Below are 222,995 nucleotides of genomic sequence, written 5' to 3' on the forward strand. Positions count from 1 at the left end.
CTGGAATGTCACTTGAAGAAATAGCAGTGACTGCAGCTTTAAACCAGCATATGTTAAGTATGCAGAGTTGTGTGAATGAAAGCCATGCAATTTTCAGTCCTTTTTGTGTGAATAGCTCATGATATCTTGTTACTCCAGACACTGCTGTTCTTTGATTCCAGGTCTCCTCAGCCCATGACTCTGGTTTTGGGCTCCTACTTTCATTCTTGCAAGTTTTTTTGCCTCCTTGACTGATCTTGTGTCCTCAGCTTGAGGCTCCATGCTCTTAGGAACTTGGTGTTGAATGGCCCTTTAGTTTTTCTGTTGCCTGAGGTATGCCCCTGCTCTGATTCCTCTGAACCCAAACCCTGACAATGTGGGCTGGCACCAGGAACACTTTCATCCCGTGTGGCTGGAATTGGAGCCCCCAGAAGTATAGTCAGTCAGTGCAGTCAAACCATTTGAAGCACTCTGCATGTTTGGTTGGAAATTTTTAAAAATAATTACGATGTCAGTATTCATTTATTTCAATTCTTCCCTGATTCTGTGTTGATTACTTCCTGTATAAAGTATTTTCAGCTCCAAAAGACAATACTCTCCCTTGATCCTATTTTGTGATTGAGGGGGAATATTGTGTCCTATTAAACCAATGACTAAGGGAATTCCTCCTTTAACCAACTCACTCCATCTGGGCTAGGGGCAGAGTTTACTAGTGTTGCAGATATGTCAAGAAAGGATTTGGTTATGGTGATTAAAGAAAATTCTATCCATATACCCCTGTCCATCGCTTGAGAAATTACTAACTTACTAAACTGATGTCGTATTCTTTGCATTTCTCATCAGTTACTTACTATCAGCATAATACTTGGTAACAAACAACTACTGAAGCTAGAGACATATACAGCAATAAACATCCATTGCTCACACCTCTGAACTGTTTGGGTTAGGAGACTGCTGATTTTGGCTGAGCTTTTTCACAGGTGGCATCATTGGCTATTGACCAATCTAGGCTGACTGTGGCTGGACAGCTGGATCTCTCAGCTGAGCTGGCTCCCACTCATCCACATGTCTCATCTTCTCCTAGGAACAAAAGCTTATCCTTGGCTTACTTAAAAAATAATTACAGCAATGGCAGATGGCAAGAGAAAATTTCCCAAAAGTTCAAGCTCACTTCATGCCTCTGCTTGTATTGTATCAGCTAAAAGTCATGTTGGCCAAATCAAACAATATGACATTCAAGAGCTGAGAGGGAGGGCACTACAAAGTTACATGGCAAAGTCCCTGGGTAGAGGGAGGGTGAAGGTCATTGATGCACCCAGTTATCATACTCTTTATGCACACAGGAGGAAGACATTTAAGGAAATAGAAACTACAAGTCCAAATTGACTAAAAATTTTCAGAAAATATTATTATTATAATATTATCCCTTGGAAGTCTTCTCCCAAGCATGAAGTCAAAGCTGCCAAGAGAAGTTTGTGTAGCAGCACACCTAAGGGGAAACCACCACTTTCACTAATAATTGCTTTCTATTAGGAGATGAAAATAGTCTTAGTTTTTGTGTTAGTATTGTGTTCAGGAAAAAGTATGTGTAGTTTGTTTTATTCTTTGAAAATAATTATAATCTTAAACTGCTAATGGGTGCAGGGGATGATGAAAATGTTCTGAAATTAGACAGTAGGAATGGCCACACAACTCTGTGAATACATTAAAAACCACTGATTTGTAAACATTAAAAGGATGAATTTTAAGGCAGGTGAACTAATCTTAATAAAGTTATTATTTAAACTATTTAAAATTTGAAGCATCTTTAATGTTGCATGTATAAATAAGAATATTTTATACCTAATATATATAATTCTCAACTTTACTCCTTAAATTTAAGAACAGTAAAGGAAAATGTTTTAGTAGTTACTTTTTCTATGCAGAATTTTGGAATGCTTTCTTAAAACTGATTTTGGTATAGTTCTGAATTAAGTGCGAGTAAAACCTTAAAATAAAACTAAATCAAATAATGTAAATCAAAGTCCTAGGAAAACATAAGCATTATCAAAAAGGATCTCATTGCTATAGTAAGTAAACAGGTATAAGTTTACGATTTGTAAAATGTCAAATATACTGTTAAAATATTTGTCTATTATCTAGGCTTTTTCCCACTCTAAGTTCCATTTATCATGAATCACTGAGCATAATCACATTTTTATACAAAACATAATACAAGAACTCCATGAAGTGCATATTAAACACAAAGTACACATGCTAGGAGAAGGCTAGGAACATGCTGATGACTAGCACAAAGTCTCTGCCTTCAAAATCAAAGAAAATTTTAATACCTGGATTTTAATTGGAATATTTTTTTCCTGAATTAATTTTTGTTATTTTCTTGGGTTCTTTTCACAATGAGCCATTGAATTAGAAATGATGCTATTTATGGATTTTCTGACAATATAGCATAAAGTAAATATCTGTATTCTTAAATTTAGATGCTAATATTATACCCTAAAGTTCAAAAAACATTGTTGATTTGACATTCTCATACGGACCTTGTCATCTACACAGATGAAAATGCTTGAGCAAGCATTTGTTACTTAAAGTTATGATTCTATGTTATGAATATTTTAGTCACAAAAAAGTGTATAAACTAAATATGCCAAATTAAGTAAAGCTTTATATATACAAGAATTATTTTTTAAAGTGTTGTCAGTACAATTTAAACTGATAATCTAATCTATTCTCTTTCATCTTCTCAGATATTTTTTAGCAAAAACAAAGGCCCAAGTGTGCTAAGTTGAACCTGATGGAATTGCCATTTTGTAGGTACTGAGTGGTCAGATACTGACAGTTTTGTGTAGTTCAAGCAAACAGAAGTACTACTGCACTGACAGACTGTATATTGAGATACACAAAGGCATGCTCCAGGCCATTTCCTCACAAAACTGTTCTGCCCTCCAGAATAAGAAGATATTAAGTAAAATCCCAAATTGGTTGGCATTAAAGTTCATCATGGTTTAATCCCTCAGAATGACCTGTTCCTGAATATAGACTCAACCTTTCTAGTCTTCTATATATTTGTGATTTTGTTGCTAACAATAACGTAGATTTTTAAAGAAAATTTATTTACTGCAATCAAAGCTAGTGCCCTTCTAAATGTTTTTCACTGGATTATGTCCACCTTCAGATTCACTGGATTACTTCCACCTTCAGCTTCCCTCTCAAAATTAATCTAAACCTGAAAGGGGATGGGGAAGCAAACAGAGGGCATACTGTTGTGTATAAGGAATGTTTCAGTGAGAATCATTAAAAAGTGCTGAGCTTATTATTGAATTTTATCAAGCTTTAGAGTAGATCATTACCAGATAAGCTGGCTTGAGACATGGGAGGTCCACCTGTTAGTACAAGTATCTTAATTTCCATCTGCATTCATTTTTTAAATCTATATAATATCATTTACAATATTATTTCCTAAGCTTCACTGCAGCGCTGTTGTTCAGATTAAATATGTAATATCCATAAGCACTATTTTCAAAATAAACAATACATTTTAATAACTATTATTTTTGTATTAACTTCAAATTACAACAATGCAATCACATAAACATTTGACAAAAGTAATCCATGTCTCAGTGGTATTCTAAAGGGTATTTGTGACATAGCAAATGCCACAGAAAATGGCTCTATTTTTAAAACATTAGTATAATGTAGTACATCTATAATAATCCTGCCAGCAAGAAATCCTCCCTCCCAGATTTTACATACAGGATTGCACTTTCAAATCCTCCTGAAAGAAAGCTCATTCAGTTGTCCATTTTCAAATTTACATATAATCTGAAATACTACCATAGCCTGAAATCTCTCTTCCTTTCAATTAGCTAAACTAATTTTACGGTACCACAAAGTGTGAGCAGATTTTTTTACATTTACTTTGAAAGTAAGTATGCTGATACAGTACATCATCCTATAAGAACTATAACCTGTGTATTAAATATAAAGCAATTTATTGTATCAGTTGAGATGTTTGTAACTGAATACATGACTCAACCTGACTGAATAAGAATATTTATTATCTAATATAACAACGGTATAGAGTTAGTCTAGGACTGTTAGACACATTGGTCCAATGCTGCTCTCAAAGACAGGAGGTTCTTTTTACCTTTCTTTTCCACCATGTTCAGTTTGACTTTATGTTCATGGATGCAAGACTGTAGTTGATTCAGATGAAATATTAAGATATAAAAATATGCAGGTGAAGAAAAGGACTATCTCTTTCCATGTTCTCTAAGGAGAACTGAAAGTCATTGTAAAACTTTTGCTCACAAATCATTTGCCAGGATAGGCTTGTATGTAAATCACTGCCGAGGGGCATAGGATTGCCATATTGACCAAGGTAAGTCATGTAGAGTGGAAAGGATGTTGGAAAGTCAACCACAAAAATCACCTTAATCATACACTCTTCCATTATTCACATATAAAGAGTCATCATATGTATGCATAAATCTTAACATGAAAATACAGGCTTCTGAGATGGTTTCTTAAAAAATATTCAGAAGCCAGAAAAAATCCTGCACTCCAGATTAACACCTAAGTAGCTTTCAACTGATAAGTAAAAAAAAACAAAAAAAAATAAGAATTTTATTTATTTCATCTGACCTCATGTAGTTGTTAATTACACATGCTTCTGTTTTCTCCATAAGGGTTCTCTCTTCATGCCAGAAAAAAAACACTGAGTTACCTACTTTCCACAGTTTCAGAAGGCAAGATGTTCACCAGGTGGTCAAAATATGTTCATTTCACTTAATTTCAGAATTTACAAGTAAGAGTAGTTGAAAATCTCAGCTTACATACTCAGAATTTTAGCATTTCACGATCACATATAAACAAATGAAAAAAAAATTATCAGATGTTTGAAGAAAGCCTCTAACATAAAAAAGTCTTAACAAAGAAAGGGGAAAATGGGAATTTGGAGGAAATAGAGAACAATTTGTAAACAGAAATCTCAGAGAGAAAATTTAAAATGATTATATGTATGAAAAAAATAGAATCCTATAATAAAAAATATTTAAAGAACAGAGTTAACTCCGTGTGTATAAAGTGTGTATGTATAACTATATATATAAAGATACAGTTGATAAAAATATCCAGTTTTAAAATCAAAAGACATGGGAATATATAAGAAAAATATATCAGTTAGGGAACCAGTCCAGAAGTATCAATAGCTAAAAATAAGAGTTCCAAGAAACATAACAGAGAATATGGAAGTGAACATTTATATTTAACAGCAAATGTCCCATAACTGAATAATAGTTTCCAGAAGAATCAGAAAAGCCCCCATAGCAATGACCAGAAAAACACCTATACCAAAACCAGTCACCCTAAAATTTCACAACAGTGGATATGAAGTGAAGAGTCTAAACTCTTACAGAGGGAGAGAAAAGAAAACAGGACCCTCCACAGGATCATGATACAGAACATCCTTAGCCTTCTCATTGGAAACTAGGAGAAGGTGGAATGATGTTTTCAAATTTCTGAGACAAGATGGTGTGGATCCAGCCAGACCACCAACCATGTATGAAGGTTGTCTAAAGGATTTTCAGATAGTCAAAGTCTTGATGCACATATTCATCCTCAAGAAGCTGACTGGAGTTTGTGCTCTGCACAGAGAAAGTGGAAGAACGGATACACTGGAAAGAGCTTTCCTGCAGAAGAGGAGTGACAGCTGATTGGCAAGAGAAAGAAATCCCAAGATGACCACCCAGCAGGAAGTCTAGACAGCAAATGATTCAGACTGGAGCTGGAGGATGAAGGACTTCAGGAGGAAGACCTCCAAGAAAGAGCAAAACTGAATAGGAACGTATTTAGGTCCTTTGAGGAGACATTTAAAGATTGTTTGAGGATGAACTTGTGATGGTCACACTGAGAGGTGACCAAATGAAAAAAGTAACCCTAGGGCAACAATGAATTGGGCAGAATATGAAATATAATGTTAATATACTACATGGCATATTCTATGTGGCTTTGCTATGAATACTATTTACATAGTCACATAATGCAAATATTGACTATTGAGTTAACTGCTAAATACTAAGAATCTGATTTATGTAATTTTTTGGGAAGAAACGTTGTGTGTGTGTATGTGTTCACAGGTATATGCTTATACATGTGGCTGTAAATACGAGCTCTTGCAGAGAGAGGGCAGCATAAGAAAGCTCAATTTTTCTCCTGTGTTTTCCATTTTGGCAGGTCCATAGATACTGCTTATGACTGAATAATTAAGAAAGAATAGGATACCCATGTGATTCAGAAAATGGAGTAACTAACAGAAGGAACAGCTGAAATGTTAAATGGAGTATGGTATCTGGGGTTTACAATCTGAAGTATGGGAGAGCAGAACAAAATACCTGTTTTGGTGCAAGATTCATAGAGCTATCAAACTCTTTCAACAATAAGTGGTCTAATTTTGCTAAAAATAAGAATCAAAGAAACAATGGGTAGAATACTCCTGAAAATGAAGTAGCTCCTAGTGAAGAAAGGAAATGAATGAATGGCCATGGAACAGTTGTTTTTTTAATTTGTCAATTATTTTATACCTGTAAAATAAGTATGCCATGTGTATATATAATCTATTCAAAAATTAATCATATGATATGTAAAGGGAAAAAAAAACACAGAGACTATGATGTTATATAATCATGCCCCTCCAGAATATATACACAGTTTTAATGAAATGTTGCCTGAAATGCAGGCACAAAATAGACCATAAGTATGTGTGGGATACCTTGAAGGAAATGTCATATAATGAACTTATCACCTTCCATCTTACGGTATTCCATTATGAAATATATAGCTTAAAATTTGAGACTATATCTTGAAATTAGTATCTCTTGAAAAAACTTTTGCTGGACACTTACCTACTTTTTAAATTTTCTATTCAATAGAAACAAATGATGCTTCATCTTAGTGATTTCATAATTGATTATCCTGAAAATTAACATTTTCAAGTTTTGATATTTTATGCAGTAAAGGCATTCCATTTTTTACATTATTTGTATTCCACCATGGGAGTTTATAAATATAAGATGGATCTATCCCAGAATAGCAACTACCTAGTAAATAGGTCCATATGTTTAGGAGAACAACTTTCCACCTGCATGTCTGTAGGACTCCTTTGCCTTCTCCCTCTCCACCTCCCACCAAGTCCCCTTCTGTCATATCTTACTTGATGTAGCAGATGTGGATTAACTAGAGATATACAACAGCTTTTAAAAAATTGAATAATTACAGATTTTATCAGCATGGTAATAAAAAGTTTTATCTTTCAAACTCAGAAAACCATTGGGTGCTAGAAAACATTTAAATAAGTTTACATTTCTCACATTAAGATTCCCTGATTTTTCAAAGAATAATTCATACTGACAGCTACAAAGAGCTTTACGGAGGGGAGTGTTTTTTTTCTTGTAATATACATAGTCCAATCTAAATGTAATGGCTGCATTTGAACCCACTTAGAGTTAGAGACACGGGGAAGCTTAGTTTCTTGAGTCCTATGTAATATAACAGTATGTCTTTAGAGAAATCTGTCCTGTTGGGAGAAAGGGAACTCTAGTAATATCTTGAATGTACCCCAGGGTGGATCTATTCTTATGCAAATACAATAACCTCGGTTCTGTATTTCTATGCATGATGCTGCTCCTGAGCCAAGCTACTGGGGGAGAGAAAAATGACTGTACGGTATGTCAAATTGATTCTGCCTCTCTTGTGGAGCATGTCAAATACATTGCATTTTTCCTGAGCCCATTTAGATGGAGTATCATCCTGCTGTGTTCCTTTGGATCCTGTACAGACTTCTGATTGCTGAATTGTAACACTAATCATAATAATTATCTATGTAACAAGTTCACAATATGAATTGCTACAGATGGTCACATTTTCTTTCACAGAGCACTCAAGCTTATTTGTACAATCTACTTGCTCCCAGATAAAACAAAAGGCAACATGTAGGTTTTTGTATTTCATCACATAATATAAGTGGCAATTTAGGCCTAGTACATCAGAGGAAATGAGAGATGATAAGAGAGAGTGCTAAAGAACTTTTCAATAAAGCATATTTGGATTTTGCTATTAGTTTTACAGATATTATCATTACATCTCCAATTAAATACTAAGGATTTGTTTTTTCACAGCAAGCAATTTTGTTTTTTCTATCTAGAATCTGATATTCATTTTGACCAAAGAGGACATGCAAATGAATTATAATTCAAATATAATACTGTAAGTATAAGTTATTGAAATAGAACATAGAGCAAATTTATGACCTTCAAAAAATGGTCTTCTAGGATTGACTGCAGCTGGAAACAGTTTACCCTCCCTGTCACTTCAACAATTGCCATGTGGGCCTTTAGTTCCAATCTGGTCACCACTTAACAGGTGGCAGCAGGACTGGAGAGAGATTTTGCTGATATTGACACTGATGCTCTGCTGAAGAGATATTTTACTTTTGTCTTGTTTCTGATTCTGAAACATGGCCCATTTTGCTGACCAATGTTTTCTACAATTTGTATGCCAACAAATTCACTACAGCAAAGGGGAAATTCCTTCTCCTCTGACTTTTATTTAATATTTTATCAAAATCAAAGGAGCCTCTGGCATTATGAGGATAAATGCACAGAACATGAAAAGACTAGGAACCTTAGTTGAGTGTCTTACGGTGTCTAACTTGTATCTACTTATGACCAAATAGAAGCAAATGTTCAATATACATCTATAAAGGTGACCACATCCCATTTCTCTGCTCTGAGTTCATTTTTGGTTTCACTAGTGGTTTAATTTTTAGCCACTAGGATTTTATATGGTCCATCCTGAAATAAGAACCAGACGTGATTTTTGCATAGTAACTTCATACCCTAGTCACTGGTCTATACTGTGCCTTCTGCACTGTGTCCTCAGTATTGAAGTAGTTGCTGAAGTATCAGGAGTGAAATTATGTAACAGCTTTTTAATTAATCATGTGACTCATACATTTTAAACTGAACATCATAAATCCATTTGAATAGACACCCAACAGTTGTAATGCCTGAGAAGTGAAGGGCTCAGATATTCTTTAGAAAATAAAAACATATAGAGTACATTTTTCTTGAGGTCCATCTGATAGTTTATCCTCTTCACATTAAAGTGTACATGATAAAGTGAATGCTATCTTGTAACTCTTTTTTTCACTACCACTGCCATTTTTATTTCCTGAAAACTTGATTCCTCTTTATTGTAAAGAATAAAATTTAAACTTCCTGTCTTTCTAACTTGAAAAACCAAGGAATGAAAACTCTGTTCTGGGACAGCTAGAAGATGTCAATTAATTCATTTAAACTACAACAGGAAATAACAGAGTAACAGACATCAGATTCCTTTGGATGGATGGCAGATAATTAACCAAATGATTTCAAAATGGGGGGTGAGGGTATAGCTCAGTTGGTAGAGAGCATGCTGAGCATGCATGAGGTACTTGGTTTAATTCACAGTACCTCCATTTGAAAAAGAAAAAAAAAAGAGAAACGAAATGATTTCAAAACGTTCAAATATAGATAAATAATTCAAAGTCAATTTTATTTTTACTAGATATTAAAGGATGCATGATGCAATACAAGCCATATTAATATGCCACAGAGATTTCCATACCTATGCTATTTCTCTCTGACTCCCAAGGATGTGCCTTCTTATAAGACCATGATGATATATAAATGATTTTTAAGCTAATATATATATTTCTTTTGATATTTTTCAAGAGTGAAAGTTACAATAGCTAACATTTATTTTTATAAGATAAGAAAGACATCTTTCTCATTGCAGAGTCGCAAAATACTTTTCAAGGAAAGTATTTAGGGGTATAGAGGGTATAGAAATTAAAAACTTATCTATAAATAAATTTTCTTACAAAATATTGCTTCCAGTTTCTAGATATGGAATCATAATTTTCTCAAGTTAAAATATTTGCTACATCCAAATACCAAGTGCATGCTTTTCAAAGATTTATTAGCTCATTAATGATTGAAATAGTTAAAGGGTAAAGCTGTTCCAAAGAGCATTTTGAGGAACCAGGCAAGCATAGGCATTTAAAATTCAGGACTCAGTGTGCATGAAGACCCCGAACAGGTGAAACTATCTGACTGTGACAGAAGCCCGGAGCATCTTATGGTTCAGAGAGAGACAAGAGAAAACTTATGAAATGCTGAAGGTGCTCAATGTCTTGAACCATGTCTTGGTTGCAGGGGTTTAACCCTATGTCAACATCCACCCAGCCGTAGACGGGATTGGTGTGCCATCTCTACACGTTACCTGGGTATGGATTTTATAGCCTGAGTGAAAAAAAAGAAAGAAAAGTCCATTCTACTGACCTCGTGATACTGGTTAGCACAGTGCTTCAGCACAGGCTCTGAAGGCAGGTCAAATCAGTCCACCCCTAATAAGATATCTGACCTTTGATGATAGACTTAACCTCTCTAAGCCTTGGATTTCTTCTCTCTGGAAGGGAGATGCATGGTAACACCGACCTTGTAGAGTCCAGGGAAGAATTCAGTAAAACGGTGTTCACGAGGCACATGGCACTCACCCTGGGCCCCCCCACCTGGCCGCGGCCCCCACGTACCAGCAGAGCCTCTGGGAGGTTGTGCCCCTCCGTGAAGGTGATGATGGCAGAGGTGATGCCCAGGACGCTGAGCTCCAGAGTGGCGGTGCTGATGGTGTCGGCATCCTGGGCCCAGCCCGCCTGGAAGAACACGGCCACCTTCCTGAGCAGAAGGCCCGAGCGCACGCGCTTGAACAGGTGTCTTGCCACAAACCTCGTGGCGCCCCCGAGGCTCCTGCTGCCGGAGGGCACTGCCAGGGCTGCCTCCCCGAGCGCCCGCAGGAGCGCGGGCCTGCCCCGGTAGTCGGAGAAGCGAACCAGGTGGTCTGTTCTGCTGTCGTCTGAGACCGCGGCCACCCGGGCCCCCGTGGGGCAGGTACCCCCACTTATGTCCATCTTCATCAACAGAGAGACAATGTCTATCCTCCTCTCAAACTCCAGCTGGGAGACGTCATTTGATGTGTCCAAGGTGAAGACCAGGTCAGTTGGGAACACTGGGCATCTGGAGACACCTAGACACACGGACACGCAGATTTGGGATTGTCTGCAAGGCCTCTCAACAGGGGAAGGCGGGTGTGAATAAGAAGAAATGCTATTTACCTATTGAACAAGCTGGAAGGGGGACGATTTGGGAGAGAAGAGAAGACACCGTTAGTTACCACAGGCAACAGCGTGTTTGACACGCGAGGTCTTCGGCTGAGAACCATCTCCTCTGAGACACTCGAGCCTCCCTGCCTCCTGCCTGAGTGTGGCAGAGACCTTGACTTGCTCCCCAATGCCCACTCTCCCTTTTTTCCAGAACAGAACCCCAGTCTCTGGCCAGGGGTCTGGCTGCCTGGAACAAAGACGATATTTCCCGGGGTGGGTAGCCAACTTACTTAGTTCTGGATAATAGAATCAGAAACCTGGCGGGCACAATGTTCTTCTCCTTTTCTTTCCTTTCCCTGCTGGCTGAAGCTTGATAGACATCTTGGACCACGAGGTGACTGGGAAATAGCATCCTCGCCCCAATGGCAGAGCAAGAGAATACAAAGAGCCTGCCTCTCTGAGCACCGTGGAGTTCCAGTAGCACTGACTGGCCCCGTCCAGGCTCCAACTTGGGAACTACATTTGTGTCTGTGCTTCTGGGCACTGAGCTCACACTGTGCTCACCTTCAACCTGATACCCTGAGCTACTCTGCAACTGTATCCACACATACCCACGCACATACACACACACACCTTAAAGTACATACATATAATACAAAATACATTAATTAAATTATGTGAGTGTGTGTACACAAGTTATTTTCATGGTAAATAGCAGAAAGCAAAAAAATTAAAATCACCCTTAATTTATCATATGTATGTGTACATATGCACAGATATACTTTGTTGTTTTATTTTATAAAACTTGGAGCTCAGGGTATGTTCTATTCTGAATCTTTTTTTTCCCCCTTATTGTGTGATAAACATCTATTCTTTCCAACAATAAATTGAGAGCAAAGTCATCTGGCGTAACATGGACATCTCATAACTTCTTCCGCCAGCATCCCTTACTGGAACGTGCATCTGTGCATATCTGTCCAATTACAGCCCCATATTCTGATAATGTTGATGTGCATTGCCCAATGGCTCTTCAGAAAATGTGTGCCAATGGACGTTTTGGATTTCTCAGCTTTGGATAGGGATTTTTTTCCCCTCATTTTAAAAATCTTTCCAATTTGAGCCACAAAAGAGTATCTCATTTTAATTTGTATTTTTTGACTTCTCGTGAGGTCAAACAATGGCAGGTTTATTGTATTTTTTCTTTTCTGAATCCTCATTTATGTCTTTGGCCTGTTTTCAGTCTAAAAGACCTTTTTGCATTTAGGTTTAGCAAATATGAAATCTCCATGTTTGTAGATGAAAATGGTTGAGTAGCAGCAAGTTTACATATTTCAACATGATAGGGTAAAGAAGTTAGGACCTTTGCCTAGGTTCATGGCTTGTAGTGCATATTTTTTCCCCCTTTTTCTGTTTGGTTTTGACTACACAGTGCTCTTGAATGCAAAAGGGGTTTAACTTTTTATACAGCCAACTCTGAGACTCTTTCCCTTGGTGGTCAAGATGATGGTATTATTCTTTATGATTTCAAGGAAAAAAGATTCCAGATATCCTTGAACTGCAACTGGATGGGAATGGACAGAACGTGGAAGAGTTAGCATCTTACAGGGCAGGATGATAGTGGAGAAAATCCAGCTAAGCAATTTGCCAGATCAGCATTCTCTTCCTGTTGCCAGTGAGCAGAGAAATGTGCATATTATAGGATGCAAATATCCCAGAGAACATTAAGGACAGTAAAGGAATTCCAATCTGGGAACGTGACAAGGCATTACTTAGAATTCAATGATTCATCTTTCCATTTTTAAAACAAATGTTAACTCAAAAGGTCACATTCTGCAGAATAGATAAACAAGATTATACTGTGTAGCACAGGGAAAAATATATAAGATCTTGTGGTAGCTCATAGTGAAAAAATGTGACAATGAATATATAAATGTTCATGTATGACTGAAAAATTGTGCTCTACACTAGAATTTGACACAACATTGTAAAATAAGTATTACTCAATAAAAAATGTAAAAAAAAAGATATGCAAAAGGTCACGTTCATTACTAAAGGCTCTCCATTAATCCCTCTTCTTTAAATGGAGGAAATAAAAGAACAGAGCTCCTCTCTCCCTGTCTTGTGATAAAGAAGTGCCAAGCTTCAGACACGCAGGTGCGTAATTGTCAGTGTGTTGCATGAGGCGCCATATCGTGGTGGAATTTTTCTTCCTGCCTTTCACCCACTTCATTTCTGAGACCACACTTGGGATGATGACTTACCCAAGGTGGGGACTGAGCTGAATGTTAATTTATAATAGCCTTTTATGATGGACCACCTCAGTCAAATCCCCAGATGACTTCTGTCCCCAGCCCACGATCCATCCCCACTTCACACCACTGGCTCCTTTGGAGCCTTTCCCACACAACTTACGGCAGTTTTCTTGAGCAAGATGGATGATTTCGCAAGGCTGTGAGAAAGATGGAGAAAGAGAGGAAACGGTATTTAATTTGAAGCATATCTCTCCTCACCCTCATGACTTAGAAATGCCATATGGATGTTATCAGTGCCTATCTTAAGCTTCTGAATCCACAAAAGGAAACCCAAAAGTTCTTGCAGCAGATGGAACTCCCCAGAAGACATCATTCTAGATCCAGTGGATATTTTAAAATATTTGTAGCATTTTATATACAATAGAGTGCCCATATGATTAGAGACAGGCAGATGAGGGGACCTCTTTTTTTTTCCCCTGAAGGAATCAAATCTGCTTTTGAAGAAGCTGAGTTCCACGAATCTCAGCCCAGAAGGCAGAGGAATGCCTTCAAGTCTTGGAGCTTGTGTATTAGTGATTTCTGTGACACTTCTTTAGAATGGCGGCCAATATCCTCCAACCCCAACACCTCCCCTAGAATTCTGTTTCATCCTCTCAATCCTGTTCTTCCCTCGACCTCACCACTTCTGGCTTCTCAAGTGCCCCGAGATCTGCCTCCACCTCTCCCATAGGTACCTTGCTCCTGGGAGATGAAAAATCATCGTAACTTTTGAGAGTGGTTCCAGGTGGACCATAAGACAGAGTGGTCTGTACTACACTACATGTTGACTTATAAATACTTTATAAGCAATTTTTGAACTTACAAAAAGGCTTTCTTTTTTTTTTTTTTTTGCACAGGGCTAGTAGCCTCAAAGTCTTTCATTTTACGTCAACTAGTGTTACTTTAAAATATCGAGATTTAGACTCTTATTCTACACTTTAAATTATTTAAGATATTATTTAAGCATTTAAAATATTATTCTGCTCCTTTGATTTGGTCATAACCTACCAGAGCAAAGTCTATAAACTAAGAACTTGTGAAAGAAGAAACTAAGGAACCTTTACAGAGTTCCATTTTGTGAAAGTGGAAAACTCTGTGTTCTGAAAATAATCAAGTCTAGAATTAAAATCTTCACATACCGTCATATCTGCCAAACCTTGGGGGCCCTTGATGCCGTGGAAGGAACAGAAATGGGTTCAAAATGCAAGATTCTGGCATTCCAATACATTATGGTGAAGATGGGATCCAATTAAATTTAAAAGCTTTTGCACAGCTAAGGAGCCCATCAACAAAACTAAATGACAACCTACAGAATGGGAGAGAATATTTGCAAATGATGTGACCGACAAGGGACTAATTTCCAAAATACACAAACAGCTCATACACCTTAATATCAAAGAAACAAGCAACCCAATCCAAAAATGGGCAGAAGACCTAAATAGACATCTCTCCAAAGAAAACATCCAGATGGTCAACAAGCACATGAAAAGATGCTCAACATCACTAATTGTTAGAGAAACGTAAATCAAAACTACAATGAGGTGTCACCTCACACCTGTCAGAATGGCCATCATTAAGAAGTCTACAAATGATAAATACTGGAGAGGCTGTGGAGAAAAAGGAACCCTCCTACACTGTTGGTGGGAATGTAAACTATTGCAGCCACTATGGAAAACAGTATGGAGATTTCTTAAAAAACTAAAAATAGACCTACCATATGATCCAGCAGTCCCACTCCTGGGTACATATCTGGAGAAAAATATAACTCTCAAAAAGACACCTGCACCCCAATGTTCATAGCAGCACTATTTACAATACCCAAGACATGGAAACAACCCAAATGTCCATCGACAGATGACTGGATAAAGAAGCTGTGGTATGTGGTATACAATGAAATACTACTCAGCCATAAAAAAGAATAAAATAATGCCATTTGTAGCAACATGGATGGACCTGGAGATCATCATACCAAGTAAAGTAAGCCAGAAAGAAAAAGAAAAATGCCATGTCATAAAGCTAGTATGTGGAATCTAAAAGACACAAATGAACTTATCTACAAAACAAGAACAGATTTATGGACATAGAAAACAAACTTATGGTTACCAGCAGGTAAAGAGGGTGGGAAGAGACAAATTGGGAATTCAAAAATTGCACCTCTTGGAAAGTGATGGAAATGTTAGCTACCTTGATTGTGGTTGTGTTTTCTTGGGTGTATACATCTACCAAAATTCATCAAACTGTACATCTGAAATGTGTGCAGTTTGCTGTACAGGAACCATACCACAATAAAGGTGTTAAAAAAAAAAGTTGGCAAGAGAGTTTGAGAAGGTTCACCGTGTTACACAGAACACCTTCTGCATCACTTGTGGGCCTGGAGTTCTGTCTGACTCCTGAAGGAAGGAGTCAGAGTGTGTAGGGGATGAGTCCCAAACCCTGGAGTGCAGGATGCCCAGGGAGATGGTACATAAAGACTCCTAGAAGATCATTCATTTAGAGACCAAGTCACAGTCTGGGACAAATTCAGGAAGGGACCATTCAAGACCCCAGGACCATTTATAGGCAGCTCTCAGGTAGACCCTATTCCTCCCATCCTTTCTCCTCCGGCCACCCCCCACCACTCTATCTACTCCCTAGTGTCGCACGAGCCTTCAGAACAGAGCCGCCTGACCCCAGCCACTCTGGGAGTCTTAAGATCTTTGTTCTTATTTGGACTCTGCAAGGTAGTCATCTGTGACTTCCAGCCACTCATTAAAATCTTCTCAGCTTTTGTTTCCTCATCTGTGAAATGGGTATGAGTGGTCCTTCTGCTTTTAAGATGTTTTTATTCTACTTTTGATTTCAGCTGCACCCCTCCGGTAAACCCCAAACTGCAGTGAAATCACCTGGTCCAGCCCCCGGCTGCCTCACCATCCCATCCTCCACGAACGATGGCCTAGCCTCTTAGGACGAGATATGGGGTGAAACAACAACAGCCTTGAGACTTTCCTTTCAGACCAAGTACCTTCCAGGGAATTTTAGAAAGCTCTGTGGGCTTGCAACATCATCTGTTCAGGTAAGATTATATAAATGTCAGATTTTGTTAGGAGTTCTTTCTGGTTTTTGCATAATTATTCTTATGCATCTGGATTACATGGATAAACTCACTCTCCGGTGAGTTTTACAAATTGTTTTTTGTGTATTTAGACAGATTCATAAATCTCCACCCAACAGTGTAAATCAACTGTAATTCAATAAATTTAAAAATAAATAAATCTCCAGCCACTCTAAAATCTTCCCCACATTAAGTCAAAATATCTATACTTAATAAGTACCATACTGTGTAAGGACTTGAGGCTAATGTCCTCTAAAGCAAATCTGACCCACCCCCTATGTTGCTCCAACTGTGCATTTGAAATGTTCATTTCTTCTTAGAGATGCCTCTTGTCAAATCCTTATTTGTTTTTACAGAAAGGTTGAAAATAAATGAAAGGAGAAGTCCACGTTACCACTGGTCCTGGAGGGCCTGGGTCTCCTGGAGGTCCAACAAACCCAGGAAGTCCAGCATTCCCCTAAAAAGGAGCAAAACCAGAGGAATAAGCCGCTGCCCCCACCGTGAACACAACGTGATTAAAACCAACAGACCCGCTCTGGGATTCCAAGGTGTCATATATCTAAGGTCCAGCGAGGCTGCTATGGACCAGCCAATTTATGAACCATGATCAGTAGAGTGAGACTCAGAGGCTAGAAAGAGAAGGGGGTCTCTTTGAGGGAACCTTCTCAATCCCCCTACATACCTGAACCCTGGCAACAGGTGTACACACACGCACGCACGCACACACATCCGAACAGTTTAAATCACTTCTCAATCCTCCGCTGAGGCTCCAGGTCATGTAATTAAAAGAATGCAGGAAATGTGTATTGAGGGCCAGGCATCAGGAGAAAAGAAACTCCCCAATTGCCTTCAGGTCTTCAGTGTCTAAGAAAAAGTATATGCTAACCACCGACTCACTGCCCGTCTTACAGGTATTTGAATGGATACAGTGTGATCTGCATGTAATTGGTGCTTTATCTTTTTTTTAATTTTAAACAAGAGAGAGAAGTCCTTCTGAGCAGGGAGCAGGCTAATCCTAGCCAGCAGCAAGCCAAGTTAGGCATAGATCAGATTTTTCTTTATGTCCTTGCCAGGGTATAAAAACATCAATTACTGAGTGCCCAGAGGGTACACATCCTCTTTCCATTCCCCTTTTCTGCCCTGAACACTAGTCCATGGCCTTTTCCCAGAAGGCCTTCCTCTCTAATGTTTATCAGCTAAACAACCAAAGTTCTAGATATCCACAGGGTTACCCTTCCCAAAAAGGGCTGCTAATGATTGCGGCTCTTTAAGACTGACTCTTCTGAACCTAACAGAATGGGCTTTTCCTGGTAGATTCTCTAAAAAGCACAGTGAAAACATGACTCAGAGTCCACCAAGATGGCAGCCACATTCTTGACAGTCTAACCTGGAAGAGTCTAATCCTTGGACGAATCTTACAGAAATGGTAATGCTTGCCTTGCTGTTAAAGCAATACCCTTCCAAATGATGTTCAGATTTACCAAAGACAACGGTGCCCCCAACTTTGGTTTTTTAAGGTTGATATTGCATAACTGAACCTCCAACTTCAATTTCCTGTCGTTATGGTTTGGTGAGCTGCATTTGCATTCAGAAGATGAAGGACAGCAGGACTAAGTAGGGAGTGACCAAGGAAGGTGCAGGATATCCTGAGGAGGACACAGGCTTCCTGCTAAGAAGTCCATTAACCCAGTGGAAGTACATTCCTGTGAGGAAAGTGTCATGATGTGACCTTCTGTGGATTTGGGGACATTCCCTTGGTTCTTACCTTCTTCCCTCTGATTCCTTTTGCCCCCTTTTCTCCTTGGGGGCCTGGATCACCATCTTCTCCCTTAAAAGAATCAAAAGTAGGACCTTGAGTGTAAAGAAAAATAACAAGTGCAAACAAATGACACATTCTGCATACTGGAGTGCCAGGTACTTAAAGATATCTTCTTACTTGTGCACCAGGGTAGCCAGGAAACCCAGGTTCACCCTAGTATCAGAAATGAGATAAGGTCTTATTTAGTGTCATGTGATTAAGATCTTTCTTTGACATTCCTTGGTGGGGGGGAGGGAGAAGAAGCTATCATTGGAAATAGACTCAAAATAGGCACCAGAAAAAAAAAAATTATCACGCAAATGTTTTCTTGAGTTACTCCCAAATGGACATATTGTATTTCAATTATCCAATGTAATTGAGTTTTACAAATTCTTCCTCCCTCCTTGATAATGAAACTTTCCTCTTAAGCATTTTTTAATCTACAGGTTTAAATAACCAGATGGATGATCCAATGGAAACCAAAGGGAAGGGAAGGGCCACCACACCGATTGCTGGGAGGCAGGTGCTCACTGTCAGACCAAAGACGGACTACAAAGCAAGTATTCACTCAACAAATATTCACTTAGCACCTACTCTGTGCCAGACACTCCTCTCGGCACTAGGAAGTCAGTGGTGAACAGACCAAAGACCCTGCTATCAGGGAACCGACCTGCTAGTGAGGAAGAAATGCACAGTCTGTCAGGGGGAACTCAATGCTATTCAAGAAAAAGGACTAAGGAATAAAGAATGACACGGGTAGGGGCAAGGGGGGTAACTATTTTATATAAGGAGGTCAGGTAAAAGCTTTTTGTAAAGGTGGCATTTGGGTAAAGACCAGCATGAACTGAAGAAGCAAGCCAAGCAGATATCTGGGAAGAAGAGCATCCCGGGGGAGGAGAGAGGATGTGAAGACTGTGAACAAGGGTGTGAGCGTGTGCTGTGCTGGAGGAGCAGTGAAGCAGAATGAGGGGCAGGGGAGGGGCAGGAGGCAACGAAGTCAGAGAGCTCACGGAGGGGCCAGCTGACGTGGAGTCTTGTAGGCCATCTAACAGTGGGGCAACTCTGAGTGACATCAGAAGCCACAGCCAGGCTTCGAGTAAAAGAGAGACAGGATCTGACATGTTTAAAGGATGGCTCTGGTTCCTGCAAGGAGAGCTCACCATAGGAGGTGGGGGCAGAAGCAGGGGGAAAAGGTCGGTGGCTGTTGCCTTAATCCAGGTGGAAAATCACATTGGCTTGACTCAGAGGGTGGCAATGGCGGTGGTGAGATGTGGTGCAATGGTGGACAGACTGTGAAGACAGACTCACCATTTGTTGATGGATTAAGTGCAGCGGGTAAGAGAAAGAGACTTATTTAAGACGACAGAAGCATCTGTCTTGAGTAACTGGCAGGATGGAGTCTCCACTCCCTGAGATGAAGGAGCGAGGTGCTTTATTTAGGAACACTGCATTGTGCATTTAGGAGCACCATGCATTCTGTCTGGGGAAACTCAGTGGGGCATCCACATGGAGAAGACGGTGGTCTCAGAAAAGGAGTCCAAATTGTCCAGAAGAGGGAAATGGGGAGGGACATCTCAAAGAGAAGCAAGAGTATTTGCAAAGGTAAGACACGGACAAAAGGTCTGGCACACCCGGAGCTGGGGTGGGACCATCCGGCACAGATGGAAGATGAGGTAAGGAGTTTGGCTTTTAAATAAGGGAGAAATAAAATCAGCTTTTATTTTTTAAGGAGGGAACTATGGCAGCTATGAAATGTCATAAACAACCTATAGAAATGATTTCCGGCATATGCTTGGGTAATAACCCTTATTCTAGTAAAATAAAATAAAAACTCTGGTCCTTGGTTGAGAATTCTCTGAAAGGTAACCCTCACCTTTGTTCCTTTTCTTCCTGGACGTCCATATCCATCTGGGCCAGAAAGACCCTAAGAAAATAATACACAATGAATCGTAGAGTCATCCAGATCAATAATTGGTCAATAAAATCATCTGAACACAGATAAATCAGCAGCACAAAGAGGCAGGGGAGGCAGAATGGGCTTGGCGGAGGTTTATCCCACCTTTGTAGGATAAACTTTAGACTGCCTTCCTAGGGTTAGGAGGTGATAAGGGTTTAAAACTTTGAAAGACCATGAGATAAGTAAGCTTGTGTGGGTGTGTGCTTTAATTTTTAACCCCATCTTCAGCAAGATTCTGACCTCAGCAAGAGGCTACCTTGGTTGCAGGAAGCCAAATCATTGCACAAAAGTTCCCCTCGAGCTAAACCTGCTTTCTTTGTAGGATAAAGTAACAAAGGAAGAAGCTCGCAAGCTGATAGATCTCTAGGTATGAAGACAAATTTGGAGGGGAAAGGATAGAGGTAATGTCATTTAGTGAATAAGTGCTTATGATATAAACCCAGACAGACCTGAATTTTTATTCCACTTCCAACACTGATTACAGAAGTGACCTTGGGCAAGTTACTCAACCACTGTAAGTTTCAGTGTCCTCATCTGTTAATTGGGGATAATAATATCATCTAAGTATCAGGGTTTGGGGAAAGATTAAGTGAGATTGTGCATGGAAAGCATGATGCCAGGCACACAGACAGTACTTGTTAAGTGGCCCTGATTCTGCTGCTCACAGTGGCCGTAGTAACAGTGATGCTGGTGGGGGGTTAATGGTGGTGGTGATGGTGGTGGTGGAGGTGCAGATGGTTCACGGTGGTAGTGGTGATGGTGATGATGGTGTTGTTGACAGTGGAGGCAGTGGGGAGGGAAGTCAATGTGGTGATGTTCATAATTATGAAAACGTTGATCATACTGCTGGGATCCTTAGCATCCGAACATACAGACAGTGAGCATTTCATAATAAAGGGTGAATTCAGAAATCTTTGAGATATTTTTTGCCAAATGGACAAAGATGGCACCTACATCAAGTAGGTCAACTGAGAAGAAAGATTTTAAAATTTTAAGCCATAAAAATCAGTGCTATAACTAAAGGAGGAAAATGTGAACTATTAGAAAAGAAAGAAAACAAGATAAAGAAAATGGCCCAAAATAAATTATTTGCAGGGGGGAAAGGATGCAAATGAGATTCAGTTGCTGTTATTCCAGCTTCTCTCTCACATGCCGTGTCCCCAGCACTGGCAGCCCCAGGTGCCCAAACCGAGCATTTTGGAGATGTCCCCTCTGATGTGACACCTTCAAGAAAGGCATTGCTGCTCAGTTTGTCTGGCCCAGGGAGAGGTCAGGACACAGAAGTTTGCATTGTTTTAAATCAGGATTCTTTATAAAGTTTAACAGTATTAAGGTCATCATCTGAGTTGAGTATAGATGCTAAACGTTATTTGCCACACTTGATAGTAATCCCATTCTTTCATTCTTTTCTTTCCCTTTCTGCATTAAAGTTTAAGTTTCTTAGGCCTGTTTTTTGTTTCCTCTCGTTGCTAACAACAGATGCAATTTCAGTGCTGAGTGCAGAACAACAGCAGGTCCTCCCTAATGAAAGAAATCTCAGAAATGTGAGCTGCAGGAAAGACAACATTATGCCCTATCATAAAGCTAATTCCCGTGAGGCAGCAAATTGGAAAGAGTCATGAAATAACTAACTTACTCTCGTGTTTGGAGAGATGACTGAGGTAAAAATGCATAGCCTGCAGACCATCCTTGGTCTCCAAAGACTCTTAAAATTTAAGTCTGCAACTCTGATTGGCTGTCTTATTTATTTCTCTGGGGGAAAAATATTGTTTCCTTGAACATTTCCGTATTCCTAAAGGCTCAAATGCTCCTAAGACATCTTGGTCTTCCAAAGAGAAGAGGGTCCTTGGAACTTCCCTCTTCGACAACATGCGAGAAGGCAGGATAAATTCCAAAGCATCTTTGGATTCTTTATTAATCTGAGGAGTTTGGGAGTCTCTGGACTGAGTGGATTCACAACAGCTCTAGTGATGGTCACATATTTGTAACCCCAAATATTCATCAAGAATATTAGAATTTTGTGTGAAGCAAGAACAAACAACAAAAAATTCGATCAGGAATCCAAAACAAAGACTGAAGGCTTACAGGTTGCCCTCTTGGTCCTTGTTGACCCAGTGGTCCTCTTTCTCCTGGAATACCACGTTCTTCCTTGTATGATGAAAAGTAAACACAAAATTAATTTTCTGCTGTGAGTTCATGCAATGATATGTCATTTTCCTCAGATATGTTGCAGTCACTCTTTTGAAGTCCTATTGGCATCATCCTACAGTCTAAGGTCAGTATCTTCCTCTAGACTTTGTTAAATACAGGTTAACTAGCAAATCTAGGAAAGATTTTGGTGCTGAAAATTAGCAAGCCCAGGTACGCAGTGCCAGTTACAAAATTTCACATTACCCTGGCTTTCTCTAGGGGTGCGTGTATGACTCTATATTTGAGTCCTTATGTTTATCTATCTATTGATGTGTCCTTGTCTACTAATCTATGTAACCCTCTATCTGTCCATCTTTCTGTATGTCTTGTCTATACATCTTCCCTTGTCTATATCCACCTATCCAGCTGTGAGGTAATGGACAGTCAGTATCGTTACCAATGACATCAGACACTCAAGCCAGAAATGATCTCATAATTCATAGAAGAGACCCCAAGCTGCAGTCAAGGAAAGGTGTGTTTTGTGACACTTACCTTCATTCCTCTTGGTCCGTCTTTTCCTTTGGAACCATTTGGCCCTGGAAGCCCAGCATTCCCCTGTAATGACACCACAACCCAAATTATCCGTAATGTTTTAGACAATTAATTTCATCTTCCAAAGTGCAACATATACACATGTAGCCTCTGAGCTGGGGGCTTGGGGCGGAGGAGCAGAGTGTTCTGAGCAAGAAGTCACCTCCCCCACATATCAAGAATGGGAGGGAGGATCTGGCTACCAGAGGGGAAGAACACCATCTGGCTAAGAGATTAGGAAGACAAATGCCTGGACTTTTAGTCACTCTGAATTAAAAATACGATCAAATGAGAATGAAAACAATACCATCGGTTATGAGGCTAGACATTTCCCGAACAAGAGAGAGGTGGCTCAGGCCTTCTTGGAGCTGCTGTTTGAGTCTCCAGGTACTCTAACCCCTGACTTACATCATGCTGCTCAGGTGTTTCAAGCTCTCTCAAATACTCCTTTGCCGCGCCTGATTGCCTGCCTCCATCTGATCTGACCCTTCCACGAGCCCCTGGAAACAGAGTGGGCGAGGCTCTCATCAGGCTCCAGAAAGAAAGACCCGAATTGGAGGCCAAGTTCAGCCACTTAAACGATCCAGATGAAGAGTCATTTCATCTCTTTGAGCCTCAGTTTCCTCATCTCTATAAAAGTAGGGTGATTTTAAGTAATGCTTCCTTATATGATTTTGAGGAAGACGTTAGTCATTTACACCCCTTTACACTACTGTTTTTCTCTTGAACTCTACATAAGGATAAGCCTGTGTCACACACCTTTGAGCCTCAAGCCCAATCTCATTAGTCAGTATATCCCCCAAACACCTAGAGTGGAAGGGGGACGGAGCTGGTGATCAAGGGCTACTTCCTTGAAACAGCTCTTTTTAGAAATTCCTGATGCCCACAGATCCCAGAACAAATGGGGTAGCCTTATGTTGTTTGCCCAGGAACATGCAGGTGCATGAACCGGCCCTTGGTAATGAGCAGCTATGTTGTAGCTGTCAGTGTCTCAAACCTACCTGAGCACCCAGTGAGCCTTTTTCTCCCAAAGTTCCTGGCGGTCCTTGCCTTCCTCTTGGTCCCTGGTCCACAGATGAAATTTAAATTCAACCAATTTTTATTGAGCTATTTCTTTTCCATGTACCACAAGACCATCTTGGATGCTGATGGAGGCACAAATGAAGGTGCTCTGACCCACCATGATCTCATTCATCACACTTGAATCAAGCAGCCTCATCACCCTGAAGCACCCACTCCCTCCAAACTCCCTCCATCAGGACACGAGTCCTCAGTATCTATATTTTTAACCTCCTCTCCAGCTGAATCTGACAAACACTAACAATTGCTTCCGTGTTTTAATTCACCCAACTAATTTTAAATCCTAAAAGGGGAATGAGAAAAGCTGTCAGGAAATTGATCTCCTTTGAGAAATCAACCTTTTCTTTCTCCACATAAAGGCTAAGGACAAGCGTTCACATTCTGATGTTATCAAGAGCCCAAACACATGGAAAAGTGGGCTAATCTCACTGTGCACCTTGCTAGGGGGTGTTCATTTTCTCCCCGATCTATTTTACTTTACTTACTTTACTGACTTTTTCTGCCACTTTAGATTTTCTCCCACTTTTCTGAGAGATGCTTTCCTCTGTGAAGGACTGACCGGGCTTCTCCATCCCTGGGTGAGGTTTTTTAATCACCATCCCATACCATCCGTAGTGGGAAGGTGAGAATCCAGGGGAGCTTTTACCGATTATCTCCCTCATGGTTCACGACATGACTTGCTCTCCTGTGTTCAGCCATACAATAAAGTGAACCCAAAGGAGAAACCCAGGACACAACAGTGGTGGGGGGGTCCACAGTTGAATTTGAATTGAGCCAGTGTTCAAGAGGAAAGCCGTAAGTATCTCTCAGCTCTTTCCCCCTAGGTTGTGGACACTATTTTCTACCATAAAATAAATACAATCGCATCTCTAATTACACTCTGATTTGATCCAGCTCTTTCTTCAGTACCTTTGTCAAGTGCCAAAACAGCAGAAACTTTCTTAAATGACCATCTGACACTCATAGGATTTTTAACGTTACGGAGAACGATTCAATGCATTAGTAAAATTTGTTGTTACAAAGTTTTTCCTTTTAAGGGTACTTGGAAATAATGTGGTTTAAAAAAAATGTAGAAAGTGTCCCAGAATGGTTTACAGAATGACAGATTTGGGTTATGCTTAGGAGATTTCAAAGGAACTGGTTATCACTCCATAGTTTACAAGGCCCCACCGGACTGAATCCTTCAGGGTGAGACCCTGGCCTTCATGGTCTAAACGACCCAGCCTGTTTGCAAAGTGCCCTGTGTATACTGGCTACTCAGTAAACACTCTGCTGATTTTTCCTGCCAAATTGATCCCAATTTTAAAGAATTAAATCCTATTTGAGTAATTTGCACTCACAGCTTCAGAGGCAGTAATTCAGAGCACAGGCTTCATAACTAGACTGCCTGCGCCTGAACCTGGCCTCCATCACTTCCTAGCTGTGCGAGCTTGGCCAGTTTACCTCACTTTTCCAGCCCACCCCCCTCCCCCGCCATTTCTCCCCTCTAAAACGAGGAAGATAAAACCTCCCCACTGAAGGCTTAAATGAGTTAAGATAAGTGTCTAGGGCCGTATCTAGGACACAACAAAAGCTCAATAAATACTAGCCATCGGCATTTAACCTCCCCAGAAAAGACGCTACATATTTTGCTTAGGGAGGCCCTGGCAGGGAGCATCGTAGAACATTCCAATACATGTTAAATTCCTATCAGAGAAGGTAAAATTTCAAACGAATATTGCTGAGCACTAAAAGCAAGTTCACTGATACAACCTGTGAGCCTGGATGGCCAAGCTCTCCTGGGTAACCTTGTTCGCTGGATTCTCCACCCCATACCCTGTCGAAAGGAAGAAAACTCAGTGAGTTCTCCAGGCATCTTCAGTGTTCCTGTTGAAGGCAGCCTTCCCTGCAAGAGGTCACTTGAAAGCCACAAGAGAAAGGCAAAATAATCTGAAGGTCTGCGTTCAGTCCTCTTAGGACACAGAATCAGGGAGGAGGTGTGTGAGGGGGGTCCCACTTATTTGCTTAGGACATTCTTATTGTCTTTTCCAGTCTCCTTCCAAACAGCTAGTTGTTTAAATATAAAAGCACTTTGTTTAAATAACCCAAACCCCCAATTTACACAATAACAGTTCCTAAAAGCCCATCCATCCCTTTTAAGGGCTAGATGGTCCCTGGTGTTAAGGACCTTTATCCCCTGTGAGGAAACTCAGAATGTCAAGCACAGCAGCAAGTGTGGCATTTGGGGACAAAGGCACACACAGCACACAAAGAAATAGCAGAAAACTGGCTTTAAAATCCTACAGATCCCTACAGCACTGAGCTAGCTCTCTAGGCACAGGGTGAGCTATTAAAATAATTCATCTGGTAACTGATTTAATTCCTCCCTCAAATTAATATTTCCATTTCTACAGAGAAGATACATATTCCAAGATTGAGGACAATACCTGTTTTGTGACCAGTGCTGCCTTCTTTTTCACACTGCTCACTGTTGACCAGGCTACTGATTAGTTGTAGATTTGCAAAGACAAGAAACCCTAAGCTCAGAACAAAGCAATACGTGGATCAAAGACTTGTGCTTCTTAAGTTTTTTAAACCATTCAGATAAATGGGAAGCTCTCCTACTAATCATTCCTGTTAAATTGTTCTATTCTTCAAGAGTTGATTTCTAGATTCGTAAGTGTGAGTCACATTTTAAAAGGCATGTAGCTAGACATTTTGAAATCGTTTGGAAGATGTGGGCCAATTTGCTCATCACATTAGTGACATTTGTAGTACAACAGATTGGAAAATGATGCGGCTCTGTACAGCAAAGTTCAGACTCTTTCACATTTATACTAGGGAAATCATTACAGCAAAGAAAAGCAAGAACAGAACAAAAGCCCTGTAATACAGCTTTTTCTTTTCATCACTGTCATATTTAAACAAATAGAAATTATCTAAATGTTCAACATTAGAATGGTTTAGTAAATCACTGTTCTTCAACAGAGTAGAATATAATGCATTAAAGTGATACTAGTAAGATTTGGAAACATAGAAAAGCAGAATATAAACTAGTATATACATTAAAAACAGCTCTTTATTATGTATGCAAATAAAGGAAACATACAAACAGGAAAATAATTGCAGGAGGGCGGTGGGTTTGTGCACATTTAAAAAATTAATGATATTCTTAATTTTATCTTAAGTAACAAAAAGTTTTCCCTTATTGCCAAATAATCTGTGCATTGATTTGTTTGCCATAGTACAATCTTTTCCATAAATAAGATCTTATTTAAAATTTCATTTTATTATGCACCTTGCAAAAACCAGCACATCTAATTTATACCCAATAACTTCCCAAGGTCAAGGGATACTGTAATCTGGAGTTCAGCACCTCTTTAAGCCACATTTTCCCAATAATACTGACTGATCTTTAGCAAGTTACAGCCTCAAAACTTAAATGAGTCCTATGACCACGGCTCCAACACTGGGTTAACTAGCAAACCACTGACTTGTTGGATAAACCTAGTTCACTCTAGAACCTGCAAGTAATTATAAATTTTCCTCTTATTAAAAACTCAAACTTGAATAGAAACAACAACAAACAACTACAGTGATTCTTGAAAAGAGCAAAAAGTACAGGGATTCATCAAGATTATGATGCATTAAAGGGAGAGGTTTTCTATTAAAGATGGCCATGGTCACACATTTTCCCCAGCTCCCAAAATGAAAGATTGTTGTTCAAAGTCTGTCCCCAGAAGACAACAGTGCAGAGGCCCAGAGAGCAATCAGCCCGGATTAGAGCAGGAGGACAGAGGGCTCAGGAAGGAGGAAACTAAGAAAAATAAACCTCACATGTTAGAATATATTGGGAGGTTAGCAGTTTTGTGGAAAAGCTTTATGATTAACTAGTAATAGGCACCTGGGGAGAGAGGGTGACTCAAGGAATACAAAAGTGACGGATAAATATCACTTACAGCCATTTGTGATGTTTATCAGTCATCATCTGAATGATGAATTGATTTGACCAAAAGTAGAGAAAATAAGTGTATTATAAGGATGAGTTGAGGGGAAGTGTATGGAAGAGATGGACAGGTTAAGAAAAATCTTTGTTCTCCATCAGAAGAATTCAATAGAAAAACATTCAAAATGGAAAACAAAGAAATAGCAAAGTAAGCAATCTGACTTTAAATTTATGCACAGGCTGAGCTCTGGTTCAAATTAAATAAAAAGGAAAGACATAGGAGACGGAGTTCAGTTTAACAAACCAAAAATAACCAAGACCCAACTGGGCAGAGGACCCACTGCCGATGGCTAGTTAGATAAACCACACACAGGATTGCAAAAATATTAAATAATTCAAGAGTAAGAAATTCTTTCCACTGAGCCATTTAATTTCTCCAGAACTTAGCCTAGTCAAGTTGTAGTCTATTTCTTTCTGCCTTTTGGGGGCTAAAAACAATAGGCTACAATGATAGTTCAAGACATTATTTCACAAATGTTCAAACTGAATTAAAAGCATAAGAATCTATTTCAAGCCTCAACATTTTATGAGAAGTCATATTTTACTTAGTGTCAACAAAGATTGTTTGCATTTTTGAGACTTGAAATTTCTCAGTAGCCATGCTTTTCCAACATGTTTAGTTTGAAGACACAGGAGTCTCACCTTCTTTTGTTCTGAGGAGGTCACTGCCCACCCATCACACACACACACACACATACACTCAGCCATTCCCAGGCTCAGAAATGACATAAGTCAGTCTCTGACCTCTCCTCCACCCCTAAATCCTGAGAATGCTAGGGGGAAAAAAATACCAGCAGAGCAGGACCAAACCACATTAGAGAGGAGTCCACGTAACTCTCGTTTTGAACAAAAATTTCCAAGAGCATCTTGATCTTTGGATTTGAATCCTGTCTCCACCACTTACTTATTAGCTATGTGGTCTCTGACAACTAACTTCACTTTGCTAAACCTTTATTTCCTCTCTTATCCATAAAAAGTAACCAATGATGCTCATAACTCCTGGGGTTGTAGAAAGGTTACATGAGGTCATATAAATAAAGTGCTAGACAAATGCTTTGTAAAATATGATTCCCCTACAGAGATGCCCCACCCCACCCTCAGATAACACCCACCAACCCTTCTTCGGAAATTGTAACCGCTTGGTCTTTTCTCTTTATTTAGTGACTATGAGACCCCCTTATGCACCTGTAGTAAGTCCCACTTCTTTAAATGAAAAAGTCACTATTTCAGAGGTAAAAGCAATTCTTTAAGATGTTAGCTTATTTTCAATCTAGGTGAACTGTTACAGCAGGTTGGGGAGGGAGCAGAGAGGAACCATATAAACTTTCCCTTCTCCATGGAAACCTCTCAGGGATCACGCAGCCTCCATCAGCCCAACCAACACCTGCCTTGACCCCAGACAGAACTATTTACAGAAGCCATATGTGTGGAATAAGAAGTAACTCTTTCCAGAAAACACTGACCTTCAATCCTGGCAGACCTTGTCTTCCTCTTGGACCCTAAGGATAGAAGGAAAGTGGAGACCTTAGAGAAGGAAACAAGCCAGTTTTCACCCCAGCCTCTCTCTCTCTCCCACAAAAGCAGATAAAATACATCCAACAAGTGGCTATACCTACCTGAGGGCCAACACTTCCTGTTCCCCCGTGAGGTCCATCAATATTAGAACTTCCCTGACAAGAAAGAGGTAAAGTGATTGGTTTAGATAGCCACACATTTCCGAGTTTACCCTCTAGATATGGGCTGTCCCACACAGAAACCACTAACTAGCCTGTGGCTCTTAAATTTAAATTAACCTAAAGTAAGTTAAATATAAAATTTAGTTCCTTAGTTATAGTAGGTACATTTCAAGTGTTCAATAACCACAGGTGGCTGGTGGCTACCATATTGGACAGTACAGATACAGAACAGTTCTGTGATCTAGAAAATTTTGTTGGTCAGCATTCCTCTAGAAGCAAGTGGATTTAATTTGGTGTTCTGAAATATCCACATTGTGGGCATTTTCTCCCCAGATTGTTTGTTTGCTGAACAATATCCAGCAAGGGTTCACCATGCTGGGACAGTAGTCATATGTACTTGCCAAGAAGCCAGGTTTAATACTTGAAAAATGTGCAAAAGGAAACAGAAGACTGGTCTCTGCACATGTGGAGTGATGGGTAGACCAGACGGTGCAAGGGGAGGCTATTCAGTCATGATGGGGACCCTTCCTAGAGCTCTCACCTATTTAAGGTCTGAAGTGGGAAAATAAGTGGTGTCCAGAGAAAACCAAACTGAGTCCACATTTCAGGAGAATGGAAAAAAACATCTTGGGTCCCAAATAGGGATATTTTAGATAATTACTCAGTGAAGTTGCATGCTAACTCAGTAAGAATCCATAAATTGGCAAAGAATATGAAATACAGAAACATACAAAACAGAAACAGATTCACAGACATAGTAAACAATTTTATGATTAATGGGGGAAAGAGGGTGGGAAGGGATAAATTTGGGAGTTTGAGATTTGCAAAGGTTAACCACCATATATGAAAATAGAGTAAAAAACAAGTTTCTGCTGTACAGCACAGGGAACTGTATTCAATACCTTGTAATAACCTTTAATGAAAGACATATGAAAATGAATATATGTGTATATATATACATGACTGGGACATGATGATGTACACCAGAAATCAATACATTGTAACTGACTGTACTTCAATTAAAAAAAAAATTTTAATACAGAAACAAAAACAATTTGTGCAAAGCTATTCTTCTGTTATTTACAACAGATCAAATTCTGATACAATCTAAATATTCCATGAAGTGAGAGATGTGTTAATTACATTATGGTAGAAATGCTTTTGTAATCACATAAAAACAATCAAAAACTATATTTATCAGAAGTTTATAAAGTAGAAAAAAATTGTGCTATCATGTTGTTCTTTCCAAGTATGCTAAATTTTGTAAGTAAATAATTTATCCAGATAAGGAGAAAGACAAAATGGTGATTCCTCATTTTTTATATTGTTGTAGAACATTTCTTAATAAGCTCATGGGATCCTCATCTGAATGTCTCAGGGAGAGTAACTTTGCCATCAACAAGTTAGGAAGGTCTAGTAAGCTGATGGTTTTCTTAGTCACTGGAACTCCTGAATTTTTTTCTCTACATTTTACATTTCTGTACTCTCAAATATCTGTGGTGTTACTTTTATAATCAGAATTTTTACAGTGAAGTAGATTTTATGAGGGAGAAGGCTTTAGGTAAAACACTCACAATTTGTCCAGATGTAATAAAGATTCTTTCTTAAAATGGTTATCATTTTCTCATTTCAACAGTAAGTAATTTATTTGCAGCCAACATAGTAAAGAAATTATTTGGGCAGATGCTAGAATCATTGGGTAAAAGATGGTTGGTAAATAAGAACTATGCAGTCTCAGGGTGTCATCTTCCAAATTAATCACTGGACAGAGGGAAAAGTATGTTCACAGTGGATGAATCTGGTGGACACCATCTTAATCAGATGACAAAATTAATGCACCAATAATGAGGGAGACTGGCAGTGTCCCACCTGGTGACTGAGAACGGTCCAGCATTGATTAATCTCCTTTCACAAATGCTAACCTGAATCTAGCCATGAGGAAACAATCAGGTAAATTCTAATTGAGGGATGCTGGTGTACTGGTCTAGATCATCAATGTCATGTGAACAAACAAATAACTGGGCAATGGTTGTGACCAAGACAATGAAATGCACCACATAATCCTTGACTGGGTCCCGGGACAACAATAAAAATAGTTGTAAAGGGCATTATTGAGGCAAGTGTGGAAATCTGAATGTGGGCTGTATATTAGAAAAACATTTTGCATTGATACAAAAATTTTTCAAATGTGATGACTGTATTTTGCTTGTATAGGAGAATGCCTTTGTTCCAATTAGTCCTCAAATGACTCAGCAAGATATGTACATATATTACCCATGTATTTGTACAGAGAGACGAAAAGCGGGGTCAGTGGTAACAATTGGTGTCCATTACACTTGTCTTGAAACTACAAATTTTTTTGCAGGTTTCAAATTTTTCAAAATAAAAAGTTGAGGTAAAATGTAGAACAGGTTCATCACATACTATTTCAACAATTCAGAGAACAAGGTTAAAGAAAATAAATGCACTTCTGGCTGTTTATCCTTCTAGGAAAAATAGATACGGGTATCTTCTACCCATTTGGACCCCTTGTGGAGTACAGAGTTTTGTAATCTGGTTTTTTTCACTTAATATCATACCATGAATGTTTTCCTTGTTAGAAATAGTCTTCTAAATTATTTTTCATGGCTTAATAATATTTTATCGTGTTGGTACACCATCATTTATACGAACAATCCCTTTTCATTGAACACGTAGGCTTTGCAGTGATTAAAAATCATCACCTTGACCATCTTTGGAGTTAAAACCTTGTTTGATCCATGATATGTTTCTGGATAAATTTTTAGAGCTGGGAAGACTGGGTCAAAGGATGTGCACATGTTAAGTCATGGCAGGCACAGTTGGCGACCATGCAACAAACCCTCCCCTTTCTTCCTTGCTGACAAAAATCTCAGTTTTGTTTGGTGCAACAACATGCCCCACTCTAAGGGCTGAGTTACAACAGGTCGAAGCCAATCATGACAATCTCATCTCTTCTGTCAGAGACGTGCTTTCTCTGGTGCTCTTAAAATGGGGTGAGGGTGGGTGGGGAGCCCAGGACCCAGCCAATGAGCCAAATGAGCTATAAACAGAGTATTGCTGGGAGTGCCCTGATGAAGGCAAGCCCCTCTCCTGCTGCCATTTCATGTAACAGTGGAGATGAAATCCTTAATGCCCAGCCCAAGAACCACACTGCAGATGGCACCCTGGAAAGAAGGAGCTGAGCCCCTGATGACATCACTGGGTTTTGATGACATCACTGGGTTTTGATACACCGCTGAGCTCATGTACCAAACCTGCCCCCACCTGGATTATCAAACACATTTATCAGCTAAAGCCTGCCAGTCAGGCTTTCTGTCACTTGCATATTAAAAAACACAAACAAAAAACGGCTGTTCTAACTGACATATGTTGACTGATTGCCTTCCACAAAGGTTGTATTGCTTTTCATTCTCCCGGAAGTGTGAAGCCGTCACTGGTTTCCCATCCCTTCCCCAAATTCTAGGCATAGAATAAAGTTCCTCTGTGGTTTGAAAGACGGCTTCATCAGGGCCCCTTCTCCAACCAGGTTACAGTCAATCTGCTCTTTGGTAAAACCGAGGAAAGACTGACCCCTAGGGGGCTCTCGTCTCAAAGCACCTAACAGGCTAGGCCGTCAGCATGCACCGGCTGCAGGCTTGTGGAACTGGCAGGAGTGACTTCCATCATCCAAATCTACGCAAAGAACCCTTAGTTAGGAGCCTTCTTTGAGCTCAGCATGGGAGTAGCGAGCACAGGAAAGGAAAATGCATCATGACGTGGCGCTGTTTCAGGTACCTTTTTGCCTGTACGCACAATTCAGGCATCCGGTGTTCAAGGTTAACCCTTTAGCTAAAGTCAGCAATGGACACCTCAGACACCTCGGAAAGCTGTGAGCAGGAGGGTCCCCCCGGTGCCGAGACGGATGCAGCAGCGGACAGTTTGTCTAGAGACCTGAGTTCCTTTCCAGCAGTGAAACCATGAGCAAATCACAGCTGATACAGATCAAGACCTTTCTTGCCATGATAACCACTGACTCCTGGAAACTTTGAAATGGTTTCTCTACTAGTCCCACCCTGCGGATGAGGAAACTGGGGCCGGGATGGGTTCAGGGTGGCTGCCCTGCTGTTCCCTTAGCTCAATCCCATAGCTGATTGAGGCAATTCACATGGCTCTCTGATCTCAACTCACCAAAGAAAATCCTCACAGTTGGTCCAAAACAACTGTAATCGACAACAGGATGAGAAATTCTTGCAGCAAGTCATGACGATTTTCTCACATAGCTGTGTAATAATGATCTTGTTACAAACTGGACTTTATTCAGAACCTGGGCGTATATAAAATGGTTGCGAACTAGCCAAAATTCATGAAGGAGAATGGATGTCCTAAGGTTTTTGTCAAAGGATGCAAATAGGAGTTCTAAGCAAACGGAAGTTCCTCTACAGTTGTGAACATTTTGCTATGCACACCCCATTCCTGGAAACTGGGAAGGATGAACTCTGTGGATGGAGGTACCTGGGTTATTTCAGTCATTATTCAGAATCTTGCATTTTAATGTCTTGGGAGTAAAAATCTAAAAATACCTTTCAACAAATCGGTCTCTGTCAAGATAGCAAGTCTTTTTCCTTCTGTGATGACTCTTATCACAATGCTTCTAGTATTTAGAACTAGACAAAGATCTTCTCTTTAAAAATGGATGGTACCCCATACACATCAATTGACAGTTGCCATGACAGAAAGCAAGCCAGCGGGGTGATGACCCTGAGCATTTTTTAAATCGAGGCATCATTATAAAATTGGAGAATTTTAAAACTGAAAGGGCTTAGGCATCATTGAGTCCCATATTTTCAATTCGGAGATGAGGAAACCAAGGACAAAAGAGGTAAAGTAAATTACTAATGCTGTGGGAGGTAAGATCTGTACAAAAAAATAATAATAAACCAGGAGACAAAAATGCTAGGACAAGGATATAAGTAGAGATTAGCATTCAGAGCTCCTGTTCCCATGGACAGTGGAGACCATACATTTTCACTGTGGTTTTCTCTGCTGATCCAACCTGAATGCCCACGACTCCTGCCCCAGCCAGCATCTGCTCCCAGGGCACCAGTATCCCCAGAGGGAGGGAGACCTTCTTACCTAGTGTCCATGCCTCCCTTTTTCCCCCTTGGGGCCTTGGGTGAATCTATGAATTCCAGGATCTCCCTGGGAAAATAAAAGGTTGCTTAGCTCAAATGGGTAGGAAAATTATGATTATTAAAAAAGAAAAGGCACCAAAGTGGACCCTTTCAGTTGTCTGAGCCTGCTCAGTATTCCAAATACCCAGTGCAGTTAAAATTCTAAACACTTTAAGAGCCCAAACGTTGTATAAGATGGACTTCCTTTCAAATCTCCTATTGGTCACAATACTAAGACAGGCTGAACAGATGCCTCATTAATGAATTATTCATTGTCCTCTGCCTTTGTGCCCAAGCAAACAATTCACAGTCCCTGGATTAGAGCAGCAGAAATCCCTGAAGCCCCACTACTCACAAAATCTCCCCTCTCCTCTCCATGCTCACCAGGTCATCCAGGTGGCCCAGGCAAGCCCTTAAATCAAATTTTTAAAAAGTGTCACTTTTTAAAATCATCTATTGCCTAAAGGGAAATGGCAAATGAGATTCAAATTAAAAGAGCAATGTAGTACGTGAACTTTAAAGCATTAGCTGCCAAAGAGATGAGGTTGAGACACAGAAAAGAACATACTTTTATTGGAAATCTGGGATACACTTGGCCTTATATGTGCATTGCCTCACAATTCAAGAATTAACCTGCTACATATGAGGAAACTGAGGCTCAGAGAAGTCAGACCCTGTCCCCCTACCACCAATACCCTGGATCTTTTCACAACTTCCTGATGCTCCTACACAGAAATACACGTAAGGAAAAGAAGGCTTTCTCCATCAGTACTAGCAGCGCAAGATCTTATGAAAAAGAGAAGAAAAGAGAGAGAAATGCTTCTGGAGCTCCTGACTGCTACAGGCAGGGAACCAGAGAGGTGGAGGAACTTGCCATTAGACTATGACATGAAAAGCAAATGGTTGCTTCTCTTAAAACCTGCTGTTAGATACACATGACTGTATCTAAAATAGATAAACACAAGGTCCTACTGTATAGCACAGGAAACTACATTCAATACCCTGTAATAACATATAACGGAAAAGAATATAAAAAGAAAAAAATATATGTGTATGCATATGTACAAATGAATCACTTTGCTGTACTCTTAAAGCTAACATTGTAAGTCAACTACAATTCAATAAAAAAAAATGTTTGTTAAACCTTGCTGTTAGTGGTACCACCTCTGTGCCATAGTTCCTACAGAATCACAGAATTGGGGAGAGCCCCCCCATGCAGGAGCCTTCCTCGGATGATGTTATGTACCTGGTTCTGGAGGGTACACACCACGCCCTGAGAATAGTAAAGTGGGGCCCCCTCTGAAATCTGACTCTCAGACACACAGGAAATGGGATGTTCTCTGGTTTCCACACGAAGTCACCTCATAATGTCACTGGAGACCTTTCTTCACGTCTTCCCCGGTCTGATACAATGGTAAGAAGGAATTAGTTAATTCTAAATTTTAATCCTGCTGTTTAATTGACAACCAAGGCAAATTTCTTTGACTTCTTAGTTCAAAACAATTTTCTCATCGGTGAAATAGACATACTTATCTTATAGGGCTGTTACAGGGATTCAATGGAATAGTAAATTAAAATGCTGAGTACAGGGCCTGACATATGGTGCCTATTATGTTTTGTCCAACATATAGTCCTTCCTTTTTCTGACCCAGACACTGGCTTCCAGAGTAATCTTCCAAATCTGTAGCTTTGAACACATGTCTTACTTGCTTAGAAACTTTCAACAGCACCTGGTGACTCAGCAGAAAAGAACAAAACCCTTAAAACATGGCATTAAACCGGTTCCGACTTGCCCTTCCAGACTGTCCTCCCACTCTTTATACTTTTGATCTCACCCTCCACTTCTGTTGAAGTGGAATCTTTGTTTGTCCAAAACCACTCTGAGTTCTTTTAATCTAAGCCTTTTCTTTTTCTTAACCTGGAATACTGTGTGTGTGTGCGTGTGTGTGTGTGTGTCTCTCACAGAAGTCTCAGTGGAGAATGTCTTGATTTCCTGTGTTCCCTGGGAATGCCTGAGTCTTCTCCACCCTGAGCACATTCTCAAATGCCACAGGACCTCAGTAGGGAAGGCTGGTCTCACATCCCCTTCCTCCTCCCTCACCATCTTTTAAATTTCATTCCATCATTACTCCCTCACTGAAGCCTTCCTGACTGCGCAGGCTGGATCAGATCCCAGTGCCATTTCCCTGCCTTTCATGTACTTATCTCAGCAGTAATCTTACACCTATTTCCATGATTATTTCATTAATATCCGTTTCACCCCATAGAGGCAAATCCTGAGAAACAGAACTTATGCCTATTTTGGTCCCCATTCTACAGTCTTCCCTAAATTACAATACATGCTCAGTGAATTTTGTTGACTGATTGGATGGAGAAAGGCCACTCTACCTGAGATTCCTCTCCAAGTCACTGGGCTCCCATTGATTCTTTATTTGTACCATTCTTACAGCCTTTTTCTTATCCTATCTTGTATTAGAGTTATTCCTGTACAAATCTTATCTCCTGCACCAGCAAACCAGCTCTTTATTGGTCAACCTTGACTCATTTACTTCTGAACCCTTCTCTGTGTCCGCCAAAATGCCCTACAGCTAGGAAGCACTTGACAGGCGTTTACTGAGTTCAACTAATTTTGGTGGAAACTGAAGGCTCTCCAGTCTTGAAGGGAATGTAGCGTGCTCCACCTTCTCCAAAATCTGACCCACAAACTGCAGGTTGGAAATTAAACCTCAATAAAGAGTCATGTCTTGCGACTCTCTGTTTCATGTATCAGGAAATCAATCCACACCTAAGGGTAAAAACATTGCTCTAATTCCATAGGGGTAATAGAAACATACGTAAATAAATTTAACCCTCTTTATCTAATCCAGTGAATCAACAGAAGCTGATTACAGTGCTGTGTCAAGTTGGATCCTTCAGGCTGGAATCCATCATCAGTTAGTAATGTCTACATGGGCATGGGAAGGGAAATTGATAAGTAATGTCTGCCTGGGCACAGGAAGGGGGAGTTGCAGTACATACACCAGGAACCTGCCCTCCCTCACATGGAGAGAGTGACCAGCACAGTGCACAGTTGCAGTCAAGCAGATAGTCCAAACAATGGACACTGGGAGATGCAGAGAAGGGGGAGGTCACTACAGACTGACATGGTCAAGGAGGGCATCATTAGGATGAAAGAGAGGAGGTGGAAACTGAAGGAAAGGTGAGGTTCAAGTAAACACTGAAGATGGATGCAGGGGAAAGGCGTTCCTGGATGAAGTACTGAGTGAGGGTGAGACACAGAGCTTGGCATGCAGAAGGAATCTCCAGGGGACAGTGAGGAGCCCAGTTTGACTGGGAAGGACACTTTTGGACTGAGATTAGTGAAGAATGTGGTTGAAAGGCCTTGCGTGTCAGACTACATCACTGGTGACAGGAAGCCATGAAAAGCTTGAGCAAAAGGGAATGATGCCCATGATAAAGCACAAAAAGTTAAGTAAGCTGGTTCCCATGACCCATTTCACTATCAGCAGAGTCAGGCCTTAAGTAGAAGTTCCAAAGACTAATCTAATATTTATCACCCTTTCACTCCCAACCCAGTACTAGTGCTACCAGACGACGCTTTCCCAGAGCTTAGAAATAAGCTATCCAGGTCAGTTTCTGCAGCAGGAATCTGAGAGATGTGGGAGAAGAATCTTCTCACACTTTACCCGATTTCCCATTTCCTTTTCCTCCAGATGACCCTGGGACTCCACGATCACCCTAGAAAAAAACAAAGAAATACAAAAAGAATCTGTATTACATAAGTCACACACACCAGGAAATTTTTTCACATAGTTTCACATTCTAGCCAAGAGTAGAAAGTTCTAAATCTGACTATGTGGCAGACTATATGCCCTGAACAATCTTCCCTTCAAAAAACAATTTAAAATCCAAATAACAAATTAAATTACATCTTACATGCATCCATGAGCTGATAAAGAAAAAGAGAGATGCTTAGAGTTTAGACAAAGAGAAAGCAGGAATCTAGAAGAGTCACAGCTATTGGCTGCCGGAGGACTCCTGATCACTCTGGACATGTGTGGTGTGAAAACCCACAAGGTGATCACTCATTTTAAAGTGGTCCCAGGAGGCAGTGCCACCAAGTATGTGGCAGAAGCAAACAACCTCCACTCAGTGGCTTCTCACAGATAAAGTTCCATCAAAAATGAGTGTCAATCAAAAGTTACAACACATAGGAGGTAGACACCATGAGGGAGAAGCCAGCAGATCCAACAGACAACAAATTAGACTTATAATGACTATAGATTTTGCAATTATCACAATGTAAAATAAATATCTTTAATCATTTAAATAACTCAAAAAATGAGCTAAGGAAAAAAAAGCATCTATATTTTAAAAAAGGGTGGGGGGCAAGCAGATTTGAGAAAGAATCAAACAGAACTTCTTGAAGTGAAATTAGAATAAATGAAATCAAAACTCCAATCAGCAGGTTAATGGCACATTAAACATTTAACATAAGGATTGGTGAACTAGAAACTGAAGAAGTTATTCCGAATGCAGCACAGAAAGATAAAGAAATAGAAAATATGAAAGAAAGGCTAAGAGACATTGAGGATAAAGTGAGAAGGTCTCCAAATTTCTAATTAGACTTCCAGAAGGAGATACGAGAGAAAGTGGGAAAGATTAAAATTTCAAAATGATCATCTGCTAAGGATTTTCCAAAACCTGGAGACACAAATGCTCCGATTCCAAAGCTTACTAAGTCCCAAATAGGATAAGTGAGAAGAAATTCATGCCTAGAACACCATATTGAAACTGCAGAAAACGAGAAACAAAGGAAAGCTGTAAAGCAGCCTGAGATTTTTTTCAAAGATTGCTAACAAAGGGACAACAGTTCCTTGACGGATAACTTCTTAAAAGCAAAGATGAAAGTCAGCCAGGAGAGGATGAAATTAATTTCCAAAGTGCTGAGAGAAAATAATTGTATACCCAAGAGTGATCTTTCAAGAAAAATGGTGAAATCATGAAATTGTCAGAGTAAAAAAAAACAAGGAGCATTTACAACCTTCATCAAAGAAAAATATCTACAAGTTGTATTTTAGGCAAAAGAAGCATATGATCTTTTCACGTTCCTTTGAAGGCATCAGTGATTAATAAATGCGATGGTAAAGCTAGGTAAGTACTGATTAAATAAAGCAATCATTATAACAATGTCCAGTTACTAGAATTAACAAAAGTAAAAGGTGAAAATAAAACTCCGACAGCAACATGTGATATGAGAGCTAAGTTTATAGGTTCCTTGTCTTTTGAACACAAGAACAAACACACAAATTAACTTTAGACATTGGTGAGCACGCATGTTTATTTAAATTTCCAGACTAGTTGTGAGAAACATGGAGAGTATTAATTGCAAACTCATGAGGGTGGGGATAGCTGGGGAAATAGAATGAGAAACTGTCTGTACCTGTTCTCCATCCAAGCCGTCAAGACCCTCCTCACCAGGGCTGCCCTGTGGAGCAAAGGAAGATGAGGACATTAGGGACCAGAGGACCAGGTATCCCTGGTTACTGCTTGCATGTTAATTTCCTTGCTAATATTATTCTCAGAAGGTAGAAGAATCTAGGTCTTCCAAACAACACTTATATTCGGCATTCAAGTATTAAAAAAAATGTTAAAAAAAAATAAAAAAATAAATAAAAATAAAGCTTGCTGTAAAAAGCAGTGATTATTTTCTTCCTGAAATGGATATTAGCAATATATACTGTTTTTCTTGACAGTTTCAGATGCTAAAGAAAAATAGAAGAAAAAAAGAAATTCATATTTTGAATGGATAGAAAGGCTTCCTTTTAAAGTTTTACACTGGGACAAGCATGGTAACTCTCACCGGACCGAATGAAACATTTCTCACTGGTTGTCTACGATCGTCCTTGTGTCACTGACCTTTTTTTTTTTTTTAATGTAAAAAGACTGGCAAAGAGAGGAGGGTATAGCTCAGTGGTAGAGGGCATGCCCAAGCATGCACGAGGTCCTGGGTTCAATCCCAGTACCTTCATTAGAAAAATAAATGAATAAATAAACACCCCTATCTATCCTCCCCCAACAAAATAAATAAGTAAATAAAAAGACTGGTAAACATGCCTGAATTCATCTGCATAATGGAAACTCCAAAGATCACAGATTAAGCAGGAATTAAATGAGTGTGTTTGGACGTGTGTGCATTTGGAAAGACTTATGACTTAAAAAAAGAAAAAAAGACTTCTTTAGAGAAGAGCTGAAAAGCTGGGGCTGACTACGATAAGAGTAAGAACTGGCCGCGGCATTGTGCTACCCCATCAAGCTTTCCATCGCTTTCAAATCACAGGCTCGTTGTTTTACCAACCAACTCAAAAGGACAGAGAATCTATTTATTATAAAGCATCTTCTGAAGAAAAAACAAAAAGATTCAGAGTGTTGCAAGCAGAATAAAATGCATTTTACACACGTGGGGTGGTCGATGTACTCCTACTGGCCACATGAGGAAATCAAGTTTCAGGCATTTTTGTTTTAGCCAAAGGACAGCTGATTTTAGTGAATGAAAATACACATAGGAAACTCTAGGACTAAATCCCGTGCTACATTTGGCACAGGACATAGTGGTCCCAGGAGACCTGATAAATGAGATCCATCAGCCCTTGTCTGATCCATTCATCACTTGGTATTCATTCCCTAGGATAATGCGGGGAACATAGCGGGTACCTAATACATGTTTGTTGAATGAATGAATGAATGAATGAATGGGCAAATGGGTACTTGGCTTCTGAATCTGGATGTAAAGCCACTCCCTGCTGCACCAGCACCTTACCAGCCCTGTCCTGCATCCCTCTCCCACGTGATACCTCACGTGACCAAACCCTCCTGAACACACCTTGAATTCAGGACCAACTCTTTCAGATAAACATGATAATCTTGTGGCTCCATCATTGTAGTCAGCAAGGCTTGAAATTTATCTTATAGATCCAGATTCAAACCTGAAATACTTACCTTACAGACAGCCATTCATTAGCATGACAGTTTGGCTGTTAACACCACCTGACACATCTATCCCCAAGTATTAAGCCCCTTTGCTGATTACTCAAGCAAAGGAAAAAATCAGTGAACTTGATGTTGTGTTTCCCAAAGAAGCCACCCCCAGTTTGAGAATAAGGAAGACCACTCACCTTTTCTCCAGAAAATCCTCTTGCTCCCTAAAATTCAAAACAAATAAAAACAACTGAGCTTGAATGACACTTTTAAGCCACTGTTTCATTTAGGAAACCATATGTTCCCTAATTTCAAGAAACTGCAATTTTGATACACACATTACTATATATAAAATAGATAAACAACAAGAAACTACTGTCTAGCACAGGGAACTATAGTCAATTTCTTGTAATAACACACAGTGGAAAAGAATCTGAAATATATATATGTATGTATGACTGAATCACTTTGCTGTACAGCTGAAATTAACACTGTAAATCAACTACACTTCAATTGAGAATAAAATTTTAAAAAAAGATACTGCAAGTTTTGGATCAAAATGGAGATTTCTTCTCTAGTGACCATATGGACATCACTGATTACTATCACTCCCCTGCACCATGATGTGGAGAAAAGTGCACCTTGTAACTCCTCCCACAGTAGGGGGAGAGCCAGAAACAGCAGTAACCTGTAGTTTATGACAACAATCATACTCTTCCAAACAAAAATGGGAATACAGAGTCACAAGCATGCAAAGGCTTCCGGGAACAATAAGACAAAGTAATTGAAAGACAAACTTGGTAGAAGATACAGAATATGGTCACTGTGATCAGAAGAACTCCAGAGGACTCTGAAGCTGGCTGTAAAAATAATTCTCTGGCCTTATTAAAGGACATTCTCTAATCCTAGAAGGTTAAGAGACATTTAAATCAACCACTAAAAAAGGGTTTCCCACTCATGATCCCTAAATTTGGCTTTTAATTTATTTGTTTGTTTGTTTGCTTGTTTGTTTGTTTTAATGGAAGCACTGGGGATTGAACCCAGGACCTTGTGCTTGTTAAGCACAAAGTCTACCACTGAGCCTTTAAAATCTCATTGTTCTCAAGCCCAGCTTCCAACTGCCACCTCTGTGGGTCTCCTCCTGAGGGCTTTTCCTGGTATCGGAAGTCTGTCCACACACGAGACCGGCCAGAAGTGCTGGGGTACCAGTGTCCCCTGGGAGCAGCCCTCAACTAATGCCCAATGGGATCTGGTGCACACATACCCCCGCTCCCTCCCCCTGGGGGTGAGTTGTGCTCACTGCCCCCACTGCTTCTCAGCAGGATTAAGCTCTATCCACCCACAGTGTAATCAAATAATAATGCACTCTTTTTAGGCCACCTTCCCTTCTAACTTCTCTACTCCCCTACTTGGGTTTACTGTGACCCCCAGCCCCACCCCCCAAATAAACACTAGATTTTGCACTGGATGCCTTTCCTCGGGCTCCACTGCTCCACTCCCTCAGTCTGAGAAAGAGCTGAAACACCAGAACCATGCTGAAGAATTAAGATTTTCCTCAAACTCCAGAGACAGGGAAAGATCTCCACAGCTTGAGGCCACACTCACCTTGGGTCCTCTCCTGCCCCAGCATCCATCCTCACCTCGGAGTCCAGGAAGACTTTGGGGACCTCTTTCTCCCTGTGGAGTAAAGATACACATGGAGACAGTCAAGCAACAACCTCTGTCCCCATCCAACCAATTCCAGCCAGCAATGAGCAACTGTCAGAACGGGTAAAATAACAACATGGTCCTTGCAATCACTTTTACATCCTCAAAGACGTGGTTGGATGACCTGCAAGGCAATCAGAATGTTCACCCATCAACTGCCCACACTGATGACTCCAAATCACACGAATCTGAACTCTCTCTATGTTCAATCAATTCAGTCAAGGCACATGAGCAAAAACTTAAGCATTCAAATCAAACAGAAGTTGTCTCTGAACATTTCCTTCAGGCAGCTAAAACTGGATGAAGGTTTCCTCATGGCTCCACAAAGAATAAACCACTATTTAACTCTTTCTTTTCTAGATGAAATCCAGCCTCTGTCTAAGGTGTAGATCATAGGTCATACGTCCTCTCCTGAGAAGCTTTTACTGTTATATTGCTTGTTATTATGTTTTTGTGTTCTATTCCTGGTATATTGTGAGCTTCCTGGAGACAAGGACAATGTCTCATTTATTTATCTCTGGATTTCCAGCCCTAAGTACAGCGTCTGGCACACAGTAACATCCAATCAGGATTTGAAGAATGATTCCCTGAATTATGTTAATGAACGTAACCTTTTGATCTAGGTATTGAATAAGGAATGGAATGGGAGATGTCAGGCCTTTTACTAAGTTGATCAAATATAAATTAGAAAGCACTATACATCCCAAGACCTTTCATCAAAAAGAGGGTCTACAAAATGTAATATCTAACTTTCTCTTAACAAGGCTGGATGACTTCCCTGTGTGAGCTGCCCAGGACAGCAAAAGGGATCACGGTAAAGTGAGAGGTCCTCCGGATCTGGAATGAAAGGACCTGGGTTTGAGTCCCAGCTCTGCCTCCAGCAAGTTTTGTGAGCACATGACTCTGTGAATTACAATTTCCTCCACTGGCAAAAAAAAAAAAATATGGATCTGGATAACATGGATTCTAACCACTCATAGGATTGTTGTATTGAACGCATGAGCTATTGTATTGAAAGGATGTCACAAACCACATGGATTGGACAAATGAGGTGCTTTATGCCTAACAGACTGCAAGTGATAGCAGAGCACAACACAAGACATGGGTTTGGACACACCTGCAATGCTGTCTACCTGACCTTAGCAAGTCACTTACTCTCTCTGAGTTTCTATTTCTGAATATACATAATGAAAGTATTAACACATATCAGTAGAGTTGTGATGAAGGTTGTGTCAAAATATACACAAAGTGCCTAATGCAGAGCCTAACACACAGGAGGTGCCAAATAAATGTCTGTTCTCCTCTTTCTTCCTAGCCTATAAGAATTTTTACGTTCAATATATGGTGTTTAAGCTTCATCTGGAAAACGTAACCCTCACAGATCTGCTGGTTTACATTGCACTATCCAGTGTCATCAATCATGAATAAATGGTTGTCATCTTTATTAGAAAATAATTGTTATATATAAAACAAACATCCCTAATAAAGCAAGGACACTGAGGAAAAATTCTTAGTTTTATTTTTAACAAAATGTTAAAAATAAACCCATTCAGAATCTTTAAAAAAATGATACAAATGAACTTACTTACAAAACAGAAAGAGACTCAGAGACTCATAAACATAGAAAACAAACTTACGGTTATCAAAGGGGAAAGGGGGGAAGGATAAATTAGGAGTTTGGGATTAGCAGATATAAACTACTATCTATAAAATAAACAAACAATAATGTCCTACTGAATAACCCAGGGAACTTTATTCAATACTTTGTAATAACCTCTAATGAAAAAGAATACCAAAAAGAACATATATATATATAGGTGTATCACTATGCTGTGCACTAGAAACTAACACAACATTGTAAATCAACTCTACACCAATAAAATGAATAAATAAATAAAGTAAGTAAGTAAGTTAATCTTGGAAATAAAAAATAAAAAAATTTCTAAAAACTCACTCAGGATGGCTATTAGCAAGAAACAAACAAAAACAAATGTTGGCAAGGATGTGAAGAAGTTGGAACCCCAATGCATTTGGGGTGGAAATAGAAAAGAATATAGCTGCTATGGAAAACAGTATTGTAGTTTCTCAAAAAAAAAGTAAAAACAGAATTACCACTTAAGCCAACAATTCCACTTTTGGAATATACACCCCTAAAGAATTGAAAGCTGAGTCTCAAAGAGATCTCTGCATACCCACAAACACAGTAATCATTCACAACAGCCAAAAGGTGGAAGCAACCCAAGTGTCCATTGATGGATGGATGGAGACACAAAAGGGGACATACAGATACCAAGGAATATTATTCAGCCTTGAAAAGGAAGGAGATTCTGGCATGCTACAACATGGATGAAACTTGAGGACATTATGCTGTGTGAAATAAGCCAAAAAGACAAATACGGTGTGATTCTACTTAAAGAGACATGTGGAGTAGTCAAATTCATAGAGACAGAAAGTAGAACAGTGGTGGCTAGGGGCTGGGGGAGAGGGGAACGGGAAGGTAGTGTTAATGGGTACGGAGTTCCAGTTTGCAAGATGGAAGAGTTCTGGAGATGGGTGGGGGGAGGGGCCACACAACGTGAATGTACCTGACGTCACTGAGCGTCACACTTAGAAGCAGTTAGGACCATCAAGTTTACGTTACCTGTGTTTTACTACACTTAAAAATTAAAAAGAAACATGATGAAAAAGGAAAAGACCCACTCCTATGACTTCTATTTATAATTTCTAAAGTTCCAGTTGTTGTATCTACATGATTAGGTATCTGTTTTTTTCAAAATCAGTCCTCAGGGAAAAAAAGAGTATCCTTAATTTGAGTCTTCACAAAGTCTCCCGTATTTCAGAGCCCTCTCTCCATTACTTGGCTTTGAACAGCGTAGGATTGACACCCAGTCAGAGGTAATTTGAGATATTTATGGGATGTTTATGGAAGTCACCTACCAGATCAGTTAAAGAAGAAAGGAGATAAAGAAATCTGACAGAGATTATTTATTATATTTGAGGGTGAGACCTCACAATTTCAAATGTTAGACCATGAAACAGGACTTTTAAAAATCACTTTTACAAACAGCAGAATTTGTAATTACATTCCTGAGTGCCTAAAAATACTCTCACAAGAAAAATGAGGCAACAGGTTTTTGAAGCCAGAAGTAAAATTTGCAGTGAGATTTCATAAATAGACTTAAAAGTGGTTTATCTGAAAAACATTTAGAAGTGAACACAATATACTCTAGAAAACCTGGTGCGATGCTTCCAGAAAGTGGCTCCAGGAATGCCAAAGAAATATAGAAATTACATGGAATGAGCTACAAAGATATGTTGCACAAAACAGGGAATATGGTCAATATTTTATAGTAACTATAAATGGAGCATAACTTTTAAAAATTGTGAATCACTATATTGTACACCTGTAACATATAATACTGTACATCAACTATACTTCAATAAAAAAAGAATAAATATACTTCAATAAATTAAGAAAGAAATTACATGGGAAGAGTTTTGAAAAAAACGGCTTGATAAAATATGAGGAAAAAAAAGAATTTCCAGGGCTGGGCCTCATCCTTCCTCCAGCTGTGGATCCGGCCCCCAGGAGGTGTCTCAGGGGAAATCAGAAACCCAGCAGGGGCCACTGGAGTGCCCAGTGCACATAGGCTTCTTATGTGTCACTTCACCAACCTTCACAACATCCCTACATGGAGGGGCTTACACTGTGCCCATTTTCCAGATAGAGAGACTGAGACCTGGAGAGTCGACTCATCCCCCAAATTGATACAGGTAAGTGGCAGAACCCAGGACAGGCTGAATCAGGACCCTTTCCCAGGATGGACCCTGGGTACCATGGAACCGCAGCTGTAACTAAGTTAAATATTGTAAGTAAATAGTTGTTCAATTCACCTGCATCCCTAATAGATCCTGTTTTCTAATTGGGCAGAACAGCTCCAGGATGTTCTCATAAGAAATGGAAATTGCTTTATGATGGGCAATAGGCTAAATTGTTTTGAGAGGGCAATTTGGGCTCCCTGTGTTTCTCATTAGGAATTAAGTTCTACTGCATTTAAAAATCGATGATCGATTGCTCACAGGGGCTGCTTAAAGCTATTGATTAAAATCAGGATAGTGGAGAGAATTACATCAACAAAGCTTTTCGAATGCTGGGCTGGTGCAAGTTATTCTATGAGAAAAGGGAATAAGATGAAGAAAAGCAAATTATTTTGTGGATGAGATAAGAAGAGAAAACATACGCACGTGTAGCCATGCAACTAACACATACAAAGCTCCCAACAAACGTGAGCTGGTTGTGTTTGTGTGTGTGTGTGTGTGTTTTAAACGTTTTACTTTGAAATAATTTTAGATTTATAAGAGTTGCAGAGACAGGACGCAGGGCTCCCGGACATGAAGGGCGGTGCAGACTGTCACCTGGAGGCCTCTTGTGGGCAGTGACGTCGGAGAACAGGCTTGAAGGAGGTGAGGAAGGAGCCGTCCAGGCAGAGGGACAGCCAGCCCGGCCCACGAGGCGGGAGAAGCCTGTGTCGTCCCAGAACATCCCGGTGGGCTGAGGCCGTCGGAGCCCGAGGGTGGGTGCGGTCCCCCGGTGCGGCCCCGGAGGGGCCTCACCAGGTTTCCTTCTCCTCGAGGTGAAACCAGCATCCCTGAGCAGGGGAGGGGTGAGGGTCACCACCAGACAGATTCCATCTGGGCCCTTCTGACCGCTGTGTGTGGTGGGGGGGCTCCCGCAACCGTCCAGGCGAGAGGGCAGGGCGTGCGCGCGGGGAGCGGGAGGAGTGCCGCGTTCCAGGCGCGTTTCCCCCCCCCTCCCCCGGGCTGGGCTCAGTCCACCGCTCTCAGGGCGCTTCTGCCTGGAGGTGCTTCCCCGGGTTCTTGGTTCTCCTTCTGTCGGCTGCAGCCCGCGTTCTCTCCCCGCACTGACCACAGCTTCCATCCTCTATGGGTAGAGAGAGTCTAAACATTAAGGCCCTATAAGGAACTTCTATATAACATGTACACTTTGTGTAATCGTGACATTTCACTGCCAGCCAAAAAGCTGGCTTCCAGGCACCACAACTTCCGTATCCAGGTCTCCAGGAGGAAAGGTCTAGACTGCTCCCCACTGTTTGCTGGTAAGTAATCACACTAGTACACACATCTTCACACATGGATTTTCTTATTTCTTCCCTATCTGCTTTCCCAGCCCACCCTCACGCAGCAGATGCAGGTTTCTGACTTCCACCCGCTGTGAAAGGAGGGCTCAGTCAACACCCACCATCCCATACAGACACAAAGACAAAAGATAAGGGAACACGCTCTTTGCCTTGTGATGAGAACTCAACGTTGACTCTCTTGACAACTTTCCCGTGGATCACACAGCAGTGGTAACGGGAGTCACACGTGGCCCATTATTCCCCTAGCATGCACTTACCTCACACCTGGCAGTTTGTACCTTTTGGCCACCTTCCTCCAGGTCCCCTTCCCCCACCCCGCTGGTAACCAAGTCTCATCTCTTTTTCTATGAGTTTAGTTCGTTCTTTTTCTTTCCTTCTCTCTTTCTTTAGATTCCACATATAAGTGAGCTAAAGCAGTATTTGTCTTTCTCTGCATGACTTGTTCCACTTACCCCAATAGCCACTATACATGCTTTTTTTTTAACATTTTTTTGAGTTATAGTCATTTTACAATGTTGTGTCAAATTCCAGTGTAGAACACAATATTTCAGTTCTACATGAACATACATATATTCACTGTCACTTTTTTTTGTGTGTGAGCTACCACAAGAGCTTGTGTATATTTCCCTGTGCTATACAGTATAATCTTGTTTATCTATTCTGCATATGCCTGTCAGTACAGATTTTGAACTCCCAGTCTGTCCCTTCCCACCCCTCACCCTCTTGGCAACCACAAGTTTGTATTCTATGTCTATGAGTCTGTTTCTGTTTTGTATTTATGTTCTTTTGAGGGGGGTTCTATATATGAGCGATCTCATATGGTATTTTTCTTTCTCTTTCTGGCTTACTTCACTTAGAATGACATTCTCCAGGGACATCTATGTCGCTACAAATGGTGTTATGTTGTCAGTTTTTATGGCTGAGTAGTGTTCCATTGTATAAATATACCACTTCTTCTTTATCCAGTCATCTGTTGATGGACATTTAGGCTGTCTCCATGTCTTGGCTATTGTAAATAGTGCTGCTATGAACATTGAGGTGCAGGTGTCATCCTGAAGTAGGGTTCCTTCTGGATATATGCCCAGGAGTGGGATTCCTTGGTCATATGGTAAGTCTATTCCTAGTCTTTTGAGGAATCTCCATACTGTTTTCCACAGTGGCTGCACCAAACTGCATTCCCACCAGCAGTGTAGGAGGGTTCCCTTTCCTCCACAGCCCCTCCAGCATTTGTCATTCGTGAACTTTTGAATGATGGCCATTCTGACTGGTGTGAGGTGATACCTAATTGTAGTTTTGATTTGTATTTCTCTGATAATTAGTGATATTGAGCATTTTTTCATGTGCCTATTGATCATTTGTATGTCTTCCTTGGAGAATTGCTTCTTTAAGTCTTTTGCCCATTTTTGGATTGCGTTGTTTGCTTTTTTCTTATTATGTTGTATGAGCTGCTTATATATTCTAGAGATCAAGCCTTTGTTGGTTTCATCATTTGCAAAAATTTTCTCTCATTCATTTTGTTTTACTTATGGTTTCCTTTGCTATGCAGAAGCTTGTAAGTTTCATTAGGTCCCCTTTGTTGATTCTTGCTTTTATTTCTATTGCTTGAGTAAACTGTTCTAGGAGAACATTTTTGAGATGTATGTCAGATAATGTTTTGACTATATTTTCTTCTAGGAGGTTTACTGTATCTTGTCTTATGTTTAAGTCTTTGATCCATTTTGAGTTGATTTTTGTATATGGTATAAGGGAGTGTTCTAGCTTCATTGCTTTACATGCTGCTGTCCAGTGTTCCCAACACCATTTGCTGAAGAGACTGTCTTTATTCCATTGTATATTCTTGCCTCCTTTGTCAAAGATTAGTTGACCAAAAGTTTGTGGGTTCATTTCTGGGCTTTCTATTCTGTTCCATTGGTCCATATGTCTGTTTTTGTACCAATACCATGCTGTCTTGATGACTGTAGCTCTATAGTATTGTCTGAAGTCTTGGAGAGCTATACATGGCTTTTTAATAGTGGGTTTGCTGGTCAAAAAACAGGCATTGTTTAATTTTTGATAAATTCTTCCAAATTATCCTGCAAAAAAACAGGTGTCTTGCAATCAACAGTGATGAGAGTGGCCACTTCCCTGCCCCAGATATTATCAATCTTTTACATTTTTTCAATCAGGCTAGCATAAATAGAATATGTTCTTATTTTCATTTTCCTGTATTTTTACAAAGTCAAACCTCTTCTTGGGTACTTATTTTCCATTTGCATTTCTTTTTCTGCAAATTACTAGTTTATCCATTGTCCACTTTCTATTGAATTTCTACCTCTTACTAATTTATAGAACATTTCTGTGTGTTCCAGATATATTTGCACTGTTTAACTGGTACATTTCTCTCTCTATGTGATGCTCGTCCTTCTAACTTTATCCATGGTGTCTGTCCTTAAATGCAACTCTTAAATTTGGAGTCAAAACTATCAATTGTTGCCAAGACTTGGAAGCAACTTAAATGTCCATTGACAGAGGGCTGGATAAAGAAGCTATGGTATATTTATACAATGAAATACTACTTAACCATAAAAAAGAATAAAATAATGCCATTTGCTGCAACATGGATGGATCTAGAGATTGTCATTCTAAGTGAAGTAAGACAGAAAAAGAAATAAAAATACCATATGATATCACTTATATGTGGAATCTAAAAAAAAGAAAAAAGAGGACACTATAAACTCATCTACAAAACAGAAAGACTCACAGATACAGTAAATAATCTTATGGTTACCAGGAAAAGGGAGTGGGAAGGGATAAATTTGCGAATTTGAGATTTGTGATTATTAACTAATATATATAAATAGATTGAAAAACAAGTTTCTTCTGTATAGTGCAGGAAACTATTCAATATCTTTATAATAACCTTTAATGAAAGAGAATATGAAAACAAATCTATGTATGTATGCATGACTGGAACATTGTGCTCTACACCAGAAATTGGCACATTTGTCACTGACAGTACTTCAATAAAAACAGTAACAAACTATGTGTTGTTTCCATATGACTTCTGTTACTACTCGAACTTTCATAACTAAACGCTCACGATTGGCTCTTGCATCTGCAGCAACTCTGGTCTGTGTGGGGTGAAGCGCTCTCTCCTCTTACACCCCATGAAGGACCACTTGTCCCGCGCCAGGTATTAATCCTACGTCACACTAATCTTCATATGCACTGAAGTCCTTTCTTAGAGCCCTTGCTCTGTTTTTAAACACCACGCTAAGGGCTGTCCCCGTGATCTGTGAGGCAGGCTCCCCAACACACCAGCATCGCTCAGCCCAACAGCAGGACCAAGTCACGCCCACTGACTCCATACTGGCACCACACTGAACTACAGTTCCGCCTGACAGAGCCTGGACTCTCCCACGCTGAATCTCCCATCCACGAAAATGGTGGGTGACTCCATTTGGACCCATTACCCAGTCTCCTTTGTGTTTTCCATTAAACTTTCATCACGTTCGCGCCTGCTTTTAGTCATTTACTGCCACGTTGTCTGTGATGCTTCTTGCTGCCGTTAAAAGTCATAAATGCTGTTTACTGTTAGAGCTTTTAGTTGGTTTCCAGCGGCACTGCTGGTCCCAGGGATGCTCACCCCACTATCTGCGCCCCTTGTTGTGTGTCTTAATGATGTTCTCCCCTGGGTGTGGTGACCAATCCTCCCCCACCCGTGGCCAATGGGCTGCAGCAAGGTGTCCTGGTGCTGGCCCTGGAGGAAGCTTGCTTGGAGGAAAGGCCAGTTGGACGAGCCCCGCGCTCACTCAGAGGATGCGTCCTGGTCGCAGGGTTGGACGTTCAAGTCAGAGAGCAGCCGGAAAAGCACCACCAACAGTAACAGCATTTGCTCCCTGCTGGACGCTGTTCCAAGTGCGTTTCCCACCTTGGCTCATTTAGTCCGCACACCTAGGATGCAGGTAGGGCTATCCTTCCACACAGATGAGGAAACAACACAGTCTGTACACTTCAAGAGGCAGGAAGCTGAAGTTCCAAGAGGAAGAGGGCGACGCCTGTGGAAGGGTGGGCAGATGCCAAGAGCCAGGTGCCAGTTTCTTGCGAGAAGGCGTGCCTTGCCTCGCGGCATGCCGGTTTTCTTACGTAACTATTTTTTGTGACCGTAGATAACCTGACTTTTGTACTATCTAATGAAGCCTTCATGTGTGACCAGTTCATATTTAAACCACCATCTCACAGTAGGTAAATTTTGAAAATACATTGAATCCGTGATTCTGACCAATTGTGCTTTCCAAGGATGGCCACACCAAAAGCTCCAAGTTCTCCTGCCATGCACGTGACCTTGCACTCCCGTCTCAAGACGAGGGTTCTGATCGCCCACCTTCTTTTGAATCTGGTCAGGCCTTAGTGATGCCCTTGGACCCAGCAGACTGTGGTCGGCAAGTTACCGCCTGACTTCTGAGCATGCTCAGAGCCCGGTGGCTTCAGGCTGATCCCTTGGTTGCTCCCTCTCAAGTCTGCCACTCCCTGTGAGACCCAGCAGCCTTGCAGGACCACCTCTACCTGCCCTTTCGCATTCGAAGCTCACCAGGGCAGGGAAAGGAAGTCACCTCGGGTCTTCCAGCCCAGCTGAGACCCTAGACACCCAGCATAGGACTACCCACTGTTCCCCTCTCAGCTTCATCACCCACAGAGCCCTAGAGGGTGACTGCTGTTCTGCAACACTAAGGGTTGTGTCTGGGTTTGTTGTTGTTGCTATTTGGGAAGTGGGAACAGGGATGGAAAGATAATAGGAACAATGAGTTAATTATCTGTCTTCCTACACTTTGAACGTTCTTGAACCTATGAATTCTGGGCAGATTCTGAAACCTGTCAACCAGCAAGAGCTGTCTCTGCCATAGAGGAGACCAGCCTGATCTGCTTTGCGGAGAAGTGACATTAAAAGCCATTGTTATACTAGGTGAAGTAAGCCAGGAAGAGAAAGAGAAATACCACATGATATCACTTATATGTGGAATCTTTTAAAAATGACACAAATGAACTTATCTACAAAACAGAGACAGACTCACAGGCACAGAAAACAAACTTATGGTTACCCAGGGGAATGGGAGTGAGGACGGATAAATTGGGAGTTCAGGATTTGCAGATACCAACTACTATACATCAAATAGATAAACAACAAAGTCCTACTGTATAGTACATAGAGCTATATTCAATACCTTGTCATAGCCTATAGTGAAAAAGAATGTGAAAAATAATATATATGTATGTGTATAACCAAATCAATATGCTATACACCAGAAATTAACACAACATTGTAAACCTACTATACCTCAATTTTTAAAAAAGCTATTCATTGGGAGTTCAAAATTTGTAGATACTATATATAAAATAAGCAACAAGTTTCTACTGTACAGCACAGGGAACTGTAGTCACTATCTTGTGGTAACCTATAATGAAAAAGAGTATGAAAATGAATGTATGTATGTATATGTATGACTGAAACATGCTGTACACCAGAAATTGACACACTGTAACTGACTATACTTCAATTAAAAAAAAAAAGCCACTCAGAGGGTGATGTAGTTTGAAGTCACCTCTCTTGCGAGAAATGAAATAAAAAAAGAATGAGTCCTACAGAAGGCAGTGTCACAATCAGTAACCACAGGTGGCTGCTGAGACCTTAAAATGTGTCTAGTCCAATTGAGCTCTAAATGCAGATACACACTGGATTATGAAGTAGCATATTTTTAAAAATAAATTATCTCATCAATATTTATATTAATTACATGTTGAAATGATTACATCTTGGATATACTGGGTTAAATAAAATATGCTAATAAAGTTAACTTTGCCTGTTTTTTTAAATTTTTTGTTTGCTACTAAAAATTTTTCATTATATAAAATTACATACGTTGCTCACATTCTATTTCTAGCTCTGTACTAGACGGTCTTTATAAGATATGTTGGTTTTGAGATGTTGAGACAGCAGAGAAAGGGGACAAAATCATCCTCCACCCTAGACAGGCATTGCTGGCTTATCCAAGTTGTCTGAAATTGGCGTCAGTGGTCCTAATGGGCTAGTCAGACCTTAAGTTATTCTCTTAACTTTGATCAGGCATATTATGAAGCCAGAGGCCAAGCAGAAAAAATAACACTTAAAAGACATTTTAAAACATCTTAAAAACAGGAAGAAATAATTTCACTACTGCTCAGCAAAATCATGTAAGCTCACAATTCACATTTCTGAACATATTTCTAACATCTGAGACTACGCTTACTGAAGCAAAATAAAGAGGAAAGTGGAGTGATTCTCCCACAAACATCACCAAAGAAAAGGGTGGGCTTACACAAATCTCAGTGGCTACATTTTTCTCTAATTTCTGCTTCCTTTCCAAGCTCAGGCAACCTAAAGATTCTAATAATCAACAGACTACTCTAACTGGGGCAATTAAAACACTAATGCTTGTGTATACCAGGAGTGTGAAAAGTTTGGCCCAAAGACCCCTCAGGCCCCCAAGACCCTTTGGGAGGTGATGCTCACAAAGTTAAACCTTTTTTCCCAATTACACTAAAATGCTATCTTTTCCTTTTTCATTCATATTCTTTCCCAAATGTGCAGCAGAGTTTTAAAAAACTTTATTGTGGTATAATTTCTGTACAGTAAACTACACATATTTCAGATGTACAATTTGATGAATTTTGATAGATGTGTACACCCATGAAACCATGACCACAATCAAGACAGCTAACACTTCCATCGCTCCCCAAGAGATGCAATTTTTGAACTACAAATTTATCCCTCCCCACCCCTTCTACCCCTTGGTAACCATAAGTTTGTTCCCTATGTCTGTGTACAGTAGTTTTTAAGAGGTCACAAAGCAAGCGATATCACAACAGACTCTACAGAAGTGGATATACCAATCCAGCTGCCTTCTAATAAGCTAGACATTAAAGACATTTGAAAACACATAAAAGAATGCCACTCTTCTCACTAATGTATTTTGTTTGGGAAAATAGTTATTTTTTATAAAGGAATATGTGATTTATGTTATGGGTTTATTTTTATTATTTTGAAAGAAAATAAATGATTTTAAATTACTTTGATTTTAATTTCTAACATGGTAAATATCAGTAGCTAGATACCACACCAACAAAAGCTCTTCGAGCTCCATAATCTTTTAGAATGCAAAGCTATCTTGAGACCAAAAAGTGTAAGAAACAGTAGTATATAAAAGTCAGATTTAAAATTGACCCCTGTGGGTGAGTGGTTTCCCATCATCTAAAATTAACTGAAAATGATGGGCTTTTAAAATCCTTTCAGTATTTATATGATGTAATAAAGATGGTCCCAACCACATTCCAGTCCCCAAGCTAACAACTGTCTCTGTGACACACATTGTTCTCCACAGCCAATCACATGGTAACTTTTCTTTGCCCAGGGATGTGTCCAGGGTTACATACAAATTGTCAGCAGGTGATGACAACTCCATCACCTTTTCAGTCACTCAGGAAGGCATCTGAGTGATCTTGTTGTAAGAACAGCCTTAGTTCTTTAATTGATTCTGTTAAACCACTTACAAGCATGGCTGTCTCCTTAATGGTAACAAGCTACCTGTTATTCAGCTCATGATTAAGAACTGCTCTTCAATGTATGCCTGTCAGACACAGAGCACATTTTCAGTTGTCCAAGAATCACTGACTGAAAACCAAAATGACCATACTTCATCACCAAACACCTTCTGGAGATTATATCTTTACAAACTCAGTCCACCAAACATTTGTTGTAACAGATGATTATTTTTATATAGATATTTTAAATCCACCTTAAATGGCATGGATGTGAAGAACTTTGATGGCTTAATGCAATTAAGTATTCCTAATAGATGACCCATTTACCATACTCCCTCAAAGAGAAAAACAGATTCAGTACTTACAGGACCACCTTCTTCACCAGGGTGACCAGATAATCCATCAAAACCCCTCTCTCCCTGAGAAAAAATCAAAATAAATATTTTGGACTCCTAATCCTTCATTTCTCAAATCTATGTGAAATAAAAATGGTTACTAATAGATACCCTTGTTTCACTGAGTTGACGTTTTACTGAGATTCTACTAAATGTGGAGTGTAACACACAGAGACGTAGAGACACTGTTGGCCTGTCTTAGAGTGAAACTTGCATACCTGTTTGTCTTCATAGTCCGGGACCCCAGTCTATTTTTATTTTTCTAAAATATCTTTTAAGCCATGCTATTGTGAAAACCAAAGTCAAAACTAGTTTCTAATTAAACATTTCAGGAAGACTATTACTTTAAAGGGGGCTTTGAGCTGGTTTTACAAAACATCAGTAAACAAAGGTGTTACAGCCCGCATTACTTATGAGAAATGGTTGCTTATTTCTGTGTGACTAAACTGTTTAGTCTCTTTTTTTTTACTCTTCTTAGATAACTAAACCCACAAACCATTTCCTGTCAAGGAAGTTTGGCTTAACATTTTATAGCCAGAGGTTTTTATTTAGTCGAAAACCTGGTCAACAAGATGTGGGAATCATAGTCTCCTTGTAATTAACAAAGATATGAAAGTAACATGACCAAGCACTGAATTCTGAGCAGAGAAGTCAAGAATTCAGGACACTCCCGTCTTTGGCCTTTGAGGCATGGTCCTCAAGTTGCCAAAAAACATGTCAAGAGATTCCCAGGCTTGATTTTCTGAACCTCCAATCCCATATTTAAGAAAAACAAGAGGGAAGAAAATTCTAGTGCTGGGGCATAATTATAATTTATTTTTCAAAAAGTAATTACACAGTGTTCAAAATTAAGATTGATCTGCAAAGGCAGGAAGAGCTCGTTTCAACCACCTCATGGGAAACCTTACAACAAGAGAACATGAAAGCCCATGGGTGTGATTCAACCTTACATGTGAATTGGTGATTATACCCCCATCTTAAAGCTGTCGTCCCATGAGAATGGAAGCCTGTGTCCCTGGATAGCTGAGGACCATTTCTAACAAGAGTCTCCCTGAAAAGCATGAAGTGATCTTTTTCCTACCACTCAGTCCTACAGTTAGGGAAAGTGTCTGTAAAATAAATATAAGTAGACAGCACAATAGGGTGGACAGGAAGTACGCCTTGGAGTCAGGGAGACATAGGGGCTTAAATCCCAAAATATCTCTTGGCAACCATGCAACTTTGGGGAAAGTGGTGTTCCCTCTCTGAGTCTCGATTTCACACCTGTAAAATAGGTTGTAAAGAGCACAGAACTAAAAAAGGCATGTTAAAGGCATAACACAGGCTGGTGTGCAGTGGATACGAAATGTCATCTCTCTCCCACACACCCCCCCAACAAATCCTCACCTTCCTCCCAGGGCTCCAACCATCACCTCTGTGCCTGTCGTCTCCAAAACACTTTGCATATGTATTGCAGCACGTTCTTTCTACAATTGCGTCCTGAAAACAGAATCCACATCACGTAAAATTTTTTTTTTCATCTGTATGAACCTATGTCACATGACACACTAAAGAAACAAAATTCCCTCAAGGTTTTTAAAGTTATTAGAATGTACAGATCTGGTGAAGGATGGTGTCAAAACAAACAACCACCAGAAATTGACACAACATTGTAAACTGACTATACTTCAATAAAAAAGTAATTAATTAATTTAGAATCTAAAAACAACTTACAAGTTGCTTCTGTAAGATGCTCGGGAGGGATGGCAGTGTGATGCTGAGAGGCTGATGATACACAAATCCTCTGCCAAATTCTAGCTCCTGGACCTCCTCCAATTTATACACACCTTCCAGGCCAATAGTAAGGAGTCCAGAGAATCCTTCAAAACACCAACAGGTGGGGGATTTCCTTGCACATCTTTTGAATGGTCTGTCTTTGGGCCCCAATATCCATCACCGCTCCTACAGCCTCATCAATCTTGTCTCAAACTGCATTTCTTTTAAAATCAAAGCTAGCTCATGACATGCCTTCTTGAAGAATTGGTCTGACATCTTTCAATCCCTGCAGCTGAAAGTCAAACAGTTACATGGAACCACAAAGGACCCTCAGGGCTCTTATAGCCCCAGTTTTCTATTTGAAAGAGTTTTCCTCTGTTACAGTATGAAGTTACATCCTTTAACCCCATGCTTGAAGTAGACTTGTGGTTTACTCTGTGACCATCTTGCGGGCTGTTCACAAATATTCTGGTTCCTCTACTGAAGAGGACGAGGTAAGACTTCACTTTTTGGGGGAAATTATAAGCTTTCATTAAGCCCCAATTCTTTACCTGCAAAAATACTATCTCATGAAATTTACAACTGTCCGCACGGCTGGCTCTGACCAATGAAATATGAGCAGAGGTGACACTGGTCACTCCCTGGGAGAAATTTTAAGAGCAGTGCACACTTCAGCCCATTTTCTTTCCCCTCCCACAGAAACAGATCCCTCCTTCAGCCTGGGTCCTCGACTGATGAGAAAGAGGCATGGATGAAAGGGCACGAAGTACAAGATGGAGACAATCTTGCTAGTTTAAGCCACTGAGATTTGAAGGTGGTCATTGCAGAATAACAACAGTCTCCTACTGATGCAGACACTGAGAGATCATCTGGGTTTTTCCATGTAACAGAAAACATAGTGACAAGAACATTTCTCAAATCTGGCCAGAAGTCAAGTAGAATTTCCAAACAAATATTACCGTTAATACTTAAACAGTAAATTCACACACACATGCACACACATCAGCTCTTGGCTATGGTAAACAAACTGCTTTAAAATCCTGTGGTTAACAGTTGTATACAAATTCTTAATTACTCCTCAAAATAAATTCTTGGAAATGGAATTGCTGATCTAGCTCGTAGGCAAAGTTTGCAGTCCTTTGTCATGAACTCCCAGTTCCCTTCGAGAAAAGTTGCAATGTTTTAAACTTTCAGTGGAAATCTATGCAGTAAATTTAGTTGAAAGCAAATTGTCAGAAAATATTCCACTTAATGCAATCCTTAGTAAAGTACCCATGACAGTTTTCACAGAACTAGAACAAATGATCCTAAAATTTATATGGAACCATGAAAGACCCTGATTTGCTAAAGCAATCTTAAGAGAAAAATAACAAAGCTGGAGGTAACATGCTCCCTGACTTCAGACTATATTACAAAGCTACAGTAATCAAAACAGACACATACTGGCACAAAAGCAGACACAGAGATCAATGAAACAGAATACAGAGATCATAAATAAACCCACACACCTAAGGTCAACTAATCTATGACAAAGGAGGCAAAAACATACAATGGAGAAAAGACAGTCTCTTCAATAAGTGGTGCTGGGAAAACTGAACAGCTACATGTAAAACAATGAAATTAGAACATTTTCTCACATCATATAAACCTCAAAAATAAACTCAAAATGGATTAAAGACCTAAATGTAAGACCAAAAACCATAAAACACTTCAAAAAACAACAGGCAAAACACTCTTTGACATAAATTGTAGCAATAATTTTTTGGATCTGGCAAGAAAACAAAAGCAAAAACAGTATGATCTAATTAAATGTAAAAGCTTTGCACAGCAAAGGAAACCATCAATGAAACCATCAACGAAACCAAGGCAATCTACTGAATGGGAGAAATATTTGCAAATGATATGACCAATAAAGGGTCAATACTCAAAACATATAAGCATCTCATAAACTCAATATTGAAAAAACATACAACTCAATCAAAAAATGGGCAGAAGACCTGAATAGACCTTTTTACGAAGAAGACATACAGATGGCCAACAGGCACAGGGAAAGATGCTCAATATCCTTAATCATCAGAGAAATGCAAATGAAAATGACAGTAAAATAAAACCTCACACCTGTCAGAATGGCTATCATCAAAAAGTCTACAAACAACATACTGGCAAGGATGTAGAGAAAATGGAACTTTTGTACACTGTTGGTGGAAGTGTAAATTGATGCAGCCACAATGGAAAATAATATGGAGGTTTCTCAAAAACCTAGATACAGAACTAACAAATGATCCAGAAATTCCACTCCTCGGTATGTTTCCAACAAAAATGAAGGCACTAACTCAAAAAGATACATGCACCCAGTGTTCATAGAAGCAGTTTTTTAAATAGCCAAGATATGGAAGCAACCTAAATGTCCATCAATAGAGGAATGGATAAAGAAGATGTGGTATATACAGTTGACCTATGAACAACATGGCTTTGAACTGCGTGGGTCCACTAACATGCGGATTTTTTTCAATATATAACCACTATAGTCCTACATGATGTGTGGCTGATTGAATCTGTGGATTCAACTATGGATGAATTGTGGATACAGAGGTTATATTGAGGTGGGAAGCCCCATAAAAAAGACCGGCAGGACCCCCAGGCATGGCCACTACTCTCCTGCCAGCACCATCCAGTTTCCTGGCCCAGTGGCTCTATCTCACTTTTTGCCTCTGAAACAGCTTACTTCTAGGAAAGTGGAACTTACCCCTAAAATTCTATTTGTTCCCTGAGCTCACTCCTGATTGGTTATTTCCTTCATTCCTGATTGGTCCATTTCCCTAACTTCTGATTGGTCCATTTGTAGTACTTCATTTGCATGGAGCTTACACCTGATTGGTTCTTTCTCTCCCTCCTGATTGATCCTAATTAGACAACTATTGTTATATCTTATTTGCATATGATGTTGCAAAGTGTAAACTGACAGCCTATTAAAAGCCTGTGTAAACCTACAGATGGGGTCCAGAGCTTGGAGTGTTAACTCCTCTGGGCCCGCTGGCATAATAAACCTGAGTTCTCCTACTCTCCGAGTGCTGCTTGGTCTCTCACCCGGATCCAGGCTGCTGTCACAACTGAGCTGTAACACTGAACCATAACACTGAGCTGTACCACTGAGCTGTCACACATTTTTCTGCAATAATATAGTTATACATGAGTCTTCAACTGTACTCAGGGTTGGTGCCCCTAACCCCCGGTTGTTCAAGGGTCAACTGTATATTCAAAGGTATACTACTCAGTCATAGAAAGAATGAAATCTTGCCATTTGCAACAACATAGTCGGACCTGGAGGGTATCACTTTTAGTGAAATAAATCAGATAAAGATAAGACTATGTTATTTATCACTTATGTGGGGAACCTAAAAAATAAAACAAACAAATGAATATAACAAAACAGAAAGAGACTAACATAAAGAGAACACACTAGTGGTTACCAGTGTGGAGAGAAAGAGGGGAGTGGCAAATTGGGGGAGGGAATTAAGAAATACAAACTATTATGTATAAAATAAATAGGCTACATGGATATATTGTACAGCACAGGGAATATAACCAATATTTTATAATAAATTTAAATGGAGTATAATTTGCAAAAATATCAAATCACTATGTTGGACACCTGAAACTAATACAGTAATGCAAACTAACTATACTTTGATTATATACATATATATGTACATATACACGTATGTATGCAGCAGCCCTTGGAGATGGATAAAGAAGAATCAAGGAGGAAGGACAGTAGAAAAAGTAAGACGCAGCTTTAGGGTGATTTTAGAGTTTAGGAAAGAGAGACGGTTGGACCCCTGGGTAGCTCAAAAGAGCAGAGAGCACCCACTTCCCACGAAGCAGGGGTTGTACCCACAACCTTCTGAACCAGATGCTGGACTGGTAACTGGTCAGCCCTGTCTCAGTCAGAGAGACCCAGGGGTCTCTCAGCCCTCAATAGCCCCCTTTTTCATACGAAGCCAGAAACTGGGCAGCAGCCTCGTGGGCACTGAGCTCCAATTACCTGGCTTAGCCTTCGGGGGCTCAGAGATCACTGGGCCCTCCGGAATCTGAAAGACCATCTCTGCCCCCGTGGGAGGAACAAAATCATGCACTTACCTTTGCTGCGGAGAAGCTGGGACGTTTCCTTCAGTCTCTCTAAATCATCATCCAATACGTCTGTAAACACTAAAAGGACCTGTTGTTTATGAGAGGGGGTTATGGGAGATGCAGGAACAGAGGGACCAGGGAGAAGGAAGAAGAAGGGAGGACAGAGGGGAGGGGCAATGGAAAAGATGGATGCTGTAAATCGCACGTTTCTTAAAAAATGCAAGGGTAAGCTATAACCAGCCTTTCACCCTGTTCTATTCCATTTTACCCATTCATTTATTACTTTATTACACACTCACTTGCCCTCCATGTCCTCCCACACACACCCCCACCGCTGAAAAAGAATTTGAAGCAGCTTAATGTGTTCACTTAAAGATATCGTCCAAAAATTGTCTTACAATGTTCTTTACCTCTGTTACCTTTACTCATAGAAAAACTGAATTTAAAAAGTGAATTACATTTTTTTAAGAAATAAATCCATCGGATGCATGATGGAAGGAAAAAATCAATGTAACTTTCAAAGTTTGGGGAGGTCGTTTCCTAATAGATGTCATATGAGATCTTTTTACCCCTGTGACTTCTGTGGGTGCATGGTTCTGGGGCAGCAGAAAAGAGAGGAGGGGGGTTATGCTAACATGCCATTAACTGTCACTAAAGATGGTTCAGGGGGCTGATTACAAAAACAATGGGTCCTACAAACTTACGGTTACCAGAGTAGGGAAGGGGTTGGGAAGGGATAAATTGGGAGTTTGAGATCAGCAGATACTAACTACTATATACAAAAAAGACAAACAACATGGTTCTACTATATAGCATACGAAGCTGTATTAAATATCTTGCAGTAACTGATGTCAAAAAAAGAATATGAAAAGGAATAGATGTATGTATATGAAACATGATGTTGTACACCAGAAACTGACCCAACATTGGAAATTGACTATATGTCAATTAAAATAAATAAATAAACAAACAAACAAATAAATAAATAAAATCATGAAAGAGAGAGAGTGAAAGAAAGAGAGAAATAATGGGTTCTTACAATGAGTGACCATGAGGAGCTAACATCTTCCAAGCTGTCTTTGGAAGGAATTTATGTCATGGAAAACCTGGATCGCTAAGCTGTGGGCAACCCAAGGGCAGTGACTTTAACCTTTTACCTCTAATGACATTCAGCAAAGAGCCTCTAGCACTTAGTAAATACTTCTTGATTGAATGAAAACACATCTCTTGTCAATCTTGACTGAATAAGACTAGTATTCCTCTATGCAAGATCCTTTGTGAAGAACAGTTTATTTGTCCTTAGTCCCAAAATCCTTATCCCTCTCCATGCCTAATGTTTCGATAATGTGGGTTCTCAGCATTTGTTACCTTCACTTTAGCAGAAGAGAGACGGAGAGCACTATATCCCAGGGACTGCAAAAAATCCACATCCATGTGGTTACTATTGGTAGCCTGCAGAATCAAGAAATTCTGAATTCTCCCATCACTGTGCTTTTCAAAACCTGAGTCAAAGATGAGCTGGCCACTTGAGCCAGGAACCACGTAGGAGAACATGACGTTGGTCTGACCAGGAAGGCTACAGCTGATGTTGGAAAGCAAGGCTAGCACTCCAGGGAGCCTCCAGGACTGGGGTCTTCCTTCCTTCATGTGGGTAGTGTCTTTCCCCTCCAACCCCATAGCTGCTGTCATCTGCAGGGACTGGGATCCTCCAACTGACATCTCATCCTTGTCTGGCTCCCCCTCCCCCACATACAGCCCAGACCTAGCCTTAGCCCTAGTCCTAACACTAACCCCTAAACCTAACCCCTACCCCAAGTCCTAACCCTAACCCAGCCCCTAACCTTAACCCTAACCCTAGCTTTAACCAGAACCTCAAACCAGAACGAGACACAAACCCTAACCCTAAATCAAACCTTAACTTGACCCAACTGCTAACTCAAACCTTATCCAACTCCTGTTTCTTCTCCCCTCTAACCTTAACCCTTCTCCTCATTCTCCCATAACTCTAACCCCAACGCCTAACCCTAACACAAACACCTACCCTAACCCCAAACATATCCCTAAACTCCTGCAGCTCCTGATACTCCTGAAGGTCCCGCATCTCCTGCTGCTCCTGAAGGTCCTGCAGCTCCTGCTGCTTCCAAAGCTCCTGAAGATGCTGCACCTGCAGCTGGACCGCTGGGCCATGGACAGCCAGTTCACGCGTCAGCAGCCCCTGGGGCTGAGCCCCCTCTGCGCCCACCCGCACCTTCTTCTTCAAAATCCCACCGTGAATCCCCTCCTGCACCCGACCTTGACTCCCATTCCCCTGAAGTGATTTGTGTTTGGTTTTTCTTCACTTGCCTCTGTTTCTTTCATATCGGTTATGGCATCCTTTATCTTGCCTTTTTAAGTTTCTTTTAATAATATATAGACTTTGTCCCTCTGAAATTGTGCAATTCAGGAGCACTAGGTGCCTTCACGATGCCGTGCGACCATCACTGCCATGCAGGCTCACACCATTCCCTTCTTCAAGGTAAAAACTTGGATCCACAACACGCACTGCCCCCCACGCCCTCACCCCCCAGCCCCTGACAGCCCCGAGTCCTCTTCCCCTCTGGGTGTCTTTACCTCTCCTGGGTGTTCCCTGTCAATGAAGCCACAGGAAAGCTGGCTTTGCGTGCCTGCCCACGTGGCTTAAGCGGGGGCTGGTGATGTTTTCTTTTGTTTTCAACTGAAATCGCATTTTGATTATTTGAAAGGGAAATACAGGTGGGCTAAAGATGTCATGTGCAAAATGAAGCCCTTTCGGTAACTCTCTGCATAACCTCGGGGGAGGCACTGCTCTTCCCCCTGGGACGCCACAGCCACAAGACAGAAGGGAGATGCTTAGCTCTTCCTGGGGCAAAAAGAAAAGCACACAAACCAAGAAACCAGCAAAAGCCCAGAAATATACCCGGAAAGAGACTCCACGACCCGCGAGGTCCCAAGCTTGGAGAAAGGCTACACATCCCCGGGGTCCAAAAACCTCTCGAAACCCAGCGCTCTAAACAAACACAACACAAACGGGGAGTTCCAAGGAGAGGCACAGCAGGTGGCCAGTGTGCGTTAGACGAGCTCAATGTCTCGGGGGAGGACACAGGCAGACGGACACACTGTGGAGACAGCACTGGTCACCATGACGCTGGCAGGGCTTTACCCTGGTTTCAGTCAGCCGTGGTGACAACGTGAGGAGGCAGAGGCCCCAGCAGATCCCCCGGAGGAACGAGAGAACAGACACACCTCTCCAGGGAAACAGTGTGCAGGATGCATCACAGGGCCATAGGCTCAGCAGCCCTTCCCCGGCAGTGCCGATCCTTACAGCTGACCCCACCAATGTGCTCGCACAACTTGCAAAGAAGTTTTTACTTCAGCAACATGAAAAGAATCAGGATGTCATCAAGCCATTTTGAGAAGTGACCTACCATGGGCCCTAACAATACAAACACGTAAATACACAGATACGCACGTAAATATACATGCACATGTATCCCGGAAAAGACACAGAGAGACTGAAACACAGAGAGGCAGACGGAGAGAGCAACAGAGAGAGAGAGATAAGACAGGTGCTGAGAGACAGAGAGGGGTAGAAGGAACACCGGAGCTGGGAACGAGCAGAAGTCACACCCATTTTCAAAGCAAAGATACTGAGGATGAAAAGCTTATTTCACTTATTCCAGAAACAAAGCTACTCATAGTCTATTTTTGTTGAGAAAACTAATTCTCCCCATCGTTATTTACTACCATAATATATTGAATGGAATATATATATGTTCTATTCGACGTATACATAGGTATATGCTACACAATATATGTTATACACAAATATACATATTTACACACTCAATTTTATATTCCATAAAAGGATCCTGAAATAATTTGAAGGGCAGAGTAAACACTTGTACAAAAACCCACCTTTCAAAACACATTAGGCGATGTCTTTCCTATTTCTCTGTAACTCCTATGCTAGCCAAAGGAGCCACTAAGCAACCTAAAGATCTGTAATGAAGGGTGCCTCTCTTTGCTACTTTTATGCTTTTCACGCGCACAGCATAATCGGTGCTAGGAAGAAACTGATTTTTTCGGCCTTGGACCTAAATGTCACTATAAATTTGGTTGGCTTAGCCTTTCCAAACAATCAAATCATGCCTATGTCACATCAAAGTAACTGCTAGAAAACAAAATTGTCAAAGGAGAGTTATAATTTCCTAAAATGGAAAAAGAACCTACCTTGTGAGAATGGGAGTTTTTCCAAATCATACAGGAGTCAGATCAGTGGGGTGGGGCGGCGGGAGGCAAGGGCACCAGCCCCTTCTGGCCCCACAGGGTGCGAGCGACTTCAAGAGTCCAGGTGCGGGGCAGGCTCAGTGGCGGGCTAAGCCCCACTGAGGCTTCCGCGCCCATCCTCAGAGCGCCCAAGCAGCGGGGGCACAATTTTGGGGCCGCGGGAAGGGTGCGGAAAGACAAGGGCCCCGGGGTGCCCAGTGTGGGGAGCGACAAGGGCTCGGGAGTGCCCAAGGTAGGGAGAGGCAAGGCCTCCGGGGTTCCCAGGGTGGGGAGCGGCAAGGCCTCCTGGGTGCCCATGGTGGGGAGCGTCACGGGCTCCGGGGTGCCCACGGTGGGGAGCGACAAGGGCTCCGGGGTGCACAGGGTGGGGAGCGAAAATGGAATCCTGGTGCCCAGGTTGGAGAGCGATAAGGGCTCAGGTGTGCCCAGGGTGGGGAGCCACAAGGGCTCCGAGGTGCCCAGGTGGGAAGCGACAAGGGCTGAGGGGTACCCAGGTTGGGGAGTGACAAGGGCTCCTGGGTACCCAGGTGGGTAGCGACAATGGCTCCGGGGTGCCCAGGTGGGAAGCGACAAGGGCTCAGGTGTGCCCAGCGTGGGGAGTGACAAGGGCTCCTGGGTACCCAGGTGGGGAGCGAAAAGGGCTCCGGGGTGCTCAGGGTGGGGAGCGACAAGGGCTCCCGGGTGTCCAGGGTGAGGAGCGACAAGGGCTCCAGGGTGCTCAGGGTGGGGAGAAACCAGGGCTCCGAGGTGCTCAACTGCGCTCACAGCCATGGCCCCTGGCGCCCAGAGTGCCGGCGCCCGCACTCCCCGCCCCGCGGAGGCCCGCGGGGCCTCCCTCCCCCCGCGCGGACCCGGGGCGGCAGCCGCCGCATCCCCCTCCTTCCAGCGCCCCGCGCCCCGCGACCTGCCGCCGCCGCCGTACTCACCTCAGGGACGCAACCGGCACAGCCGGCCGTCGGCCTCGTTCCCGCCGAAGCGTCTCACTGCGGTACTCCCTGCGTGGGCGGGCTGTTCCCTGGCGGTCGCACGGGGTTCCGGGCTGGGGGTGCGGGGAGCAACGAAACGAAGCGCCGCCTGCTGGCATTTTCCACAGGCCAGCGCCACCGCAGCCGCCTTGGGTCCGCACAGCCCCCTGCCGGCCGCAGCTCTTGCTGTCTCGCCGAGCCGACAAGCCTCCGAGGACAGGGGACGGAGCCGCGGCGCGAGACGAAGGCCGGCCGGGGGTGTGCGCAGACTCTTTCCTGTGGGGACTGCGCGCATGCGCACCAGTGGGGCGGGGCGAACGGCCGCTGCGTGGGGGCGGGACCCGTGACCGCCGCGTGGGGGCCGGCCCCGCCCAGGGGCGCTGGTCCGGCTTAGCCAATCGCGATCGTCGGGTACCTCTTGGCGCGGGCGGTTTGAATGGTTCGTGGACCGCCGGAGGCAGCGGCAGGGTGGCCACGCTGCTGCCGTTTTGGGAGCTTTTCCGAGATCGGGATGGGAACTCGCCCCTCATCCTTTCGCAGGAGCCCCTGGGAAAGTAAAACAATAGTGACTTCAGGTAACGGTTACCTCGCGCCCTTGGGGGGGGGGGGAGTCTCAGTGGCCTCGCCCCCCAACACCCCACCCACCCCGCCACTTGACAGCACCGCGCCCGCCTCCCAGGAGAAGGCTGCCTGCGACACGTGCACCCCATGAACATGGGGAAGCAAGACCGGCGGGGTCCAGGCCGCGCGGGACTAGGGCACACATCCAGGGGCTCGCACCGGGCAGCCCCCATCCCCCCGCGGCCGCAGCCGCCGCGGCCCCGAGACCGCACCGCACCCGCCCCCTGGGAGCAGGCCACGGTCTGAGAGCCGGTCGCAGGTGCTCCGGGGCCGTCAGGAGCCCTCCCACCTTCCGGAGCTGCACCTGCTTCTGCAAACCCCGGCATAAGTGGCAGCGGAGACGCGCCGTTCAGGGGCTACTAATGTGGGGAGGCGGGGTACACTACGAACCAGGGCGGTGAGCCCGGACCCGCCACAGGGCCCTAACGGGAAGCGCGGCCGGGACCTCACCACGCACCCCTCACTGTGCGCCTCCCCAACGGCACAGCCCAGGCCTCACCCGCCGACTCCCCGACCTGCGCGCCCCCACCAGCGCCCCCTTACCTGCCTGGCGGCGGCAGCGGAGACGACTACCCGCGGCGGCCCAGACCCCAGGCCGCGTTCCTCCTCCGGGAGCTGGTTCGGGAGCACCTGGCTCTCGCCCAGCTTCTACACGCTTTGGGCGGTTTCCGGGGTCTGTGCGTCTGCGCGTGCGCGCCCCTCCTCCTCCCGCCCGCAAGGCGGACGCTGGGGCGGGGTCTCTTGCTGTATCGCCCTTGGACAGTGGGGCAGGGCGGGACCGGGCTGGAGGGGCGGGGCCGGGCAGGGGACCGCCCCCCCGGCCCGCCCTACCTGCCCTGCCCGCCCTGCCTGCCCTGCCCGCCCTGCCAGGTCTCCATCCCCAATGCCCCCACCCCACCACCCCACCACCCCACCAGCAATCGGGTCCGCACTCAACCAGGACTATCAATGGCCCGGCCGGGGACACATCGCTCGGCCCCACTTCCCTAGGCCCCATTCCCCTCGGCCCCACTTCTCCTGCTCTCCTCCCTCTCCCCGTTACTGCCTCCCAGACCCGGGCCAGGCCCAGTTTCCAACTGGACCTCCAAGATGGGGCTCCCTCTCTTCACACCAAGAAGCAAGCACAGGGTCTCCCTGCAGGGCTGGTGGAACTGGACCCAGTCCTGGACCTCCTGCAGGAGCAGGCTCTGGGTTAGTGTTGGGGTTGTGGTTGGGGTTGGTGTTCAAGGTTAATGTTAGTGTTGGGGTTGGGGTCGGGATCAGGTTAAGGGATTTGGGGTTAGGCTTAGGATTTCAGGTGAGGGCTGAGGGGTTAGGGGTTAGGGGTAGGGGTAGCTTTAGGGTTAGTGTTTAAGGGTTAGGCTTACTGCTAATGTTAGGATTTGGGAGAAGGAGGAGTTGTTAGGGTTAAGGCTAGGGGTAGGGATAGGGTTAGGTTTAGGGGTTAGGGTTAGGTTTAGAGGTTAGGGGTCAGGAACAGAGCCAGAGTTTAGGGATAGGTTTGGGGTTAGGGTTAGGGGTTGGGGTTAGCGTTAGGGGAGAAGGAGGAGAAGGGTTAGGGTTAGAGGGGAGGAGGAGCAGGAGTAGCATAAGGTTAGAGTTAGCAGTTGGGTCAAGTTAAGGTTTGTTTTAGGGTTAGGGTTTGTGTTCTCGTTCTGGCTTGAGGTTCTGCTTAAGGCTAGGGTTAGGGCTAGTGTCTGGGTTAGGGTTAGGACTTGGGGTAGGGGTTAGGGTTAGGGGTTAGTGTTAGGACTAGGGCTAGGGTTAGGGCTGGGCTGTACGTGGGGGAGGGGGAGCCAGACTAGGATGAGATGTCAGTTGGAAGATCCCAGTCCCTGCAGATGACAGCTGCTATGGGGTTGGAGGGGAAAGACACTACCCACATGAAGGAAGGAAGACCGCAGTCCTGGAGGCTCCCTGGTGTGCGGGGGTTCCTGCCATCAGTGGTCCCATCACCGGGAGGGAGAAAGAACCACTGGGAGTCATACATAGCTATCAAAGGAATAAAACCAAACACAAAATAAGAATCAGCAGAATGCGGTAATCCAATCATAAAGGACAGTCAAATGTGCTTATACATATTCAAGAAATAATTCATGTTAGTTATAAATAATAAGTAGTTCTTTTGTGTCATTATTATTATTATTATTATTATTATTATTATTATTATTATTTAGATTCCTCATATAAATGATGTTATATGGCATTTTCTTTCTCTTTCCGGTCCAATTCACTTTGAATGACATTCTTCAGGTCCATCCATATTGCTGCAAAGGCATTATTTTATTCTTTTTCATGGCTGAGTAGTATTCCATTGTATATATGTAACCAAGCTTCTTTATCCAGGCATCTGTTGATGGACATTTGGGTTGTTTGCATGTCTTGGCTATTGTAAATTGTGCTGCTATGAACATTGGGGTGCAGGTGTCTTTTGAGTTATATTTTTGTATATATTTATATAATGAAAGGTCATAATATATGATATGAACATTACTCATAAAGGAATATTTTCCTTGTATCAATGTAAACATATCACAAAAAGTTAATTTGCATAAATGTATAAAATGCTGTACAGTAATAGTATAAACTGATTGTCACTATATAAAATCAATATAGACAAATGTATTAAAAAAACTCAATAGACAGGTCAAGATAAATAACATTGTGTGAATTTCTAAACACTGTGATGTTAGTATGGCTTTGTTCTAGTGGCAAAGGCAATGTTTCATATGAGAGTATTTTGAGTGAAAAACAATGCACAGTTTTAGAAGTGAAATAAGTATATGGTATGAACAAACTTTATAAAATTCAATATAGATAAATAACCCAAACCTTTAAAACTATTACATGGTCAGCACTCAACAGTACCTAGTGTATAGATAATGCAAAAACAGTCTCTTAAACTGTAATACTTTATTAACTCTAAAATACCCTGTGATCCTAACATGTATATTAATTATGAATATCAAAATGTATTTTTGAGAATTTCTTTTTGGTGACATTTTTACAGCCTATATATTCTGGCAAGTAAAGATCAAGATCATTTTCTAATTTATCTAAGATGAAACATTGATATCTCAAAATTAGTGAAATCCTTATTTGAATAAAAGTTACATTTAAATGTGAATTGCTGGATCATGTTAATCAGTCAATCAACCAATCAGTCTAGAATTTATCGAGCAAATGACCCTCAGTAATGATGCTTAAGACTTATGGTCCATTAAGCAGGACCAGGTGAGGAAGGCAATGAAAATGTCTTATTTACTTATTTATGTATGTATTTATTTATTTTTATTTAACATTTTTTATTGCTATATTCATTTTACAAGGTGGTGTCAATTTCCCATGCAGAGCACAATTTTTCAGCTATACATGAACATACATATATTCATTGTCACATTTTTTTCACTGTGAGCTGCCACAAGAGCTTGTGTACATTTCCCCGTGCTGTACAATATAATCTTGCTTATTTATTCTGCATATGCCTGTCAGTATCTACAAATTTTGAACTCCCAGACTGTCCCTTCCCATCCCCCTCCCCCTTGGCAACCACAAGTTTGTATTCTCTGTCTATGAGTCTGTTTCTGTTTTGTATTTATGTTCTTTTTTTTTTTTAAATTCGACATAAGAGTGATGTCATATGGTATTTTTCTTTCTCTTTCTGGCTTACTTCACTTAGAATGACATTCTCCCAAAATGTCTTAATATTGCATCTAATTAGAAGAATGGTGGATGATCTGGGGTCCACCTTCAACCACATATTATGCTCCTGGGAAATAAATAAATCTTATGGGATTGTCAGCTAGAATCCAACTTAGATGTATGATTTGAAGCAGACCACTTAATTTATTGTTTTTATGTGTATAAAGTTAAGACTGTATCAATTGTAAACAATTATCCAAATCTAAAATCTATGCTCACTTCATTCCATGAAGTCGAGGATATCACAGACAGCAATGCCTCTTTCAAAGAAAAGCGGTAAATCTAAAATGCTGAAAATTGTATTATCACTTTTAATAATGTATTAAATCTTTCAGTGTAAAAATTGCCACACATAATACGAGAGAGAGCGTGTGTGTATCCTCCATGTATTTAAAAGCATGAGTCACTATGAATGGAATCATTCTATCAGTTTGCCACATCCTCCTCTAATTGCTCACTTTCGGTGGTGATCAAAGCAGACCTGGGACCAGGTGACGCAATGGACTGCAGCAGTAGCAAAGGAAGGGAGCTCCTTTAGTAACGACAGTCCTAGAAGGCAGTTCTGAGGTGATAGTTGTGTTGACATGTAAGTAACTGATGAGCAAGAAAAGTCATGGGAATGGTCATGTGAAAAGCCCTGTAGGTCAAAAGGACAGGAAGGCAAAAAGTCTTCATGTCTAAGGGAGAGAAGGGCAGACATAGAAACAGACCTGAAGTGGAAAGAGAAGCCAAGGAGAGAATACAGAGTCTTCTGGGCTGTGATAGGTCATCTAGAAGCCTCACTAAGGATGCTGAGATACCACTAGGTTAATAACATTATCTGATTTAAATACATACCGGACATACTCTGACTGCTATGTGGAGGATGGAGAGTAGGGGAAAGACTGAAGACATGGAGATCAACTATGAGACATTTTTCATTGTCTCAGTTGAGAGATGTTAGTAACCTCAGCAGTGGAAGAGACAGCTAAATTGGAGACTAAAGAATAGCATGAGAATAAATTTTAAAGTAAGCTGGGTTTGCTGGGGGTGTGTGTGTGGGAGCCGAGTGAGAGGACATTGGACTGTCCTTTATGATTGGATTACCGTATTCTGCTGATTCTTATTTTGTGTTTGGTTTTATTCCTTTGATAGCTATGTATGGCTCCCAGTGGTTCTTTCTCCCTCCCGGTGATGGGACCACTGATGGCAGGAACCCCCGCACACCAGGGAGCCTCCAGGACTGGGGTCTTCCTTCCTTCATGTGGGTAGTGTCCTTCCCCTCCAACCCCATGGCTGCTGTCATCTGCAGGGACTGGGATCTTCCAACTGACATCTCATCCTAGTCTGGCTCCCCCTCCCCCACGTACAGCCCAGCCCTAGCCCTAGCCTTAGTCCTAACACTAACCCCTAACCCTAACCCCTACCCCAAGTCCTAACCCTAACCCAGCCCCTAACCCTAACCCTAGCCTTAAGCAGAACCTCAAGCCAGAACGAGAACACAAACCCTAACCCTAAAACAAACCTTAACTTGACCCAACTGCTAACTCTAACCTTATGCTACTCCTGCTCCTCCTCCCCTCTAACCCTAACCCTTCTCCTCCTTCTCCCCTAACGCTAACCCCAACCCCTAACCCTAACCCCAAACCTATCCCTAAACTCTGGCTCTGGTCCTGACCCCTAACCTCTAAACCTAACCCTAACCCCTAAACCTAACCCTATCCCTACCCCTAGCCTTAACCCTAACGACTCCTCGTCCTCCCAAATCCTAACCTTAGCAATAAGCCTAACCCTAAAACCCTAACCCTAAAGCTACCCCTATCCCTAATCCCTAACCCCTCAGCCCTCACCTGAAATCCTAAGCCTAACCCCAAATCCCTTAACCTGATCCCGACCCCAACCCCAACACTAACATTAACCTTGAACACCAACCCCAACCACAACCCCAACACTAACCCAGAGCCTGCTCCTGCAGGAGGTCCAGGACTGGGTCCAGTTCCACCAGCCCTGCAGGGAGACCCTGTGCTTGCTTCTTGGTGTGAAGAGAGGGAGCCCCATCTTGGAGGTCCAGTTGGAAACTGGGCCTGGCCCGGGTCTGGGAGGCAGTAACGGGGAGAGGGAGGAGAGCAGGAGAAGAGGGGCCGAGGGGAATGGGGCCTAGGGAAGTGGGGCCGAGCGACGTGTACCCGGCCCGGCCCAGTGGTAGTCCTGGTTGAGTGCGGACCCGATTGCTGGTGGGGTGGTGGGGTGGTGGGGTGGGGGCATTGGGGATGGAGACCTGGCAGGGCGGGCAGGGCAGGCAGGGCGGGCAGGGCAGGCAGGGCGGGCAGGGCAGGTAGGGCGGGCCGGGGGGGCGGCTCCTTGCCCGGCCCCGCCCCTCCAGCCCGGTCCCGCCCTGCCCCACTGTCCAAGGGCGATACAGCAAGAGACCCCGCCCCAGCGTCCGCCTTGCGGGCGGGAGGAGGAGGGGCGCGCACGCGCAGACGCGCAGACCCCGGAAACGGCCCAGAGCTTGTAGAAGTTGGCGAGAGCCAGGTGCTCCCGAACCAGCTCCCGGAGGAGGAACGCGGCCTGGGGTCTGGGCCGCCGCGGGTCGTCGTCTTCGCTGCCGCCGCCAGGCAGGTAAGGGGGCGCTGGTGGGGGCGCGCAGGTCGGGGAGTCGGCGGGTGAGGCCTGGGCTGTGCCGTTGGGGAGGCGCACAGGGAGGGGTGCGTGGTGAGGACCCGGCCGCGCTTCGCGTTAGGGCCCTGAAGCGGTTCCGGGCTCACCGCCCTGGTTCGTAGTGTACCCCGCCTCCCCACATTAGTAGCCCCTGAACGGCGCGTCTCCGCTGCCACTTATGCCGGGGTTTGCAGAAGCAGGTGCAGCTCCGGAAGGTGGGAGGGCTCCTGACGGCCCCGGAGCACCTGCGACCGGCTCTCAGACCGTGGCCTGCTCCCAGGGGGCGGGTGCGGTGCGGTCTCGGGGCCGCGGCGGCTGCGGCCGCGGGGGGATGGGGGCTGCCCGGTGCGAGCCCCTGGATGTGTGCCCTAGTCCCGCGCGGCCTGGACCCCGCCGGTCTTGCTTCCCCATGTTCATGGGGTGCACGTGTCGCAGGCAGCCTTCTCCTGGGAGGCGGGCGCGGTGCTGTCAAGTGGCGGGGTGGGTGGGGTGTTGGGGGGCGAGGCCACTGAGACTCCCCCCCCCCCAAGGGCGCGAGGTAACCGTTACCTGAAGTCACTATTGTTTTACTTTCCCAGGGGCTCCTGCGAAAGGATGAGGGGCGAGTTCCCATCCCGATCTCGGAAAAGCTCCCAAAACGGCAGCAGCGTGGCCACCCTGCCGCTGCCTCCGGCGGTCCACGAACCATTCAAACCGCCCGCGCCAAGAGGTACCCGACGATCGCGATTGGCTAAGCCGGACCAGCGCCCCTGGGCGGGGCCGGCCCCCACGCGGCGGTCACGGGTCCCGCCCCCACGCAGCGGCCGTTCGCCCCGCCCCACTGGTGCGCATGCGCGCAGTCCCCACAGGAAAGAGTCTGCGCACACCCCCGGCCGGCCTTCGTCTCGCGCCGCGGCTCCGTCCCCTGTCCTCGGAGGCTTGTCGGCTCGGCGAGACAGCAAGAGCTGCGGCCGGCAGGGGGCTGTGCGGACCCAAGGCGGCTGCGGTGGCGCTGGCCTGTGGAAAATGCCAGCAGGCGGCGCTTCGTTTCGTTGCTCCCCGCACCCCCAGCCCGGAACCCCGTGCGACCGCCAGGGAACAGCCCGCCCACGCAGGGAGTACCGCAGTGAGACGCTTCGGCGGGAACGAGGCCGACGGCCGGCTGTGCCGGTTGCGTCCCTGAGGTGAGTACGGCGGCGGCGGCAGGTCGCGGGGCGCGGGGCGCTGGAAGGAGGGGGATGCGGCGGCTGCCGCCCCGGGTCCGCGCGGGGGGAGGGAGGCCCCGCGGGCCTCCGCGGGGCGGGGAGTGCGGGCGCCGGCACTCTGGGCGCCAGGGGCCATGGCTGTGAGCGCAGTTGAGCACCTCGGAGCCCTGGTTTCTCCCCACCCTGAGCACCCTGGAGCCCTTGTCGCTCCTCACCCTGGACACCCGGGAGCCCTTGTCGCTCCCCACCCTGAGCACCCCGGAGCCCTTTTCGCTCCCCACCTGGGTACCCAGGAGCCCTTGTCACTCCCCACGCTGGGCACACCTGAGCCCTTGTCGCTTCCCACCTGGGCACCCCGGAGCCATTGTCGCTACCCACCTGGGTACCCAGGAGCCCTTGTCACTCCCCAACCTGGGTACCCCTCAGCCCTTGTCGCTTCCCACCTGGGCACCTCGGAGCCCTTGTGGCTCCCCACCCTGGGCACACCTGAGCCCTTATCGCTCTCCAACCTGGGCACCAGGATTCCATTTTCGCTCCCCACCCTGTGCACCCCGGAGCCCTTGTCGCTCCCCACCGTGGGCACCCCGGAGCCCGTGACGCTCCCCACCATGGGCACCCAGGAGGCCTTGCCGCTCCCCACCCTGGGAACCCCGGAGGCCTTGCCTCTCCCTACCTTGGGCACTCCCGAGCCCTTGTCGCTCCCCACACTGGGCACCCCGGGGCCCTTGTCTTTCCGCACCCTTCCCGCGGCCCCAAAATTGTGCCCCCGCTGCTTGGGCGCTCTGAGGATGGGCGCGGAAGCCTCAGTGGGGCTTAGCCCGCCACTGAGCCTGCCCCGCACCTGGACTCTTGAAGTCGCTCGCACCCTGTGGGGCCAGAAGGGGCTGGTGCCCTTGCCTCCCGCCGCCCCACCCCACTGATCTGACTCCTGTATGATTTGGAAAAACTCCCATTCTCACAAGGTAGGTTCTTTTTCCATTTTAGGAAATTATAACTCTCCTTTGACAATTTTGTTTTCTAGCAGTTACTTTGATGTGACATAGGCATGATTTGATTGTTTGGAAAGGCTAAGCCAACCAAATTTATAGTGACATTTAGGTCCAAGGCCGAAAAAATCAGTTTCTTCCTAGCACCGATTATGCTGTGCGCGTGAAAAGCATAAAAGTAGCAAAGAGAGGCACCCTTCATTACAGATCTTTAGGTTGCTTAGTGGCTCCTTTGGCTAGCATAGGAGTTACAGAGAAATAGGAAAGACATCGCCTAATGTGTTTTGAAAGGTGGGTTTTTGTACAAGTGTTTACTCTGCCCTTCAAATTATTTCAGGATCCTTTTATGGAATATAAAATTGAGTGTGTAAATATGTATATTTGTGTATAACATATATTGTGTAGCATATACCTATGTATACGTCGAATAGAACATATATATATTCCATTCAATATATTATGGTAGTAAATAACGATGGGGAGAATTAGTTTTCTCAACAAAAATAGACTATGAGTAGCTTTGTTTCTGGAATAAGTGAAATAAGCTTTTCATCCTCAGTATCTTTGCTTTGAAAATGGGTGTGACTTCTGCTCGTTCCCAGCTCCGGTGTTCCTTCTACCCCTCTCTGTCTCTCAGCACCTGTCTTATCTCTCTCTCTCTGTTGCTCTCTCCGTCTGCCTCTCTGTGTTTCAGTCTCTCTGTGTCTTTTCCGGGATACATGTGCATGTATATTTACGTGCGTATCTGTGTATTTACGTGTTTGTATTGTTAGGGCCCATGGTAGGTCACTTCTCAAAATGGCTTGATGACATCCTGATTCTTTTCATGTTGCTGAAGTAAAAACTTCTTTGCAAGTTGTGCGAGCACATTGGTGGGGTCAGCTGTAAGGATCGGCACTGCCGGGGAAGGGCTGCTGAGCCTATGGCCCTGTGATGCATCCTGCACACTGTTTCCCTGGAGAGGTGTGTCTGTTCTCTCGTTCCTCCGGGGGATCTGCTGGGGCCTCTGCCTCCTCACGTTGTCACCACGGCTGACTGAAACCAGGGTAAAGACCTGCCAGCGTCATGGTGACCAGTGCTGTCTCCACAGTGTGTCCGTCTGCCTGTGTCCTCCCCCGAGACGTTGAGCTCCTCTAACGCACACTGGCCACCTGCTGTGCCTCTCCTTGGAACTCCCCGTTTGTGTTGTGTTTGTTTAGAGCACTGGGTTTCGAGAGGTTTTTGGACCCCGGGGATGTGTAGCCTTTCTCCAAGCTTGGGACCTCGCGGGTCGTGGAGTCTCTTTCCGGGTATATTTCTGGGCTTTTGCTGGTTTCTTGGTTTGTGTGCTTTTGTTTTTGCCCCAGGAAGAGCTAAGCATCTCCCTTCTATCTTGTGGCTGTGGCGTCCCAGGGGGAAGAGCAACGCCTCCCCCGAGATTATGCAGAGAGTTAACGAAAGGGCTTCATTTTGCACATGACATCTTTAGCCCACCTGGATTTCCCTTTCCAATAATCAAAATGCGATTTCAAGTGAAAACAAAAGAAAACATCACCAGCCCCCACATAAGCCACGTGGGCAGGCACGCAAAGCCAGCTTTCCTGTGGCTTCATTGACAGGGAACACCCAGGAGAGGTAAAGACACCCAGAGGGGAAGAGGACTCGGGGCTGTCAGGGGCTGGGGGGTGAGGGCGTGGGGGGCAGTGCGTACTGTGGATCCAAGTTTTTACTTTGAAGAAAGGAATGGTGTGAGCCTGCATGGCAGTGATGCTCGCACGGCATCGTGAAGGCACCTAGTGCTCCTGAACTGCAGAATTTCAGAGGGACAAAGTCTATATTTTATTAAAAGAAACTTAAAAAGGCAAAATAAAGGATGCCATAACCGATATGAAAGAAACAGAGGCAAGTGAAGGAAAACCAAACACAAATCACTTCAGGGGAATGGAAGTCAAGGTCGGGTGCGGGAGGGGATGCACGGTGGGATTTTGAAGAAGAAGGTGCGGGTGGGCACAGAGGGGGCTCAGCCCCAGGGGCTGCTGACGCCTGAACTGGCTGTCCGTGGCCCAGCTGTCCAGCTGCAGGTGCAGCATCTTCAGGACCTTTGGAAGCAGCGGGAGCTGCGGGACCTTGAGGAGCAGCAGGAGCTGCGGGACCTTGAGGAATAGCAGGAGCTGCAGGATCGTCAGGAGCAGTGGGAGCTGCTGGAGCGGAAGGAGCTGCAGGAGCTGCAGGATCTTCAGGAGCAGCGTTAGCTGTTGGAGCTGCAGGAGCAGCAGGAGGGAGCTCGGGGTCTCCTGCTGGATCCTGATGGTCCTGGTTTTGGTCTGTGGCATCTTCCCCTGCCCGCGCCTGCTCTGGATCTGTGACTGTTGGAAGTGGAGAGAGCTTTGAGTCTCGTGGATGCGCTCGCTCGTGCTTTGAGAGAGGAAAACTTGAGCCACGTGCCTCCCTTTCCGTGGGCCTCTTCAAGGGCGGACATCTTCCCAGAGCTTTGCGGACAGCTCCCACCCAGCAAGTGCCCACAGGATGTGTTTTGTGACTGAACTCTTGTAGGCAGGTGGTCTGAGAGCAATGTTTGCTCTGGTGCCAGCAGCAGCCTCTGGGGACTCCTCCCTGTGTGGCCCAGCCCTCGGCCCTCCCTCAGCTGCACACGTTCACCAGCCCCGCCCTTCTCACCTTGGGGCTGTGCCTCGGTGGGCTCCTGGTCCTCCACCTGACTCGCAGGGAGCTGCTCCAGGTCAGAGCCGGGTCTGCTGAGCTGCCTGTCAGCCGCGGGCAGGACCCAGGCGTGCCGCCTGGGCGGTTTCTGGGGAGGAGGCCGTCGTGGTGGCGGGGACCCCTCCGTGTGCAGACTCACCCTGAGCTGGTGCTGGCCCTGAGAAGCGTGCAGCGGCCCCTCGCTCGGGGAGGCGGCGTGGGTGTCCTGATCCAGCGGCTCCTGCAGTGTCCGGCTCTGCAATGACAGTGAGCGGCAGCGGGCCCGGCCCGGAGGTCTCAGAGCCCGGCCCGGAGGTCTCAGAGCCCTGCCCGGCCAGGACCACTCCCGCTTCTGCCCGCTCGACCCTCTGCTGCCCGATCAGACTGGGACCTTGGTCAGCTGAGACGGCCACCCGGGAGGGAAGAGACACAGCCAGAGGGCACGGGCTTGGACTCGTGCGGCAGGTCCCTGCCCGGCTGGCCACAGCCCAGCCCGTCAGCTGGCACCTGGGGTGTGGACGTGACAGGCCCCCCAGGTCTCTGACCTGCTCGTGCTTGAGGCAGGCCCCCCCCACCCCAGCCCAACGTGACTGCCCACCTCCACCAGCAAAGGGAAAGGGATGTGGGGCTATACCCGGGTGGGGTCTGAGTGGTGGCCTGGGCTGGTCGGGCCTGCCCCGGGCCTCCCTCGGTTACCTTTGGGTCCCTGTGGCCAAAAGGCCAGAGGCGCCTGGGGTGAGAGCTGAGCCAGCGCCGGCACCGCTGGCCCAGCCCCTGGCTGCGGGCCTTCCGGGCACCGCGGCCTCGGGGTGTTGGGACGCAGCAGAACATGGGTGACTGAGTTGAGCTGAGTTCACCAAGCGGGTGAGCCGAGTAGGGGCTTCTCGACAGAGTGGGTGCCCGGTGACCTCGGGTCTAAGTTCTGTTGGGTTCGGTTGCCAGGGAAGTGAGGTCACTTCCTGGGATCCCCTTCCCCAAGCTTCCTCCTTCCGTAGAGCTCCCCAGGGGCCTCTCTGGGCTGCTGACTGCTCACCTCCCAGCCCATGCCGTGTCCGCACACAGTGACGCCAACTCGGCCCCCCTGCCCAGGACCCTGCGGAGGCCTGGATGCAGCCAGGGCGCCAGCTCTGAGGACGCAGCTGGGTTCGGACCCGGCCCGCCGTCGTCCGCAGTGCTGTCACCCTGGACGAGCTGCCTGCCTCTCAGGGTCTCCCCAGTCCCCCGTCGGCACAGTGGGGATCATCCTGGCCCCTCCTTCCCGGGGAAGCCATCGTGTCTCCAGAGGCACAAACACCTGCCTCACCTGTCAGTCCCGCGGGCTGGCATCACAGGGAGCTCGCGCGCAGACTCAGCAAAGGGAGGGCCCCAGAGAGGGCTGGCGGAGCGCAGAGCACACCCCACACAGCCTGGGTGGGGTCTGCCCTGGGGTCCGGAGAAAGTCACTCCCCTTGCCACCTGCTTCCCAGCTCCCTGTCGGGGCGGGGGGTGGGGAGAAACTGAACATAACTGTGACTTCGTTCTCGCTGGCATACCACCTCCTGGGTCACTGTGTCATGTTTAGATTCAGGCCCAGTGTCTCATCTCGGCCCCTCGGGTGGGCTGCCCCACAATGCTCTCTGCTTTTATGCCTTCTGGTCACGTTTCCTCGTGTGAGCCCCCACCACACCCTCCCCTGCAGGGTGGATGGACATTGGGACCTGGTTGTGACATGCAGAGTGACGTGTGAAAATGGGCGTGACTTCCGCTCGTTCCCAGCTCCGCTGTTCCTTCTCCCCCTCTGTGTCTCTCAGCGCCTGTCTTGTCTCTCTCTCTCTCTGTTTCTCTCTCCCTCTGCCTGTCTGTGTGTCAGTCTCTCTGTCCCTTTTCCTGGATGCATGTGCGTGTACATTTACGTGCGTACCTGTGTATTTCTGGGTTTGTAATGTTAGGGCCCGGGGCAGGTCACTTCTGAAAATGCCTTGATGACATACTGATTGTTTCCATGTTGCTGAAGTAAAACCTTCTTTGCAAGTTGTGCGAGCACTTTGGTGGGGTCAGCTGTAAGGATCGGCACTGCCGGGGAAGGGCTGCTGCGCCTGTGGCCCTTTGATGCGTCCTGCACACTGTTTCCCTGGAGAGGTGTGTCTGTTCTCTCATCCATCCGGGGGATCTGCTGGGGCCTCTGCCTCCTCACGTTGTCACCAGGGCTGGCTGTCACCAGGCTAAAGCCCTGCCAGCGTCATGGTGACCAGTGCTGTCTCCACAGTGTATCCGTCTGCCTGTGTCCTCCCCCGAGAGGTCGAGCACGTCTAACGCACACTGGCCACCTGCTGTGCCTCTCCTTGGATCTGCGTGTGTGTTTTGTTTGTTTAGAGCGCTGGGTTTCGAGAGGTTTTTGGACCCCGGGGATGTGTAGCCTTTCTCCAAGCTTGGGACCTCGCGGGTCGTGGAGTCTCTTTCCGGGTATATTTCTGGGCTTTTGCTGGTTTCTTGGTTTGTGGGGCTTTTGTTTTTGCCCCAGGAAGAGCTAAGCATCTCCCTTCTGTCTTGTGGCTGTGGCGTCCCAGGGGGAAGAGCAGCGCCTCCCCCGAGGTTATGCAGAGAGTTACCGAAAGGGCTTCATTTTGCACATGACATCTTTAGCCCACCTGGATTTCCCTTTCCAATAATCAAAATGCGATTTCAAGTGAAAACAAAAGAAAACATCACCAGCCCCCGCTTAAGCCACGTGGGCAGGCACGCAAAGCCAGCTTTCCTGTGGCTTCATTGACAGGGAACACCCAGGAGAGGTAAAGACACCCAGAGGGGAAGAGGACTCGGGGCTGTCAGGGGCTGGGGGGTGAGGGCGTGGGGGGCAGTGCGTGCTGTGGATCCAAGTTTTTACTTTGAAGAAAGGAATGGTGTGAGCCTGCAATGCAGTGATGCTCGCACGGCATCGTGAAGGCACCTAGTGCTCCTGAACTCCAGAATTTCAGAGGGACAAAGTCTATATTTTATTAAAAGAAACTTAAAAAGGCAAGATAAAGGATGCCATAACCGATATGAAAGAAACAGAGGCAAGTGAAGAAAAACCAAACACAAATCACTTCAGGGGAATGGAAGTCAAGGTCGGGTGCCGGAGGGGATTCACGGTGGGATTTTGCAGAAGAAGGTGCGGGTGGGCGCAGAGGGGGCTCAGCCCCCGGGGCTGCTGACGCCTGAACTGGCTGTCCGTGGCCCAGCGGTCCAGCTGCAGGTGCAGCATCTTCAGGACCTTTGGAAGCAGCGGGAGCTGCGGGACCTTGAGGAGCAGCAGGAGCTGCGGGACCTTGAGGAATAGCAGGAGCTGCAGGATCTTCAGGAGCAGTGGGAGCTGCTGGAGCGGAAGGAGCTGCAGGAGCTGCAGGATCTTCAGGAGCAGCGTTAGCTGCTGGAGCTGCAGAAGCTGCAGGAGCAGCAGGAGGGAGCTCGGGGTCTCATGTTGGATCCTGATGGTCCTGGTTTTGGTCTGTGGCATCTTCCCCTGCCCGCGCCTGCTCTGGATCTGTGACTGTTGGAAGTGGAGAGAGCTTTGAGTCTCGTGGATGCGCTCGCTCGTGCTTTGAGAGAGGAAAACTTGAGCCACGTGCCTCCCTTTCCGTGGGCCTCTTCAAGGGCGGACATCTTCCCAGAGCTTTGCGGACAGCTCCCACCCAGCAAGTGCCCACAGGATGTGTTTTGTGACTGAACTCTTGTAGGCAGGTGGTCTGAGAGCAACGTTTGCTCTGGTGCCAGCAGCAGCCTCTGGGGACGCCTCCCTGTGTGGCCCAGCCCTCGGCCCTCCCTCAGCTGCACACGTTCACCAGCCCCGCCCTTCTCACCTTGGGGCTGTGCCTCGGTGGGCTTCTGGTCCTCCTCCTGACTTGCAGGGAGCTGCTCCAGGTCAGAGCCGGGTCTGCTGAGCTGCCTGTCAGCCGCGGGCAGGACCCTGGCGTGCCGCCTGGGCGGTTTCTGGGGAGGAGGCCGTCGTGGTGGCGGGGACCCCTCCGTGTGCAGACTCACCCGGAGCTGGTGCTGGCCCTGAGAAGCGTGCAGCGGCCCCTCGCTCGGGGAGGCGGCGTGGGTGTCCTGATCCAGCGGCTCCTGCAGTGTCCGGCTCTGCAATGACAGTGAGCGGCAGCGGGCCCGGCCCGGAGGTCTCAGAGCCCGGCCCGGAGGTCTCAGAGCCCTGCCCGGCCAGGACCACTCCCGCTTCTGCCCGCTCGACCCTCTGCTGCCCGATCAGACTGGGACCTTGGTCAGCTGAGACGGCCACCCGGGAGGGAAGAGTCACAGCCAGAGGGCACGGGCTTGGACTCGTGCGGCAGGTCCCTGCCCGGCTGGCCACAGCCCAGCATGCCAGCTGGGACCCAGGGTGCGGACGTGACAGGCCCCCCAGGCCTCTGACCTGCTCGTGCTTGAGGCAGGCCCCCCGCATCCCAGCCCAACGTGACTGCCCACCTCCACCAGCAAAGGGAAAGGGATGTGGGGCTATACCCGGGTGGGGTCTGAGTGGTGGCCTGGGCTGGTCGGGCCTGCCCCGGGCCTCCCTCGGTTACCTTTGGGTCCCTGTGGCCAAAAGGCCAGAGGCGCCTGGGGTGAGAGCTGAGCCAGCGCCGGCACCGCTGGCCCAGCCCCTGGCTGCGGGCCTTCCGGGCACCGCGGCCTCGGGGTGTTGGGACGCAGCAGAACATGGGTGACTGAGTTGAGCTGAGTTCACCAAGCGGGTGAGCCGAGTAGGGGCTTCTCGACAGAGTGGGTGCCCGGTGACCTCGGGTCTAAGTTCTGTTGGGTTCGGTTGCCAGGGAAGTGAGGTCACTTCCTGGGATCCCCTTCCCCAAGCTTCCTCCTTCCGTAGAGCTCCCCAGGGGCCTCTCTGGGCTGCTGACTGCTCACCTCCCAGCCCATGCCGTGTCCGTGTCCGCACACAGTGACGCCAACTCGGCCCCCCTGCCCAGGACCCTGCGGAGGCCTGGATGCAGCCAGGGCGCCAGCTCTGAGGACGCAGCTGGGTTCGGACCCGGCCCGCCGTCGTCCGCAGTGCTGTCACCCTGGACGAGCTGCCTGCCTCTCAGGGTCTCCCCAGTCCCCCGTCGGCACAGTGGGGATCATCCTGGCCCCTCCTTCCCGGGGAAGCCATCGTGTCTCCAGAGGCACAAACACCTGCCTCACCTGTCAGTCCCGCGGGCTGGCATCACAGGGAGCTCGCGCGCAGACTCAGCAAAGGGAGGGCCCCAGAGAGGGCTGGCGGAGCGCAGAGCACACCCCACACAGCCTGGGTGGGGTCTGCCCTGGGGTCCGGAGAAAGTCACTCCCCTTGCCACCTGCTTCCCAGCTCCCTGTCGGGGCGGGGGGTGGGGAGAAACTGAACATAACTGTGACTTCGTTCTCGCTGGCATACCACCTCCTGGGTCACTGTGTCATGTTTAGATTCAGGCCCAGTGTCTCATCTCGGCCCCTCGGGTGGGCTGCCCCACAATGCTCTCTGCTTTTATGCCTTCTGGTCACGTTTCCTCGTGTGAGCCCCCACCACACCCTCCCCTGCAGGGTGGATGGACATTGGGACCTGGTTGTGACATGCAGAGTGACGTGTGAAAATGGGCGTGACTTCCGCTCGTTCCCAGCTCCGCTGTTCCTTCTCCCCCTCTGTGTCTCTCAGCGCCTGTCTTGTCTCTCTCTCTCTCTGTTTCTCTCTCCCTCTGCCTGTCTGTGTGTCAGTCTCTCTGTCCCTTTTCCTGGATGCATGTGCGTGTACATTTACGTGCGTACCTGTGTATTTCTGGGTTTGTAATGTTAGGGCCCGGGGCAGGTCACTTCTGAAAATGCCTTGATGACATACTGATTGTTTTCATGTTGCTGAAGTAAAACCTTCTTTGCAAGTTGTGCGAGCACTTTGGTGGGGTCAGCTGTAAGGATCGGCACTGCCGGGGAAGGGCTGCTGCGCCTGTGGCCCTTTGATGCGTCCTGCACACTGTTTCCCTGGAGAGGTGTGTCTGTTCTCTCATCCATCCGGGGGATCTGCTGGGGCCTCTGCCTCCTCACGTTGTCACCAGGGCTGGCTGTCACCAGGCTAAAGCCCTGCCAGCGTCATGGTGACCAGTGCTGTCTCCACAGTGTATCCGTCTGCCTGTGTCCTCCCCCGAGAGGTCGAGCACGTCTAACGCACACTGGCCACCTGCTGTGCCTCTCCTTGGATCTGCGTGTGTGTTTTGTTTGTTTAGAGCGCTGGGTTTCGAGAGGTTTTTGGACCCCGGGGATGTGTAGCCTTTCTCCAAGCTTGGGACCTCGCGGGTCATGGAGTCTCTTTCCGGGTATATTTCTGGGCTTTTGCTGGTTTCTTGGTTTGTGGGGCTTTTGTTTTTGCCCCAGGAAGAGCTAAGCATCTCCCTTCTGTCTTGTGGCTGTGGCGTCCCAGGGGGAAGAGCAGCGCCTCCCCCGAGGTTATGCAGAGAGTTACCGAAAGGGCTTCATTTTGCACATGACATCTTTAGCCCACCTGGATTTCCCTTTCCAATAATCAAAATGCGATTTCAAGTGAAAACAAAAGAAAACATCACCAGCCCCCGCTTAAGCCACGTGGGCAGGCACGCAAAGCCAGCTTTCCTGTGGCTTCATTGACAGGGAACACCCAGGAGAGGTAAAGACACCCAGAGGGGAAGAGGACTCGGGGCTGTCAGGGGCTGGGGGTTGAGGGCGTGGGGGGCAGTGCGTGCTGTGGATCCAAGTTTTTACTTTGAAGAAAGGAATGGTGCGAGCCTGCAATGCAGTGATGCTCGCACGGCACCGTGAAGGCACCTACTGCTCCTGAATTGCACAATTTCAGAGGGACAAAGTCTATGTTTTATTAAAAGAAACTTAAAAAGGCAAGATAAAGGATGCCATAACCGATATGAAAGAAACAGAGGCAAGTGAAGAAAAACCAAACACAAATCACTTCAGGGGAATGGAAGTCAAGGTCGGGTGCGGGAGGGGATTCACGGTGGGATTTTGAAGAAGAAGGTGCGGGTGGGCGCAGAGGGGGCTCAGGCCCAGGGGCTGCTGATGCCTGAACTGGCTGTCCGTGGCCCAGCGGTCCAGCTGCAGGTGCAGCATCTTCAGGACCTTTGGAAGCAGCGGGAGCTGCGGGACCTTGAGGAGCAGCAGGAGCTGCGGGACCTTGAGGAATAGCAGGAGCTGCAGGATCGTCAGGAACAGTGGGAGCTGCTGGAGCGGAAGGAGCTGCAGGGGCTGCAGGATCTTCAGGAGCAGCGTTAGCTGCCGGAGCTGCAGAAGCTGCAGGAGCAGCAGGAGGGAGCTCGGGGTCTCCTGCTGGATCCTGATGGTCCTGGTTTTGGTCTGTGGCATCTTCCCCTGCCCGCGCCTGCTCTGGATCTGTGACTGTTGGAAGTGGAGAGAGCTTTGAGTCTCATGGATGCGCTCGCTCGTGCTTTGAGAGAGGAAAACTTGAGCCACGTGCCTCCCTTTCCGTGGGCCTCTTCAAGGGCGGACATCTTCCCAGAGCTTTGCGGACAGCTCCCACCCAGCAAGTGCCCACAGGATGTGTTTTGTGACTGAACTCTTGTAGGCAGGTGGTCTGAGAGCAACGTTTGCTCTGGTGCCAGCAGCAGCCTCTGGGGACGCCTCCCTGTGTGGCCCAGCCCTCGGCCCTCCCTCAGCTGCACACGTTCACCAGCCCCGCCCTTCTCACCTTGGGGCTGTGCCTCGGTGGGCTTCTGGTCCTCCTCCTGACTTGCAGGGAGCTGCTCCAGGTCAGAGCCGGGTCTGCTGAGCTGCCTGTCAGCCGCGGGCAGGACCCTGGCGTGCCGCCTGGGCGGTTTCTGGGGAGGAGGCCGTCGTGGTGGCGGGGACCCCTCCGTGTGCAGACTCACCCTGAGCTGGTGCTGGCCCTGAGAAGCGTGCAGCGGCCCCTCGCTCGGGGAGGCGGCGTGGGTGTCCTGATCCAGCGGCTCCTGCAGTGTCCGGCTCTGCAATGACAGTGAGCGGCAGCGGGCCCGGCCCGGAGGTCTCAGAGCCCGGCCCGGAGGTCTCAGAGCCCTGCCCGGCCAGGACCACTCCCGCTTCTGCCCGCTCGACCCTCTGCTGCCCGATCAGACTGGGACCTTGGTCAGCTGAGACGGCCACCCGGGAGGGAAGAGTCACAGCCAGAGGGCACGGGCTTGGACTCGTGCGGCAGGTCCCTGCCCGGCTGGCCACAGCCCAGCATGCCAGCTGGGACCCAGGGTGCGGACGTGACAGGCCCCCCAGGCCTCTGACCTGCTCGTGCTTGAGGCAGGCCCCCCGCATCCCAGCCCAACGTGACTGCCCACCTCCACCAGCAAAGGGAAAGGGATGTGGGGCTATACCCGGGTGGGGTCTGAGTGGTGGCCTGGGCTGGTCGGGCCTGCCCCGGGCCTCCCTCGGTTACCTTTGGGTCCCTGTGGCCAAAAGGCCAGAGGCGCCTGGGGTGAGAGCTGAGCCAGCGCCGGCACCGCTGGCCCAGCCCCTGGCTGCGGGCCTTCCGGGCACCGCGGCCTCGGGGTGTTGGGACGCAGCAGAACATGGGTGACTGAGTTGAGCTGAGTTCACCAAGCGGGTGAGCCGAGTAGGGGCTTCTCGACAGAGTGGGTGCCCGGTGACCTCGGGTCTAAGTTCTGTTGGGTTCGGTTGCCAGGGAAGTGAGGTCACTTCCTGGGATCCCCTTCCCCAAGCTTCCTCCTTCCGTAGAGCTCCCCAGGGGCCTCTCTGGGCTGCTGACTGCTCACCTCCCAGCCCATGCCGTGTCCGTGTCCGCACACAGTGACGCCAACTCGGCCCCCCTGCCCAGGACCCTGCGGAGGCCTGGATGCAGCCAGGGCGCCAGCTCTGAGGACGCAGCTGGGTTCGGACCCGGCCCGCCGTCGTCCGCAGTGCTGTCACCCTGGACGAGCTGCCTGCCTCTCAGGGTCTCCCCAGTCCCCCGTCGGCACAGTGGGGATCATCCTGGCCCCTCCTTCCCGGGGAAGCCATCGTGTCTCCAGAGGCACAAACACCTGCCTCACCTGTCAGTCCCGCGGGCTGGCATCACAGGGAGCTCGCGCGCAGACTCAGCAAAGGGAGGGCCCCAGAGAGGGCTGGCGGAGCGCAGAGCACACCCCACACAGCCTGGGTGGGGTCTGCCCTGGGGTCCGGAGAAAGTCACTCCCCTTGCCACCTGCTTCCCAGCTCCCTGTCGGGGCGGGGGGTGGGGAGAAACTGAACATAACTGTGACTTCGTTCTCGCTGGCATACCACCTCCTGGGTCACTGTGTCATGTTTAGATTCAGGCCCAGTGTCTCATCTCGGCCCCTCGGGTGGGCTGCCCCACAATGCTCTCTGCTTTTATGCCTTCTGGTCACGTTTCCTCGTGTGAGCCCCCACCACACCCTCCCCTGCAGGGTGGATGGACATTGGGACCTGGTTGTGACATGCAGAGTGACGTGTGAAAATGGGCGTGACTTCCGCTCGTTCCCAGCTCCGCTGTTCCTTCTCCCCCTCTGTGTCTCTCAGCGCCTGTCTTGTCTCTCTCTCTCTCTGTTTCTCTCTCCCTCTGCCTGTCTGTGTGTCAGTCTCTCTGTCCCTTTTCCTGGATGCATGTGCGTGTACATTTACGTGCGTACCTGTGTATTTCTGGGTTTGTAATGTTAGGGCCCGGGGCAGGTCACTTCTGAAAATGCCTTGATGACATACTGATTGTTTCCATGTTGCTGAAGTAAAACCTTCTTTGCAAGTTGTGCGAGCACTTTGGTGGGGTCAGCTGTAAGGATCGGCACTGCCGGGGAAGGGCTGCTGCGCCTGTGGCCCTTTGATGCGTCCTGCACACTGTTTCCCTGGAGAGGTGTGTCTGTTCTCTCATCCATCCGGGGGATCTGCTGGGGCCTCTGCCTCCTCACGTTGTCACCAGGGCTGGCTGTCACCAGGCTAAAGCCCTGCCAGCGTCATGGTGACCAGTGCTGTCTCCACAGTGTATCCGTCTGCCTGTGTCCTCCCCCGAGAGGTCGAGCACGTCTAACGCACACTGGCCACCTGCTGTGCCTCTCCTTGGATCTGCGTGTGTGTTTTGTTTGTTTAGAGCGCTGGGTTTCGAGAGGTTTTTGGACCCCGGGGATGTGTAGCCTTTCTCCAAGCTTGGGACCTCGCGGGTCGTGGAGTCTCTTTCCGGGTATATTTCTGGGCTTTTGCTGGTTTCTTGGTTTGTGGGGCTTTTGTTTTTGCCCCAGGAAGAGCTAAGCATCTCCCTTCTGTCTTGTGGCTGTGGCATCCCAGGGGGAAGAGCAGCGCCTCCCCCGAGGTTATGCAGAGAGTTACCGAAAGGGCTTCATTTTGCACATGACATCTTTAGCCCACCTGGATTTCCCTTTCCAATAATCACAATGCGATTTCAAGTGAAAACAAAAGAAAACATCACCAGCCCCCGCTTAAGCCACGTGGGCAGGCACGCAAAGCCAGCTTTCCTGTGGCTTCATTGACAGGGAACACCCAGGAGAGGTAAAGACACCCAGAGGGGAAGAGGACTCGGGGCTGTCAGGGGCTGGGGGGTGAGGGCGTGGGGGGCAGTGCGTGCTGTGGATCCAAGTTTTTACTTTGAAGAAAGGAATGGTGTGAGCCTGCAATGCAGTGATGCTCGCACGGCATCGTGAAGGCACCTAGTGCTCCTGAATTGCACAATTTCAGAGGGACAAAGTCTATGTTTTATTAAAAGAAACTTAAAAAGGCAAGATAAAGGATGCCATAACCGATATGAAGGAAACAGAGGCAAGTGAAGAAAAACCAAACACAAATCACTTCAGGGGAATGGAAGTCAAGGTCGGGTGCGGGAGGGGATTCACGGTGGGATTTTGAAGAAGAAGGTGCGGGTGGGCGCAGAGGGGGCTCAGGCCCAGGGGCTGCTGATGCCTGAACTGGCTGTCCGTGGCCCAGCGGTCCAGCTGCAGGTGCAGCATCTTCAGGACCTTTGGAAGCAGCGGGAGCTGCGGGACCTTGAGGAGCAGCAGGAGCTGCGGGACCTTGAGGAATAGCAGGAGCTGCAGGATCGTCAGGAACAGTGGGAGCTGCTGGAGCGGAAGGAGCTGCAGGGGCTGCAGGATCTTCAGGAGCAGCGTTAGCTGCCGGAGCTGCAGAAGCTGCAGGAGCAGCAGGAGGGAGCTCGGGGTCTCCTGCTGGATCCTGATGGTCCTGGTTTTGGTCTGTGGCATCTTCCCCTGCCCGCGCCTGCTCTGGATCTGTGACTGTTGGAAGTGGAGAGAGCTTTGAGTCTCGTGGATGCGCTCGCTCGTGCTTTGAGAGAGGAAAACTTGAGCCACGTGCCTCCCTTTCCGTGGGCCTCTTCAAGGGCGGACATCTTCCCAGAGCTTTGCGGACAGCTCCCACCCAGCAAGTGCCCACAGGATGTGTTTTGTGACTGAACTCTTGTAGGCAGGTGGTCTGAGAGCAACGTTTGCTCTGGTGCCAGCAGCAGCCTCTGGGGACGCCTCCCTGTGTGGCCCAGCCCTCGGCCCTCCCTCAGCTGCACACGTTCACCAGCCCCGCCCTTCTCACCTTGGGGCTGTGCCTCGGTGGGCTTCTGGTCCTCCTCCTGACTCGCAGGGAGCTGCTCCAGGTCAGAGCCGGGTCTGCTGAGCTGCCTGTCAGCCGCGGGCAGGACCCTGGCGTGCCGCCTGGGCGGTTTCTGGGGAGGAGGCCGTCGTGGTGGCGGGGACCCCTCCGTGTGCAGACTCACCCGGAGCTGGTGCTGGCCCTGAGAAGCGTGCAGCGGCCCCTCGCTCGGGGAGGCGGCGTGGGTGTCCTGATCCAGCGGCTCCTGCAGTGTCCGGCTCTGCAATGACAGTGAGCGGCAGCGGGCCCGGCCCGGAGGTCTCAGAGCCCGGCCCGGAGGTCTCAGAGCCCTGCCCGGCCAGGACCACTCCCGCTTCTGCCCGCTCGACCCTCTGCTGCCCGATCAGACTGGGACCTTGGTCAGCTGAGACGGCCACCCGGGAGGGAAGAGTCACAGCCAGAGGGCACAGGCTTGGACTCGTGCGGCAGGTCCCTGCCCGGCTGGCCACAGCCCAGCATGCCAGCTGGGACCCAGGGTGCGGATGTGACAGGCCCCCCAGGCCTCTGACCTGCTCGTGCTTGAGGCAGGCCCCCCGCATCCCAGCCCAACGTGACTGCCCACCTCCACCAGCAAAGGGAAAGGGATGTGGGGCTATACCCGGGTGGGGTCTGAGTGGTGGCCTGGGCTGGTCGGGCCTGCCCCGGGCCTCCCTCGGTTACCTTTGGGTCCCTGTGGCCAAAAGGCCAGAGGCGCCTGGGGTGAGAGCTGAGCCAGCGCCGGCACCGCTGGCCCAGCCCCTGGCTGCGGGCCTTCCGGGCACCGCGGCCTCGGGGTGTTGGGACGCAGCAGAACATGGGTGACTGAGTTGAGCTGAGTTCACCAAGCGGGTGAGCCGAGTAGGGGCTTCTCGACAGAGTGGGTGCCCGGTGACCTCGGGTCTAAGTTCTGTTGGGTTCGGTTGCCAGGGAAGTGAGGTCACTTCCTGGGATCCCCTTCCCCAAGCTTCCTCCTTCCGTAGAGCTCCCCAGGGGCCTCTCTGGGCTGCTGACTGCTCACCTCCCAGCCCATGCCGTGTCCGCACACAGTGACGCCAACTCGGCCCCCCTGCCCAGGACCCTGCGGAGGCCTGGATGCAGCCAGGGCGCCAGCTCTGAGGACGCAGCTGGGTTCGGACCCGGCCCGCCGTCGTCCGCAGTGCTGTCACCCTGGACGAGCTGCCTGCCTCTCAGGGTCTCCCCAGTCCCCCGTCGGCACAGTGGGGATCATCCTGGCCCCTCCTTCCCGGGGAAGCCATCGTGTCTCCAGAGGCACAAACACCTGCCTCACCTGTCAGTCCCGCGGGCTGGCATCACAGGGAGCTCGCGCGCAGACTCAGCAAAGGGAGGGCCCCAGAGAGGGCTGGCGGAGCGCAGAGCACACCCCACACAGCCTGGGTGGGGTCTGCCCTGGGGTCCGGAGAAAGTCACTCCCCTTGCCACCTGCTTCCCAGCTCCCTGTCGGGGCGGGGGGTGGGGAGAAACTGAACATAACTGTGACTTCGTTCTCGCTGGCATACCACCTCCTGGGTCACTGTGTCATGTTTAGATTCAGGCCCAGTGTCTCATCTCGGCCCCTCGGGTGGGCTGCCCCACAATGCTCTCTGCTTTTATGCCTTCTGGTCACGTTTCCTCGTGTGAGCCCCCACCACACCCTCCCCTGCAGGGTGGATGGACATTGGGACCTGGTTGTGACATGCAGAGTGACGTGTGAAAATGGGCGTGACTTCCGCTCGTTCCCAGCTCCGCTGTTCCTTCTCCCCCTCTGTGTCTCTCAGCGCCTGTCTTGTCTCTCTCTCTCTCTGTTTCTCTCTCCCTCTGCCTGTCTGTGTGTCAGTCTCTCTGTCCCTTTTCCTGGATGCATGTGCGTGTACATTTACGTGCGTTCCTGTGTATTTCTGGGTTTGTAATGTTAGGGCCCGGGGCAGGTCACTTCTGAAAATGCCTTGATGACATACTGATTGTTTTCATGTTGCTGAAGTAAAACCTTCTTTGCAAGTTGTGCGAGCACTTTGGTGGGGTCAGCTCTGAGGATCGGCACTGCCGGGGAAGGGCTGCTGCGCCTGTGTCCCTTTGATGCGTCCTGCACACTGTTTCCCTGGAGAGGTGTGTCTGTTCTCTCATCCATCCGGGGGATCTGCTGGGGCCTCTGCCTCCTCACGTTGTCACCAGGGCTGGCTGTCACCAGGCTAAAGCCCTGCCAGCGTCATGGTGACCAGTGCTGTCTCCACAGTGTATCCGTCTGCCTGTGTCCTCCCCCGAGAGGTCGAGCACGTCTAACGCACACTGGCCACCTGCTGTGCCTCTCCTTGGATCTGCGTGTGTGTTTTGTTTGTTTAGAGCGCTGGGTTTCGAGAGGTTTTTGGACCCCGGGGATGTGTAGCCTTTCTCCAAGCTTGGGACCTCGCGGGTCGTGGAGTCTCTTTCCGGGTATATTTCTGGGCTTTTGCTGGTTTCTTGGTTTGTGGGGCTTTTGTTTTTGCCCCAGGAAGAGCTAAGCATCTCCCTTCTGTCTTGTGGCTGTGGCGTCCCAGGGGGAAGAGCAGCGCCTCCCCCGAGGTTATGCAGAGAGTTACCGAAAGGGCTTCATTTTGCACATGACATCTTTAGCCCACCTGGATTTCCCTTTCCAATAATCAAAATGCGATTTCAAGTGAAAACAAAAGAAAACATCACCAGCCCCCGCTTAAGCCACGTGGGCAGGCACGCAAAGCCAGCTTTCCTGTGGCTTCATTGACAGGGAACACCCAGGAGAGGTAAAGACACCCAGAGGGGAAGAGGACTCGGGGCTGTCAGGGGCTGGGGGGTGAGGGCGTGGGGGGCAGTGCGTGCTGTGGATCCAAGTTTTTACTTTGAAGAAAGGAATGGTGTGAGCCTGCAATGCAGTGATGCTCGCACGGCATCGTGAAGGCACCTAGTGCTCCTGAATTGCACAATTTCAGAGGGACAAAGTCTATGTTTTATTAAAAGAAACTTAAAAAGGCAAGATAAAGGATGCCATAACCGATATGAAGGAAACAGAGGCAAGTGAAGAAAAACCAAACACAAATCACTTCAGGGGAATGGAAGTCAAGGTCGGGTGCGGGAGGGGATTCACGGTGGGATTTTGAAGAAGAAGGTGCGGGTGGGCGCAGAGGGGGCTCAGGCCCAGGGGCTGCTGATGCCTGAACTGGCTGTCCGTGGCCCAGTGGTCCAGCTGCAGGTGCAGCATCTTCAGGACCTTTGGAAGCAGCGGGAGCTGCGGGACCTTGAGGAGCAGCAGGAGCTGCGGGACCTTGAGGAATAGCAGGAGCTGCAGGATCGTCAGGAACAGTGGGAGCTGCTGGAGCGGAAGGAGCTGCAGGGGCTGCAGGATCTTCAGGAGCAGCGTTAGCTGCCGGAGCTGCAGAAGCTGCAGGAGCAGCAGGAGGGAGCTCGGGGTCTCCTGCTGGATCCTGATGGTCCTGGTTTTGGTCTGTGGCATCTTCCCCTGCCCGCGCCTGCTCTGGATCTGTGACTGTTGGAAGTGGAGAGAGCTTTGAGTCTCGTGGATGCACTCGCTCGTGCTTTGAGAGAGGAAAACTTGAGCCACGTGCCTCCCTTTCCGTGGGCCTCTTCAAGGGCGGACATCTTCCCAGAGCTTTGCGGACAGCTCCCACCCAGCAAGTGCCCACAGGATGTGTTTTGTGACTGAACTCTTGTAGGCAGGTGGTCTGAGAGCAACGTTTGCTCTGGTGCCAGCAGCAGCCTCTGGGGACGCCTCCCTGTGTGGCCCAGCCCTCGGCCCTCCCTCAGCTGCACACGTTCACCAGCCCCGCCCTTCTCACCTTGGGGCTGTGCCTCGGTGGGCTTCTGGTCCTCCTCCTGACTCGCAGGGAGCTGCTCCAGGTCAGAGCCGGGTCTGCTGAGCTGCCTGTCAGCCGCGGGCAGGACCCTGGCGTGCCGCCTGGGCGGTTTCTGGGGAGGAGGCCGTCGTGGTGGCGGGGACCCCTCCGTGTGCAGACTCACCCGGAGCTGGTGCTGGCCCTGAGAAGCGTGCAGCGGCCCCTCGCTCGGGGAGGCGGCGTGGGTGTCCTGATCCAGCGGCTCCTGCAGTGTCCGGCTCTGCAATGACAGTGAGCGGCAGCGGGCCCGGCCCGGAGGTCTCAGAGCCCGGCCCGGAGGTCTCAGAGCCCTGCCCGGCCAGGACCACTCCCGCTTCTGCCCGCTCGACCCTCTGCTGCCCGATCAGACTGGGACCTTGGTCAGCTGAGACGGCCACCCGGGAGGGAAGAGTCACAGCCAGAGGGCACGGGCTTGGACTCGTGCGGCAGGTCCCTGCCCGGCTGGCCACAGCCCAGCATGCCAGCTGGGACCCAGGGTGCGGACGTGACAGGCCCCCCAGGCCTCTGACCTGCTCGTGCTTGAGGCAGGCCCCCCGCATCCCAGCCCAACGTGACTGCCCACCTCCACCAGCAAAGGGAAAGGGATGTGGGGCTATACCCGGGTGGGGTCTGAGTGGTGGCCTGGGCTGGTCGGGCCTGCCCCGGGCCTCCCTCGGTTACCTTTGGGTCCCTGTGGCCAAAAGGCCAGAGGCGCCTGGGGTGAGAGCTGAGCCAGCGCCGGCACCGCTGGCCCAGCCCCTGGCTGCGGGCCTTCCGGGCACCGCGGCCTCGGGGTGTTGGGACGCAGCAGAACATGGGTGACTGAGTTGAGCTGAGTTCACCAAGCGGGTGAGCCGAGTAGGGGCTTCTCGACAGAGTGGGTGCCCGGTGACCTCGGGTCTAAGTTCTGTTGGGTTCGGTTGCCAGGGAAGTGAGGTCACTTCCTGGGATCCCCTTCCCCAAGCTTCCTCCTTCCGTAGAGCTCCCCAGGGGCCTCTCTGGGCTGCTGACTGCTCACCTCCCAGCCCATGCCGTGTCCGCACACAGTGACGCCAACTCGGCCCCCCTGCCCAGGACCCTGCGGAGGCCTGGATGCAGCCAGGGCACCAGCTCTGAGGACGCAGCTGGGTTCGGACCCGGCCCGCCGTCGTCCGCAGTGCTGTCACCCTGGACGAGCTGCCTGCCTCTCAGGGTCTCCCCAGTCCCCCGTCGGCACAGTGGGGATCATCCTGGCCCCTCCTTCCCGGGGAAGCCATCGTGTCTCCAGAGGCACAAACACCTGCCTCACCTGTCAGTCCCGCGGGCTGGCATCACAGGGAGCTCGCGCGCAGACTCAGCAAAGGGAGGGCCCCAGAGAGGGCTGGCGGAGCGCAGAGCACACCCCACACAGCCTGGGTGGGGTCTGCCCTGGGGTCCGGAGAAAGTCACTCCCCTTGCCACCTGCTTCCCAGCTCCCTGTCGGGGCGGGGGGTGGGGAGAAACTGAACATAACTGTGACTTCGTTCTCGCTGGCATACCACCTCCTGGGTCACTGTGTCATGTTTAGATTCAGGCCCAGTGTCTCATCTCGGCCCCTCGGGTGGGCTGCCCCACAATGCTCTCTGCTTTTATGCCTTCTGGTCACGTTTCCTCGTGTGAGCCCCCACCACACCCTCCCCTGCAGGGTGGATGGACATTGGGACCTGGTTGTGACATGCAGAGTGACGTGTGAAAATGGGCGTGACTTCCGCTCGTTCCCAGCTCCGCTGTTCCTTCTCCCCCTCTGTGTCTCTCAGCGCCTGTCTTGTCTCTCTCTCTCTCTGTTTCTCTCTCCCTCTGCCTGTCTGTGTGTCAGTCTCTCTGTCCCTTTTCCTGGATGCATGTGCGTGTACATTTACGTGCGTTCCTGTGTATTTCTGGGTTTGTAATGTTAGGGCCCGGGGCAGGTCACTTCTGAAAATGCCTTGATGACATACTGATTGTTTTCATGTTGCTGAAGTAAAACCTTCTTTGCAAGTTGTGCGAGCACTTTGGTGGGGTCAGCTCTGAGGATCGGCACTGCCGGGGAAGGGCTGCTGCGCCTGTGTCCCTTTGATGCGTCCTGCACACTGTTTCCCTGGAGAGGTGTGTCTGTTCTCTCATCCATCCGGGGGATCTGCTGGGGCCTCTGCCTCCTCACGTTGTCACCAGGGCTGGCTGTCACCAGGCTAAAGCCCTGCCAGCGTCATGGTGACCAGTGCTGTCTCCACAGTGTATCCGTCTGCCTGTGTCCTCCCCCGAGAGGTCGAGCACGTCTAACGCACACTGGCCACCTGCTGTGCCTCTCCTTGGATCTGCGTGTGTGTTTTGTTTGTTTAGAGCGCTGGGTTTCGAGAGGTTTTTGGACCCCGGGGATGTGTAGCCTTTCTCCAAGCTTGGGACCTCGCGGGTCGTGGAGTCTCTTTCCGGGTATATTTCTGGGCTTTTGCTGGTTTCTTGGTTTGTGGGGCTTTTGTTTTTGCCCCAGGAAGAGCTAAGCATCTCCCTTCTGTCTTGTGGCTGTGGCGTCCCAGGGGGAAGAGCAGCGCCTCCCCCGAGGTTATGCAGAGAGTTACCGAAAGGGCTTCATTTTGCACATGACATCTTTAGCCCACCTGGATTTCCCTTTCCAATAATCAAAATGCGATTTCAAGTGAAAACAAAAGAAAACATCACCAGCCCCCGCTTAAGCCACGTGGGCAGGCACGCAAAGCCAGCTTTCCTGTGGCTTCATTGACAGGGAACACCCAGGAGAGGTAAAGACACCCAGAGGGGAAGAGGACTCGGGGCTGTCAGGGGCTGGGGGGTGAGGGCGTGGGGGGCAGTGCGTGCTGTGGATCCAAGTTTTTACTTTGAAGAAAGGAATGGTGCGAGCCTGCAATGCAGTGATGCTCGCACGGCACCGTGAAGGCACCTAGTGCTCCTGAATTGCACAATTTCAGAGGGACAAAGTCTATGTTTTATTAAAAGAAACTTAAAAAGGCAAGATAAAGGATGCCATAACCGATATGAAGGAAACAGAGGCAAGTGAAGAAAAACCAAACACAAATCACTTCAGGGGAATGGAAGTCAAGGTCGGGTGCGGGAGGGGATTCACGGTGGGATTTTGAAGAAGAAGGTGCGGGTGGGCGCAGAGGGGGCTCAGGCCCAGGGGCTGCTGATGCCTGAACTGGCTGTCCGTGGCCCAGCGGTCCAGCTGCAGGTGCAGCATCTTCAGGACCTTTGGAAGCAGCGGGAGCTGCGGGACCTTGAGGAGCAGCAGGAGCTGCGGGACCTTGAGGAATAGCAGGAGCTGCAGGATCGTCAGGAACAGTGGGAGCTGCTGGAGCGGAAGGAGCTGCAGGGGCTGCAGGATCTTCAGGAGCAGCGTTAGCTGCCGGAGCTGCAGAAGCTGCAGGAGCAGCAGGAGGGAGCTCGGGGTCTCCTGCTGGATCCTGATGGTCCTGGTTTTGGTCTGTGGCATCTTCCCCTGCCCGCGCCTGCTCTGGATCTGTGACTGTTGGAAGTGGAGAGAGCTTTGAGTCTCGTGGATGCACTCGCTCGTGCTTTGAGAGAGGAAAACTTGAGCCACGTGCCTCCCTTTCCGTGGGCCTCTTCAAGGGCGGACATCTTCCCAGAGCTTTGCGGACAGCTCCCACCCAGCAAGTGCCCACAGGATGTGTTTTGTGACTGAACTCTTGTAGGCAGGTGGTCTGAGAGCAACGTTTGCTCTGGTGCCAGCAGCAGCCTCTGGGGACGCCTCCCTGTGTGGCCCAGCCCTCGGCCCTCCCTCAGCTGCACACGTTCACCAGCCCCGCCCTTCTCACCTTGGGGCTGTGCCTCGGTGGGCTTCTGGTCCTCCTCCTGACTCGCAGGGAGCTGCTCCAGGTCAGAGCCGGGTCTGCTGAGCTGCCTGTCAGCCGCGGGCAGGACCCTGGCGTGCCGCCTGGGCGGTTTCTGGGGAGGAGGCCGTCGTGGTGGCGGGGACCCCTCCGTGTGCAGACTCACCCGGAGCTGGTGCTGGCCCTGAGAAGCGTGCAGCGGCCCCTCGCTCGGGGAGGCGGCGTGGGTGTCCTGATCCAGCGGCTCCTGCAGTGTCCGGCTCTGCAATGACAGTGAGCGGCAGCGGGCCCGGCCCGGAGGTCTCAGAGCCCGGCCCGGAGGTCTCAGAGCCCTGCCCGGCCAGGACCACTCCCGCTTCTGCCCGCTCGACCCTCTGCTGCCCGATCAGACTGGGACCTTGGTCAGCTGAGACGGCCACCCGGGAGGGAAGAGTCACAGCCAGAGGGCACGGGCTTGGACTCGTGCGGCAGGTCCCTGCCCGGCTGGCCACAGCCCAGCATGCCAGCTGGGACCCAGGGTGCGGACGTGACAGGCCCCCCAGGCCTCTGACCTGCTCGTGCTTGAGGCAGGCCCCCCGCATCCCAGCCCAACGTGACTGCCCACCTCCACCAGCAAAGGGAAAGGGATGTGGGGCTATACCCGGGTGGGGTCTGAGTGGTGGCCTGGGCTGGTCGGGCCTGCCCCGGGCCTCCCTCGGTTACCTTTGGGTCCCTGTGGCCAAAAGGCCAGAGGCGCCTGGGGTGAGAGCTGAGCCAGCGCCGGCACCGCTGGCCCAGCCCCTGGCTGCGGGCCTTCCGGGCACCGCGGCCTCGGGGTGTTGGGACGCAGCAGAACATGGGTGACTGAGTTGAGCTGAGTTCACCAAGCGGGTGAGCCGAGTAGGGGCTTCTCGACAGAGTGGGTGCCCGGTGACCTCGGGTCTAAGTTCTGTTGGGTTCGGTTGCCAGGGAAGTGAGGTCACTTCCTGGGATCCCCTTCCCCAAGCTTCCTCCTTCCGTAGAGCTCCCCAGGGGCCTCTCTGGGCTGCTGACTGCTCACCTCCCAGCCCATGCCGTGTCCGCACACAGTGACGCCAACTCGGCCCCCCTGCCCAGGACCCTGCGGAGGCCTGGATGCAGCCAGGGCGCCAGCTCTGAGGACGCAGCTGGGTTCGGACCCGGCCCGCCGTCGTCCGCAGTGCTGTCACCCTGGACGAGCTGCCTGCCTCTCAGGGTCTCCCCAGTCCCCCGTCGGCACAGTGGGGATCATCCTGGCCCCTCCTTCCCGGGGAAGCCATCGTGTCTCCAGAGGCACAAACACCTGCCTCACCTGTCAGTCCCGCGGGCTGGCATCACAGGGAGCTCGCGCGCAGACTCAGCAAAGGGAGGGCCCCAGAGAGGGCTGGCGGAGCGCAGAGCACACCCCACACAGCCTGGGTGGGGTCTGCCCTGGGGTCCGGAGAAAGTCACTCCCCTTGCCACCTGCTTCCCAGCTCCCTGTCGGGGCGGGGGGTGGGGAGAAACTGAACATAACTGTGACTTCGTTCTCGCTGGCATACCACCTCCTGGGTCACTGTGTCATGTTTAGATTCAGGCCCAGTGTCTCATCTCGGCCCCTCGGGTGGGCTGCCCCACAATGCTCTCTGCTTTTATGCCTTCTGGTCACGTTTCCTCGTGTGAGCCCCCACCACACCCTCCCCTGCAGGGTGGATGGACATTGGGACCTGGTTGTGACATGCAGAGTGACGTGTGAAAATGGGCGTGACTTCCGCTCGTTCCCAGCTCCGCTGTTCCTTCTCCCCCTCTGTGTCTCTCAGCGCCTGTCTTGTCTCTCTCTCTCTCTGTTTCTCTCTCCCTCTGCCTGTCTGTGTGTCAGTCTCTCTGTCCCTTTTCCTGGATGCATGTGCGTGTACATTTACGTGCGTTCCTGTGTATTTCTGGGTTTGTAATGTTAGGGCCCGGGGCAGGTCACTTCTGAAAATGCCTTGATGACATACTGATTGTTTTCATGTTGCTGAAGTAAAACCTTCTTTGCAAGTTGTGCGAGCACTTTGGTGGGGTCAGCTCTGAGGATCGGCACTGCCGGGGAAGGGCTGCTGCGCCTGTGTCCCTTTGATGCGTCCTGCACACTGTTTCCCTGGAGAGGTGTGTCTGTTCTCTCATCCATCCGGGGGATCTGCTGGGGCCTCTGCCTCCTCACGTTGTCACCAGGGCTGGCTGTCACCAGGCTAAAGCCCTGCCAGCGTCATGGTGACCAGTGCTGTCTCCACAGTGTATCCGTCTGCCTGTGTCCTCCCCCGAGAGGTCGAGCACGTCTAACGCACACTGGCCACCTGCTGTGCCTCTCCTTGGATCTGCGTGTGTGTTTTGTTTGTTTAGAGCGCTGGGTTTCGAGAGGTTTTTGGACCCCGGGGATGTGTAGCCTTTCTCCAAGCTTGGGACCTCGCGGGTCGTGGAGTCTCTTTCCGGGTATATTTCTGGGCTTTTGCTGGTTTCTTGGTTTGTGGGGCTTTTGTTTTTGCCCCAGGAAGAGCTAAGCATCTCCCTTCTGTCTTGTGGCTGTGGCGTCCCAGGGGGAAGAGCAGCGCCTCCCCCGAGGTTATGCAGAGAGTTACCGAAAGGGCTTCATTTTGCACATGACATCTTTAGCCCACCTGGATTTCCCTTTCCAATAATCAAAATGCGATTTCAAGTGAAAACAAAAGAAAACATCACCAGCCCCCGCTTAAGCCACGTGGGCAGGCACGCAAAGCCAGCTTTCCTGTGGCTTCATTGACAGGGAACACCCAGGAGAGGTAAAGACACCCAGAGGGGAAGAGGACTCGGGGCTGTCAGGGGCTGGGGGGTGAGGGCGTGGGGGGCAGTGCGTGCTGTGGATCCAAGTTTTTACTTTGAAGAAAGGAATGGTGCGAGCCTGCAATGCAGTGATGCTCGCACGGCACCGTGAAGGCACCTAGTGCTCCTGAATTGCACAATTTCAGAGGGACAAAGTCTATGTTTTATTAAAAGAAACTTAAAAAGGCAAGATAAAGGATGCCATAACCGATATGAAGGAAACAGAGGCAAGTGAAGAAAAACCAAACACAAATCACTTCAGGGGAATGGAAGTCAAGGTCGGGTGCGGGAGGGGATTCACGGTGGGATTTTGAAGAAGAAGGTGCGGGTGGGCGCAGAGGGGGCTCAGGCCCAGGGGCTGCTGATGCCTGAACTGGCTGTCCGTGGCCCAGCGGTCCAGCTGCAGGTGCAGCATCTTCAGGACCTTTGGAAGCAGCGGGAGCTGCGGGACCTTGAGGAGCAGCAGGAGCTGCGGGACCTTGAGGAATAGCAGGAGCTGCAGGATCGTCAGGAACAGTGGGAGCTGCTGGAGCGGAAGGAGCTGCAGGGGCTGCAGGATCTTCAGGAGCAGCGTTAGCTGCCGGAGCTGCAGAAGCTGCAGGAGCAGCAGGAGGGAGCTCGGGGTCTCCTGCTGGATCCTGATGGTCCTGGTTTTGGTCTGTGGCATCTTCCCCTGCCCGCGCCTGCTCTGGATCTGTGACTGTTGGAAGTGGAGAGAGCTTTGAGTCTCGTGGATGCGCTCGCTCGTGCTTTGAGAGAGGAAAACTTGAGCCACGTGCCTCCCTTTCCGTGGGCCTCTTCAAGGGCGGACATCTTCCCAGAGCTTTGCGGACAGCTCCCACCCAGCAAGTGCCCACAGGATGTGTTTTGTGACTGAACTCTTGTAGGCAGGTGGTCTGAGAGCAACGTTTGCTCTGGTGCCAGCAGCAGCCTCTGGGGACGCCTCCCTGTGTGGCCCAGCCCTCGGCCCTCCCTCAGCTGCACACGTTCACCAGCCCCGCCCTTCTCACCTTGGGGCTGTGCCTCGGTGGGCTTCTGGTCCTCCTCCTGACTCGCAGGGAGCTGCTCCAGGTCAGAGCCGGGTCTGCTGAGCTGCCTGTCAGCCGCGGGCAGGACCCTGGCGTGCCGCCTGGGCGGTTTCTGGGGAGGAGGCCGTCGTGGTGGCGGGGACCCCTCCGTGTGCAGACTCACCCGGAGCTGGTGCTGGCCCTGAGAAGCGTGCAGCGGCCCCTCGCTCGGGGAGGCGGCGTGGGTGTCCTGATCCAGCGGCTCCTGCAGTGTCCGGCTCTGCAATGACAGTGAGCGGCAGCGGGCCCGGCCCGGAGGTCTCAGAGCCCGGCCCGGAGGTCTCAGAGCCCTGCCCGGCCAGGACCACTCCCGCTTCTGCCCGCTCGACCCTCTGCTGCCCGATCAGACTGGGACCTTGGTCAGCTGAGACGGCCACCCGGGAGGGAAGAGTCACAGCCAGAGGGCACGGGCTTGGACTCGTGCGGCAGGTCCCTGCCCGGCTGGCCACAGCCCAGCATGCCAGCTGGGACCCAGGGTGCGGACATGACAGGCCCCCCAGGCCTCTGACCTGCTCGTGCTTGAGGCAGGCCCCCCGCATCCCAGCCCAACGTGACTGCCCACCTCCACCAGCAAAGGGAAAGGGATGTGGGGCTATACCCGGGTGGGGTCTGAGTGGTGGCCTGGGCTGGTCGGGTCTGCCCCGGGCCTCCCTCGGTTACCTTTGGGTCCCTGTGGCCAAAAGGCCAGAGGCGCCTGGGGTGAGAGCTGAGCCAGCGCCGGCACCGCTGGCCCAGCCCCTGGCTGCGGGCCTTCCGGGCACCGCGGCCTCGGGGTGTTGGGACGCAGCAGAACATGGGTGACTGAGTTGAGCTGAGTTCACCAAGCGGGTGAGCCGAGTAGGGGCTTCTCGACAGAGTGGGTGCCCGGTGACCTCGGGTCTAAGTTCTGTTGGGTTCGGTTGCCAGGGAAGTGAGGTCACTTCCTGGGATCCCCTTCCCCAAGCTTCCTCCTTCCGTAGAGCTCCCCAGGGGCCTCTCTGGGCTGCTGACTGCTCACCTCCCAGCCCATGCCGTGTCCGCACACAGTGACGCCAACTCGGCCCCCCTGCCCAGGACCCTGCGGAGGCCTGGATGCAGCCAGGGCGCCAGCTCTGAGGACGCAGCTGGGTTCGGACCTGGCCCGCCGTCGTCCGCAGTGCTGTCACCCTGGACGAGCTGCCTGCCTCTCAGGGTCTCCCCAGTCCCCCGTCGGCACAGTGGGGATCATCCTGGCCCCTCCTTCCCGGGGAAGCCATCGTGTCTCCAGAGGCACAAACACCTGCCTCACCTGTCAGTCCCGCGGGCTGGCATCACAGGGAGCTCGCGCGCAGACTCAGCAAAGGGAGGGCCCCAGAGAGGGCTGGCGGAGCGCAGAGCACACCCCACACAGCCTGGGTGGGGTCTGCCCTGGGGTCCGGAGAAAGTCACTCCCCTTGCCACCTGCTTCCCAGCTCCCTGTCGGGGCGGGGGGTGGGGAGAAACTGAACATAACTGTGACTTCGTTCTCGCTGGCATACCACCTCCTGGGTCACTGTGTCATGTTTAGATTCAGGCCCAGTGTCTCATCTCGGCCCCTCGGGTGGGCTGCCCCACAATGCTCTCTGCTTTTATGCCTTCTGGTCACGTTTCCTCGTGTGAGCCCCCACCACACCCTCCCCTGCAGGGTGGATGGACATTGGGACCTGGTTGTGACATGCAGAGTGACGTGTGAAAATGGGCGTGACTTCCGCTCATTCCCAGCTCCGCTGTTCCTTCTCCCCCTCTGTGTCTCTCAGCGCCTGTCTTGTCTCTCTCTCTCTCTGTTTCTCTCTCCCTCTGCCTGTCTGTGTGTCAGTCTCTCTGTCCCTTTTCCTGGATGCATGTGCGTGTACATTTACGTGCGTACCTGTGTATTTCTGGGTTTGTAATGTTAGGGCCCGGGGCAGGTCACTTCTGAAAATGCCTTGATGACATACTGATTGTTTTCATGTTGCTGAAGTAAAACCTTCTTTGCAAGTTGTGCGAGCACTTTGGTGGGGTCAGCTGTAAGGATCGGCACTGCCGGGGAAGGGCTGCTGCGCCTGTGGCCCTTTGATGCGTCCTGCACACTGTTTCCCTGGAGAGGTGTGTCTGTTCTCTCATCCATCCGGGGGATCTGCTGGGGCCTCTGCCTCCTCACGTTGTCACCAGGGCTGGCTGTCACCAGGCTAAAGCCCTGCCAGCGTCATGGTGACCAGTGCTGTCTCCACAGTGTATCCGTCTGCCTGTGTCCTCCCCCGAGAGGTCGAGCACGTCTAACGCACACTGGCCACCTGCTGTGCCTCTCCTTGGATCTGCGTGTGTGTTTTGTTTGTTTAGAGCGCTGGGTTTCGAGAGGTTTTTGGACCCCGGGGATGTGTAGCCTTTCTCCAAGCTTGGGACCTCGCGGGTCGTGGAGTCTCTTTCCGGGTATATTTCTGGGCTTTTGCTGGTTTCTTGGTTTGTGGGGCTTTTGTTTTTGCCCCAGGAAGAGCTAAGCATCTCCCTTCTGTCTTGTGGCTGTGGCGTCCCAGGGGGAAGAGCAGCGCCTCCCCCGAGGTTATGCAGAGAGTTACCGAAAGGGCTTCATTTTGCACATGACATCTTTAGCCCACCTGGATTTCCCTTTCCAATAATCAAAATGCGATTTCAAGTGAAAACAAAAGAAAACATCACCAGCCCCCGCTTAAGCCACGTGGGCAGGCACGCAAAGCCAGCTTTCCTGTGGCTTCATTGACAGGGAACACCCAGGAGAGGTAAAGACACCCAGAGGGGAAGAGGACTCGGGGCTGTCAGGGGCTGGGGGGTGAGGGCGTGGGGGGCAGTGCGTGCTGTGGATCCAAGTTTTTACTTTGAAGAAAGGAATGGTGCGAGCCTGCAATGCAGTGATGCTCGCACGGCACCGTGAAGGCACCTAGTGCTCCTGAATTGCACAATTTCAGAGGGACAAAGTCTATGTTTTATTAAAAGAAACTTAAAAAGGCAAGATAAAGGATGCCATAACCGATATGAAGGAAACAGAGGCAAGTGAAGAAAAACCAAACACAAATCACTTCAGGGGAATGGAAGTCAAGGTCGGGTGCGGGAGGGGATTCACGGTGGGATTTTGAAGAAGAAGGTGCGGGTGGGCGCAGAGGGGGCTCAGGCCCAGGGGCTGCTGATGCCTGAACTGGCTGTCCGTGGCCCAGCGGTCCAGCTGCAGGTGCAGCATCTTCAGGACCTTTGGAAGCAGCGGGAGCTGCGGGACCTTGAGGAGCAGCAGGAGCTGCGGGACCTTGAGGAATAGCAGGAGCTGCAGGATCGTCAGGAACAGTGGGAGCTGCTGGAGCGGAAGGAGCTGCAGGGGCTGCAGGATCTTCAGGAGCAGCGTTAGCTGCCGGAGCTGCAGAAGCTGCAGGAGCAGCAGGAGGGAGCTCGGGGTCTCCTGCTGGATCCTGATGGTCCTGGTTTTGGTCTGTGGCATCTTCCCCTGCCCGCGCCTGCTCTGGATCTGTGACTGTTGGAAGTGGAGAGAGCTTTGAGTCTCGTGGATGCGCTCGCTCGTGCTTTGAGAGAGGAAAACTTGAGCCACGTGCCTCCCTTTCCGTGGGCCTCTTCAAGGGCGGACATCTTCCCAGAGCTTTGCGGACAGCTCCCACCCAGCAAGTGCCCACAGGATGTGTTTTGTGACTGAACTCTTGTAGGCAGGTGGTCTGAGAGCAACGTTTGCTCTGGTGCCAGCAGCAGCCTCTGGGGACGCCTCCCTGTGTGGCCCAGCCCTCGGCCCTCCCTCAGCTGCACACGTTCACCAGCCCCGCCCTTCTCACCTTGGGGCTGTGCCTCGGTGGGCTTCTGGTCCTCCTCCTGACTCGCAGGGAGCTGCTCCAGGTCAGAGCCGGGTCTGCTGAGCTGCCTGTCAGCCGCGGGCAGGACCCTGGCGTGCCGCCTGGGCGGTTTCTGGGGAGGAGGCCGTCGTGGTGGCGGGGACCCCTCCGTGTGCAGACTCACCCGGAGCTGGTGCTGGCCCTGAGAAGCGTGCAGCGGCCCCTCGCTCGGGGAGGCGGCGTGGGTGTCCTGATCCAGCGGCTCCTGCAGTGTCCGGCTCTGCAATGACAGTGAGCGGCAGCGGGCCCGGCCCGGAGGTCTCAGAGCCCGGCCCGGAATTCTCAGAGCCCTGCCCGGCCAGGACCACTCCCGCGTCTGCCCGCTCGACCCTCTGCTGCCCGATCAGACTGGGACCTTAGTCAGCTGAGACGGCCACCCGGGAGGGAAGAGACACAGCCAGAGGGCACGGGCTTGGACTCGTGCGGCAGGTCCCTGCCCGGCTGGCCACAGCCCAGCATGCCAGCTGGGACCCGGGGTGCGGACGTGACAGGCCCCCCAGGCCTCTGACCTGCTCGTGCTTGAGGCAGGCCCCACCCACCCCAGCCCAACGTGACTGCCCACCTCCACCAGCAAAGGGAAGGGGATGTGGGGGTATACCCAGGTGGGGTCTGAGTGGTGGCCTGGGCTGGTCGGGCCTGCCCCGGGCCTCCCTCGGTTACCTTTGGGTCCCTGTGGCCAAAAGGCCAGAGGCGCCTGGGGTGAGAGCTGAGCCAGCGCCGGCACCGCTGGCCCAGCCCCTGGCTGCGGGCCTTCCGGGCACCGCGGCCTCGGGGTGTTGGGACGCAGCAGAACATGGGTGACTGAGTTGAGCTGAGTTCACCAAGCGGGTGAGCCGAGTAGGGGCTTCTCGACAGAGTGGGTGCCCGGTGACCTCGGGTCTAAGTTCTGTTGGGTTCGGTTGCCAGGGAAGTGAGGTCACTTCCTGGGATCCCCTTCCCCAAGCTTCCTCCTTCCGTAGAGCTCCCCAGGGGCCTCTCTGGGCTGCTGACTGCTCACCTCCCAGCCCATGCCGTGTCCGCACACAGTGACGCCAACTCGGCCCCCCTGCCCAGGACCCTGCGGAGGCCTGGATGCAGCCAGGGCGCCAGCTCTGAGGACGCAGCTGGGTTCGGACCCGGCCCGCCGTCGTCCGCAGTGCTGTCACCCTGGACGAGCTGCCTGCCTCTCAGGGTCTCCCCAGTCCCCCGTCGGCACAGTGGGGATCATCCTGGCCCCTCCTTCCCGGGGAAGCCATCGTGTCTCCAGAGGCACAAACACCTGCCTCACCTGTCAGTCCCGCGGGCTGGCATCACAGGGAGCTCGCGCGCAGACTCAGTAAAGGGAGGGCCCCAGAGAGGGCTGGCGGAGCGCAGAGCACACCCCACACAGCCTGGGTGGGGTCTGCCCTGGGGTCCGGAGAAAGTCACTCCACTTGCCACCTGCTTCCCAGCTCCCTGTCGGGACGGGGGGTGGGGAGAAAGTGAACATATTTGTGACTTCATTCTCGCTGGCATACCACCTCCTGGGTCACTGTGTCATGTTTAGATTCAGGCCCAGTGTCTCATCTCGGCCCCTCGGGTGTCCTGCCCCGCAATGCTCTCTGCTTTTATGCCTTCTGGTCACGTGTTCTTGTGTGACCCCACCACCACACCCTCCCCTGCAGGGTGGATGGACATTGGGACATGGTTCTTAGATGCAGAGTGATGTGTGAAAAGGGGTGTGACTTCTGCTCGTTCCCAGCTCCGCTGTTCCTTCTCCCCCTCTGTGTCCTTGGAGTTGCTTCAGCTGGAATCCCAGTGGTATAATGGGGTTATGGATGTGGATTTGGTTCCTGGCTCTGCCGTTTGCCCAGTGGGTGATATTAAGCCCTCCAACCCAGCATTTCTCATTTCTTGAGGAAGGATGATGCCTCCCTCTAGAGCCATACTGTGGGTCACACCGTGTAACAGTTGTGAAGAGCCAGCCGTGGTGCTGGCACGTGGTGAGGATTCTAGTGATGTGCAAGCCATGGTCACGCCGTGGTCACGCCATGGTCATGGCTCATCAATGTGGAGTTATCCTCGTGCCTGCAGGACACTGTCCCGGCGTCCACGTGGCCCTGGCCTGGTGTACAACTTGATCTTTGTGACATTCCTCTCTGTCCTGTTTTCTTTCACTCCACTCACTCCCAGTAATTTGGAGGAAGCCTGAGAAGCCTGCCAAACTAACATCAGGCAGTTTAGCTATTTTAATTTGTCTCTGGCTGAATATGTGATGGGGAGGGAGATCGACTGAAAGATACTTTGGGAATTTGGCTTTCCATGTCTCCTGTTAGCACAGAAAATTGAGAACCAGTGAGTCTCAGGACATTCTCCAAAATGAAAATGCTGTTTCGTGAATTGCCACCTGTGGTTGTTGCTGCCATAAACTGGGAGTGAGAAATCACAGGTCTCTTGGAAAGAACAATCAAATCTGTGTGGTTTGCTCTGAAATAAAATAGGAAATACACGGGCTTTAAAGCCTAAGATTTGGCATAATGCAAATGAAGCAAGTCGTGAATCTGTAATCCTTTCACCCGCAGCTTTGAAGTCTTTATGGTTATTGCTGCTGAAGTTGCTGCTTTTTGGTTGATACAGGCAGGCTGCATCAACACCATTTAGAATAGCTGGAGGCTGACGTTTTAGAAGAAAAAGGGAAACCAGAGCAATTTCCCTGAGGGTCCATGAATCCGAATTCTGTTGAATGTGACAGTTCCTCGATAACCCTGGGTTCTTCACAGAAACACGTGTGGGAGGTGCTGGAGCCTCGCTGTCCAGAGTGAGTCTAAGAATGAACTAGTCTTCAGTGTTTCTGGACCGAGAAAATACATCTCTGGGGTTTTAAAAAATATGTGGGTGTTCACGTGGGAAGGTAGGGATAAACTGCCAGCTTTGTTCTGCTCCTTCATTATTTCTTTGGATTTAAGTACCTGCATAATCGTTTCCCACCCTTTTGTGTTGGCTTCTTCTCTCCCCACCCCTGCCCTGGCTGTTGCTCTTGGGTAAAAGTGCTCTTATTAATCAGTTGGACTGTGGGATGATATGTCAGGGTTTAGAGACAGTCTTTCCTCTGTCTATACCCATCTTACTCATTCCTTGAGCCTATTCACCTGAAAAGTATCAAAGAGGGAAGAAGACTCTAGGAAAGGAAGAACAGTGGTCGGCTAAGTCAGCATGGTTTGACTTAGGAAATGTTACCATCATGTTAGGGCAGATGCCTTTTTGCTTACAAGTGAAATGATGTAACATGTATGGTTGACATTTCCTGTTGAATTCTTGGTTCAGCATTTCAGTAGGAGGTACCAGATGAAACTCTGCATTCTCAGCCTTCATGGTTGGCATGTGTCTCCATTGACGTAAAAACGACAGAATCTATGGAGTGGCACACTTGGTGCAGGTCATGGCGTGGCCATCCCAGGGTCTCCGCTCTGACTTGGGGTACTTCACCCCACCTGCAACTTCCTACGCTCTTCTAAAATAGCCACAAAATCCTCCAAAACTCTGTGCTATTTTCAGACCTGCTTCCACTTAGAATAATTAGTTTCAATCATTACAAGATTAGTGCCTAATTTGGGATGAAGTATTTTATTTGGCCTTAAACTGTCTCTTTTTTCGAGCTTCAGAGAATATGTGTTCCAAGAATGACCAGGCTGTGTGCATCTCTCCCAGGTGCATGGTAACCGTGTGGAGAGGAGGCTGGAATAAACCCCACCCAGAGGCGGCCTCCCTGCTCCCGAGCTCATCCCGGGCTCCGTGAGCAGCAGCCCAGCTTCACAGCTGTCTCCCTGAATAGCGCCTGGTGCTTGTCGAATGAAAAGAGTGGTTCCTCTGCTTTACCTTAAACCATCTCACCCTTTGCCCAAGTCACTTTTAAAATTATTGATGTGAATTCTATACCATAAAACTGACTATTTCAGAGTCCATCTTAAAGTGAGTAATTCAGTGGCATTTAGTACCTTCACCGTGTTGTGCAGCCGTTGCCTCCTTCTAGTTTCTGGTACCTGTTACGCGGTCACGCCGCGTCCCTCCCTCCCCCTGGTGCCTGGTGACCACCATGCTGCTTTTTGTCCCTGTGGACCTGCCCATTCTGGATGTTTTATGTAGATAGAATCATCCAATCTGTGGCCTTTTGTGTCTGGCTTTTCTGCTCAGCCTGATGTTTCCGAGGCCTGTCAGTGATGTCGTGGGTATGAGTTCGGCTTTCCTTTGTGGTTCGATACTGTTCTAGCGTCCGGATATAGCGCATTCTATTTATCCACTCATTAATCGACAGACATTTGAATTGTTTCCATCTTTCAGCCCTTGGGAATAGTGCTGCTGTGAACGTTCATGTACTGGTATTTGAGTCTGTTTTCAATTCTTCTGAGCCACGGTGTGCTTATTTCCTGATTGTCTCTCACACCTGTCCACCGCTCTCCCTTTAGTCGAGCCTCCCTCATCTCTGGTGCCCTGGCTGGCTGGTCTGGCCCTTCCCTAGTCTGCACTCTATGCTGTAGCCCTGTAGCCTTTTCAAAATGCAGAGCTGGTGTTTATGCCCTTCATTGATTTTTGAGGTTGCTCACAGGATAAGGCACAAACTCCTTTCAGGCCCACAGGGCCCAGCATAGCCAGGTCTCTAACTGTTCCTTTAAGCTCATCTCACCATTCTGCCCCTCACTATCTCTGCCGGAGCCACACTGACCTTTCTGTCCTACAGACTCTCCATGCCGGGCTCCACCACGGGCCCTTTGCACATGCTCCCCTGTTGCCTGGAATGCTCCTCTCCTCTTTGCCTGATTAACACCTTCTCACCCCAGAGTTCTAAACTCACACCTCAGCTCTTCAGGGAAGCCTTCCCTAAGTCAGACTCACCCCACCCCACCCCTACCATCTTGGATGCCCACAGGCTCCTAACTGTTCCTTTGTAGCACAAATTCCAGTTGCAATTTTACATTTGGAAGATTATTTCATTAATAACTGTGACTACATAGACAGAAGGCAGCTGTATGCAGAGCATGGGTTCTGGAGCCAGACTATCAGGGTTCAAATGCTGGCTCTGTCCCTTACTGGCTGTGTGATCTTGGGCAAGTTAATTAACCTCTCTGTGCCTCTGTTTCCTCATGCATCAAGTGAAGATCATAATAACACTTACCTTAGATGAATGTTGTGGGAATGAAATAAATTCATATGTGTTAAGTACCTGGCACTAGAATGACCTCAATAAAAGTACTTTTGCTATAATTAAAAACAAAAAAGAACTATGCCTACACTGCCACCCCAACACCCTTCTTCCCCAGACTGTAAGCTCAGTGGGCAGGGAAGCTCAGGGGGCAAGTCTCTTTTGCTCATTGTTATAGCTCTAGAATTTAGTCCAGGATGACCATGTGGTCAGTGCTTATTAAGTTTTTATTGAATGATTGGATGAACCCATTCCCTTCTTCACAGAGACCATTACACTACGGTGTCCCGTCTGTCTGTCCGTCTCTGCACTTTTAGGGGGCTCTCCCTTCCAGCACGCAACTTGATGGCGTTTGGCCGCAACCCTGCTCCTGCCCACTTCCTCATCTGGCGTGTTTGAGGAATTGTTGAAGGCGGGGAGCCTTTGTCCCTGGCTCTGTCCTGAGGGTGTGGCCCAGTCAATGGGACAACTGCAGGAACACAGAAGGCTTGCTGGGCGCCGGGCCATGTGCTCCCTGCTTCAGACATACCAAACGAGAGAGGCGGGAGTGATTTCTGTCCCTGTGTTACAGACGAGGATTAAGAGTCTTAGCATCTGGAGACATTTGGAGAAGAGCCTCTGGAAGTGTCTCTGAAGGGCAGAAATAAGGGATGATGAGGACGGTGGCAGCACAGGAGTGTGGAACCCCCACGCGAGGGTCCTGGGCCCTGTGCCTCTCCCTCCCTGTTCTAACCTGGCTTCCAGCTCCACAAAACCTTCAACTCCTTACTCTCCATTTTATAATCGCCCTTGCAAAGAAATCTAATTGCCCTGACAAGGCCGCCCCCCCACCTCCGTCCTGGCCCTGCTTATGTTTAACTATCTCAGTCAGGAAACGTGTGCTGAGTAACTTCTGGGAGCACAGAGGAGAGGCCAGCAGAACCAGCAGCCGCTCTGTTGACAGGAGTGCATGTGGGTGTCACTTCCCTGGGCTCTGAGAAAGCTGCTAACGATCAGCTGGTTGTGGAGGCTGAGGAAATGCCTCCTTGTTTGCTTTGTATCTTCCTCAGCGTGGTAAGAATGTGTAAACAAGGACGAACAGTCCTCCAGAGTCCTTTCGGGTCCCTGTGAAAGATCATGTACATGGAGCTGACCTAGCGGGGCTCGCGGGCGGAGTGACAAAAGGGCCGTGAGTCCATTGCTTCTCCCGACAGACGGAGAGGGACGGCCATGAGCCATTAGAGCAGGGGCTGCCCTAGGAAGCTCTGAATGCTTGGCTGTGTGTCCTGCTGGTGCCTGACCCTACCAGAAGGAAGGCGGCAGCCTGATGTGCTGACCTCCCTGGGAGAGCAGTGTCCCCAGGCCATGCAGCCTGGCACATTGGGAAGCTGACATTAGCAGCATGGTGGCCGTGCAGCTTTTAGCTCCAGGGAACCCCAAATCTGGGATGCGTGGGTGTGCATTGTCACGTGGGGTGTGTTGGTTTAACATGCGTTTCCGGGGCCTTCTCTCCTACGTGCATTTGAGCATTAGGCTTGGCTACCCCAGGTTTCATCCTGCCCGGCCCACTGGCCGGCAGTGAGTGACCTTGCTGTGTTCCCTTTCTGAACTGTGCTTTCCCCACGTGTCAAATGAGAGAATTATTAACTGCCTCCCTTGGTTGGCATTAGGATTAAAGGTGATAATATGTGAAAAGTGCCAAATAGTTGGCACTTAGGAAACATTCGTCCCCTTTCCTCCCCTTCCTCCTGCTTCTGGGTCTCGGTTTTTCAGAGCATTCAGGAGCTAACCTGGTCATAGATTATTGGCCACCTATGTTTTCTTACTGTTGCTGGATTTACCCAAACTGAACCTACTGGAATGACTACCTGTTAGTAAGTAAGTTATATTTTGGCAGTTTAGCAAAGGATCTTCCCATGGGGCGTAGGGCACGTTAAGGAAAACAACTGATGCTATGTTTTGGCAGAGTGGACTGTCCTCTTCCTGTTTGGGAGAAAGCCTTTGGAACGTTAACCCAGTCATCGCAACCCACTTCTTCGTGGAGTTCACGTGGCGATTATCACAGAAAGAGGGAAGAAGGAGTTTTAATGCTTATGAGAATCCCGTGTTTTCTCTGCCATTTTTACACTTCTTTGCCCGCATGCTCCCACCTTTCCCTGTTCTCCACCCTCTCCTCCTCGTGTCCTAGCATCAGGCAGTTGCAGGACTCAGAAGAGCCTCTGGCGGGGTCCTCTCCTCGTATCCTTGCACTTTACACGTGGGGAGACTGAGACCCAGGATGTCAGATGACAGGCCCAGGGTCCCGAGCTCCTCCGTGCTCCTCTTCTTCCAGCCCCTGGAGGTGGCCCTCTGAGGAGACTACCAAGGCTCCAAAGAAACAAGCCCACCTCTTTCTTTCAATATGAGGAAATGATAGTTGCCCAGTGAGCCTCCAAGGGGCGGAGGAATCCCTGCCCCACCATCCCGCAGACCCCTGGGCCCTGGGAAAGGATCTTAGAGGCAGGGCTGCAGCAGGATCCTTTTGGCCATGGTGAGCCACTTTTACTTACGAGTAATATGTCTTCCTTCTGGTATGTGGGCGAAGCAGACAATTTGAGAACCAGCTGTTCTGAAAAGAAAAGAAAAAAAAGACCCGTGAGGCAGAATTCAGATGTGGAGGGCTCTCGCAGGAAGCTTTTGTTTTCCTTTAAAATTTTGGGGAGAAAGGATCTAAGGATTCGCTAAAGGTGGGCTGGCCCCACCCCCTGCAGCCTGCCCCTGCCCCACCTGCCCCACCTGCCTGACCTGCCCCACCTGTCCTGTCCGGGCCTGGAGGTGGAGCATCAGGAGACAGACCTCAGTTCAGACCCTACCTCTTAACTCTTTTATCAGCCATGTAATCTTGAATGTGAACTCATTTTGGGGCATAACCTTTCCAGGCTGTACTCGTGAAGAACTGGTAGAGTGAGCGCTGTGGGGGGCCAGGGGCGGTGTGTAAAACGGGAAGGCTCTGGAGCAGGCTTCTCAGAGCTGGCTGAGCTCATGAACCCTCCCCACCTCCGGGAGCTTGGGAAAATACAGATCCCAGTGCAGGAGGTCTGAGCTGGGCCTGAGAGCTTGCGCTTCTAACATACTGGTCCACAGCCCACACTCTGAGTAGCAAGGACCCAAAAGATGCTCCCATCCTTAGGTTTGCTGCGAACTGTAGGTGCAAACAGACAGCTATGTCAACAAGCTGGCAAGTCTTTTTTCAGCCCTAGAAATAGAAGAGAATACCTGCCCCTTACCTGACGCTGATCATGAAAGTTTAGGCATAGGGGGCTTTCGGCCATCAGCAGTCTTCTCCCTGGTCCCTTATATTGTTAATTGTCCCCAATAACATGAGAAATACTGAAGAAGAGGGCAGGGAAAGGGACGATCTACTCTGTGGGCCCAGAGAGGTCATCAAGGACCTTACAAAATACCTTACATACCTCAGGGTTCAGGAGTTATGGTTCCTTATCTCCCAGAGTTTCCCTGTGCAGAGCGTCTTTCAGGTATAAAGCAAAGAAAATGGAGAACGTCTTTCCTTCATCAGTAACACCAACTTGCATCTCGAGTCAGAGTCGCCTGGAGGGGCTGTTAAAGCACAGATTTCCAGGCTCCTCGCTGGGGATTCTAATTCAATAGCATGTTCAGATCCCAGGGGATACCGATGAGCACACTTGGACTAGCACCACGTGAGTCCCCAAAGCCTGTCTGTAGGAGTGGTGCACGTGGGAAACATGCCAGCCTGTGCCCCCTCTTCCCGGTTCTCACCCTGCCGATCACAGTGGCTTTGCCAGGAGTGGGCATGTTTACGCTGCACTGGGGTTTGCGGCGTGAACGAGAGGTTCATCTGTCTCCAGATGTCTGAAGGTCCTGCGAGGGTTAGGAGAGATGAGATTTCCGGCTGCCTGCAGATGGCTCTTCCTAGCACAGCGGGCCCCGAGAGGCTGAGGCTCTGTAATGTGGCTGGTTGGCTGATCACCTGGGGGGGATGTTTAAAAATAGAGCTTCCTGGGGTACATCCTAGGAGACTCGGGCAAGCAGCCAGGCTTGGGACCCCCTGCGTGGAGAGCAGCGAGGCACCAGATGGGCAGTGGAGAGCTGCTCTCACTTTTAACGATTCTTGGATTCAGCTCTAATGATTACTCTACTGAGCAAATGATTCCCCAGCAGGAAATTGGACCATTTGTAAGTACATTTCCTCACTGGATCCCTAAAGTCAGAGTTGATAAATTCCTCTTGCATTTTCCAAAGTGGTTCATTTCTCTCCCAGGGATAGTTACCAGCCAGGACCATCTGGCCATGGGGGTTCATCTGGGGTGAAGCGTCCCTCGGGAATAACACTGTCCACGGCCTCTGGGCAGTGTTGAAAGGGGAGTGGACAACAGTCACCGATGAGCAAATCCCAGAGAGAACACTTCCCAGGCAAACTCAAAGTCAGGTTAAAATTGAGGCAATGTTAGATAATTAGCTTCAAGGAGCAGTCCCTCCTCTCATTTATCACACGTGGATTTGAGGACGGTGGTCTTCCCTGGAGTCTCCTGGTTCACCAGGAGATGCTTTCAGAGCGTCACTGGGCGCCATGCGCTGTGCCAGGTGGGCTGCATGAAGGTGACTCGGGTACAGTCCCTTCCCTTATGGCAACCACTGTTGGCGAGAGGCAGGCACTTAACATCTAACTGTAAAGGCAGCTTAACTCCTAGAGCAGCGTGTATCTGGAGCAGCCTCCCAGCACGCTCCACCCTTGCCCGGTCTCATTTTCTCCATAGCAGTTGCCACAGAAATGACTGGCTGAGTACTTGCTTATGCCTCATCTTCCCTCTTACAGCATAAGCAACAGGAGAGCAAAGAGCAGACCGTTAGATCCTGCCATCTCTCGGCCACTGGATGTGAGCGCCTCAGGAGGGGCACAAGTGCTGCTCTCTGCAGCTGAGGCCTTCCAGGAAGGGGCTGCCCCAAATCTGGGGCAGATGCTTTGGGAGGAGGTAGCAGCTACAGTGGTTCTCAGACATTAGCAGGCATCAGGATTACCTGGAGGGCTTGTTAAAACACAGATCACTGGGCCTCACCCTAGAGTTTCTGATCCAGTAGGTCTAGGATGGGGCCAGAACTTTTCTAACAAGTTCCCAGGTGATGCTGATGCTCCTGGGCCCAGGACCACACTTCGAGGGGTGGGGCATCAGTGCAGCCATCACAACTGACCCAGCGGACAGGTGGAAGGTGACCAGGTAACAGAGGCAGGGAGACTTCTTAAAAGTGACCCAGGTGAGAGGAGATGGGGCTCTGAAACAGGCCACAGCAGTGGGACTGGAAGAAGAAAGAGGGTGCTCCAGACACATGTGATGATGGGCGGGGCTGGATGCAAGATGGGACACAGGAGGAGAGGCAAGAGTCAGAGCAGCCGGAAGGATGCAAATGCCAGGAACCAGGATGGGCATGGGGTGGGGCAGAGGAATGGCATGTTCCTTTGGGACCTGCTGCTGGGTTTTCACTTCTATAGAGACCTCCAGATGGGAATGTTAAAAAGGAAGTTGAAATGCAATTCACAACTCATGAGGGAAATCTGAGCTGCAGGTATAGATTTGAGGGCCTTTGGGGTAGAGGTGTAAGCTGAAGCCGTGGGGCTGAGTAAGATTAGGTAAGGCTGGCTCATTAAAGAAAGAGCAGTGATGCCCCAGAAGGAAGCCAAGAGACTCGCTTGGAGTGCCGGGCAGAGACAGAGAGGAGTGGGGTGCTCCGAGGTGCATGAAGCAAAGGGACAGGAGGGTGTCACTGGGAAGGGGCAGTACCAGATGTCAGGGCATCTCAAAAACTGAGCCCGTATCTGAAAAATTCGAGGACCCCTCAAAGTAGCCATCCCCAAGCGGCGGGGTTGCATGTGAGGCGTGAATTAGAGGAACTGGTCCACACACTTTCAAGCCCATAGTTTTTCAACTCCTCATTTTACTTTGCCTGTGCAGTTTTAGTTTTCCTTGACGATAAAGTCGCCTTCTGGTTCCATATTGGTGGCACACGCACAAGCGGAAAGAATCTCACCCTGTAGACACACGTGGGGCGTAGGAACCATCACGACAGGAGGCGTTTCTTCTCAGAGCAAAACCAAGGTGGACAGTATGATGGCTCATGGTGAAGCTAGGGGTCAGCTGGTTTTTCTTCAGTTGAGGCATAACTGACTTACAATATTGTATTTGTCGCAGATATACCACATAGTGGTTTGATATTTTTATACATTATGAAATGATCACATTGTCTAGTTACCATTTTTCATCATGCAAGTTATTTCACTATTATCAACTAAATTCTGGGGGCAGTTTTTGCACCTCTAAGCTCCACGGTGGGAAGACAAGACACCATGTATTCATCTTTTTTCCTCTGCATCTGATACTGATGTAGACCCTCGTGGAACCTTGAAACCCCTAGTGTTACAAGAATTAAATGGATTCTGACAACTTGTTTTGAACTATTTGCAGTAAAATGCTGCAAAGAGAGTCGATTGCTGTGAACTGAGTGTCCCCAGGTGATAATTGTGTCTTTCATAGGTGGACAGTTTGTTTAATTTGTGGTACCTGTTTTGTCGTCTGGGTCTTTGCAGACCCTGGTTTTTGAGAATACGGGGATGGAATCTGATGAGACTCTGATGAGTCAGGATCGAGGTTTACTGGCTCTGCCTGCTGTGAGAACACACACCAACCTGTGCTCTGTCTTCACAGTTCTGTACGGAGCTCAACCAGCCAATCCTGCCCAACATCCGCAAGTGGAAGGGGCCGCGAGGATGCTGGAAGTTCATTGTTTCAGAGACGCCCTCGACTCAGCTCCAGAAGGTATCCTCATCTGCAGAACTTGGATTTTCTTCCCATTTTCTTTTCCTCCCAACCCTAGACATTTAAATGTTTCCTTTGCCAACATCCTTGGTGTGATTTTGTATTTCTGCCCACTTTTTAGCTCTTTGCCATTCATTTCAAAATGCCCTGGTTCTCGTTTCCTGTTTGGATCGGGAAGGGACTGCCGCCCAGCGGAAATGGGAGTTTGGGTGTTGGGAGGAGAGGAGAAATCCTGTCTGGAACCAAGGCCACAAGTAGGGTATTTCTGTCCTTTGTGCTCATAATCCCTTCTCCACGGTTCCAGCCGCTGCCAAGTTTGTGGCGAGCCCATGTTCATTGACTAAAAACTTCAGACCCACTTAATTGCGTGTGCACTCTTGGCTTTCAGTGGGAGGAACTGTGCACGTGGAAATGGTCTGTGGGAATTTTCAGCCGATTTTAATTTTGCATGTTCTTTCAGTAGGATCACCCATCTGGGTTTGGGTAAATCTCTGTATATATAGATTTTCACTCTGGCATATCATATTCAAGATTGGTTTTTATTCACTTGAAATGTTCAGTATCAGTGGAGTTGTAGATTTAAAAAAAAAAACCCGGCTAATTATGAGTGGAAAAAATGTATCATCATATAATTTTTCTATAAATGCAGATGCTATATTTTTTTCTCTCTAGTATTCCTAGTATGCTGGTAAACACACATGAATGGTGCTTAGCTGAGTGATGTTGAGATTTGAGGCTTTTAACTGATAAATGTTTACTGGATTAAAAGTATCCAGTCATTTATTGACAGTAAGCTCTCTTTTTAGCTACACCTTAAAGTGTGACCTATGTTCTATTTCTCTGGCTTTTGGAGTGTGTAAATGGTTGCTGTAGGTGGGAGCCAGCGTGCATTCACAGGAGGCTGGAAATACTGTCAAACTGGAATGTATCTGGTCTTTACCACTCAAGCCCACAGCTGTCCCTTCTCAGTCCACATGAAAATAACAATAATGCCCCTTTCCTTTTTTTTAATAGCACTTCACACATAGGTAGGTTCACAAGGCTCTTAACAGCGCATTTAACGCTTTTTATTCATTCATATTCAACAAATCGTTAGAAAGGCGACTGCATGCCAGGCACTGTGTTACAAGCCAGATCTATATGGTGACAAAAACAGACCCAGCCACCCAGCCCAGCTTGTTTTCATTCATTGCATGTCCGGGGATCCGAACCTGAGCCTGACAGAGCCTGTGGTGGGGACAGGCCGGGTAACCGGACTCCAGGTAGGGTGTCAGGGCTGTTGGAGAACAGCAGGGAGGCCCAAGTTCAAGCCTCTTAAACCTCGCAGCTTCAAGTCCTTCATCTGTAAAACGGGAGCAACTAGCCCTCTCTTCACTCACAGGATGGCTGTAGGATTTAGAAAGATAACGTGCATTGAATGCTTGATTAACAGGCACGGGTGGCAGACAGGCCCGGTGGTGCTGGGCAGGGAGCGGGTGCCTGTCTCAGGTTGCCATGGAGAGTTGTGGGCCAGTGGACAAATCTCCTGGTTTCTCAAAAGGTGCCAATATCTGGATTTTAATGTGAAATTTCCTGAATTTTAAATGTGGGCAGATCATTTTAAAATTATTTTAAACACTGTCTGGATGTAACAAACAGTGTGCAAGTCACAAATGTGCCACCTGGACCGCGGAGCAGCAGGAGAGAGTGTGGCAGCAGCTGCCGTTTCTCCAGTGTCTGAAGGGACGTCCAGGTGCCTCCTCCTTGGTCTCCAGCCTCACCCCCTGGTGGAGGGGCGGTCCACACATGAGAACACTGAGGTCTAGTGAGACAAAATGATTTGCCCAGAAGTCATCCAGCTGATGCGAGGTGGGGTTCAGGCCCCGACCCAGCTAGCGCTCTCTGACTCTAATGCCCCCTCTCCTCCCACCACGCCATGTTGAGGGCAGCTCTTCTGGATAAGGGCCCACCTGAGCTGGGGGCTTGGGAAAAGCTCCCAGAAGGATGTGAGGAACCAGTAGTGGAAGAAGCAGCAATACAAGGCCAGGAAGGCCCAGTCATGCTGGGAACATAGGCGAGCAGGCGTGCAAGGCAGTGATGAACAGGGAGGTGCCCACCCGGAGGGCCCCTGGGTTTTACAGCAGAGGGTGACCTTAGTGGTACTTAAGGTTACTCTGGCACCACCGCTTGGGAAACAGTAAATTGGGGGGAAGGGTGTATCACCCTCTGATCCAAACAGGGCAAATCATATTTCCTTCACTCTACACCTGAGAAAACAGGTTTAGAAAAACACAGCAGCTCCCCAGAGATCCCACCGCTAAGTGGCTCAGGTGGTTCTGAGACCCAGGTCTTCTCATTGTTAAACTAGTGCCCCCACGAGTGGGTGGGCAGGTCGATCATTTTAAAATAGAAAGGCGCACAGCAGGCAGAACGCTGTTCCTCCCTTCCCTCCTCTGCCACACACGTGCGGCCGGGACTAAGCTGAAGCTGGCGACTCGGCCAGAGCCCACTCAGGATATGCAGTCACTTCTCCTTTCGCAACGAGCATCGCTGCCCCCACCGGGTGACACTGCTGATACCCGACCCCTGCACAGAGCCCCCAGCAGCCGGACTGGCGGTAGGGGGAGACTTTCCTCTTTCCACAAGGCACCCGGTGGCAGCAGCAGGAAGCAGGCAGATTCAGAGTGGTCCCTCTGATGGCCAGAGACCTTGACCCTGCTCACACCACCCTGTCTGTCTGCCCCACTCACTGGCCCTCGCAGCGCACTGCCCTGGGGCTTCAGACCCCCACGTGGGGCCCCATCCACCTGAAGAGGACCCTTGACCGGTTCCAAACCACTGAGACTGTTACTCCTGACCTCTGTTCATCTAGCACATGTTTATTGAATTTCTGCTAGGTGCCAGATCCCAGCTGTTGTAAGCAAAACCACCCTTTGGATTCTCGTATTTGATCCTCAGCATTGCCACTTACCAGCTATGGGGTTTTAAAGAAGTTACTTAACCTCTCTGAGCAGCTGTCTTCATCTGACAGATGGGAGTGTGAGCAGCTACTTCATGGGGTGTGATGATTAAAAAGATAACTCCATGCCTAATCTGGGTCCCCATTCCCGCCCCATCCCCTCAAAAAGAGAAGAGCCCAGGCACCCCTGGCAGTATGTGAAGCTCCCTGAAATTGCCGGTCTGGGAAATTGGGTGGGGGGACAAGGAGGCACACGCTGTGGCTTTGGGTGTGCTTTTGTCTCGGAAGCAGCCCCTGGGCATGTAATCTCAGGACCCAGAGCAGAGCTTGCTGCTCCCCATCGTCTCCTCCTGGGCTCACCTGCCTCTTCCTCCGCTCAGGGCTGAGCCCTGCCACCAGATAGACCCCCTACACACACTAACCCTCGTCTTCTCCTGCAGGGGCCCGGGTTTGCGGGATTCCTGTGGGTCACAGCAGCCGGGATGGAGCTGAGAGACGCCGCCTGGCAGGAGAGCTCGCCTGGCAACGGGCACGGGAAGCCCGTGGGTCCCAGCCCGTACCTTGCGAGGTTCAAGGTACCGCTCATGTCGCCGTGAAGAGCCACTCCGTCTGAAAAAAGGGAAAAAGGCCCTTTCTGAACTGTGAGCTGGAGAAGCTCATCTTTTGCCTTGGCTTTCTTCTCTCTGGGCTGGGGCAGCACACCCTCCTGGGGCTCCCTTGGCTGGGGACCACGTCCAGAGCAAGAATGAGAGGGATCTGGAGGATCTGTAGCTCTGGTCACGTTGACATGCGGGCGGGAAGGTCAGGGGGCTGCTGCCCAAACCTGACCCACCTCGGAATCACCCGGAGAGATTCTTAAGATCAGGGGTTCCTGGACCCTGCCCCAGACACACACAATGTCTGGGTTTCAAGCTTCAATGCTTCTTCAGTCTTCCCTGCACAGGGGTTAACGAGGCTGGGCATTTGGGACTCACTGGATTAGAGGGCAACTGGACTTCTCTGAGGACCCTCTCTCTTACCAGGGAGAGGGGGGACTCTGAAGGGGTCATTTGGGCTTGAAAGGGGCTCAGAAGGAGCTTCTGGGCAGTGGAGCCAGGGAAGCCCTATGACTGACACCTCCAGACAAGCCCTGTCTCACCAGAGTCCAGAGCAGCAAGCAGCCAGATCTGTGCTCTCTCTCTAATTTCCCCAGACATCCCTGGGAAATATTAATAAACAGCAAGCAGTCAGAAGCTGGGCAGCAGGAGCAAGAAGAAGCCAGCAGTCAAAACAGATCAGCAAGTCAGCAGTTGGCCTTATCCCTGTGAAGTCACAGGATCAGGCAGCGGTCCCTGGCCATAGCACTTAGCAAGCCACCTGCTGCCCACCCCGCCCACCCACCACACGCTCCAGAGAGGTTCCGTAGCCTGCGAATTGCTGCAGACCCCAGCACAGTTTCTGGCAGCGCCGGGCTGGGGCAGCCAGTGCTGGGGCTGTGATGGCTTTGGTTGGGGTCCAGCCCAGGACTGTCCCCCTCAGGCCCATAGCTGTAGAGGCACTGGTGTTCCGTGTGCGCGTGCACACACACACACACACGCACACCCCTGGGGTGTCTGTGGGTTGTGCTTATGGTGCTGATGTGGAATTCAGCCAGGTGTCACCGTTAATACCAGTCTTGCCTCCACACTGGATCCCTTTTCTCTGTAAAGTGGCTGTAATGGTTTTGGCCAAGCAAGGCAACAGGCAGAACCAGCCAGTGACGCTAAGAGGCAGGCTGTTTTTAATGGCCAATGAAAAATGCTGTCAGGTCACGAAATATTGGCCAAGGCGTCCAAGTGAAGCGATCGCCTCGACAGACGCGCAGCCTGCCGCACTTCATGGCATGTCGCGGGCCAGACAAGTGGTAGGAGCAGAGATGCGGCTCACCTCTCCACACTGGGTTTTCCTGCCCACAGCCTTGAGGTGGTTCCCCCACGGTCAGAGCCACAGCTGCAGAGAGAGCCCTCCACCCTCCAGGCTGGGCGGTGGTGCTGGCACATCTGTAAGGCAGAACTGGCAGCCTCCACTTCCTGCACCCTGCTGCTGCTTGGCAGCGCTTACTCTTTGTTGCCATGACAGACGGAAGGGCAGGTTGCTGAACTCTGAGCAGCTGAGCAACGCTGCGGTGCTCGAGGACCGCCCGCACTTCGCGCTTCTGCACCTGTGCACCACGGCCACCCCTGGGGACGCGGCAAAAGCATAGCCTGCGCTGCTAGGGTCCGGCCGGCTGTCGTTCTCGACATGTCTGAAATCGGGTGACAGTGCGCATCAGGGCACAGTGGTCTCTGGTGGGAGAAGAACATGTAGGGGTGGGCAGTGGGGAAGGAGGAGGGTCCCAGCAGTGGGTCCTGGCAGGGGATGGAGGTCTGGCCCTTTGCCTAAGAGCCCCAGGTCTTTGGTAACAACCAGTCGCTAGACCCCCACTTCCCCCGTGTTAGTTGCTTAGAAGAGAAAAAGCAAAAAGCAAAAATTTGCCATTTCCAGATGTGCCCAATTTTCCAGGCCCAGGAGGAGCAGGTGCGATGTCGGGGTGCACTGATAGAACAAGATAGGTCTCTGTCCTGCAGGGGGTCGGAAAACCCTTCCGGTGCCCATCTCCCAGGGTGCGCCAGCCTCTGTGCTCAGCGCTGGGCGTGAAGCTGTGTGTGAGTCAGATAAAGCGGGAAGTAAGAGCATCGCGCCTGTCCTTGATGTGTCCTTTCCTCTTGCCCAGGTGGGAAGTAATGACTTGATCCTTGTGAACCTTCACCTGGCAGCCCTGACGTTCCCAGGGAGCGAGAACCCGAGCAGGAATCACAGCGACAACCACCGCTAGGCCAGCTTCGTGCAGACCTTGCAGGAAACCCTGAAAGGTAGGAGGCTGTCTTTCTCAGCTCCCACATCTGCAGGGCAGGAGTTGTAGAAGGGGTTGCCTCAGTGTGCCCCTCCGTCCGATCCCTTCATCTGGCCATCTAGCCAGAAGGCAGCAAAGCCCAGGAAACCACCACACTCCCTGCATCTCAGGGAGCCCAGCTGCCCTGGACATGCTGACAGCTTTTCTTCGTGAGTCTAGCACACGGGTTCCATGGTGTCAGCTTTGCGGCTCTTCAGCCTCTGTTTGATGGAACGGATTCAGTGATGACACCCTCCCCGGTGACAGCTCACTGTGGGTCAACTGCCCTGGGTGCGCTGCCTGCACATCTGCACGTGCTCTTCTTGTGAAGGAGGAAAAGTTGATGACAAGGGTGGGAAAGTCTGGTCGAGCAGTGAGTTGCATTTTTCTCTCCGGTGGGATGCAGACCTTACCGAAGGAGCCTTGAAGCTGACGGGAAAGCTGAATTTTAATCTCAGCTCTTTCTGTAGGACAGAAAAAGTTACCACCCCTTCAAGCTCCGTCTAGCGGGGGACGGACAGTGGTGACCTGATAGGGTGCTCAGGGGGCTTGGTGACCTTCTGAGGAAGTGCCCAGCACATAGTAGGCACTCAGCTAACATGAATTGACTCAAAAAAAAAAGCCACTGGGTTTACGAAAACATAGAAAAGAGCTGAACTTTAGAAGAAAGGTGGGCTGTCTGTTTTCTGGGTTCTGCCGCCAATAACACAGAAGGTTTTCTGTGCACGGTTTACCAGAAAGAAAACTTGACATGGCCGTAAAGATAGGGACGTGTGTGACTGCGCTTGGTTTTTTCAAAGCTTCTCTAGATGAGGGTTCACAGCTGGAGGCTGGAATTCTCTTCCATAAACTAGAGTCTTAACCAGTGTTCTCTAGCTTGCTCAGCAATTTTTTCCTTGTTAAGTTGGCCCCTCACAATGGGCTTATGAAGATTTGGCTATAAAAATAATTCAGTCAGACTACAAAGTTACATTTTGAAAAGACTTCTTATTGTGGTAAAATACGTATAACATGAAACTTACCATCTTAACCATTTTTAAGCCTTCAGGTCAGTTATATTAAGCATATTTACATTGTTTTACAACCATCACCACCATCCATCTCTAGAATTTTTTCGTCTCCCCAAACTGAAACTGCACCCATTAAACATAAAGTCCCCATACCTCCTTCTCTGGGTCCCTGAGCATCTCCATTCAACTTGCTGTTTCTATGAATTTGGCCACTCTGGGTATCTCCTGTGAGCGGAATCTTACAAAATTTGTCCTTTTGTTTCTGGCTTATTTCACTTAATGTTACATCTTCATGGTTCATACTATGTGTCAGAATTTCCTTTCTTTTTAAGACCAAATACTATTCTGTTTATTGGTCAATGGACACTAGGGCTGTTTCCATCTTAGGGCTGCTGTAAACATTGATATGCAAGTTACATTTTGAACCAGGATGTGCTGTGACCAGCATTCTCCTTAAATTATGAGTCTTCAGGCTAAGATAGTATCAGAAAGATGTTTAAGCTGAGATATTTCATCCAAGGAGCAACTATGTGGGAATTGTTCACCTGCAGTCTCCAGCCTAAAAAGGCTGACTTGATAGCTTTTCAGATCCATGCATGTTTCTCTTATTTTCAGTCTCAAGGTTTTCCTTTTCGTGGAAGCAGAAAGGAAAGATGCCAGCCTCTAGCTTCTCTGATAACCTTAGTCTCTCTCTGTTTTGGTTTTTTTTTTCCCCTCCCTGATATCCAGGGACTGGTAAGGTTTTTGTTAGCAAACCTAGGCAGGTTATGTTCCAAACTGCCAGGGGACTATCGATCGACCCACAGCCTGGCTTGGCCTTGACACACCCATGTATGGACAGTGACTCATGTTTCTGTGTCCCCCTGTGTGTAACTAAGGTCCAGTTCATTGTTAACTGGTGACACGGCAGACCCAGGATTCAGGAAGTGCCGCAGCCTGCCCGGGGGGCAACACGGGTGCATCGATGAGCAGAGGCGTTTCAGCTAAAACAAAGACTAAGCCTATATTCCACGGGCTTCTTTCTATCAGAGCAAACAGAGCCGACTTGATTAGTAAACTCTGGGCTTTTCTGCCTTTGTCTGGAATGTGCACCCAGGTTGACATCAGCTGGGGTGTGCCCATCCTCTGATGGAATTCTCTGCTTTCACACCCGCCAGGGGGCCTTCTCTGTGAACTCAGCAAAAGGGACACAGGGTGCAGTCATCCTTGACATCTGGGGGGGACCTTCCTTCCCCCCGTGGGGACCGGCTTCTGCTGTTTTCACTGGCATTTTATAAATCCTGAGACTTGGAGCAAATCAGCCCCGAGCATTCTCCCCTCACTCCCAGCAACCAAGATGATTAAGGCACCCACCCCGGTGGACAGCCTTCTAGGAGAATTCCGGTCTCCGCACATCTGGGGACTCTCAGGCAAGGACTGTCGCCATGTTATCACCCAACTGATTTAACCGAAAGAAAAAGCCTAGATGTGCCTGTTCAAAAAGAGCTGTTATTTTCATCCCTAAAGTTACACAGAGCTCGGCTCATTGACCCTCGACACCTGCATCTCCCCTGGCTTCAGAAGTGTCTCTTACGGCTCACACTTCTTCAGATCTGCACCCCAGTGAAAACCTCCCTGCCACATGGGAACCTCCTGCCTCGGACTTTCTTAACTTCAGTTTTCCTTGATAGTCGATAAATGCAGCACCTTTTCCTTCTTTCCTTTCAAAATTACACTGCACCCTAATTTTGAGGTTTTCCCCTCACTTTTTTTCCCCCTCGCCTTGTTCACTGTTTCTTCCACACGTGTCTATCAAGCATCTGCCGGGCAGCAGGCACTGTTCCAGGCACACGGGGCTTTTCCATCCTTGCTCTTTGCTAAGAGCCCTGGATTTGAGTGCTGGCTCGGTGACCCTGGGCAAGCCTTTCCAACTCTCGGAGCCTCAGCCTCGTACCTGCACAGAGGGTCCAGTGCACAGTGAGGGCTCGGTGAATGGTCATTAACACTGGCCACGGATGAGATGTTATTAATGTTATTCTCAAGTTAGTTTTGCTATTTGGAAGGAGGCACCAATTTCTCAAGACCACGTGATTGGGCTCACCCTGCTCTTGTTAGGATCTAGCATGAGGGGTTAAATCTCTGTGGGCCACACAAGTGGCTGCAGGGAAGGCTTCCCTCCACTTTCCTTCTGTTCCGCCCGCCCCTCGGTGGAGGGCGTCACGTGCAGTGAGCAAGAGCCCTCTGCTGGTGGCGTGTGTCCTTCCACTTTAGATTTCTTTCCCTCCAGCCATTGTTACTGAAGCATGTTCATGTCCAGGAAAAAGATTTGCTGAGTCTCAGATGCATTTGGCCTTCGTTTATGAACTGCTTTCCTTAAAGCTTCCCTTGCAAGATGAGACAGAAATGCCACTCCCTGTGATAACGTGGCTCCCCTGAAGGGACCTTGGAGACAGGCCATGACAGTCAGGCCATCCATACGAATCCCAGGGAGGCTCGCTCGGGCCCACTGTCCTCTCTGCTCACTTTGGAAAGTACTTCATCACTATCCCACTCACTCTAGTAAATCAAACTATGAGAGAAATATTGAAGATACTTTAAAGGGAAAAGCTTTCCACTTTGGCCCTGTGTTAGTGTGCTCAGGCTGCAGTCACAAAATACCACGGTCCAGGTGGCTTAAACAAAAGGAGGTTACTTTCTCGCAGTTCTGGAGGCCGGAAAGTCCATGGTCAAGGTGTGGGCAGATTTGGTTTCTTCTGAGGCCTCTCTCCTTGCCTTGTGGATGGCTGTCTTCTCCCTGTGTTCCCAAGATCTTCCCTCTGTGCTCGATAAATGTTTGTTGAGCTTTTGTTAAATACCTGAGCAGGACCCTTAGGCCTTTTTGTGCTGTGAGATTTGGAGCCCATGGGTTGGAGCAGGGGTGATCTCTCCATCACACTGACCCCCATTTCCAGATGTGTCACTAATCTGTTCTTAAGTTTGGGAGGGGGTTGGCACAAGGAGTTTGGAAACACTGGGAGAATAAGAACCATGCTGTAGTCCTAACCTTAAGAGTCAAATCAGACAGCCACGATCCCACTTAAATGGGCTGTGGTCAGTGTTGGGTTCATTTCTCACCTCCTCTTAAACTCCTGATTTTCTTTCTTTCACTTCCAGGAGAAAAAGACGTGATCGTTTTAGGGGACTTCGGCCAGGGGCCAGACAGCACTGACTATGATATTCTGAGGAAAGAAGAATTCTGCCCCCTGATCCCCGCACGCAACTTCACCAACATCAGCACCAAGAATCCTCAAGGTTCAAAGACTCTGGACAACATCTGGATCAGTAAAACCTTGAAGAAGGTTTTCACAGGTAAACACAAGTCACTCATCCTTCCTCCTGCTCCGAAATGGAGTAGAATGCACCTGTCTGAGCTGACAGTTCCGGATCACTTGGTTTGAGCAAGAGCCAGGAGTTGCCTTCCCAGGCATTTACTGGGTTATCATTTAGGTGACTGTGTCATTATCATTCAAATAGAGTCACATTTAAGAGTGAAGGGGTGTGTAAAATAATTAAAAGGCATTCACTGATGTACCACAGGGGCAACGCCAGTGTATCCTGGGCAGCATCCCCAGATTCCAAGATGAGCTGATAATGTAGCCTAATTTTAAGGACACTTAGTCATTCAGCAAACACCTCTCCAGACCTATCATGTTCAGCCGCTGTGTTGTGGCCTGAGGTTTACTGACTCACCGTCCATGCCCTGAGGAGCAGTGGTTAGGGGTGAGCTGACAGGATGGGAGAAGTGCTTTAAACAGGACTCCTCCAGGACCAGGGTGTGGTGGGTGATCTCAGTGCTGAAAAGCAGTCCCCCCCCATAGCAGTCACTTGCTGAGCAGACTTTGGATCAGAAAACAGAAATATAGTCGCAATGGTAGGGTCTTTTGATGAAAGACAAGAACAGTTGTTCTCAGTCCTGCCTGGAAGCTTCACTAATGCCAATGGATGCAGAGTATACTTCAGCGAGACATTTAAGAATGTTTTAAGTACTAATGCTGGGGTCCCACTGTGAGACCCCGACATGCAGCTGAGACTTAGATCCTCAAGACTAGAATTTCCCATCCTGGGCACCGGTTTCCTGTTGGACTGTGTCATGGGAGGATCCAGAGGATGAAGAAAGTGGGTCTCAAGAGGAGTGACAGTCATCAAACTAGGTGAGATGCAGTTTGTAAGAATGGCCTGCTGGCAAGACAGAGACTGGGGCTGCAAGGAGGCGCTAGCGGAAGGCAGTGCTCTCACCACGGGAGCTGGGGAGCCTGAGAACACTGGGCTGTAGGGAAGTTAGAAATCATTTCGTCTGCCCCCTTGCTGTTAAGCTTTTTAGGGGTAGTTTCAGTGCTTACCGTGGTAAACCCTCACTTGCTGAGAAAATCAAATGGGCTGAGACAGCGCATTTGCACAGACAAGCCAGGCTGAGTCTCATCAGGGAGCCCAGGTGTGCAGCCACTTGCCAGCCTGCGACACCCCGCCCTCACATCCCCCATCCCCTATATCCTGACCTCTGGTTTCTTTTCCCTCTGCCTCAGGTCACTGGGCTGTCGTGAGAGAGGGCCTCACGAACCCTTGGATTCCAGATGACTGGTCCTGGGGTGGAGTGGCTTCCGAACACTGCCCCGTGCTGGCGGAGTTTTACACGGAGAAGGACTGGAACAGGAAGGAAGGCACCCGGAACAGCAGCGGGGTCACCCTGGAGCGAAGTGAAGCCAACATTAAGCACGAGCAGTGATGACAATGAACCGGGTTTCCACCCTTGGACCCCGGAGGCCAGGAGCTCCCCCTCCCCGGTGAAGATGCAGAGCGCCAGGAACTGTCTTTTCATCTTCATTCTGACCACGTCCGCGCCCGGGCCTGGACCCGCTTGCCGTCTTGGCGGATGTGTTTGGACCTCTGGCAGGGGCGGGAGCACGCTGGGCCCTTGAAGTGCTGGATGGTCAGATCAGAAGCCCAGCAGAGAACGGAAATGTGTGCCATCTGCGATTGCCGCCAATCTCAGCCCACCGGCTGGCCACGCCCGCTGCCTGGACCGCAGCCCGGAGAGGAGCAGCTGCGGCGGCCGAGCAGCAGGGAGTGGGAGATGCCGGGCCGCCGGGACCTGCCCGAGGGCTGCCGGGAGCTCTCCTCTCTGCCCACCAGTCTGCGATGTTCTGGCTGCAGATCACATAAAGCTTTTAACTTGAGCAGTCTTCTCAAACATTTTGAGTGGTGGCTTTTAGTTTTGTTTTGAAAAAATAAACAGAGATGAACCAGCCTGGCTGCAGTGAGAGCCCGGGGACAGTTCCCCTGCCGTGTGTGTTTTGTGCTCCCTTTGGATGCCCCTGGTGGGCTGTGGCCTGAGGGGTCCCGAACACAGTGCAACCCCCCAACCTCAGTCCCCAGGAGCCTGCTTCCTTTTCATCCCCGCCTGAGACCTTGCACAGGTGTCTGTCACAGCCACGTAGACCCCCTGAGACCTCTGTGTAATCTCAAATCATCTCCTGCCTCCCAGAGCGCGCATCTTCTGACTTTTGGTCAGACCGTCTGTTATGTGTGTTATTACATTTGTGCCTCCAGATCCAGTGCAGGTTCCCTTGTGCTGGGGGACAATTCCATCAGAACGATGTCCTTTACTCTTTCCCTCCCTCCGTCCCTCCCCACTCCACCCCCTTTCCGTGTCCCCGCCCTCCCAGCCTCTAGCCCAGAGCCTCCCTCTGCTGCTTCTGAGGAATAGCTGTTGATTCTGGACCCACAGGGAGCCTGGGAACACTGGGGGAGGGAGGGTCCTTCTTTGTCGGTGGGTGTTGGGGGCCGGGAGCACGTGTTAACTGCCACCAGGCACCCTTCCCTTCCTTGCGTTGGGTTCTCACTGAGGTCCCTGTGAGACCAAGATGATGATGCCCATTTCACAGCCGAGGAAACTGAGGCTGAGGGAGCTTCACATGAAGGTCACTCAACTAGTAAGTAAATAGACAAGATCCACGCTCAGTCCAAAGCGCATGCCTATGGGTCAACCCTGTGCTGCCAGAAGTAGTGTGTCAGAGAGAATCAACACAGAGAGTGAACATGTGAGCCGTGACCCGGCTCCTTGCAGTTTACCACGGACTCTGAGGGCTTAGCCCTCCTCCAGCACTGAACACGGCATGGACCACCAGCATCACGCTGTGGGAACCCAGGGACGTGATGGCCTGTTTTCCACCAAAGGCCACCTTTGGGGCCACCTGGCTCCAAGGAGCACCACTGGTCATTGGCATAAGAAGGAAGTCCTTTCTGGGGGCTCCAGGTGTACCTGGGTGTCAGCCACGCCCACTCTGAGGGAGTGTCTCTCCAGTGGGAAGGTGAGTGGCACCTGGAGGCACTGAACCTGTGAGGGCTGAGCCTTGACCCAAAGCAGCTGAGTTAGAGTGAAAAGTCATGGCAGGTTGGAAAGGGTGCTTCCCTGCTGAGCTGACTCATCTAAAGCTAAAACCTCCACCTGCATTCAGCAGCCAGCTGCCTCGAGTCCTTGCAGCCAGATTTCTGCCCCAAAACTGGGGGAAGAAAAGGCTCCTCAACTGTGAAGAGGTAAAAGAAATTCAGTTGAATGACCTCTGGCTCATTTGGTTTGAGCCAGAGGCTGGGGAGCTGCATTACAGTGGCCACACCTCACAGGCAGGGTGGGCTCGGCCTCTTTGCTTCTGACATCCAGGGCCGGCTCGGGGAGCCTGGCCACAAGGGGCCGCTGGTCTTGCTCTGGGCCCAGCCCTCTTGAGTTTTCTTTTTGGATCTTTTGTTTGTGTTTTGTTTTGTTTTGTTGTCATTGTCTTTAATTAATAGACTTTATTTTTAAGAGTAGTTTTAGGTTTATGGAAAACTTGAGCAGAAAGTAGCCCCCCAAGCCCTGTACAGTTTCCCCTATTACTAATGTCTTGCATTAATGTGATACATGTGTTAACCGTTGATGAATTAATATCGGTATATTATTAACGAAGCCTGTAGTTTACACGAGGGCTCGCTCTTTGTACTCCATGTGGGTTCTGACAGAAGCATGTTGACATCCGTCCACCTTACAGAGCATGCAGAATAGTTTCTCTGATCTAAAAATCCCCTGTGTTCCACCTGTTCATCTCTCCCCCTCCCCCGGCAACCAGTGATCTTTCTACGTCTCCCTAATTTTGCCTTTTCCAGAATGTCATGTAGTTGGAAGCATACATACGTAGCCTTTTCAGACGCTTTTTCACGTAACAACCTCCCTTTAAGTTGCTTTTGTGTCTTTCCAGGACCTGAGAGCTCACTTCTTGTTATTGCTGAATAATGTTCCATTGTATGGAATTTTTCTGCTTGGCCTTCAGTTTCTAAGCCCCTGCCCTTCTCCAGAGTTTTCTACCACTTCCTCTCCCCAAATACAGCATCTCTCTCCGATTCTCCCCTCCCCATTCTTTCCTTCCTTCTCCTGCTGTCAGGATTGTCCAGGAAGAGGCCCAACTGTGGAACCACTTTGTCAGAGAAGCCAAGGCGTGTCCCCTGATGCTGAGCTGGGTTTCTGGAAGGAGGTGGGGCATGGGGAATTAAGTGCTAGGGAAGCCTTGAGAGCCCCCAGCTGCCCCTTTCCCCCTGCCCCAATGGAACCTTTGTCTCCTGCGCGCTGCCCCGCAGGAGACCCTGTGATGGGAGAGCCCAGCCCTTTATGCAGGAGCCCATCAGAGGCCCGCAGCCATGTAGCTCAGTCCTGCTGCCCCAGCCCTGCCCTGTAACAGACTTAGCCCTCCTGAGCCTCAAATAACGGGGCCCATGCTGTGACTCCCTCACAGCTGCTCTGGGGATGTCAGGGGGAGCAAAACAAGTGGGGTCCTTGGTAGAGGGCTGCGTTCTGCCAAAGCCAGAGGGATGTCACTGTCTTCTTTGTGTTTCTCTGGGCCTGATGGTTGGAGTTCTCCTCCAGTGCAGATACCTCGTCCCACTCGAGAGCCCAGACACCTGGGCTGTCAGAGTCTGTGTCGTCACCCAGCCTGGCTGACGTCCCCGCCACCTGTGGATGGGAGGTAAGTGCACCTCACCTGAGGCCACCACGGAGTTTGCTTTCGGAGCAAAGGAATTAATGGCTGCAACACCACTCACTCATCTTACACTGGCTCCCATTCTCACATGATCCTTGTCCTCTCTTCATAGCTCCTTTAAGCACTTTACACTTTTTTTGCATTTGAACTATAGTTTATTTACAATGTTGTGTTAGTTTCAAGTGTATAGCAAAGTGATTCAGTTATGTGTATATATACATTTTTTTTCAGATTCTTTTCCAGTATAGGTTATTACAAGCTATAGTTCCCTGTAAGCACTTTATATTTTGAAGTGCTTTATTCCTCAGAAGAGTCCAGTAAAGTTGGTACTGTTATCGGTCATGGATTCCTTTTACAGATGAGGAAACTGAGGCACGGAGGAGGTAAGAGTCGAGGGCCATCAACCAGGAGTGGCAAAGCTGATGGGAGCCAGGCCATCCAGTGCCCACATCCCACGATTGCCACCACGCTCGGTTTTGGAGTCTGCTCACTGCTTCCGCTAAGCCTGAGCTGGACGCAGACAGTGCAGATGCAGAGTAGGGGCACAAATCACCCGAGGACCCCAGGAGTGAGGTCACTGCTCTGTGGCCACAAGCCCAGGGTTTGGAGCCAGCGGACCCGGCCACTGAGTCCCGGCTTTGCCATGTCCGAGCAGCTGGCCCTGCACATTCTGCTTGTCTGGCTGAGTCTCAGTTTTCTCCTCTGTTAAATAAAGATAGAAGCCCCCAGGGTTGTAAATAGTTAAAATCATCTATAAAGTTCTTAGCGCACTGTCTGAGCATAGGGCGCAACTCCAGGGAGAGCTCTGGTCACATGGTGTGAACTCAATCAGCAGCAGAATTTTAAAATTATGTTAAATGATTTATTGTGGTTTATATTTTATTCCTAGATTCTGTCTGTTCTGCTCAACTGGAATATGAGCTTTGTGGCTTCCCAACAGTCTGTGATCCTCAACTGAACACTGGTCTAGCTGGGCCCTTGGAAATCAGGACCACCACCCAGGAAAGACTGTCACAAGGACACATTTCACTGAAAAAGACCCGAAGTCTTGGTCAGGGTCCAAGACTGCCTGCCCCTCGCAGCTGCCCCTGGTGGAGAAACTAGGTAGCACACTCCGTGCATCATCTCCCAGGGATGACACCTGGGACTTGTTTTGTTTGAGTTGACAGGTGGTAGCAGACGGACTCCAGGCTCTCGGAAGGAATGGACATAGCATCTTACGTGGCATCACCGCTGGGCTAACGATGGGGACATTTAACCTTTGAAAGTCTCCCTTCCCAGCCGTGCGGAGTGATGGAGCCTTTCCCCAGCAAAGAGCCAGGCTAGGGAAGTAGCTGCCAGCTCCCGCCTCCGAGGCGCTTCCCCACCCGCCCGTGCGCCTTTAGCCCAGAGGCAGGATTTTCATCAAACTTACAGAATTAAAAGCTCAAGTTTTCTAGAAGCTTTAAGATGAATAATCGGATAGTCTACCTCTTCCCCTCCCCGCTGAGCAGTAAATATAAGAGGATTGAGTAGAGCTTAAAATCTAAAGGATACTTAAATTTACAAATTGTGGATAGTTGTTGAAGCTGGGTGGTGGGAACACAGGGGTCCATTTACTCTTCTTTCTACTTTTGTGTGTTTGAAACTTTTGTGTGTAATCACAATGAAATAAATGCATAAATAATCAAAAGCCCAAGCAAAATAAATAAATAAATAAAAGACATTACAACACTCAGCTGTCCGACTCCAAAGGCCTTCTTTTAAAAGTTCTTCAGGGGAGAGGTTCATAATTGAGAGCAAACACAGAAAAACTTGTATGGCAGAGATATAAAGCGCTGTGTCATTAGAGGAAGAGAGTATGTTTTCACCTGGAGGCAAATCTGAGGTCTTCCTGGGGGCGGTGTCCCTAAGCTTAATCTTGAATGGGCAGGACTGGGGGTGCAGGGGGTGAGCAGGAGATGGCATTCAGGGCAGGGGGTACTGAGGGCAAGGGTGCGGAGGAGGGAAGGGTTCCGTATAGGTCACTCTGGCAAGAGTTTATGATGTGTTGAGAGAAGAAGACCAAACAGAGCCAGAGGCCAGATTTTAAAAGTCAGTGGGCTAAGGAGCTGGGAGGCTGTTCCGCAGGATTTGTGCAAAGCAGAGGCTGCAGCAGCAGTGCACAGGGAGTCTGGCGAGGAAAGTGCAGGTCATCACACTGGTCCTGGAGGAAGCAATGAAGCCAGGAGCGGAGCAGTGGTGGGCATGGAGGGGCGGGGACCAGAGGTGGGCTCTAGGGGGCAATGTTAAGTGGTAGGAGGGCATGAGTTCCAGTCCTGTCTTTGCCCTGACCAGCTGAGGGCAACCACTGGAGTACATGGCTGGACCCTAATGAGCTCCGTGGAGCTAGAGCCACATCTGTCTGGGGTAATCCTTGAGCTGACTTCACCATTTCAGGGATATCGTGAGGCAGAACTGAGGTCGGGTTTTAAGGCACCACATGTGAAGCCTGGAGCACAGCAGTGCTGGCACAGAGCAGAGCCAGTGCCTGTGGGCAGATTCAGTTGAGCTCCGGTGGCTGTAAGACAAGGTCTAGGTCATTGGAACTGCGCAGGGAAAGCTGCCCTTCCAGAGGCTTCTATGCCTGGGCTCCTGTGCTCCCATCAAGGCCAGGACACCCCTCCACGAGGACACACATTGTCTCAGGATGCCTTGGTTTCAGGCCTGACTACAAGGCCAGACTGTTCTCATCTAGAGAAGCTGGAGAATTCTGGCCCACTCTTGAAGATAATGATCATGATCATCACAATGACTCGGATGGTTTGTCGAGGGCAGGGGTCCTGTTACCCAGTATAATGGATTGAATTATGTTCCCACCCAAAATGTGTTGAAGTCCTAACCCCTCTACCTCAGAATGTGACCCAATATGGAAATAGGGTCATTGCAGAGGTAATTGGTTAAGATGAGGTCACACTGGAGTAGAGTGGGCCCTTTGTCCAGTATGACTGGGGTCCTTATACGAAGAGAAGATAGAAACATGCAGGGAGGAACCCACATGATGGTGGAGGCAGAGAATGGAGTGATGCATCTATAAGCCAAGAATTCCAACAGCAGAAGCAGGACAAGGCAAGAAAGGATGCTCCTTACAGGTTTCAGAGGGCACACGGCCCTGATGACTCCGTGATTTGGGACTTCTAGCCTCCAGAACTATGAGATGATACATTTCTGTTGCCTTAGGCCACCCAGTTTGTGGTACTTTGTGACAGCGTCCTCAGGAAAAAACTATAGTCATCTCTGCCTCTCCAGAACCTGGCACCTCACAGCATTTGAGGAGTGAGCGAATAAATGAAGCTTAGGGAGGGATGGCGGGGGGTGGCATGAGCAGAAAGCAGCAGTGTGGGGTGAGACAAGAGAACGACTCAGCCCTGCGTGTCCAGTGGAACGGGTTGTGCTCACCTCTCGTAGGAAGGCTCTGTGGCCAAGAACGGCAGCAGATGGGCTGAGGGGAGGCACCAGGGCAGATCCTGAGGGGCAGGGAGAGGCCAGAGAGCCTAGAAGCCCCTGGAGGTGACCCATGAAGCTGGCTTCTCACCTCAAGCGTATCCCCTCTCCTCCCCTGCTCCAGCCCACACTCACTCCCACTCTCTGCAGTATCTGCATTCGAGCCAAGGTGCTCTTCCCCCAGCACTGGTCTGGCCCTGGGGAGCAGACCCCTGGAATGGTCCCAGGAGGAGCTGGAGCCCAGCAAGGCAGAGGGTGCTGGTGGGATGAGAGGGAGGGTGGTGCTGAGTGGCACCAAGAGCTCAGCTGGAATACGTGTTATAGGCCCAGGCTCCTGTTTAAATCCATCTAAAACTTACTATTAATGTGACTTGGGGCAAGTTACTTGACCTTCCCTGAGCCTGTTTCCATATCTAAAAAGTGGAGCTATGTCTACCTACTCTGTAATAGCATCCTAAAGGCGAAATGAAATATTAAATGTGTGTGGTGCATCCTCCTTCTCCGCACCATCATCATCGTCTTCTGTGGTGGCCAAGCCTCTCTGGGAGAGGGAAGGGTTGGGGAGTTCCCCGACCACATCTCTGCCCAGATCCGGTGACAGCCCCCAGCTAAGCATGAGGAGACCCCACGGGGTGAACCAACACTATAAAGACGGACATGAGGCCAGATGCTAGGGACTGACTGGGAGCTGGGTTTCAGGGAGACCTGACTGCCGCTGAGAAGCAGGCCATGTGCCTAAAACCAAAAGTGGGAGGACCCGTATTGTGGAGGAGTTTGTTGGGCATAAAAGAGGCCACCTGTGGGGGTGGGGGACAACCCTGATGTTCAGGGTCAAATGGCACGAGGAGGCTTCACCTGGCACCTGTGTTTCTGAGGCACTTAATGGTGTCTGCTTACCAAGCTCAGCTCCCAACAGTAGCCAGTGATAAAAGTGCCCTGCCACCTCCACCATGATGAATTAACCAATTAAATGATTCTCATTGTGGGTGGGGAGCATTAAGGACTCAGGTGTTGCTGTGATAAGGAGTGCTGTTGGCCTGAAACACATCAAGCAGATAAAAGAGGCCTGTGGAAAACAAGTGGCAGGTGGAGCTAAAGCAAAAGGGAAGTCCTGGGAGTATATCTGGTGGCCTCCTCCTCACTGGTAACTGCTTGGAGGCTGAGTAGCCCAGGCTGACCCGGGAGTTGCTCCTGCAGCACACAGACTGATGGAAAGCACGGAGCAGAGGGCTGGGGAGGGGGGCAGGCCCCCAGCCACTGCGGGCCAGGGTGCAGTGCAGCCCAGAGCAGCAAGGACGAGCTTCGAAGGCAGAGGTGAGGTGCCGTCTGGGTCCCCCTGGGGTCTCCGTTTCTCCCTTCACCCCTGGGTGGAGGCTGGAGGGGGACACTCTCTCCATCTCAGATGGGGGTGGCTGGGAGGCCAGGTTGGGCTTGGTAACATGGGAAATCCCGGTTGGTGAGAGCAGGGATGTTCACAGGCTGAAAGCAGCAGGGAAAGAGGGTGCAGCCTTGTCCTTGTGTGGAGGTGCTCCAGGTGGCCTGGGAGGGAGGGAGGGAGGGAAGAGCTGGGGGGAGAGGAAAGGTCCCAGAAGAGATAGATGCCCCACCTGCTGGCATTCTCCTGCTTCTTGGGGGTCAAACCACACAAGGCAAGCTTCACTTGGTGCTTTTGGTTCTGGGGTGCCTAACAGTGTCTGTACAGTCAGCGACGGAAGATGGGCTCCCCTAAGTGCCCCGCAGCCTCCATTATGATAAATCGTTTAATTAAATGAGTTTCCTCACGGGTGGGGAGCATTAGGGCTCAGACCCCAGGCTGAAGACCATTATTAGCTGCTAAGCGGGGAAATCTCTTTGGCCAAAGAATCTAGTGTCTTTACTCAATGTGTCCTTCTCTCTTTTTCTCTAAAAGGAAAACACTGGTTTTCCTGAGAACCATCTTGGGTAACTATGTTAGGAAGCTGTGGTAAGATAAACAACATCTGAATCTCAAATTGCTCACATCTCACATTGCTTGTTTCAGACACATTAAAATGTTAATGAAGATCTCTCTCAAGACTAAATAATACATACTTTAGCACAGAATAGACTCTCTATATTTATACAGAGTATGTATATTGCTTTTCAGCCCAACCCATCTTAAGGAATTTTATTTCAAAATTGCTCAGGAGAAATTTAAATTGGACAGAAGAGGAAACAGATTTTGGAACAGGCCTGCAGGACACTTCATAACTCCTCCTCTTTATCTCTTTAGAGTGATAGGCAACTCGTTCCTAGTAAAGCTATGCCTGCTTAAAATCAGAGCATATGTTTGGGTGTAGCTCCAAGGGTCGATCAGCACGATTAATCATCTCCAGGGCTTCCAGCCTGAAGTAAAATACTAGAAGGGAAAAGAGCTAGAAGGGAAGGGAAAAAGAAGAGCTGTGGTCCCTCTGGTGGACAGTTTTGGAGTGGCACCCAGAAATTCACTCAAGAATTCTTGCTGGTGCTCAAACAGCTCACAGGACTAGATCTTTCAACACGAAAGACGGCTGTTGTTTCCCTAAATCCAAGAAAGTCAGTCTACATGTAAAATCCAAGCTACTTAATACAGTAATTAACTAGGAAAGTACTGTAAATGTGATAGAGGTATTTCTAAAAGACAAGAAAACCAAATATCTGGTTTATCTGAATTTTAGATGTTTACTCCTTAGGTCATCACATATTTGCTGCTCTTAAGAACTCTGATATATAATGAAATTATTGCCATTGAACTTTCACTTAAAAAAAGGGAAAGAAATTTAGTTGATGTACAATATTTGTTTCAAGTGTGAGACGTAGCAGTTTGACATTTGCATACATTGTGAAATAATCACAGTAAGGCTAGTACGTCTGTCCCCATAGAAAGAGAGAAAAAGCAAAAATAAACAAATGGTACTACATCAAACTAAAAAGCTTTTACACAGCAAAGGAAACTATCAACAAAACAAATGATTTTTTTTCTCTTGGAGACAGATCCAAAAACATATTTCTAAGACCAATGTCAAAGAGCATACTGCCTATGTTTTCCTCTGGTAATTTTATGGCTTTGGGTCTTACATTTCATTTTTCTGATGCAGTTGTGTTATCTTCAGTTTCTTTCATCAATATCTTATAGTTTTCCAAGTACATCTTTTACATCCTTAGATTTATTCTTTTTCATGCAGTTATAAATGGGATTGTTTTCTTAATTTCTCTTTTTGATAGTTTATTGGTGTATAGTATATAGATTCCTGTGTTTTAATTTTATATTCTAAAACTTTGTGTTACTTTTAACAGTTTTTTGTGACATCTTTAAGATTTTCTGTATATAGTATCATGTCATTTGCAATCTACAGTGACAGTTTTCTTCGTCTTCAATTTGAATTTTCTTTATTATCTTGTCTGATTAATGTGGCTAGAGCTTCCAATACTATGTTGAACAAAAGTGGTGAAAGTGGGCATCTTTGTCTTGTTCTTAGAGGAAATGATTTCAGCTTTTCACATCGAGTATGATGTTGGCTGTGGGTTTCTCATATATGGCCTTAGTATGTTGAAGTATTTTTCTTCTATACCCTGTACTTGAGAGTTTTTATCATGAAGGGACGTTAGATTTTGTCAAAAGCTTTCTCTGCATCTATTGAGATGACCATATGATTTCCATTCTTCAATTTGTTAATGTGGTATTTCATATTGACTGATTAGTGGATATTAAATCATCCTTGCATTCCTGGGAGAAACCCCACTTATTCATGGTGTACGATTTTTGTAATGTGTTATTAAATTGGTTTGCTAATATTTTTTGAGAACTTTTGCATATATATTCATCACAGAAGTGGCCTGTAGTTTTCTCTGTAATGCTGGCCTCAGGATGAGTTTAGGAAAATTCCCTCTTCAATTTTATGGAAGAGTTTGAGGAGTGGCATTAATTTTTCTTCAACTGTTTGGTAGAAAGCTCCAGGGAAACCATCTGGCCCTAGGATTTTGTTAAGAGTTTCAATTACTGATTCAGTCTAACTCATTATTGGTCTGTTAGAGGCTCCATTTCTTCCTTATTAGTTTTGGTAGGTTGCATGTTTCTAGGAATTAATCCATTTCTTTAAGGTTATCCAATTTGTTGGTGTATATATAATTGTTCATGGTAGTCTCATGATCCTTTGTATTTCTGTGGTACCAGTTGTAACATCGTTTTCATGTCTGAGTTTGATTCTTCTCTTAGTTTAGCTTAAGGTTTATCAATTTTATCTTAAAAAAAAAACCCAGCTCTTTTGTTGACCTTTTGTATTGCTTTTTCTGGTCTCTATTTCTGCTCTGCTATTTGTTATTTCTTTCCTTCTATTAACTTTGGGCTGAGTCTATTTTTTTCTACTTCTTTAAAATTTAAAGCTAGCTTATTCATTTGAGACTTCTTTTTTATTAATGTTTATCACTATAAACTTACCTCATAACTTTTTTGCTGCACCCCATGAATGGTTTTGGTAATGTTGTGTTTCCATTTTTGTTTCAAGATTTTTTTAAAAAAAAATTTCCTTTTGATTTCTTTTCTGACTCATTGGTTGTTCAGGAGCGTGTTGTTTAATTTTCACGTATTTGTGTACTTTCCAGTTTTCCTCCTGTTACTACTCATCTCTAGTTGATGCCATTCTGGTCAGAAAAGATACTTAGTATGGTTTCAGTCTTATTAAAGTTTTTAATACTTGTTCTGTGATCTATCATGTGATCCATCCTGGAGGATGTTCTGTACGCACTTCAGAAGAATGTGTACTCTGCTGCAGTTGGATTGACTGCTTCATATATGTCTGTTAGGTTAATTTTGTCCAAAGTGTAGTTCAAATGTTTCCCTACTGATTTTCTGTCTGGATGGCCCATCCATTGTTGAAAGTGGGATAGTGGGAGTCCTCAGCTGTTACTGTAGTGTTGTCTGTTTCTCTCTCCAGATCTATTAGTATTTTCTTAATATATTTGGGTGCTCCGCTGTTACACAGTTGATTGTTACATTCTCTTGAATTGACCTCTTTATCGTTATATGTGACCCACTTTGTCTCTTGTACAATTTTAGCTTAAAGTCTTGAAGTCTATTTTGTCTGATTTAAGTATAGTTATCTCTGCTCTCTTTGGTTTCTACTTGCCTGGAATATTTTTTTCCGTATCTTCACCATGGGCTTATGTGTGTCTTTAAAGCTGGAAGAATCTCCATAGGTAGCATATAATTGGGTCTTTGGTTTATTTTCTTGCTTTTTTCCCCCCATCCAGCCACTCTATGTCTTTTGTTTGGAGAACTTAATCTATTTACATTTTGAGTCATTACTGATAGGTAAGAATTAATGCAATTTTATTGTCTTCTAGCTGTTGTGTTGTTCTTACTCCTTCCTCCCTCTCTTGCTGCCTTTCTTTGTGTGCTGCTGATTTCCCATAGTGATATGCTTTGATTCCCTTCTATCTTTTGTGGAGCTACTGTAGGTTTTTGCTCTGTGGTTATCATGAGTTCCACATAAAACATGTTGTAGATGTAACCGTCTATTTATGCTGATAACAACCTCAATGGCATATGAAAACTCTTACCACTTGTACATTTTTATGTCACAATTTACCTCTTTTAATATTGTGTATTCACTAAAAAATTTGTATAGCTATAGTTATTTTAATGCTCTTGTCCTTTTACCTTTACACCAGGGTTATGTGATTAGCACACCACCATATTAGAATATTAGAGAATTGTAAATTTGGCTATATGCTTATTTTTTATCACTGTTACTAACTAGCATCCTTTCATTTCAGCTTCCTGAAAGAAATTCCTTTAGAAATTCCTGAAGAATTCTTTTAGCATTTATTTATAGCATTTTCAGAGTTCTTTATATATTCTATATACAAGCCCCTTTCAGATACAAGATTTGCAAACATTTTCTTCCATTCTGTGGGTCATCTGTTTTTTATGGTATCCTTTGAAGAACAAGAGTACTTAATTTTGAAAAATGCCCAGTCTATTTTTCCTTTTGTGGCTTGTGATTTTGGTTCTAAGGTATGCAACTAAGTGGAAATAGCAATATATGGAGATTTATGTAACAATCTAGTTTTCTGAAAAAGGATGGATGAGAATATATATTTGTTTGCCTGTGTATGCACAAATTGGTAAGTTATATAGGAAACTGAAAAGAGCAGTTGTCTTTGGTTGGGGAGAACTGCAGGGATTGGAGTCATGGGTGGGAAGGAGACTTTATGCCATTTTATTTTTTCATGTGAAATTTAAAAATTTTCAAAATGCAATGATTAAGAGTAAACCTAGAATTCTAACACTCACACTGATTAAAATAAACATGGGCTCAAAAAGGCAAGAAAATTTTAAAGACAGTATATGTATATGGCAGAGAACATTCAAATAAAAAGAGCATGGAGTGAAAATGGGTCCCTTACTCCTGAGTCCTAGTCCTTCAGATGTCACCACTCTTCCCAGTGCCTGGTGTAGCCCACCAGAAATATTCAGTGAGTATACACATGTGTGTACAGGTACAAACATATAACATTCCTGTTAAAAAAAAAAAAAGAAGACTAAAAACACTGTCCTGAAACATGCTTTTTACTTAATAGATCTTTGAGATTGTTCTATAGTGATGTAGAATCTGCATCAATAATTACAGGTCTACTTTATTTTTAAACAGGCTAGTTTTATAAATGTCATCTAACTAGTCCTTGCTAATGAATTTTAAGGTTGTTTCTACTCTATTTTTACTACAATACTGCAGTGAATTTCCTTATACATATATATTTGCACAGGTGTACAATGTATATGTGATGAATGTGTGTAAATACTGTGCAATTGTGGGGTTAAGGATATATATGCTTTTAACATTTTCGTGTATTTTCTAATAGAACTCTATAATCAACTTACCAAAAATACCCTTTGAGGATTGTGCCTGGAAACATTTCTTGGAAGGCAAATCTAGTGCTGATGGACTCCCTCAGCTTTTGTTTGTGTGGGAAATTCTCTCTCCTTCATTTCTAACGGACAGCTTTGTCAGGCAGAATGTTCTTGGTTGGCCATTTTCTCTCGGCACTTTGAAACTACCATTCTGCTCTCTCCTGGCCTGTGAAGTTTCTGCTGAGGAGTCTGCTAGTTACAGTATAGGGGTTCCCCTGTAATTCACAAACTTCTTTTCTCTTGCTGCTTTTAAGATTCTTTGTCTTTGATTTCTGATAGTTTTATTACAGCGTATTTTGAAGAAGATCTCTTTGAATGATAGATGAACTTGGATATCCAAATTTGTCCTCAGATTTGGGAATTTCTCAGCCATTATTTCTTTAAATAAGCTTTCTGCCCCCTTCTCCCTCTGGAATGCTAATACTTTGCAAGTTGTTTCTTTTGATTGTATCCCATAGGTCTTATACGCTTTCATCATTCTTTTTTGTTTTCCTGACTGAATAATCTCAAAGTTCCCATCTTCTACCTCATAGATTCTTTATTCTGTGTGATCAGTTCTGATAGGAATGCTATTATATTCTTCACCTCATTTTATTTTTCTACTTCAGAATTTCTGGTCCTTAATATCTCTGTTAAACTGCTCATTTTGTTCATGTATTTTCCTGATTTCATCAAGTTGTCTTTGTGTATTCCTATAGCTCACGGAGTTTCCATTGATCGCCAGGTCATCCAAATCTGGGTGACAGTTGGGTTTCCTCAGGGGCACCCAATTCACAGTGGGTGATCAACACGTTAAAAACACTTATTTAAATTCTTTATCAGGTAAATCACAGCTCTCCATGACTTTGGGATCATTTACTAGAAGATTATCATAATCCTGTGGTCATATTTCCTTGATGTTTTGCTTTGTTGTCTTTGTATCTGAAGTAGCAGTCACCTCCTCTAGTGTTTACTAACTGCTTCAGGAGAGAAGTAATTTTAGTAAGCCCGGCTAGAGATTCTGAGGCTTTCTCAGATCGGTTATGGATAAGCCTGCTCCACACTTCTTGCTGTCTTGTGGTATGCCTTCTCTTGATTCGGCAATGCAGAAGGCTGGGTGCTGACACCCTCCCTTCCACCTCCCAAAAAGTGGGGCTAAAGCTTACGCTGTGGTCTCTCCCTGTCCTGTAGATTCAGGCTGGCTTTGTTTGCAATGCTCACTAGCCAGCTGCCAAAGCTTCCTCTCGATGCTGTCAGGAGCACATAGAGGAGCCAGCCACAGGGTGTGGGGGGGTGTTGTGTAGGTGAGGCATTGCTGGTTCCATGGGCCAGTCAGGAGATCTACCGGTAAAGTGTCCCCAGCGGTGTGGGGCTAGCTTCTTGATGGGACCATAACAGTAGGCTCTGTGACCCTTCAATGCCCTCCAAAGGTTCTGTCTGCTGCTGTTCTAGCAACTTCCACCCTCTGGTCATGCAGCTCATGATTCAGTAGTCTGGATGAGAAAGAGGGGTCTCTTTGGCAGCATCCAATATAGTTGAAAAAGCTTGGTACTCAGTCTTTCCTTCCCCTCCAGGAGAAATCACAGGTTGAGGTCTCTCTTGATACTGAACTGTGCCACCTTAGGGGAGGGGTGATGAGAGTAAAATCAAACTGCTCCTCTTCAAAGCATCTGAACTCATTAAATTTTATTGCTTCAATGGCACGCTGAAAATTCTCCACTGGAAACCCAGACTTTCACAAAAGCCTTCTTGTCCACGGTGACTATCTAAGATAAAACTTTCCAGGGGTTTCCAGAGTGTAGCTGAGTGGGACTGGAGCTGGTTCACAGACCACTGCAGGGTCCAAGCAGGGACCTAGGTCTGTATGTCTATTACCCAATGCCCAGGTGGATGAGATTCCTACCAGATTGCTTGGTACATGGTGTTGGCTCACAAAGCTCCCACAAAGGCATTTTTGTCTGTAAGTGGATGCCAAATTGTTGGGGGTGGGGGACACAAATGAGGGATGGCTTACTCAGCCATGTTGATGTTACTTCTGAAGTTGGTTGTCTTTGAGGATAAATGGATGGCTGGGGCGAAATGAGTATTCAGTAGTCTCTTCTTAGTGATCAGATTTCCTTGCTTTGCCCTCTTTCTTTAGGTACAATTCTTTTCAGTTCTGAAGGCTAGAAGTTCAAAATCAAGGTATTGGCAAGTTTGATTTTTTCTCCTGAGGGCCTAAAGGGAGAGGATCTGTTCTAGGCATCTCTCTGGCTTGCAGATGGTCGCCCTGTTGCTTCCTCTGCATATGCTTTTCACTCTGAGTACTTGAAATTCCACATATTCTTAAAGCTAGTGAACAAATGTTGGTATTCCACATCGTGGCATTAGTTTCAAGATATTAATTCTTTCAGCCATTGGAATCAGAGTGAACAAAAATGAATGAAATCATAGCCAGCTAACAAGGCTTTCACAAGTGCCATAAAGGTTTGAATTCAAAGACCAAGACAATTAAAGATAAAGTGTTGACTCTTTTGGGCACTTGCTGACAGCCTCAACGGCTTCCTCCAGGCCTCTGACAACCCCAGCCACTGTGTTCCCGGTCTATTCCTTCCCCTGGGCTAAAGCTGCTCAGGCTCCGAACCTGTGCCCTGCAAAATATAGTAAAGAAAGAACATTGTGAACATTCACTACTTTGCAAGTGATCTTTCTCTCTGTGCTTCAAACACATGAGCAGGTCCATTCACTGTGGTTTACAGTCTTTTGGTGACACTTCCCGGGTGTGGGACTGGCAGTGCTGTAACCCGGGTCTGTGCCACTCTTCCTCACAGTTGTCTTCCTCATCAAAGGACCTCTGACACTCAGCACAGATCCTGGCCCTCAAGAGGTTCTGCATGGCTCTTGACTCAATAAACAGGGTAGTAAATTAAGACAGAATTTTCCCTATGCCACTTGAGAATATAAGCTAAATTAATTAGGGGAAAGGTAGAGTGTGGCAAGTTGAATATTTCTCTCTCCTATAAATAAGAACGCTAGAAGACAAACATCGTCTTTTCAATAATAACCACAATAAAAAACCAGAAACACCACGATAAAAGTATTGTTCTGGCAAAACAGAAGTTTGCATGCGTATATATCCACATAGTTCATTTGAGAACCTCAGGGCTCTTTATTTCTGTTACAGCTAGACACAAAATGCTCAGATATATAAAACAAATGATAACAAACTGTAAACACTTACAAAGGTGAAAATATAAAGAAATGAAGATGATGGATTTATGTTTGCAAACAATTTTACTTTGAATCTGTCTGGTGTGAAAACCTACCAGTTTATCAAAATTTGTATGTGATACAACTGTACGTTAGAATTACAGTGGACAAAATGCATGAGATCCCAATCATCAATACCCTACAGCAATTAATGATTATAATTAAAACTAATATGACCTCCAACTATTTTCCTAAGCACTGCTGTTATGATTTTCTATTTAAAATTTTCATTTTGGGGAACAAAACTGACCTTTATTCTCTTTCTTGGAAAAGTATGAACATTAATTAAATCTTCAATCTCAAATTTTAAAACTTAGAGCTCTTTAAGTATTTCTGCTAGTCTTTGACTATTTTTGGTACATTGCAAACTTTAGGAATACCTTGATCAATGTGACTTAAGGTCATTTTTTTTTTTTTTGGTCTGGATAGTGCTCATGCTTTTTGTCTTTATACCAAAGCAGTAAGGCAAGAAAACTTTTCCTTTTTCGTATCACATAAACAGAGAATATCTATTCATTTGAAAATTCAGGGACTAGGAGCAGTGCAGATAATCCTACCCACAGGAAATTAAGGCTGCTGTGAGTTTCCTTTCTATTTAAACCATAACATAAGATGAGCAGTGTCACTGCCTATAAATGTTGTTTATAAGCATTTGGGCTTAAGTCACAGGAGATAAATATTGCCATTTCTGTTTGTATTTCAATACTAGTTAATAAGACACCGTTTTCACAATTACCTTTGATAAGTTTAAAGGTGAAGTCAGAAAACACTACACGAAGCTGAAGCTGGATGACTTTGCTACAAGGAAATAATGGTTGAGGGAACAAGAATGGTTTTCCAGTGTCTGGCACTGTGCCCCTAGCTCTGCAGAGACATGCAGGCCACACTCCAGCCAGCATGGCACAGGTGTGGGCACCTTCCCTGCTCCAAAGGGCCTGACCTGCTATTGCCAAAGGCCCAATGCACAGCTGTGCATGAACCACCAGGTGCCAGTTAGAGTATATCCTGTTTGCTGAAGTGTATCAGTCTTTTCTGAGGCAAGCCTTTCTAGATATGTGAAAGAGAAAAATCACAGCCTAGTCTTACTGTAAGAGTTCCCAAAATCATTTCCTAATATGAACATGAACTCGGCTTTGCAGTACGCATCCATCAGCGTTAGCACCATATTTAAGCCTGAATTGAGGTGAAGGTAAACTCTCAGACTTTGGGTAGAAATTACAGCAGCAATTTTGAATGGGGTGTTAACATCGGTATTCTTTCTGATCATTAAAATAAGTTGTTTGAAAACTACTTGATCCCAGGTATACAAGCCCAAGTATATATTGAAACTGATAAATTATAAAGCTGGGTGTATGAGCTTTTTAGCCAGAAATGTAGCAAAGCAGAATTCACATTTCTGGAGTTCAAAAAATGTTATTATTGGCTTGATGAAGATTTTGTAAAAACACTGTGAGCCAATATCACAAGGCTGGCTGATCAAATGGCAATGCCTGAGACTGTTTCTCAGAGCACAGTCAAGTTTCCTGTGAATGCCACCCAGTCAACACCAGTTCCTGCACGAATCATCCCCTGCTTGTTGCTCATTAATAAGAAGGTAAGTAGGTTTTCTTTTCCCCAGTTATTTGAATTTATGTAGAAAAACTTCCCTGAAACTTGTACTTAACATTTGTATAAAGGAACAGGGAGGAAAGACCCTAAAACTTAGTTAAAATTTTGAAGGGGTAAGAGTGAAAGGATAACTGGACTAAACAAGGGAATTCTCTACTTAGTTCCTGTAAACTGATAAGGTGAAACAACGTATAAAATAAAAAACTAGGAAAAACTTTACAAATTGCTTTTCCCTCCCTTTAACAGTACTTAACATATAAGAGAAATAATAAATCTTAAATATAGCTTTTGGGGGCATAACACAAACTAATTTTTCAAAGGAGAACAATTACGATTATTTATTAAATAAAATAGAACCTTGGAGTTTGAGCAACAGTGGAATTCCATCTCTAGTCACAGCTGGTCTTGGTGCGCAGGCAGGGGCACTGAGACCAGTGCTGACTGCTCAGGCAGAAGCTTCTCACTCAGTTTGACCAATATTCTTCAATATTCATCAAAAACACTCATCAGCAGTATTTTCATCTGACTCTGAGATTTAGATGAAGATACAAGTAACTTCCCTGCAGACAAAGAAACATTTTAGGGAAACAGTACAAGGTTTGTTCGTAACCTCAGTATTCAGCTGAAGACTGCAGATCATTCTTCACAAAACCCATGTAAACAGTCATTCTTCTTTATAAATCTGCTGGTGCTAACTGCACCTAACTGCTAATAGACATGGAGGTACAGCTTTGCTAAGTTTGCAAGAATGCTAGTTAATATATAAGAACTCTCAGTTCCCTATCGGTCAGTTCATTCACTTCCATGATCTTCTCTAAGTGTTCCATGCATCGAACATGGTCCTACAAAAAGTAAGGGACTCTCATATTTTCAGTAACTGCCAATCCTTTTAAGCGATCCACGTCTTCTTAAGAGACCTGAAAAAAGGAAGGTGGGTTACTCTTTAAATGCAACTGGGGCTGAGCCCCCTCTGTGCCCACCTGCACCTTCTTCTAAAAAATCCCACTATGAATCCCCTCCAGCACCCAACCTAGACTTCCATTCCCCTGGAGTGATTTGTGTTTCGTTTTTCTTCACTTTCCTCTGTTTGTTTCATATCGGTTATGGCATCCTTTATTTTGCCTTTTTAAGATACTTTTAATAAAATATAGACTTTGTCCCTCTGAAATTGTGCAATTCAGGAGCACTAGGTGCCTTCACGATGCCGTGCGACCATCACTACCACGCAGGCTCTCACCATTCCTTTCTTCAAAGCAAAACCCTGGATCCAGAGCACACACTCCCCACCACCACCCCAGCCCCTGACAGCCCCGAGTCCTCTTCCCCTCTGGGTGTCTTTACCTCTCCTGGGTGTTCCCTGTCAATGAAGCCACAGGAAAGGTGGCTCTGCATGCCTGCCCTTGTGGCTTAAGTGGGGGCTGGAGATGTTTTCTTTTGTTTTCACTTGAAATCGCATTTTGATCATTTGAAAGGGAAATCCAGGTGGGCTAAAGATGTCATGTGCAAAATGAAGCCCTTTCAGTAACTGTCCATAACCTCAGGAGAGGTACTGCTCTTCCCGCTGTCACACCAAAGCCACAAGACAGAAGGGAGATGCTTAGCTCTTCCTGGGGAAAAAAACAAAACCTAGCAAATCAAGAAACCAGCAAAAGCCCAGAAATATAGCCAGAAAGACACTCCACGACCCGTAAGATGCGTTCCTCAGAACCCAACGTTGGAGAAAGGCTACACATCCCTGGGGTCCAAAAACCTCTCGAAACCCAGTGCTCTAAACAAACACAACACACACGGGCAGTTCCAACGAGAGGCACAGCAGATGGCCAGTGTGCCTTAGAGGTGCTCGACCTCTCGGGGGAGGACACAGGCAGATGGACTCACTGTGGAGACAGCACTGGTCACCATGACGCTGGCAGGTCTTTAGCCTGGTGACAGCCAGCCCTGGTGACAACGTGAGGAGGCAGACGCCCCAGCAGATCCCCCGGAGGGACGAGAGAACAGACACTCCTCTCCAGGGAAACAGTGTGCAGGACACATCAAAGGGCCACAGGTGCAGCAGCCCTTCCCCGGCAGTGCCAATCCTTAGAGCTGACCCCACCAAAGTGCTCACACAACTTGCAAAGAAGTTTTACTTCAGCAACATGAAAAGAATCAGTATGTCATCAAGACATTTTCAGAAGTGACCTGCCCTGGGCCCTAATGATACAAACACGTAAATACACAGATACGCACATGCATCCAGGAAAAGAGACAGAGAGACTGAAACACAGACAGGCAGAGGGAGAGAGAAACAAAGAGAGAGAGAGAGACAAGACAGGCGCTGAGAGACACAGAGGGGTAGAAGGAACAGCAAAGCTGGGAACAAGCGGAAGTCACGCCCATTTTCAAAGCAAATATACTGAGGATGAAAAGCTTATTTCATTTATTCCAGAAAGAAAGCTACTCATAGGCTATCTTTATTTCAGAAACTAATTCTCTCCTGGTCATTTATTGCGATGATATATTGAATGGATAATAGACATGTTCCATTCAACATATACACATTTATATGCAACAAAATATATATTATACATAAATATATATATTTACATGCTCAATTTTATATTTTATAAAAGCAACCTGAAAGAATTTGAAGGGCAGAGTATACAGTTGTACAAAAAGCCACCTTTCAGAACACATTAGGCGATGTCTTTCCTATTTCTCTGTAACTCCTATGCTAGCCAAACGAGCCGCTAAGCAGCCTAAAGATCTGCAATGAAGGGTGCCTCTCTTTGCAACTTTTATGCTTTTCATGTCCACAGCATAATCGGTGATAGGAAGAAACTGATTGTTTTGGCCTTGGACCTAAATGTCACTATGCATTTGGTTGGCTTAGACTTTCCAAAGGATAAAATCATCCCTTTGTCACGTCAAAGAAAGTACCAGAAAACAAAATTGTCAAAGGAGAGTTATAATTTCCTATAATGGAAAAAGAACCTACCTTGTGAGAATGGAAGATTTCCAAATTATAAAGGAGTCAGATCAGTTGGGCAGGAGCGGGAGGCAAGGGCACCAGCCCGCTCTGGCCAGGCAGGCCGCGGGCGACTTTGAGAGTCCAGGCGCGGGGCGGGCTTGGCGCGGGGCGGGCTTGGCGGCGGCCCGAGCTCCACGGAGGCTTCTGCGCCCGTCAGCAGAGCGCCCAAGCGCAGGGGGCACAGCTTTGGGGCCAGGGGAGGGATAGGGAGCAACAAGGGCTCCAGGGTGCTCAGCGTGGGGACCGACCAGGGCTCCGTGGTGCTCAGGGTGGGGAGCGACAAGGGCTCCGGGTTGCTGAGTGTGGGGACGAAAAGGGCTCCGCGGTGCTCAGGGTGGGGAGCGACAAGGGCTCCGCGGTGCTCAGGGTGGGGAGCGACAAGGGCTCCGGGGTGCTCAGGGTGGGGAGCGACAAGGGCTCCTGGGTGCTCATGGTGGGGAGCGACAAGGGCTCCAGGGTGCTCCCCGCGCCCTCAGCCGTGGCCCCCGGCGCCCAGACTGCCGGCGACCGCCTTCCCCGCCCCGCAGAGGCCCGGGGGCCTCCCTCCGTACGCGGGGACCCGGGGCGGCAACCACCGCATCCTCCCTCCTTCCGGCGCCCCGCGCCCCGCCGCCGTCGCCGTACTCACCTCAAGGGCGCAAACGGCACAGCCGGCCGTCGGCCTCGTTCCCGCCGAAGCGTCTCGCTGCGGTACTCCCTGCGTGGGCAGTCTGTTCCCCGGCGGTCGCAGGGGGTTCCGGGGTGGGGGAGCGGGGAGCAACGAACAGAAGCGCAGCCTGCTGGCATTTTCCACAGGCCGGCGCCACCGCAGCCGCCTTGGGTCCGCACAGCCCCTGCCGGCCGCAGCTCTTGCTGTCCCGCGGAGCCGACAAGCCTTCGCGGACAGAGGATGGAGCCGCGGCGAGAGACGGAGTTCGGGCGGCGGTGTGCGCAGACTCTTTCCTGTGGGGATTGCGCGCATGCTCAGCAGCGGGGCGGGACCCGCGGCCGTTGCGTGGGGGCCGGCCCCGCCCAGGGGCGCTGGTCCGGCTCAGCCAATCGCGAGCGCCGGGTACCCCGTCGCGGGCGCTTTGAATGCTTCGTGGGCCGCCTGAGGCAGGGGCAGGCTGGCCACGCCGCTGCCGTTTTGGGAGATCTTCTGAGATCGGGAGGGGAACCCGCCCCTCATGCTTTCGCTGGAGCCCCACACTCGCCTGGCCGCGGGACTGGCGGAAAAAAAAAACACCTGGGAAAGTAAAACAACACTGACTTCAGGTAAGTTACCTCTTTGGATGGAAGGAAGGGAATGGGATAAAGGAAAGGTGAAAAAGAAACTTCAAGCATTTGTATATTATTTGATTTCTTAAAAGAAAGATTTTTAAATGCTAACATTTTGCCAGAATGCTTAAATTTTTTAAAGAAATAAAATGTTTATAATTTTGTTACAAAAATACCCAAAATATATTCATGATATGCACACAGATATGCATATTGTATATCTAAACGTAAAAAACATTATTTAATGAATAAAAGTATAGAAATTTTCTTTATCATTGAACTTTATTCTTTTCCTTAACTTACTATTATTTCAGGTACTTCAGGGCTCCAGTGCTTGCCAGGAGATGCACATATCCAAGAAGGCCAGTCCCCAGCAGGGAAGCAGGATGGAGCCCCAGGTGCAGGTAGGTCAAGGGAGGATGGGGATGCTGGGGATGGTCGGAGGCAGGCAGGCAGGCTCGAGGTTGGGCAATGGGGAGGGAAGCATCGGGGTCTATGTGGGGCACAGGTAGGCCAAGGCAGGATGGAGTGAGGGCTGCTGTGTGGGACCCAAGTAGGAAGGGAGGGGAGGGGTGCTTCAGGAGCCAGGGTCGGGGTATCCCCCCCAACCTCCTGCCACCTCCCAGAGCAGCAGCTGAATCCCTCCTGAGCTCCCTGTCGGACAGGCCAAGCTTTGGTATCTGCATCCTTGCTGCAAGTTGCTACACAGCTCCCCTCATCTGGATCCCCCTGCCCGCTTTTCTTCCCCGCCAGCGACCTGTGCTCAAAGGCCCCGCTGGCTGGGACACCAGACCCAGTGCACCGTCCAAGGGACACCAGGGGGATTCCCTTGTTCTGTGAGCCAGTGTTCTCCAGGTGGACAATTTTCCATGCCTCTCCTCCCGATGTGCAAGGCCTTCTCTCTAGGTGCTAAGGCCCTACACATTGACCTGTTTGGGTTTGTTTCTCGGCCTCCAATTTTACCCCGTCAGATGACTGTCCATAAGTTTATAAGAAGCCTTATAGGGCTAGGAGGGCAATGTACACTTCTTGTTCTTGTTCCATTTTATCTTGGCTCTTCTTAGAAATTCCTCATCCCCCACCCGTGATGTCCAAGTCCTTGGCTGCCCTGAAGCAAGAATCCTGGTGCTCGATACCTGACCAAGCTCCTCTTGGTACCTCTCCATCCACAGAGCCGCATACTCTGCCCGGTGGCCAAGAACCCTCAGCTGTCTTTGCTGTATCTGGAGTGGAGTCTGATCTCTCTCCCTTTTGGCACTAGCCTTGAATAAACTCTTTCCTACCATTTTTAACAAGTGTCCGGTGAATACTTTCTACTCACCAGCAGCACCATGGAGCCTGCCGCGTGGCGGTCACAGCTCAAGCACACCCAGGCTTACACCCTCAGTTACTAGGTTTCCTGCACACGCCCGCACGACACAGAACCTGAGAAAAGTCTGAGCGCTTCCAGAGCGTGGAACCCGCACACCCCACCTCTCCTCCAGTGCGTTCTCCTGGGGTCTCATCCTGCGCCTCCCTCTGCCCATGGCTTCCTAGTGGTCCAGGCTCCCCACTGGGAGTTCTCAGATCTCCATGGTGACCGTGCTCCTCTCCTGGCCATGCTTCACACCACCCCACAGGCTCATTGGGCAGGAAGCTTTGGAAGTTCCAGGGCAGGGATACAACTTAACCTGCTCTAAAGGGGGACAGAGGCACCCACTGACATTCTCTGAGGATGCAGGAGAATTAGCATCTGCCACAATTAGGGCCCACACTCCACTCTGGGCTGGGATGGATTTTTTTCCCTAAATCACAATAACAGCCATCACTCACACAATCAGAAGGGGAGCAAACCCCACGCCAGGGCCCCGAAGGAGGACAGGTGACTGCATTGTAGAAAATGACAGGGTACGTGAAACACACAGGAGTGTCTTTAAAACATCCACACAGTCGTCTGTTTTTCAATTAAATTGGCCACGGAGTTTAGTCAAGCAATTTTTTTCCATTATTTTTGTTAAATAAGATTCCAGAGAGTATAGTGCAAACACTCAGTACAAAAGTTGCAATTAAGAAATGTACATTCACATTTAACATTTCAGTCCACTTTGTTTTTAAATAAAAATAGGACAAATTATTCAATGACTTGTCTCAATTTAACAATCTTGGAAAAGACTGGAAGGTGCTCTACAGTGTCCAGTGGATGTAAAAATAGACCCGTATTGATTATACAAATCTATCATGAGAAGTTACCCAGTGATATTGAGTTGTGGTCCTTCTGATACAGACATCTCATTTCCACGTCTACAGAAGCGTTCTCAGTGAGCTCTACTGGTGGGAGGATGTGTCACCCGGGCCACTCTGTGCCCAGGAAGGGACACGGAAGGGCTGAAGGGTTCCCACAACCCTTCTCAGTGCGTAAAGAGAACCCAAGAGTGGGCTTTGGGTTTACCTTAAATGAGAGTGGAATCTGCTGCTAAGAGGTGGCCATGATCACCTTACATCATCTCCGCGTGTGCAGGGTGGTGTGCAGTCAGTGTGCACGAGAGACGGGGAGGGTGCCGGGGCCAAGTGGGAGCGCTGCAGGAGGGGTGCGGGAGCCACTGAGGCGTGGGGGCCAGGACCCGCCGGTGCGGGACGCACTGCAGCCAGCCGGTGGACGACCCGTGGTGACCGGGGCCTGTCCCTTTGCGCATGCTGCGTGTCTTGGAATCCACACTAAGTGACACACAATTAGGAACTTTACAGCATGCAATGCTGAGTGCAAAGGGCTTGTGCAGCCAAGGTTTCGCCAGGGCCAAAGGCAGAACTGCGGGCCTGTCTGGGACTGATGCCTGGGTGGGGAGAGCCGGCGCTCCAGGCCGGCAGAAGAGGCCACGGTATATTCATCAGGAGTCCCAGGACGTGGGGGTGGTCCCCTGAGACGTGTGCTTTGTGCCCGGGCCTCAGGGGGCATGGGAGTTGCTGGTGGGAGGCAAGAAACAAGTTCTGGCTGCTGGTGGGCCCACTGCCCAATGCACATGCCCCGGGGAGGGAGAGCCCGCGGACGGGACGCTGCGTGGCTATGCCTGCAGGCGGCCCTGCGCAAGTTTACAAAGCCCGAGCAGTGGACAGATCTCTTGGGGGTTGGTCTGGGACTTCCTCGCTGTTTAAACGCCAATTCTTAGTCAACGACTGCCAGCTGTTTTGGAATCCAACCCATCCAAAGTCTGATCTGCCTGGAACCACAGAAGTCAGTGCCTGGGGGAGCCCAGGACACCCATGCTCCAGCAGCTGCCAACTGCTCACCATCCATAATGATCCCCATCTCGCCTCCCGAACATTTTCAGTGAAATCTGTTCTTGTATGTCCTCTCATCCCCAGGAATGAACAGTGACCACCTACATCGCTGCACAGCATGACGGGGACACGGGAGGGCTCTGATCAGGCATTGGGGGCTGGGTTGGCTCCACATAAGTGGAGAAGCGTGTGGAGTATGAGGGCATCTGGGGGCCCGCGTTCTCCCCCTGGCTGATGTCAAAGAGGCCTTACGGAAAGAGACAGGACAAGTGTCCTCACTGAGGGAAGAGTCTGTGTTTTCTAAGACGCGCTGGCAGGTGGCGCTGCCGGATACAGTTTTAGGATAGAACGTACGCTAAGATAAGGCAGGGAGTTTTCAGGCCAACGCTGTGTGACTTTGCTAGAGATCCTTCATTAAAGCACAGGCAGGGCTCAGCTCACAGCCCATGTGCTATCCCAAACTCACAGCATGAGGCCTAAGTGAGGGTGACTCTGTGCCTGGGCACATCCGGGGATGGGCGGTGGGGCAAAGCCGATGCCTGGGGACCTCCATGGCTGTTCCAAACCAGCCGACCAGGCACCACAAGCACCGTGCATGCATGAGCTAAGGGCTCCATCAACACCAGGACAACTTTGCAGGTGTCACTGTTAGCTGAGAGGTGCTGAACGTGAGTGGCTCTCTGGGTAACTGGGAGGGAGGTGGGCGGGGGGCTGCCGGCTCTTCCCTCCAGAATCCCTGCACCAACACACACCTGTGCCTCTCCCCTAAGGCCATCACATATACTCAAAACCAAAACACAACAAAATGAAACAAAGGACGAACTAGGGAGAATGGGACCAATTCAGTGCCTTGATGCTGCAGGACTGCAGTAAAAGAAAAGTGAAAAGAGGCTTTCTTCCTCTCTAGGAGATATTGGAGACAGACACCCAGGCACCACTGGGAACTTGGTGGGAGTCAAGGCCACCACTGTGTCCCAGAGCTGCTGCCCTCCCACAACCGGGGTCAGGATTTCTGGGGGAAATCAAGTCATGGCCGTCAGAGAATACCCTGAGTGTGGCAGCTTGGGGAAGGGGACCCTGGGAAGTGACCTCACTTCCCTGGCAACCGAACCCAACAGAATTAAGACCCGAGGTCACCGGGCACCCACTCTGTCGAGAAGCCCCTACTCAGCTCACCCGGTTGGTGAACTCAGCTCAACTCAGTCACCCATGTTCTGCTGCATCCCAACACACCGAGGCCGCGGTGCCCAGAAGGACCGCAGCCAGGGGCTGGGCCAGTGGTGCCGGTGCTGGCTCAGCTCTCACCCCAGGCGCCTCTGGCCTTTTGGCCACAGGGACCCAAAGGTAACCCAGGGAGGCCCGGGGCAGGCCCGACCAGCCCAGGCCACCACTCAGGCCCCACCCGGGTATAGCCCCACATCCCCTTCCCTTTGCTGGTGGAGGTGGGCTGTCATGTTGGGCTGGGTTGGGGGGCCTGCCTCAAGCACGAGCAGGTCAGAGGCCTGGGGGGCCTGTCACGTCCGCACCCCGGGTCCCAGCTGGCGGGCTGGGCTGTGGCCAGCGGGGCAGGGACCTGCCGCACGAGTCGAAGCCCGTGCCCTCTGGCTGTGTCTCTTCCCTCCCGGGTGGCTGTCTCAGCTGACCAAGGTCCCGTCTGATCGGGCAGCAGAGGGTCGAGCGGGCAGAAGCGGGAGTGGCCCTGGCCGGGCAGGGCTCTGAGACCTCCAGGCCGGGCCCGCTGCCACTCACTGTCATTGCAGAGCCGGAGACTGCAGGAGACGCTGGATCGGGACACCCACGCCGCCTCCCCGAGCGAGGGGCCGCTGCACGCTTCTCAGGGCCAGCACCAGCTCCGGGTGAGTCTGCACACGGAAGGGTCCTCACCACCACGACGGCCTCCTCCCCAGAAACCGCCCAGGCGGCACGCCAGGGTCCTGCCCGCGGCTGACAGGCAGCTCAGCAGACCCAGCTCTGACCATAACCCTAACCGTAACCCTAACCCTAACCCACATGTCCCAGGGAGCAGCTCCCTGGGAGTCAGGTGGAGGACCAGGAGACCACCGAGGCACAGCCCCAAGGTGAGAAGGGCGGCGCTGGTGAACCTGCGCAGCTGAGGGAGGGCCGAGGGCTGGGCCACACAGGGAGGTGTCCCCGGAGGCTGCTGCTGGCACCAGAGCAAACATTGGTCTCAGACCACCTGCCTACAAGAGTTCAGTCACAAAACACATCCTGTGGGCACTTGCTGGGTAGGAGCTGTCCACAAAGCTCTGGGAAGATGTCCGCCCTTGAAGAGGCCCACGGAAAGGGAGGCACGTGGCTCAAGTTTTCCTCTCTCAAAGCACGAGCGAGCACATCCACGAGACTGAAAGCTCTCTCCACTTCCAACAGTCACAGATCCAGAGGAGGCGCGGGCAGGGGAAGATGCCACAGACCAAAACCAGGACCATCAGGATCCAGCAGGAGACCCCGAGCTCCCTCCTGCTGCTCCTGCAGCTTCTGTAGCTCCAGCAGCTAACGCTGCTCCTGAAGATCCTGCCGCTCCTGCCCCTCCAGCAGCTCCTACTGCTCCTGACGATTTCGCAGCTCCTGCTCCTCCAGAAGTTCCCGCAGTTCCTGCTGATCCTGAAGGTCCCACAGCTCCTGCTGCTTCCAAAGGTCCTGAAGATGCTGCACCTGCAGCTGGACCGCTGGGCCACTGAGAACCATTTCAGGCATCATCAGCCCCTGGGGCTGAGCCCCCTCTGCGCCCACCCGCACCTTCTTCTTCAAAATCCCACCATGAATCCCCTCCCGCACCCAACCTTGACTTCCATTCCCCTGAAGTGATTTGCGTTAGGTTTTTCTTCACTTTCCTCTGTTTGTTTCATATCGGCTATGGCATCCTTTATTTTGCCCTTTTAAGTTTCTTTTAAAAAAATATTGACTTTGTCCCTCTGGAATTGTGCAATTCAGGAGCACTAGGTGCCTTCACGATGATGTACGACCATCACTACCTGCAGGCTCACACCATTCCTTTCTTCAAAGTAAAAACTTGGATCCACAGCACGCTCTGCCCGCAACACCTCATCCCCCAGCCCCTGACAGCCCCGAGTCCTCTTCCCCTCTGGGTGTCTTTACCTCTCCTGGGTGTTCCCTGTCAATGAAGCCACAGGAAAGCTGGCTTTGCGTGCCTGCCCACGTGGCTTAAGCGGGGACTGGTGATGTTTTCTTTTGTTTTCACTTGAAATCGCATTTTGATTATTGGAAAGGGAAATCCAGGTGGGCTAAAGATGTCATGTGCAAAATGAAGCCCTTTCGGTAACTCTCTGCATAACCTCGGGGGAGGCGCTGCTCTTCCCCCTGGGACGCCACAGCCACAAGACAGAAGGGAGATGCTTAGCTCTTCCTGGGGCAAAAACAAAAGCACACAAACCAAGAAACCAGCAAAAGCTCAGAAATATACCCGGAAAGAGACTCCACGACCCGCGAGGTCCCAAGCTTGGAGAAAGGCTACACATCCCCGGGGTCCAAAAACCTCTCGAAACCCAGCGCTCTAAACAAACAAAACAAACACGCAGATCCAAGGAGAGGCACAGCAGGTGGCCAGTGTGCGTTAGACGTGCTCGACCTCTCGGGAGGACACAGGCAGTCCGACACACTGTGGGGACAGCACTGGTCACCATGACGATGGCAGGGCTTTAGCCTGGTGACAGCCAGCCCTGGTGACAACGTGAGGAGGCAGAGGCCCCAGCAGATACCCCAGAGGGATGAGAGAACAGACACACCTCTCCAGGGAAACAGTGTGCAGGAAGCATCACAGGGCCACAGGCGCAGCCCTTTCCCGTCAGTGCCGATCCATAGAGCTGACCCCACCAAAGTGCTCTCACAACTTGCAAAGAAGTTTTAACTTCAGCAACATGAAAAGAATCAGTATGTCATCAAGGCATTTTCAGAAGTGACCTGCCCTGGGCCCGAATGATACAAACACGTAAATACACAGATACGCACGTAAATGTACACGCACATGCATCCAGGAAAAGGGACAGAGAGACTGAAACACAGACAGGTAGATACAGATAGAAACAGAGAGAGCGAGAGAAAAGACAGGCGCTGAGAGACACAGATGAGGAGAAGGAACACTGGAGCTGGGAACGAGCGGAAGTCACGCCCATTTTTAAAGGAAAGATACTGAGGATGAAAAGCTTATTTCATTTATTCCAGAAAGAAAGCTACTCATAGGCTATCTTTATTTCAGAAACTAATTCTCTCCTGGTCATTTATTGCGATGATATATTGAATGGATAATAGACATGTTCCATTCAACATATACACATTTATATGCAACAAAATAAATATTATACATAAATGTATATATTTACATCCTCAATTTTATATGTTATAAAAACAACTTGAAAGAATTTGAAGGGCAGAGTATACAGTTGTACAAAAAGCCACCTTTCAGAACACATTAGGCGATGTCTTTCCTATTTCTCTGTAACTCCTATGCTAGCCAAACGAGCCACTAAGCAGCCTAAAGATCTGCAATGAAGGGTGCCTCTCTTTGCAACTTTTATGCTTTTCATGTCCACAGCATAATCGGTGATAGGAAGAAACTGATTGTTTTGGCCTTGGACCTAAATGTCACTATGCATTTGGTTGGCTTAGACTTTCCAAAGGATAAAATCATCCCTTTGTCACGTCAAAGAAAGTACCAAAAACCAAAATTGTCAAAGGAGAGTTATAATTTCCTATAATGGAAAAAGAACCTACCTTGTGAGAATGGAAGATTTCCAAATTATAAAGGAGTCAGATCAGTTGGGCAGGAGCGGGAGGCAAGGGCACCAGCCCGCTCTGGCCAGGCAGGCCGCGGGCGACTCTGAGAGTCCAGGCGCGGGGCGGGCTTGGCGCGGGGCGGGCTTGGCGGCGGCCCGAGCTCCACGGAGGCTTCCGCGCCCGTCAGCAGAGCGCCCAAGCGGAGGGGGCACAGCTTTGGGCCCAGCGGAGGGATAGGGAGCAACATAGGCTCCAGGGTGCTCAGGGTGGGGAGCTACAAGGGTTCCGGGGTGCTCCCCGCGCCCCCAGCCGTGGCCCCCGGCGCGCAGACTGCCGGCGACCGCCCTCCCCGCCCTGCAGAGGCCCGCGCGGCCTCCCTCCGTCCGCGGGGACCCTGGGCGGCAACCGCAGCATCCCCCCTCCTTCCGGCGCCCCGCGCCCCGCCGACGCCGCCTTACTCACCTGAGGTGCGCAACCGGCACAGCCGGCCGTTGGCCTCCTTCCCGCCGAAGCGTCTCGCTGCGGTTCTCCCTTCGTGGGCGGGCTGTTCCCCGGCGGTGGCAGCGGGTTCCGGGGTGGGGGGGCGGGGAGCAATAAACCGAAAGGCTGCCTGTTTGCATTTTCCACAGGCCGGCGCCACCGCAGCCGCCTTGGATCCTCACAGCCCCCTGCCGGCCGCAGCTCTTGGCTGTCTCGCTGAGCCGACAAGCCTTCGCGGACAGGGGACGGAGCCGCGGCGCGAGACGGAGGTCGGGCGGCGGTGTGCGCAGACTCTTTCCTGTGGGGACTGCGCGCATGCTCACCAGCGGGGCGGGACCTGCGGCCGCCGTGTGGGGGCGGGACACGCGGCCGCTGCGTGTGGCCGGCCCCGCCCAGGGGCGCTGGTCCGGCTCAGCCAATCGGGAGCGCCGGGTACCTCGGCGCGGGCGCTTTGAATGCTTCCTGGGCCGCGTGAGGCAGCGGCAGGGTGGCCACGCCACTGCCGTTTTGGGAGATCTTTTGAGATCGGGAGGGGATCCCGCCCCTCATGCTTTCGCTGGACCCCCACACTCGCCCTGCCGCGGGACTGGCGAAAAAAAAAACAGCTGGGAAAGTAAAATAACACTGACTTCAGGTAACAGTTACCTCTTTGGATGGAAGGAAGGGAATGGGATAAAGGAAAGGTGAAAAAGAAACTTCAAGCATTTGCATATTATTTGATTTCTTAAAAGAAAGATTTTTAAATGCTAACATTTTGCCAGAATGCTTAAATTTTTTAAAGAAATAAAATGTTAATATGTAATTTTGTTACAAAAATACCCAAAATATATTCATGCATATGCACACAGATATGCATATTTTATATCTAAATGTAAAAAACTTTAGTCAATGAATAAAATTATAGAAATTTTCTTTATCATTGAACTTTATTCTTTTCCTTAACTTACGGTTATTTCAGGTACTTCAGGGCTCCAGAGCCTGCCAGGAGATGCACATATCCAAGAAGGCCAGTCCCCAGCAGGGAAGCAGGATGGAACCCCAGGTGCAGGTAGGTCAAGGGAGGATGGGGATGCTGGGGATGGTCAAAGGCAGGCAGCGAGGCTCGAGGTCAGGCAATGGGGAGGGAAGCATCGGGGTCTATGTGGGGCACAGGTAGGCCAAGGCAGGATTGAATGAGGGGCGCTGTGCGGGACCGAAGTAGGAAGGGAGGGGAGGGGTGCTTCAGGAGCCAGGGTCGGGGTATCTCCCCCTACCTCCTGCCACCTCCCAGAGCAGCAGCTGAATCCCTCCTGAGCTCCCTGTCAGACAGGCCCAGCTTTGGTATCTGCATCCTTGCCCCAAGTTGCTACACTGCTCCTCTCATCTGGATCCCACTGCCCGCTTTTCTTCCCCGCCAGTGACCTGTGCTCAAACGCCCCGCTGGCTGGGACACCAGACCCAGTGCACCGTCCAAGGGACACAAGGGGGATTCCCTTGTTCTGTGAGCCAGTGTTCTCCAGGTGGACAGTTTTCTCTGCCTCTCCTCCCAATGTGTAAGGCCTTCTCTCTAGGTGCTAAAGCCCTACACATTGACCTGTTTGGGTTTGTTTCTCGGCCTCCAATTTTACCCCGTCAGATGACTGTCCATAAGTTTATAAGAAGCCTTAACACCTCGGAGGGCAATGTACACTTCTTGTTCTTGTTCCATTTTATCTTGGCTCTTCTTAGAATTCCTCATCCCCCACCCCTGATGTCCAAGTCCTTGGCTGACCTGAAGCAAGAATCCTGGTGCTCGATACCTGACCAAGCTCCTCTTGGTACCTCTCCATCCACAGAGCCGCATACTCTGCCCGGTGGCCAAGAACCCTCAGATGTCTTTGCTGTATCTGGAGTGGAGTCTGATCTCTCTCCCTTTTGGCACTAGCCTTGAATAAATTCTTTCCTACCATTTTTAACAAGTGTCCGGTGAATACTTTCTCCTCACCAGCAGCACCGTGGAGCCTGCCGCATGGCGGTCACAGCTCAAGCACACCCAGGCTTACACCCTCAGTTACTAGGTTCCCCCCACACGCCCGCATGACACAGAACCTGAAAAAAGTCTGAGCGCTTCCAGAGCATGGAACCCGCGCACCCCACCTTTCCTCCTGTGCGATCTCCTGGGGTCTCATCCTGCGCCTCCCTCTGTCCACGGCTTCCCAGTGGTCCAGGCTCCCCACTGGCAGTTCTCAGGTCTCCATGGTGACCGCGCTCCTTTCCTGACCATGCTTCACACCACCCCACAGGGTCATCAGGCAGGAAGCTTTGGAAGGTCCAGGGCAGGGATACAACTTAACCTGTTCTCAAGGGGGACAGAGGCACCCACTGACTTTCTCTGAGGATGCAGGAGATTTAGCATCTGCCACAATGAGAGCCCACACTCCACTCTGGGCTGGGATGGGTTTTTTTCCCTAAATCACAATGACAGCCATCACTCACTCTACTAAATGCTGTTCCCAGCAGCCCTGGATTGTGCTGTTTCACCGAGGCCTCTGCCTGGAGGTGGCTATCCCCATCTGCCCAAAGGGCCCAGGACTCCCTAGGTCTGCATGGGGCACAGACCAACAGTGAGGCTGGACCCTAACTTCCATATTTCATTTCAGTCAGGCAAGTTTTTTTCCTATTGTTTTATAAAAGATTAAAATAGCAGGAAGACACTGGTTAGAGAGACTAGTCATGAGGAATTACAAATAATTCAAATCTTCTTCCTTGGAATCTCACATTTAGGTGCAAAAATTGAGCACCAAAGTATGCCCATCCACTGCTCCCACCTGTCACGAGATGGGGCTGCTCATCAGAAGGGGAGCAGACCCCACGCCAGGGCCCCGAAGGAGGACAGGGTGACTGCATTGTAGAAAATGACAGGGTACATGAAACACACAGGAGTGTCTTTAAAACATGCACACACTGATCTGTTTTTCAATTAAATTGGCCACGGAGTTTAGTCAAGCAATTTTTTTCCTTTATTTTTGTTAAATACAATTCCAGAAAGTATAGTGCAAACACTCAGTAGAAAAGTTGCAATTAAGAAATGTACATTCACATTTCACATTTCAGTCCATTCACTTTGTTTCTAAATAAAAATAGGACAAATTATTCAATGACTTGTCTCAATTTAACAATCTTGGAAAAGACTGGAAGGTGCTCTACAGTGTCCAGTGGACGTAAAAATAGACCCGTATTGATTATACAAATCTATCATGAAAAGTTACCCAGTGATATTGAGTTGTTGTCCTGATTCAGACATCTCATTTCCATGTCTTCAGAAGCGTTCTCAGTGAGCTCTACTGGTGGGAGGATGTGTCACCCGGGCCACTCTGTGCCCAGGAAGGGACACGGAAGGGCTGAAGGGTTCCCAAAACCCTTCTCAGTGAGTAAAGAGAACCCAAGAGTGGGCTTTGGGTTTACCTTAAATGAGAGTGGAATCTGCTGCTAAGAGGTGGCCATGATCACCTTACATCATCTCCGTGTGTGCAGGGTGGTGTGCAGTCAGTGTGCACGAGAGATGGGGAGGGTGCCGGGGCCAAGTGGGGGCGCTGCAGGAGGGGTGCGGGAGCCACTGAGGCGTGGGGGCCAGGACCCGCCATGGCGGGACGCTCTGCAGCCAGCCGGCGGACAACCCGTGGTGACCGGGGCCTATCCCTTTGCTCATGCTGCATGTCTTGGAAACCAAAGGAAGTGACACACAATTAGGAACATCACGGCATGTGATGCTGGATGCAAAGGGCTTGTGCAGCCACGGTTTCGCCAGGGCCAAAGGCAGAACTACAGGCCTCTATGGGACTGATGCCTGGGCGGGGAGTGCCGGTGCTCCAGGCCAGCAGGAGAGATCGTGGTCTATTCATCAGGAGTCCCAGGACGTGGGGGTGATCCCCTGAGACGTGTGCTTTGTGCCCGGGCCTCAGGGGGCGTGGGAGTTGCTGGTGGGAGGCAAGAAACAAGTTCTGGCTGCTGGTGGGCCCACTGCCCAATGCACGTGCCCCGGGGAGTGAGAGCCCGCGGACGGGACGCTGCGTGGCTGTGCCTGCAGGCGGCCCTGCACATGTTTACAAAGCCCGAGCGGTGGACAGATCTCTTGGGGGTTGGTCTGGGACTTCCTCGCTGGTTAAACTCCAGTTCTTAGTCAACGACTGCCAGCTGTTTTGGAATCCAACCCATCCAAAGTCTGATCTGCCTGGAACCACAGAAGTCAGTGCCTGGGGGAGCCCAGGACACCCGTGCTCCAGCGGCTGCCAACTGCTCACCAACCATCACGATCCCCATCTCGCCTCCCGCACATTTTCAATGAAATCTGTTCTTGTATGTCTTCTCATCCCCAGGAAGGAGCAGTGACCACCTACATCGCTGCACAGCATGACGGGGACACGGGAGGGCTCTGATCAGGCATTGGGGGCTGGGTTGGCTCCACATAAGTGGAGAAGCGTGTGGAGTATGAGGGCATCTGGGGGCCCGCGTTCTCCCCCTGGCTGATGTCAAAGAGGCCTTACAGAAAGAGACAGGACAAGTGTCCTCACTGAGGGAAGAGTCTGTGTTTTCTAAGACGCGCTGGCAGGTGGCGCTGCCGGATACAGTTTTAGGATAGAACGTACGCTAAAATAAGGCAGAGAGTTTTCAGGCCAATGCTGTATGACTTTGCTAGAGATCCATTGTTAAAGCACAGGCAGGGCTCAGCTGACAGTCCATGTGCTGTTCCAATCTCACAGCATGAGGCCTAAATGAGGGTGACTCTGTGCCTGGGCACATCCGGGGATGGGCGGTGAGGCAAACCCGATGCCTGGGGACCTGCCTGGCTGTTCCGTACCAGCGGCCAGGCACCGCCACCTCCGTGCGCACTTTAGCTAAGGGCTCCAACAACACCAGCACAACTTTGCTGGTGTCACTGTTAGCTGAGAGATGCTGAACTTGAGTGGCTCCCTGGGTAACTGGGAGGGAGGTGGGCAGGGGCTACCGACTCTTCCCTCCAGAATCCCTGCACCAACACCCACCTGTATCTCTCCCCTCAGGCCTCCACGTATACACAAATCCCAAACACAACAAAATGAAACAAAGGACAAACTACGGAGAATGGGACCAATTCAGTGCCTTGTTGCTGCGGGACTTCAGTATAGGAAAAAATAAAAGAGACTTTCTTCCTCTCTAGCAGATGTTGGAGACAGATGCCCAGGCACAACTGGGACCTTGGTGGAAGTCAAGGCCACCTCTGTGTCCCAGAGCTGCTGCCCCCTCTCCTCCCAGGGTCAGGATTTATAGGGGAAATCAAGTCATGTCCGTCAGGGAATGCCCTGGGTGTGGCCGTCATTTGTTCATGTTCCAAATTAATTTGTTCTTTATATGCATCCATCTTAATCCCAGGAACAAATAAGTGGTTTTAATTTTGCCTAAGCCATGCCATTCACACACACACCACACACACACTTGCATTAAGCATGACCTCTGGCAGAATAATTTCTTTTTATCTTAGAAAACAGATTTGATATGGAACAGATTATATTTTCAGGGTAATTAAGGAATACAAATGTCTGAGTCGTTAACACAATGTCAAGTCGTGTAAGGAGGTCTAGCCCCAATGTAGGACCCTCGAAATTCGGTTTGTTATGAAACAGATGATGGAGGAGACAAATTCCGCTTCACCATCACAGGACCTGCCTCCACGACGTGTGCGCGCACACGAGAGACAAAGGGAAACTCCCCGAATCCTTTCCAAAGCATCCTGTGGCCTCCCAGACGTGAAAGTTCACCAGGCGCTCCCCGTCTGGGGTGCCGGCCCCTGACCACGAGAGGGAAAATCTAGGTCAGATTCCAGTTGCTAGGGCTGGTCCCATGGTCCATGCTGGTCTCACTGGCCGCCCTGCTGGCCACGCCAACCCCAGTCCCAGCCACTCGAGTGCCCCCTGCACCCCACGCTCCTACATGCATCCCTATGTTCAGCTGCCCCGCCCACACTGCATCCCTCCCAGGCACAGGGCCTGCCTGTGGCTCTTGCCCATCAGGTCACACAGAATCAAGGGTGCCCTCCCACCACTGAGGGACTGGGCGGTGGTGGACAACTGTCTGTCAGTGCTCCCTGGGGCCAGCTACCCCTGCCTTGGACGGGATTCACTCGAGCTCCTGAGTCCATCCTGGGAAAACTCACAACACTATTCCCCCCACCGCCCACTTTGCCAACCACTGGGCACCTGGCCTGGATATTTTTGGCCACATATGTCACTGGATGATGTGTACTGTGGAATCGGAGCTCTTCAAATCTCTTTGCTGTACCCCAAAGTCAACTTGGAAGCCTGACCCATCACGACCGCCCTCCTGACACCCAGGTGGGGGTCCCCGTCCTACCTGCTGACCTCTGGGCCTGGTGACACAGCTCCCAGCAGACCTTGAACCTCCTGATTTAGACCCACCCACAGCCTCACAGCCTAAGGACTTGTGAAGCCAGATGAAACCCAACGCGCCGTACGGAGAAACGTCACGTCTTTCATCATCCACAGCGGAACCTGGAGTATTACATGAAAATGAGAGGCTGCTAGTGCAAATTCGACTTTCAAAGCAAACCACAGCAGGGGAGGCGGGATGTTCAGGCCCAGGGACACTGCTGAGGCCGCCAACTGTCAGCTGGCCACAGCTCACCCCTCATTTATTTCACGAAACCAAAGTATTTTGAAACTCATGGTCTCTACGGAGTTTGGATTTTTGGTTTTTGCTTTATTGCTCTTTTTTTCACCGAAGCCATTACAAAACCAAGGATAAGTCAGTTTCTGGGGAGTTAGTCACACATAACTAATGGGGCTGCATACTGAGAATGACAAGTGTACCAGCAGATCTGTGACCCCTCCCAAGAGAGCTACTCAATACAGGGCACAGTGTGACCTTGCATTTCCTGCGCGGGCGACACACACGGAGGCAGCGGTTTCCTTACAAGTCATGTGTGCGGGTCAGGGGCAGGGCTGGCCACGCGGGGAGTCCAGCAGGATCCCAACTCAGGCGATCACAGAACACACCATGCAGAGGGGTGGGCGCACCCTGGAACCTAGATGGCTCACCCCCTGCCAGGGGGTGAACCTGGACATGGTGACAGGCAAACCCAGCCCTTCCTTCTCGAGAGAGAGGTGAAAGCAGGAATCTAAGCACTCTATCCAGCTCGCTCCTGGGACGATGGTGCAGGATTTCTATCAGCTGCAGACAGAGCATCGCGTCTCTGAAGGCTGGCCGGATCCTGCCTGAGCCCAGAGCCCACCCATCAGCCAGGGTTTGGGGGTGTCAGCCCCCATGGTGCCCTGCAATCTGGGGAAACTTGTACACATGGCTTGTCTCTGAATCACCAATCTGCTTTGGACCAGACCTGTCTCTACAGTTTAGAATTAGATATTGCTTCTAGTGACAGAAGATATTGGAAGCCCTGGTGGCTTTGGAGTCAGATAAACATGGCAGGCTCAGGGTGGCTGGGTCTGGGGGTCCACCCTGCAGGACACAGACCCTGGAGTGGACTGGCCCAGGGTCAGGGTACATGGAAGCATTTGGAAGTTCGAGGCTGTCCTCTACTGAGGCTGGGGCACAGGAGGCATGCAAGGGTCTCAAGGGGACACACGGAAGGGGTCGTTCCAAAGGGCAGCAGACTCGCCAAGCAGGGTGTGATGCGTTGGGAACCTCACACACCGGCTACGGCGGGCTGTCCACACAGGCGGTCATGCCTGTCTTCATTTTGGTCAGAAGGAAACAGGCAGCACCTGCAAGCGGTGCACTATTTACAGAGCATCCTAAATAACTTAGAGAGACTCCTATTAAGAAGGCGCTAACATTTGGACACGAGTATTGTACAAGGTTAAAAATAACTAAGGCAGTATCATACAGTGTAATCACAAATAAAAAGGAAGTTGTTGACGAAACCCCAAGGAACGTTATGGCCGAACGGGGCCCCTGTGCCCGCAGGAAGCAGGTAGGGTTAGGAACTGCTGATGATGGAGGAGGTGCTGCTCACAAAGGGGAACATCACTGTCTCAGCACAGCCGAGGCCCTGATGGCTTCCCACGGCAGCGGTGACAGCTGGCCACATGTTCCATGGCTTTGCCAACACTCGTAGGGGGTCCCACGGCTCTGCGGACCTGAGGTCCCGACACGGCCAGACTGGACTCTCGCCCAGAGGCCCAGGGTCCATCTCACTCAGGTCGACGTGAATTCAGCGCCCATGGGAGTCGGTTGTGGGAGTGCCGATCACTTCCTCACAGGCTGACGGCTGGGGCGTCCTAACATTAGACTGGCTGTGGCCTCTGAGCTTTAAACAGCAGCCTCATGATTTGAATCTTACTGACCACCCCGCCTGCCTCGTCCACTTCTAAGGGGCCACATGGTCACACTGAGCCGACCCACGTGGCCCAGGATCCCCTCCCCAGCTTGTGGCCTGAGCTAATGCTCCTCCTGAAGATCCTGCAGCTCCTGCCGCTCCCGCAGCTCCTGCTGCTCCTGACGGTCCCGCAGCTCCTGCTGGTCCTGAAGGTCGCGCAGCTCCCACTGCTTCCGAATGTCCTGAAGATGCTGCAACTGCAGCTGGACCACTGGGTTACGGAGAAACATTTCCGGCATCACCAGCCCGTGGGGCTGAGACCCCTCTGCGCCCACCCGCACCTTCTTCTTCAAAATCCCACCATGAATCCTCTCCCGCACCCAACCTTGACTTCCATTCCCCTGAAGTGATTTGTGTTTGGTTTTTCTTCACTTGCCTCTGTTTTTTTCATATTGGTTATGGCATCCTTTCTTTTGCCTTTTTAACTTTCTTTTAATAAAATACAGACTTTGTCCCTCTGAAATTATGCAATTCAGGAGCACTAGGTGCCTTCACGATGCCGTGCGACAATCACTACCATGCAGGCTCACACCATTCCTTTCTTCAAAGTAAAACCCTGGATCCAGAGCATGCACTACCCCCCTTCCCCACCCCACCACCGAGCCCCTGACAGCCCCGAGTCCTCTTCCCCTCTGGGTGTCTTTACCTCTCCTGGCTGTTCCCTGTCAATGAAGCCACAGGAAAGGTGGCTTTGCGTGCCTGCCCACATGGCTCTAGCGGGGGCTGGTGATGTTTTGTTTTGTTTTCACTTGAAATACCATTTTGAATATTTGAAAGGGAAATCCAGGTGGGCTAAAGATGTCATGTACACAATTAAGCCCTTTCGGTAACTCTGTGCATAACCTCGGGTGAGGCACTGCACTTCGCCCTGAGACACCACAGTCACAAGACAGAAGGGAGATGCTTAGCACTTCCTGGGGCAAAAACAAAACCAAGCAAATCAAGAAACCAGCAAAAGCCCAGAAATATAGCCGGAAAGACATTCCACAACCCGCAAGAAGTGTTCCTCAGAACCCAAGTTTGGAGAAAGGCTATACATCCACGGGGTCTAAAAACCTCTCGAAACCCAGTGCTCTAAACAAACACAACACACACAGGCAGTTCCAACTAGAGGCACAGCAGGTGGCCAGTGTGTGTTAGACGTGCTCGACCTCTCGGGGGAGGACACAGGCGGACGGACACACTGTGGAGACAGCACTAGAAACCATGACACTGGCAGGTCTTTAGCCTAGTGAGAGCCAGCCCTGGTGACAACGTGACGAGGCAGAGGCCCCAGCCAATCCATTGGAGGGACGAGAGAACAGACATTCCTCTCCAAGGAAACAGTGCCGCCACCGCCCCGCCCCCTCCCCGCCCCCTGACCAACCCGCATCCGCCTCCCTGGAGCAGGCCAACACAGAGAGCTGAACCTCTTGTACCTAGGGAACCAGAGACCGACACCAGGACCGGCCAAGGAGGAGATGGGAGCAAATATATGGGCTGGGAGGGGCAGACCTGCACCCTCACTGCAGCCTCTGACCGCAGAACGCCCACTTCCGGGGAGCAGGTGGACCTGGAAACATGCATGCTGTGAACCTGGGGCAGGAGATGCCGCCCCCAGGCCAGGCCCCTGTAGAGATGGGAGCAAACTGATCGGCTCAGCCTGGTCAGTCCACTGCCTGCTTACGTAACTGTTCCCTGAAATCACCGGAACATCATCCCAGACATGGCTGACAAGGAGACTTAAATCCCGGAAACCTGGGTTGTAGATGCTGCCCAGAGCCCAGGAGAAGGGGAGATGGGAGCAAAATGACCAAGTCGTCGAGGCATTCCTTTGAGCTGCTGTGCTGCCCCTCCTCTGCCCCCAACCTCTTCCCTGGCCCTCACCAAGCCTTCGCCTGGGGGCAGGCGGGCTTCAAATGCTTGAGTCCTGCGAATCTGGGGAAGCGGAGGCCGCCTCCTGGAAAAGCAGCTGCGGACAAGGGAGCAAATCCTCTTGCTGGCCAGTGGCATCCTCGTTCCCCGTCGCCGCCGCCGACCCCAACTCAGACCGCAATCAGCCCCTAGTGATTCTGTGTGTCTGACTTCCAGCCTGACTGCCTATCCATTGGAGGATGGGAAGGGCTAGTCTACGAGTGTGTCTGTCTGTTTATGAAACAAAGGGGAAGACGACTAGCATGTCTATCTCCTTGCCTTCATATCTATCTATGTATCTCTCTATTTATCTATCTATCTATCTATCTATCTATCTATCTATCGATCGATCTATCGATCTATCTATCGATCTATCTATCTATCAAGGTGAGGTATAGGAGTAGGCTAGTGTGTCTTTTATTTTTTTGTCTGTTGAAGGAGGAGGTTAGTGTGTCTATCTACCTATCTACCTATTTGAGCAAGCGGATGGGGGCAGTATGTGCGTGTGCGTGTTTGCATGCTGGTCTGTCAATCTATGTATCTGTAAGTAAAGCGGGAGGAGGCTACTGTGTCTATCAGTCGATATATGCATCTAATGGAGGAGGAGAAGGCTAGTATGTCTGTGTGTGTGTCTGTCTATGTATAAGCTATCCATGTATGAACTTATATCTAATCGAGAAGAAGGAGGAGGCCCGTGTGTCTGTCTATCAGTGTGTCAATCTAGCAAGTGTAAGTAGAGGCTTGTGTGTGTATCCATCAATCTCACTATGTATCTAATGGAGGAAGATAAAATTCTATTAAGATTGTGTAAGTATTATCTAATGGAGGAGGAGATTAGTGTGTCTATGAACCTGCGTAATTTATGAACAGGTGGAGGTTAGAGTGTGTGTGTGTGTGTGTGTGTGTGTGTGTGTGTGTGTGTGTCTGACTAGGTATGTATCTGTCTACCTATCTAATGGATGAAGAGCAAGAGGTTAGGATATATGGCTGTTTCTAAGTGGAGGAAGAGGCTAGTCTGTCTGACTGTCTGTTTATTTGTATGTGTGTCTGTCTGTCTGTCTAACAGGGGAACCCTCCCAGGACTCGAGCGACCTGGAGGGATGCCAATTGCCACCCTGAGGAAGCAGAGGGCACCCCAGAGCAGGCTGAGGGGGCCACAGGGTGGAAATTCACAGGCTTGCCTGGCCACCACGAGCGCCCATCTTCTGACTTCCCTGTAGCCGCCACCGTCCCGCCCACTCCCTGCCCCCTGACCACACCGCATCCGACTCCCTGTAGCAGGCCAACACAGAGAGCTGAACCTCTTGTACCTAGGGTACCAGAGACCGACCCCAGGACCGGCCATGGAGGAGATGGGAGCAAATACACGGGCTGGGTGGGGCAGCCCCGCCTCCTCACTGCAGCCTCTGACCGCAGAACGCCCACCTCCGGGTGGCAGGTGGACCTGGAAACGTGCCTGCTGTTAACCTGGTGCAGGGGATGCCGCCCCCAGGCCAGGCCCCTGTAGATATGGGAGCAAACTGATTGGCTCATCCTTGTCAGTCCATGCCCGCTTACGTAACTGTCCCCTGAACTCACCTCACCATCATCCCATGGCCTGGATGACAAGGACACTAAACTCCCACAAACGTGGCGAGTAGATGCTGCCCAGAGCCTAGGAGAAGGGGAGATGGGAGGAAAATGACCAAATCGCCGAGGAATGCCCCTTAGCTGCTGTGCTGCCCCTCCTCTGCCCCCAACATCCTCCCTGGCCCACACCACGCCTTCGCCCGAGGGCAGGCCGACTTCAAAGGCTTGAGTCCCTCGAATCTGGGGGAGCTGAGGCCGCCCCCAGGCAAGGCAGCTAGGGACAAGGGAGCAAATCCTCTGGGTCTCCAGGGACATCCTAGTTCCCTGTTGCTGCTGCCGACCCCAACCTGGACCGCACCCCACCCCAGTGAGTCTGTGTCTTACTTGCATCCTGACTGCCTATCTATTGGAGGATGGGAGAGGCTAGTCTATGAGTGTGTCTGTCTGTTTATCTAACAGAGGAGAAGATGATTAGCATGTCTATCTCCTTGCCTTCATATCTAGCTATGTATCTCCCTATCTATCTATCTATCTATCTATCTATCTATCTATCTATCTAGGTGAGGCATCGGAGTAGGACAGTGCGTCTTTTATATTTTTGTGTTTTGAAGGAGGAGGTTAGTGTGTCGGTCTACCCATCTACCTGTTTTAGCAAGCAGGGGAGGGCAGTGTATGTGCGTGTGCGTGTTTGCGTGCGGGTCTGTCAATCTTTGTATCTGTAAGTTAAGGGGGAGGAAGCTACTATGTTTATCAGTCGATATATGCATCTAATGGAGGAGTAGAGGGCTAGTATGTGTGTGTGTGTGTGTCTGTCTATATATAAGATATCCATGTATGAACTTATACCTAATTGAGATGAAGGAGGAGGCCCATGTGTCTGGCTATCAGTGTGTCAATCTAGCAAGTGTAGGTAGAGGCTTGTGTGTGTATCCATCAACCTCACTGACTATGTATCTAATGGAGGAAGATAAAAAGTCTATTAAGTTTGTCTAAGTATTATCTAATGGAGGAGGAGATTAGTGTGTCTATGTACCTGCATAATTTATGACCAGGCGGAGGCTAGATTGTGTGTGTGTGTGTTTGTGTGTGTGTGTGTCTGTGTGTGTGTCTGACTAGGTATGTATCTGTCTACCTATCTAATGGATGAAGAGCAGGAGGTTAGGATATATGGGTGTTTCTAAATGGAGGAAGAGTCTAGTCTGTCTGTCTGTCTATTTATTTGTCTGTCTGTCTGTCTTTCTGTCTAACGGAAGAAACCTCCCAAGACTCAACCGACCTGGAGGGATGCCAATTGCCACCCTGAGGCATCAGAGGTCGCCCCCAGAGCATGCTGTTGGGGCACTGGGTGGAAATCCACAAGCTTGCTTTGGCAGCCGGCGCCCCCTGCATCCGCCCCCTGAACACCCGGCGCCCGCCTTCCGGGAGCAGGACTACCCGGAGATGTGCACCTCCTGTACCGAGCATAGCAGAGACTGACCTCAGGACCGACCAAGGGGGAGATGGGAGCAAATACAAGGGCTCTGTGGGGAAGCCTCGCCTCCTCACCACAGCCCTTGACGGCACCGCGCCCGCCTCCTGGGCCAGGCTGACATGCGAACAAGCATGCTGTGAACCTGGGGCAGGAGAGGCCGCCCCCAGGCCAGGCCTTTGTGGAGATGGGTGCAAACTGATCGGCTCATCTAAGGCAGTCTGCTCCCCACGACGTCCGTTTACCCTGAACTCACCTCGTCAGCCTCCCACGACCCGGCTGACATGGAGAATTAAATCTCGCACATCTGGGGTCGTAGATCCTGCCCTGAGGTCAGGAGAGGGGCAGATGGGAGGAAAATGAGCAAGTCGGTGAGGCATCCCCCTTAGCTCCTTTGCCGCCTCTTGTCTGCCCCCGACCTCCCCACGCCCGCTCCCAGGAACAGGCTGCCTTCAAAGGCTTGAGTCCTGCAAGCTTGATGGAGTGGAGGCCACCACCAGGCAAGGCAGCTAGGGACATGTGAGAAAATCCTCTGGCTCACCAGGGGCATCCGTATCCCCGGTCGCCGCCTCCGACCCCGACCCAGACCGCACCCCACCTCTAGTATGTCTGTCTGTCTGACTGTCTGCCTGCCTCCTTATCTACTGGAGGTGGGGAGAGGCTGCTCTATGTGGGTGTCTGTCTGTTTATCTAACGGAGGAGAAGACGAGTAGTATGTGTCTATCTTTCCCCACCGATCTATCTATCTATCTATCTACCTATCTGTCTATTTATCAATGTAGTGGAGGCATAGGAGCCGTCTAGTGTGTCTTTTTCTCTGTCTGTCTGTCTGTCAGTTGGTAGAGGACATTAGTGTGTCTATCTACCTACCTTCTTAATTGAGGAGTAGGAGGAGGCTAGTGTGTGTGTGTGTGTGTGTGTGTTGTGTGTGTGTGTCTGTCTATGTATGTAACTGTCTAATGGATGAGGAGGAGTAATTTAGGATATATGTCTGTTTCCAAATGGAGGAAGAGGGTAGAGTTTCTGTCTATTTATCTGTCTGTCTGTCTGTCCAATGGAGGAATCCTCCCAGGACTCGACCGATCTGGAGGGATGCCAATTGCCACCCTGAGGCAGCAGAGGGCGCCCGAGAGCACGCTGAGGGGGCCACTGGGTGGAAATTCACAGGCTTGCCTGGCCACCCCGAGCCCCCAGCTTCTGCCTTCCCTGTAGCTGCCACCGCCCCGCCCCCTCCCCGCCCCCTGACCACCCCGCATCCGTCTCCCGGGAGCAGGTCAACACAGAGAACTGAACCTCTTGTACCTAGGGTACCAGAGACCGACCCCAGGACCGGCCAAGGAGGAGATGGGAGCAAATACTCGTGCTTGGTGGGGCAGCCCTGCCTCCTCACTGCAGCTTCAGGGGGGAATTCTCACCTTGAGACTTGCATATTGTGAATCTGGGGCTGGAGAATTCGCTCCCAGGCCAGGCCGTTGTGGAGATGGGAGCAAATTCCCCACCTCACCTGGGCAGACCCCTTGCTCCCTGCGCTACTGGCTGTTTTTGATTTTGTACATTATTAATAGTTTCTATGGGTCAAGTATCCAGGCATTGCTTAGAGTCCTGCTTCAGGGTTTGTCATAAGTTTGTAAGTAAGGCGTCATTTAGGGCTGGGGTCTTGTGTGAGCACTCAACTTGGGACGTATACATCTCCAAGCTGACATCAGTGTTGACAGAGTTTAATTCCTCTAGGCCTGTTGGACTGAGGGCCCAAAACAGCTTCTGGCTTTGTCAAAGTGTGCAAGTCAAGAATGCATTAGAATGTTTTATAGTGAGATGGAACACACGGTTTTATGATATACAATCATGAAAGTGATAACCTCTCCCTTTTGCCATAGGCTATGGATTATGTCCCACCCACACTCATAAAGTCAAGGCGTTACACCAATTCATGAATGTCAGAAGGCAAGAGTAATTGGTGGTTATTTTTAAACTTGTAACTACAACTGCCCTTCCCACCTGTGTTTCTCCCACATCTGGGTTAGGAACTACCTTTGTATGCGTTAAACTCACCCAGTTATTGGGTATATCAATCACATTATAATTATACATATTTCTTCCTGCTAGCATATAAACTCCATGAGGACAGAAATAGTCTATCTCATTTCTTTATGTTACTTCACGTAAATAAACTTTTATTGACTGTTTATTTGTTCCTTTGAATAGGAATCATTTATCTCTATTTTCAGTGCTTAGTACATTAGCTATTACATGGTAGACATTCAACTCAGGTTTGTCAAAAGACTGCTTAGAAAAAAAGAATTTCACTGTAAATTTAACATTCAGAGTCACTCTTTAAAATAGCAGTAACCAGGGCTACAAATCTCCACATGTAAAGATAATAGCACAGACAGCATTAGACTGCAGGGGCTGAAAGGGACTTCCCGAAGAACAAGAGCTGTTCTGTGAATCCCACGTCTCCTGCTTCTCTGCTACAGCTGCGCAGATTCTGGATTATGGTGAGGGAAGTTGTACACTTCAAACCCCGGGCTTAACTTCTCAGTATAGACCAAGGCCAAGCAGCCATGCCCCGTGAAGCAGAAACCAAAGCCATTGCTGGCATTCTGCTCTCCATTCCCTCCCATTTACCAGGCAGGTTGCATGGCTGCAGCTTGGGCGCCGTCACTTCTGGAGTGGTTATGTTCCTTTGTCCCTAAAAACTGAAGATGGTACTTTCCTATAGAAATAATAGTATACATTTTGACTGGCTTCCTGGGCCAGCCTACAGTACAGATCTAACTCAATAAATGGCCATATTACCCTTTTTGCATTCAAAGTTCTAGAATTCAACATTTGGCAAATTTATCTGACCTACCATATTCTGTCTACATTATAGGTTAAATAGACTAGGTTGGAACCTGAGCAACAATCGTAAACCTCCATCTGAAATATGGTTCTCTCTGATATTCATTAATTAATTCATTAATTTAATGAACTTTTATGAGGACATTCCCATGCACAGCTAGAGCATCATCACCTTGCGTTTGTTAGAGCCCCAGGTAGATGGCAGCCCCAGAATGAGACACACTTATACAAACTGATAATTATGATTTAATGTAGAGTTTGTGGGAGAGGAGAGGTGAGCATGCAGTGCTCTGGGGCACCAAAGAGGGAGTCTGCCTTATGGAGACTTGACCCTATCTTGAAGAATTAGGAAGCATTTATCCTATATAGAAAGATGCGCGTGGCATTTTAAGTCAGAGGAATGCCACATGCAAAAGCCACAAAGTTCTGAAAGGCATGGTGTTATTTAAAAATGACCAGAAAAAATCCAGTGGTGATAGATAATGAGAAATGATGGGAGATGCAGAAAACGGTTGTCAGAGCCTTGACTGAAAAGGTTCTATGATCAAGAGTGAAAATATTTCTAGAAGAGCTTCAGTGAAGTTTATGTGGAAGAGTGACTGGGTATGATTTGTTTTGTAGGAACTTTGGGAGCAGAAATATCCATTAGAAAGCTCCTGAAAATGTCCAAGTGTGAAACAATGATAATCTTATTTTGGCAATGGCAGCAGCAGAGTTGAAAAGGAGGATGTTCATGCAAGAAACAATCCTGAAGTAGACATATCAGAATCTGATGGCCAACTAGGGAGGCAGTGGCAGAGGACAGGAAGGATAACAGTGTTGGAAGAAATGGGAAAAAAGAGTAGAGGATACTGCAGAGATTTGTGTTTGAGGAGCTAAGGATATGTGCTCGTGAAATATGAGAATGAGCTGAATTGGAGTGATAAAAAATGAATAGATGATGCTTGGATTAGAATTACAGTTTTAAAACTTAGGAGCCTACATGATTTTCTGAAAATCTCTTCCAAGTTTCAGTATCTCCTTTTACTTTTTTCATATCTTGGGGCCCAAAGGAGTGACTGATTTTCATTTTATTCTCAAATGTGCCTTCTAGACAATAGACACCAATCTCAATTCAGTGTTCCTTTGGAATCTAAGCGAGGCAGAATGACCATCCCTGCCTTGGGCCCCCACTCTACTCCATGCAGACAGTTTTATTTTTGTTTGTTTTAATGAAAAGTTGTCAAGACCTGTATCTTATATGATGTATGATTTTGTCACCCAGAATAAATGGATAAATGAATGAATAAGTTGGGTTCTGGTTCAAGATGATGGTATAGGAAAACCTTGAACTAACCTCCTCCCAGAGACATACACAATTACACCTATGTAAAGAGTAATTCCTCCTGAGGAATAACTGAGGGCTGATTGAAAAGCTTCTGCACAAGGAAAGATAGAGGGACCACACAGAGATGGGTAGGAGGGAAAGAGACATGGTGTCAATGGGAACCCCACCCTGAGGCTGCAACTTGTAGTGGGAAGGGATATCACTGAGGGGCCAGCATGCAGACGCATCCACCATGAGAAATAGTGGAAAAAACAGTCATTTAAAGGGCACCTAGACTATGTGTGAAGGAAATCCATTTACTAGCCCTAGAATATCTGCCAAACAGGCAGGGAACTGCTAGAAGTCTCTTTGGGCTCGGAGGTGCTCAGGAGTACTGTTTTGCATTCTTCCAAAACCTTGATTGTGCCAGGGGAACATGGTCCAGGCACTCTAGCCAGCTTGCCAAGGTTACCGCAGAGTGCCCCAGGGCCCTGGCACACACCGGGTACAGACATTCTCCCAAGGCAGCCCTGGTACAACATGCCCTTGTCTCCCCTGCCCATACCCATTCCAGCTCCATCTGTCTCACCAAGGTTGCCCCATCACAGCACACCCCAGGACCCCAGGTCCATATCTTTTCTAACTCGAGCCGTTCCACCAAGGCAGCCCTGTTGCAGTATGCCTGGGACCTCTGTACAGGTTTGCACACACTCCATCTCCAGCAAGCCACAGCTGCCCAGAACATGCAGGTCTACACCAGGAATGCACCTACATATACAGTGCCATGCTTTCAAAACCAGGCGAAGTAACTATTTTGCCTAATTCATAGAAACAAACACAGAAAGTCAAACAAAATGAGAAGACAGAGGAATATGTTCTGGGAAAAGAACAAGCTAAAACCCCAGAAAAACCCTGATGAAATGGAGATAAGCAATTTACTTGATAAAGAGTTTAAAATAATGTTCATAAAAATGCTCACCAAACTTAGGAGAATGAAGGAGAAAAGATCTTCAACAGGGTTAGAAAACATAAGAAAGAACCAATCAGACCTGAAGAATATACTAACTGAAATTAAAAACTTGCTATAGAGAATCAACAGCAGAAGAGATGGCACGGAAGAACAGATCAGAGAGCTGGAAGATGGGAGACAATTTTAAAAAGATAAGAGTAGTTTAAGGGACTTCTGGGCCAACAATAAGTATACTAACATTCTCATTATAGGGGTCCCAGAAAAAGAAGAGAAAGAAATGGATAGAAAACTTATTTGAAGAATAATTCTGAAAATTTTCCTAACCTGGGGAAGGAGACAGATATTCAGGTCAGAAGTTCAGAGTCTCAGATAAAATGAATTAAAAGGGATCAACACCAAGGCATATAATAAAAATGGCAAAAGTTAAAGAGACAATTTTAAAGGCAGCAAGAGAAAAGGAGAGAGTCACATATAGGGGGCCCTCATTAAGTTAGCATCTAATTTTTTAGCAGAAATTTTGCAAGACAGAAGGGAGTGACATGGTGTGTTTAAAGTGCTGAAAGGAAAGCACAGTCAAGAATACTGTACCAGGTAAGACTGTCATTCAGAACTGAAGGAGAGAGAGAGCACTTCCCAGACAAGCAAAAAGTAGAGGAGTTCATCACCACTAAAGCAGCCTTATAAGAAAAGTTAAAGGATCTTAAGTGGAAAAGAAAAGGCCATAACTAGAAATAAGAAAATATATGAAAAAAAAACCACTCACTGGTAAGGCAAATATATAGCAAAGGCAGTGATCATCACGTTCAGCATGAAGACTAAAAGACAAAAGCAATAAAATCACTGATGCCTACAATAAGTAGCTAAGGGATGCACAAAATAAAAGATGTAAAATATAACATCAAGAATATAAGATCTGGGGAAGGAGGTAAAAATGTAGTATTTTTAGAAGGTATTTGACTTAAGTGACTATCAGCTTATTAAATTAAGTGCTATATGAATAGGTTGATATTCACGGACCTCATGGTAACCACAAACTAAAATATACAATAGATACATGACAAATAACACTAAAGGGATTTGTCAAACCATAAGGGAAGAGATCAAGAAAAAAGAGAGTGGACCCAAATGAAATCAGAAGTGAAAGAGAAGTTACAACTGAGAACAGAAATGCAAACAATCATAGGAAACTACTGTGAACAATTATACACCAATTTTTCCAAAGAAGACATACTGATGGCCAGTAGGCACATGAAAAGATGCTCAATGTCACTTCAACAGGGAAATGCAAATCAAAACCATAATGAGATGCTACCTTACATCTGTCAGACTGGCTTGTATCAAAAAAAAAAAAAAAACAAGAAATAAAAGGTATTGGTGTGGATGTGGTGAAAAGGGAACACTTGTGCATAGTTGGTGGGAAGATAAATTGGTATAGCCCCTACGGAAAATTATATGGAGGTTCCTCCAAAAATTAAAAGTAGGACAACCATACATTCAGCAATTTCACTCCCAGGTTTTTACCAAAAGGAATAGAAACACAAACTTGAAAAGATACATCCACTTCATTGTTCATTGCAGCATTATTTACAATAGCCAAGATATGGAAGCAGCCCAAGTGCTCATTGATAGATGAGTAAAGAAGATGTGGTGTATAAATCTACAATAGACTATTACTCAGCTCTAAAAAGAATGAAGTCTTGCCTTGGCAACATCATGGATGAACCTAGAGGATATTATGCTAAGTGAAATCAGACAGACAAAGACAAATACTTTATGATTTCACTCATATGTGAAACCTAAATAACAAATGAACAAATATGACAAAACAGAAACAGATTCATAGACTCAGAGAAAAAACTGGTGACTGCTAGAAGGTGGGGCATGTGGTGGATGAAATCGATGAAAAGAATTAAGAGGTACAAATTTTCAGTTATAAAATTAGTCAACAGGATATAATGCATAGCACAGAGAGTATAGCCAGTAATATTGCAGTAATTTTGTACGGTGACCAATGGTAATTACACTTACTGCCATGATCATTCCATAATGTGTAAAAATATCCAGTCACTGTGTTGTGCCTTGATGCTTATATATATTGTAAGTCAATTATACTTCAGTTAACAAAAAAGAAGAAATAAACTGCAGTGTTTGCCATCATTCCTAGTCTTTTAATTCAGTATCAGTAAGGAATAAACTGGAGAAGTAGAAACAGTAGCAATATAGATGTATTTTTTGTTTTTATATTACAAATCAAAGGCTTGCTTACAGGGAGTTAGCTTGTGGGGCTGGATAAGCAGTTCCTGCCTGGCCATCTCTGCGCCTGGTGCTGGCCTGATGTTCAGAGGGTGGGCAGTTGGGAAGCAACAGTCACCAAGCAGACTAGAATCACATGAGGATGCGCTGGAAGCTCATAAGGATGGATGGAAATCCATGTTCATTCTTGCTGCTTCTGACTTGGTGATGTGGGTAATCTGCAGAAGCTGAGACCCTTCATCACAGAGCCAAACACATACACCTGACCCAGGCACTGTTTCATGCAAGTGAGGTCCGATCCCAGACTGGCTTTGAAAGCTTTTTTAAATACAACTTGGACATCGTGTTCTACGGTTTTTGTTACTTTCACACAAGCTAGAGAAGCAACCCCATGTCCTTCAGTCACACTTACTTGGTTCTTTCCTAATCTTGGGTAAGCCTCAGAAAGCTTAGCTCTGTCAGTGACAGGACATCACTGTGTCAGCTGTGCTCCTGAGTATTTATGCTGCCCAAAATGCACTGGCTCTTCATTGCTCGTTTCCTACTTGTTTATTACTTCACACTGATGACTTGCAACTCTGTCTTTTCTGAGCCTTTTTCATACTTCTCAAGCTCTCAAATTTAGCCTCAATCTTCTAACATGGACTATAACCTTATCTCTTCTATCTCAGAGAATATAAGAAATAAAATCATGTGAAATTCCTGAATTTCTTTTCCTTCTCGGTGGCCTCAGAGAAAAAGTATCTGCATCCTCTCCTAGGCAAAGTTACTTTCCTAAAACTGGTGATAGGACTTCACTACCTCAACAATCTCTTCTTCCTTTTGAATCTTTTTTCACTTCCCATCCACTAAACTTATATACATGTTCACATCATCCATTTTCTTAAAAATGTATCTTGAGTCCCACCCCTATTCCTTTTTTAAACCAGCTTCCATCACAACCACTCTATGAAAAGTCCTAAAAACAAATAACTTCCTAACTGGTAAGTGTAACAGCCTCTTTCCTGTTGTCATTCTCCCTGGCCTTTCTGCAACCTGTGGCCAAGTTTCCATCTTAATGCTGTCATCTTCGATCACTCCCCAGTCTCCTTTGTCATCTCCTCCTTTTCTTCCTGGCTCCTAAATGTAGGATTCTCTCAAGATGATCACTATTCTTTCCTTGGCCTACTTACTCTAAGCTGTTCCATTTGTGATCCCTTAAGAATTCAAAGGGTTCTTTTATGTGAATAATTGTCCAACAAAGATATAATTCAAGCCACATATGTGACTTTAATTTTCCTAGTAGCCACCACAGAAAAAGTAAAAGAAACATTAATTTATCATACTTTAATTGAATATACCCATGATACATTTTAACATGTAATCAATTAAAAATTACTAATGAAATATTTTACATCCTTTATTTGTAGCATGTCTGTCAATATCCATTTTGTACTTTACACTTAGGGCACATCTCAGTTGGTACTAGTCTTATTTCAAGCACTCACTAGTCTCATGAAGCTAGTAGCCACTGTCTTGGGCATTCCAACTCTGGAATCTACAAACCTGTCCTGAATTCTGAGTTCCACAGCTGGAATCCAACTGCTACTAAGATCTAACATTCATCCTCTTGTATAATCTGTCACTCATAGTGGTAGCAATTATTTGTAAAAATATGAGACAAAGGTTTTACCCCATTACTGACATATCTTTATGGCTTTCTACTTGCCAAATGAAAGGCAGCATGATGAGCATAAATCTTGAAGTCACAGATAATTAGACTTGAATCCAGGCTTCATGGCTAATTTGTATGCAATTTGGGACGAGTTACTTAACCTTCATGAGAGTCTGTTTTCTCTTCTAAAATGGGGAACACAGTCTTTCCTTCTGGGTTTGTTATAGGAAGACGTTGCTATTATTTCTCGCACAGTGCATGACCCATAGTAATGTCACAATAAATGGTAACTGGGCCATTAGCATGACATTCAAGGTTCTCCACAACCTGTTTCTAATATACCTTCCCAACTTTGTGTCCCACTCTGATTTGTACTCTCATTCATCTATGCCTTCATACTTTCATTCTTCAAAAAACACATACTGTGAGCTGGGCCCCATCACTAAAACTTTACTTAAAGAGTTTATTTATTTATTTATTTATTTATTTATTTATTTATTTATTTGCTTGTTTGTTTGTTTCTTCGAGACGAATTGATTAAACATTGACTTTGTGCTGACTTCTTTTTAGAATCTTGAGATAAATTACTGAATAAAACAGAAAACATTTGCTCTTGAGAAATGGACATTTTAGTTGGGAAGACAGAAAACAAAGAGTAAACATAATTAATTAGAAAACGATAAAGCATAGGAGAAGCCTACAGTGCTGTGAGGGAAAAACAAAAACAGAACAGAGTCAGTGAGACTGAGGAGGGGAGGAGTCTCTTACCCACTGTTAGCATCCTGGATACAACAGTTTCTCTTATGCATTCACAATAGTACGTAACTAGTGCTTTGAACGTAATAAGGACTAAACAGAGATCTAATGAAGTCAGTGGGAATGCATGGGGAAATGAAATCTAACTTCTATCTAAACAGTTTAGACATGCACTTTATGAACACTTTCTTTGTTAAATTGGAGCCTTTTTGATATTCTCTAGCAGAGTTCTTGGAGCTGGCATTTTAACAAGTACCTTTGTTTCCCCACAATTTTAGTCCTTCTGAAGAGGTGCAAGGAAATAATTATAGGGGTGGGGTATGGATCCTGTGTTAATTGGAACTGAGCGCTTATGTAACTATGGATAGTTATAGTTCAATACAAACAACACGGTGGGGCTGGTAGTTACCCCCCGAATTTTGGAGCAAAGTCAAGCAGCCTTAAACATGTGAATGTATCTTAGACTCTCCAAGAAGACTACTGCATATAACACACAGCATTTCTTAAAATTAATTAACCATAGAACTCCTGGTGTATAGAGAAATTAGAGTTTAGGTAAATGTACATTTGGAAATGATATTCTAAAAAACAAATGGTAATGTAGTCAGAAGTATTTAGAATATAAAGAGGAAGGTCTTATAATTTATCATTTAAGACAGACATTTTTGAGAATGAAATGGCACTGTTAATAATTATGCCAGGAAAGTGGGAATCAAACAAGTTTATCCCAGTAAATTAGAACATGTGGTCGCTGTAGTAACAGTTTACTGCACATTCGTATCTTTCCCCCAAATACACTTTCTAGTTTCTCCTGCTCCCTTGGGAGGTGGGTCCAGGGGAAGCCCTGTGTGAAAGGAGGCAGAATAGCTGCACTCCTTTTGGAGGGAGGTCTTTTGAAATCCTCAGCAATGCAGTGCACCATAAAAAAGAAAACTAAAAATGAAAACTTCGAGGAAATACGTGTTTAGCCTTTTCAAGCAAAATAAGGAATTAGGTCTCCCTGAAGATGCTAATTTACTGAGACCTTTCAGCTTAAGGAATTATTTTGGATACCTTTCCAGAGATATTATAAAAAAGATCATCTTAGATATATTGATAAATTTGTGGTGCTGTGTTTGATATGGGGATCACTATCAATACCTATGGAGTAAGGTTGAAAAAAACATTTTTAATGGGTTTGTCATTTTATAATAAAAAGTAAATAATAAGAATATAATGTTCATTAAACAACAAAATAAATTTTGATTTTAGTAAATACATGAGCGCTCACTTGTAAACTTATATTTTGTGCATCTCACTGTAAAAACCTACACTAAACTAAGGAATATATCAAACTACAGTCTTCTGCAACAAGTTCTATTTTTGTTCTTCATGTAAATAGTCAACCAATAACTTGCCATTCTCAAAGTGGAATTCAGTATTCCTTATATTAATTATAGCCTTCCTTCAGCAAACAGTTTTTAAACACAGCATCTAAATTCAGGATCATTGGGAACTAAAACAAAGAACCTATTCAGAAATGCTCCATAAGCTAAATGGGGTAATATTTTTATAGAGTTTTGGATAAATGTTGTATGACTCTCAGAAGAGAGAAGTTCTAATTTTATTAAAGAACATTTTGTCCTCAAATCTCCTTTCCAATTTCAATAAATAGAGAAAGCCCCCAGTGCAAAAGCATGAAGTGCCTACATATCCACCAGAAAATAATTATGTTAAGGAGACAGTAATATTTGTAACATTTAAAGAAATTCATTATTAAAGAGGAAACTTCTCTGAGTTGGGGTGCAGGACAATCACATTGTAGTTTTTCTGAAACAGCATGAACAACATGATTTGCATTTTCTGTTTCTTTTGACCTGATAGTCTGATTGTCTCTAAATGAAATAACTAGCCTTGATGTGTATAGACAGAGGACATGGTTACCCTGGCAACGGGTACCATGGACCACATGTGACCCTTCTCCAAAGAAAATCTATGCCTCTTTTTTAAAACATAAAACAAAACAAAACAAAGTCCACTGTCTCCTACTTAAAACAGAACAAAATAAAATCCCAGTTTTTTAATACTAACAGAAGAACATTCCCAACTAATTTCAGCTTCTTTATTTAGCAAACTGTTTTCCTGTGGATTTTGAAATGGATCGACATCACTTCTTTGTGTTAATCTCATCACCATGAGTAATCCAATTGGTTGGGTAAATGTAAAGTACTGAAAACTCTTTCTGGCATTCACAGTCTGAAGATCCAGCAGAGGGAGCCCATACATTACTGCTGTTTTTTAAATGTCAGTCTAAAATGATGATACAATTTTAAAAGTTCCTACTCAGCCATAAAAACCGACAACATAATGCCATTTGCAGCAACATGGATGATCCTAGAGAATGTCATTCTAAGTGAAGTAAGCCAGAAAGAGAAAGAAAAATACTATATGAGATCGCTCATATGTGGAATCTAAAAAACAAAAACAAACAAAAACAAAGCATAAATACAGGACAGAAATAGACTCATGGACAGAGAATACAGACTTGTGGTTACGGGGGGGGGTAGAGGGTGGGAAGGGATAAACTGGGATTTCAAAATTGTAGAATAGATAAACAAGATTATACTGTATAGCACAGGGAAATATACACAAAATGTTATGATAAATCACAGAGAAAAAAATGTGACAATGAGTGTGTATATGTCCATGAATGACTGAAAAATTGTGCTGAACACTGGAATTTGACACAACACCGTAAAATGATTATGAATCAATAAAAAAAAAATTTTAAAGTTCCAGTAACAGAACTTTCGATATTTTGGGACTCTAGAGATAACTACCTGGCAAAGTGTAAATCCTCTAATGTCATTTTGTTATTGTTGATGTTTAAATCTAATGAAGTGCCATTATTTTTTAACTTATGTTTATGTAAGTAAAGAGTTTTTAGATCTATTTATGCAACCAATTCAAGGCTACCTAATGGGACCGATCTAACCCTTATTTCAGATTTCCCAAAAGTTTTTAGTCATATCCACCTCTCCATAAACACGCATCTCCTAAAATGTTGGCTCCAGACAACCAGGGCACACCCATGAAAAATGTCATGGAATAGTATTTTAACTGAGAATAAAAAGCATGAGGAATCCCTAGCTGGTTCCGTAAAAAAGAACACAAGTAGTTTTCATGGCATTGTTTTCATGTCAGGAAAGATGTCTTTGAAAATGACATGCCTTCCATGGGAAGCTGTGGGGCCCCAGGGCCATCCTTGCTCCTAAAAGACACACAGACATGCTAGGTGATGCTCATCATCAGCCAAGGAACAGTCACTTGTCCAATCTTTTCCTTAAAAAATGTTACTTGATTTCCTTCTCTCTTCTGGTTACTGTTTCAAGTTTGGAGAACAGAAGCGTAATAAAAATATCTACCACATATTGTGTTGTAATGATGATGTAGACACTGTGATGCATTCTCTCAACCTAAGGGTTACAATAGCTAATTTACTGATGAAAAACTGTATGTATCTCAGAGAATTTAAATAAATTGCCTACAGTCCCAAAGGTAGTAATTGACAGTTTGCATTTGAATGCAAGTCTCTAAGACCCTGCAGTGCCCACTGGTAACCACTGTGAAACACTGCCTTACTAGACTCAGGAGATTCACAGCCTATCAATTTCACTCTTGTTTCTACTGAAACAAGAATTTCTTGTCCTTAGTGCAAAGACTTCTAGAAAGGAAAATGAAAAGTGGAAAATATTTGAGTGTTTATCATGAGCCAGTCACCACATTAGATGCCTTATATGTCTTATTTAATCTTTACAGCAGCCCTAGGAGGTACATATTATCCACACTTTACAGGTGAAGAAATGGAGGCCCAGGAGATTATACAATATACCCAAGATATAACATGAACTCTGGATTTGAATCTAGATTTTTCTGATTTTCAAATCTTCATGGTCATCCTGTTTCTAATTACACAATTATTTCTTTTAACAGTGTCTCAAAAATAAAAAGTGTCTCAAGTAGTTATTTGGAGTTAGCTCAGTAAGAAGAACTTTTAAGGAAATTTTCTAACCTTCAACTCAAATATTCATTCACAATTAAGTTTCTTTGTTTGTTTGTTTCTTTCTTTCTATGTAAATTTATATTAATTTTTAAATAGAAACATGGTTAATTTTTACATAGAAACCATGTTTCTCATCATATAATCTAAACAGAACCTGTTAACTGAAACAATCATAGGGTTTAAAAACCACAGTCAGAGGCCTTAGTACTCATTAAGTCTGATTCTCTTAGTTTATTAGTGAGAAAACTGAGGCCCAGAGAACTTGACTTGGTTGAGTTCCTATCATTACTAAGTAACAGCACAGAACTACCATTCTAACCCAGGAAAGCAACATTCCCCTTACCCTGCTTCAAAAAGGATTTAAGATGACTTGTATTAGAAACAGATCTAATCCTCGAGTAGTGACATGGGTCATAACCTGACATTGAGTTTGGAAAACTTATAGGCAGTTTTATGAGGCCAGTGCTGGATTGTACTCATGGCATGAAAATAAAAGCTAAGACAAGTTTTATTCAAAGGTAAAAAAATAAAATGGACTTACTACTCAAAATTTAATAAAATTAGTTTCAAAATTCTTTTAAGATCAAACTAATGACCAAAGATAAAATTTATAGAGTTTTTAATTTGGGTAAAACAGCAAGTTGGACCATATAATGAATATTGCAGTATCAAGTTCAGAAGATGTGATTATGTCATTGATTTACTATGCCACACCACTAATTTTAGCTACACATGTATATTGTACATTTTAATTCAGCATCGCATACAATTTTTGTGGCTCCCTTCTGTTATTTGCAGATGGACAGTTTCCACAGGTAAGTTTCAAAACACACACACTTGTACAAGCACACACATGAACACACACAGGTTTTAAAGCAATCCATGACACCTGCCATGTGTTTAGTCACAGCAGAAAATTTGGGTGTGTGAGGACAGGACAGCAGCTAAATCCTGTTGAGATCCTGACCCCTAATATCTTGAACAGTTCTGAAAAAGTCCAGTCTGTTGGGGTGACAACATCTGAGAAGACAAGTTAGTTTTTAGAGGCCTTGCTTTCATAAAAGTCCCCTAACCCAGTCAGTTTATACAGATGTCCATAATATGATCTCAGCAGTGATAAGACTCATGTATAAGAAAGTCTGACTGAGCCTTAACTACATTATTGGTTGAGTATGTACCCCCCTAAACTATCAGTACTGGCCTGTGGCAGAGAAAAATTAGTCAACCACAAAGTAATTGTATGCTAGCAGTGACTCAAAGGGAACTGCAGATGTGGTGTAAAGTTTTAGAGGAGCTCATAAGCCACTGGCGGAATTAGGGCCAATGGAAAAATGCTCCAGTTCACAAAAATTTAAAAAACAAAATAAAACTTAAAAATAATATTTTAACCATATTATCATCCTTCTTTTAGTCATTTTTTATTTACTACCTGTAGCTTAGTATCTGGTAATTGTAGGCATTCCGTAATTGTTGGTTGAATGGGTAAAACATGGCAGCCAAGATGTATTGAGCACTTCCTGTGTGCTAAACACTAAGAACTTCTAACTGCATTATCAACTTAAATCCATGATAATTCTATGAGGTCTGGTTGTGGAAACGTGACTTCTGTTACATATCCAAGGTCACCCAGTGAGTGTGGGAGGCAGGATTTGAAGCAAGGTCTGGTGCTCCAAGGGGGTGCTTTTGATAACTAGGATACAAATCCTTAATACAGATTAAAGTTGGAGTGTTTCTATCAGGAGCTAAACTGTTGGTGAACTCTTGTTCTGTTCACACAAACTTTGTTATTTTTTTTAATGGTAATGATTATAGCATCGTCATGTTGTTGCCACAAGTTTTACTGGCTTATGTAAGGTATTTTATTTGGTTTTCTATAAATGCCTCTTTAAGAAACATAGGGACACTGGACTTAAATGTAACTTCAGGTCACTGGTTGACCCAGCTCCAAAAATTCCTGTGAAAATTTTGCTTCCCATGGGTAAAAGATAAATTCAGGATATAGGAATTGATGCACATTTTAATTCTTGCTACAAAGCCCAGGCTTCTGCGCAGAAATGGGCTTTAGATCATGTCATGTTATGGCAGTCTACCACTGTGTCACCTGAGTGTCACCTTACTGACATTCAAATTCCAGGAGAGCTAGAAAAATTTCTTTTCCAATTAAACAGTACTTTAAACAAAACTGAAACCCAAAGTGGGATTTGGAGCTCACCTCTGAGCTCACGAAAATGTGAAGACGGTCTAAGTCCAGGTCAAAGTGGTCAAATTGCTTGGAATTCGGTCTGATATTTTTTCCTTGTTAATTAAAAAAGGGATTATTTTCTCCTGCCAGTGAGTGGCCTTTGGGTTGGGAATATTGTATAACCCAAGAAACCATCTTGATAAATTAGTCAGGAAATACGTTGTTCAAGCAATATTGTTTTTTGGTCTTTGGGGAGAATATACGGCTATGTGATCCAGGGGGGAGGGTGGGGCAGGAAATCTGCAAGATGAATGTTGGAGAACTGTGTTCTTTGTGCATTCAGGATCCACCATAATTCATTGTACTGGTCAGATGCTTATAAAACAACTTCTAGTATGTTGGATCCATAAAAGACACTTATCACTCTTTTAGAACAGCTTACTGCCTAAGAAAATCATTTGTTACATAATTGAATAGATTGATACTTCTTCCTATACATCCTTCCATGATGCCATAAAACAAATTAGCTCTATTTTTTAATCTTGAGTTCCTTTTTCTCACGGGATGCAAGTTGAGACAAAATATGTCCTAACTGGCCATTCCTCTGCAGATGACCTCTTTCATTTGGTATAAATATGGATAAGTGTTTTGCTTAGCCCAAGTCATTCCTTTGAAAATAGCTTGAGTTAAATGTGCTTTTCAAGTGACAGTCTTGAGATGGAATCTAGAAACAACTAGATTAAGCTACCTCTTTAATCACAGAATCTCTTATTTGAAAGGTACCTCAAAAGGTCACACAGTATAACCACATTAACTAGAGTTTACCATTAACTACAATCGGTCAATATTCATGGAATACTTGCCAGCACCTATGCTCCAAAGTTGTTTAATTAAAAAATAAAGAATTTAATTTGATTCCCTGTGCCTTTATTGTCACTTCAGGACCCTCTAAACAGTTCCTGCTCAATGCTATTTAAGATACAGCGTGATAGTGGTCAGGCAAGGAACATGTCTGTGGAAATTTTGATGGCAGAGTGGTCTTGTGTGACCACTGACAGGCTGTGTTGCCCGGTAACTGCACAAAGGGGCTTCTCAGGAGAAGGCTGTCTGTGTTCAAATGTGGCTCTGATGTTTGCTAGCTCTGCAATCTCTGGTGTTGTATGAGTCTCTAAGTCTCTCAGTTTCCTACTGTATCAAAAGGGACAGTGATGCACTGGCCTCCCAAGCTTGTGTAAAGGTCAAATGCAAAAGCACACATGCACAGCTTAGCATGGCTCTTTGCCCATGGTGTGCGCTCAGTTCATGCAGCTGTTACATAGAACACGATTATGTGATTATCATACTGTGGTCCTTGTGACAGCGTAGTGTCTGCCACATAATGGGTGCTCAGCCCACATTTATCAAGTGAGTGAATGGATAAATGAGGGAGACAGCTCCTCTACTGTGAGAAAAGTCAATCAGAATGAGTGCAGTCAGCTCAGATGTTTGCTATACAACACCTCTGGGCACAACCTTTATTCCCAAGTAAGTTGATAAAGTTGTCAAACTCAGTCAGTAATCTCTACTTTTTTCTGGAATTCTAGACCTTGACTACAAGGTAGTTGAGGTTTAGGGGCAAATGCAGCACACAGTAATTTTACCCAGAAGAAAAGCTGTCATTTTTATGTACAGCTAAACATAGGAATCTTGCCTAAGACCAGCTTCATGGTCCAAAGAGGTTTGGTAGGTTCGAAGCAAATAAAATGAAGAACTGCTGCTGTTTAAATCAGGCCATACGGAGACGTGGATTCAGTGTCCTTACGTTGATTTTAGGTGGTGTTTACATTTGAAGATACAAAGTGGTGTTGGCTAATTTCCACAGTAGAAAGTTGCCCTAGTGAATGTTTTCAGTAACTTCTTTTTCTTCCTCATTCTTAATAAAGAAAAAATATTTGAATATCTGATATGGGTGATTGAAGCAGGCAAATGCAAATAAGAAGGACAATTTTATTGCAAATCACTAATAACATTAATAAAAAGACATTAATTAAAAAGAAATAAGACATTGTAAATTTTTGAAAAAGAAGTTTTTCACATATATTTTTGAAATATTGAGGGATTATGGTATCTTCCATTCTTAAATTAACAAATTCTTAAAAGCTTTACTATATTATCATCTATCACTTTTATCGTGGGTTGGTTTATTTCAGCACAACAGCTATTTTTTGAGCACTTACTCTGTACTAATGATTTGGTCCCTGAAGGGATTGCAAAAATGGGGGAATAAAGCTAGTTTTAGTTAGAAGACAGTAAGTGCTGTGATGAGTAGGAGGACGTTATAAGAGAAACCAAGCATAGGTCACAGCGGTCAGAAAAAGCTTCCTAAAGGAGGTGAAACTTGAAAGATGAATAGGAGTTAGTCAGAAGGGGGAACAGGGCGTTTCAGGTAAAGGGAGCCAGAGACACGTGGGAAGGAACATGCCGCTCGTGAGGAGCTGCAAGTCACGGGACCCTCAGGAGATGCGCTGTAGGGGGGAGAGGGCAGGAAATATGAGGGCAGTGGGCTGGGTCAGTCCATTTACTTTACTTCATTAGTGTGATCAAGTCACAATGTGCCAGCATTTTCAAACTGTGTTCCACTGCTTGTTAGTAGCTGTTACTTTGGGGAAAACAAGAGATCATGAGTCAAATGCTTACGGGCCATGTTTTGTTATACAATATTGTGTGTTTCTTTACTTCAAGTCTTTTTGGGACCTTTATTATGTCAATGGCCTTTGTGATCTTGCAAGAGGAGGACACAGCATGAAGCATTTTCTAAACTTACTTGGACATAGATCTTCTTGCAGCTTTTGTGTTTCATCTTGCAGGATTTGAAGCATTTTCTGAACTTATTTCAGCAGGTCATCTTGCAGGATTTGCATTTCATGGAAAACCCTTTTGGCAAAAGTGCATTCTAGTAGAAAAGTAGAGGAAGACTGTGAAAGGGGAAAATTAGATGGAGGCAGATTAATTATGATCTCATTGACATAGTCCTGGAGTGGCCTAGAGAGGGACGGGGCAGAACCAACCTTCATTAGTAGACAACAAAGACGGAGAGCAGGTGATTGATTGAAAGAGTTTTGGAATCTATGGGAAACACGGATCTGGTGATTGCCTTCTCCCATTAAATTAGGAGGTTAAAGTCAGCAGGACTAGGCAACTGATGGCCTATGAAGGGTGAGGAGAGGATGAGTGAATCGATACTGGCTCAGGTTCCTGATCTGGGAAAGTGGGTGACAAGTGGTACTTTCAGTGAGACCTGAAATACTAGAGGAACAACGTGGAGCTAAGAGTGCTGGGAAGGAGGCTTTTAGGCATATAAATGTTAATGTGTCCAGGGAACAAGTTGAATATTTAAGTGGATATGGGAGACAGAAGCACACAGCGGTAGTTCAGTCCATGTGAGTGGATGAGATTACTCATCCAGGAAGGAATATGGGTCATTTTACCGAAAAGCAATTTGCAAAAAGCTGTCCTTCTCAGGGAATTTCTTTCAGAGAATTATCCATTTAGGAAATTGCCTTTTGGCTAATTGTACACTGGCAAACCATCTGTAGGCAAATTGACCTAGAGCCACCAGGAAAGCTGTAGGGCATGAGAGAATTCAGGACAAAGATGAACCTTTGAATTAAGACATGGCAGATTCAAAGAAAAAACTCAGAAAAAAGAAATGAAGGACTATAGAATGAAAGGATATATTTTCACTAGTATAATTTGTTCTGCCAAACAATTATTTATTTATATGAAAATGTCTGACTCAACAGAAGAATTAATACCAAACTCTTTAAGTTGCGAGATAGGTGGGAAGCTGTGTTTGTTCTGAAATGTGCTTGAATAAATGGCCCAAGGTCAGGATTAACTGAACTTCTTTATCTCTAACTACAGTACCCTGTTACCAGAGTTACCCATTCCTACTGTATATTTTTAACATAGCTCAGACTAAGCCTAGATCTTCTTGGCTGTAATAGTGATAACTGTACACAGCTAGACACATTACATGCACATAATAGCAGCCAGCGTGCTTCAAGATAGAAATAATATGACTATTTTATTTTTGAGATCTCTTGCTTAAATAAGAAATGATGATGATTCTTGGATTCTAATTTTGTACTCTTTAGTGAACTCATGGGTTTCTTCAGCAATGATCTGTCATCTTCAGAATTAACTGTGCCTTGTATAGCTGCTGCTGGGCTAAGACCTGTGCCTAAGATCACAGATTATCACCAAGGAGTAAGTGTGTGGCCTTGTGTGGGGGGACTGTGTGGCCATTAGAATGAGCAGAAGACAGGGTTTCTAGCCCCAAGTTTTGCTTATTTATTTTTATTTTAGTAAGAACACTTAACAAGATATCTATCTTTGTAACAAATTTTTAAGTGTACAATACAGGATTGTTGATTACAGGGACAATATTGTAGAGCAAATCTCTAGAACTCAGTCATCTCACATAGTTGAGATTTTATGCCTGTTGCTTAGAAACTCCCCACTTCCCTTCCCTTCCATCCTCTGACCATTCTAGTCTCATTCTATGAGTTAGGCTATTTTAGATACCATGGATAAGTGAAATCATGCAGTATTTGTTTTGCCACAACCGTCTTATTATATTTAGCAAAATGTCCTCATGGTTTGGCCATGTTGTCACATACTGCCACACACTAGATTCCTTTTTAGCAAAAAGAGAGGAAAGGAGTATATATCGAGTTCTACTGCAAGTGGCTGTACAGCAGGGAAGATAAGCTAGATCAGAGACTTAGCAGGAAAGCAGAAGACAAGCTAGGTGTTGACAGTAGCTGCTCATTCTCTGAACTCCCTGAAGTCTGAGTTTCAATTATTCAGATAGGCAATGATGATCCATTCCTTAAATGAAAGCCTTGGGTTGCAAACTTCTAAAAAGAGAAGACAAATACTGGGAAACCATGTTTGAATGACATCAACATCCACGAATTAAAGAAATGTTCTAATGCTTTATCCACCTAAAGCCAGGCAGCCAGACATTGGTGTCCTGCATGTTCTTTAGAGATGAAGTATTTCCTCCACATTGTCTGTGCTGGGCCAGTCCAGCCTGGCATCTAAGGGCATGCTGTGCCCGTCCTCTTAGCCATACAGATTCTATATGTCCTTTATGATTTAGCTGAAGATGCCTTTTGTCCATGAAGATTCTCCTGACTTCTTTTGTTAATATCTCATTGCTCTATATCACTAGTTCATTCCAAATATATTTATTGAGTGTCCATTATGTGTCAGACTCAATTCTTGGTCCAGGATTATAGCAGTGAACAAAACCAAGCCCCCTTTCTCAAAGAGCTTACATTCTCAAAGGAGAAATTTACTAAGAAAATAAATCATCTCTTTGTCTCTAGATAGATAGAGAGAGATAGAAATGGATAGATGGCTGGAAGGACAGGTGGATAGATGGAGATAAAGTTGATAAAGGCTATAAGAAAAAATAGGAAACAAATAAACAATAATAGTAGCAGATAAAGAAAATGTGAGTGAGTGATCAGCGTGTGTGGTGAAGGTGGGCTGACAAGCAGGACTTACTATTATTAGCGTTTGCTGCCATATTGTGAACTGCTTGAAGAGAAGTGCTCTGTTCTATTTCTCTTATGCTCTCATCAGTGCCTGAGCACAGGGCTGGATATAGGCAATAGGCTTAACAGATGTTTGCTTATTGACACAGTTTTTCACATTTCATCTGGATATTTTGGCATGACAGAGGTGCAGCTTTAGTTTCCATTGAAATATCAAATTGGTCTAAATTGGCTGGGCTAGAGGTTTGGTTTCATGTTTGTATGCAGAGCAATATGCTCTAAATAAATCCAAGGGGATTTAGTGGCAATTTTTGGCAGCAGTTTCTCCTCTGTGCTTCTGTTTTTCCTTTCTTGGTTTTCCCTGATGTCCTTCCATTACTGAGAGATTTCTGAGTGCAATTAGTGTGGCTCCACACAGTGACCTTTCACCTTTGCCCTGAACAGATGATAAAGCTGAACCAAAGGAAAGGAGGATCACAACAGAGGCCACTGAAGAGCACCCTTTGGTCCTGGGAGGAGTGGGAGGATGTAGGGGTGATGTTCTCTCGTCCATTTATACCTCACCCCCTTTGGATCTCACTGAACCAGCTGAAGAAGGGCACAGGCTAACAACAAGAAAGACTTTTACCTCAGGAGTTACTAGGGGCAGTGCCAGGAAGGAGAAAAGCAGATTGAGAGAGAATGGAGGAGGGAGGGGGGAAAAGGATCTCAGGATAGGGGGTCAAAAACAAACCAGGCCAGAAAAATGCTTTTCCTAGCTTTTGTATGAGACATGGCATCCCCAGAGAGAATTTCTTAAACTCAGTGAACTTTCAAATGGCATTAGAAAGGCTTCCACCTGGAGTCTGGGGAGAATTTATAGTATTCTTGGAAAGGGTTTTTAAACATCTCTAGCCTGCAAAGAAACTAAAACAACAATCTCCTTTGCTCTGTGCTGTTTGTATTTCCCCTCCTGTTTATCGACGCAGTCTTACTTTATCAACACAAACGAGAACTGCACGAACTGGGCCTCCGTGAACACAGGCCTTCTGCCCGTGCTGTCTAACTTCACCTCACCGTGACCCCTGGGAGGGAGGCATGGTTACTTCTCTGTCACAGAGGAAGAAACCCAAGTCTGAAGAGATTAAGAGCCTTCCCCCAAGCACCCAGCAGCTGTGTCAGAATGGAGATTGGAACCCAGGTCTCTGGGGTCACAGTCAGAGTCCATGAATTCTTTATGTCTTTTAACAGGCATCAAATTGTTCAGGTGAGAAATTACAAGTATAGTGCTGATGGCTGAAAATAGAGTCACCATTCTCCCCATCACACACACACATAGCCTGGACGTAGAGGGATGTAAATAGAATAACTGGTCATGTTACTGTCCGTCCTTGCCTGGCTCCATATGGATCTTCTGCCTCATTTCTTTTTCCTGCTTGGATTCCTCTCAGGCCATGGGCACGCAGGCTGGCTTTTATAGCCGTGATGATTTATAGTCATGTTTTACTTGGTTTGCCATGTAGGAACTTATCCTGAAGACCTCCAACCCCCTGAAGGTGTCAAACAACCCTACCATGGGATTGGAAGGTAATTTTTTATGAAAATCAGGTAAGACGGTGAAGGAAAGGAAGTGAGAGAAGGTTCTATTAAATAGACTTCAGCGGTAAAGATTAAAAGTGAAAAATAAAATTTGCTTTTCGTGCTCGGCTACTGAAATCCTGATTTGGAGCTTGCCCTTTAACATACAAATTATAAAAGTACAGTGAAAATATTATGAGAGCGTGTCAGCTGACTTCTAGTTAAAAGTCACTGTGACCTGGGGAAATCCTTGAGTTATAGTTTCCTCATCTGCAGAATAAAGGGATTTATTTTAGATCATTCTGTGTCAAAATTTTACATTCTTTTAAAATTTCCCTTGTGTAAAGTTATGTTTTTTGAGCCACTAAAATGACTCAAATAATATTCTAAATATTCTTTTTAAATATTTTATTTTTAAAATAACTATCTGAAGATTAGACTAAGTGTACAAGGGGACCTAACCTGTATTTTGTGTTCATAGTTCACCTAGAATCACATGGATAGAATTACCCTCACTGCCATGGCTATTTGTAGAAAATGGATCCACTTGGGGGTCATGAGCATGAACTCTGGTGGCTCAGGGCAGTGACACCTGCTCTCTTGCTGAGGAGGTTTCAGAAGCATCGTGCAGCCTAGGAAAGTGGCCCTCAGGACCTGTCACCTAGTGACACTGACAGAGCAGCCTGTGGGGAGGCCGCCAGCCAGGGCCACGGGCACACAGCAAGTGAGGGGCACCAACAGTCCACTGCTTTTGGTGAGCAAGTGCAACAGCCTCAGCCGACAGCCACCAGAATGGCTGTCATGCTGAGGTCACGGCACAAGGTTACAGGACACGGCATCTGGGAAGCATTATAAGGACAGACAGGTAACACTTCAGCAATGGCTAAAGATCAGAAAGAAAAGAGATCTTTTCAGCTGAGTGGAAGATAGAGACATAAGGAAATATTTATAGCAAATGATTTCCAGTGTAATCTAGAAATATTCTGTGGCAGTCATTGAAACTTTGTAGTGAAACCATAGTAATTCTTTGGTCTCAGTTCTTAGTGGGGACTTTGGGCGTACATGAAAAACAGAGACTTTGACCAAACTGAGCTCCAGACAAGCAAAAAGTAATTCAGCAGATGGCTGTGCATTTCTGAATTCTCAAGTATCACTGAGCCTTGTACCCTTGGATCGCACGTCGTATCCCATTGGTATTAGAGATGGTGGCTTTTCCTTTCTTTGTTGTGTGGCCGTCTGGTGTGGTGTATATCTGTCCTTTTCCTCTTTTTAATACAGGATTTGTCAAAGTAATGTGTATATTTCTTTAAATTCTGCTGTTTAGAAATGTGTTTTTCTTATGGGTTTTATGATCTTTCCTTTTAGAAATTGACTTGAATAATTTTGATGTTAAAACTTTTATTAGTTTGATTTTTAAAATGTTTTATTAACATTCTTTCTCACTTCTGACTGACCCCATAACTGCAAGATACATAATAGTACCCGTGTGGGATTTGAGGGACATTGTCGCTTTGCTTATAGTGGGTCTTAGGGTGTCATGTGACAGTCATCCTTAAAATGAATGAAAACATATTCTTAGAGGGAATTTTGGTCAATTTGAGGCTGTTGTCTTTTGGGAAATCTGATACTCATCAACCAAGGCTGGGGATTACTGTTCTGAAATTGTAATTTTGCATAGCAATGATCTTAGAAAATGCCTACAGTGTTTGTAGCTGCCCCAGAATCATTCTTTTTAAATGAAGAATTGGCCAGAATTGAGAGCTGTGTCTGTAGAGGAAACTTCCACAGGCTGGTGATACTTGCAGGAGGGAAATAGGGAGGTCTGTTTCCATCGACTGTGAAATTAGACAGAACACAGGTGAAAGGACAGGGAGGGAGTGAGGCTGGGGGTATGATGAATGGGGACACCAAGCCCGCTCACTGCTAACCAAAGATAAGGTGGGGGTTGATAGACATTTCTTCCTTATGTGAAGTGCGGTTCCTTTGCGGGAACAGATGCAGGAGATCTGAAGGGAAAAATCCCACTCTTCAGGCTATGGCAAGAGATAATCACTGGTGTGTCTGGGCCCTACGAGCCCCAGGCCCTCCCCAGTAGGGGGAGTTCCCACTCTATATGGTGGAGACCAATGGAAGCAGGAGAGGCCTCAGCATGCGGGAGGCCAATCTGAGGAGCTGTTACCGTGGCTCATTCCTGACCCCTGCACCTGGCTGCCTTCCTCACAGGTGGGTGCCTGGAAGTAGCAAATTTGGTTGGGGAGGGGACAGCAGAGATGGCAAAAGTTGTAGACAGAAATAAGAATCTGGTGCTACAGCGGGTAGCAGGGAATTCTCTGCGTGGCAGCAGGACAGGAGGCCAGAGGCATCTCCATGAGCACCTAGCCGCCACGAGAAGCGAGGCAACTGAGGGGCACCCCAGAGGGGAGAATGTGGAGGGGCTGTTGTTCCAGGGGCTCCACTCTGTTGTCCCTGTTTTGTTCTGTAACTGCATCTCAGCCTCGAGAAAAGCTTTTATGAGTGAAACAGAATTTTGGAAGAATGAATGACGAGTGAGAAGAATGAGTAAAGAACTTACGCTGAATATTAGAGGGCTCTGTGTCCATTGACTTGTTAGATTATGCCTTGTTTTGTATGTTTGCTAGCAACTCATTTTAAGAAAACTGAAAATAAAAAATAATGTGTCTTCCTTTCATGCCATTCCATGGTTCAAAAGCATTTTCACATGTTTTACATCATTTATAAAAAGAAAAAATTATGAGATAGAAAAGGTTTGTTTTTCCAATTTTGTGGATTAAGAAACCAAGCTCAGGATGATGGTTAAGTTACTGTTCAAGGTTACATAGTCTATAAGTGAATCAAGGTTTGATTCCAGTTCTTCTTTGTTTTTATTCTATTATGTTTCTTTCTGGTTTGGATAGTTTACACATTCACATGATTAAAAAATCCAACTGTAACAGCATTAAGAAGTCCCTCTCCAACCCCTGTCCATGTCTACTATAGTCACACCCCCTTTTATAAATAAAAGATATCATACTATGTACTCTTTTTTATGACTTTTTTTTGACACATTTAGTAATTTATCCTGGAGCGCTTCCCAGGGCCACGCACAAAGCGCCCCCTCCTTGCTTTGTGTCGCTGTGTGCTGCTACCTTGGGTGGAGGGTTCACAGGGTATAAGTTTGAGTTTGATAACATTTGGGGTTTTTTTTCTATTACAAACAAGGTTTTAGTGAATAGTTGCACAAAACATCATTTCATTTTATACATATGCTTCTGTAGGATAATTTCTCAAAACAAAGTCTTGGGTCAGAGGATAAATGCATTTATAATTAAATAAAAATTGCCAAGTTTCTCTTCATAGGAATTACACTATTTTTCACTTTTACCTGTAATATGTAAGACTGTCAGTTTTTTTCATAAAATTGCCTGCAAATTGGTATTGTCTAACTTTGAATTTATGCCATTATGATTGTTTAGGCTGATTGCTTGTTGTAATCTTAATTTGCCTTTTTGGGGAAATTTCTCCTTTTGATTTTAATTTTTTGTTGAAATATATGTGATTTACAATATTACATTAATTTCAGGTGCACAACAGTGATTCTAAATTTTTATAGTTTATGCTCCATTTAAAGTTATCATAAAGTGTTGGCTATATTACCTGTGCTGCACAATATACCCTTGTAGCTTATTTATTTTATACATAGTAGTTGTACCTCTTAGTTCCCTACCTCTGAATTTCCCCTCCCCCTTCTCTCTACCCACCGGTAACCACCAGTTTGTTCTCTTTATCTATGAGTCAGTTTCTATTTTGTTATATTCATGCTTGTTTTATTTTTTTAGATTCCACATATAAGTGATAGCATACAATATTTGTCTTTCTCTGTTTGATTTATTTCACTAAGTATAATACTCTCCAGGTCCATCCATGTTGTTGCAAATGGCAAAATTTCATTCTTTTTTATGACTGAGTAGCATTCCATTATATATGTATAAATCACATCCTTCTTTATCCATTCATCTATTGTTGGACACTTACATTGCTGCCATATCTTGGCTATTATAAATAATGCTGCTGTAAACATTGGGGTGCATGTATCTTTTCCAATTAGTGTTTTTGTTTTCTTTACTTATATACCCAGGAGTAGAATTTCTGGATCAAATGGCAGTTCTATTTTTAGTTTTTTGAGGAAACTCCGTACTGTTTTCCACAGTGGCTGCACCAGTTTACATTCCCACCACCAGTGTACAAGGGTTCCCTTTTCTCAACATCCTCACCAACATCTGCTGTTTGTGGTCTCTTTTGCTGATAATCATTCTGACAGTTGTGAGGTGATATCTCATTATGGTTTTGATTTACTTTTCTCTGATTAGCAACGTTGAGCATCATTTCATGTGTCTGTTGGCTATCTGTGTGTCTTCTTTGGAAATATGTTCAGATCTTCTGTCCAATTTTTAATTATCTGTTTTTTTAAACATTGATTTGTGTGAGCTGTTTATATGTTTTGGATACTAACCCCTTGTTGGTCATATCGTTTGCAAATATTGTCTCCCATTTAGTAGGTTGACTTATCATTTTGTTGATGGTTTCCTTTGCTGTGCAAAAATTTTAAAGTTTACTTAGGTCCCATTTGTTTATTTTTGATTTGTTTCCTTTTCCTGGGGAGACATATCCAAAAAAGTATTGCTATGATTTATATCAGAGTGTTCTGCCCATGTTTTCTTTTAGTAGTTTTATGGTGAATGGTCTTTAATCCATTTTGAGTTTCGTTGTGTACGTGCTGTCAGAGAATGTTTTAATTTCAGTCTTTTACAGGTAGCTGTCCAGTTTTCCCAGCACCACTTACTGAAGAGACTATCTTTTCCCCATTGCATATTCTTGCCTCCTTTGTAATAGATTAGTTGACCATAAATATGTGGGTTAATATCTAAGCTTTCTATTTTCTTCCATTGATCTATGTGTCTGTTTTTGTGCTGATACCATACTGTTTTGATTACTGTAGCTTTGTAATACATTATGTAGTCAGAGATTATGATACCTCCTGCTCTGTTCTTCTTTCTCAAGATTGTTTTGACATTTGTCTTTTACACTATGAATTGAGGTTAATTTTTTCCTCTATCATTTCTCTTTTGATTTTGCTACTTGTTTCTTTCTTTTCTTTTTCAGTACTGTTTTCATTGAGTTATAATCAGTTTACAATGTTGTGTCATTTTCCAGTGTAGAGCACAATTTTTCAGTTATGCATTAACATACATATATTCATTGTTGCATTCTTTTTCACTGTGAGCTACCACAAAATCTTGTATATATTTCCCTGTGCTGTACAGTATAATTTTATCTATTCTATATATACTTGTCAGTATCTACAAATTTTGAGTTCCAGTCTGTCACCTTGTTTCTTTTTAATTTGGTATTTAGACATATTTTTTGGTAGACAAAATGATTATTATTTTTTTTACAATTTAAAAATGATTCTAGGTTTTAAATTCGAAAGGCTTTCTCTAACCTAAGCATATGTTTTCTTCTATTGGCATAACAAGGTATAAAAATAAGATCAAAGCCAATATCTAAAATTTCAATGTCTCCAGGTTAGCATGTTTCATACCAACACTGGTGGAGGGCTAAATTTGTGTCCTCATTTTCCCATGACACTAGCAGAAACTGGAGGGCAAGACCTTTTCAAATACTTTTATGGATTTTTCCTTTTTGAAACTTATGTAGATATTTGCAGCATATCTTCTTGCGAAGGTCATCATCATTTGCTAATGCCAGTTCCTCACTTGCCAATCTTTCTTAAATCAACTCTTTTTCAAATCAGCAGCCTACATTCCCACTATTCTTCTGAAATTGCTCTTTTCAAGGGCATCTATCACCTTCATGTTGCTTAAACCACTGGTCAATTTGTAGTCCTCATATTAGTTGATCTGAAAGCTACATTTGTCATTGATCATCCTTCTCCTTGAAACATACTTCATTGGTTTCCAGGACACACACTTGCCTGCTTCTTTCCTACTTCATTGGCTACTTCTTCTCTTTAGGCTGCTTTGCTGACTCCTCCTCATATTCCTAATCTCTTGACACTAGGGCCCCTCAGAGTCCAATCTTTTCTCCTCCCTAGCTACCCTCACTCCCTTGGTGGTTACTTCTGTTCTCAAAGTTTCTGCTTCTCACATATCTCACCTCCTGAACCTCCCAGATGATACCCAGATTTACATTTCCATTATGGGTCATTCCACTAACTCTAGGGTCATCTATTCGGATGCTTACCAACTGTCTCTTCAGTAAGTTCCTCAAATTTAACGTATTTGAATCTAAGCTCCTATTCTTTCTCTTTCCTAAGTTTGCTTTCATAGTTTTCTCCATCTCATTTAACAAACTTAACTTCTCATTTGCTCAGACCTCTCTCACACCCAACATTCAAGCCCCAAGGAAATCCTTCTGAACTCAGCTTCAGAATATTTGCCTGAGTACTCATCCCCATAGCCTTTGCCCTCATCAAAGCCGCCATCACTTGGGTCACTGAAAGAGCCTACTCAGTGGGCTCCAGGCTTTTATCCTTGCCCTCCTGCAAAGTAGTTATCCCTTTAAGATGTAAGACATCACATTCCTCTGATTAAAAATTCACAATGGCTTCCCACCTCAGAGTAAAAACCAATGTTATTACACAAGCCGCCAAGGCCATTCATCATCTTCTACCTCCACCCTTTCACTCTGACCTCATCTTCTAATACTGCACTTCTCCGGACTCACAGACCTCCCCACTGCTCCTTGTTTAATAAGCAAGACACTCCCTCACTGTATTAATTTTCTACTGCAGCTGTAAAATATTATCACAAAATTAGTGATTTAAAGCAACACAAATTTATTATCTTATATTTTTGTAGGTCACAAGTCTGACACAGGTCTCACTGGTCTAAAATTAAGATGTTGGGATGTCTGTGTTCTCTTCTGGAGGCTGTAGAGGCAAATCCATTTCCTTTCCTTTTCCAGCTTTTAGAGGTCACCCACATTCATTGGCTTTTGGTGCTTTTTCTCCAACTTCAAACAAAAATGATTACATCTCTCTGATCCATCTTCCATAGTCGCATATCCCTGTGACCATAGCCGGGAAAGGTGCTTTGATTTTAAGAACCCAGTGTGGTTAAATTGGACCCACTTGGATAATCTCTTCATCTCAAGGTTGGTAACCTTATTAATATCTGCAAATTCCCTTTTGCTATGTAAGTGAAACACACTTAAGGTTCCAGGAATTAGGATGTGGATATCTTTGGGAGGAGGGCCATTATTTTACTTAGCATGCTCATCTCTTTTAATATTTGCTCATAGATCACTTTTCCTATTTAGATCCACCACTACCACAGTATTCCTTCCCTTACATTCCTATTTTTTTTGTTCTAATAACACTAATCACCATATAATATACAGTGTGGTATATATTAATAACTGTTTTTTTCTGTCCCCCCTCATCAGAGTGTAAGCTGTGTGGTGTCACCAAAGTTTATGTTTGTTTCATGCTCTACCTGCAACACCTTGAGCAGTGCCTCAGGATAGCCTCAATAGATACTTGCTGAATGAATGGATGAAAGAAAGAGTGGGGATTAAAACCCAAGGATCCTACCTTGTTTCTAAGGTATACTTTCCAAATCAAGGGATGAAATACATTTTGAGCCAGTATCCCCATGGACTGATTGTAGAATTTTAAATTTATTTTTACTGATTGACTTATAATAAGTAATGGAATTTACTGGACTTCCACACGTGTATAGTGACATAGTGGATCCTTAGCCCTTATAATAGGGCCTTATTCATAACACAGAATATGACCTAATTTGATCTCAGTTGATCTCATTTGATCTATAGTTTATTGATTTCATAAATATCAAGTTGAGTTGATTCCTTCTATTCCTAGTTTTCCGAGTTTTCTGTTTGTACCATGAATGGGTGTCACACTTGGTCAGATACTTTTTAAGCATCAGTTGATGTGATCAGATGATTTCTCTTCTTTAGCCTGTTGATGTGGTGGATTATACTGATTGACTTTTAAATATTGAACCAGACTCGTATCCTTGAAATAAACTCCACATGTTCTTTATATGTTCCTGGATTTTATTTTCTAATATTTTGTTAAGAATTTTTGCTTGTATATTCATGAGGGATATTTGTCTGAAGTTATAATTTTTGTACTACCTTTGTCTTACTTCAGTTTCAGGGTAATAGCAGCTTCATGGAATGAGTTGAGAAGGGTGCCTCCTCCTCTGTTTTCTAGAAGAGATTGTGGAGAAGTTCTAGCTGGGGAAAGAAGGCAGGAAAGGGAAGTAAAAGACATAAATTAGAAAGGAAGAAATATACTGTCCCTATTTGCAAGTGACATGATAGTCTATGTACAAAATTCAAGGAAATCTACAAAAAACTTCAAGATAAAAAGTGAGTTCAGGAATTTAGAATATAAAATAAACATTCAAAAATCAATTATGTTTCTGAATGTTAACAATGAAAATGTAGAAACCAAAGTTATATAAAAATACCATTTACATCCATTCAAAATTAGTTGTAAATTTAATAAAACATGCAGGACTTGTATACTGAAAACTACAAAACACTGATGAAATAAATCAAATGAAGAAACAAACCATGTCCATTGATTGAAAGACTCAACATAGTAGAGCATTGCAAAGATGTCATTTCTCCCCAAATTAACATACAGATCCTATAAATATCTCAGGGAGATTTTTTATAGATGTAGACAACATTATATTGAAAAGTGAAGGAACTAGAATAGCTTAAATGATTTTCAAAAAGAAGCATAAAGTGGGAGAACTCACTCTACCTGAGTTCGAGAATGATGATATACCACAGAAACCAAGACTGTGGTGGTCCTGGTGAAAAGAGAGGCCCAGAGATCATTTGGAGAAATAAAGAACTTAGAAATAAACCCTGACAAATACAGTCAACTGATTTTTTTCTAAAGGTGTAAAAGCAATTCAATGAAAAATGAATAATCTTCATAATAAACAGTGCTGGAGCAATTGGATGTCCACAAGCAAAAAAAAAAAAACAAAAAAAAACCCCACAAAAGTTTCAATGTAAGCCTCACATGTTATACAAATACTAACTTAAACTGATTAATATGTTTAAATGTGAAATGTAAAACTATAAACATTTTGAAGATGACATAGGAGAAAATTTTCAGTACCTAAAGTGAAGATTTATTAAGGACAACACAAAAAGCATTATTCACACAAAAAATGATAAATTAAACTTTATCAAAATTATAGACTTTTGCTGTAGGAAACCTTATTAAGAAAATTGAAAAGACAAAAGAAGACTTACAGACTGAGAGAAAATATTTGCAAGTGATATATCTGACAGCAGACTCACATGTAAAATATATAATGAACTTTCAAAAATCAATATAAAAATAGCAAATAATCTAATTAGAATAGCATAGAGAATAAGAGAAATTTCACTGACAGGAGTACATTATGGCAAATTAGTACATGAAAAAATGTTTAATGTCACTAGCCATTAGCAAAATACAAACTTAGATAACAATGATGTATTAAGCCACACCTCTTAGAACAGCTTAAATAAGAACTAGTGACAATACCAAATCAGCATTTGGGAAGAATGTGGGGCAAGTGGATCTCTCATATATTGCTGGTGGGGATATAAAATGGTATAGACATTTGAAAACAGTTTGGCAGTTTCTTAAAAGAACTAAATATACATTTATTATAAAATCCAGCAATAGTATTTCTGGGCATTTATTGCACATTTATTGGAAATTTATGTCTACACAAAAACCTGTACGCAGTTATTTGTAGATGCTTTATTTGTAATAGCCCCAAACTAGAAGCAACCAAACTGTCCCTTGGGAGGTGATGGTTAAACAAATTGTGGTACATCCATACCATGGAATATTACTCAGTAGTGATCAGGAATGCCTGCACACCTTGGATGGATTTCAAGGACATTACAATGAATGAAAAAAGCCAATCTCAAGAGATCACATGCAACATAATTCCCTTTATATAACATTCTTTTTACAACATTTTTTATTGATTTATAATCATTTTACAATGTTGTGTCAAATTTATATAACATTCTTGAGATGACAGAGTTATAGAAATGGGAAAACAGATTAGTGGCTACCAAGGGTTAGGGATGGTGTTCAGCAGAGAATGTGAGCACGACTGTGAGGAAATAGCATAAGGGAGATGTTTGTGCTGGTGGAATATTTCTGTTTCTTGATTGCAGTCATGCTTATACAAATCTATACACTTAATAAAATGGAAAAAGCCCAGTAAAGACTTGCTTTCAGATAAGTCTAGATCTGGAGTAATGATGTAAATTGAATCATAGAGTTTGTCCCCACCTGGAGGAAAGAAATATGAGCATGCCTTGAAGACATTGTGGGTTTGATTCCAGACTATCACAATAAAGTGAATATCACAATAAAAATGATACAGAACTATCCATGCACATAGTACTAATGTCCAATTCCTAATTATAATATTATGCTATAATTATGTAAGATGCAGCTAGTGGGGAAACAGAGTGAAGGGCACATGGGTCCTCCTGATTGCTACTTCTGCAGTTTCCTGTTTAATCTATATTTTAAAATAAAAGTAAAAAAAATACATGTTTTATTCCAGTGCATCATGGTTATCTAAAGAAAATACAGAGCCAAATATGCTTTTTAGAGATGTAGTGCCACTTATTTTGAAAACTATTTTTTATTGAGGAGAAATCACATAACATTAAAAAATAACTATTTTAAAGCATACAGCTCAGGGGCTTTTAAGTACACAAAGCTGTGCAATCATCACCACTATCTAGGTCCAAATCATTTCATCAGCCTGAAGGGAGACCCTGTACTCATTAAGCACTCACCACTGTTATCTACTCCCCTCTACCTGCAGCCCCTGGAAAGCCAGTCATCTACTTGCAATCTCTACTACAGATTTACCTGCTCTGGATATTTCATATAAGTGAAATCATACAATATATGACCTTTGTCACATGCTTCTTTCACTTGGCATAATGTTTGGAACCCAGTACCTTACAGTTCCTTATTTTTTAAAGCTCTGCTTTCTTCATCTGTGAAATGGGTATGATATGCTTGTTTTAAGTGTTAAATTTGATAATATATGTAAAGTGATTGACATACAATAAATAGAATCTTTAACTTTTCTTGATAGCTTTCATTTCCAACTATCACAACTTTCCTTTATTCTAACTGGCTGTCAAATTCTGTTCTTCTTGTTGGTTAACAAATAAGGAAATGTATGTTAAAAATCAAGAAGATAATTGATTTGGGAGTTCAGCTGAAGCTCTCAAAGAACTGACTGAGGGTATTTACTGGTTGTATGTAGTGGGTAAAAGCTTCAGCTCTGGAGTCAGAAAACCCAGGGTTTGTGTTCTGTCTGAAACTTCTCTAAGTTTGTTTTCCTCTGTAAAGTGATGGTAATAAGAGTTCCTACACACTGAGTTACTGTGATTGTAACAGAACAGATAATGCAATGCAGGGATTAGACAGTCCTGGGCATGTCTTAGGTACTCAATAAATGTTAACTACTATTAATCTGAGGGGTAGTTGATTCCTAACTGCTCCTTTAAATATTAACTCTCATTTTCCTCTTTGAGCTGATGTGTTTTTATAGTTCTTTGAGGTATGTCAGGAAGGAATGTAAATTCCCCATGGGGAATGCAACTCTGGAGAAGAAATTTGTTTATTGTTTCTTCAACACTCTTCTAAATGCAAGACTGAGAAGGAGTGAAGAGTTACTCTTCAGACAGTAAATAACTTCACTATTATTTCCATTGTGAGAATCAAGAGAAGAGATGTTGAAACTCTTGGTCAATCATTAGTTTCCTTTTCAGACCCTCACTTGGGCACTTCTGTCAGTGGACAGCATTACAAACAGGGCTGCCAGTCCCCCTCTGTGGCTTCCTGATTGGGATGTAGGGAAGGCCTTCACATGCTCTCTGGCAGTGTAAGTGCAGACACCTCTATTCAAAAGCTTTTTTGTTTTTTGTAATTTTAATTTGATTACAGAATGGAAACCATCCCCAGATGCTCTGGATGTGATGCCAACTGATCTTGAGGCACTGCAGCATCTACAACAGTCTTTTCCACAAATATATTAACAGGAGGTGTTTCTTCATTCAGTTTGCAGGAAAGGATGACTCTGCTGCTGATAGCACTCAGTCATGTTTCCTAAAGTTTGGTACACATCCCACGGGGGCTATGAAATATTTGATGGGTGCTGAATGGACAGGCACTTATTTTAATATTCAGTGTTTAATATACATTAGGAAAAAGCACACATGCTTGTTTTCCCAGATACTCTTGTTTAAAGCAAATCTAAGATACATAGAAAGCTTAAAATTTGAGGTAAGGAAATATTAGGTGAACAATAGTATAAGGGGCATGTATGCAGTTTTGATAAATACAGTGAAGGTGAATGTGATACAAATTCAGGAAACGTGTTGTAAAATATGCAGGCTGTTTAGTGCCTTAGGAGCTAAAAATGATCCATCTGTATATATCACAAGTAGGGGAACATTTAGTTGTAGAGAATGAAATGGCTATGACAGTCTTTTCTAATTTTTCATTCATGTATGGTTATCTTCTATACCAGCTTCCCTTTACTTGTCGCAATTCTCCCCTTTAAAGAGTTTACTAATTATAAAAGAAAGATAAAGAGGAAAGAACCAACACACATATTCAGTGAAAAAGAAAGTGTAAATTTTTGGATTAATGGGTACTTCATTTAAGATGGCCATTAATATGACCAGACTTTCTTGTCAATTTATGAAGTAAGAGCCTGGCTCAAGCCATTATATTTTCACATGTTTTATATAGCACTGGAATTTATTTTGTAACTTAATGGCCAGATTCTTAATCTTATTGGATCCTGAAGGGAAGCAAAATTAGTACTGGAAAAAAATAAATAAAATGTTTTCTTTGCTTATGTGCAAGTCATGCCAAGCTATGTTTCATCTAAGATTAATAGTAGAATGTTTCAGTTCTTTTTTATCAGAAGCAAAAACTGGCTACTTTATCTCCCCAATCCAGGAAACAGAATGGAGTGATATATGCCACAAGTCCAGGCATAAAATAAGCTCTTGAAATTAAGGTCTTCTAAGTTGAATTGGCCAGAAATGAGTCAGAGAACAAGTCATGGTGATGAAGCCATAAATGGCATCCACATTGCTACCATGGTTTCCAAGGAATAATATTCTCATCATACTACCAAATGCCACTGGTTTATATGTCTGCCCAACTATTGTCTCTGTGAAGTAGTATATATATATATATTTTTTACTAAATTGTTTTCAACTTGTTTCATTTGTTCAACAAATATTTATTGAGCACCTTTGATGTGTCAGGCACTCACTCTTTGTAGCAGTGAGGAAAACCACTGAAATCCCTGCCCTCAAGGAAACCAGAGGTGTTTATGTGAACTATCATTGTGAACATGATTACCTTCCTACATTAAAATGTACTTCTTAAATATTCTTATTTTCAAGAGGTTCAGAAGTGATTGTAAACAATTAAGAAATGATCGGGAATAGAGTTAGGTCATAAAATTCAGTTAAACAAGTTTAGAGGTAGCGCACAAGAAAGTGAACTCACATTTAAAGACAACAAGAATGAACATTTAGAGCACTTGATATGCTCTGGACACTTTGCTCAGCACTCTGTATTTATTATCTCATTTAATCTTCACATCTCCCTTATATAAGTGGCACTATATTATCACCCTCATTTTATGGATGAGGACACTGAACTTAGAACAATTGAATGTCTTGTCCAATGTAATCCAAGCTTGTTTAATGGCATAAATAAAAAATAAAAACAAAAGGAAAGCAATCTGCCCCCCACCTTAACCACCATAGCACAGTTCATCCATCCTGGCAGGGGGAAAGAGAAAAAATTAGATTAACACAGAGTATGAATACAAGAGTAAAAGTCAAAAAATGGTAGATTTTAGAAAAATTCAGGGATCCTATTTCCATATTTTTATCTGAGTTTGCAATATTTGTGATTGATCCGCCCCCACCTCCCCATCTCTGACAACAGGTTGTCACATATTTCTAACCACAAATGCAAAATCACAGAAAGTTCTGTATTTTCAAGCCACTGCCCAATGGAGGGCACTTATCAGCTTTGGCTACAAGGATTAGCCACCACTCAAGTGCTACTGGATACAAGAGTCTTCAAATGGGGATTCCAGCCATTCCTTTCAAATACATACTAATTCTGAGTTTTGGAGAACATGTAAAATAGGTATTTTTTCTTGAATTTGGAAAAGTTAGGGGAGAGAAGCCGTTGTGTTTTTCTCTCCTCTAGGGATTAAGACTTAATGTAGGGAAAAAAGCAAAGGAGACAGTAGATGCAAAGTGGTCTATATGGGTTTTCCTGTGATAAAATCTCATTGCACTGGGTCTCCAGTGGAAATCTTCCTCCATCCTGGTGGGAAGGGAGTGCTGGCATCTGCACGTGTGCTGGGTACCTTCTCCAGCTGCTAGTTTACTTTTCTCACTTGGGTTCTTGTAGAAGTTACCTCCACTGTGGAATTAACAAGTAACCTCACCCTGAAAAGTATTTCTGCAGCGTTTCTTGGTTGGTTCTTCAACCACAACAATGCTCGTGAGAGGCTGGGAGTGTTAGGTTCTGTTCCGCTGCCACTTCTGGGATTTGCTTTGAAATCTGTGGACTCTGAGTCTATTATGTGTCTCTCCAGAAAGTGGGTGAGGTTTTGGGACCTAGGCAAGATCAGCACATGAAAACCTCCAAGAGAGAATAATACTTTCCTGTCTTTAGATCTCTTCATCAAGGATAAAGGTGAGTGAGTCAGCCAGACAGCTGAATCACAAATACTTTTCAGTTGCCTCCTATGTGCCAGGAAGAGGGGACAGAGCGACCAATGGCTGGCACAGCCCCAGCCTGAGGGAGGCTCTCACCTAGTGTGGAAGACCAACATGGAATAGGTGACTTTGTGTTCATGTCAACAGTCGAAGGAGCCCAGAAGGTAGTTATTTCCATACATGGAGCAGGGGCAAATGATTTTTCTCTCTCACTCTAAAGAAACCAAGCGTATATTTTACTGAAAACAATAAGAGGGATTTTTATCTCACAGGTCAGGAAACACCATTTCTCACCAAACCTGTGGACTTAATCTATCTTCCCAAGTTCCTCACAGCCACAGAGCCACATGTTTTCTCTCTCTTTTGACTCTTCTCTAAACCTCTCTAGTTCCAGTCCTCCATTTCCAGATCTTTCCTTGAATCCTTTCTCTCCTTTCTTAAATAGAACAAGTTAATTCTGTTTCAGCTCTAAGTTTCATAGCTGCCTCTAAAAACTGACTTAGCAAGCAGCATACCTGCCAGTTATTAGGAATTTCTCTCATTAAAAGGCAAGGGAATATTATGTAATACTTTTGATTTCCTCACCTATGTCTCCACCCACTGCAGTGTTTCCACCTCTTTGCAAAGTCTTCCCAATTGGTTTGAGAGTTCCCAGCTGATATTTCACATGTACTTACAAAGTGCTGTCAGTCACCAGATGACATCCTCCATCTGTTTGCTTTTCTGTTTTAGCCCCCTGTGGTTTTCCCATCTGTGGTGGATACCTTCGATGCCTACACAGTCACATAGTCCAGTGAAAGGGTCTTGGCTCTGCCTCCAGGATTTTCAGCCAAGCTCCCTCCTTTTAGACAGAGCTGCCAGTACACAGCCTGCTGATATTCGAGTGCCAGAGCAGAGCCATAGAATCTGCTGCCCCTAGGATATAGAATATATTCTAAGAATATGTGCATAGAATATGTGCTGAGTGACATTGTGTTCATCGTGCAAGGAGGGAGAATGCTTTCCCACTCCTTTTGTCATCAGAGAGGTCATATGAACACTAGAGGGTTTTTCCATTGACAGCATTTTTGGACTAACAGCATCCTCTTGCTGTGTAGTCTCATTATATTCTTTGCTTTAGAGAATTAGGATTTAACATGCCATTACCTGAAACATGTTACTGATGGTGATAGTCTTTTTAAAGATTATATTTGTATTACACATATTTTACTCACATTACTATCCACTAGAATGGGGCTTCCATTCTAGGCTGTCATTTTCCCAGGGCCTAGAATAGTATATGATCCATAGCAGATAGATAATAATTATTTGTTGATTGAATAAATGGATGCATTGTTTCTGTGTTGCAATCTACACTTTAGTACTATATGTCATTAACATTTTGGATTTTATACCTTGCCTCCCTAAGTAGATTTTAAGTTGTCTTTTAAGTAAGGACTACATGGGGGAGGAAAAATTATTTTCTCTCTACACTTCCAGGTTCATGGCTAAGACCCTTCTGTAATAAAAAAACATATTAACAGGAGAAAAACAAATAGAAATTTAATAACTGGTATACCTTCCGTATACATGGGAGATACCCAGGAAAACTGAGTAACTCCCCAGAATGACCCAACCTCCCACCTTAAATATTGTTTCCAGCTAAAGACAAAAAAAGGCATTTGGTGAGGAGAGCCTGGTTTTCAGGCAAAGCACAGTAAACAAAGGTATGGTTGTATGAGGATTTAAGTCCATGTCTTTTCATTGATAGAGTTGCTAGGGGTTTAGTCACCCTCCTTTTCATGGTACAGAAAGGTAGACACCCTTACAAATGGAAATTTCCCTTATAAGTGAAAACTTCTCTTATGAAATTGTAATTTCTACTCGGTTTTCAGAGTTTTTTTCTGTGTCTGCAGTTTCTTAAAAATAATCAGCCTGAAATTATCCTTATTTCAAAAAGGCATTTTTTAGGGTGACTTATTCTGCTCCCCTTCAACTACATCCTACAATTATTTACAATTATGGTCATATTGATTATTCCATCTGGAATATGAGGAGAGCTGATTAGGAATTAAAATGATTAACCTGTGCACTCCTTCAGCAAATGAATCACTTTAAATGCTGTCAGTGGAAAACCCCAGGAGATCATTTTAGGTAAGGTTTTTGTTTGAAGTTTTAAATGCATAAAAAGCTAAAAACTAGCAATTTACTAACCTAAAATATTGCCCTAGTTTGAGTACAACAGCATTCATAATAGTCACAGGTTCCCTTCATTTTACACAAGAGGTATTAACAACTTAAAACTTGCTACTAGAAGTAAAATGTCTTTATTGTTTAAAGGTATATGGGAACATATGTCTCATTGGAGACTCTTTGGAGACCTAAACATAGGTAAAATCAGCACAAGTTACTTGTCATGTGTCAGATATATGTGATTTCAGCTAAGAAATTAATGGACACGTGTTGTAAGCCAGCGGTTCTTAGAGTTTTGCCCTTGTGCTAATTGCATAACAGCACCTGAAACTTGTTACCCATGCAAATTGTACAAGCCCCGCCCCAGATCTACTGGATTACAAAGTCACAGGTTCTGGGTCAGCAATATGGGCTTTAGCCAGCCCTCCAACTGATTCAGATCGATGCTTGCGATAGAGAAGCAAGATCCTAGTAAACCACCATTGTTGAGAGCAATGCACTGTTAAGGGGGGTATCCTCATACTTCTCAAATCTTAGATGTTGAGGAATTTATCAATAAAATTTACATCCTATAAGACTTCCAAAGCAATGACTTGAACAGCCTTTTTTTTTTGGCTTAGTGAATTAAACCCAAATCTTAAGTTTTGTAACTCAAGCATAAAAAGCCAGTTGCAGGGGGACACTTTGGGGAACTGGAAAAACCAGGAATTATACGATTTGCTCTCAATAAGTTCTGATAATTAGTTCTTTGAGTTGTTCATATGTAGATGTAGACATGACCCATTAGCTTCCAATTCTAAAGCAAAATGAAGCATTGGCTATTTTAGAATTTCCCACCCAACTATGAAATACATATCAGTAACACCACTATAAAGAGCTTTCCTTGCTTGAATCCTGTGAACCACAGTTAGAAGGTAAGGAGCTCCTAATGTGTAAATGCAACCTGAAGTTCTGTTCATTTTGAGGACTCTAACTCCTACTGAGAGTGAATAGAAAACAACGATGCATAGAACTTCTATGTCCCAGCCATAACCTCCAATTTCTCCTTTATGTTTTAAAATGGATTACTCACCTTTGATCTGTCTTTACTTTTTCTTGATATATTGTGTGTGTGTGTGTGTGTGTGTGTGTGTGTTATGGGGGCAGAGAAGAAGGAGTTTAAACTCATCCCTCTCTTTGCCCTTTATGAGGCAGACTCAAGCTGTTATCAACTTATTATCCCATGAATACCCGTTTCCATCAATATTTGTGTAATGATACTATATATTTAATAATAATTCATTTATATATAAGCTTATTTTTAGAACTTTTTAAAATAAAGATTTTTCAACTGTTCCTTGTTTTAATTTTAATTTGATAAGTGTCAAAGTAAGTTTCATTATTTGTATATTTTTCATATTAAGTCACTATATTTACAGATTTAGTATTTTGTTTATTGGTAAATTGATTATTGAGAAAGTATTTGATTCTCACATGAAATAGTTGTAGATATAGATAGATAGAGACACCTTATAGATACTGAAGGTTCTGTTCCAGATCATTGCAATAAAGCAGATATGGCAATAGAGCAAGTCAAACAAATTTTTTGGTTCCCTGGTGCATATAAATGTTATGTTTATACTACACTGTAGTCTATTAAGTGTGCAATAGCATTATGTTTAAAAATGTATATGCCTTAATTAAAAAATACTTTCTTGCTAAAAAATGCTAACCAGCACCTGAGCCTTTAGCTAGTCATAGTCACTGGTTTGGATCACCATAACAAATACAATAATAAAAGGAACTTTGAAATATTCTGAGAATTACCAAAATGTGATGCAGAGACATGAAATGAGAAAATGCTGTTGGAAAAATAGTGCCGATTGATTGGTTTGCCACAAAACTTGAATTTGGCAAAAGTGCAATATCTGTGAAGCACAATTAAAAAAAAAAAAAGCAACCACCCCAATGTTCATAGCAGCACTATTTACAATAGCCAAAACATGGAAACAGCCTAAATGTCCATCAACAGGTGACTGGATAAAGAAGATGTGGTATATTTATACAATGGAATACAACTCAGCCATAAAAACTGACAACATAATGCCATTTGCAGCAACATGGATGCTCCTAGAGAATGTCATTCTAAGTGAAGTAAGCCAGAAAGAGAAAGAAAAATACCATATGAGATCGCTCATATGTGGAATCTAAAAAACAAAAACAAAAACAAACAAACAAAAACAAAGCATAAATACAGGACAGAAATAGACTCATGGACAGAGAATACAGACTTGTGGTTACCAGGGGGGTAGAGGGTGGGAAGGGATAGACTGGGATTTTGAAATTGTAGAATAGATAAACAAAATTACACTGTATAGCACAGGGAAATATACACAAAATGTTATGATAAATCACAGAGGAAAAAATGTGACAATGAGTGTGTATATGTCCATGAATGACTGAAAAATTGTGCTGAACACTGGAATTTGACACAACATTGTAAAATGATTATAAATCAATAAAAAATGTTAAAAAAAAAGCACCATAAAGCTCTATATCACCAAACTGTTCTCCAGAGCATCTGGCATAGTGACCTCTAACTACAGTATTTCTATCTATCTTTACATTTATATATAAATATACATTTATATAGTGCACATTCTATAACTAACTACATTATATTATAGACATTATATCTAATTAGTGTATATTTATATATTATGTAATATTACATATTTACAAAGTTTACATATACAATTTTATGTATATGTAATGAAGTTAGAATGAAAATTGGAATGCTTGTAGCTAACCCTACAAAACTGTAATGTGTTTTCTTGTAAAAATCTTTAAATACAAACTATTTTGCACTACATAATTAAATTTTTTTAGAACTATAAACAACATAAAGCAACTTGTTCAATAAAAATATTTAGCCTGTGACCTAAACTCACACATTACTCAGCAAAACACTAATTGGTTTAATTCAAGGAGCCCAACGGTCAGCACCTGCAGCCACTCAGGAAGGCAGTGGCTGAAACCAGGAATGTCCTTCAAAATCACCTGCAGGATTTAAATATACACAGACCTGGAGTCTGTGCTAGAACTCCCAGAGAAGGAGTTTCAAGGTACAAAGTGTAGGACATTTTGTTTTAATTCATGTTAAAGAATTTTCACTTTATAGTAAATAATCAGGGCAATATATGATCCATTGGAAACCTGAGAAAATAAAGAATCTCCGAGGTGCTGCTGACTTAGATGTTTTGCTTCTCTGAGGCTGCCCTGGGATGACTCTTAGAACTCATGTTGTGATATCTCCAGCTCATTTCCAACTATTCTGCCCATTCTGCCTCGTGTTCCAGGTCCTTGGAATGTCTGATGGTTGCTCTTTCCCAGCTTCCAGCCCTTGGGCAGGTTTGTCCCCTCTTTGCTGTTTCTCTTTCTCGAGTCTATTATTTCAGTGGCTCTTTATGAGCAGAAATATGTGCTTAGTCTATCATATTTAACAAAAGTTAGAATTCATGTGACTGATCTAATGTCAGTTATTTTGACCTAGAAAATCACACTTTCTTTTATTTGGGAGAAGAAGGTTTCATCTAGTGTAAATCTGTGTGGAGCTTTTGTCCTAACTGACCAGGTCACGTCTAGTTTATTTCCAGTTTGGATTTATTTTCTTTGTCCTATATACACATATTCTACATCTGGTTTCTTTTAATCTTTAGTTTTCTGTTTCAAAGAGTAGTTTTTAGGTTGTTCTCAAGTTTCCTTCCACCCCTCTTTTCAGATGGTCCGTCTCTTGCTACCTGCTGTCATCTTACTTCAGCCGTTCCTGGTCTCCTGTATTCTGCCTCCTCTCTCAACCAGCACTCCTTCCATTCCAGACTATTTTTAAGATGTTCTGACCACAAGTGCTAGAAATTCCATGGTCTTTTGACATAAACTGGTAGGCCAGTCTAATATTCTTCTGATTCCTGTGGCAAATAGTTTCCAGAAATATGCCCATATTGAGTAATATTTCTTAGCTTTATTTTTCATTTCTTCAGGTCAGGATGGTTCTAAAATGTGTATCAGACCAATCTAGAAGTGGGAATTATGGCCTTCCAAGTGGTCATATTTACATGCACAGGTGAAAATTACTGAGACTGGAATGTCACTTGAAGAAATAGCAGTGACTGCAGCTTTAAACCAGCATATGTTAAGTATGCAGAGTTGTGTGAATGAAAGCCATGCAATTTTCAGTCCTTTTTGTGTGAATAGCTCATGATATCTTGTTACTCCAGACACTGCTGTTCTTTGATTCCAGGTCTCCTCAGCCCATGACTCTGGTTTTGGGCTCCTACTTTCATTCTTGCAAGTTTTTTTGCCTCCTTGACTGATCTTGTGTCCTCAGCTTGAGGCTCCATGCTCTTAGGAACTTGGTGTTGAATGGCCCTTTAGTTTTTCTGTTGCCTGAGGTATGCCCCTGCTCTGATTCCTCTGAACCCAAACCCTGACAATGTGGGCTGGCACCAGGAACACTTTCATCCCGTGTGGCTGGAATTGGAGCCCCCAGAAGTATAGTCAGTCAGTGCAGTCAAACCATTTGAAGCACTCTGCATGTTTGGTTGGAAATTTTTAAAAATAATTACGATGTCAGTATTCATTTATTTCAATTCTTCCCTGATTCTGTGTTGATTACTTCCTGTATAAAGTATTTTCAGCTCCAAAAGACAATACTCTCCCTTGATCCTATTTTGTGATTGAGGGGGAATATTGTGTCCTATTAAACCAACGACTAAGGGAATTCCTCCTTTAACCAACTCACTCCATCTGGGCTAGGGGCAGAGTTTACTAGTGTTGCAGATATGTCAAGAAAGGATTTGGTTATGGTGATTAAAGAAAATTCTATCCATATACCCCTGTCCATCGCTTGAGAAATTACTAACTTACTAAACTGATGTCGTATTCTTTGCATTTCTCATCAGTTACTTACTATCAGCATAATACTTGGTAACAAACAACTACTGAAGCTAGAGACATATACAGCAATAAACATCCATTGCTCACATCTCTGAACTGTTTGGGTTCGGAGACTGCTGATTTTGGCTGAGCTTTTTCACAGGTGGCATCATTGGCTATTGACCAATCTAGGCTGACTGTGGCTGGACAGCTGGATCTCTCAGCTGAGCTGGCTCCCACTCATCCACATGTCTCATCTTCTCCTAGGAACAAAAGCTTATCCTTGGCTTACTTAAAAAATAATTACAGCAATGGCAGATGGCAAGAGAAAATTTCCCAAAAGTTCAAGCTCACTTCATGCCTCTGCTTGTATTGTATCAGCTAAAAGTCATGTTGGCCAAATCAAACAATATGACATTCAAGAGCTGAGAGGGAGGGCACTACAAAGTTACATGGCAAAGTCCCTGGGTAGAGGGAGGGTGAAGGTCATTGATGCACCCAGTTATCATACTCTTTATGCACACAGGAGGAAGACATTTAAGGAAATAGACACTACAAGTCCAAATTGACTAAAAATTTTCAGAAAATATTATTATTATAATATTATCCCTTGGAAGTCTTCTCCCAAGCATGAAGTCAAAGCTGCCAAGAGAAGTTTGTGTAGCAGCACACCTAAGGGGAAACCACCACTTTCACTAATAATTGCTTTCTATTAGGAGATGAAAATAGTCTTAGTTTTTGTGTTAGTATTGTGTTCAGGAAAAAGTATGTGTAGTTTGTTTTATTCTTTGAAAATAATTATAATCTTAAACTGCTAATGGGTGCAGGGGATGATGAAAATGTTCTGAAATTAGACAGTAGGAATGGCCACACAACTCTGTGAATACATTAAAAACCACTGATTTGTAAACATTAAAAGGATGAATTTTAAGGCAGGTGAACTAATCTTAATAAAGTTATTATTTAAACTATTTAAAATTTGAAGCATCTTTAATGTTGCATGTATAAATAAGAATATTTTATACCTAATATATATAATTTTCAACTTTACTCCTTAAATTTAAGAACAGTAAAGGAAAATGTTTTAGTAGTTACTTTTTCTATGCAGAATTTTGGAATGCTTTCTTAAAACTGATTTTGGTATAGTTCTGAATTAAGTGCGAGTAAAACCTTAAAATAAAACTAAATCAAATAATGTAAATCAAAGTCCTAGGAAAACATAAGCATTATCAAAAAGGATCTCATTGCTATAGTAAGTAAACAGGTATAAGTTTACGATTTGTAAAATGTCAAATATACTGTTAAAATATTTGTCTATTATCTAGGCTTTTTCCCACTCTAAGTTCCATTTATCATGAATCACTGAGCATAATCACATTTTTATACAAAACATAATACAAGAACTCCATGAAGTGCATATTAAACACAAAGTACACATGCTAGGAGAAGGCTAGGAACATGCTGATGACTAGCACAAAGTCTCTGCCTTCAAAATCAAAGAAAATTTTAATACCTGGATTTTAATTGGAATATTTTTTTCCTGAATTAATTTTTGTTATTTTCTTGGGTTCTTTTCACAATGAGCCATTGAATTAGAAATGATGATATTTATGGATTTTCTGACAATATAGCATAAAGTAAATATCTGTATTCTTAAATTTAGATGCTAATATTATACCCTAAAGTTCAAAAAACATTGTTGATTTGACATTCTCATACGGACCTTGTCATCTACACAGATGAAAATGCTTGAGCAAGCATTTGTTACTTAAAGTTATGATTCTATGTTATGAATATTTTAGTCACAAAAAAGTGTATAAACTAAATATGCCAAATTAAGTAAAGCTTTATATATGCAAGAATTATTTTTTAAAGTGTTGTCAGTACAATTTAAACTGATAATCTAATCTATTCTCTTTCATCTTCTCAGATATTTTTTAGCAAAAACAAAGGCCCAAGTGTGCTAAGTTGAACCTGATGGAATTGCCATTTTGTAGGTACTGAGTGGTCAGATACTGACAGTTTTGTGTAGTTCAAGCAAACAGAAGTACTACTGCACTGACAGACTGTATATTGAGATACACAAAGGCATGCTCCAGGCCATTTCCTCACAAAACTGTTCTGCCCTCCAGAATAAGAAGATATTAAGTAAAATCCCAAATTGGTTGGCATTAAAGTTCATCATGGTTTAATCCCTCAGAATGACCTGTTCCTGAATATAGACTCAACCTTTCTAGTCTTCTATATATTTGTGATTTTGTTGCTAACAATAACGTAGATTTTTAAAGAAAATTTATTTACTGCAATCAAAGCTAGTGCCCTTCTAAATGTTTTTCACTGGATTATTTCCACCTTCAGATTCACTGGATTACTTCCACCTTCAGCTTCCCTCTCAAAATTAATCTAAACCTGAAAGGGGATGGGGAAGCAAACAGAGGGCATACTGTTGTGTATAAGGAATGTTTCAGTGAGAATCATTAAAAAGTGCTGAGCTTATTATTGAATTTTATCAAGCTTTAGAGTAGATCATTACCAGATAAGCTGGCTTGAGACATGGGAGGTCCACCTGTTAGTACAAGTATCTTAATTTCCATCTGCATTCATTTTTTAAATCTATATAATATCATTTACAATATTATTTCCTAAGCTTCACTGCAGCGCTGTTGTTCAGATTAAATATGTAATATCCATAAGCACTATTTTCAAAATAAACAATACATTTTAATAACTATTATTTTTGTATTAACTTCAAATTACAACAATGCAATCACATAAACATTTGACAAAAGTAATCCATGTCTCAGTGGTATTCTAAAGGGTATTTGTGACATAGCAAATGCCACAGAAAATGGCTCTATTTTTAAAACATTAGTATAATGTAGTACATCTATAATAATCCTGCCAGCAAGAAATCCTCCCTCCCAGATTTTACATACAGGATTGCACTTTCAAATCCTCCTGAAAGAAAGCTCATTCAGTTGTCCATTTTCAAATTTACATATAATCTGAAATACTACCATAGCCTGAAATCTCTCTTCCTTTCAATTAGCTAAACTAATTTTACGGTACCACAAAGTGTGAGCAGATTTTTTTACATTTACTTTGAAAGTAAGTATGCTGATACAGTACATCATCCTATAAGAACTATAACCTGTGTATTAAATATAAAGCAATTTATTGTATCAGTTGAGATGTTTGTAACTGAATACATGACTCAACCTGACTGAATAAGAATATTTAT

The 222,995-nt window shown here is 46.3% G+C and overlaps 2 protein-coding genes and 4 long non-coding RNA genes across 14 annotated transcripts; 4 read left to right on the plus strand and 2 right to left on the minus strand.

Moving 5' to 3' along the window:
- Positions 1-9,551: 9,551 nt before the first annotated feature.
- On the minus strand, positions 9,552-69,146 carry LOC140697480 (uncharacterized). 8 transcript variants are annotated; one of them, XM_072965316.1, is made up of 25 exons: positions 69,060-69,146; positions 67,857-68,441; positions 62,635-62,713; positions 58,126-58,218; positions 56,710-56,763; positions 48,048-48,573; positions 43,530-43,601; positions 42,122-42,148; positions 40,390-40,434; positions 38,633-38,684; positions 29,716-29,769; positions 29,563-29,598; positions 25,867-25,930; positions 24,036-24,098; positions 23,443-23,534; positions 22,996-23,058; positions 22,399-22,461; positions 20,230-20,280; positions 18,324-18,386; positions 16,953-17,015; positions 13,589-13,625; positions 11,189-11,200; positions 10,610-11,100; positions 10,441-10,514; positions 9,552-10,319 (listed from the first exon to the last, which is right to left on the minus strand). In XM_072965316.1, the coding sequence occupies exons 7-24, from the start codon at positions 43,556-43,558 to the stop codon at positions 10,464-10,466; spliced, it is 1,356 nt and encodes a 451-aa protein (XP_072821417.1). In that variant the 5' UTR covers positions 43,559-43,601; positions 48,048-48,573; positions 56,710-56,763; positions 58,126-58,218; positions 62,635-62,713; positions 67,857-68,441; positions 69,060-69,146; the 3' UTR covers positions 9,552-10,319; positions 10,441-10,463. The 8 variants fall into 8 exon arrangements, with proteins under 8 accessions (XP_072821417.1, XP_072821416.1, XP_072821419.1 ...); XM_072965315.1 differs by having other exon boundaries at positions 9,552-10,514; positions 62,635-62,703; XM_072965318.1 differs by lacking the exon at positions 10,441-10,514.
- Positions 69,147-76,934: 7,788 nt separating this feature from the next.
- On the plus strand, positions 76,935-130,696 carry LOC140697482 (endonuclease/exonuclease/phosphatase family domain-containing protein 1-like). Of its 2 annotated transcripts, XR_012074625.1 has the most exons (6): positions 76,935-77,004; positions 118,476-118,586; positions 121,965-122,099; positions 124,256-124,394; positions 128,557-128,751; positions 129,966-130,696. XR_012074625.1 is itself a non-coding variant. In XM_072965322.1 (4 exons), the coding sequence occupies exons 1-4, from the start codon at positions 76,975-76,977 to the stop codon at positions 124,355-124,357; spliced, it is 378 nt and encodes a 125-aa protein (XP_072821423.1). In that variant the 5' UTR covers positions 76,935-76,974; the 3' UTR covers positions 124,358-124,395. The 2 variants fall into 2 exon arrangements, 1 of the variants encoding a protein (XP_072821423.1); XM_072965322.1 differs by lacking the exons at positions 128,557-128,751; positions 129,966-130,696 and having other exon boundaries at positions 124,256-124,395.
- Positions 130,697-133,045: 2,349 nt separating this feature from the next.
- Positions 133,046-135,165, plus strand: LOC140697601 (uncharacterized). Its single transcript, XR_012074758.1, has 2 exons — positions 133,046-133,433; positions 134,338-135,165. It is a non-coding gene; the product is annotated as an uncharacterized lncRNA (long non-coding RNA).
- A 2,936-nt stretch (positions 135,166-138,101) lies between these two features.
- On the plus strand, positions 138,102-154,210 carry LOC140697483 (uncharacterized). The gene is made up of 4 exons (XR_012074626.1): positions 138,102-138,224; positions 152,462-152,920; positions 153,238-153,327; positions 153,988-154,210. It is a non-coding gene; the product is annotated as an uncharacterized lncRNA (long non-coding RNA).
- LOC140697484 (uncharacterized) lies at positions 147,054-152,485 on the minus strand. Its single transcript, XR_012074627.1, has 2 exons — positions 152,295-152,485; positions 147,054-149,573 (listed from the first exon to the last, which is right to left on the minus strand). It is a non-coding gene; the product is annotated as an uncharacterized lncRNA (long non-coding RNA).
- A 7,331-nt stretch (positions 154,211-161,541) lies between the features above and the next one.
- LOC140697602 (uncharacterized) lies at positions 161,542-163,341 on the plus strand. Its single transcript, XR_012074759.1, has 3 exons — positions 161,542-162,044; positions 162,369-162,458; positions 163,118-163,341. It is a non-coding gene; the product is annotated as an uncharacterized lncRNA (long non-coding RNA).
- Positions 163,342-222,995: the final 59,654 nt, after the last annotated feature.

This window comes from Vicugna pacos, chromosome 7, assembly GCF_048564905.1.
Source record: "Vicugna pacos chromosome 7, VicPac4, whole genome shotgun sequence".
Classification (NCBI taxonomy): domain Eukaryota; kingdom Metazoa; phylum Chordata; class Mammalia; order Artiodactyla; family Camelidae; genus Vicugna; species Vicugna pacos.

What these genes read in the sequence shown, in the direction of transcription:
- LOC140697480 (XM_072965321.1), bottom strand. Translation starts at nt 56,747, where the DNA reads ATGGATTATCTGGTCACCCTGGTGAAGAAGGTGGTCCT. An exon ending in GGGGCAGGAGAGGACCCAAG is followed by an intron (nt 42,149 to 43,529) that starts GTGAGTGTGGCC and finishes TTTGAATTTTAG; the next exon opens with GGAGCAAGAGGATTTTCTGG. An exon ending in CAGGAAGAAAAGGAACAAAG is followed by an intron (nt 18,387 to 20,229) that starts GTGAGGGTTACC and finishes GATTCTTTTAAG; the next exon opens with GGAGAAGATGGTGATCCAGG.
- LOC140697482 (XM_072965322.1), top strand. Translation starts at nt 76,975, where the DNA reads ATGATTTGGAAAAACTCCCATTCTCACAAG. An exon ending in AAAACTCCCATTCTCACAAG is followed by an intron (nt 77,005 to 118,475) that starts GTAGGTTCTTTT and finishes CTGTCTTCACAG; the next exon opens with TTCTGTACGGAGCTCAACCA. An exon ending in CGTACCTTGCGAGGTTCAAG is followed by an intron (nt 122,100 to 124,255) that starts GTACCGCTCATG and finishes CCTCTTGCCCAG; the next exon opens with GTGGGAAGTAATGACTTGAT.